The 279,155-nt window shown below is 41.2% G+C and overlaps 3 protein-coding genes across 6 annotated transcripts; 2 read left to right on the forward strand and 1 right to left on the reverse strand.

Moving 5' to 3' along the window:
• Positions 1-48,787: 48,787 nt before the first annotated feature.
• Positions 48,788-50,233, forward strand: KCNS2 (potassium voltage-gated channel modifier subfamily S member 2; the record flags this gene model as incomplete). Its single annotated transcript, XM_084306791.1, has 1 exon — positions 48,788-50,233. Exon 1 carries the CDS (start codon positions 48,800-48,802, stop codon positions 50,231-50,233), a length of 1,434 nt encoding a protein of 477 aa, XP_084162917.1. The 5' UTR covers positions 48,788-48,799.
• Positions 50,234-60,830: 10,597 nt separating this feature from the next.
• Positions 60,831-197,765, reverse strand: STK3 (serine/threonine kinase 3). The gene is made up of 11 exons (XM_084281307.1): positions 197,598-197,765; positions 190,198-190,278; positions 189,637-189,765; positions 185,893-186,007; positions 170,205-170,369; positions 169,625-169,792; positions 134,761-134,898; positions 132,103-132,228; positions 121,997-122,189; positions 111,537-111,712; positions 60,831-65,140 (listed from the first exon to the last, which is right to left on the reverse strand). The coding sequence occupies exons 1-11, from the start codon at positions 197,618-197,620 to the stop codon at positions 64,982-64,984; spliced, it is 1,473 nt and encodes a 490-aa protein (XP_084137433.1). The 5' UTR covers positions 197,621-197,765; the 3' UTR covers positions 60,831-64,981.
• Positions 197,766-217,105: 19,340 nt separating this feature from the next.
• OSR2 (odd-skipped related transciption factor 2) lies at positions 217,106-222,331 on the forward strand. 4 transcript variants are annotated; one of them, XM_084282937.1, is made up of 4 exons: positions 217,106-217,388; positions 219,874-220,586; positions 221,094-221,193; positions 221,661-222,331. In XM_084282937.1, the coding sequence occupies exons 2-4, from the start codon at positions 219,931-219,933 to the stop codon at positions 221,841-221,843; spliced, it is 939 nt and encodes a 312-aa protein (XP_084139063.1). In that variant the 5' UTR covers positions 217,106-217,388; positions 219,874-219,930; the 3' UTR covers positions 221,844-222,331. The 4 variants fall into 4 exon arrangements, with proteins under 4 accessions (XP_084139063.1, XP_084139066.1, XP_084139064.1 ...); XM_084282940.1 differs by having other exon boundaries at positions 221,743-222,331; XM_084282938.1 differs by having other exon boundaries at positions 217,106-217,384.
• Positions 222,332-279,155: the final 56,824 nt, after the last annotated feature.

Genomic DNA, 279,155 nt, shown 5'->3' on the forward strand with positions numbered 1-279,155 from the left:
CTTTTTTCTTTTTTTGCACCTCAGTCTCTGTGACAGTGTCCCTTTTTCAATGGAGTCATGAGGAGTTGATCTTTCTTTTGAAAATAACTTTTTTTTTATTATTATTAGAAAGCCATTTGTGATACAGAGTTTACAGACTGTTTATGATAGTTTTGAACATGATGGAAAGAAAAAAAGGACAGTATAAATTGAAATCAAGCTGTACCAGACAAGGAAATGCATTATATAAGGAAAAGATTTACAGGATTTCAATCAAGAGTGGCTTATGTGTGTAACACATGGAGAAGTTTCAGTTTGGTCATTGCAGATCTTCCAATTCCTCATCCAGTCCTTGCACATGTGGAATAAATGGATTCCACCCAAATCTCAAGTCTGCAAGGTTTTCCTTTGCCCTATAATATACTCTCCTAAGCGGAACAGGTTTTGTGGCTTTCTCCTAAAGGTCGGTGATCCAATCCCGCATGCATGTGTGGGTGGAGAGAGCCCATTTCCAGCCCATGGTGGAGCTGTGTTTTCCAACTATTACCAGAGTTTCTTGCAGAAACCCACTCATGTCTTTATAAATCAAATGCGGCAATTTCTGTTGTTTAATAAGCACAGTTTCAAGTGTGCACAGATATCTGTACTTATTACCACAGTTATCTAGGTCAGTGTTGTATCCACTGGTTTGCTAGCTCAGGACGTGTGTAACTGAGCTGTATGGCAGAAACCGTGGTGATTGGCTTTATAAATAGCCGAGATATACATAGAAACTATAAGCCGCGGGGATTTGAGGGCTCTGACATTTTGAGGAATTTTGATTTTTTTCCCTATTTCCTTGAGGGTGATTTAGATTCTCTGTGAGAAATGGTATTTTAGAGTTTGAAGGCTATAACAGGTTTCCTCTAACTTTTTACATCAGATGCAAGCTGCGTTTGCAATTTGTGTAAGGTCTTGTCTCATCCCCCTGACTTTTCCATTTATGTATTCCCCTTCAGGATGAATCCTTCATATGAGCATATCCTCCCTTTTCCCCTCTCTCCTGAAACATGGGAATGGTTAGGCAGGGGTTATGCCATTAAGCCTGTGGTGGACTTCTGAGATCACATTTGCTTGACTTGCACGGCTCCTGAGTGTGCTACTTCTGGAAATCTAAATGTAGAGACTGCTAAATAATCCAAATAAAGACTGCTAAATAGAAGAAGAAATAAAAGTATTCTATTTTTTGCTAAAAAGATCACAGGGTTGGCTTGTGAGACAGAAAATCCTGGTGAACAGACAGGCATCAGTGTTGCAGCCCAGCCCAGATACAAGTGTCCATCCCTGGTGGTGGGAGGAAGGGGGCTTTGGGGCACGCTGCCTTCCAGCTTCTGCTGCTCTGTCTGCCTGCCACACTGCAGATCTGCACAGCACTGGCAGGGATCAGGGCAGCAGGCTGCTGGGTTTCACCCTAACCTTAGCCGGTTTTGTGGTGCTGCACAGACATTCAGGACAAAGCTGTCTAAAATAACCATCAGCTATTTTTGCCTTACCTACCACTGAAAGTGAATTTCCTACTGTTAGCAGCATTATCACTGAGAGAGCTGCTTGGAAGATGCGTATTTGTTCTTTTGCAATTATACTTTGTTTTTTTTTTTTTTAAACTTAATAAAAAGCACGACTCAACCTCAGTTTTCCAAATGAACATTTGAAAATTGTCCTGTAAAGACAGGTTTGTTACCAAAAAAGAAAGAATAAAGAAAAGCAAACTTTTCATTCGAAAATTTTTGATGGAATATATATTTTTCAGGCATGTTAGCTTTTGTAGGTCACTCATCTGCCTCAGGTATGGCTTGCAAGTATTCCCTGTGTCGACATGTCAGTGTTTTTAAGCAGCATGTTGCAAGCATCAAGCTCTTGCAATAAATGACTTCAGTGCTGGTAGCTCAATCTTATGTTGTCTGGAGATATAAATACAGATTCCACTAATCCCACTGTTTTCAACAATAAAAGGTGTATTTTGTGTGTGCTATTGCTAATAATTTGCATTCTGGTTGTACCTACAGTTCCCCAGCACGAAGACTCCACCATACAAACACAACAAGATGCTAATGCTTTCCCCTAATAATTATTATCACATGGGGAAGAACAGCAACTTCTATTTGCTCCGTGCAGTTTGATTCAATGCTCCAAGGTACTGAAAGCAGCTACTTTGAAATCATGTTAGATCTCCGTGTGCGGCCACATTATAGCCAGTTTGTTTGTTTAGGATTCCCCATGTGTAGCACATGGCCTAGTGGTGCATGCTTAGTTTCCAGCACATGCTGGTGCTGCTGAACTGTCAGAGACAAATTCCTTCCTTTGCAAATGCATCATTATCTTTGAAGTGGTTCTTTGTGAGCTTCTTCCCAGCAGAATTGTGTGCGAAACTAACCACAAAGGGAACAACACATAGGAATTGAAAGGAAGGTGTTTTTGAATTAAATAAAGAAAAAAGTTTCTCTAAGAGATAGCTTAAATATTGTGTCCCTGCAAGGCCTAAGCTCTTACCCACAGTTTCCTACTTATCATGCCAATGGAGAATAACGATAGACGAAGACTTTCAAGTGGCTAGAAGTTTTGTAAGTTTTCATTCTGCGTAGTTCACATAGAGTCCCAGAGCGTCTGAGGCTGGCAGGGAGCTCTGGAGGCCACCCGGTGCCACCCGTGCCCAAGCAGGGACACCCAGAGCAGGGTGCCCAACACCACGTCCAGGCGGCTGCTGAAGGGCTCCAAGGAGGAGACCCCACAGCCTCTGGGCAGCCTGTGCTCAGCAGTGAGCTATAGCAATGCTGTGTGGGGACCTGGCTTTGTAGGAGCTTTGTACTCTTCGTCTTGAAAATCCTGTCACCTCAAGGCACTCCATCCAGATGTTGAGGACTGAAGTCACTCTCTGCTCTCCCTGGGACCTTTAGAGCCACAATGTAGAGTTAAGTGACAGAGGTGTATAGCAAGCCCAAGTGTTGTGCTGCAATAGGAGAGCCTTCTGTCCAATGTGGTCTTCCTGCCATCTCAGAAGTCAAGGCCTTCTGCCCCACATTTACCACTTTCCAATGTCTGAAGGTTTTTCATTCCAAAAACGACCCAGATTTCCTCTGCTCATCTCTTCAAAATCTCCAGGCTTTGTCCTTGAACAAAAGTTGATTCTAAAAGTTGAATCTATCTGACTGAAGACTTTTTATTATTTTATTTTATTTTAGTTTAGTTTAGTTTATTTTAGTTTAGTTTAGTTTAGTTTAGTTTAGTTTAGTTTAGTTTAGTTTTGTTTTGTTTTATTTTATTTTATTTTATTTTATTTTATTTTATTTTACCAGGTTACTTTTTCTTTTTACAGTTATCCTTACCTTGATGTAAAAAATCTCCTGCTTCACCCTATAAATAATGTACACACCACAGTACACAAAAACAACATGTTACTTCAACTTTGCCCAAGAATCTGGTGTGTGAGGTCCCACAACCACCACCCCTCACCAAGGCCCTGCTGGGAGTGATGCAGCACGTGCGCAGGATGCAAGAAGAGAAGTGAACGGGGCCTTTTGCATGGCTTTGGAATGAATAACCTAACCTAAAATACAACCAACTGTCCTCTGGTGTTTACCTTTCCTAGTCCATAATTAAACCATAGGTTCCCAATTAAATTTGAAATTAGCAGTTCATGTAGGTGCTATTTTTATATTTGTCATAGTTGCCTAATGGCAGGGAGACAATGAACCCATGTTGTTTTGGAGCAATTGAGTTTTAAGTAGTGGAGCCGTGAAGCCTGCACAGCATTTTACCACATTTACCATTGCCTAAAAGCACTGACACCCTAATCAGTCACAGAACAGAGCATGCACAGCCTGTTCATCAACACTTTCCTTGGTCGCAGCCTGCCAAAGTTATCAGCAGAAGGTTTTGCTTGCTTCAAGACTGAAAAAAAACCACGCCATAAATAAATAAAAATGCATCTAGCTCTCTGAAGGCTATTAAAAAAGAAAAAAAAAAAAGAATAAAAATAAAAGGAAGAAAAAGAAGCTCATAGCCAGCAAACCATACTGAAGAGCATGCCTGCACCATGCTGTTGGGGTGATGCCGTGGGCCGGGGCCAGGCGCTGCCCAAGGAGCTCAGGCTGGGGCAGGATCAGCCCAGCCTGCTGGTGCTCGGCCTCCCAACAGCTGTCTCCCAGGCCTTGTTTATGTCGGGAAATTACACTGTGGTAGTCACCAGGAGTCCCGAGCAACATGTTCTGACATGATGTAATTTCCCAGTGTAAACCATCCCGCTGGTGTCTCTTTCCAGTTGCAAGGCCAACAAACAGCACTGACACTGGGCTCAGCTGCTAGCGTTGCAGAAATGTCCAAGAATGCCCGTGCAAGGAGGTTACAAGCTCTTTTCTTTCGTGCTTCAAATCAAATTTAATGTGACTGTAGGAAACACAGGTGAGACTTCACACCTGTTGTGCATGTACAGGGATGCATGAACTTAATTATGGCAGCTTTGAGTGGATTCCTTTAAACACTTTCTCGGCACCAGGGCTGCAGACTGCCCTTTTGGGTGTAGCTGTTAACACTGAAGGACATGTGAGCACCCCTCCCCTCCAAGTAGTCCAGTGTTTTCTACAACTCAAGTCATCCTGGGTGACTTACAGCAGATAAAATTGCTAGTCTAAGCTCTTGATGGGGTTAGGCCACAAAACATGCACCTGTGTCCCTATGAGCAGGCTTTGGGGATGAAAAACAAGGACCCCTACCAAAAGCATCTCTGCCAGCAGCACAGCTGGACTAGACCCTGGAGAGGACATCTGCCTGTGCTGAAGAGAAGCAACTTTTGCTGGGCACACACAGAGGTGCCAGAGTGAGCAGCAGCAGGGACTGCAGCAGCAGAATCTTCCTGCACAGTGGATGTGCTCACACAGTCCCACAGTTTAAGATTTATAACGTGTACATCAACTGATAGTGACATTCCCCCTGGCCCTCTCACTGACCAGGGGTGCTTAATGATTTCCTACAGGCACACGTGGATACTTCAGAGCCATGAAATCTCAGCTTCAGATACAATTCGACATTTACACATGACAAAAAGTGCTCTCAGGACACTGTGGGGAGGGACGGGAGGGCATAGAAGGAAAGGAACATCTCAAAAGGCTTCAATATACCCAGCACAGAATCACAGGATGGCTCAGGTTGGAAGGGAACTTAAGGATCATCTAAACTCCAACCCCCTGCCATGGGCAGGGATAAAACACTGGAGAATGCGGGCATCGATCCCGCTACCTCTCGCATGCTAAGCGAGCGCTCTACCACTTGAGCTAATTCCCCCTCTTTTTACCTAATTTCCCCCATCTCACCACACAGATGCACATTGCAGGAAGAAAAAGGAGATTATGATTATAATCGTAATAATATTTTGCATTTGATGTGTTGCAAGGGCTAAAGCAAGCACAGACCTCTCACGCTGTCAGCAGGGAGACCAAGGAACTTTCTGATCCCGTGGGTCTTGCTCGTGACATTTTTCCTTACATGAAGCTCCCTTGGGCACAACTGCTTTATACCTGAGTAAGTAAAAGCAGAAGCTGTTGTAATGCCCTGCTCCTCAAAGCATAGATGAGAATCTATAGCTAAGAGCCTTGTTTAGGAAGCTTCTCTCTCTCCTAGCTAATTGATGGGAAACCAGCATTTTCTGTCAAAATGAAGTCACAGTAACATGGCAAGAAACATTTGCAGAACTGGACTCCTCCCAAGCTAGATGGATCACCAAGCACATCCTCAGGAGATAAGAAATTAGTTTATCCTTCTTCTTTTAGAGCTGGCAGGCAGAGTCACAGCAGCCTGAAATGCTGCATCTCCAGGGAGAGCATGGAGCTCGAATACAGCCATGATCTCAGCTGGAGAACACAGGAAACCTAAATTGCCATCCTGTAGCATAGACAGCAAGCACAGGAGCCACAGGTGGTGTTTTCCTCTCCAAAGGCACGTTGATACTTCAGAGCTGACAGCAATGATCTCTTTCTTCAGCAGGTATCAGCAGGAGAGAAGGTAAATACACACAGAGGGAAAGTCATCCACCTGCAAAATCCTCGGTGCTTGAATTATGTTTGAAAACCTCTGCACAGAAATGAGTTTCCTCTGCAGAAAGGGCATCTTTTCAACAGCAAAGGCAGTTTTAACACAGCCACTTGCCAGCACACAACCACAATCCACTTAGAACAGCCAGTCGTGTTATCATGAACCTGAGTCTCTCTGGGTGACAGCCTTTAAGATACTGATAATTTAGATTAACTAAACACAAATATATAAATACATGGTAAAATATTGTCTCTGTTTTGCCCCAACAGCAACATGACAATGACAAAAAACTGTCATTTTTTTGAGAAGAGGATGGATTTAATACTGAAATTATTTGGGCTTTTGGTGGAAACTTTTCTTTTAATCAACTGCCATCCCTGAAAGAGAAGGCATTAGGTGCTGAGTGGCCACAAGTGCACATTAGCATCAAGATCTTCAGCTTGTTTGTGAAATAAACATCAATTTCTCAGAGCTTAGAAATGTAATGTTATGGTAGCAACCCAAGTGTCCTGTGTAAAGCCACAGATCTCCTCGGGATTTGCCTGTGTACCCACAGAAACAGCACTAAAACTGTATGACGCTGGAGGCTGTGGTGCCCGGGAACAGCATGCACACTGAAGATGGCAAGAGTTGGCTCAGAGTTAAAACAGTGAATTTATATTTATTTTCTTTTATTGCTTACTCATTTACTAAGAGGGAGAGAATTTGTCACTTGCTCAGTTTTTCCAGCACTGCATCGTCTCTCCCTTCCTCTCTTTCTGCACATTCTTCAGCCGGTTTGTGTAGGACTTACGCGCTCTCTCCTACACCCACTTAACTCCCAAGGTCTCTGAAATGCCTACACCCTTTATATCCACAAGAAAGCTTTTTCTTATAAATGACAGGAGAAGTGGAGACCCCACACACAGCATGGGGGAGGCAGAGGTCACTCTGTCTACAAAGAGCACATCCTTCAGCTGCCTCTACAAAGCCTCCCATTTTACCCCATGCTCCGTGCAGACCAAAGGAGCACTGTTAGTGACAACTGCTTTAAAAACCAAATCAGCCCACAGGGAGAGCTCGGTGACATCTACGTTGGTCCAGCACCCAGAAGTCTGGCTGCCCCGGGGCTGTGTGCCAGCAACCTGGGAGGGTCGATCCTGAAGCCAAAACCAACACCATTAAAACAAAGCTTTATGTCTTCATTCTCCCAGAGCTGCAGAGCAGCGGAGGAGAGTGAGACAGCCCTTCTCCTGCCTCCTTGCTCAGCCTCTTTCCTCCCCGGGTGGCAGGCTGTCTGGCAGTGGCTCTTTCCAGATGTCCCTGCCCACACCAGTATCCTCCTGGCCTGAGGATCTCCTTGGATCCTGTACCAGGATCCAGGCAGAATTTGGTGGCAATAGTGCCTTCCCCCAAGGAAATGAAATCTCCCTCCAGCAATAACTATCACATGCACTCAGAAAGCATCATGGAAAGGGCCATTTTCCCATTAGCAATTCCCATCACTTTTTGGGGTACTCCTGGTATTCTCCATGATAGGACCTTATTCATTTATGCTTACTTCTACCTTTACATCGTTTCATTTCCTGCTAGTTTCCCCCTGACAGCCTGCTTTGATTTAACTCCATGTGGCCAGGCAGGATATTATCAGCTGGGAAAATTGAGAGGCTCTTGATATTGATATTGATGTATTGATATTTATGGAGAAAACAAAAGGCATATATATTTTTTTCCTCATTCTTTGCTCAAGCGGTTTCCAAATGGACCTTAACTTATAGCAATAGCACAGTAAGGAAGGGTCCCAGTGCCAGGAGAGAACAAAGCTGCCCTTTTGCCCTTTCCCTGTCTTTTAGGAAATGGAAACGTAAAAACTTCTGTGATCTTTTGATCAGGTGGAAAGTTAAGGCTGAAGCCTTAGAGGAGTGCTCATTCACTACCTGACACTTTAGTGGCCTCAGGATTCATGAAAATTGGACTGCAATTTTACATGTAAGTCCTTTCTGCTCAAAAATTGCCTTACTTTTAGAAAGAGACATTCCTGCATCTATTTTGTCTTGGTGTGATAGATTTTTCCCTTCCCAAGTCTAGGACTTTGTACTTGCCTTTATTGAATTTCATCTAATTGATTTCAGACCATTTCTTAAATTTATCAAGATCATTTTAAATTCTTCTCCTGGCCTCCACAGAGCCTGCCAGCATGGAGTCATGTGCAGATTTCACAAGCATGTCTCTTCTTCCATCATTCAAGTCATTCATGAAAATACCAAGCCCAGGACAGATTTCTAAGAATTCCCATGCACGCCACTTGTCCAGTTTGTCAGCAAATTCTTGAGAACTTCTTTCTTTTAATTACATTTTCCAACCATTTGTGCGTCCTCCCCACAGCAGTTTCAGCTGGACCTGACTGCTGAACCCCTGCATGAGAACATTTTATCCAAAAATGTCAAAAATCTTACCAAAGTCAAGATAGATCACATCTAATTCTGCCTTTTCCGTGATGTCCATTTCTTTTCAAAGAGGGAAAGTAGATTGCTTTGACGTGATCTGTTCTTGACAATTGCACGTTCCTGTTTCTTACCATGTATTTTCTGTCTAGTTTCTCCTAAATAAATGCATTTATTTGAATAACTTTAAATCATCACGAAGTTGTCTAAGTTATACATTTCCAGACTCTTCCCCTTCTCCTCACCCCTTTTAAATACAGGCATCTTCTTCTATCTTAACTCTGGGATATTGCCACAATTCAAAGTCAGTTGCTTCTGATTCAAACTTTGGTTTTGATAATTCTTTGTCTCTCAAGCTTTATTAAGCCCTTCTGTGTGAGAGGTCTAACCCAACAAAACAGGCTTCTTATGTTTCACCTTGCTTTCTCCCAAGGCACTGTCCTCTTGTTGCTATTAATTACATTGTGCATCTGTTTACAGCTTCTTATTTTCAGTTATTTTTTGGTAGAATTTCCTCACCTGCATCAGGTGCATTCTTCGAACCCTTTTCTTTATGCTCTTTTTTGCTCTTTTTTTTTTTTTTTTTTTTTTTTCCCTACATCTCTTGCTTTTGGTTACTGCGTTGGGGTTTCTAAGTCCCTCTCATGGTTATTTTGTTCTTATGCTGTAGCTTCTATTCAACTTAGGAGCATGCCCTTGCTTTCTTTGGATTTCCAAGTGAAGAGGAGCTCTCAAGTGCAGTCAGGAGTCTTCCTCCCCTGCCAGACTGCCCTGGTGCCTTTGAGCAGTGTTTGTTCAGTGCAGAGTGCTCTTTCCTGTGGTTCTTGTTAGAGCTCGTGACCTATTTGCATGGGGAGAAGAACAACAATTTGAGTTGTAAAGTAGTAAAGGGCACATGAAATCCACCTCCTGGAGCTCCCACAGCTGCTGGCCCCCACCCTGCCCAAGACCCTCACCCCTTGAAGAACATGGGGTTATACACAGGCTGCTGCAGGGCACCTCGCATGGGGGCAAGAAGGTGCAGGAACCCCAAAGCAAAGATTTGGGTGAAGCTGGGGAGGGTGATGCTCTGAAGAATGGTCTGATGCTGCCCACAAGAGAACCTGGGTGTGGGAGTTTGGATGGTGGTGGTGGGGAAAGTTGCTGGGTCAGGAAGGACAACTTTTGGGGGCCTAGTGATGTCTTTTAAAAAGGAAATTGCAATTCAGGGCTCCTGCAGTGACATGCAGGAGGCTCCAACCATCTATCCAGAGGGGCTGTGGGGTCTCCTCCTTGGAGCCCTTCAGCAGCCACCTGGACGTGGTGCTGGGCACCCTGCTCTGGGTGTCCCTGCTTGGGCATGGGTGGCACCGGCTGGCTCCAGAGGGCCCTGCCGGCCTCAGCCCCTCTGGGATCCTGCCGATCTCCACCAGTGTTATTTATCCAATCACTCCATTAGGAAAATACAAAACTTGGTCTGGATCAGGGAACTGATCCGGTGGAAGCAAAAGCATACTTTTGCAGAGCCTTTCCTCATTTTCACTGATCTAGTTGAGAGCACAAGTACACAAAACACTGAGCCAGTGCCACAGAGGCAGCAGTAGCGTAGCTGGAGGCAGGGAACAGCAGGAACCTCTTAACTCCCCTCCCCGGTGGGGACAGGCCAGCTCTGAAGGGGAGACCAACTTGCAGATCTGAAGCAAGCGCCAGCAAAATGCCATGCGGAGCAGAGCTGGTCAGGATTTTTTTTCGCTTTAATTACTTTTCCCCACACACACACAGCACACAAAAGTTTACGTTGCAGCTTTTGGCAGGAAGAGGGCAATGGCCAGAAACCTTCTTTTTGTAATGTTTTGTAAATAATTGAAATAGGATAGTTCAAGGGGTTTTGGTTCAAAGCCAGCTTTTTTCAATTGTAAGTTAATTTATAATTTTAAAAATATGATATCAACATCAGAGCTATTTCTAGATTATTAGCTAGACTGTGCAGATGAAGGGGGCTCTGTGGATTAATGGCTGTTCCCTGAAAAAGCAGCGCGGTGCCTTTAGGATGGAGTTTCCATCTTCTTCTTCCTTCCCCAAACACTAAATATTTATCCCGTTTTGAGGAGGAAACGTAGGACAGGAAGGAGTGATTGCTGTGGGGCACAAAATGCAGCAGGGTGAGCTGGATCAGACTCCAGGAGCTAAACCTTGCTTCTCTGGGCTGCACCCTGATGAAGTGGGAAACCTTCTGCTGGTCGGTGATTTTGAGATGAATAATAATAAAAGCTTTAACTCCAGGCAAGGCTGCCTAAACTTGATGCAGCAGAGAAGGGGACCGAAGTAGAACTGATCAGCTGAGGGGGCTGAGCAATTGGTGACTTACCCTCGCAAAAAAGTGAATTATAAATACACAAGGTAGGTGTTCTGGTGAACAGCATCCTAGATGGGGACAGTGAAGGTTTACATGTGTCCTATGTAGCATCAAAAGGCTCAGCAAACTCCTCAGATACGTGCCAGAGAAGGAAAGCAGGGTCTGGCCCTGCTGGAATGTGATGACTTTTAAGAAGTATAAAAGTCAAACGCATTGTTGGTAGTGAAGATATCTTCCCAAGATGTAATCATGGAAAATTCCTTTCAAGAGCTGGTGTTTAGACCTCAGAAAATGCACAGCAAATTGCATTGTGATTTATTTGTCAGTGTCTTTATAGGTTGGGCGTTACTTTACCCCACAGCTGGAGTCAATTTTTAATATTTAAAAGTGGAAAGAAAGCAAAACCTAAACACATACAGATCTGTCTGTTTTAGATTGTACTTTTCCCAAACATTACTGTTTAGAATTGAACCCTGAATAGATTTCTGCAGAGGCCAGCTGGCAACACAGAATTAAAATAACTGGGATTGGGTAGACTATAGAAAGACCTCCTAAACTGCAGTTAGCTGATCTGGTATTCATAGTCACTCCAGGAATAAATCTAATCTTTCCCTTTTTCTGATAAAGGACATGGGATTTTTTTTTTCTTTAAAAGGTTTTTAGCTCCATCTCTCTCTCCCTTTGTCTGCCTTTCTATCTTTCTGCCTTTTTCTTTCTCTCTCTCCCTCTTCCATAGCAAAGCACTGTGCAGAGTAGGTGTGGTGCAGCGCATTCTTTAAATACAGTAGTTGCTGGTTACCATGAGAGCCTGCTGAGGAAACAGATAAATAGAGTGAGGTGGCAGTGATGATTTACATCACTCTTGAATCACACACATTCGGAGCAATTAATGGAGAAATACACGATGAAGAAATTTTCCGGTGCCCATCAGCTTTTCCTCCTTTAGCCAGGAAAGGCTAACAAAATAGCAGCTGCAGTAAGAAGCAGATCCTATTTCAAAGCCCGTACCGTACCTACACGGGAAAATTCAGTCTGCTGTGCTTCATGCTCAAGCTTTGTTACAACCCTGCGCCTGTTTTGCTGCAACGTTAAATGAACAGTGCTCAGAGCGCAGCTCTGAGGACCAGGATTTGGGAATTGTATTGCCTGTCCTGCCAGGTGATTTCAAAGCTTAGATGCAAAAGTGAGCTTCTGCGATGTAGCAGATAGCCAAGCCACCTGTCCATGAGGTTGTAACCTCAAACTCTACCTCTGAAGACAGATCAAAACACATACACATACGTTACCGTCAGCCTTGTTACAGTCTCAGAGACTCTCAGAGTCACGGACATGTTCCTGTCACTTTATTATTAAATGTGGATCCACCGTATAAAGAACCCAAAAGTCTGGGTCTGTTCCCCACTTCTCTGCTTTGTTCAGGGTGAGGTACCTGTGGAAGGACCATGGTGCAGGCTGCTTCCAGCTGCTGAGAGTCTGTGCTCCGTGGCAGTGCACAGATGGAAACGAGAGCATCTTTGCATGGCATGTTGGACTTCATGCACAATTTCAGTCTCAAAGTTGCTGGTGAGTGGCCCTGGCACCCCTGCAGGGAGCCATGGATATGTTTACCAACAAAAGGGCTCTGTAATATGCAACATATGGAGATAGGAAAAACAACTCTAATTGGGAAAGGCACAATCCCATTTGGTAACATTGTTGTACCTCCTAATAGTATTTTATTTATTCTCTCTTCCCTACTGAGTCATGGCGGATGCCAAAAGCCAGGACCACCAAGCAAAGCTGGCCCCTTCCCAAAAATATGCCTTGCCTGAGTGGATTTTCTCTGTGAAGGATTGCAGGGAGATGTTCTCCTTCAAAGATTTTTATATGATTGGAAGGGATGTTGTGAGATAGGCAAAGAATGCTTCCAGCTGAGAAAGGTTTTAGCTTCCTGCCTGTCTAGTCCAGAGCAAGAAACTTTTTGGCTGTTTTCATGGAGCTGCTGTCTGCAGACCACAAGGCTCTTGGTTCAAGCCTCAGCTGTGAAAACGTGCACAAAAGGAGCATTTATTCAGCAGATGGGGGACATGGCTGCTTGAGGAAGGCAGCTTATTCTGCGTCTGGCCAGCAGCTGGCAGTCCTGGCAAGTGATCCATTTTTTTAAAATATCGGCTCTCGTGGCTTGTCGTCTCCACCATGAATTTTCACGTTGCTTCTTTGAAGATCAGCGCAATTACAAAAGGTTTCCATTACAGGATCAGAAGGGATCCCGAGAGCCACTCCTTGCTCCTAAGGGCATCTGGTCTGAACTGGCCAGGCTCCCTCATGATGGGATTAGTTTTTCATCCAGAAATCTGCAGGAGGCGAGAAAGGTAATACAGATTGCTGTAGTGGCTAATAGGAAACACCAGTGAGCAGGGCTCATTGCTTCTTATCTCAGACTAATAAAGTGTATTCTTTGAAAAGAAGCATCTCACCACCTCTTGGGGCTGCCTGCAGTCATAGGAAACATGGCATAGTTTTCCCAACAGAACTATACTTGATGACCAAATCTTTTTTCTTTTTTTTTTTTTTTTTTTAATCTTTTTTTTTCAAGCTTCCACCAAACTGAACAAGCAAAACCCAGCCTCAGGTGGAGCTGCCTGCTTCCCAGCCTCACAGCCCAGTCCCTGAGGACTGAGACAAGCCCCGGCATTTCTGTCTGTGGGACACATAGTAGGGTGGGACTGATGCAGCTCCCGAACTTAAGTAGGAAAGACAGAAAAAAAAAAAAAAAAAAAAAAAAAAAAAAAGAAAAAAAGATTTCAGGCCAGTTTGGCCCAAGCCAATTTATTTTACAAGCTTTTCTCAGATCAGGCACTCTGGTTTTGGACCACCTCTAGTGACACAACGAAACTCACATGTTATAATGGCTCGCAGCACTGAAGTGGGGAACCTTGTCCAAATTGAAGAGGCCACCTAAAGGAGGCCATCTCCTTCCCTGGCATACATGCACTGTTATTATGGGCTGTGTTTGAATCTTACACACATGAATTACATGTTCAGCTATCTGAATGGAAATGAATAGATTTGTAATAGATTTGCCTTGGTGCAAGAATGATCCAGTACTTACCCAGCCTTTGCAAAATCTTCATGTCTGTACAAATACTCTCAAAATCAGGGAAACTAAAGAAAAATACTTTGAGATATGTTATTAGAACTCAGGAGAAATAAAAGAGAAATATTTAATATACAAGGAAAAACACACACGCACAAAAAAAAGTCAGACATAGAAGGGTTCTCTCTTTTAGATTCCAACCCATTTGATCCACTGTGAGCACATTAATTTTCTTCACATATTCAAACCATCTTTATCTTTGGGGTAAAGAAAACATAGAAGTGGAGTCCGGGGATAGAAGGATACCTGAAAATCATGTAACTGGATCTCTTGTCACACAGACAATACCTGGGCTGATGTCTGCATCATTTCTCAAACTTCTCATTGAACACATCCATACCCAGACTTGACCAAGAGAGAACCTGACACATCCCTAAATAAACTGATCCAATGTTAAATTTTTCTCAGTAGTAAAAATGCATGCTGTCAGGTATTGCTACTCTGCACGTATTCTGCTAGTGAGGGGATCTGTTTGAAAAGTTATGTGACAAAGGAAGAGATTTAAAGGAAGTTACCAAGTTTTGGTCAAGATTCAGCTATAATGACATTCTCAGCCAGTTGGGGTCTGAGGAGGTTTGGCCTGGGTACGTTTCTCCAGTGAAACCAGATGTGTTTAGATGGCTTTGCATAGCCCCAGGGCTGAGTGCAGGACACTGTAAATGTAAGCCAGGACACCATAACCCTGCCCATGTTTCCTCTGTTCAGTGTCACTTGAATGCGATGGTCTGTCTTGCTGTAGTCACCTCAGTATCTTAGCCATTCTGGTGTCCATGGTGTTGACATGTCTCTAAGCTGAAGAAAGCAGTCTCAGAAAATCCACTTCTATATCCTGTGGTGAGACCTCACTTGCCAGGGTCATGTATACTGATGGAAAGGAGAGAGAATTTCCCTTCATCCTGTTCTAAGCAAAGCACTTCTTAACCCTGAGAAGGTACTACCACCAGTGACTACAAAATCAGTGTGCAGGTAAGCTCTGCCCAGTCTGAGGAACTTTTACAGAGGCCCTCTGAAAAGATCTCAGGGCAAGAAGCTATGGACGAGAAGACAAGAACAGTCTTGTCCTCCCGACAAAGTGCTCAGACAGATCAACAAAAAATGTGATTTATAGGACAAACCTTAATGGAGGCTCCTGTTGGCTTTACCCCCAGTTGTAAATACCTGCCATGTGGCACAGGTGATCCTCTCCAACAGGCAAAAGACATCTCTGTACAAGAGAAGGCATCCCCCAAAATATGTCCTCATCAGCACAGATGATTCAACAGCATGCAGGGTGGGAGCAATTCCAGCAGAAGCAGTGAAATCAGCCTTCCTAGTCCTGGCAAAATATGACTGAGCTACTCTCCAGAGCGGCTTCTCCAAGCAGTACAGCACTGCACTATTGTTGGGCATGAAGGAAAGAACATTAGCCTTCAGAAACAAATCCTTCTGCTTCTCTGTGTCAGATTTTTATAGCACAAATGAGGAACATGCCCGAAGGGTCTTAGCAACACTCTGATACTCCCTTTCAACAGTTTGTTTTTAAATATGCCCAAACAAGCTGTTGTCCAGCTCTCTGAGTTGTCAGGAAAGGAAGCTATAATGCTGTAACACTTAAATTCCTGGGTGAAATCTTGGCCACACTTAGTCATTGAGGTATTTGCTATTTACTTCAACAGGGTGAGAACTGCACAGCTCTTACTTGCCTGAAACCACAGAGAGGGACTATCTGCAAAGTTGGCTGCAGGAGGCTTTCACAGAGCCATTTCATGGGATTTTGAGATTGCTGCCCCAGGAGATGGATTCTTTATGGTTTCTCATTTGGCAATTTTGTGCTGCTTTTAAATTCTGCTATCAGATACACAGGAGTAATCTCCAAAGTGTGAGTTGTGAGCGTGTACCCTGGGGCAGAAATTGCTTTTTTTGATTAAAAAAAAAAAATTACACATGTTTTACGTGAATTCCTGGACTTGAGAGTACTTTTGAGCATCTTGGTACACACCCAAGTTATGTTCCCCTTCTATACTTGGGCAAGGCCTTCTTACAGATGATTCCTGCATCCCCCTGCACCTCAGAAGGACACAGAAAAGGGACTAGGCAGAACCCAGAGTGTGCCGTCAGGTACCTGGTGTGGGTAATCAGTGACAATATCTGAGTTATACCACAGAGCCTCTTAGGTAACACATGCATAGATGACCAGTGATGCTCCTTTGCACTTTGCCATTTCGTTATTATTTATGTCTCAATCTATGGGGCACCTCACGTGAATGCAGATGTGGTCTGCAGAGCCTTCAAAAGCGAGAGGTCCATTTTTCTACAGTATGAGTTATTGATTTACTTTTGGACCGAATTGGTAGTTATTGATAAAGAAAATAGCTCGTAGCTTGCATATAGAACACTCCAACAATTTATCTCAAAATGTTTCATGAAGTTACACAAATCCCTTTTATTTCTGTTTTCCTATGGTATCTCCATGTTCCTAATTTAGCTCAATCCTTTACACAATCTGATACATCTCAGGAAGAAAAGGCAAATGGGGAGGCCTTTACTTGCTGCTGTTATCCAAGAGAATGTCACTGGTGCTACACATGCAAGGAGAACCTGCAAGAAAGGGTAGGTGCAAACAGGTTAGTGCAGAGGGAGCCAGCAGCCCCAGGGTCTTAGCCCCACACTCACGCACAGCTGCACTGAAATTGGCCTCATCTTTGAGCAAGCGTAGAAAAAACGCTAGTCTAAATGTCACCTATCTCCTTATGGCAGTGGGAGAGCCTCAGGGAGTGAGTCATAGGACCTGAAGGAGGCAGCAAGCAGGCAGCTGCCTGGAGCTGGTCACCAGGAACACGAGGCACAGCAAATGCAGATGAAGTTTAGCCCCAGTGGTCTAATACAAGAGATCTGCCAGGGACCAACCCGCTGCTTGGGTGGTTCTTCGAATGGCAGTTTGTGGTTTTGGTTATTACTTTCAGCAAAAGAATGAGGATAATAAAGATTTTTGAGTCTAAATTAATCTTACGAGGCTTGTAAAAGTTATATACTGTACCAGCATTGTGTTAGGCACAGTCCAGTGGCTTCTATTTGCCTGAATGTCCTCAGCTTCTGAAATGTGCACAGTACATAGAGACACCACATTCAGCAAGAAACACAAGGATGAAATTCATATTTATTCTGCATTGAAACACTCGGTGTTGAATGTCAGAGGCCTGTCAGGAGAAAGTGTTTCTTGCAAACAAAACACCTCAGATAGAGTAGAAGCAAAGTTTTACTAAGAATTTAGAATCAGATGCTGTATTTTCAAAAAAAAATAAATAACTATGCTCACATGACTAACAAATAGGCCAGAACAAAATGGGTGTTTTTAGATAAATTATGCTCTTATGCCAGCTATTGTGAAACTCTGAAAACCTACGCATGCTTGTAAATAGATCACACTTACAGGGAAGGAGATCTCTAAATACACTGTGATTCATGCAGTTTGAATATACACGGGTGGATCGTACATTGCATAGTGTTGGAGTTTCTTTCAGCATTATGTATTACCAGACTTGTGGTATGCAGCATTACAAGGAAGAGCTCTGCGGAATGAGAGTGGCTGTTTACCTGGCAGATTCTGAGGAAGAAAAGTCTGACCATCATTTTGCTTTCCCTCTCAGTAACTACTCATCATCCTAATAATTACCAAAAGGATGTTGTAAAAACTTTGGAAGGTCTCATTTCACTCAACGAGGAAGGAAAATATATGGCCATCTGCAGAGCATTGTACTGCAGGCTTACGAGTATGCTCACCAATGTAATATAGGACTTTTTTTCTTTCTTTCTTTTTTTTTTTTTTTTTTTTTTGATTCCTTATAGTTATGAACACTCAGAAATGAATTGCTTACAGGCTTGAAGTTAAGTGCATGCTAAGTGCTTTGCTGGACTGCTGCTTTGCTTAAGTGCTTTGCTACGTTCTCAGTAGACTGTGGGCTCAAATCCTCATCTGTCTTCCCTGTGATTTTGGCATTTAACCTCACCCTCTATGCCTGTGAGGCTCCACAGGATGATGGACTCAGCAGCCTGTGCACCTCCAAGTCACCCGATGGTCGTGGTGACCACCAGCCAACTCGGTCTGCAGGACCTCCTGATGGTGGGTCAGTGTGCAGCTCTAGCTGGACACATTTCCCACATCTCCTGGTGTGTGTGTGCGGGCTGTGCCAAAGAGGGTAGGAGCAAGGGTGGCTGGCACAGCCCCTCTTGATGGGGGTCCTGAGGCTGCTGTTCGGAGACAGCCGAGACGCAGTCCAAGACACGCAGATCTTGATTTGAAGCTTGTTTGAGCAGGGAGGAATCTGTCCATGGCCTTCTGAGCACTCCGAGTCTCAAATGAGCTCCGCTTGTCAAAAACAAAGGCTCAAAGACAGCACTGACATGTTTTATACATTTTTCACATTATTCCGCAGTAATGAGGACTATAAACATCCTTTATTCAGAACTGAAAGATGAGATTTTGGAACGTAAATCTTTGGCAAATTTGGTAAGGAAGCTGCCTGGAGCACTGACTTTGGCTGATGAGTGTACTTGCAGGGTTGCGAGCCAGAACGGGGCAGCGTCAGCAAACACAAGAGGGAAAAGCACAGAGCTCAGCTTCGCACACATCTACCCTGGGAACCTGCTTTCGGCCCCGTCCATCGATCAGCACATGCTTGAATGCTTCCTTTGACTGGTGCACTGAAACAACGCAAACCATGTGCTCCAAGGGAGGAAAGGAACTCCTGAGACTTCTGCAGCCTGAGTTTTGGGCATCAAACACTAACATCATTAATTGCTTCCAACCGAGCTCGCAAAGCCAGAGCGATGCACAGACATCTGTGCCTGAGCAGCTCACATTGAATGCATTTAGGAACACTGGGGCAAGTCTCTTTGGAAGGCCAGCAACATTCGCTAGGCAAATCAGCCGCCACCAATTATTCAGCGTGCTGTAATTCAGAACACCGTCCTTATGTTACAGATTTCATGATTGTGGCCCCAGTTCAGAAAGCCTTAGAAGCACAACGCACTCTGCTTATGGGCTCTGGCTTCTGCACGGGGTTTCTGCATGTGAAGGACACCTATTTTCATTGGAAGAGACTCGCCAGCAGCAACTGTCAAATTTTGGCCCCGTGAATTTTATTTGTGAAAGGAAAATTTTAAATCCATTCTTTGACTTGGAAAACAACTGAGTCTGAGTTTGTGATTCATCTTGCCATTTGAAGAGACAAATTAATGAACCCTAGAAATACATTAGTACAATCACCTCCTTTCTCCTGTTGACAAATAATAATTAAAAAAAAAAATAATAAAAAAGATGATAAAGAAAGAGGTTAAAAAATGTTGTCTTCCTGAGTTTCTTGAGTTACGAGGTGCATACATTATGAGCCTGCAGGGATGCAGATTTCTGAGTGCATTTCGATGCCTTCCATTCTCTTTGCCATTGAGATGTTTGCTGACAACCTAAAAGGGTGGAGGCACCTCTGCAGTTCTCTCTGGGGGCTTTTAAGGTTTATTTTATGTTTGTGTTGTATTCCAGGCTCACAGATGTAATTTTTCTACTGTCCATTTGATATTATTTCTGACCATGAGTTCATTTCCTTACCCAAACAGGCTCAGACCTGTTTGTAGCCACCCCATTCCCTCACCACATTTAATGCCTGAAGAGGGATCCCACAGCCAGTGTCTGTGTGGGAAACGCTCCCCCAGCAGCCCCACTTTCCCCTTGTCATGGACAACTGTCCTCTATAACCCCAGGAGGACCGTGCAGGCCAGGGACAGTGGTGATAGCACTTAGAGATGAGAAATGTGCCCGAGAGGCAAGCAGGACCACCACCATCTTCTCACATGGAAGGAAAGCTCCAAAAGACTCTCTTAGCCCAGGCTGTCCACTCAGCCCTTTCCCACTCTCACTTTTCTCCATCCCCAAGGTCTGATGTGAGCTCCCAGCACACCACATGTGCACCAGAGAGGGTACAAGGAGGAACCAGATTCGGTTGGGTTTGGCTTCAGCGAGGGCCACAGCCAAAGCAGCCACACCCTGGCCTGCATTCAGCTGGCATGGACCTTCTCCCAGCCACCCATAAACACAGATGATAGCTTGAAAACAGCAGGCAAGCAAAGCCTAACATCCCTTTCACCTGGGCTGGTGGGAATGTCCACTACAATGCAGCTCCCTAACTCAGTTTCTCATTTCTTTCCACCTGGTATCTTGCCAAAGTATTTGAATAGCCCAAAGCTGTCGAACACTCAGGAGAAATGTCTACAAAACATAAATCATGAAGCTTGTGTAAGACAATCATGAAGTTAGTTTATGACATTTTTTAACAGATCAATCAATGCCTTCACTATTTTTTCTCCCTGTCTTCTGAGGCATTAGGAAGTGTGTGCATCATATTTTGAGTGAGTTTTTCTTCTACTGCCCTTCCTTCTTTAAATATACCCTAAGTTTCTCACTCAATTACTTTTCTCCACAGCTCTAAGAAAAAAACCATAAATATGATGACACTTGTGTTAAAATCAGTGTTGGCAGCACTGTTTCTCAAGCTGAGTTTTCCCATGGCAGAACATAACTTTGCCCAGAACATGGAGCAACGTATAGTTGAGTACAAGAATCACAGTCGGGTAGCCAACTGCCCCTTAACCTAGGGTTTTGTAATAGTAGTAGATAAGTTCCTCTGGCAAGTTGGTTGTCATAGATGAAGAAACCAAACCATGTGCACAGCTCATGTGAAGAGATAAGCCATCAGCAGACATCAGCATCAGGTAAGAACCTGTTGCGACCCCTCCAAACCTCTCCCACAGCCCTCACATCACACTCCCAGCTGAAGAAAAGCTCTCAGCACTCATCAGAGTGCTTCTGCTCAGAGCTGAGGTCCCAGAAGAAGTAGCATGTTGAATTCATGCATACATAAATATCCTGTACTGTTATCATGTAGGTAACTCATCCTCTACTGAGGACAACATTCAAGGCTGAATGTCCTCTGTCAAAACCAGTAATTTCAGACTTACTATGAGGGGGGAATATTTTGAATTCCCCAGTCTTTGCCAACAGAGAGATAACCAGCCATGGTGTAAAATATCCATACTTTAATGGTACCTATTTTATATTCAGGCCCAGGACTTAGAATAATTGAGTTAGTGTGGTTTCTGTTTATGGCTGGTTTCTGCTCAATTTCGTTTCCTGCTTTTCCCGCAGTAACTCAGCGTGGCGGGGCTTGGGCTGTAGACTGTGCAGGAAGATGGTTATATCCAAGTTAAAATCTGCGTCACTAAAAATACACTCGCAGTTCATACAAACCTATTTATTGATCCCATTTTCAGAAAACTTTACCTGTGACCTAACTGAACTTAACTACAACCCTCTAAGCTTTTGATGATATGAATTTTCCCAGATATTCCTTACTGTCTGTTTCTAATTCATATGCATGTTCCTGATCTATGACAACTGGCTGGTTTATTTTTAATATCATTTCTGCACATGAGCAATAAAGGGTGACACTTCTTCAGAAACCCACAAACTCGCAATGAGCTTCTTCAGTTACAAAGGAAAAAAAGCAGAGCCCAACCATCAAGGAGAAAACGCTAAATCTGGGGGAGAAGTTGCAAAGAGGAGGAAAAGGTCCTCATGTGATTTGCAACCCACATACATTTTTTTGGCCACTCATATATTTTATTTTTATTTTTTGCAATTGGCAGTCAAATATAATGCAGGAAATTCCAGCTCCACTGGTGCTATCAGAACTGCTCCAGCTCTCTGAAGTTAATCTAAAGCTGCCCTATGTATTCAGGTGTGTTTTTCCCCATCCCTGGGGAAGGATAGAGAAGGTCACCAAATGGTCACCTGCAGGTCTACCATAGCCTGTCTAAGGCTCCCTGGCTCTTGGGAAGGCATTTCACATGGAAGAATCAAAGTGGATTTTCAGAAGAGGCAACCACTGTTGAGAAAGGGGCTCACCAGTGATCTGGTGATCGTGGGGCTAAGCAGACACTTGGAGGACAGCACCAGACTGGCCTAAAAAAGCCATTTTTCTTCCTCTTCTCTACCTGAAATGAATGTAACTACAAGCTTTGTCCCCAGTAGCACCACCTCTCCAGCCTGTTGAATCTGACTGGAACGAGCAACACGAGTCTGAAAGCTATCAGAGTTGTTCTTGGATGAGCTGTGGAGGGAGAAGCTGAGCCCTCACACTTACCTTTTCTAGGTCTGATCATGGTTTATTCAGGGAGTTCATAAATACACACTGGTAAAGATCAGTTTTTTCCCAACAACCCTACTTTATTTTTCTGACAGCATCACATCTTTGCTTGGTAAAGGCAAATCTGTGTAAATAATGCATTTCCACCTCTGCAACGTACCAGACCTAGTGTTACACAATGCTTTGATAAAAGCATTAGAAGATATCAATAAAGTGAGCATTAAGCTGATGAGGAACTGACATATCATAATGACAGCTATTATCAAATCAGGCTGGCTTTATTAAGGCTCTGTCAGGGTGGGTGCTGAGCCTGGCACTGCTTGATATCTTCACCAGTGATCTAGAAGCAGAAAATCATTGCTAATAAGATATTTGGTAACTAATTGCGTAAATAATTGCAAAGGCCGGACAGTTATGCAAGACTGAGACTCTGCACTGATTCTAAATACCTTTAATACAGGTAAATTCTACATTATATATTACTGAACAAGGAATGGAGACCAAATCTTTGCAGAGGGAGGGGATTTTAGCCTTGGATGGGTGACTTGGACTACAATGTAGGGGTCCCAGTAAACAAATACCTTACTGGAAGCTCCCCGTGCAACAACATAGAGGAACTCATGGAGAGCAAAACTAAATTAAATCTGCCACTGAGTATGAGCATTAAAACCATGGTACTGTATATCAGCAGCATGTTCTTTCTCAAGCTTTTTAGAAGGCTTTTGGGAAACTAAAGATGAAGCAAAGACAGAGAAATACTAGAGGACTGGTGAAAAGATCTTATTTTGGTATATTTAAAGAGCTCAGTTTGCTAAATTGGTTTTAAAAAAATAGATAAAGAACTAATCTGTAACCACCTTAATGAAATATCTGATTTGAAGGGGCACTTTGTTTTCATGGAGAAAAGCATAACAAGAACCATGGATGAGAGATGAAGCCAAATGAATTCACATTGGAAATAAAGTACAGATTCTTAGCAGCGAGAACAATTAACCACTGGGAAAAAAAGTTGGAAGGAATATATTTTCCATAATTTTCTCATAATGTCCCCTGTTCAAGTCTGGATGCCTTTCTGCATGCTAAATTTTAGTTAAAAAGCAAAAAAACAAACAAAAAAAGGAACTATCTGTTGGACTCAGAAGCAATGGGAAGTAATTGAATAGCTGGAGATACGCAGGAGGCTGGGCTCAGCTGGCAGTCCCTCCTGGGCTTAAAAATCCCCTGAATCTACGAGCTGTGTTTCTGAAAATTTGCCTCATCTCATAACAAGTGTAATAGGCAGAGAAATGTTCTTGGAATGGGTAACCGTCAGCTTTGATTGGCCAGTGATACATATCACTTAATGAAATCTAAAACGAGGTGACAGATACTATCAAAAACATCACTGATAGAAATTGTTCAGATGTTTGTTGTAAGCCTCTGTTGTTGTATTTCTTTGTTTGTACATTTGCCGAAGGATTTCTTGGCCTGCAGAGGTGATTATGTGCCTTATTGTACGGATGGGAAGAAAGCACTCTTTTCATGTGGATGATGCAGACCATATTGATTGCAGTAGTCAATTTATTAGAGAAGCAAGCTCCAAAATGCATACCATTTAGTTGCTTGGGGATTATAGTCAGTTGCAATTTTTCTGCTAATTTAAGTTATTGTAGAAATAAAAATATTTCCATGTTGATTTTATTTCAATAGCAATGAGATTGCATGTCTAGTGCGCAGCTTTATTTGACAGAGAAACTTGCATCTGTATTATATCACTGACAGCTAGAGCATTTGCCTGCAGAATACTACGGAAAGGTCATGATTACCAAGAGAAGCATAAATGTGTATGCACTTACTAGCTTATTTGACTTGGAAGCTTACAGCTAGATGTAGCTGAACAGAGTACTGCTATAGGTAGGGATATTTCTCAGAGAAGGGTGTAATCAATTCGTAATTTTTAAAGAAAGCCATGAATGTGCAGTCAATCTACTGTTCTTGCCTTCAATGGGCTTGTTGGTCTGTGTTACATTATTTTAAGCAGCAGCTGCCTATTACAAGATTTGTGAAGGTCCTGCTGATTCTGAAAGAGCAGGTTTCATGCAGACAGATTGAATAATAATACTGTGTTAGGTACTTTGCTTCCCACTCTGGTTGTGATCAATTTAAATTCTTCAGGAAAAGAACATGTTCTTGTCTGTTGGTATCTCGTGCCTCTCTCCTCCCTCCGTGGATAATAACAAATATTTCCCCAAAGCTGGCTTTGTTTAGATTTTCAGAAGATGTAGCAGTGATTGCACTGAAAGGCTAAAGCTCTGGAGAGGGGGAAAGTTCACCTCCCTTGGTAAAATTCAGCACGCCTCTGAAATCATCCAGGCTCCCAGCTCAAACTGCCTTTCTCTCCCCCACATCACAAAAATAGCCCTTGAGTTCAAAACGATCACATACTCATCTTACATAAAATGCACGGGTTCCTGAAGAAGCTTGTGTCCTATTTGCTGAGGTGTTTACGGAATGATTTCAATTCCTGCACATGATGGAAAAATTCAGGGCTTGTGCTACTGTTTCATAGCTAATACATGGCTGGTGATGATGAAAGAAGGAATATTATAAATAATAAAGGGAGCAGTACTCTTACTGGTTGTCCTTCGAAAATAAAACTGACAAAATTAATCTCTATTTCAAAAGAAATCTGGAAGCGTAGGTTTTATGCCTATATCGCTCACCAAGTCTGAGCATAATACTGTGTTTTGGGCCCAAATCACATGCCATATAGATAGCCTGGACAGATACCTCTTCTCAAGTATGAGCTTTACGCAATCAGTGGAGAGCATTTGGAGCTGTCCTGTCTTTGAGTGTGTGGGTCACACGTGAATGCCTGAAACATGTCCATTACTGTACATTTATCCCAAAACTGTATCCCATAGCTGGCACCAGGTGGAAGCTCTGTGAATAACCTTTCCTTTCAGCTTGCAGGGAGCATTAGAGGGAAATCCAAATCCATCCTTTTCTGCCCCGCTCCCTAGTAGCTCCCTAGCAGCTCCCTAGCAAGCTGAAAATGGCCTGGTTGGGCAGTGCTGACCCTTGAGGGTGGAAATCACATATTTTGCTCATGTTGGTAAAGAAAGTGAAGAGAACAAGCCACGGTGAAAGGTGACACCTGAGCCTTCGCGCATCGTCTTCAAACACTCCAGGTCTCTAATTTTTTATGTGTCCCAGGACGCCAGAACATCTCTCTTTATTCATGAGCACAGGATTTGCCATCAGATTAGACTTCCCAGTCTGTCTTCTGCTGGTAAAGGTCCTCCTGCAAAATACCTTGGACCAGGGCACTGCTGGTCACTTAGCTGCATGGGGCATGGAGGAAACCTGTCCCTGCAGTGGTTGTCTTCTCTTCTGCCTGGTCAGGGTGAGCTGCTAATCCTAGCTCTACCAGAAGGCATCTCAGCCAAGAGCCTGGCTCTGTGGTACAGCTCCTGGAGAATGCTCAAGGAGCCCACAGAAGGCCCGGTGATGATGGGCAGCACACTGTTTGACGGCACTCTTTTGGTGGCATACCGTGTGGTTGTGGCTCGAAACCATCAGGGTTTTCAGGGTTAGGACCTCCTGGTTCAGCTTTTCCAACTCACCAGCTACAGGCAGTGCCTGACCCCAGGTGCCAGCTGGCTCAAAGCCTGTGTCTGTCTGTCCAGGCAGGCAGGCATTGCCATTGCTCTGCATCCACCCTGGTTTTAGGAAGCTGATGCTAAGTTCCAGCAAGCATTTCTACCTTTCTTGCAACTTTCCCAGAGGACTAAGGTATCTGCAAAATTAGACTGAGCTGTGGACTTTGGGAACCATACTTTGTGCTCTAGCTTTGGCTGATCCATACAGGCAGGAGGCATTTGTCAGTCACAGACTGAGACTAAACACAGCTCCCATCTGTTGATAGCATTATAGGTTTTTCAAATTTTCCAAGGGAAGGGAAATCCCCAAAGCCTAATAACCAATGCAATGTGCATTAAATGCAACACACTGAAGTCCCCCTAATTTAACCAGGAGAGACAATGTCAGTGCCCTGATGTGGTTCGGGAATTTATCCCAGTATGTCCTAGCAGGAGGCTGTTTAATCAGCAGGGCCCAAACTCAGAGTTTGCAAACAGACCTTTAAATAAAAAATGTAGAAGTGGGTTAAACTGAACAGGCGGCTTGGCATTCCTTAACACAGAGGCAATTTGTTTTCATAACTTCGGTAACTACAGCCTCTTGCCCCTAGGCACATAAGCACCAATCAACCTGCAGGGAATCATTAGCTTAAAACAATTACCAGCAGATTTCTTTCAGGTCTTGGGAGTCCTGAGGACTGTAAAGCTTATCATTTGGCATTCACTGCATCCTTAACCTTTCTGCAGGCAGCTAGAGAGAGCAGAAACCAACAGAGAGCCTTTCAAAAATCTTTTAATAGCTGCTTTCTCCGTTTGTGTTTATAGCGACCATAGCAGTTGCAAAAAGCTTTCTAAAGCACTCCAGGCCTCCCTGGAGCAAAGTCTGGCTGGTGCTGGGCATTGTAATAGCAGCACATTGTTTTGCAGGTGCAAAGTCACTCTAAACCCTTCCCTTTTCCTCTCTCCAGAGACTTGAGCTTGCCATAATTTTCCACGCCAAGCTGTCCAAGTCTGGTGTCATTACTGCAGATGTGGTTTCAGCACAGTGCGTGGGGCTGGGAATTGCACTGGCAGCTCACTAACCCAGTGCCTCTGCACTGGGGACCCTCTGGAATCACCATGCTGGCTGAGGAGTAACATCCTAATGACTTTTGCAGTTCAACTTTATTCAAACCATGGGTGGCTTTACCCTTTTAAATGTTGCACTTAGGTACGTGGCTTGGTGAAACTGATGCTTTGTGCCTTTATAAGCACAGTCATTGAGAACATTTTTCTCATGAACAGAAAAGTCCAGATCCTCCAAAGCAGCTGAGACTGCTTAGTGAAACTGAGGAGCAAGGACAGCAGGGACTAGTTAGTGACTTCTAATCGTCTGTTGTACTCTGGCTTCAAACTGAGTTGGAGGAGCTTAGTACCATTTAATGCTTTTAGCTCTTAATGGATTCACTGCAAGACAGAGCACTCCATCTATTCCCTTACCCTAGTACACTTATTCCTAATAAAGGCTTAGGTGGAGAATAAAGCTGAAAATCTGGTTCCTAAAAGTATCGGAAATATGATTTCTGCACTGTTATTCCCATGCTCTACAAGAACCAGGGCCTCTGTACAACATTTATGCTTCCTGTGCCAAAGATGAACAATTCCTGATCTCTCCATTCCTCAACAGGTGGATAGGTAGCTACTGCTGTCTTTGGTATGTGTGTTTTACATGAGGCTGACAAAATCACCAATAATCTCCATTCACAAAAGTAATTTCTTCAGACTGCAGCCCTTACCATGGGAAGCATCCTTACAAAAAGCAGTGACACCTAGGAACAAAGCAAAGAGAGGTCCATGAGTCACTGAGGCTTTTGCATCCATATATTTCTTTATATACCTGCTATTTTTCCCTGTATTTTATTTCTAAAACATGACTTTTGTAAGGGATTTCGCATGCTGCTTTGTGTCTGTTAAGAACTGTTATTAGAGAAACAGCCCCTGACCCAGACCTCCTGAGGACTCTTCCTAGGGTATGATCAGCCCCATGGGTTATGAGCAGCAATGGAAGGGCTCTCCAGTACATCTTATAGTCTGAGGGGGTAGTATGGGAATTATTTGGGGATGTTTAGAAGGACCACAGGTAGGGAAATGACGTGACAGAGGTTGTCTTGGAGGGATAAGCATGGGAAAAGAGAGGGACAAGGAAACAAAAGAGGCTGCTTGCATGCAAACACATGGCTGGTCAGTGTGTTTACTTGGCTATGGCTTGTGCCTGGTCAGCTCAGTCTGTCCTGTCTTCTCATTAACCTCCATCTCTATTTTGCAGCGTGAATGGACTCTCTTCTTGGCATGTATGAGTGTGTGTGGAGGTCTAAGTGCCAGCAACTGGGCTTGGACCACAAGCCATAAGGGACTACATGCTTGGGGGGCCAGCGGCTGGGTAGGTTAGTGGCTGGGTAGGTTGGGTGCCTGACCTTGCTGGGGATCCACAGTGTGCTTTGGGGAACGTGTGTCTGTGAGTGATGGAGTCTGTAGACCCTTGGGATTGGCCTTGTGGGCTCATATATCCAGCTGCCAGCAGCTGGGGAAACCTGGGATCTGTGACCCAGCTACCGGAGAGACAGAGAGTCTCAGGCCAGCTACTGGGGGGATCCATATCGTGTATATATTTGTGTTTGCCACCAGAGGACTTTTATCTTGATCAACCAGTGAAGGGGAACTGGATAGGCTTTTGGTGCTGTTTCTGTTTCTGTAAGTGCTGAGAACTTCTGCCTGTGTTAATCTATGTTAATATATCCTTGTGTCGGGGTGTGGGTGTGTATGTGTTGCATATGTCTGTTTGTGTGTGTGCCTGTTGAGAATACGTGTTCAGCCCAGCAGCTGGCAGGACCTGGTAACAGGGAGCTGTGGTAAATTTGTCTCCATCAGCCTGCTGCGTTCAGTCACTCTTCAAGGGGTCTTTCAGGGTCCTGGCTCCCAATCCTGCCTTTTGCTGCCTTGTCCTGCCACTTCTTTCTTGTTTCCTTCCTAGGTCTTGCTCCAGGATTGCCTGATCCTGATCCTGAGGCCCTGCCATGCTGTTTGGACTCCATGGTGCTGACCTTTGCTCTGAACCTTGGCTTACACTCTATCCTGTCCCTTGCTGCCTTGCTGTGTATAAAGCATCATCCATGTAAGTAAATTAAAAAGCACCAGAGACCGTTCCTAGGCACTGAACTCTTTCACAGTAACTGTAAGGTTGTAAGAACAGCCCTTGTCATGCCTTGGGGATGTGCCAAGAAACACTCCTAAACAGTTCAAAGGCGTGATTTGGGATGTAGATCAAGTCAGGGATTGCACGCACTCATCCTTTTTTGGAAGCTAAGCGAGCTAACAGGCATAAATAAGGCCCATCCTGTGCCAGTTAACATCAGTGCCAGAGATTCAGCCTGCGTGCTTTAATTTACTGAGTTGTCAGTGCAGAACCCTTCATTAGGTCCTGTGCCCTCTACTTGACCACTGAGCACGGTCCCCCTGTACGAAAAATCTCCTGGCTTCTCCCATCCTTGATATCATCCTGCCTGGGCTATGGCTGCTGGCCCTGCTCCCTACCCAGCTCTCTGCTGGATCAAACACTAGGTCCTACCATGCATCCCTCACACTCAGCCTTGGCCCACACCTCTCCACCCACACCACCCCTTTTGAATACCATCATTGGTTCTCCTGGTGTAGAAGTTCAAGATTTGTCTTTACTATCTACCAGTTTTTCTTACTCAAGATACAGATCTAGATCAAGACCAAGGTATATCCCTGTACCCTGCTCAACCTGAAAGCCCTCTTTGCAAACCCTCTGCCCCAAAGCCTATGCTTGCAGCAGGTAGGCAACTAACAGGCTGAGACTACCATTGGACAGGTTGACCAAGACTGTTTTATTGTTTTGTTGTGCTTTCCCCACCCTGTCCACCATCTGTATCCAGCTCATACTGTACTATAATGACATAGTTTCCTCCCCCAGACTCTTAAAACAGGGGGCACTTTAAAAGTATCACAGACCAAAGCCTCTAGAGCAGCAAGGCAGGAACCTGCTGTTGGCAAGCCATTTCTACTCTTCCAAATGATCTTTTGGGATATTTTCCAGGGAGAATTGGGCCTTTTTCCCACAGATCTTTGCCCACTAGTGACCCATTGTAAGGGTACAGGAATTGAGGGAGGTCAAGTGTCTCTTCACAAAGCAGAGAATAAGAAAGCAGAAAATGAAGTAGCAGAGAAAACCAAGAGCACTGAAAGACTTGAACTCTGCCCCTAAGATAATGGGCAAGAAGAGATTGGCAAGATGTTGAGATATCTTTCTCTTGGAAATAAATGAGTTCTTGACATGCTTTTCTCAGAAATGACGGAATTCAGAGAAATGAAATGTCCAACAGCGAAATGGAAAGCTTGCATGGTATTTCTCCTCATAACTGCATCAGTGATGTTAATTCCCACATGCAAGATCTCAGCAATTCCCATCATTGCCTTCTCTGCACTGACCTGTATGACTGAGCCACAGCAACAGCCTGCTGTGGAGCAACAAGGATAAGAGATGAGGTGCAGCACCTCCTGTTCCCTAATACTGCCTTCGGAGACCAGGTTTCTGCAGTCATATTGCATTGCAGGTCCAACCACAATGTGCAAAGGACATTGGCTCTGCTGGAGATGACATTTTAACCACGAGTCTTCCTCCTCTCTGCACCCTCCTTGATCAGTCACAATTTGTTTCTCATAATATGTCAATGACAATCTCGTTCCTCTTCCTACAAATTCAAGGCCTTCCTAAGCAGATGGATTAAATATTTGCTTGTAAGAGGCAGATGATAGCCAGCATGGAAGAGCAACTGAATGGTCATCATGACCCACATATTACACTCTTAAGGGACTGGATTAGTAAATACAATGGGATTAATGCATTCAATAAGCAGTGGGGAGCACAGGAAAATATCATACTGGTGGAAAAGGGAATGCATGCCCTATCACGAGTGATGGTGCATTTGCTTAGCATCAATGTGAAAGTCATGCCGGAGAGTCAATAAAGACTGAATTTTGTAAAAAAAATATATATGATCACTCCTTTCTTATTAATTTACAGGACCAAAAGATGAAGGGAATGAAGACCAGCCTACAGCCAGTTCTGAGAAAAGCCTCAGCTACAAAACATGCCTTGAAAATGAATGCAAGTTGGCTGGGAAGTGAGCACTGTCACAGAGATTGAACACAGGCTGTGAGTCCATAAACAAAGAGGGATGAAAGATAAATATAAAGAGCCGATGGGAGAGTATCTGGGGCATGGATTGGGTGTGGGGAGGGGAGGGGAAGAGGGCTAGAAATCTGCTCTAAGTCTGGTTTTATTTAATGTCTATTAATGATCTGGAAGGAAGCAGTAAACACCACATTCATTCAATTTATATTTGATGTAACGACTCCTATGAATTAGAGAGGTGTTGTGTAAACCAATGGGGACAGACACAAAACACAAAGAAACCTAGACAGGCTGGAAATAGCAAAGTGAGAGCTAAGTGGATGGGCAAAAGCAATGGTCTGCAGGAGGAAGCACAGCCTCAAATACAGACATGAAGCGGAGAAATGTGCTTAAGGAAGGGAGACAGAAGGTCTTAATAATGGCAGAGACCAACAAACTGGCTGTGAGCTTGTGGAACAGACTCATCCCAAAGGAAGCGAGAGGGTAAGTATCTGGACCTATTGATTTATGAGGAATTAAGACAATGAGATGAGTTTGGCTGCTTGACAGCTGAGCAAAGAGATCAGAGTGTGCTCAGGCGTTAATGCTGAGACAATCTGCCGGAGGTGAGGAACCACCCCGGGGACCTCTATCTATTTGGACAGTGTAAACACCACAAAAGAGGAGGAGGACTGATTTATGGAGTGGGGAGGAACAAGGGTTAGGAACAAGCTAAAAGAATTATAGGCTAGCTCAGTGACAGTGTGAGCTGTAGTGCCCCATGAGACAGCTACCTGCAAAGGGGTCTGACATTTCTTCTTTCTGAATCCCTTAAAACTAGGCTGCACAAAGACACATGAGAGAATGTGCTTTAGCAAACAGAGCTTTGTCTTTGGGAGGATGGACTGAATGAATATACAGGGCAATGGCAGCAAGGGTAACTGCAGTCCAGATAAAAGGGTTTGTGTGAAAATGCATCTCATCTGTTGTAAAATCCTAAGAAGTGAGCCTTTCTCTCCCCTAAACTGTCCACACAGCACAGTTGTCTGGGAAGGCAAAAATAATAAAACCTGTGGACAACTAAAGAAAACACAAGGATGAGAGAGAGGCCAAGGAACTAAAGTGCCAACAGGTAGCACCGAGAAAAAAAGTCAGGTTCAGATCAGAGACTTTGACACCTCAAACCCAGGGGCTGGACTATTCACACAGAATCACAGAATCACAGAATTTCACTGGGGACATGGGAGCCCTGAGATCATTCCCCCTTTCACCAGGCTGAATTTGAGCCCATATCTCACAGCTCCTCAGAGTGTCCTAACCACTCAGCCTAGCAGAAGGAATGATGGTTACCATCCCTTCCGTTGATGCTTGTATCCCCTTGAGGGTTTACTGGATGAGAAATGAAAATGATGTTCTCATCATGCAGGAGGCCACTGGTCTGGCTTTCAGTCCCAATAAAAATATTCCATCATTCAGCAGGAGTGACTGCTCTAACAGCAGAGCTAGAGGAAAGCATTCACACCATCTCTTCTTCAGGAGAAGGAAGGAGGCATGAAAAACCTTAAAGAGAAGAAAAGGCAGGGTGGCGAGAGTAGATTGTGAACTTCCAAGCTGGCTACTCAGTGTAATACAGGTTTGGATGGCTCTGGAGGCAGGACCAGAAGCAGATGATTGAGAGAAACTTGGCTGACAGACATGCAGATGGCTCAGGAATTTAGGCAATCTGAGGGTGAAGTGGAAAGGGCATGGGAATTTTGAGGTTTAGTTTTACTTATGGTGTAGGTTAATCTAGTACTAATATCTTACAGGATCAGTGTTTTAAGACATTAAACCTCTTACGTGCACCACAAGAATGTTCAGAATATACTGGAAAATTGCCCTTCATTGAGATAACTCCTTTCCCCAGACAAGCAGCTATAATGCATTATAAAATGAGATCTCATGCTCTGTGCTGAAGGGAAGGGAAAGTAGAAAATGAAAGAAGAAATCCATTGAAAATAATGTCTTCAAGCATAAGACACTGGGAACAGGCTTCCCAGCTGTCTGAGGAAGATAAGGACAAAAGCGAAAGTGAGGAACATTTTAATGTGTCACTGGCGATAGGAGCATTAGACTTGGCAGCAAGCTGTATTTCTTTACTTTAGCAATACTTAATGTTTTTGAAAAAGTACACAGGGATGGAAATTAATTTTAAAAAAATAAATAAAAAATTACGCCTTTCTGCAGAGAGCTGGGAAGGCACCCAAACTCCAGATCCTCATGAGCAAGGGAGGAGTCTCACCGTATAGATTCATAAAAGGTGTTCAAACATTAAGTATCTCTACTTTGATTCTCCTTAATGTACAGGCTGCCCATGAGTGAAACACCTGTCTCCAAGAACAGCTTCTCAATACCTTCAGTTCCTGGGAGAAACTGCTCACACAGGCTCGTGCTTTCTACACACTGCTGTAGTCACCAAACCATGCAGTGGCTGAGGCTGGCAGGTACCTGTTCACCTACTCAATCCCTGCCCAAAGCATGGTCAGCTACAGCAGATTGCCCAGGGTCATGTCCTGTCAGGTTTGAATGTCTCCAAGGATGGAGACTCCTCAACTTCTTTGGGCTAGTAGTTGACAACCTTTGCACTGAAGATATATTTTCTGATTTCTCAGTGGAATTTCCTGTGTTTCAGTTTGTCCCCAAGGGCATTGCTGAGAAGAGACTGGTCCTATCTGCTTCACAACCCCCCCCCTCAAATATTTATACACGTTGATGAGCTCCCTCCTTCAGGCTAAACACTCCCAGCTCTCTCAGTGCATGCTCGTACATCAGGTGCTTGAGTCCCTTAAACGTTTTAATGGCCCTTCACTGGATAAACTCTATTATTTCCAGGTCTTTCTTATACTTGGGAGCCCAGAGCTTGGCACAGCACTCTGTATGTGTCCCCTCAGTGCTGAGCAGAGGGGAAGGATCCCCTCCCTCAACCTGCTAGCCATGTGCCACCTAGCACAGCCCAGATCTGGGTCTGGCTGGGCCTTTTCTGCCAAGCTGCTCTCCAGGCAGTCAGCCCCCAGCCTGAGCTGTTGCAGACCATTGGTCTGGGGCAATATTTAAAACCCATTGGAAATAAAGGAAGAATCTCATTTCTTCGCCCTTTTACATGTAGACGGTGAGGCTGTTCCATAGGGAAACCTTCTTCCCTCTCCCCCGAGGACTGGGCAAGCAGCAGAGGAGATTACAGCTAGCTGCTGGAAAAGTACTTTTAATGGTAAAGAAAGTAAAGCAATGGAAAATCATGCAAGGAGATTATTAAAAGACTGTCACTTAGACAAGTACCTAACAGGAATGTATTAAGCCGAAATGATACTGCTCTCAAGCGGAGGACTGGATTAAATGAACTTTCAAAGCCTTGCCATGGATCTCAGCTAATTCTCTATATGAAAATAATGGCCTGAATATTTGAAAACAAAACAAACAAAAAACAACCCAACCCAAAACACTGTTATTCTAAGTATGGCACCTATCATCTGACACAGCACTGAAACTCAGCTACTTATTCCCCAAAAGTCATTTTATGGTCTTCTCCTCTGCAGTATCCCAATGTTCTGCAAACACTGATCATTTATCTTCCCAGGGCTCCTGAATACAAGGAGGAAACATTAACTTCCTTGTTTACCCATGGTAGCTGAGGTGTAAAGAAATAAAAGTCAAAATTGTTAAAAGAAACCATAACTTTGGTTTCTGACTTGAGGTGCTTAAAAGAAGAGATTTTTTTTTTTCAGGATCTACAACATATCTTCAAAGCACAGCTCCCATAACAGTGAGAATTCACCATATCCCAAACCAGGTTCCAGCTGACAGGGTTTCCAGAAAATCAGTTAACATCTGTGAAAAGTTTTGAGTTAAGTGACTAGCCCAGCATTTCATAGGAATGATGTTCAAGATAATAACAACAAAATCCATAATAGCAACAAAATCCAATACCAGGACAACGCTCAGTTTCCCAAACCACAGTACAATCCTTTCCTATCTTGAAATCCTCTGCCATCACCCTCCAAATTCCAGTTTCTGCTATGAGGTAACCATGATTCATCCCACAGCAGGTCCATCCTGTGCAGTGAGGAAAGAAAAAAAAAAAAGAAAAGAAAAGAAAAAAAAATAACAGGCTGTGGTCATGCATTTAGAAATTGGATGACAATGCACAGAGTGGACCTGAATTATAGCAACTTTAGTTCTGGCATTCTCTGTCTTGGCTTGACAATTATGGTGTTCTTTTATGGGCTTATTTTTTTACTGTTTCAAGTAGTTTCTTAGGTTTTTACAAAACCTAACTGGAAAGACAAATTCGTCATATGGAACCAGCTGATCCACAGCTGGGTAAACAGCAGAACTGAACCTTTTCTATCCTCCATGCTGCTCAGTGGTCTGTGGAGATACACTGGCAGAGCTGCTAATAACGATAGGCTGTTATCTTCAGATGGTTTTTGCATTTGCATATTTTCAGGTGTGGCTTTGGCATTCCAGAAGGAACTAGTGATATGTCTTCTTTTCTTGAAAAATATTCCTCCAAAAAGTTTACATCTCCTTCTGTCACTCCAGATTCTTTCCTTCAGGTTTTGTTAATTTTGTAGGTATAATGGTATGCTGGCTGCCCTGCAGTTATAAAAAAAATCAGAGCCGTATTGTTAAAAGAAGGTCAGTTGGCACATTTGTCTGTATCAATGTCAGGGACAGAAAACACACTGTGGACTTCTAACTGGGTAGGAAACCTTGTTACTTTCCTCCTGAAGCTGCGCATAGTTCCTGTGCTGATTTCTGAACCCAAAGAAAAGTTGACAGCATAGATCTCACTTCTGATCTTCCACAAGTTTTATATACATCCAATTACACTGACTCCTGTATAGTTATTTCCAGATAAGTAACACCAGCAAGTAACGATAGTGTTATATAAATACATTTTATCATTTAAGTGTGACTGCTTTCCCATGTTAAAAATTCAAGAATGATCTAGTACATATGTCTACACATAAAGGCGCAATTAATTTCTTCTTGGCAATGGAAATCTCTTACCTCAATCAAAGTCAACATAGAGGCACTAATAAAACAATTAGATTTGAAGTACCTCTGATTGTTTAATAACTTTAGACCTGCATACAAATGAGTCTTCCAGCTTTAAATGTATAGAATGACTGAAAAAGTCTAATGCGTTTCCCTGCAGAGGAAAAGAAGCCAAGGCTGGAAGGATTGCATTTGGGATGTAGAAGCAAGAACCATGGAACCACTCATCCAAATTAAATGACATTGTTATTAATATCACTCAGAAGCTGTGTGAAAGAAGACAAGCTGAAAGGATATATTTAAACATGCCAAATGTGTTAGAGATATCTTACGTGCATTTCACTGTCCTCAGGTATGCACTAATTGGCTTGTATTTAGGGCTAGCTGACCTGCAAAACACTTTAGTCAGTACACTGGGAAGCCAGAAGAACATATCAGAGAAAAAAAGGACATATTTTTGCCATGATCAGTGCTACTTACAAACGCAGTGACTTACAGCATAAATCTGGGGAACATTAGATTGCTACTATTAGATTAGTTTCTTTCTAATGACTGGGCAAAATCCCCAAATGACACAACTCTTCAGGAAGTCTTTGAGCCAAGCTGAGCTGATGTAGCCCGTGAAAGAGCAACAACAAGCAAAGGGGCCAAAATCGAATGTCATTGATAAGGCTCAGTGATAGGGCAGGAACATCAGTACTTGACCAGTAGTAAATAAAGCACAGCCAATTTGTATTTGAAACGCATCCCTACTAGCTGATAGCCATGCGATGTACCTTTGTTCACGTATATAATATCAAACATGCTAGTTCTGTTGTTCCACTAATGATGCTTGATCTGTAATTTAGGCTTAATGTTTGTCTTCTCAACAAAAGAGCAAAAGCCCCAACTCTCAACCTTTCCTCCTGTGTCAGGTACTCCAGTCCTTTAAACATCCTAATGGCCCTTCACTGAACTGGTTGTAGTTATGTCCACATCCCTGGTACTGGGGAGCCCAGACCTGCCTGACTGCTCCCCTTAGGAAAACTTTGCTGTCCTGGTCTGTTCCGTCCTGTTCCAGGTTCTCATTCTGCACCCAGCCAAACACAAAATGAACGTCTTTGACTTTGGGAAATAGTTAGCTTCTTCTACATGTTTACATTTTATTCCTTTCACAGGTAGAGAGTTGTAAATCTTTCTGAAAATCACCGTGTGGGATAAATTCCCTTGGAAAAGAGAAGGCCAAAGCAACATACCTGTGTTGAAGGTAGGCATGCCAGCTGCTTGTAGTTGAGCTGATGTTAGCTTTAACGAGTGGTCACAGCACTGTGGTCACATTTACATGGATTTGAGTATAAAACAGCAGTTTAAGTACTGTTCTGGGAATGTATACGAGTTGCCAACATATGCTGAAGTCCAGCCTGGTCTGCATGCTGTCATTATCCATAAGAGCCAGAGGACAGTGTGGGAAGGCCTCTCTGCACAGTAATCCCATGTCCATTTGGCTGTGTAGGCAAGCTCCTTGTGTCTTATTTCTTCTTCTGACCTATACTCTTGGGAAAACCTCCAGGAAAAGCCCATGTCCTGCACAGGGAAGCCTCACCGCTGTTGTCCCTCCATCTTTCCAAGGTTGTGTCTCTGATACAAATCTACCCAGATTAACACAGGAATTTAGCGAGGGGAAATGGATCTGTAGATAAGAGAAATTTTCCTGGCTTAGCTATTTGGCTACATTGCAGTAAGAATACCTATCTAGAAAGCGTTTCCTGTTACTAAAGGCATCATTGAGGAATGTTTAATTCTTAGCAGAACTGCAGTTCTTGTTCTACACAATCCAGATGATATAAATAAATAAACCATGAAATGTTCAGAGAAGACAAATCACCAGTCCATCAAAATGCCTGATAAATTAGTTCAGCAGACTGGACTACAGGCATGTTCAATGAATCATCATCACCGAGAGTAAATAAATTCAGATTAAGAAAAACTTGATTGAATCATGCTGAAGTTTGGCACTTAACAAAATAGATCAGTCTGAAGTCTTGCATTAGGAACACATAATCTCTTAAGATTTATGAGTGTTATTGCACACCACATATGTTTCTAGGTTACTGTTTGCTGTGTTGAGAACTGGATGCTCTGAGCATTTGCCTGCTATTACACATCTTAAACTCCAAGAAACTGTTCTCCTTGCTCTCCTCTTTGGGGTACAGAACGAACTTTTACAGTAGTAAACTTCCTGATTGCTTCCTTTCCCCCAGTCAAATTCCCAGTCTCTCCCAGACAATTTTTGGTTCCATCTGATTATTTAATGCTGTTTGCTAACAAATCTGCAGCGTGTTGCCACATAGCCAAAATGTGAATGGACTGCAAGCTGAACTCAGTCACTTTGGTTCAGCCAGTGGAAAGAATCCTCAGCTTTTTTAATCCAGTGACACAATCCCCAGACACTGGTCATTTCATTAATCTTTTTTTGGTAGCTGTATATTAGGAACAACACATGTCCATGGAAATCTTCTAAACCACGAATCAAGACAAGAAATGTCCACTTTTTTATCAATAATTACTTTTGTTTAATGTTTATGTTATGGCAATATCCAGAGGTCACAATCGGGGTGGAAATCCAGATGTGCTGACTGCTGTGGAGATGGGAAGGTAAAGCCCTTTACAAAGCAAATTTAAAAATCATAAACACTTACAAATCTGATGGTAAGTTTTTCTTTGGTGTAATAGCATACAAACCTCAAATATCTTTGCATTTAAGGTTTTCATTGTGCTGCAGATATTGGCTGGGGATAGAGTTAGTATTATCAGCCTTATTATACGTACCAAGAGGTATAATATGCAGTTTGAGTTCCAGACTAACACTGTGGGGGACTCTCCTCTTAGCCTTGGATAACAATCATATTTTACAGAATGCTTGAAAGAGGAAACTGGGATTTACAGCTAGCATTAGGGATTGTGGGTTGACATTGTCAGAAGTTGATATTTATAACCTGAGTGTTATCACACAGGCAACAAAGCCTCATGTCTTTATCCAAGTAACCAGGTGCATTTTCATCTGGAAATACTGATCTTCCCCATACCCTCCAACTCACATTTTAGTGAAGGAAGTGACAGAGTCTTTGGAGGGCCCAAAACTGCATTCCAAGAGGATGCAGGATAACATGGTAGAATTTTAAGTATGTTCAGTGCAAATCAAAGTGTGATCAGCGTAAGCAACCTCTAAAGCTACAGAAATAAACAAAAACTCATAAATACTAATTTTGTACCAAAGCCCTGTCCTAAAGACTAATTAATATTGATGGATACCATAAACATTGCAGATACACACATACAAATATACACAGATGCATACACACTAATAATATTTGTCGTATTATGACCCGCTTCTGAAATGAGTTTCTTCTGAAATACAAAAGTAATATTCACCAAAGCAAACATTTCCTTGGTTACCCTGATGCTCCAGCCCATTTGTAGGGCAGACAGGACCGCTGTACAAAGCAGCCTCTTCTGCAGGCTGCAGGATATGGCTCAGTCAGATGTTCTCTGTCTACTGACATGATCTGTGTGATGCTCAGTTAACACTTTAAATCAACTCCAACAACACTGAGAGCTACCCTAACTACCCTGCTACTGAGTACTAACCCTACTACCATGCCTTGGCTGGCTGAGGTACATCTAAGCAAATATTTTGTCCAAGGAACTGCAGAGAAACAATCTGCAGAGCATGAATCTATGACAAGTTCTCTGTGGAAAATGTGGCCCAAGGTGGGACACGCAAAAGGAAGCATGGCTAGTGTGTGCACTTGGCAGGGGGACCAGGGAAAAGTGAAGGGAAGAACAAGGAGCAAACTGGAAGGGAAGAAGAACCCCTGTAAGAGTGGAACAAGTACTGCTGCATCTCAAACAGCTCTCATTCCCAGACACAGCAGCAATTCATCTGCTCTACTTGGGGCAGATTGTGTGAGTCACAAATAGGATTTCACAGCCAGCAGCAAACTTGTGAGCCATAAAACCCACTCCCTACAATTACAAAGCGACCACCTCACAGTGATGTTGTAAGGCCTGATCAACTTATATTTATATAGCACTTGGAGATCCTCAGATGAAAGTCGCTATAAAAAGCTAAGGATTTTTCATAGTGTTCATAGACCACCTGCTCAGACCAGAAGCATTCACTTTTAACATTGCTTGAGCCAGCTACCAATCTGATATCTCCACGGGAATTTCCTAAAACAGATGTGGCTGTCACATTTAATCTCTCTTTTACTAGGAACTCTGAGAAAAAGGAACTCCTGGAAAAGGAAATAAAACAAATCGCATTAAAACTGATGGTGAGAAGAAGCCCCGTAATTCTGTTCCCACAGCTCATGGATTCTCCATCTGTACCTTTCAGAAAGCTGCCATTAGTGACTAACTCCACTAGCTCCACAAATTAGACCTGACCTAGATTCACTGAAGTCTTTGTTCAGCAGCTGGTTAGTGTAATGTTCTGACTGCAGCAAAGTTCAGAATTGCTCTACAAAGCAGTGGTTTGAAAAGAAAAACAAATAAAATGGAATTCATGTTTCCCTGCGCTCACAACACGCTAGCCCCACTCGACTTTATACCAAATGTATGTCAGTGAGCTGAGTGGTGAGGTTTAAATGACTGCAGTATTCTCATAACTCCATAGCATGCTCTTGAAAAAAAAAAAAATACTGCATTATTTCCTCTTACTCCTTATTATAGAAATAACAAACTCCAGGAGACCAAAGAAAAGCATGGTTCTGAAAACCAGAGGTGGTTATAATTAAGCATATCGTTAAGTGCTTTGTTGAATTAAGGTTAAAAAATCTGAAGTTTAAAATCATGTTAGCAAAGGATAAAACAGTTCAGAGGGTTTTTTAAAATCTGATCTGAACCATATGAAACTTTTCTGAGCATGGATCTGGACTGGCATCCCTTCAAAATAAGGTTTCCCATGATGTTTTGGACTTTCTGCATTGTGTGTAGAAACTGAGCACAGATGTCCCGACATGTTTCAGAGACTTTAAAACCTTTTGTTTCACGATAACAGTGGGAAACATTAATTAGAATCTTATTTAGTGATCCAGTTTGGTGGTGTTTTTGTTTTGTTTTCTTTTTGAATTGGCTTGCTCTTATTTTAAATATAATCCAAAAATATCAAAATGAATCCAAAGGAAATAGCTTCTTGATCCTTCATCCACTAGTGAGAGATTTCTTAAATATTCTTTGGGATATTTGGAGAGATAGAAGAATGTGCAAACTCCCAATCACACCCTCAGATGGGCAAGTCAAACCTTTAGGATAAATGACAGCCCAAACTGCATTTGAGATACATTTCAGGAAAGGCACTACTGTGGTAGAGTTACAGGGGGTGAATCAGAGATGGACCACTGCTGCAAACAGTTCAGTATCATTATTGAAGGGGCAGGGGGTGCTGTCCCATTCGATATGGTCACATAAGCTTTAAGCAGGCTATGGAAAAGTTTTTAAATTCTGTTTGCTGTGTAGGCAGTTATTAGAAAGTAAATGTTTGAAGTTGACTCTGTTTTCCACTAAGCAGATTTTTTTAATAGTCTGTAGCAATCGCAATATGGCTCTGTGTGTCACGAAATATTTCTCTTTCTGCTTTAGTCTGTTACTAAAAGAGGAGCAATCGCTGAAGGCAATACCATTAGAGAAACATATCTTGTTGGCTGAGCACAATGGTTACTTATCTCCTAGACAGTGCCCTTCCAGGCTGTGTGCTACAGACAGCTCAGGGAGAGAGAGATTTGTCTTAAATTGCCAGCTGGCAAATTTTGCACGTGGTGGTTTATGAGGCAGTGGTGAATGGTCCACAGGACAGAAACTGGGAGAGAGTATTCACAGCAGCTGTCCTGGGAAGCTTCAGGAAGCTGGCATGCATGACGAGCCTTTCACTCACTCCCTTTTGGCAAGGCTGGGCAGTGAGGATGTACATGTCCCTTTCTTGTCAGGCAGTTATTTCTTTAGTCACTCAAGGCCCTTCACCTTCTTCACTGTCAGGATGATTTTGGAGGCTACCTTTGCTCTTCTCTTGGTGGAGCAGCTGGTGCAACCTAAATAGAGACTGAAGAACTGTGAACTCCAGAGGCCATGATGTGCCAGCTCAATTCCTTTCAAGGAATATGAAGATAAAGCAAAGTCTCTGATTCTGGGTAGCTTCATAAAGAGCAGACAATGATGGGGTTTCATACTGAATAAGCTGAGAGCCATGCGCAGGAGACAGGAACCAGCAGCTTCTGATTCTGTGCTGAGATGGACAAAGGTTAGAGGTAGAAGTGCAGGAGCCTCTGATGGTCCTCTGTGATCAGAGCTGGGTCCCAACACTTGTTATCTCCCAAAAATCTTTCTACCCAAATCTCTATGACCTCAACCACAGAGGCATCCAAGGGCCTAGGTGAGCATTCTCTCAAGGCAGCATTTGGTCTTTCCTTCTTTCCTAGGAAACAGAATTGACCTAAAAGAGCCCATCTGACACCACACAAAATGGGCAGCTCTTCTACTGTGTCTGTCTTGAGATAACTCCTCCTGTTCATGGGAATTAATGATGCTACAGAGGACAGAAAGCATTTGTCTTTGGGGCTATACAGTGGATAATGTAATGGGCCACTTAAGGCACTCAGAAGGAAACAGTGCCTCAGTCCAGGAACATTGCACCCCTATCTGCCTTGCTCCATCCATATGGGGCAGAAATTACGGGCTGCTCACAATCGTTTACCTTCTTTGTTCCCAAAATTGCAGCTTTCAGGTGGCACCTAGTCAAAATAAAAACACAACGTGAGTCACTGACAGGAAATAACAGTGCAGGGGAATGCAGATTTTGCCAGGTTTTATGTGGCAGATTAAAGAGTAGCTCTGGAACTTCCAGCAGGCAGAGGTTAGGGAGCATCAGGCCGTTGGGGTAGCTAGTGAGGGATCATGGTGGCAACCCAGGTGTGGCACATGTATTTTCTGCTCTCCCTCTGCAGAAACACTTTTGCAACGTGCAGGGAATGTCACTCGTGTGCCTGCTTTCCACTTCCTATCATAGAACGGAGTCATACCATAGAACGGCTTGGGTTGGAAGGGACCTTAAAATCCATTTAGTTCCAGCCCCCTGCCATGGGCAGGGACACCTCCCACCAGCCCAGGTTGCCCAAAGCCCCATCCAGCCTGGCCTTGAGCACCTCCAGGGATGGGGCATCCACAGCTTCTCTGGGCCGCCTGTGCCAGGGCCTCACCACCCTCTGAGTGAAAAGTTTCCTCCTAACATCTAATCTAAATCTTGGACTTCTTCCAGTGCAACATCTTAAATCTAAACCTGCAGTCCTGAAAACCCTTTTTCCCTGTTGCTTATTGCTACTGGAAATGGTTTGCAGTTCCAAAGTACAACCATGTCTCTCCTTTAACATAGAATACCTACGGTACAGATACCTACACCTGAGCTAGGCATTGGTTATATATACACTCACAACTGGTGTGGCTCATTCAGAGCAGCTCAATAAAATGAAAAAACTTGGTGCTGAGGATATTATGTGCAAGCCATAGATGAATCAGGGTTTAGTTGGAGTAGCTCTAGGTTAGTCTTGTGGACTGAATATTCATTTGTTTTGGACTGCATTAGACATACTCCTGCAGCTTAGCTTTCGGGACATTTTTATCCAAAAGGAGTACAGTTCTCAGCCTCAGTGTAAACCAAATCACAGCACTGGCGCCAATCAGGAGGATGACTTCAAAAGCACAGCCCTAATCCCAAGCAGAATGCTCACGTAAACATACCCACTGCAGATCCTCTAATATTTTTCAGTCGGGTTTGTAGGCTTGGTTCATTCAACCCATCTCAGACTCTGGTTTTCAGTAGTGGACAAAAAGCTGAAATTCCACAGTCTGTACTAAGTGGAAGCCAGAGATCCTTTCTTGCCTTGCACACCATGACTCTGGAGTATGGTGATTTCCCCAAGGAAGACAGCGCTGCCTGCCCACAGGGCTTGCAAAGGTAAATATTATCAAGTGTCCCTTGTAGTCAAGCATCAGGTGCTGCAGGCACAGCGGTGACTAAGCAGGTCAAGTCTCAACAAAAGGCAGGGGACAGCAGAGTCATCACAGCAAACCTTCATTGCTCATGCAGTCTGATCACCACAAATGATCAGGATTTGCCACTGTAGAGCCACTGTCAGGCAAAATGAAATGCAGGCTGTGTGGTTCATTTCCTTCGGCAGCCAGATGGCCTTTCTGTGGTCCACAGGAGTTTCACTTTGTCACATCAGAGGTTTGTTTTCAGACATCACTGCCACTGCCTTGTGAACTTCGAGCTTAGTAATGCATTTGACTCACCTCCCTCCCCAGCTTTATACTGCAAATGCCACAACAGCTCGCAGAAAGCCTTTGCCTCCCAAGGAAAGCAGGACTGCCTGTCAGGACACTTACATAATGAGCAGGTTCATGAGCAAATGGCACTGCACTTCTGCCCAGGGTTACAGGAGGGAGGTTTGACATCGTTCTTCCAAGAACAGCTGAAAGATCTTACAGATGGGCTAGACTTGCCTTCTTTAAAACTTCAGTTCAAAAAAGCTGGCCACAGATCATCAGCAGCTAAAAGTTATGAGATTGGCCACCTTGCTGACATGAGAGGGTAAGAGCAAGGCGGATTTGGACCAAACCCTCCTCTTCATACCTCCTGTCAGATGGGGGCTCTGCCAATTCTGGCTGTACTCACATCATCTGTGTAAGCATCCAGAGAGGGATGAAATTCTTTAAATCCCTCATCAACTTATTCATTCTTTTTGACTTGGCAATATTCTGTAACACTCCTTTTCCAGTATTTAAATGAGCATTATGTGCAAAAATATATACGTAAATAAATATTTATAAATATATTTACCAGTTGGCCACAGTCAATGGTTGAGGTAGGAGGAATGATGTCAAGAAAAGATTTTAGCTTTGCTCCCAGCTGTCTGTACGGCTTTGAAAAGAAAATCAGATTGTGTCTATTGATCTTTAATACATCAAGACTCCAGGATTTTCCAATCTATCTGGTGCAAAAGGAACTGGTCAGCAAGAACGTAAGTTTCAGTCTGGTTCCAGGACCGAAGGGGGATGATCTTCCAGTAAATCTTAATTTCAGACTTCCCACCTCCAGCCTAATAGATGTTTGTGGCCTTACGTCCAAAGTGAATCTATCCACCAGCCAGTGGAAGTGCTGATTAAAACACTGACTTAGGTCCAATATCTTCATTTAGATCCTATTCAATATTTAATTAAGGCTGCAGAAGGAGCCGTTTCACTTCTTCCAAAGCTGACAAGGCACCCAGGTTATCAGTGCCACACGCCCCTGTCAGCATTAAACTCCCTGCAGGGTAGTGCAGGTGTGGGGCTGCCAACAGGGCCGGACGGGGACATGGGCAACGTGTCCAGGTGGCAGCTTCTTACCCCCAGTTTGTTGCCAGCATGGCAATAATTCCCCATTTTGTCACAGTTTGGGTAACTACAAGTCCAAGGCAGGGCATATAGCCATAGGAAGCATGCCACAGGTGTCCCAGCCAGGCACCAGCACCTTCACGCCTTCACATAGCGCTGGCATTTTTCTCATGTTCCTTAAATAACATGGTACCATGTGTATCAATAAAACAGACCCCGTCCCTCTCACATGGTCTCAAACAGCTTATGCCAAGTCAAAGCCATTTTTTGTATTTATTTGATTTATTACTAGTCCTTCCTGAACATCACTCTTTTCCGATACATCACTAGCTCATCTTCAGAAAAAAAATGACATATCTGCTTCCTTTTGACGTACCAACATAGATCATTTGCCTTAGATTCCACCAATGTGAGCGTGTCTGCAGTGATTTGTCCTGTTCTTAGGGCTGGAAAAGGCAAAAGCACTGTGTCAGCGATAGCGGGTGGCTGTGGAGCAGAGTGCATGCCTTGCAGGAACGTTCAGATCAATTTTGGATTACTACCTTGGGTGCTAACAGCATCTTAGCCTTATTATGAAAATGCTCCGGCTGAGCCAATTAGCCCTAATTACAGGAGCGGCTATATTAGCCTTGGAGGAGTTGTAGCCTTACACAGTGATATTACTTTGCTGTTTAAGTTATTTCCAGCATCTCTGCATGAACTTCGCTGTGCCATTTAATGAGAAAATACAGAAATATCCCAGGTTAGAAATGGAGAGTGACCGGTGACTTTTCCAGGGAAAGGATAAGAACAGAGGTGGATAAATGCACTTCCTGAAATGAGTATGAGGCTGCCTACATATATATATATTTAATTTTTTTTGTAGCCAAGTAGCTTGAAAGGAGAGGACACTGCAAAAGCTTGAAAATCCTTTAAGCATATCTCCACTCAATTTCTTCTAAAGCAGCATTAGGGGGCAAAAAATCTAATTTAAAACTAAGAAAGAAAGTAATGAAAAATACATCTTTTTCAAATTCAATATGTTTCAAGCCCCGCGAGATATCTAGGATAGTGCAGAGCTGGTGAAAAGACGTTGCTTGAATGCACTGTCAGCAGTAGCTCACTATTCCTTGCAACATCACTAAGGAACATGAGTTATTTTTGTTCTAATGGTGAGTGGGAAACTGAAGCAGAGAAGTTCTGTGATTTAGCCGAGCCCTGGGGAGCAACGGGGGGACATCCAGCTCAGAAAGCCCAATGTGGTGGTTCCCAGCCCTGCGTCCTGCCATCCCTGCCCCTGGGCATTAAGAGCCGGTATAATCAGTGCTTCCCCAGTGATGGGTTAATCAGCCCTGAGACGAGGAGGCTGTCACACACGGACTTAACTGTGCAGCTGATGGGAAGCAGGAGAGGTTCGTGAAATGCCACCGGGCATGCGGTGAAGCCTGCTGGGACCCAGAGCCCAGCCCTGGGGCATCTACAGCAAAAGGAGGGACACCCAGGAGAGAGGGGGGTCAGCAGGACAGCCTCCATCCCAGGGACCCACCAGCAGGAGAGCCAAACATCAGCCAGCAGAAGGCAAGCAGGGGCAGTGCCTGCAAGAAGCAGCATCCCTGGGGGGCTGAGGGTGCTGTGGCCCTGTGGGAGTGTCCCCTGAGGCATGAGTCTCCAGCCACATACAGTGTCAGTGGGACATGGTGGGGTGCTGATGGCACCCCATGTAGGAGGTCCGAGCAGGCTCTGGAGAGGCAACTGATGGTAGTTGCCATCAGTGACCATCACTGACCTGTCCCACCCCATATGTTTGAAGTTAATTGGGCTCTTACAGGGCTGTGCTTTAATACCAGGGGGTGTCTTGCGAGTGGGGCTCAAGGGAATGGCCTCATATTGTGCCAGGGGAGGTTCAGGGTGGAAATGAGGAGACATTTCTGTCAGAAGGAGCAGTGAGGTGTTGGGACGGGTTGCCCAGGGAGGTGGTGGAGTCCCCGTCCCTGGGGGTGCTCAAGGAGAGGTTGGACGTGGTGCTTGGGGACACGGTTCAGTGGTGACACTGGTGTTAGGGTGATGGTTGCACCAAGTGACCTCGGAGATGTCCCCAGCCTCAATGACCGATCCCAATGCCTCCTGGGGCTGAGCTCCAACCCCAGCCACAGGCAGTGGGCGGCGGCCAGGGGCGGCGAGGCACACCCGTACCCCAAGGCATTGGGTGTGTGTGTGTGTGTGTAGGGACGGGGGTGGGGGGGGAGGCTGCAGAAGACCTCCCCCCGTCCCCACAGCCGGCCAGGCAGCCTCACAGCCACCCCCCGCCCAGGGGCGGCTGCGCCATGCCGCCCCTCCCCAGGCGGTGAGGTCGGAGCGGCGGGGAAGAAGGGAGGAGAGGGCGGCCCCCGCGGGGGGTCGTCGCCATGACGAGAGGCAGCGCCGCCGCCGCCGCTGTCCCTTCAGCACCGCGGCGGGAGGAGGAGGCGGCGATGGCGGGACGCGGGCGGGGGCCGTCAGGGCGCCGCGGCCGCTGAGGGAGCACGGTAGGGAGGGAGCCCCCATAATGGGGTTAATGGGGGCGGTGGGGACCGGGGGGGGAAGGAGAGGTGCGGGGGGTGAGGAGGGAGAGGGAGGTGTGGGGGGAAAGGGGGTGGTAGGGGAAAGGGGCTGCGGGAGAGCGGGGCGCGGAGACAAAGGGGGAGCCCCGGGGGGCTTCGGTGGGAGAGGGAAGGGGAAGGGGAGGGAAGGGGGAGAGGGGGGGAAAGGGAAGGGGAAGGAGAGGGAGGAAAAAAAGGGAAATGCAAGGGGAGAAAGAGAGGGATGAATGAGAGAGAGATGGGGGGAGATGGAAGGAAGAGATGAAAGAAAAAGAGAAGGAGATGGAAGACAGATGAAAGAGGAGGAAAGAAGGAAGGAAGGAAAGAAAGATGGAGATGAAAGGAGAGGAAAAAGATAAAGATGAGAGGGAAGAAAGAAAAAGATGAAAGAAAGAAAGAGAAAGAAAAAATGAAAGAAAGGAATGAAATGGAAGGAAAGAAAGGAAGGAATGAAGGAAGGAAGGAAGGAAGGAAGGAAGGAAGGAAGGAAGGAAGGAAGGAAGGAAGGAAGGAAGGAAGGAAGGAAGGAAGGAAGGAAGGAAGGAAGGAAGGAAGGAAGGAAGGAAGGAAGGGAGGGAAAGAGAAAGAGAGAAAGAGAAAGAAAGAAAGAAAGAAAGAAAGAAAGAAAGAAAGAAAGAAAGAAAGAAAGAAAGAAAGAAAGAAAGAAAGAAAGAGAGAAAGAAAAGAATAAGAGAGAAAGAAAGAAAGAAAATAGGAGAGAAAGAAAAGAATAAGAGAGAAAGAAAGAAAGAAAATAGGAGAGAAAGAAAGGAAGAATAGAAGAGAAAGTCAATGGGTGAACATGCTGTAGATTTGCCCATTCTGCTGATTTTTTTGTGCAATTGTATCCTAGGTTTTTACTCCCTGTACCCCCCTGGAAGGAGCTCACTATGACAGGGCAGAGTCTGAAGGCTTTATCTGAGGCAAATTTCGAAGACAATGAGATCAGCATCAACGTTGGAGGCTTTAAGAAAAAGATGAGATCCAACACATTGCTAAGGTTCCCCGAGACCAGACTGGGCAAACTGCTGAGCTGCCACTCGAAGGAGTCGATACTGGAGCTCTGCGACGACTATGATGACACCAAGAACGAATTTTATTTTGACAGGAACCCTGAGCTCTTCCCTTACGTGTTACACTTTTATAACACTGGCAAGCTCCATGTGATGGGTGAACTCTGTGTGTTTTCTTTCAGCCAGGAGATTGAATACTGGGGAATCAATGAATTCTTTATAGACTCATGCTGCAGTTACAGCTACCATGGGAGGAAAATGGAGCCAGACCAAGAGAAATGGGAGGAACAAAGTGACCAGGAAAGTACCACATCGTCTTTTGATGAGATCTTGGCATTCTACAATGATGCCTCAAAGTTTGACAAACAACCCTTTGGAAACATCAGGAGGCAGCTCTGGCTGGCTTTGGATAACCCTGGCTACTCAGTCTTAAGCCGAATCTTCAGTGTCCTTTCAATAGTGGTGGTGCTGGGCTCCATCGTGACCATGTGCCTGAACAGCCTCCCAGACTTTCAGATTGTTGACAGCAACGGGACCCCCGAGGAGGACCCTCGCTTTGAAATCGTGGAACACTTTGGTATTGCATGGTTCACTTTTGAACTGGTGGCGAGATTTGCAGTAGCTCCTGACTTTTTAAAATTTTTCAAGCATGCCCTGAATTTGATTGACCTAATGTCTATCCTACCATTTTATATTACCTTAATTGTCAACTTGGTGGTGGAAAGTAGTCCGACCTTGGCAAATTTAGGCAGGGTTGCACAAGTCCTGAGACTCATGAGGATCTTTCGCATCTTAAAGCTTGCTAGACACTCAACAGGTCTCAGGTCCCTTGGAGCCACCCTGAAATATAGCTACAGAGAGGTAGGGCTTCTTTTACTTTACCTCTCTGTTGGCATCTCCATTTTCTCAGTCGTGGCTTACACCATTGAAAAAGAAGAGAACGAGGGGTTAGCCACCATCCCTGCTTGCTGGTGGTGGGCTACGGTTAGCATGACCACGGTTGGCTACGGGGATGTTGTGCCAGGGAGCACTGCTGGCAAGTTGACGGCATCTGCATGCATCCTAGCCGGCATCCTAGTGGTAGTGCTTCCCATTACACTGATCTTCAATAAATTCTCCCACTTCTACAGGCGTCAGAAGCAGTTAGAGAGTGCCATGAGAAGCTGTGATTTTGGTGATGGCATGAAAGAAGTTCCATCGGTCAATTTAAGGGACTACTATGCTTATAAAGTTAAATCCCTTATGGCCAGTCTTACCAATATGAGCAGGAGTACCCCCAGTGAGCTGAGCCTGAACGATTCACTGCATTAGTGTACAAGTTTGACAGCAGTTTGCATGAGAGCTATCAAGAGCTATGTTTATGAATGTTTTCCTATTTGTCCTTTTTTTTTTTTTTTCCCTAGAGGGTAATGTTGCTGACACTGCACTAACTTTGCACTTGAGAAACTAAAGAAATTTATATTACAAGTTGACAGTTTGCACATCCTCATCCTGTTGCATCGGTACTGAATGCTGACCTTTTCATACAAGTGTTACCACTGCCATGGCATTAGTGCTAGCAGTATAGTGATGATTTGCTACTTTGTGCACTTCCTCATTTGAGCAGAGAAATGAGCGTAACCGAGTGGAATAAAAATTCTCAGCTGTGAAACTAGGGATGAACAGATCACCTATCACCTATACTGGTATCTGTACTAGTTCAAGACCATCACGAGGCAAGTGCAGGACTTCTGATACATTTTATAACCATTTTTAAAGAATCACCTGTGAATCACTGACATGGGAACACTTTTCCCCTTCTTTCTGACTGGTAATTCTGCTCGTCACGTGTCTGAACACACCTCTGAGCTTCACATTTCAGTGGAAGTTTGCTTATTCTTTAGCACACGTGTTAAAAACTGGGTGTTCTTGTTTTGAAATGCTGTGTACAGTAGTACTTTTTAGAAGCTCCTCAGCATAGACCTACCTCTGTTTCCAACATTAGGTCAACACCAAGCCCTCTGGAGAAGCCCAACCCTCATATTCAGATAGCTGCATATTCAAAGACTTCCTCAAGTGACTGTAGGTGCGGAGGGGCATGAAGACATCTCAGGTTTCTCGTTTCAGAGGGCATGTGCTCACCACTTGGTTCCAGTGAAATGCTCTGCATTTCAGCCCATCAAAATGGTTCTGAGATTAGCCACACAAAAACGTGGGTTTTCAACAATTAGGAGCTCCAGTGGAAAATCTGGATTTGTTTAATGAAGAGAAATATTCCCACATGAACAGTACAGGCAGCATTTTAGGAACTGACATTCATATACTGCAAAAAGACTAATTATAAAGTTGCCATATGTGATGCCGAGATACAAAATCTAATTTTATCAGGAAAGCTTGAAAGCAGGTGTTGATGGCAGCCAATTCCATTACGCTTTCTGCCAGGGAAACTCTAAGGGGGAAAAAAAAATACCCTGCAAGTCACATTTTCCCTCTGAAAAGAACTCACAAGTTACAGCTAAGACTGTAAGGGCCTAAGAAAAGAACAGATACAGAAAAAGAGCTTAATACTGCACTCACTGTGGGCAGATCCTCCCACCCGGTTTTGTGACGTAGCCGGTTTAAATCCTCTCAAGGGCTGGCCTGTACTTTTTCAAGTCTTTTTCTTCTAAGAGAGCAGATCGTCTGGGTTCTCAAGAGTAACCGTGAATCTGCATAAACTTATTTTTTGAGTGATCAGCCTTTTCCCTTACGTAATTGTACAGAGATCAAACACTTGTAGCCAGCGGGTAGAGCCTTCAGATTGCTGGTGTGAGCTCTGCTATGAAACAAACTCCTGGCACTCAGAGGGCAGAGCGGCATTTCTTTTCAAGTCCTGCAATTTTTCTGCCTCATTTATTACACATTTTGCTACTTTTTTATTTATATTTTTTCTTGTGAAGACTAGAGATGTTCAGAAAAATTAAAACTGGTTAGGACAGAAAATACTAGAGCTAAATTAGTCCTGTTTGGAAGCCTGTGCTTACATACCATAACAAGGAGTGGCACCCAAATTAAAGCCACCCAACTGGCAGAATAAAGCAAATATGGTATGGATACATCCTTTTTTTGGACTGTTAAAGGTTGCTGTCTGGTCTGGATCTTTTGGTGGTGGTCTTGTATCAGCTCCACCTAAAACCAAAAAGCCAAGCACCCAGGATCAGATTCCAGTGATCTGTCAAAGGATACGCAATGGGAATTAACTTACACCTCACCCTTCTCTCCCCCCAAAATTCCCTTTGAACACCCTCCCTGGAGGTCAGCAAGCCAGGAATTGTGAGGAAAACAGGTCCCTTCTAGACTTACCAAAATAAAATGTGAACAGATTTCAGCACAGCCTGTACAAGCCGTGAAGTCAGTAGGCAAAAAGTTGCTCGGTATCTCCAAACGTCAAAAAGCCTTATACATGGCCCTGAAGATTGACTTGGATAACACAAATTAGGCATCCTTTTGGCTAAGATTTCTTACTTCTGGAAGGCTGGTTCAAGTTTTGTACTGGGTCTTCACAGGCACAAATACAATTGTCTCATCCCTTCTTCATATTGCTTGAGTCTAAACTATCATACAACTACAAATACCCACCCAAAACATGGCACAGCACCTGTTGGATTGAAACTCTGTGAAAGAAACAAGAGAAGGAAGAGAAGGGTTTGTGTAGCACATCCACCCACTCCAGGCAGGTTAAATACTGCCGGGGAGGCAAAATCTCCCATTGGTGTTGAGACCAACACGGCCCCCAGAGAACCTCACTAAGGTTCTCTAAACCCTAAGCAGTGGGTTTATCTCAGTTTCACAAGCAGTAGATTCACGGAGTCCAAAACCAGTAACTTTCAGGGAAGTTATTTGAGGAGACCTGTAAACTTGCCAAAGAGTCACAAATTTCCTCAGCTGTTGTGAGTTTAGCATTGCACAGGTTGATTCCAAACTTTGCAACACATCATTTCAATAACCTATAGCTTATCTTATGTTCTAGATTTATTACTCGTAGGGCTGATGCTCTGTCATTTCTGCAAGTATTGAATGGAATGTGTCCAAATTGCGTTTTACTAAAGAAAATGAAATACCCCAAGGAATTATGACTTTTATTGTACTGGTTGAAAGGAATTTTCATTATTGCTTTTTTATATAAGTGCTTTGGATCAAAGACACTAAATAAATAAAGTACTGAAATTTAATATGTTCTCATTATCATGACAATGACTTTATGCAGGACGCAGGAATTCCCTTCATAAACTTAACCAGCTCCATGTTAGAAGTAGTCAGACGTCGCTCCCACTACTCTGGAAGTGCATTCCAGAGCCGTGCTGCTCTCCAAGGCTTGTGCAACTTTTAGCATAATGTTATTAACAGCTGCTTTATATGAGGCCTTTCTCATGCCAGCACTCTTCTGTAGCTTAAATAATTCCTCTTCCTCCTAGTGGTTGCACGCGTGATGTATAGATAGACAGCCATCAGATGCACTTACAGGCTTATTTTCTGGGGGTGATACCTGCCAAGATCCTTTTAGCTTTCTTTTTGCAAGCCTCCTTCCTCTGATTATCCTAAGGGATGTAGCTTTTTTTTTTTCTTTCTTTTTTTTTTTTCTTTTTTTTTTCTGCCTTACTTCTGTTTAGATTTAATCTGAGCTGGCACTGCACAGCATTGTATCTTGAATGAGATCACTTTATACACCACTATCAATATTTGCTTAGGCTAACAGATTTTTTTCACTGAGGAGGATGACAATTATTCTGAGTAAAGTAATGTCGTTGTCTTAACTCACCAAAATTACCTAGGTGCTAGGTCCAAAATTATGAGGCCCATCCTTCCTGCCATTTTATGAATTAACCTATTGCCAGTGCTTAGTCCAGTCTGTGGTGGAAGTCTTCATTTCTTATTAACAGAAAAATGTTTATATTTTAAGGAAGACTTCAATATCTCAAAAGCTTTTATGAGAAGAGGAGTGCTTTTTGAGTAACCAGTACTCGCCCCAGGCATTTTAAATCACTGGTTTGTAAGAGCAGGGCATGTTCAGGTATAAAACTACAGGTCAGAATCAAAGTATTGGTATACTAATTGGCAACTTTCTCCAGTATCTGAAACTTGAACACCATTGTGGTCAACAACCCGCTTACTGTGGGTGTGCAGTTTAGTGAAAACGTTGCTCGTGGCATGTGCTCCTCCTGCCTGTTGATGGTCACCTGCCTGGCAGCAGTGAAAGTGCTGCTACTGCTCTCCTTGGGCTGAAAGTCCCGAAGTGCTTAAATGAGGATTATGGTAATGTTCCAAATGAAGACACTTACTTTATTGCCAGGAATGAACTGTTAGAGAATCTTGATTTCTCGTACAAACCTAGGCTATCATTCAGAGATGTCCCCGAGAAGCAATATGTTGCGTTATTTTCCCGAGATGTAAAATCTATACATAGATTGTGATTAAGCTTTTTATGTGTGTTCAGATTTTGTATTACTGCCTGTTTTACGATTCACATACTTCCATCACTTGCAAATTCTCTCTCCCTGCAGACTACCTTACCCACTTTGAAAGCAGACTGTCTTTTCTTCACATAGCACAGCATGGTCTACTTCACAAGGAAAACTTAAGAACAAAGAACTTTGCATTTAATTTTCCAACTTGAATACCTTCGGTATGGGTACCCATTTTTTTGTACAGGACTTTATGAGATGGCAGCAAACTACAGTATCTGGTGCTCTTTGTACTGCGTTTCTTGTCCCCCTAGTGTGCTACTCACTTGAGATCTCAGCATTGTGCCACCACATGGAAATTAAATGCAAAAAATATGTATATTAACACAGAGATGAAGACTTTATTTACATTTCAGGACATTGTTAGTATATATTATAATAAAAGAGAAGCCTTCATTTTCTTGTTTTCAGGTTTATTTTAAATACAGACATCAAGTTAAATTTCTACTTCATAAATGCAGTAAATTGGGGGGAGGGAGGGGATTGAAACACATTTTTTAGATGAGCAAATAGCACGAGCTTCTTGCTCTCTACTTCACAGATTAGGGACTAAGCAGCATACCAACAGCACTTGTAGGTGCTAAATCAATTTGACACGACCTTTCAACTCTTCCAAACCAAGCCCTGTCCTCGGAGGCCCCAGCTGTGCACATACAAGCAGGAGGAAGCCCCTGGAGTAACTGCTCTTGCTCGTATCCTGTGGTGAGGTGTTGTACCAAAACTAGTCTTTTCTTATGATTTTCGTTTTTTTGTTTTTGTTTTCTCCCCAATTTATGCACCTGGCTTCCTCCTTTGTTACACCAGAAATTAATTTTAACTCCTGTAACTTATTTTTAAGTTGCCCCACTATTTAGGCAGAGCTAGAACAGTATTCCCATCTGGTTTCTGAAGCATCTTTTACAGATTCTGCCTTTTCCTTTTGGGGAAAAAAATAAATAAATAAATAAATAAATTTAAAAAAAGATAAATAAAAGCACTAAGCTTTTCACCTGAGAATAATCGACAGGGTTTCCAGTGCCACAAGAGGCAATACATTACTCAAAGCACCAGTTCTCCACCCACTTGATTCGCGGTCATAATGGATTTGCAACTGAGCAACTGCTGAGCTTGTATCGCCCTCATCAAGGTTTGTTAATCCCTTCACCTCTCGTGCATAAAGGGATGGGTCATCAGCTGGAAGAGGCAACCTCCAAGCAGTCTCAAAAGTATTTCCCAAAATAGCGCGATGCTGCTGGCCAAGGTCTGGCTCTGGTGCTTATTTCTGCTCCTAGTACAGCGAACGGGGAATCATCTCAGCCTCTGGTTGAGAGTCAGACTGACCTCCCACTAGACAAGGAGCAATTTGTTTGCCTGACATCATCTCACCCCTTTCACACAACCCTAAATCATGGAAGTCTTTGCTTTGATAAACGCATGCAGCTGGCTGGAGGAGGCAGCGGCACGCAGCCAACCCTTCAACTTCACAGAAGCGTGGAGGAAACATCAGCACCTCCAGCTCTTCTTCCTTCCAAGGTACCAGTGGGGTTTGGCTTCTCACTGAACCCTATTCAGAGATAAACAGGGCTCGGGGTTTTTTTTTTCAGGGATTGGACAAATTCTGCTACAAACCTGCTGATTTGTTCTACTAAGAGTGCTGCTCACTTGCAGATACCCAGGCCAATATCTCTTGGTGGTCACCACCAGTGCAGGTGCTCTGCATGGTGCACGAGTCTGTATTTCTGAGCAGACTGATCCACCGCTCGCACTGCTGGCCTTCAGAGGAATTGTAATCACATTTGGAAGATTGGTGATGCTCTGAAGTCACGGTTGGCTTACCAGCAGCCACTGCTCTCTCCACCGTAAGCCCTGCCCTCTGGATTCACCCTCTCTATCCGTGACGTGGCTGTGCCTGCAGCCCCCCGGCGTGTGACAGAGGGGTGATGTGGTGGGGTCAAAGCACAGCAAAGCGAGTGGTCGGAGCTCCTGATTTAGGAATACGAATCCCTCCAACTTCCAGTGGAAATCCTCCTCCTCCATTACTGTGCTATTTTTGAAACTCACAGCCTGTCCCATTCCAGGTCATGTTCTGAACATTTATAACTCAGCACAGACCCGTTAATGACCAGCCTTTTAATTACCAAGTACGTTCTAATTCGTTTCCATTGTACCAGCACCTAAGCACCCCAGATCTTGAGCCAACACTCCTGTACATTGGGTTTTCCAAGCATGGCAAAAGATCACACACCGAAAACGTAATTTACTTTTAGGAAAAGCCCATTCATTGTGTTGCTTTACTCTTCCTTCTTCCCAAAGCAAGGCACAGCTTCTGACTGTCAGTACAGACCTTTCTGAGCTTCTTGATGCCCACCTGAAAGGGGCCCCAGATGCGTTTTACCCTGGTGCAGTGCTGTATTCATTGCAGGAGCACGCCTTGCAGAAAGCTGAAAGCTGGAAAGAGGCTGGCGATGCTCACATGCACCTGCAGGAAGAGCGGGGTCATTGCCACCTGATTCCCCCACTACGATGCCCTCTTGCAGCACCAGCCGACAGGGAAGGTCAGCACCACCACAAAAACATCGCAAACTGCCCAAATCATCAACCCCCTACGTTCAGCCAGAAGGTGAGCTACCTACGGGGCGGGACAATTGCTTTTATACTCCCTGAGGGTGAGGACCTCTGACAGACACAGACCATGTAGCAGCAGCACCCCCTACTCCTGCAGCTCCTCTGTGGGCATGGTCCAGAGCCCTGAGCCCTGGACCATCCATCCTATACATTGAAAATAAAAAATAAAAAGAAAGAAAAAAAAAAAGAAAAAAAAAAAGAAAGAAAAAAAAAAAAGGAAAGAAAAAAAAAGAAAAAAAAAAAAAGAAAGAAAAAGAAGAAGAAAAAAAAAAGAAAATAAACCTGAACGGAAGCAGCTTGAGGAGGGTTTGGTCTTTCCCTGCTAGGTGCACGGGACAGCTGTGTCTCACAATTTAATTCAAAGATCTGGATACAAACATCCGAGACCAGCTTTCTGAAATTTAGGATCCCACATGTGAAAGCAGAGCCAGAGGTGCAAGGATACCCTTCCCTCGCTCATGCCAGCAACAGGGAGCTCTAAACGTGAAGGTGGCAGCCTCACAATATTTTGGGGGAGGCACGTAAGCCTCTGTTGCTCGCTGTGATGAGGGAACCCAGTAGTTTGGGGGGTCTGCAGCACTGCACACGTTCAGTCCTGAGCAGCCTCGTTTCCACTGAACAGTACAGAAGGTGGAAGATGGCTCAGGAACACGAGAGTAATCTCTTCTTAAACACGACTTAATCACCGATCCTTGTTCTGGAGCAAAGAGCTGAACTAAACACTTCGTCTCAGCACGTCTGTCTACAAAATAAATTATTAGTCAAACACTTTGCTAATAAGACTCCCTCCTACTTCAGCGGCACGGTAAGGCCTAACTATTGTGCTTTTTGTGGAGGCAGTAGCTGAAGATAAGTGCTATGAGATGTATAAAAATTATGCCAGTTGATAGGCTGAATAAATCAATGTTAACCACATTTAAAAGGCTTCGAAATTGTACTCACTCTTGGATAAATTTGCATTAAGTCTTGGGATGTGGGGCTACTGGTCCTATGATTGGAGAAATTCTCAGTCCTTTATTTATCCCAATAATCATATACTTGAGGGCTGCTTAAACAAAACACAACTACACTAAACAGGAGACATAGGTTGCTTGAATCAAACACAACATTATTGCCATTGATTTCAGACACACGAAATTGTGGACTACAAATGACCCCAAAAGCTAATGGGCTTGTATGAAAGCCGAGCAGTCGGTGCTGGCTGCTCTTCCTTGGCAGTAAGAGGTTGCTGAAAAAACCCAAGAGATGCGGAGTCCACCAGCCCTTTCTAGCACAAACCCATAGGGGGCTACCAAATCCCTTCTGGATGCATTAGGGTTTCTAATGGGATCAAAGGGATTCTTGGAATACGAGCAGTATTTCAGAAGTACAGCTGTATTTATTGAAATACAGCACCAGTACTTACTGCATCCGAGACTTCTGCTTACTTTTCAGAGGTAAATCAGATTTGGGTTATAATTAATTAGGTGTGTGCATAAATCAGTACAGCGTTGAATATTCATCCAGTCACCCTGCTATTTTCTGGAGGCTCTCAAGAACTTTATTCTGCAAAGATCAACTAACAGAAAAAAGAATAAAACAGGATTTTAAGAGACTCAGAAGTTATTTTATTGACTGCATTTATAAGTACAGAGTTTGGTTTGTTTCTGCGTTTTTTAATGCAAAGCACTTGAGAAAATCCGTCCTTCTTCCACAGTTTCAGCAGGGAAAGGGTATGTGGCAAATAAATAGGACTTATCTACAAGCCGAATTAAGGCCCACATTTTAAAAAGAATCGCATGCTTTTGGATATGGTTGCTAAGAAAAATGGTAACTCTACTTAATCCTTCTTCAAATAATCTCTGACCTACATAATCTCTGGACTATGACACCTGTTTTCATGTGCTGTGAGAGATCAAAAGGACACCTCTCGCTGTTAAGTCTGTATACCCAATTGTACTGTAATAAAAATGAAATATCAATTGATGCATCACACTAAAGGCTTAGCGTCAGATAAATCAAATCAAAAGCTTTTGGTCTTCCTCTTTGATGTATTTGCTGTGCGTTTTTCCTTAACAGTAACCATGCAGGCTTTGGAAGTCCAGGAGGAGTGCAAAGCAGCAGAAAAATCTCAAGAGGGAAAGGCGTCGAGCCGTAAATATCCAAGGGCCAGAGACGTGGAGTGACCAGAAGCGAGTGAAGGAATGAGCTGGGGGCAGAGGGTGTGTGTTTGTGTGTGTGTGTGTGTGTGTGTGTGCACACCTGTGTACAGAGAGAGAAGGGTTACATCGATTACACCGGGCAGCTCCAAATATTGTCTTTGAGGGGAGAAACGTGATTAGAGGGCTGTGTTTCCCTCTGGGAGAGAAACACGTTGTAGGGTAGGGTAAGGAACTGATCCATACTTGATTCACAAGGAACTTTTCCCTTTCCAAAGATTAAACATCATTTTCTAACACCTTTGACAATCGTGTGGGCTTACCGACATCTGCACCAGGCCAGGTTGAAGCCCGGCCACCAAAATTGCATCAAAAGCCACTTGCCACCACAGCAGGGATGTGCTCACCCTAGGATGGTGAGCTGGCTCTTACAAGGCCTCCGCGACCACGGGCATTGGGTTTGAACACAGACAGAGAGAAAGAAAGGAAGAGCAAGAACCATCCCTTCAGTGCCTTCAATTGTTTTTCTGTTTTGTTCCCCCCGGTTTATTTACTTGCCATCGTTATGGCGTGTTTTCATTTATAAATTTAAACCAAAAAACAACACTATCTGTACAAGTGGCAACTGAATAACAAAACACAGACACAAAAAAACCAACAAACATTAATGGAAGCAAGTCAGAGGTGAAACACTGATGTGGAGCAGCAAGTTACATAGATGCTGATGTCGGCCAATGTTTTCTTTTTCCTAATATCCATAGTTAGCCTTGGAAGAAACCTGGCCAGGTGCAAATGCCATCTGCTTTTTCTTCTGTCCCCAAATAATTTTTTTTCTTCCCATTTTTATGACAAATCGAGTTATCTCCTCTAACCTGGAAGACTCTCTAAGGCTTGAAGAAACTAACAATGAGTCTACACAGAGGAATTTGTAAAGCAAACAATGGAAAGAAGCACTTAGTGCCTATTCAGTCTGGGACTAACAAATACTCTTAAAAAAAAAGAGTCTTGATTAGGATCTGAACACACCATATTTTCATAATGGGAAAATACGGCAGCTGAGACTTTGCTTCAATGATCTCTGGTCAATAAGGAAAAGCATAAATGTTGTTGCTGGCATTGGTGGGACAACATCCCCAAAACAGTAACACCCACACTTGTCTTCCTGAGCAGGGGGAAGGGGAGAAGCAAACCAGGAGGAATTAATGAGTATTCTTTAAGTACTCTAACAAAGGAAAACAAGAAACAGATGAGGCACACCATGTAAATAGGAATCCCTTTCCATGTGGAATACACTAAAACAATTAAAAGAAAACAGGTTTGTGAAGAAAATGTATTTTACAACAAACTTAACGGGGCAAATCGCCGTGTACAACATAACGTCCTTACACTGGGCCATTGCTGTAATTTTGCCTTTCCCAAAGAGGATTGCAATGCTACAACACCTGGTACAAAGCACTGGCAGGAAACATCACCTGCTAGCCAGGACTTGTCCCCTCCAAGGTTTTCATTGGCAATAGCGGACATAACCCTGTCACACCACAGCCTGGCACAGAAAATGCCCTAAACCAACTTCCCGACTCTCTGTACATTAGATAACACCCATTTTGCCTTCTGAAGTACAGAAAGAAACACCACAGTAAGACTGAGCCCTGAATATTTACAAATGCAAAGAAATAAAGGCTTCCACATGTTATAAGGTCTTTTTAATTAGTTTTATAACCAGGAGTACAATTTAAAAAAGAAAACGCAACCTTCATCATTTGATAAAACAGCGTGCACACGAAGTGCTGTACAGGGTTTGTACAGAATACATTCCACTTAGAAGCACCAATGCCTGTTAATAGTGACTAATGCTATCTCGTGGACCTGTGCATTGATTCATTCATCAGCAGCCACTCCTGTATTTGGAAGTTCAACACCGTGCAGATGGACACAGCCTGAGCCACTGTACGCTCCCCTCTAAATAGACCTGGGCAAATACAGGCAAGCTAGTATTTACTGTGGATCAACAACTATAATATCCAATAACCACCAGATTAATTAAGATTAGCAGTAGAATTTTGTCACTTCAAAGATAGCGTGGCTGTCCAAGGAGTTTTATTCACGAGTCCCTTATACTAAAGGGTCTTTTGGGGCAAATTCTCGGAGAAGAATAATTAAAGAAAAAAATCAGAAAAGACATAGGGTATGGAATCAAAATTGAGTTATTAAATGTTGTAGCTTTCCCCAGTTAAAAAACTATTCATCAGCTATTATTCTCATTACCCTAGAAAATCAAACCTCCAAGTAAAGGACGTCTACAAATACCTCCAACATATTGGGGTCTCTCTGGATTAGGCCATTAGGATGCGGAGATGGCAGAGAGACACCTCCACGAACAACTGAGGATTTCTGTCCTTAGATTGGCCTAATGCTCTTCCACTGAGATCCTCCTAGACTTTGCAGCAATGTCTGGAGCTGGAAAAATCCTTTCCAGAGCTGACTTTGAGAGATGTGGTTTTCTGTGAGTATAACAGAAGTACACTGAATAATATAGAAAGGAGACAGAAATATGAGAGATGGCCATGCAAATGAACATTAACGGTTACCACTAACGTTACCTTCAGTTAGAATGAACAACAAGACAACGTTATACATGAAAAATTAGCCTTTATTACAAATGTTTAGTAGTAAGTAAATATTCTTCTTTTTTTTTCTTTTTATTTTTTTTTTCCTTCCTAAACCTAAACAAAGTCAGAAACAAACAAGAAATCGCTCAATTAAAATCTCACTGAAGGTTAACTTGTCAGTAGTTCTACCAGATTTCCTCCAAGTCCTGCTTTTAAAATGTCCTGTTTATTGTGCTATCTGCTTTCCTTTAGGAAGATGCTCACCCTCCAGCAGAAATGTGTAGCTATCAACATGGATGATTTGATTCATTTGTATGAAAAGAGGGAAGAAAAAATAAGTTGTGTCCATCTCTTTATATGAAACCTATTTCTATATATTATGCTTGCACATCATTCAGAGCCTGATACTCTGGCCTTTGAAGCCAATGACAGCTTTGACACTGACTGCAGTGTGCACATCCCAGAAGGGCAACATCAATAATTTCATATTCATTGGTGGAAGTGTTCTTTGGTCACAAGCTTCCTATATCTACCCAGGTTACAGTGTCTCAGAAGCTTTTTTTTTTTTTTTTTTTTTTTACCTTTAAGTGGCTTGTTTCTTTCTATTTTTTTTTCCATGGCTTTCAGATTTTTCTCCTGCATGTGTGTATGCAAGTGCACAAAGTTTACACGAATTGTTTCTATGCAGACAGATCAGGAGTGAAGAGAGGACGTCCTTTATCTTCTGATACCTTTCAGATGTCAGACTGCAACACCTCTAGTCTAAAATGGCCTTTTATTGGAGTCCTGCTGGACAGTTAATTCATATTTAGCGCACTGCATTAAAAAGCTTTCACTGCATTAAAAAGCTTTCAGAATACACAAAATATGAAAATTGTGATCATTATATTACATTATACATTACACTGTAAAGACATTATTCAAAATCAAAGCCCTTTCTTGCTGGGAAAAGTTTCAGAGAATAAGGGGAAAGAAATCTGCTAATGATGCGAGCAAGAGTGTCTGGACAATGACACTTTGCTTAAAAGGCACACCAACAAAAGGCAGGTGAGGTTCCTCTCCTGATAGTTTAAATCTTCCTGTTCCAGATTTCTGCTTATATATGGATGCGTGTCTGTATGTATATATGTATACACACACACACACACCAGAAAGTTGAAGAATTAACAAGTTTTAAATAAATTAGAACCACACAAATGAGGGGGTTGCCGCTGTTATTTTTTTCCTGCATTATGATTATAATCTAATGATATGATGATATTATTATGCTATTTTTTTACTTTATATCATTTCATTGTATAAATGTGAGGCATAAGAATACAAGGTGCATTTATCTTGCCTAAAGGAATTTTTATGGATCTTCTGTGTTCTTGCTTCTTCATAAGGGACGGTCTTTATTTCAAGAAATATAAAAAGAGCTGAGGGTAAGGATGTTCTAACAATCACAATTAAAATTTATTTGACTCTAGGGTTTACAAATTAGAGCGTGGCATGCACGCAAACACACACACACAGAATGACAGTGACAACAATGGCTGTGATACAGCTCAAACCAAACACTGGTCCCAGCACGGCTGTAATATGCTGATCTTGTAGTATCTAATGTTTTCCTTTTGCATATAAGCTGTGTGATCTAATGCACCATTTCCAAAATCTGCACTGTTCTGTCTAAATGGTCCACGGATGATGACAGTAAATGTTAAGAGGTATGAGATGATTACTAACTTCCAGAAAACATTCAACAGAAGATGCCCGTACAGTAGTCACCATTAAAAGTTTAACAGCTGGAGGTTGAAAGTAAAGCTCTTTTCCGCTGTACTGTTTAAAAAAGTATGACTATCACAGTAAAGTTAATTACACAAAAGGCAACAATTGTAAAGATTGCAATAGAGAACACAGTAGATTGTTCGGAAAGTGGATCACATTTTCGGCTAAGTCTGAAATAGTTCTTGCAACGTTGTAAATTCTACCTACTAGAGATCACACAATATAAATCAGACAGAAGTTGTAAAAAGGTATTAAGAGCTTGGTCCTGCATTTCTGATTCCCCAAAATCTACCACAGAAGACTACAGGAATTTTGCATGTTCCGTGACTGCAGGACAGAACCCTCAGAGGACTGCAAGATGTTGCTTCTTTTCATGTGTAAGTATTCAATTGATTTTCTTTGGCTTTTAAATTACTATCCCTTAATGTCTATAATGTGAAACCAAACCAAACCCAAACCACTAACAACTCCCCTCTCCCCTCAAAATAGTGCTATAAAATTAAATGAACCAAAACAAATAATAATAATCCCACATATCCAGAAAGTGTAGCTGTTACTTCATTATAAAACTACGGTGCAAAACAGGGGTTTATACTGGTCAGAATTGCGATAGCAATTGAAAATTTACACTGCAGGAGTGACTGCAAGCATTGCTTCTCCTGAACAATAGAAAAATCAAAACCAATTAGGCACTTGTTTTCTTGTTTAGTGAGAGATCGTTCGGTGTGCGTAAAAATGATAGAAATATTAGTTAAAAGAATGGTCTCGAGTGTAGCAATTGTATTGCTCAACTACAGCTACAATCCCTGATTCAGAACAGAAAAACATGTGCTTATTATTTAGCTTACGCTTAAAGTTGTACTGATAGGAATGGACTGGACACATGTTCAGGTGCTGTCCTGAATTGGGACGATTGCTGAAACTGGAGTTTTAAAAGACAATATGGTGGTGAGCTTCTTTTCATTACACTACAATACTAATTTTATCTTATCTGGCTCTGCTCTCCACAATATTATCCTAACATTTCCTAATAAAAAGAAAACAGGCATAAAATAAATAGGATAACCAAAGATTACATAATAAATATGCTACTAAGTGGGAGAAAAATATATTGCAACATAAGGCTCTGTAGTGTTGCACAATCAAGAAATAGTTCCAGGTGCTCCAAAACACAACTCCTAATGTACAACACAAAGTTACCACGATACGCCTGAAAAAGATTGGGAAGTAACAGATTAAACTTCTATTACATTAAACAGTTGAAAACAGAGCGAGTGGTAATGTGTTTCACTGCCTTTGGAGAACACCACGTGTTCTTTCACTGCTCCAATTGTCATCAGTTGTGAAGGAAAATTGAAAAAGATTGGATTTTTAAAACTCTCATAATAAAATTCCTTCAGACTTATAAAGTTACCAGTGTCCACATTGACTCGTAGCATTATCTCTGAAAGTAAAACAAACTCAGAAATTTTGTTGTCTCCGCTTCTTGGCATCCATTGCATCTAGGATAGGCTGCCTCTTTGCAGTGTACCTCTGACGAAGCTCTTCAATTTCTCGTTCCATCATAGGGTCCAAAGCCTTTAGTCTCATCTGTAATTCTTCTAAACTTAGATTCTTTAACTGTAAAAGAACCAAACAGGCAAACAAACAAAAACAGGTTAAAAACGTATTATGATAAAAATGAAAAACGCTTTTCATAACCTTTTAATTTACAGTTGCAGTGTCATTTTTCATACTGTGTGTGTACATACCTATATCACTGTTTATGCAGTCAGAAGCCTGAGTATGCTCCACAGTAAATAATTTAACAGCATATGAAAACACACACGTATGCGGTAGAGTTAATAAAAAGAAAAAGCAACAAACACTTCGCATACCTTGTAAATAAACTGTGAATAGATATAGGCCTAGAGTTAAACTCCTTAGGCTGAAAAAAACGCATGCCATGCTGTACAAGATGATATTCACATCCATACATTATACTGATTAATCAAATACTTCTTCACTGAATTCAGCCTTCCGTAGGAGCCTTAAGAAATAGAGAACTGCTGGAAGGAATAGCCTGGCAGATTTGGAGGTACTTTCTGATAAGAATGAGAAGACACCTGCGTTCCTCTACAGACCACTGCCAGTGGTTAAATAATGCACAAAGCAACCTCCTGAATTCGTGGGAGGGAGTTACCTTGTCTGTTCCCTTTTCTCACAGCGTTCATCAGTTCATTACATTTCATTAAGAGCAATGGGTCATAAAACAAAGTAAATCCCTCCTCTGGCCACCTGGCTGCTGCAAGTAAAGGCTGGGATCTCGGCAAGTACCAGGGCACGTCGGGTGTCACTGCCCCATCTGCTCTCACAGGGCAGGATCTACATTTGAAATATCCTCCTTTGGTTAGCCTGTGTGTTGTTTTTTTTTTTTTTTTTTTTTTTTTTTTTTTTTTTTTGTTTTTTGTTTTTTGTTTTTTGTTTTTTGTTTTTTCCTAAGCAAGTGGAGTGCCTCTGCATTTCTCTCTCTTGTCGGAATTGCCTATGTGCCAATTACTCTTCAGTCAGCGATCAGCGTGGCACACATCAACGGATTGCAAACAGCACAGAAGTTCACCCCAGGAAAGAGGCAGTCTATATTTTGTTTGCAAATATGCTGGCATTGCAAACAAGCACACCACCTAACGCAGCGGAAAAAAAGACAACATTTTCTGAATCAACCTACTAATGAGTCAATGCTTCGTTTATGAATCTAGGGCAGTCTTCCATCAACACCGTCTGATCTGCTTTCCCTGACAAATGAAATGCTACTTTTGATCTTTATTTTTATCAGCTTCTGAGGCATGTAAATTAGCAGCACATATTGCTACATACGGTCCAAACCCCGGTGCTATGACTTCCACCAATACACGACGGTGTGCATAGTAAACAAATAACTTCAAGTCATAATCCACAGGGAGTGGAGCCCAGAAAATCATACGAAAACACAGAGGAAAAGACACCAGTTTTCATTCAGTGTCGTTTAAACAATAAGACTCCTATGAAAGAGAGAATTAAAAGCCAGAAGTCAAAATCTCTTCCAGGACCAAAGATCCTCAGACCAGCAGCAGCTTCAGACACCCCAGATGTGCTCAGCAGCTCATCATCACAAGGACAAATGGCACCTTTCACTTCTTAGGAGAGAAGGAGTTGCCTCCCAAATAATTAAATACCCATATAATTAAACAGTCTGGTTTACTACACTTCTCCCATCTGATAAATGCAAGGAAGGACAGGAGAAAGGAATCATAATGTCTTGGTCACCAAGACACTTACAGGAAAACACCTTTCCACTTTCAGAGAAAGAAGAGATTAAAAAGAAGTTCTCTTTTTTAGCCACTTGGTAAATGCAACCAGCACATTACAGACACTTTTCGGTGAGGATATTCTTTAGAGAAGTGAGGAACTTGTAGTATTATAAAATGACGTAACGGCACTGATTCCCCTTTAACCGACTGCAATCAGCACAGATGAGAGATGCAATAAAACCATGTTTTTTAGCATGTCTGGGAGGAAAAAGTCTACGATTCTATGATATGTAGCTTCATGGACTAGCAAATGGAGTAAGGAAAGCATCATCAATAACCACTCGTGTGTTTGTGACAAGTGTCACTGATGAAGTCTCCTGTCTGGTCTGGGTCAGCCACTTACTCCCTCTGAATCACTGCTGTAGACATCAGGCTTGCACTGCACGCAGTAGACTCGAATTCATGTGATCACATAATTATTCTGTGCTGAAAGACATACATATTTTTTTAAAATAAATTGTCAGAGAGGAATATGACGGGTACGCTTTCATTTAAATTTCAGTCAGGAAGCAGAGCCAGCAAACAGAATTAAATAATCTTTAAGGATCACAGACAGCTGGGCTGGAAATTAAAATACGAAGAGAATGAATTTTTAAATCCAGAGAATGAGAATTGTGCAGAGTGATCTCAGTCACGTCACCCAGGGGACCCAGGGAACTGCAGTCCTCATCTGTATAAACGGATGATGCTTGGGACACTCAGAGGAAGTAAATGACAGAAAACAGGGAAATGAAGGATCTGAAAACAGAGTTATGAATCTCATCTATCTGGCTTCAGATGCTGGAATAGACAGGAGTGGTCAGAGAGCTCTACGTATCATAGAAAACCACTTAATCTCATCTAAAAGCTGCAGCTCATTTTGGGATGTGTGTGTTTGTCTGCACGCATGTCTACGTCTCTTCAGCAAATTGCAGAATATTTTTTCTTGACTTCTGTGTTATGGATATTACCTCTTGAACCCGAAAGCTTGCAAAAGAGCAAACACTGAATGCAACAGCAAACGTTAAATGAGATGCGCAGAAACAACTCAAACAGGAAATGTAATTATCCCTATGCAATTTATTCCCCTGCATGATGAATATTTTGATTCGATTTCTTAAAGTGATGGAGCTTGGCACTCCCGTTTACTTTCACCTGCAATCAGCCTGCAATTTAAGCAGCCAGAACTGATTTCCCCGTGTAGTTTGTTGTTACAGGGGCAGCCTTCGGTGAATGGAGCTTCTGGAATGCAAATGGAGCATCTGCCTTCACTGGGACCCTTCGTATCACCTGGGAATCACTTTGGGAAAGCAACGGTCCCAGCTGAGCCTTAGAGCACCATGAACCTATCCATTACATACAACAATACATAAACACATAATATTCAGAAAAGTGCATGTTTTATACACTGACTCTTTTAGAGTGGCTACATATACTCAGATTTCCAGTAGAAAAACTAGGTGTGTAGAGAAAAAAAAATCTTTTTCTTCTATAAGGTGTATTTCTTAGCTAAAGGAACTTAAAATGCGTAAGGGAGGGGCAAGGAGAAAGATACAAAGCAAAGCCAGGTAACACAAGCTAAAAGATTCTCAAGACACCATCCCATCCAAAGAAGCCCCAGTGAAACTCTATTAAAGGATGTTGACTGCCTACAAAGAGACCAGCTAGAAGTTTAGAATTATTGTTTTCAGTTGCTAAAATTATTGTTTTCAGTCGCACAACACCACCACACACTGTGCACTCTCCTCTTAGAAGACAGAAGTGTGGAAACCTGGTGTACCTCATCTTACGATTTTAGAAAGTAGGACACCAATTGTCTGCCTCTTCCTGGCTCACTCTTCAACTTAATCATAATTGGGTCATTTTTCCAAGAAAGGCTACATGTAGAATTCAAAAAGCAGCAGAATGGATTCAGAACCATTATCTGGGTTTTTAAGAAGTGGTCATAAGTGCTGTAGCTAAAGAAAAACTAATCCAGTGGTATAATGCAAGGTAGCTGGATTGCAGTGCAGTTTACCATTTCATCAGAGGATGATTTTCTAGAAGAAAACATTCTTATTCTGGTCAATATTGGCTTCAGGTAGATTGATTTTTATTACAAGTCTTCAAACAAAGGCACAGAAGGAATTTTCTCCTCCCATACTGATGTGATCATCTCTTAGAACTGAAGTCCAGCAAGAGAAGTACAACAAATTTTATTTTTATTTTTTTCAGTCTAGCTTCTTACATCTCAAATGGACAAGCTTCATTTGGATTGGCGTTTTCAGCAAAGCATAATTACTTGCAGTCAATACTTCTGCCTGCAGGAGGACCTACAACACACCTTACATATCCTGTCTGCAATCCTGGTCAAATCATATTGATGAAGATTCAGGTCAAAGTGGTCAATTGGAAAACATACATGTGTTGCTGTCTAAATACCAAAGCTCTCTGGTAATACAGTGAGAAGGAAGGAGATGGTGTACAACCAAAAGTGGATTCTCAGAAGTCATCAAGTCCAGGAGCACAATGCAAATCCTGACTACCTGTGTCCAGCACAGGAGTCAGGAGGAAGGAAAAGTATCTGAGATACTTGGTGGTGCCTGCAGACCACAAATTGCAGCGAAGGGGTCTGGGAAAGAGTCTGGAATTCATTAACTAGTCTTGGCCAGCACATATCCGTAGCCATCCAAACGTTTCAGGGGGCGAAATCCAAAGTTTTGGTGGATGTAGCACACTATAATCTTAATCCACCCTTGACAGCTAACAGAGGTAAATAAAAGCTCTAGGCCTGTGATGTTTTCAATATGATAAAATTAGATTTCATTAGTAATTCCATAATGCATGAATTGCCATTACAAACCTCCACTCTATCAAACTAAATTATGGAATACTGCCATTAAGCTGGTGCAACGAAAACAAGCAAATGTATTTTCAGGGTCTAAATTGTTAAGAAAATAGATATTCAATCAAAAAATAATCTGTATCAAGTTTGTTGTGTTTACTTGAAAAAACAAATTCTTCCTAGCAACTGCTTAAATGAATCTTACAGATGCAACATGCCTTATTAGAGGCCTTTGATTAAAAAAATATGGATTGTTAATACTGTATTCTGAGTCATCTATTTTCCCATCTGCTAGTAATTCCTACAATATGAACTATCAACAGAATGGCTAACAACAATAATTTTCTATGGCAATTGCAAAAGTGGGTTGCCTATAGCACTTTCTAAGATTTAACCAGTGCATGCCTCGGATTGTTTCGTGTTGTTAGTGGCCTCGGGTAAGAGAAACTCTCTCTCCGCTGTAGCTGTTCCGTTACCTTTGCTGAGCAGCTTTCTTCTCTCTTTCGGAATGAGGTCCACTGGTGAGTTCAAAATCCTTTTTACCAATGTAAAAAGTTAGGCTAGGGTCAGGATGCAATTCAAGGCGAATTACAAAGATAAAAGGTGGGTCTCTCCAAATCATTTTTCTGGTCTCTGAATTTATACCCCAAACCCAAAAGCTCACTTATGTGGTTGTTTGTTGTTTTTTTTTTGGATAGCTTTTTTTCCTACATGCAAGGAAATATGCCACGGTTACTGTCAGCTGCTCCCGTGCAGTGACAAGGGGAGAACTGCTGTGCATATATATCAAAACATACTGACCTGGTAGTAGCATTGTCGAGCAATGACCTACTTGAAACACCCACTAGCCACACATCAGAGCTCTGAGCTGCTCTCTCCGCACGCCTGTTGTTGCTAGAACAGGCAAATCAGTCACAAGAAAAAAAACTTGGACAGGGAAGAGCATTTATTTTGGTACGTTTGAGAAACGAGCATCTTTGATGCAAAACAGAAAATATGGGGTTATATAAAAAAACATAACAAATATAAAAAAGAACTTAATTTACTGTCACTGTTTTTGACAATTTACGGGAGGGAAGAACCAGTAGCCTAATATATAATTTTCTTTTATTCCGCAGGACTACCTTAAGCATTTTGAGGGTTAAAATAAGCACATGACATTAAGAGAAAATTAAACAGGGACAGCTTCAATTAATTTTTAAAAGTCCTTTTAGGAATAAAATTGCATATAAATGTTCCATGATTAATTCCTGTCTTCACTACTAGAACCCTTTCTGTTCATACATTAAAACTGTGTATCATTTTAACAACACAAAGCTTAATCTCAGTTACTATCACCAGCATTTCTCAGCTCCATACAAAGTTATATGGAAATAGCAAATCACCACCAATAAAAAATCAGTTTTCTGTAACATTAGTGCATGCTACCATTTGCATACCTTTGTTGCATACTACTCAGGGCTTTTCCTTTAAGTACAGTAAGTGCTGCCAATCCTAAAATTCAAGAATTACGAGCTGGGTCCTTAACCTTCATTAAACTACCAATAAAAAATTAGATTCATAAAATGACAATTCCTTGGAGGGGGGAGGTGTCTTTTTACTTCCCTTTTTATTTCTGAGTCACGAGGAGGCAGCTAGAATCAAAGCATTTCTGCAATTGTAACGGCAAAATAGTTCAGGGGAAAAAAAATTTAGGAGCCTAAAACTTTAATGAGCTACCTTGACTACAGGAATTGAAATCTAAGGAAAAACACAAGTCATCATGAAAAGCAGTGTAAAAATGATACTGAAACTCTTGCGTATTGCAATTTTACAGTCCCTGACAACACTCGTCATGTAGTATGTGTTTATGCTTTATCATATCCTAAGCAGTTTAAATATCATTTACATTGTTTTTACTACTAAAGCCGCTGATGTTCATGTGGTTGGGGGTTAAGAATTTTCACTAAAAGGGATAAAACAACATAAATACAGAACCTGAACATAGGGAAACAAACGGCAAGCAATGTATCCCAGAAAATCTGGTATAAAAGATCTATTAATAGATAACTTTGAGATCAATTCTTCACTATCTGATAGATAAAAGAAAAAAAAAAAAAAAAAAAAAAAAAAAAAAGCCTACCAGTCTCTCTTGCTTCTGTCATTTGGAAAGTGTATTCTTACATTATACACTTACAACTGAGTCTCATGAAGCACAATATTTTAATTTGCTTTTGCCCTCTCTCTAGAATTGCATCATCCATCACAGACATTTTTCAAAATGACTTTTGGAGTATCACAAGCAAAAAAAATCACCATTTGAAATGCCTTAGAGGGAGACCCTAGTGGTTTTCTTTTTTTCAAATACTATGATTTTCCATATCGGGCATCTCAAGCTACAGTTAGCCATGAAATATACTATAAATGTTTAGTGGAGTTCCCAACAGAGTAAATAATCTAAAGCTTAGGAAAAGATACTCCATCTGGGTATTTATGATGATATTTAAGCTGGGTGGCAAATATCACACGCTGCTGATAGCAGAGCAGCTGCCACACCTGATCTAAAAGCACACAGAATCTCCCTCTGTCTCTTTCTGATTGTAGGGGGGAATTAAAAAAAAAAAAAAAAAAAAAAAGTTTTTCAAATATAACCCACATAGATATCAAGTTTTAAAACAAAAAATTAATTCTGCAGCTAGAGTTTTTAATGTACTAGATACGTAGTACCTAAAAGTTGGTATCTTATATTTATTAATGTGTGGATACCCAGGGCAAGCACTTTTAGTTGTCCTTCATAATTAGCTCAGCTATCAGCAGGTACATCACAGCGCACTGAAGGCTACAAGAACTCCGTATCCCATTTCAGCAAATTGCAATCATCATTCAGCTATAAAATGCAGACGTTACTTCAAAGTTTTTTCAAGCTAAGGCACTGCCTCTTGACATTTGATTCTTCCACGATAAGATTACTTATAAAATGCTCAGAAAACAACATTTTTATATCTTTTCTGAAGTTCTGTTTATCTACATGCAAATGCAACTTGCACTAACTACTGAGATACAAAAGATTTGGGATCAGAACCATTTAAAAAAATAAAATTCATTCAGCTAAGGACCCCCAAACATAGCAAAGATATAATAAAATATGAAGTCCCATTTTTGCTACAATATTTTGTAAATGCAAACCTATATTTGGAAGTAAAGGCATTAAAGTATGACATAAGTAAGTCCTGAAGTTAAGAAGAATTAAACAGCATTAAAACCTGCAAATTCCTGAAATACATGATGATATCATTTAAAGCTATTTTACTTTAACAGTTCACTTTAAGATATGAAATTTTATTATATTTAAGATATGAAAAAGAAATGAAACACATTAAATAATCAGGATTGCTGTAAGGCACACAGGATACATACATGCAAAGTTAAAGCCAGACACAGAAAAACGTTTAACCTGAAGAGCAATGGAAGAGGCTTTAAGAATTTTAAACTAAACCTTAAACCTCAGTGTCCTAGTGGATCAACCCGGGCGGATCTCAAACCTCTTAGAAATACAGAATGTCCGTGCCCCAAACTAAAACAAAAACAAATATAGCAAAACTAAATTTTCCTGACACGGAAAGTCTGCGGGAGAACGGCCTCCCCCCCGGCCCTAAATGCACACACAAATTCTTATCTTATTTGCCGACGAACCCTGACTCGGTTATATTCTTTATAAGGAAGAAAGCTCAGTTCGGTTTGAAATAGCCTGTTCAGAAAGGATTGAGAAAAATAACATATCATCTTTAATAAATGGAAAAATGATAGACATACTGTTTGCTGGTTTTCATTTCATGCAGAAAGCATTCTAGCAGTCACGTCTGACAACGTATAGGTTTCAAGTGCTTTGGGTACAAGACGGACAGGAAAAATCTTATGTCCAGAAATTTAGGGTAATTTATAGGCAATAACAGCCAGGTTTCTTTTTCTCTATGGGAAAGAAGAAAATACAGCAAAGACAACAAAACGACAGCGAAAGGGAGACATCATTTGATAGAGGCCTGAGATACACCAGAAAGGGCCGAAGCTGAACACGGCAACTGGGCAAAGCCAGGGCTGAGAGGAGAAGTTTAACCCAGCTGTTAGTCACAGCAGGGAGAAAAAGAGACGCCTGCCCCACAAAAACCACACAGATTAATGCCCTGGGGACAGGGGAGATGGAATGGAGGACAGCCAAACCCAGCTGAGGGGGGCACAGACACAGGGCCTGCGGATGCTGCACAGGGCCCTGCAGCAGGGGAACAAGGCCCAGTCCCACATCGCTGCCCTGCAACGACAGCTCTGGTAGTAGGAAAACCGATCGAAATCTGTCAGGAAACTTTCTTAACATCTTCAAGAGCTTCGAAGATTTTTGGAAATCTCTTTACAAGCTGAAGGGACGCTCTAATTTTTCCTAACAACACAGCTGTTTCACTGAAGTCTTATCTACAGATCGGCCAGACGCTGCGGAGTTTCAGCAGGCTCACTGAAGTAGAATCAGTTTTTCTTTCGATGAAATGCACCAGCCCCACGTTTATGAAACACAATTTTAATTAAAAAAACACCGAGCGTCAAATAATCTTTAGCCAACCTGGCGAAATCCACATTCCAATGGACTACATGTCAGACTAAAAGACAGACTCGCTGCTGTCTTGCTTCTAGTCCAGACTAGACTAGAGATCTAAAATAAATTAACAAATACAGAAATCGATAACACAACACCACTAAGCTTGCAGGTTTTCAGTGACACACAGAGTCTTATCCTTTAAAAACAAGTAGTACACTACTCTTACTACAAGTAACATACTAAGAAATATCCTGAAAGTATGAAAATATAGAACAAGATACTAATTAAAACACATGAATCAAAAGGCCCATGAACCAAAACACACGAGCAATATTAAATAACAATAAAAAGCACCATCATTGTAATGAACAAGAAATGCAGGCTATTTCAACACTGACACACAATCTAATTCGATTATCTAAAACACAATCCACCCTGTGAAAAGTGTGATGCTTGCTGTATTATTAGTGTAGAAACCTCGTTTATTTACTGAACAAGATAAAATGACTCAGTGGCATATTCACTTACTGAGTCCCAGAATTGCCAAAATCACTTGCCAGAGAAATATTTTATTATCAAATATTTTGTCTATGACTCAAACATTCATGTGATTAAGCCAAAAATGAGCTTTCTTACCTTCACAGTATTATCTCCTAGGAAGGTCTACAGCATTTGATCTACTTGCTTTGCCACAGAGTGCAGAACATTAGTTTGTTTAATCAGGTTTTTTTGATTACAGTTTGCAGATATAGTTGTGGTTTATTACGATGAGGGAAAAACATTAGACAGAGCCAACCTCAATGCAAACAGGTACTGTGGAAGCTTTTGTGACAACACTGTCAATTAATCCCAGTCCCGATTCATAGCACTCACTATTCCACTTCCGCATCTCTGGAGCAAATTACATCAATTATACAGCAAGGGAATGGTACAAGCTCTGCAAACCCTCCGGCCGTATGATGTGACCCCAGTCTCAGTAGAATCCTTCTGGCCTCTCTACCCACTGCTGTTTTTCAATTCATTTTACTGATTATCTACATTTTGGTTGTGTTTCAAAAAAAAACCACAATCAGTCAAGGGAAAAAAAAAAAACACACCATAAAATCTTATTAATTGTACAGTATCAGTAAAAAAAAAAAGGAAAATAATAATAAAATCTTATTAATTACATAGTGCATCAACAACGAATTTACTACATGTACTGCACTTGAAGTTGAGATGGCTGTAACTTCAAATCTAAGTCCTTCTCCTGAAAAACATTGTTGGAAATCGAATCTAGGTTTTAAACCTGGTTAGCATTCATAATTTGGAAACTGAAGTAAAACCAAGGGCCTTGTCTGCATTATTTCCAACTCTAACCATCAGGGCAGGAAATATTGAAGAGCTCCTATCAAGCTCCAACTCACGCCAAACAATCCATCCAGCACATTCCTAGACTGTATAAAAAGGATAAGGAAAATGTGAGCCAGACAAATGCACTTCTCAAATGCAAGGTGTCAGTACTCAGACAAAATCTGTGCTCAATTCAGTCAACTATTATGCAGTTCACAGGCTCATCTTTAAATAAAATTATGTTTCACAACTGCACTTTCAGAAGTAATTAAAAGCTGATTTCAATTTACATTGCCTTGTAAAAGCAGTTCAACTGTCAAGACCGTCTTCAGGGTAGTGCTTTTCCGAAGTACAGACAAAAATATAAATGTTAGAGTTATTAAATGCTCTTGCAATTTATTTAAAATGCATCACTGGGTTTTCTGCTCGCAGCACATCTATCCCTCAGTATGAATGGCATGCTGTATTCAGAGACATAACACTGAGCACACACAAGGTACAAATTAATGGGTCTGATCGCCTATTAAGTGTCATTGCTCAGAGCCTGAAGAACAGAGAGGGTGTGAACAACTCCCTCATCTCCAACAGATCTAATGCATATGCATGACTGCAAACGCAGGGAGACACAGGGTTAGTGTCAGACAGACTGCGTATCTGTCCTAGACTTTCTGTATTAAATATGAATTTAGCAACACACTTGGATTGCTTCTTGATACAGTTATTGCACATATCTGGGTGCAGACATTAGGACTTACTACTGAAGAAAAATTACTCAGAAAAAAACAAATACACACTACACATTCTTGAGTTGATGCTAATGAAATTCACCTTATGTGGCAGAAGGTTGCAATAAAAAAGCATCAGTATCTTTAAAAGGTTAACATATTAAATGTCACAAGTACAGCGCCTTATCAAGTAGTTTAAAAACTGGTTTTAAAATACAGGAATAAATTTTAAGAACTGTAGAAATGCAATAACTGAAGGAGTTCCCAACACTGGTCTCCTCTCCCCTTTCCATCTGTATAAAAGAGAGGGATATTTCCATTTGTAAGCTCGAATGATTTTCCATGTAGAATCTACAGGTGACAGAAAAATGGATTTTGGCTTTAAGCCACTATCTTCAGAAAAGCTATTAGGGTTTGAACGCAAACTGCCTTGTTGAACTGCCACACACATCGAATAGTGGACCAACTAGCTAATCCTCTTCTTCCAGAAGAAAAAAGCTGCCAGATCTGGTTTGGATGGGTGAAAAATTATACCTCCTTCTCTACTTACTGTCTTTGAGACTTGCACTGCTGCTGACACAGCTGAAGACCTTGCATTCTTATGGTCTGAAATCACAACGTAATCAAAGCCTAGATGTCCCAGCATCCTATCATCAGAGAAGTTACACTAACAATTTAAGAACGCTATGCACATGGATAAGGCAATGACAGGTTTTTTTGACGCCACTGAGAAGGTAAGGTTTTCATTATAATATTCCTAGTTAATCCTATCCACATACGTGCACACAGTTCAGATTACACATACCATATACTTTCTGAGAATTCACAATGTTGTAAAGTGAAATGTTTTAGAGAAAAAAATTATTTTGGCAAATTATTGTTACAGGTGAATGTCAAATTCACCAAAGGCTTTATTAAAAGGCACCATCAATACAAATAATGACTTCAAAATATTTTTAAAATTTCAACCATATCAGGAGATATTTTAAAGTTGCAACACAGTATACTGTATAAAAAAAATGGGCTTCTTTAACTTTTAATTTTTAAAAATAATTAATTTGATAGTTTTCACTCTCACTAATGATTCTGACTTTAAGCCCTCATTTGCAGAAGAATTGGTTTCTTGCAGCCCTCAACCATTTTGAACTCAAACCACATTCCTCTTTGCCCCATCAGTATTTCCTCTTGCTTTAAACACAATCTTCTGTTGCTTTTGACATTAGTATGTCCAAATATCTCCCATTCCGGGAGCTTGTGCTTACGCCATCTGATGGTCTGTATCACACAGGGAACTCTGGTAATTGGGAACCACACACCTACTAGCCTGGCTGATGAGGATGTTGCTAGAATTAACAACATTTACCAGATCTGGTCCATTAGCATAACAATAGCAAATGAGAAGTTTCAATAATTTAATGATTCTTTTTTTCCCCACAAATGGATTCTATTAATACGCTCCCAAATAGCATCTCAGTGCATAACCCCCTGTCTAGGCGCTGCAACATCAAAAAAAAAAAAGATAATTTAAATTATTAATCATATTAATTTGCTAAACTATGCTGAACATATTTCATCTCTTGCTTAGCAATTAATACCACAATATTTTAAAAAGTAGCCACGCTGCTTGAAAATTGACAGATTTGCTATTTATTGTTGCTATAACAACCATAGACAACTGTATAAGAAAATACCAAGCAATAAAGGATAAAACGCCATAGAAACAGATAAGAATAGAACAAGTTGTGTCAGCAGTAGCCTGAAGGAAAATTTCACGGACAAACAAGTTCATGGATAGACTTATAAAAAGGTGGGCAAACAGAAAAGGGCAGTTAAAAGGTGGGGAAACCAAAAAGGTAGTTACATGGAATATTACCAGTGTTCTCCAACAGAGATTACATGCAGATTAGTTGAAACCTCTGAGAAAACTAAAACACATTAGATGAAATTTTTTGAGAAAACATCCAGCAGAGATAATGATACAAACTCATTTCAGATTTTTTTTTAAATCTCTTGCTTATAATACTAGCGCTGCAGTGTCACACTATATAAATAGTTAAAAGCCCTCAAAACCAGAATACAGTAATAGCTAAATTGCTGCCAGTTCTACATGGTTTGCTAAAATTCCCTCCAGCAGAAGGAACTAACAATTGACTTAGGAAGTTACAAAGGAATTCAAATGTAGGGATCTATTTTCCTGTAGGTCAACCCACTACTGCACTGTATAATAAATGTAAACACGAAATGATATCATTTCATCTCTGCTCCTCACCTTTCCAACGACCTTTCCGAGAAAACATCCTGAAGCCTGAATTTTGTTTGACATGGAAGTCATACAGGCTGGATAATATGACATTCCTACCTACAAGCAAAACACCTTTAATGCATTAATTTCTCCCAAAATAAAAATGAATGTTAAACAGATACCTCTATATCAAAGCTAGAATCAACGCGCAGACCAGTCAAAAAATCAAAGTTTGGATACAGTAGAAGAAATAATGCATTTACGGCTCTTTGTTCAAAGAATTAACAAAGCCAAAATTGAACTTCCATCTAGTAAAACTCATTTCTGGATGTCATCCACTGATTCGCATTGAGAGCACAGTCAAGAAAAAAAAAAAAAAAAAAACACTTTCTTTTCACATATCTCTTGTTTCAAAGAAGGACAAAAAAGCAGATGGGATTAAAATGGAGCTCGAACCAAAGATGGTGAGTTTAGATTTGATTCAGCAGACATATGGAAACCATTACATAAAGAAGGGAATTCGTGCATTAAAAAGTTACTTCAGGTGAGATGCAACTAAACCACAGATGAATCTGAACAGAAAGGACGTCTTGATTTGCTGATAATAAAACAGCAGTAGATTTGGGGAGCTGTCTGAAAAAGGGTAGAGATTAAGGAAACAGCTTCATTTTACACTTAATCTGATCTAATGACAGGAGGTAGCCAAAAGGGTCAGTCCTACTGTGTGAAAGCCTCAGGCTCCTGACTGCTTCCTTCCACGAGCTCTACCAATTTGCAACTGTGGGGTGAGCTGGGATTGAGGGCACGGCACGGGGAGGCAGATGTTTGGTGAGCAAGATGGGCTGGCTCACCTCACTGGCTTCTGATCAACACAGGGAGAGTCACAGAAACCAGCAGTTTTCTGCCCTGCCTCTCACCCCATAACCCCATTTCATCCGTGCATGAGGGTAAGGTGTCCCCATCTATCCCTGCTTCCAAGCTACTGGGTTGAGCATTGGCCCACAAGCAGGCCTCAGACCACAACCCACACCTCACCACAGGTATTAATCTGTGTGCCTCTTCTCAGACACCAATTATTTCATTTTATTTAAGAAACTTACAGCAAATTAACTTCCTTCAACACCTCCACCTTAGTTGAATTTGGACAATAATGCTCCAAAGTTACTAGGACAAACAACACCATTGTGGAAGTCTCATTTCTTCAGGAAACAGACCAAAAATAATACACGGCTAGATTGCAAAAGATTTTTCTCTAACAGGGCAATTAAAAATTAGAAACACCAACATGATTAAATGTTAACAGAAAACACAAAGTAAAACTGAATATCCCATTTGGGATAAGTATAAGTTGGGGGGGGCAGTCAGAAAAACTTACGAAAGATGGTCATGCTTTCATGACAAAGTGAGTAAAATTGATTTGATACACTACAACTACTAAAGAATTAATCGTATAAAATATTTCCCCCAAAGCTTTGGCAACGGGATTGGTAGTTTCCTCAAACTCAGTCTGCAAGGAGAACTGCAAGCAAGTAACCTAAATACGGCAGCAAGGGATTCTGCAGAAGGGTGGGAATCAAAACAGAGGCTTTTCGCTCGTTCTGGTATTCACATCCCTTTCGAAGAAACGCAGGGATGGTGTATTCTCCACACATTTTGGGATTCATGTTACATTTGACAGTGGAATAACAAGACTGCCCTACATATACCAAAAATAGCAGGGGATCTCAGAACCAGTCAAGCGGTAGGTGAAAATGTAATGCAAGCAGGCAAAGCTTTTGTACCAATTATTTCTTGTGGCTTTCTAGGTGCTACTAAACTTGTTACTTACTTGAACAATATTTTTTAAAATGCAAGATACACACAGTAAATGCTGTGGTATCAATAGACTGTACAATGCCTGCTTTTGGCAACTGCTTTTTAAAATTCCATCTTACAAAGTAAGCCACTGCAATAATTTCTTACATTTTTATGTATCTTGATAATAAACTACAAATGTCATGAGCAAAATGAAAAGAGAATAAAGGCAGAAGAACAAGAGTCTAGGACCAGATTATTTTATTCTCTACAAATTTGCTCTTCTCCCATTACAAAAAGAATGCAAATTATGCCTTAATGGTGGATGTAAATTGGAATCCAACCAAACACTGCAGTTGTCACATAGCAATACATTTTCAAACATGATCTAACTCATCGAATGTCTTTCTAAAAAGCCTTCACACCCCTGAAGAGGAAGAAATACTGACTTTGAAGAAAAAGCCTAAGGTGTCACTGGGAGTCCACTGACAGCCTGTCCTTTATGTCGTGTTATCTCTGAAGTCCTGCCCTGCTTTCAATTAACTGCTTGGGCAGCCCATGGCTTAATTTGGAAGCATTCAAAAGGTTTTTGAGAAGTCTTCAGTGATTTGGCATCACATCTCCTCACCACTGTGCAAAAGCACCACTTTGCCTTTGCATTTTCATCAGAGCTATCACAAGAACTGCAGCTCTGCTATTCACACACTGCTTTTAAGTATGGGATGTTTCTGGCAGTCTTAACTCTTCAAAAAATGTTTCAGTTTAAATATTTCAGCAAGGAAACTACTATTTCACCTTTTACTATACATTTTGCTTGATCATTAAAAACGCAACTAATTAGAATAAAAGCTTAAGTCACAACCACAATCTCACTAGGAAACATTTCACCAGAAAATGCATATTTATTATGAAATTTTCTCTCCTATAATTAAATAATAATTTAAAATTAAATAATAAAAGGCATTTGTGGACATACTTATTTACATATATGTAGATAAATATACATACATATATATGAGCAGGGAAAAAATCCGTATTACAAAGTAAGCTACTTCATAGCCTACTACAACTTTCCAAATACTGAGATTTTACACCACCACAAGAAAAACGTATCTTACTCCTGAAGTAATTACTGTTTTTACTGGTAATGACTGAAACACTTCATACTATGAAACTTGTAACACTGAGGTCAAAAGATGTTACTAAAATGACATGCTAGGGCTATTCCCAGCCGAAAGTGGCAAACCCAAGCCAACAGGGAGGCTTTTACTCACTGCCATCCAGGCCAGCATGTGTCCAGGACCACGGGATGAGCTCTAGCAATACCTAAGCCATAAGGTTGATGGCTTTTAATGAAGAAAAGATTGAAGTGCAGTCAAACTGAATGTAGATTCCATATAGCACATCATCATCACACATCAATTTAAAGGATATGACTAATTTCAGGTGACTACTTAAAATTTCCAAATCAGAACAAAATTTCAAAATCTGAGTTGGCTCCTATCAATGACAAGGCTCTGACTGAGCACGTTGCTGTTTAACCTTAAAATACATACGCTCTGAAAGGAAGTATTTCTTAACATAAGCTTCCCACAAATAAGAAATGAAAACCCTTTTACACTCAATTCTGAAGTCACCTAGTAATTCTACTCAAGAAGGAAGGAATATAAAGGAAAACTTTGAGAGCAAAGACAGGAAGCTCCCTATTCAAGATTTACACAATTGTCCACCCAGATATTAACTTCATAAAGCATCAGCGCAGCATGAGACTTCCTACTGTAACATCACTGTAGGTGATCTGCATTCACTAAAAATCATTAACAAAACAAAAGCAGCAACACAGCAGACTTCACAATTTCCATAAAATAAAATGCAGCACCGTGTTATCGTTGTTTACGTTAACTTGCAGATCATGTTTAACAATCTAAGACATTTACCAACCTCCTGAGATGTTTCCTGTAGGCCTCCCTAAACTGATGTAAAGTCCTGCTGTATTTACAGCAAAATTCTCTCTCTTGCCTGCTTCACAAACAGACACGTCTGCTGTTAACAGCATTTTTACTTTGCGTTTTCCCACAAATCAACATATGCTTTTTTTTTTTCTATTGTACAAATGTCAAAAAGATTCAACAGCAACCACCAGAGCAAGCAGAAAAACTCCCTTGGAGAACGCACTGGGAACGAACATCCTGCAGAGAAGTATGTAAGACATTACACATACATAAAGATGTATATTGCATGTCCACAAATGTATCAAACACAGCAATTCAAGTTAAATTTCACCAAAGGTCAGTTGTGATCACAGACTGCTTGGCTCTAAGCACCATGTATTTAGAGGAGCACAAGCCGACCAAAGCATGAAGTTTGCTGGCACAGTCAGATCAAAATTAATATTAAAACATATGGATAAGCCAGCCAGCTTTCACTTGAATACCTGACACATACTCAACTGATAACCACCTGCATTCAAAGTCCTTGGCAGCTTTGAAATGTCTTTTTTTTTCCTTCCTCTCTTTGCTTCTTTCCTTTTTTTTTTCCTCCCTTTTAAAGAATAAAATACTCTTTAAGCTATTTCCCATCATATCAAGCACAAACATGCTTTCATTTAACTTCAGGAATGGAATGTGTCTTATTTTGATCTTTCACCTTTGTTCAGTTACAGAAACTTGTATTGCTGATAATAAGAGGCAAACCAGATCTTACTTAAAATATGATTTATGTGATGTGTTTGTATATTCTCAGGGACACTGCCTTCCAAATTGATAATTACTTACTTAAAAAAAAAAAAAAAAAAAAGTTTTACATGTAGTCAGTCCTGCAAAGACAACTGGCAGGATTGCCAGCCTCCTGAGTCAGTAGTTTCATACATCAGGCACTCATTTATTTTAATTTCTAGCTGAAAAACTCCAGCAAGCTTCCAACAAATCATTGCCTGGTAATAGACAGGGGCATTCCTGTGACTCTGGCACCAACATGCACTTTTACAAAGGGGACTGCGTATTCCCAGACAGGGAATACAGGAGCTGTACAGTTACAGACCCTGTATGTATAGCTGTAGGCGTGTGTATGCAGACTCTACTTCAATGCCTCATGAATCCCAGCAAAGAAAAGTGTGTGTGTGTGTGTGTGTGTGTGTGTACACACTTCTAGATGGACACTTACAGGATTATCATGTAATGAGAAACCAGGGCAATGGTTTGGCTGTAGGTTCCACAAAATACATACTTTTGCAGATCCAAGGTTGTCAAGACAAACTGAAAAAGGAATGAACATTTTACGGTAGAAAATAAGATCAAGATAAAAAAAAAAACACACAAGTAATGGGAAAAGAGAATTAGTAATGTAACAGTAAACAAGAGGAAAGCAAAGCTATGAAGAGAAATAATTTAGAAACACATGCAGTAATCTGACGTGAAAGTAATTTCAAACATCATTATATTCCCATAACTGCAACTAAAACAGCCCAGAAATACCACGGCTATCCCTCCTCCTCACCTGGGAGTTTAACAAGCCTGAGATGCAAAAGAAACAACAAAATACAAACAGTAGACAAGATACAAATAGAAGACTACGAATTGTTCTCTCATGCTAACCCACACTCTTGACAGCTTCTAGGCTTGTTGCACTTCTGGTCCTACCTCTGCAAGAAGAGGAATGGCAAAATGAACTTTCCAATTATTTTGAGCTCCGTGAAATTTCTGAGAAATTACAGCCTAAGTATGAGGTTCAGCAACTCCTTTCTGTTGACTGCATTTCTACAGGACTGAAAGAACAACTTCACCACTCCTGATGGTCCTTTGGCAGCACCTCTCTTCAAGTCCTGGTTGCCTATAAACGGGGTGAAGATGTTGATACAAACTGGGAAGAAAAGGGACCTCTCCCTGAAAAGCACTTCCAAATGCATTAGCATTCTGAAGAAAACGTGCAACTCTAAACAATCCATTTTTTATAATTTTAAGTACACAGAAATATTAAAAATATAAAGGCCCATGAAAGCAAGGTATAGGTCTTCCTTGTTTCACCTAAATTCATTGAGGCCAATTTACAGTGCCTCCAAGTGACCGATTTTAGAGCATGGACTTGATTTTCTAAAAACACCGACAGGTTGATCTCCAGTGGTATTTTCCAAAAAATCACTTGTTACTTCTGTAAATAGCAGCTTAAGCTTCGCACACCCCTGTAAACTCTGGCCTATTTAAAATTTTGAAGACAAATTTAAGGGATTTCACTTGCATATATGAAATCTAAGAAGCTAAGCCCTTGACTTAGCTTATCCCAAAATGCAGTACCAAAAAAAAAAAAAAAAAAAAAAAAAAAAAGGTCTCCCTGGTTGTACTGACTTCTGCTGGCTCTGCTCAGGGTGGGTCAGACCCCACTCCAGCTGCACGGGGCCCTCAGGAGAAGTTCAGGTGGGTCAGAGGTGCAGAAGCAATGGAGATCACCACTGATGAATAAATTCTGTACTTGCTTACTGTGTGTCAAATAGCAACTTTCCACCCCTGTACTACACAGGGCATTTACAGAGCAAGAAATCCAACCCACGAACACAGAAGTAGCCCCTGCAGCTTCCGATATTATTTCTACTGCTTTGAATCAGTTGCTTGGTACTGCGGCTATCACTGGAAGTGCACCTTAATAACATTTCGCAGAGTGTCTCCTACTACTTTCTTCTTTTTTCTTTTTTCTTTTCTTTTCTTTTTTTTTTTTTTTTAAATCTATGCCATAAAATTATGCCTCACATATATTTTATTTCCCTCCAAATTCAGCACTCGGCATGGGAACATACTTCTACGCTACAGGTACTTTTGTAAAAATCTGTGAGTAGTTTAATTTAAAAGCCATGGACAGCAACCTAAAGCAATTTTTAACCATGCAAAATGTTTTATAAATAGTTCCATGTGCTCTGTTCATCTGGAGTCTCACTAGAGACGAATAATGACCTTGTATTTCGTTCTCATTTACTCTGAATTAGCCAAACCTTGTGTTTTTAATTACATACTTAATACACCTGGCATGGTCTAATTACAGAAAACAAAACATCATTTAAACAAAAGCTGACCTTGAACTTAGTCTATCAAAATACCGGTTAACTTGAAGTTTTCAGTTTTTAACGAACTGCCAAGACATGCAATAGCAATTTTCCAAATGTGATCATATGCCTTTAGAGCACCAGACTTACTGCATTAGGAAACATCTGTACACACTCTTTATGGCTTTCTTCATTATTAATGCAAATCCCTCTTAGATTTCAATAGTGCTATAAACAGTTCTATAGGTAAACACCAAGTTCACACTACCGATATTTTTAATGTGTTAGACTATACTAAATCTAGATCTGACAACCAGCAGCCTGCTGGAGCTGAAGCAACGTTTTTCAGAAAGCAGAGATTTTTGCACGAGTATCACAGCCATAGGAACAAAGGGAATATGAAACTGTAGCAATGAAAATATGCTGCAGAAGAGGCAAAGGGCTCTGACACAAGAAACTATTTTAAAAGCCATGTTTATTTTAAGCACATTAGTTATCCTACTGCTGTAACGTGGTTACTTACAGCTTGAAATCGAGTATGTACTTTAATTCCTTCTTCAGTTGAAGAGTTTTAGTGAAAATTTGTTTTTATAAGAATGCTTCGGTGAACAGCCTTCATGTATTTGATGCACATTTTTTACTCCTATTTGTGTCCAAGTAACACTGAGAAATTAGGCACAGCATATTTAATAAAGCATCTGGGATTTAAAGTCAACAGAATGTAATGCCTGTACAAAATTCAATAATGCCTAGAATTTCTGTAACGTAACAAGAGCACGTATCATTTTACGTTATGTACTTTTTTGACACTGCAAATTCATTTTAATAAAGGAATCACTGAAGTACACGTTCTCCTCAACAGATTTCCAGTCATTTCCTTATTTTTGTGAATTTGGTCACCGTTACAGCTCTAATCCTCAACATGCCAGAACACTGAACATACGGTGCGTGCGAGGTAAAGCACCTCAATAACAGCAGTAGGGAAAGGCAGGAATTAAAATTTAAACACACTCAAGGATTGACCAAACTACTGGCTAATTAATTCATAAACACCTGGCTTTACAAATGCATACTCTCAGAATATTTTCCTATGTTCTGTATCACTGGCCATTGCATACTTCTAAAACAAAATACTTCTGTGCACAAGGGGTGCAGAAACTGGCTATTAGAAATTTTGACAGTGTTTCTGCATGAGAACAGACTGCTATCCCCACTGACATATCCAGTGTTTTGAACAGAGGTGATCAAGTTGGAAAGAGTGTTTTACATATTCAGTAGGGGTCGGTGCTTGTTGGGAAAAATGATTCTTAACCCATTTTTTGGTTACACAATTCACATGAAAGTAAGCTATGTGGATAAGCAAATATATTCAAGGCTCTCATGAACGTTGACAAACACCCAGGACTTGATTTGGCTGACAAAATGAGGAGAATAGTGATCGTCTAAAGGAGAAATGAACCCCATGTTTTAACATCCAACAGACAGAATTCAATATATAGAAAAAGAGGAAATAGTAGGAAAATGGTCTGTAACAGACATCATATATGTAATAGATGTTGATTAAATGTTGAAATACATTACTCATTATTTATTTGAGCTGCAACAGCATCTGAAGCAAGACTCCATTACATGGCATTTCCAAGTAGTAGTCCTGGCATTTCCAACAAAGCAGTAGTTCAGTTCATCTGGAAGTGAAGGTGAGCTACATGACAGCAAGAGGAGTTTACCCTTTACATAAGACCTGAAGTCCAAACTCCTGCATCTTACGGCAGCTCTGCTGTCAGCTTATCTTGGAAACGCTCATTTTCTGTTTCTGTGTCACCGTTTTCCTGGTGATAACAATTTATTCATTTTTGCTTTATACAAGGCAACAAAAGGCTGGTGAATAAACACTCGGATCTGAATCCTTTCAGTGTTGTCTGGCAACAAAATGGTCCCTGCCAGTGCAATTACATTGCTTTAGCTATCAGAAAATCCTATTTCTGCAACATAGGCTAGACCAAACACACAGATACTGCTCCCACTAAAGCATATTAGTGGCCAGAGCTAGCACCCTTCCCCTCAGAAGAGTCTTCCCTTCATCCCTGCTTATCCATCACTCTCGACTGTCTTCTGTTCAGCCAACACCCTGACATGACCTGGTTAGACAGCACAACAGAGTTTCAGAAGGGTGACAACCTGAAGGCATTTTTGTTTAATATATTAAATCTCTTCTATCATTTTGCACACTGGAAAACTACGTGGATTTATGATGTAGCATATTGCTGAATAAAAACAAGTCTCCCTAAAAACCACGGTATTTGAATCTTACAATTACTGTCTTGTTTTCGAAAACTGCAATTCATATACCAGGAAAATCATTCCTCAGAGGTTCAAGAAGTGTTTCATTCCCTTAAGCTCTGGCACAGCTATGCTAGTTTGAAAGGAAAAGAACGCTGTCTGTCAAACCATGCTAGCGACACAAACACAGCCTGGAGCAAAATGGGTGCGTTACATCAGCACAGAGGAGTAAAATCAGAACCAGCGGTTAAAAAGATAATCTGGGAAAAACACCTTGAGACCATGCAGGACAAAATGCTCTGAGTGCTCATGACCTCTGAAATGAATGGGCACAAAGAGTTAAAACACGCTTCATCCGTGAATCAAAAACCCTAAGAGTTTTTTTTAAGTCATTTCCTAAATAAACAAAGAAAAAAAAAGTCCCCATTTCACAATCACAACAGTAGCAAATTAATATAATTTTGTGTTCAATTAAATCTGATCCAAATAAACTGACATTATTTTTAGTCTCTCAATTGTTCAAAGCACGTTTCTATAGCAGGAATCACAGCACAATAAACTTGTCAAAATATTGCAAGAAGGCAAACCTATAGTGAAAATCAGGAGACAATCCTAAAAATCAGTCCACAAACATTTATTCTTATTTATTTATCTACCAAACTATTTATTTATCAAGATGCAATCTAAAAGTTTCAAAGACCATTTCCTTATGTTGGAATTCATAATTCTAGTAACGAACTTAATTAACCTTGCTTAATATACCGTACAGTAAAAGATACGGTCTTCTTTCAAGCCCTTAATACCAGCTATAAAGCATCTCAATAAAGTCCACTCACTCTAAAAAAAACACTCCTACAAACTGCTGGATTACATGAATGAAATACTGAGACTGAAGATAATGGCTGCATCCACACTTTCTACACTGCACAACTATTTTAATAACCCTGGCAGCATCCCTGAGGACAAATTCCTTGCTGTCTACCACTTGCTAGCCTCTTCCTTCTGTGAAACCAATAATTTATTTACATGATATCCGAAAACAGCTCACGCAGGAAACAACAGTGTATCTTATTTATTTATTTTTCATTTGACAGCGTTTTGTCTCAGTGCCCGGAAGGAAAGATTTTGAGTTCAAAAATCTTTTCTCTGAGTCTTTCTACAGTTAGTTTAATAGCAAGCAGCTCCTTTAGGAAGATGGCATACAGACTAACTCCCCCCTTCCTCCGCTTGCACAGCCTTGCTGCTGCCAAGGGGTTGCAAGGCACTTAGTGTATTTTTTCCTGTGCTGCTGTTCCAGAACCAAAGACAGACTGTCACAACTTCAAACCAGTGCCCCGCTGACAGATGCCCCTATTCCTGAAGAACAAGCTATTCCCACCTGTGGATGCTCAAGATGCAAGTACAGAACTGACACATGGGGGAACTGATCGGATTCTTGGCAGCTACCGACAGCTTGGTTGTGCTCCAGAGCCCTTCAAAGTAGAAACGAACTCCAAATCTTCATCTTAATTCCTGGGGTGGGTATTTATACACTCGCACATATATCATTTTATTTGTGCAATGTTCTCCCTGAGAAGGGAAGGGAAAATTTAATAACCCATACAAATTGAGAAAGTTCTTACTCCTTAGAGGAACAAGAATTGCTAAAAATTGTTCTAAGAGCTACAGATAGGCATAACATCCTAACATTTTTAACTGAAAAAAAAAAAAAAATCCCTTAGTGGCCTGATCTATAAAACTGTGATGCAGTCTCACAGGGAAAGTGATGAAAGTAACTTCAATTCAGACTTGTTAAACTACTCTGCATTCAGTAGCACAGTGTTGGGTCAATCTACTTTAGCAGGGATACAGAAAAGATCATTTAGTGAGTCATTTTAATCTCTCGGTTTTTGGATTAATGGTGGTTTGGAAGAAGAACTACCTCACTAAATAAAAAAATAATTCAGTAACACGGAGGAAAAGAAAATGTTGGAATCATTATTTAGTCGCTAATCTACTTTAGGATGACTTCTGCTTGCACTCATACTTGAATTACCAGGTCCACACATCTCAAGTATAAGTTCAGAAACCACTGGAAGAATAAAACATCATTCCAGTTACTTTAACAGATATTATCAGTGGATTCGTGTGGTTTTGTAATTCAATGCTTTCTTCCATTTAGGTGTTCATTTAAACATAAAGTGAAACTCAAGTTTATCTGAATTTCAAAATTTTGAAAGGCCAAGAAAAACACATAACAGTCTACAGAAGTCACCCTTACTTTATACCCTTTTCAAGAATACCTTATACTTACAATATTTTAGACCTATCTGCTTTTGATTCCAAGGAGAAAAATGACTTGTAGAATTCTTCCCCAAAAACTTAAGGGACTCAGAATTATCCAGATTATTTATGAAAAACACAAAAAACTAAGATCAGAAGTGGTGATGCTCAAGAAGCAGTGCATTTAGGTACAACATACCTTCAGAGAAATTCTGCCTGCCCAAAAAACTAAGAGCAAAAGCAAATTTTCCTCAAATACAAGGTGTCTTCAAGGTAATCCTGTCTACCCACAAGTTAGTGGCAGATGCAAACTACCATTGAGACCATCCAGATTTTCTCACGTAATTGCTTTAATTTTTCTTGTTTATAGCACCTGTCAAACTACTAGATACTCTGCAGAAAACATGTAGGAGATAGACTCCTGAGACTAAAGAACTGGTAGTATAAGCACAAATTGGAAACTACAGCTTAAGTAACACAAGTCAGTCAATAGCATACTAAATCTGAGGTAAAAGCTGGTATTTGCAAAGAAAAGGAATGAGAGGGTCAAAGGGGGTCAGTACAAATTCTCAGAGGGGCAAACACAGTGACTGACAAATATGTTGCAGAGATAAGAAAGCTTTTGCTAACTACAAATTACCGGTGACAAAATCTAACTAAATCAGAATTAAGTTTATACATTTTCCCACTTCATACAAAAACCTCCTGTGTAACCTGTGATATGTCACACATATGATTAATTCATCACAAATTCTTTGATTTAGCCTTTCAGTAACTGTTATCACAGTATTGTAACTCATCATTTATAGCAACTGGAAAGGTGGAAGGAGAAGACAGAACAAGGTAAGCGTTTGTATAAAAGAAACTGGATGCAATTCAAAAAATTAGAAAAAGCATCTAAAACAAGGGTAGCAGATACTATCATCAGTCTTATAACATATAAAATAATTTTTGACTCAGATCAGTGATTTCATTCACTAGTTTAGCTTTTTATAAATTAGCATTTTAAATTCTGAATTATAAGATACAAACCATTTAAAAAATACAGGGCAACACAAATTTCAGAAAGTAAAAGAGTTGGGGTCTGCAAATACTCTAAATGGTACCTGTCCACACCAACAATTTTAACAGAAACTGAATAAAATTCTCAGTGACAGCTATCATTAAGTGCCTTGCTATGGTGTGGTTATCAGATGATGGGGGGTTTATGTCTATTACAACAGAAACAAGGCAGCAGCTCAAAAAAAACACAACACTTTCCTCCCAATTAAAAAAGCTACTTTCTGCTTTATATTTTATTACTTTTAATATTTTCCATACTATATTGATATCCAAAGAATTACAGCTTGAACTGGAATAGCAGTAAGTGCTAAAATAAAACAATTTGAATGTCTTCTATAGTCATATTAACATACAAAAGTGTAACTCAATAGACTGCACTAGCTGTTTACCTCCACAACTCTGCTTCTCTAATATGGTTATAATTAGATTGTATTGTCATGGACAATAACCACAGTTCAAGCTTTCTTCTGATTTTGGTTGCTCCTAAAGCTTTTCCCTTCATCTTTGTCCCAGAATGCCTTCCGCCTGAAAAAAATCCCAGTTCTTCTAAATGCCCAGATAGGAAATCAAAAACATAAACCTGGCAGTGAAAAAGAATAAGCATTAAACATTTTCCAGTGTTAGCAGAAGACTTGTAGCCTGATGGCAGTTTCATTATTTTAGTTTTTTTTGGAAATGTGTGAAGTTAACAATCCCAAAACTCAAATGAGTAGTTGTTAGGTAAGAAACTACACATTTAGACATAGGATCCTTCAAGGAGAAAATTAAATAAGCATAGTCCACCCTGACATTATCTCATCTTTAAGTTATTTACCCTTTTCCCTCTCATAAACATATCTAACTGCATCCTTGCTTATATACTAAATCATCCTCTAGTTGTGTCCCCCTCTAAATGCTCCCCATATTAAGTTCCCTTTTTAAAACCTGTTTTGTTTCCTTTTCCTGTTTCTTTCCAATTTCTACTATTTTTCTTGCTCAGTAAGAGTTTTTTGATTGTTTTTGTTTGTTTTTTACTTTTTTTTTTTTTTTGTGGTGATTGTTTTACATTTTTAAGATGTTTTTATCAATTTTGTTACGTTTTGGTATCCCGTAATTCCACTTGTCTAATTGAACTAGTGGGTTTTGAACCATACTCCCTGAGCATGCTCCCTATTTAATTCCCAAATGGCTTTTTGCTTCTTTGTAAATACGACAATACAGCACCAGCTTAAAAAATGTTACTGAGGTTATTGAGTAGTAACTAGAAAGCCTTTGAAATGTATTGCCCTTATGCATGATCCCAGTATTCATCTGCAAAGGAACTCAAGGCTCTGCTGAGGAGATTGCACACATGAGGTACCAACCGGTCCATGCGCATCCTCACATCTTCATATCTACAATCCCACACAAATTTTAACAGGACTTTAACAGATAGAATTAAGAATACACACGTAAATATGGCTACTTGGAGAACTTCCATTAAAAGATGAACTGATGAAGAAACATGGTGTCTTCAGGAAAACAATGATTGAAGATCCACTTTCAAGAGCTGTATCACTCCCAGGAGCCCTCCGTGATGTTACTGTGCTTAGAAGATGATTGCATGGAATTTACCTAGACAAATCTGCAAGCCTCAATGATGAATACATTTCTCAGATATCAAAGCACACTTGTACTCATGTGGATGCACATGAATCACATTCTTAGTACTCTAAGAGTGTAATTTTAGTGAAAAGTATTTTGTAGTACTAGAAGAATCAGAATAGCGAAGAAGTGAACGTGTAGCCACAAGGTCATAGAGATGATCCGCAAGGGGATGTAAAGATAACATTAAAGTCTCAATAAAATAAAAATGGTTCATTAAATCAGCCAGAAAACTCCTTTTAAGCTATTGAGAAATTTTACTGAAGAATGTCATGAAAAGATTTCTAAGAGGTAAGAGCATTCCTAAAGAGTGCCTAAAGAACAGCTGCTACTTTTGGTTTCCAAAACTGATCTGGAGTCAGTGAGGGAGACCTCATCCTCAAAACTCAGTAGAAGAAAACAAAGCTGGACAGGCCTACTGAAACATATCGCAGGTCCTACAGAAATGGCTTGAACATCATCCTAAAGATTACTCCCTCACAGGTCTCCAGTCTCCATTGCCCAATATTAATAGGGATGTCAAGAAACAAGTCAATATATGAGTCTGACACTAGATGGATTAATTCCAAATATCTTCTTTTTTGTAGAGCACCAAGATCTGACGCTTCCTTGTGTGTTTATACAAACTATCATCGTGGTGTGCTCTTGGGATTCTTGAGGTACAGAAGCTTAGATTGCTCCTAATACTCTACTGCCACAGGGGCTGTATCTGTACAAAGCACGTGTCTGCCTGATGAAGTTCACCAGCTCTAAGACTTCAAATGTTGTTCCCTGGTACAGCTACTTGCAATCAGCTAGATGTTGCAAAACACCACCAGCTCTGAGCCAGCTCTGACTTGATCACAATTCTGAGGACAGCTAGTCACTCCAGAGACAAGCCAAGAAATTCATTCAGGCCACCCTGAAGTCCTTATACAGAAGACAAGACCTTCTTAGAAGTTTCAGAGAAAGCTGCTGACTTTAATGAGGAGGAATTTGGAAGCAGTACTTCTGTACACATGATACGGGGCAATCTGAGGACAGTTCTGTAAAAAGAAGTTACAGAGGCTGATTTTACTAGAAATTACTAGACTGATTCGCTGTGTCTGGCAAGTGTGAGCAGTTACGTAGAAACCCACTGAAGTGATCTTAACTGTAGGACAGATGGTATTTGTGCTTCAGATCACTGAGGGGGAACCAGACCTGGCGCTCCTTCCAACCAAGCAAGCATCTGCAGTGATGCTAGTTACTGAGCTGTGGCCGCACGACAGAAGTACTGTGTCACGAAAAGATAAAGAAGAGCTGTTACGGGCCACAAAACTGCTCCCATATGCTTATGTCAGAGATGGAGATGAACTTCTAGCCAAGGAAGATGGCTGAAATGAATGTTAGTGGGTGGGATGGGTTAACTTTGGCTAACCCAGCTGCTCTCTCACTCCCCCTCCTCAGCAGCGCAGGGGGAGAAAAAGGGGGAGAAAGCTTGTGGCTCACAGTAAAGTCTGGGAGATCACTTACTGATTACCATCACAGGCTAAACATACTTGATGTGGGGAAATTTAATTTATTGCCAATTAAAATAGGATTGGGTAGTGAGAAACAAAAAGACAAGCATTAAAGCAACCCTTTCTTTCCCCCTTCCTCAAGCTCAGCTTCACTCCACTTTCTCCACAGGCGTCCACCTGCCACCACCACACCCAGGGCAGAGCTGGGGAGATGCAGGGCCAGCCGTTACGGTCCACGTGTAACAGTTCCTTGCTGCCAGTCTTTCCTCCTCACATTCTTCCTCTGCTCCAGCACAGGCTCTCCACAGACAGCATTTTTTTCACAAGTATCTATCTGCTCCAGTGTGGGTCCTCCACACGCTGCAGCAGTGCGGCCTTCTGCTCTGCCACGGGGCGCTTCCTCCTCTGCCCCCTTTGGCTTTGGTCTTCCCTCTGTTGCCTCTCACTCTTTCTGTTTCCACCTCCTTGGCCCAACTGGTGGTTTTTCCCTTTCTTAAACGTGCTCTCCCAGAGGTACCACCAACCTGGCTGATGGGCTCAGCTCCGTCCTGCAGCAGGGCTGTTGTGGAGCCACAGGGCAGCACCTCACCTCTTCCCCCTGCTACCGAAACCTCGCCGCAGACACCCTGCACCGGGAAGCAAAGAGCTCTGCTGTATTTCACAAGGTGGAAATTTGCTCAAAATGGAATAAGGATGAAATTTAGTATCGTGACATCAAACCTTTTTTATGGAGAAAGTTCAGTAAACTGGAGCAAACCTGATCCAGAAGTTCAAACAAATACGTCTTTCAGAGTGATATATCTGAAGCAATTCTTGATACTTCTCACAACTGGAGACTTAACTTCTTTATAAATAGAAATTTCTCGAGTATGTTTTCTCCTCATCAAACTAAAACCAAGAATAACTATTGCGTTCAGAACAAATGGCTTAAGCAATTGTTGGCCAAAAACATTGGAACAAAAGAACTTAAATGAAATCCAAGTAAGGAACAAAATAATAGAATGACTCTGAAAAGGACCAGAAAAAAAAATAGAAAAAAGAAAAATACGTTCAAACACAGAAAAGGAAGACCAAATGAAACATACTTCAAAGAGCAATTAAAAAAAATTGGAATAGCTTAGGAATGAGAGCCCAGTGTCATACAGCCCAATCCCCTCTCCGGGGGTGTGCCACAGGACCATGGAAACCTCCAGAGTAAGTGTTCAAAATTCCCACCACCATCTGTGAACATGCCTATGGGTGCATTATTAGGAGGGGAGACTAAGGAAAGAATGCGGGCCAGCCTCTCCCGAGAACCTTCAGAAGTCAAATCACAAAGTCCATCATGTGGCAACACCCTGATTAAAGCAGATGACTTCTTTGATAGGATTCTTTGTTACGCCTGTTCAGGATGGTTGCAAACGTGTGGGTTTTCTTTTTCCTAATTATAAAAAAATGTCTCTAAGTCAGTAACCAAAACAGATAGTTCAGTATAATCTTCAACGTACAGTTAGCATCAGTTCTAACACCCTCGCCATTACTTTTTGATACAAAAAGAATATTTACAGAAAATTATCGTTCTTATCAGTATCATTTCATACCTGAATTTGTACACTTCTCTTAAACTACTTATTGCAATGTTAGTATGTTATACAAAGCTACAGAAGAAAGTGATCTGTAGCTCTTTTGCAGGTCTAGGAGTTCTTTCATAATTGAGCGTTTGTTCAAACTAAAACCACATAAAAACATTGACTTTTACAAAAGCAGTTGGCATTAGTTTAGGGATCAAACAACATGGGCACTTTGCAATATCACAGCCACACCTAATCAGAACCAAAACATTTCAAGCAATGTGGTTTAACGGGCAACCAGCAAAGCTTGCATATGTATACAGCTCTGACTCATGACTTTGGGTAAACTCCCTTTTATGGCATTTCTGTATGAAGCAACAAAAATGCAGTGGGGAAAAAAAGCCCTTCAAGACAAAAGGCAAGTACTAAATATAAAAAGAATGAAATCTGACATTTTTAATCAGTCTCAAGTACTTCCATGGCAGGCATTTCACTCCACTCAACCTAAGTTACTGGAAAACTTCATGCCTCAAAAACATTCCTCCAAGGCATGTTTTCCAAACCTCCGTAGGGCCAGACCCTTTACACACCACCGTTTATTCGGAGTCGTGTCAAAGGCAATAGTGTACTTTTAGGTACGACGTGAAATTTTTGTAAAATGTGTGATCCCTCTCCAAAAGATAAGAGGTGTGTACCGATACACATACACAACACAGGAATACATGCCCGTTGGCTTACATACACAGGTGAACATCTGCATGACTGAAACAACTTTATTAAACAAAGTTAATTATATATTAAATAAAACTACTTCGAGTCACGTATGTACTGCTAGATGACTACATAGTGTATTATCGGTGGAACTGAAGATGGTGAATACTTCAAAGTTCCTGAAGTATTTTGAATATCTGTTATGTTCACGATCCTTTCTAGTGTTTTTGAGAATCATTCTCTGCATTAGACATAGCTCAGATTAAATGCTTTGTGAGAATTATCTGACTAGACACAAAATTCAAATAGGTAGGAGCATCATTCTTTCTGGAATGTGTACAACACTCACAGATGCAAAATCTTTGAAGGCCAACAAATAACTCACAATAAATGGAATATGGTGACAACTAGAAATGCTTACACAGACGCCCACAAAAGGAAAAGGTATGTCTATTTGCATACCTTCACACACTCCAGTACACTGAGATAACTGGAAGCAATATGATCAGCTAGTGCCGTATCATGACCAAACCAGTACACCTGGCCTCTGAGCAGCACAATGTCAGTCAGGATATAGCTGGTCTGCACTCACCTGTAACACATTAGATACACATTCCAAGAAGCAAGAAGAATAACACAGAGAGGATCAACAAGCTATAAGCAGCAGAGGGTCTAAACTAGTTCATTCAGGTTTTTGGATAGTTTTCTCCATTGTTTTAACTGAGATATCTCTATTTGTGTCAAAGAGCTTTCATACTTCAATTCATAGTTAGTCTCAGCTTGTAGTCTTTATAGCAGGCTTAGGTCACCAGTGGCCTAAGTTTGTATTGGATTTTTTCTACATATACATGTATGTATGTATATATGCATGTTATTTAAATATGCATCAAAGAAAACTCAAGTTTATCACTGATCTCATCATTTTCCATTTCAGCATAAGAGGTCTTTTTGGCATGCACAGCAGTGATGACTCATGTACCACACACCTTAACACGTTGCACAGCTCTGGGCCTACCAACTTTGAACTTGCTGTTCAAACGAAGTGACTGGATTTGCATTACTATTGCCTTACCACACACAAAACCTTTCTTCCTGATTATTAAGAAAATTTTGAATCACTTGGTACATCCTACTAAGACATAAAGGAGTGATCCTGAATAGATGTAGCATTGCTTCAGTGAAGCAAAAAATTCTCTTAAGTCTCTGCTTAAAGAAAAACCTTACCAGACTCAGCCTGCATGGATGACAACTTCATCTAAAATTGTGGAAATAAAAATTTAATTTATAAAGCTGCTGAAAGGTAAGTAGTAGATTTTCAAATATATATGGTGAAAGGAAAAAGTGTAGCTTTTCTTTTCTTTTACGAAGGCAAACATTATGAAAAATATTGTACAAGTCACAATCAGGGTAGTGTGAGAGTGTTCATATACTGAACTGGATTGCCCAGAAGTTGTGGAGTCTCTACCCTCAGACAATTTCAGAATTCAGATATAAATAAAACAACTATGTATCTTCCTTTCCAATTAGCCCTCAACACCTTTTGATAAGTTTTATGGTCAGAAGAGAACATTAAGAAGTCTAGACATGCCAACAAAACTCTTAACTTCAGTATTAAATATGAAATTATGAATGATTTGAGATAATACATAACACATCAGAAAGTTATATAATCTAGGTATTTGCAATGCTTCCTCTGTTTCCTTTAGCAAACATTATGTACTGGGTAAACTGAAAATGCCTGGGGTTTATGAATGAACAACTGCTTCATTGTGCAAAATTCTATTCAGCTTCTTCTGGGATATAAACTATTTATAATTGACAATTTTCTTCTAGCACGTTTCACAAGAACTTACTGATAGCAGGTTAAAAAAATGTATAAGCATTCTGAGGCTAGTTCCATTTCTCATGGAAGCAGAAATAACTGACACCTGCACTCTCAAGTCTTACCTAATCAGCTCCTATCTCATCTCACAACATGCATTTTAATACACTCAAGTGGCAACTGTTACATATGCACTGCTGCACTGAAGGCTGGGTTGGGCTGACTCTGCCACAATGACTAAGGCTCAAAGCTGCTTGTTCAGAGAAAAACCTCTGCGGGACCAGCTCAGATTAATCCAATCCCATGAGCAGGGATTGGAAAAACTAAGCATGATCTTCCTTATTTCCTTCTCTTCCCTGTTCCTTCCACCCAGGCTCACAGTACTTTATTCCTCTTTTTGATTTCCTCCCTCTACCAGTCAATACTCAGCATCTGAAGACACTGATCTGGATCAGTGTCTAAACACAGTTGTTTGTTTTTTAACACTTTCTTCATTTAATGACATTACTTCAGTTAACAATCATTCACAATTGTGACATTGTTTGTCTGTGCTGCTTGCTTTTTGCTAACTGGGAAAAACAGCACTCTACTATCTATGCTTGTAAGCTGCTTGCTAGAGGTGGATGCAGGTTTTCAATCCATGGCTCTACACGGGCAAGCCTGAAATTTGAAAGATTTGAAAAAAAGCAGCTAGTATTCTTTCTTTTCCTAGCTCCCCGTCAGTAAAACAGAGGCTCTAGGATTACTGCAGTTAAGATGTTTTGTTGGACTCCCAACCACTCCTGGTTATCCAAATTGTAGTTACGACTAGGTCTCTTCTTAAAATTTGTGCTTGGCAAGAATGCCTTTTCCTTTCAGACATGGATCATGCTACAGTTGCTTTTCTCACTCCATAATAATAAAAAAAAAGCCATAAATTGAAAATTGGATTACACTTCTACTGAACAAACATTTCTGTTAGCATACTGTCTTGTTGTCCACTTACTCAGTGACTGTTTTCACAATACGCTCAGTACCCTCCAGATGTCAGGTGAAGTTCACTGCACTGATTTTCAATTTAAAGCTGTAAAATAGTTTTTTGAATTGGCCATCTGCAAAATCTTCTCTCCCCCATATGTTACAATGGCGACTGCCAGCAGCAGAGGCATTTCAGATAGCAATTCACTGATTAAAACTGTCAGGCTATTTTTCAATGAAGGCATCTCAGCTCTGGAATTAATTTCTCCCTAACCCATGGTCAAACACAGCTTACATTTGCTGACTTCCATAACACGGGACATGGAATTGCAGAACAATGATCCTGGTGTTTGGTGACAGGGACAGCTTGAGGACCACAGGATATGGTAACTACTGTTCTTTGGTGGTGAGCTATTTCGGGAAGCAGGCGGTAAGAGGGAGATGAACAAAGGAAGAATGAGTTGAAATCAAGCTAGATTAGCAAACTGCTCCATTAGGATTTAGGTAACATTTTCTCCTGTATATATATATATATCCTTTTTCCACCCTAGGTCTGGGGTAGCAGTAGTATGTGTAAAAGCTGTGGGCAGGGACCACACCTCGGTGTTGGAAGCGAAACACCCCCTCCACACGCCCATGACTGCCAACCTCAAACCCGGCAGCGCTCGTCCTCTGCGAGCTGCTGTTGCCGTGGCAACAGCTCTTTAAAACATGGAAAACAGGTCAGGTAGTTTCAAACTACGCTGTTCCCAGTGTGTTTTCCCCTGGAGTTTCGAATTAGCCCACCTCGGAGACGATCAGTGGGCGGCTGCTGTAGTGTCACCAGCCGTGAGGAGAAGGCCGCGGAGGCGCTCAGTAACACCAGGCCTGGCACACCCACCGCTCCTTCCCCACATCCTTCACAATTCCTCTTCAGAAGCAACCCCTCTTTCCATTTCCTTTTCCCTGCAAACTTATTTTTTGTTGTTTTGTTTGTTTGCTTTGCTGTTTCTTAACAAAAGGGCGCTGTACGATTTGAATCCTGTAAACCACCAAGTGAAAGGAGCAATATTTGGCCGTACCCTCATTCCTTCAAAGGGCTCTGGACCGCAGTACCACTCAAACCTGCTGTGCTTTGTCAGAGTACCTGACGTAGGGAAAACCAATCACAGCAAACCAGGCCTGCTTGAAACCCATAAAAAGGAAAGTTGCCTGGCTCAAGAGACAACACATAAAACAGTAGAGCAAAAGGATGAGCAAAAGTAGAGCACAAGATTACACACAGAGAGATACTTCAAGCTGTGAGGTGACGAACACACTCCTACCACTTTCTCCTCTGTTTCTCTCAAGTAACACTGCTGGTGGAGTGCACACAGGTGTTCACATCTCAGTGAATAATTAATCACAGACAAAATCCCAAAGGACCAGCATTAACTTCATTTTCTAAATTTAATGCCTTTAATTGAATTTGCCTGAATATAAGGCTTACTTACATCAGACTCTATCTTGACTCAGAGTAGTATTCTGTGAGTTAAAGGAAACTCTTCAGGAAGATAGAAATAGCCACAAAAATTCTATAGTTTGCAAAAGCAAACTAAAAAGCCCATTCCATCTTATACACGCACATCATAAGCACCACGGAGCTACCACTGGTCTATGACCAGGCATGGTATCTGGATACTAATTCTTATCTTTAGTTCTTATCTGTCTTGTAGAGATGCATGTTCACACGTATGGATGACAATCATGAAGCACAATAAATTTGAACGAAAAATAAACAGCCTTTCTGTGAAAGTAATAACAACCAACACTGCAGCTATGTGGACATTGTCCTATGCTCCGTTCTTAACATTAAGCTTTGCACTTTATATACACCAAACTTATAGTACTTTGAGTAAAAAAGAAAGGAAAAAAAAGCTCTTCAGAATGAGTCCAAACCTACTCTAAGAAGAGAGTCCTAAGTACACAGACTTTTGACATCATTTCACTTTGTCCCTCAGAATTTTAATGGGAATAAGTTCAACATAAATCCAATCCTGTTCACAGAGTACACATAAATTTTCTTTCCTTTATTAGTGCTTATTTTGGTTGTTACCTTTCATAAATTTTCCTTTTTCATACTGCAGAAAAAGAATGTTTGCTTTAGAAACACACGAACCGCCTTCAGAAAATTAAGTACCTCCTCCCCTACAGGTTCCAGTGGGACTGATGTCTAAGGAACTCCCATTAAGATAGCCTCCGCTTTCATTCATACACTTGTTAAAGTAATTCCTTATGCCAAAAAGCACAATCTTCAACGAGGATACAACAAAAGAAATGAGAAAGTAATTTTGGGACTAACAGAAAGTTTTGGATCCAAGAGAACTTTCTGGGGTGATGGGGAAGTCTGGTCTGAAAGCATCTTCAAAGAACATTTTTTTTCCATTCTTTCTTGAAAGAAGAACATCCAAATATAAAAAAACATCTAAATATATTGGCCTGTAGTGACACCATGAGGGAAAAAAAAATCAAACATGTTTATAAAAAGTTCAAACTAATTCACATCTATAAGCACTACAACATGCTGATGATAATATCATGCACTCAAGGCTTCAGTTTGCAAAATTCTTGCTTCACAGCTACCAGAGCCGTAGCCCATGACCCTGGTCTGCTCTAATGTAAATAAAATAAGTTAAATTCTTCAAAATAGTTAAAACTAACTTCTTTTAGTTCTCACTATGGCACACTGAAAGCTGTCAGGAAACATTGTTAGAGTTCTCAGCATCAAAAAGCTTTTTGAAACAGCTATAAACCATGTTACTCTAACTTCAGAGCTTCCCTAGAGCACTATGTTGTCCTCATGCTATTTTGGACTATTTTGTCCTCTTACTTACATTAAGAAACTAAGTTTTCTTACTAACATTCTTATGTCTGTATAAGTCCTACTCTCAACACAAATATAAGCATCAGTAATACAAAGATCTTGAAGTAGATGCTACTTAAGTGTTAGTTCTTCAGGTATTTACTTCCTAGGAACCAGGCACACGTACTCTAAACTAAGTAACACTAAGAGAAACCTTACAAGCTGTGTAATTTCCAACCATAGATCCAAATGCAGTTTCACATTTAGGCAAACAAATTAAAGTGATTTCTCTCAAACACTCTGGACATCTAAGTTAACATGGCTGTCAATAGGAACTTTGTCACTGACTTTAGCAAGTATGAGATTAACCCTTCAAGAGAGGGTTTGTCAATAGCTACAGCTTCCCATACTGGGCGTGCCTGGTTTTATTTTTGAATTGTTACTCATACAACACTAGAAAATAAGTACAAGAACTTGCCAATTTCATTCTGTATTTTTTTACCCTCTACTTGGGTGACTTTATATCATGTTTTTCACCTTACTAGGGACTGGTGTTGTCCACGAAGTACACTTTTTATCCAGATACAATTGACAACAATGAATAGGAAAAAAAAAAGATCAACTGTCCAAACAATCACCTTCTGGCTTTACACATCTCTATAAAAACCCTCACTTTCTTTTTTCTTTAACCAAAATTAAATTGACTAACACATAGCAATAGTACAACTCAAAACAAACAAAAGTAAATATGGGCTATGAGGTATCTCTAGGCAGAGTTCAAGGGTAAAAGAATGACATTTAGATGACTTTAATTTATACATTTCACACATGAATAAAATACAAGCAAATCAGAATTTTTATAGGAATCATTTTATAGAATATAAGAACAGTCTCGCAGAAAGATTTTGTTTTCAAGCTTCATAGGAATTACCTTTTTTCTCCTCTGAATTATGCAAATCATAAGAAAAGAATTAAAACTTTCATGTAAAACAAAATATTCTGGGCAATCCCTGTTTTTGGCACGTGTGTGCAAAGTCCAGTCTAATCAGATATCTATTGACATTAATTCCAAATAACAAAGAACTCCAAGTATTAAGAGTCCTCTATTTGGATGTCTTAATGCAAAAAGTCTTCCTTCAAATTCCACGTTACTTGCAAACAAAAACCACATAGAATTTTTTCAGTTCTTCATAAAGCTCAATAGTATTAAATATCAGACATTTAATTTCTAGTATTTTGTTTATGAAATATTGTTATCATCTATGCTTAATATGTAGTCTACACATGGTACTTATTGGCTGCCTATCAAAACACAAGGCACAGAAATCTAATACAAGCTTCTTGATTATTGAGAGTTGGCCACAGATACTGAACTAATCCAACATTTTACTCTTAAATTGCTAGGATGCTATCTGACAAGTTCTCATGCTCCTATTTGAGTCCAGTAAAATAAACAAACAAACAAAACAAAAATGCTTAACTGAAGAAAAGAAAAAAAATACCCCATGCTCTTTACCAAACCACATAATGAGGAAACCCTCTTCAAAACTAAGGAGGTACAAAAAATTAACTTAAAACAGTCTTGCAAAATTCCAGTCGCCCACTCTCCTGAGGCAAGTTTTATTTTTACCCCTTTTCATTATCATTAATCATCATACCAAAGAGTAGGAGAACAGATTTTGTTTCTTGGTGGTAAGTGTGCATGATGCTTTTATAGAGATGGTTTTAAGGAACTCAGCTGAATCCCACAAAGTGACACGTGCATCCCTCGGTGTCAGCACTCGCTCTGGGGATCAGACATTACCCACAACGGTGCAGTACGCTGTGCTCTCATTAATAGTCATTTATGCAACATGGAAAGTATTTGGATTAAATACCACCACCACCACCCCTTTTCTTTTTTTTGTGAGAGAGAAAACAGAACTACAGAGATCAGAAACCGAATTGTTTCGATGTACAATAAAGCATTTTCTAAAACTTATCCAACCAGAACTGTTTTTCCCCAAGTATTGCAAAGCTCTTTCTAGGCTGTGCCCATTACCAGGCCATCCCAAGGGTCTCGGAGAGGCACAAGCAGTTGGTTATTATGGAAACAAGCGCTCCTTTAACCAGCACTGCTGCCCCAGCTCATCGGATTCACTCATTCCTTTCATTTGTTCTCTTCAAACCACGCATAAAGTACAGGCATACTGTATAACTAAATATATATACTCTAACTACACTTCAGACTCTATTTGAGCTAATGAGGGGGAGAAAAAAAGGAAGTTAGACCTTTTTAGGTTTTTAAATTTAGTCTCTGAAGTAAAGCAGTTTCTTTCTTAACTCTAAACCAAGAATTTGAAAATTGGTTGAAAAATAAATTTTGTAGTGTATTGTCAACTAGAAGCTATTTTGTAATTAAAAAAAAAAAAATACATTGCACACTGAACCTATGATAAAAAGATGAAGATAGCAGGAATGCTTTAAGCTTTCAGGTTAAGTTTTAAGTTTTAAACCCTGTTCAGTTTTACTCGCTGAATCTTGGCTGAAATTTTCCAGAGGCAGACTCATGTTTGGAAACACTAGTTGACTGCTAATTGCAAAAATTGTCAAGGTTACCCAAGGTCTAGATCCTCCAAAATACTGAGACTCCTAATAAACAGATTAGGTATGCGACTATTTTTGAAAGCTTGAGCTTGTAGTGACCTATGTGTTCTCAAATTTTTTTATGATTATAAAGTTCAGCCACCAGCAGTAGCTTAAATCCTCATAGGATTTAAGACTGCTGGAGACATTTACAGGAGAATGTCATCCGCAACAGTCGTCTGCTCCAAGCATGATTAACTCCACCAAAACTATTCCTGACATGTTTATCTGACCAGGTCTTTAACAGGCAATAGCGACAACTCCTGCAACCCTCTGAGGCAACCTACTGTAGCAGTTTGTTGTTCCATCAGACGTTCTTCTCGCTGCTTAGCTTCAAAATACACTGCTGCAATTTAAGCCTTCGAGTTCCTGTCTCATCCTCAGAAGATGTGTGAATGAGAAGTAAAAATACATAATCCTGTTATTCACATGGAAGAATGCCAACAAGCTTTTTGTTCCAGAGAGGTGTCTTCTGTTCACTTTTAGGATACAAAATTCACATTCACCTCCTAAAACTGCAGAAGTACAGTGCCAGCACTTTGGCATGAATGATTTAGTGATCAAAGTAGCAACTTTAAAATAATGCTAGAAGTTAAGACAAACAGAAAGGATGGGTTCTGTTTACAGCCTAAATAATTCATTCATGTGTAAGACCAAATTATTAGGCTTGATTTTCCATTATTTACATCTAGAATAATTAGGAGCATTTTCAAAGAGAAAAGATCGTGTATTCAATATCACTCAGAGAAACACTTTGCTCATGTACTATTCTCCCCCACTTTCTTCTAATAATAATTCCCTTTCTGTTGTTAGAATATATAAACAGGATTTAACTAAATCAGTCGGTATTTGACTTGCAGAATTAAAAAACAAAAATTAAAAGTTTAATAGGTCGGTCTGTTCTCTTTGCCTAAGGGGGGAAAAAAAACAATACATTTTTAGTTTACATATCAGGCCAGCACAACCTCCCCTACTGCTCGCCCGCACAGCCGAATAAACCACGGCCGTGGCTTGCAAGCTGTCCACGCTGAACTCCTAGCACCAACAGCACTCCCACTCAATTACCCCCACACCTTTTATTATTTCAAATCACCACTCAACACACAAGAAGCAGAAAATCTCCACTGCTGAAGTTCACACTGTCCTCACACAATGATCTCGATAAAGCGCTTTATATTCATTATACTCATTTCACAGTCTCATCTTTGAGGTGTCTCTGACCAGAAGTGAATGAAATTCTGCACACAGACTAATTGCTGACACCAATTCATAATTATTTTGTTAACAATATGACACTGTAAGTAGTCTTCTACTTATCTCATCTGCATACACACCACATGAACCCAGAAACCTAAGTTTCTTATTTCCTCAGTTAAGAAAACACGACACAGATATCTCTATTTTCTGATGTTCTTCCTGTCAGCATCTGGAAATGCTTCATGATATACAACTAAGTAAAAATAAAGCAGAATGAATCTATGTTAATACTTCATTTAAATTTTTCATATGACTTCGAGAAGGTTCTGAAATGGTTGAAATTAAATGAATTACATTCACTCACACTAATTAGAAAGAAGACTGTATCAACAAACTCATCTGCTGCTTAAATAAAATCAGACTAAATACAGCCAAGATTTTGGATAAAGGAGCATTTCCAATGAAGATCAGGCTAGGCAAGATCTGCCTGGCTTCATTAATAAAGTTTTCATTATATTTTGTACAGCTTTCAAGTATTTTACAGTATTGAATTTTTAGTGAATAATTTGTCACATTGTACATTTGTAAATGATAACTAAAATACTCAGTATTTGCAATATTATTATTTCACAATGATTATACTCTGAAGAATTTCATCTGGTTAAGACTCAGGGAAATATTCTGCCTAGGGTAACAGATGGCTTTTCAAATTTTTGTTGCCGTTCCAGAATCTTTAAGTCACCCAAAATGCATCTACTTAAACACGATACTGTAGTTACTGGAAAACATGATCTACATGTTCACTGTTTAATATTTAACAATCTGGATACCATTCCTGTTTGGAAATAATTCTACTAACGACAGAAATCATTACCCTAGCATTGCTATAGTAAATAGATTTGCCTTTTAACATTTTATCATCAACATTTTAAAAATAAAAAGTAAGTATTTTTCTCAATCCAAATGAAATTATACATTGAATTGGTGCAAATTAAGTTTTGCACCTCATTCTAAGTAGTGTCCACACACAGGTTACCATCAATTAGATATCACTTCATTGTAATGCATGTAAATCCTTTGCTAACATTCTGTCCCACACTAACACACATCAGGAGGTTTTACACAGCAATTTCATATCTTCATGACAGGTTAGATGTTATGATACAGTAAAAATGTAAAAAGCATGTCAATTTACAAAACATAAATATAGAAGATTATTCTTGCAAGCTAAATTTTAACTGTTTTTCCCCAAATGATGGAAGTTGCAAATATATTTTTGCTAATTAAAAGTTCACTGTATTTTTTGGTGAAAACTTTCATATAAGGCACATTAAAAAAATGACAATAGCTATATACAAAACACCACAACATCTTGAACTGAGAAAAGCAAAAGGATAAATCTGAGCAAGCTGCTTCCAAGACACCTTAGTTATACTGCTCATTTAATACACCCTTCTCTCCAGCATCAACATATCTGATGGAAAACTACCATCATAATAGCAATAGGGTTATTCAAATGCCCAACACCTATAATAAAAACATCTGTTCCTAAAAGGACTGGTCACTTAGGCAGTCAGAACAAGCACCACATCATTCAGTCTAGGTTGGTATGCTGTTCCAAACAACTGTCTTGTGAGCTGTGAGGCAAAATGACTAGAAGTAGGCCCGTTAAATAATTAAGCCTCATTATGAAAAGCTGCTTATATCATACATCATTAACATTTCTGTGAATATCATTAGTACTTCTTCAGAGACGTTATGCCACTTCTCCTCACAAGGAGTAGTATATTGTTGACATCAAGGTTTGCTGTGAGTAAAATCACAGCAAAAAATCACTTAACCCCCCCCCCCCAAAAAAAATAAGCAGATTAGGGTTTAAAATACTGCTTTATTTTTGTCATTTGCTGCATGCCTCAAAAATAAGGGAGCATGTAAATAAAATGAATGCCTATAGTCAGAAGTAATCACTGAAAACTAAAACCCAGTGATGTTTGAGCATGAAGTATATATTCAAATTTTAATAAAGCCTGATGTTTCAACAAGCACTAGTCCCTTTTTGTAAGATTTATAGCTTGATTTATACCTTGAGCACTCCCCTTTTCTAAATGCTGAAGTGATACGTACAAGTATTTCAACAGAAATGCATTGACCTGAGATTCGCTGTCATCAAAGAGACATATTTTGAGGTTTTCAGAATTTACACTGAGACACCAAATGTAGACCATACAATAACTGAACGCCATGATTCAAAAATCCAACCCTACAACCCTATACAAATTCCTGGTCACAGAAAAGACAATGCTGAATAATGCTTTTTTTTTTTTTTTTTTTTTTTTTTAAAGCAAAAAGAAATGTAGTAAACAACACCAACACCAAACCCCACCTGTTGTTCATGGAAAACAACATCCATGTCCTGAAGCATACACAACGGGGTGTATTTGGAAGAACCTAATATTCCAGGTGACTGTACAGTTTCAGAATTAAGCATAGTTAGAAGTTATTTTATAATGTACCTGATTCAGTACTTGAAACAAAACTTGAAGGTCTGCAGTGGCAACTTTTTCTTATCAATTCACGGAAAATGACTTCAGTAACTAGCACGGACTGATCAAGAAACCGAGGGCCATCAGGACCAACAGTCAACAGGAGAGAGAGGGATCTCGAACTTCCATATGGCGTATCAGTTAAAAAATAGCAAGAGCAGCTTTTGATTTTCAAAGCAGATGGACTTGAAACAGTGAAAAACAAAGTGTAAATACGTACTTTCAGAAGAAAAAAATGCTGCTAGCTTTATTTTTTTTTAAAGCTCAGATTGGTGACCAGAGCATCTTATTTTCTTGGAAAAGTCTCCTGTTTTCATTGGCAAGTAGTGCTTAAAACATTTACGTTAGAACAGAAAACCACGCACACAAAAACTTTCAAACCAGACTCAGTGCTAAATTAATTTTGCATCATTTTATACATTCATTTATCTACTTTACAAGAAGAATTTCCTGTATCATTTATTTACATTATCTAAAAACATTAGCAAGTGCGTAAGGCTAACTGCCATTTCTGCATTGTATGTCTGTTTTAGCAAAATTAAATAACCGTTTATTGTTTTAATAAAACAGTAGAATATACTAGTAATTCTAATAGGATAAAGTATCACTGAGACCTAGAGCAAACCTACTGTTTGCCCAGAAGAATTGTCTCCCAGTTCTGCAGGTTTATACACAGAAAGAAGCAAACTGATTATTTGCAAGGAATGATAAGGATCATTTCTTCACCCTGTTACCTTCTCCCAGCTACCAGTCTCTCTGTATTATTTTTCTTCTCCATTTTATGCTGTAAGAGACCTATCCACTAATAAGCTTCAAAGTCTTTCTATGTGATACACTCAAATACCTCTTCTCAGCATGGCACTGTCTCACTCCAGGCTCTCAAGTGAAGTGCTTGCTGGCTGCCAGCTCTGGCACGCGATGTGTGGCTTACAAGGGTATATGGTTAAGAAAGCTTTCAGTGGATAACGGTACATTCAGCAAACAAGTTTGGTTACCTCCAACTTACAGACAACCCCCTTCTATACAGAAAGATAGAGTACAATGAGAGTATACTACCAGTAAGTTAGATTTTATTCATTTATACCTTCATTCCATTGTGTTAATACCTTTAAATAAAATGATGACTGTCAGCATTTAATGTCAGGATCCCTTTCTAGATCCCATTAAAGCCAGCTCCAACCAAAATAGAACAGAATGATTTAGTACAAAAAGTTTTCATTATTTATCCCTTTAAAGAATTGTTTAAAGACTTCATGTCAGCAACTTAAAACATTCATGATGATCTTATAAGAAGTAGACAATATATTATGCATGCTGCCCACTGACTTGGCCTTTCAGAAATTCTCTCGCAGGCCACTTACCAATATTGCCACTCACTGTCTAGAAGATAAAGGGAAGTCCTTCTAAAATGTATAAATAAATAATAATTGCCTATGGTTCAAACCAGCAGGCTGTTAAAACCAGTATCCTGCATCACATCAGCTGCTACCAGATGCTTCTGAGAAATGTATTCCTTTAGTCGGCTACTCTGAACAGTGCATCCATTATTGGTAAGTTTTTCCTAAACTCTTTCTTAGGCTGGTTTACCCATCAAAATATTTGGCTTTTGTTGTGCTTAAAACCAAATCTCCCCCAAAACTAAGTAACGTACATTGCCCACGTGAATAGCTATTCATTTTTTAAAATCCTAATTGTTCTTTGATCAGAATCATTTGTAGCAACAAATCTTACAGCATTGCCTGCCTTTTTAGGAACTCGAGGACAAACTGTACATCGTGTAGCTTCTAAAGCCTTGCACATGCCAGTCACACTAACACGACCAGCAAGGTTCGCCTACCACACAACAGCATCGTTGCTTCTGAAGATCAGACCTCCCCCAGCTTTGGTTCTAGGACAAACTCTTACTTCAGGAGGAAAACTCACATGTACAAGCAGTATCAACAAGCTCCACAGGATTATTCATGTGCAAAGTATTCATGAATAAGCACTTACAGAATCAGGATCTTTAGCATTTACAAAAAAAGAAACATTTTTGCTTGCATTTCTTAGCAAGTGATGGAAAAGATAGAATGAATTTTCAATCATTTTAAGGGCAATTTTATTGCTACTATAACAAACCCACTTAACGAACAGCCGGTTATTTTCCAATGAATAATGCAAGTAATTATTTTGTTAGTCAATTATCAGGATGACTACTACATCTAATGGTCAAAAAAAAAGGCCTAAAAAAAATACCCAAACTAAAATCCAGCTTAATCAAAACTCTGTCAGCAACAGCTTGTACTGTGCTGTTAAACTGGCTTTACTCCAGCAGCTTAAAATTTAAGAGTCAGCTTTATGTAGAAATGCAGTAAGTGAAAACTGGAAAAAAAAAATCCCACACCTACAGCTGTCACCTAAAATTAAACACAATGTTTTTCTCCAAATCCCAAGTGTACTTTCAAAAAGGTGCCATGTGATCATATTTAGCTACTGCACTGCAGTGAGGAACATGTTTAAGCTACAGCAGATAAACTAAATTCTTTCATTCAATAATGTTAAAAAAATGGCAAGAGTAAAAACCAGGTGTAATTATCTGCAAGTTTCTTAACAAGAGATATTTATGCCACTTTGAGAGCATCCTAAAATTAATATACACATATTAAAGCTTAGAATTTTTTTTTTATGCCCCTGCTATAACTTGCAATGTAGGCAAAAAGAAACAAACTACACATATTCTGGAGGGGAAAAAACCATTCTAAACAGATAGACTGGTGTTAGATATAATAATTCTACATAGAGAGATACATGCTCTTGGAATAATATCACTGTTTTGCACAAGCCAGGTTGTTAAGTGATCTTAACCATCTCCAAGGATATTGATTAGATGTCTCCATCCCATTTAAAACGTTTATCATCTCACTGGGATACTCACTAAACATGACAATATTACACACCTGTAGCAATTTTTCTTTAATGGACGTGGGTCAAATGTGAAAGTTCTTGGAACATAAGTTATAAAGAACCAAAAATACTTTTTAAAAAAACCTGTAGTTAGAAAGAAGTATATTTATAATGTCACATGGCACCCCTTATTAAAAAGGTCCTGCATAAAGCAAATGAACTTATTTCACAGCCAGTATGAGACATTAAGATTAGGTAATTGGGTACTATTCTTGAAAGATTACTTATTTTGCTTGTAATTAACACAATTTTAGAATGGAATTAACTATTTTGGCAAATATAAAACAAACAGCACATGTGAAAGTATAAAAATGTACTTACAAAATCAAAGTCTCCATCTTGAGGGACTTTCCAGTTATCAGGGAAAACATTTTTGGATATGTGATAAGGTTCGTGCATGTTCTGATTACAATTTTCAGGGCTTTTATTCTTGGAATCTTGTTTATCAAAGTAGTCCATGAAAGAAGGTCTTTGAACTTGCGGTGAAGTAGCATTTCCTTAGTTGAAAGGGAAAAAAAAAAAAAAAAGAAAAGAAAAAAATTAAAGATGTAAGATTTACTGCACTGTAAAATAAGCTCAATTTTTTAATTCTCTACAAGTTTGCAGAACCTAATACAGTCATCCGTATGTGGTGCATGCCTCCATTTGTCCCCTGAGGATCTTTTGCATAAAAGCTCATAGCCGAAGAATGATAATTTTGTAGCAAGATACAATGTGGAGAAATGTTCAACACATTTCAGAGTTGCACACGAATAATATTAGAAGTTACTTCATGCGATATCTATTTGTTGTTATAGAAACTGAATAACACAAGGTGCTAAGCATCCCTTTGGGTGCTGAATGCCCTTAACTTTAAGGCCTGGTCCTCATACACATGGAGGAAAGCAACAAAGTTCCAGTAGTTTCACGCAAGGTATGACTTAAAAAGTTATTTAGAACTTGAGGGGAAAAAAAAACACTAAACATGCAAGGCATGTCTAAATGCTACTCCATCAAATTCACTGCCAGTTCAGGATTCTCAGCGTATTATGGGATCACACTCTACAGATGGCTGCAAAGCGCCCATCTCCATGGAGTGGAAATCCTGGGGGATTTTTGTCATCATTTATGCAGCTGCAAGAGCTTTACGAATCAGATCAAGATCAGTGCAAACTCCCATTCTAATATCCTTTTCATGGAACTAAATTTTAAGAAAATATCTACAACCCTGAATGACTGAAATTTGCTTTTATTTCACAACAAGTTAATTACTAAACAGAACAATAAATAAAATGTTTTAATAGTTCTCCATAGCTGTCTCCTCAGAGCCTATATTCTGCATAGCATTATGCTTCATGAAACACACATTTGCTTACAGTGTAACACATCCCACAGAGAAATGAAACACATTTCTCCAAGTAAAATATGAAACAGGATGAGAAATACAAATAACCAGCTGAAAAAAAATTGCAGGTAGGACTGCAATTATAAATATTTACAAAAATTTTCAATTATAAATATAATAAAAGAATTAGGATTTCTTTTATAGAAACCACTTATTTTAAAAAGTGAAAGACACTGGAAATATCTTTTTGAGCCTGTTTCATGATCACTAGACCTTGCTATCTCCACATCTGGCCTTATGTTTGCTTTTATTAATTCATTAGTTGTTTTATACTTATTATTATTATTCCTTTCACCTCTTATTTCATCATCTATTCCTATGATGACCCTATTCTCTGTCCTGAGCTTTTTTTTATTTGTTCTATTTTTTCTGCCTGATTAATACATATCTTTTTTTTTTAATTAAAATTTCTGCACTACCCTCTTTTATAGCATGTTGATTTATTTATTCTTTTCCTTCTTCTTTTTTCTATATCATTCTGTATGAGTACAATTTCTCCTGGGTTTCTGAATGTGTTTGTCTGCCTTTATCATTAATCTAAGTTTTACTGTACAGGAGTCCATTTACTTCTCTTATGCTTCATGACGATTCCCCCATTCATTCTGCCATGTTTTCATACAGACCTTCTTCCCTCATTTTTTTAAACAGTTTTTCCTTCCATTGTAGTCATATTATTTTCTAATCCCAGATCTTAATTATCTCACTGGTCTATCATTTATTTAATGACAACTGTTGACCATACAGAAATATTCAGGGAACTAAACTCCAGGTTGAATTTAGCAGACCACACAGCAGATATCCTAGGCATTTCTTGATCGCTTGAGTATGGAGCAGCAGAAGGGATGAAAAGGAAGCAGCAGCAATGCCACACAACACAGAAATAAGCACTGAAGAGTGAAAATAGAAGAACTTACACTTCAACAAAGCATAAGTTCAGAAAACTTATCCAAGAGAAGGTAGTAGTATGCAGGGGAAGAAGAGGGTAAAAACAGAACACAATGCATTGTTTTAATAATAAAATAATCTTTTTCATTATTATTATTTTTTATTTCTTGCTGACGACTGCACAAAACCCATGAAACTATTTGTATGAAAGAGATAGGACACCACGCTGATGACCTTTCACATCCAATTTTTTTCTCCTGCTCAGACTGCTGCACTCAAGTTTCATCCTTGAGACATACATATAAACAGGATTAGCAATGTCTCTATAAGAAATGGTGAACTACCACTATGTTGCCCATTACAGGACAGTCTCCCTCCTCTCATGTAACAGAAAATACTAAATAGTTCCAAGCATTACGTTTTAGAGCTAGTTATAACTATATTCGCTACCTATGCAACAGAAGAATGCCTACATATGTAAAAGAACAACAACAACAACAAAAACCCCTCCAATTTCCTTGTTATCAAACGCATACTAAGGAAAGTGGGTCAGCAGGATTAGAAAATTAAATTTCCCTGAAATGAACAAAGCATATTTAATTTACACTTTCAGGACTTGTTTTACTTGACAAAAAAGAATTTAGGACTTGCTTCTGATTCTACTTTAGTACTCAATTAGTTAACCTACTTAATGGAACAAAAGCTGCTTTCATCCACTGCAAATACAAAAACTCCCATGCAAAACCCGAAATATTACTCCTGAAAAATGAGGTGTTTCAAAGTTTGTTTTTTTTTTTCCAGTGGGAGGAAAAAAATATAAATTTATTTTAAGATTAAGGTTTTATTTTATTGTTACAAGTAATTCAAAGCAAGGAGTGACTCCTTTTGATGTGCAGCTAACCCAACCTGAACATGTTTAGTTAGCATTTCATGGAAAATAGGACAGGTTGGCAGCTACTTGTTTAAAGACCCACCAAAGGCTCTTTTGTGTTGACTTTACAGAAGACTCAGATTCCTTATGCCACAGTAAAGCAACATAGGCTGTATACTGCGAAACTGCTTGCAAGTCATGGAATGCAGCGACTACCACAGACGCTGGAAAAATGTCTTCTACCTCTGTGATACCACTGATAGGAACACAATGAATTTGGCTGTCCCCAAAGACAGTATAACAAGATTTCCCCCAAAACATATGTTGGATAAAACAAATGTGGCAATGACTTATGTAACACAACACCAGCTCTGTTACCTTTTTTTCATAAAATACCGTAATTAAAAGAACTGTAACAGAGAAAATTAATTCTAAATAGACATTTCAAAATAAGAAAGAATACACGTTCCATTCTAACGTATATTTTGATCAAATTCAATTTACGTTATCTATAAATGATGATCTTCAAGGCCCCTTCCAATCCAAACCATTCTGTGATTCTATGATAAAGAAAAATGCCTTCATAGTGATGCATTTCCAACAGTAAAATATTAGTGTTAAATTGATTTAAAATCCTTTTAGAAGTCCTTCAATAAACTTCTATTATTCCTTTCTATGAGGAAAATCTGTGCAAAGAAGAGATTTGTACAGAATGTATAGGTAGAGCCTGAACTATTAAAAAACACAAAGTGTTAAAGTACATGCTTATATTATCTATAAAATGTAGTTAAGAGGTTTTAGGGCAACAATAAAAAAATAAATCGGGTTGGAAGGAACGACAATATTATCACTATACCTCTGCACAACTGGACATTGAACAGCTCCTCTGGTCACCCTGTTCAAACACTGAGCTACCCTCATGAGGAAATAATTTATCTTGGTATCAAGTTAGAACCTCTTTTGTTTCAATTTATAATTTTCTGACTTGTCCTGCTATGCACCAGCAAACAGCCCAGCTTCACAACCTTCTCACAGATACTGAAAGGCTGCTTTTAGGTCCCCTGAAGCCGACATTCTCCAGCCCCAGATATTTAGGTAATCCTGCACTGAACTCCTTCAATTGATGTTTTTCCAGTTTCAGGGAGTCAAAACTGGACGCTACTCTAGATGTGGCCTCACAAGTGCTGAACAAAGGACAACCACTTTGCTTGATATGCCAGCCCTGCTCTCATACAGCCCAGGTGCTCCTGGCCACCTGTACTCCTCCAGTGCACTGCTGGCTCATGCCCACAAAGACCCCCAGGACCTTTTCAGCCAAGTTCCCCAGGCCGTAGCATTACTGGGGTTCTTCCTTCTCGGGTGCAGGACTTCGCCCTTGTCCTTGGTGAACTTCCTCAGGTTCCTTCCTTGGGTTCGTGTCAGTCCATTCTTCCAGCCTGTCTAGGTCTGTCTGGATAGCAACCCTGCCCTCAAACACATCAACCACATCCTCATTCTGGCATTCTGGGGGTTTTATCTCAACACAAAGGGGAGTTCGTCTACATTTTGCTAATGGAAGCCTCGAAGGTTTCTCCAGGTAAGGCCTTCCCTCACTCCATTACCACCAGGGCACTGGACCTCTTCTGCAGCTGTAAAGCTACAGAGCAAAGCTTTCCTCCTTTTGCCAAAAGCCACAATCTTCCTCCATCCTTCCCCATCCTGGGGATCCCCCTCTGCCGCTCAGCTGACTTACATTTTCAGCTGCTGCCCCTTCTGTGAAGTCAGGAGAGAGGCTCTCCTAGCTGCAGTGCTTCTGCGAAGCTCCTGTCAGTATCTTTATTTCCTCTGAATACATTGCTTTGTCACTATGAGCGTGAGACAAAGTGGGCACATGTGAACCTCTTGAGGTTCAACAAGCCACATGCACGGCGCTGCACCTAGGTTGGGGCAATCCCTAGACATTAGGACAGACTTGAAGAACACATTGAGAGCGGCCCTGCGGAGAAGGACTTGGAGATTATGGTGGACAAAAAGCTTGACACGAGCCAGCTGTGCGTGCTTGCAGCCCCCAAAGGCCAACTGCATCCTGGCTGCATCAAAGAGGAGTAAGGCAGCAGGTCAAGGGAAGGGATTGTCCCCCTCTGCTCTGCCCTTGTGAGGCCTCACCTGGAGCGCTGCGTCCAGGTCTGGGGCCCCCAGCGCAAGAAGGATGTGGGGCTGTTAGAGCAGGGTCCAGAGGAAGGCCAGAAAGTTGTTCAGAGGGCTGCAGCACCTCTCCTGTGAAGAAAGTCTGACAGAGCTGGGGCTGTTCAGCCTGGAGAAGAAAAGGCTTACGGGGGTGACCTTATTGCTGGTTTTCAATACTTAAAAGAGGCTTATAAAAAAGATGGGGAGGAACTTTTTGCTCAGTCAATGACATGATAAAGATAAATGGTTTTAAACTAAAAGAAGAGAGATTTTGATTACAGGTTAGGGAGACGGGTGGTGAGGCCCTGGCACAGGCTGCCCAGAGAAGCTGTGGATGCCCCATCCCTGGAGGTGCTCAAGGCCAGGCTGGATGGGGCTTTGGGCAGCCTGGGCTGGTGGGAGGTGTCCCTGCCCATGGCAGGGGGCTGGAACTGGGTGGGCTTTAAGGTCCCTTCCAACTCGAGCCGTTGTATGGTTCAGCCATATTCTAAACAGGTTGCGTCTGCATTTCATGAGCAGGCCAGTTCTGCCAGTACGTATCAGGCACGTTTTATGAATGCCCATTAGGCAACCACCTCAGAGGCTTCAGGGTCAGTCCGCAGAGTTTCTGAATCACGAGGAAGTATCAGCAGAAACTTGACCGCCATTTACTTACACCAGAGCAGGCGGAAACCTACCAGAGGACTTAGAAACGTATCTAGGAAATGTTTGACTACAGATATCTGCCTAATAAAGTAGCTACTGATTATTGATTTTGCAGTTGTTGTATCAGTATGACTTACACACCCACATCTTTATTCAAACCCAGGCCTCATTCAGTGTTTGGGGCAGATATGCAAGAGGCAAAAATGAAAGTATACAACTTTATTATACTATTGAAAACTCTATCATACAAGATTTTTGTTTCATAACATACCTATTTATCAGAAATAATTGCATCTTGCATTTAAGTGGAAAATTCTGATATTTTTCAACCAGAGGAAACTTTCAAATTTTGAGGAGTCTGTGAACTCAACTTTAGAGGCTTTTTACAGAAAAAGTTTCCTGCACAAAGTATTTCTTTGCTTCCTGCGAATGAGACTTGTAAAACTAGTTTAACAATTTTTTTTTATATTTTTCCAAAAATATAATATGAAAATTCAATGACACTACTGTCATAAACTCATTACTCTGTTCCAGCTGAGGCACGCTTTATTTCTGCAAAACAAAGAAATCCACGTTAAGCCAGTATTTTGCAACAGCTCTTGAACCAGAACTGCCAACACTATTTTTCTTTCAAAAAAAAAAAATAAATAAATCCCATTTGTAAAACATACTCCTACTTGTGACATAAATGTACGACTTGATCACCAGTCACAGGCAAGGTCTCAAGTCTTGGAAAAGGCTTGGGAACACCTACCATACATCCTTTCTGTACAATCAGGGGAAAAACATTAGTACACCTGCACGTGGCATCGAGCAAACTGTCTTAACACGAGCACAGTAAGCATGCTTAAACAAAACTACATCAATGAAATACCAATGCCCAGGCTAAAGCACTGCTGAAACCAGCCCATAATTAAGTTTCCTTGCTGAGTTCCTATAAATTCATAATTACACTATTCAAGCTAAGACATCCTAATTGCCAAAAAGGGAAGACAATTTTAAAGAATTGTTTTAAATTACAAGAGAGATGTAAAATCCAAAGAACTCTGTGTCTGAGTCTCTTTTACAGAAGCAATGTAGTCTCAAGAGATTGGAAGCTAAGTGCTGAAGAGAAGTATTAGAGAAGTACTGTCTGAATTAGGTTGCTGGGTAATTTTAAAAGCCATTTATGTGAACATTTAGGAAACCAACATGGAATAATTAACAGTGCTACAGGAAAAAAGTCACACCTTACTTACTTCTATTAGCACAGCTATTCTATTCTATTACAATAGTAATGCACAAGGGGTATATACTGACACTGGATGACTGGATTTTCTCAAAGTGATAAAATTTTGCATTACAGAACATAGCATGCATTACAAACCAGCACCATAAATGGAGCATTCATTCATTCTTATAAATTACGAAAGAAATGCATAAACAGTAAACCTCCCCAATTCAGAAATAACTTCCAAAGAAACCTTGATTGAAAAGAACAATCTCTGAGACTCGTTTACGGTATGTATGAATTCAGTGACAGCATGTAATGAAGAGGACCATAAGGAACTTGTCCATAAACAGGAAAAGGGCAAATGGCTTTCAAATTTTGAGGTACCACTTTCATTACAGCACTTTTTTTTCTCCAGATACAAAGCACTGATAAGAGTATTCCATTTATTTTTATGATCAACAAGAGAGGAAAATATCACAGAATGTACAAAAACTAATGGACACCAAGATCAGTAATACTTGTTTGATTAGAAAAGGTATCTAAGTAGATCTTATTTAAAGGGTTGTATCCAGAGTAAGAAAATTGAATGCCCTGACAATACTGGTATCAAGTTAAGGGTCTGAAAAATAAATCTCATCCTCAAAGGAAAAAATACAATGAAATCAAGAACTACACTGCAAAACGTTTACTTCATTCAAGCAAACGTAGGTATTTATTCTGCCCTTCTTTCACCTCTTCTTAACATTGATCATCGACTCTTTTGCCCCATCCCATAAACATGTGTGTCCAGCAAGCTAACACTCGGAAGTGTTAGCTGAAGGCTAACTAAGTGTAGGCTTCTTGCTGAAGTCTATAGGTTGCACATGTGCCTGGTCCATGCCAAGGCTGTTACAGGACCTAGGTCATAGGTTGTTACGAAAAAAAATTCTTTATCTTTTGAGTTGAAAGTCCAGCTGTGGGTCCTTCCTAAGAAGTATGCATTTCAGAGCTACCCAAGCCCCCACCTCCTCGTACAGAGGACACTGACTGAACTCTGTCCTCCCACCTATGTGTGCTCTGCATTTTCTTCCCTCCTGTTACATACCGCAGAATCTCTGCTCAGAGCATGTACAGCCATACTAAGCAAGAAAGCACAAATGTGGTTTATTGCTGGGCTGTGTATGGTTTGTAGGGTTGGGATGACAGCCCTCTTTGTTCCAAATCCCAGTTTTATTTGGGCACAATTCACTATTTGTGAAAAAAAAATATATAGATGGTTTTAATTATTTTCTGTCATGGCTCCCAGAGGCCTCTAAGTATGGGCACTTATAAATAAAAACTTATTATTGTTTCTTATTTTGTCCTTGAGCAGGGAAACAAAAGGCAGAGGGAAACAAATGTGAAACTAAACAAGAGCATTACAAAAATGTTTGTCATAAATATTTTGTGTCTCTAGGAAGGAAATAAAAGCCCTCTTCCCTAGTTAACTAAGCTTGTTTCTCCATACTGCTTGCAAGTGTTGTTCAGAAGCATCAGAGAGCACTTTTAAGCTACCTGGTTAAGCTATCTGATTTATTACTATCAAGTCATGCAAACATGCAGGAAGTGCCCATCTCGCCTATACAGGTTGGAAACAGCAACCTGTCTCTAAAATCTTGTCTTTTTCAAGCAGAAAGGAGCACAAATCTGCATCTGCCTCTGAAGGAGACCAACAATTTGTACATCCATTCCTGGTGACATTTATTTAAGACACCTGCTAGTGCTCCTGCTTAACCCCTAACTCATGAATCACAAAACCAAAGGAAGAACAGCAGAAGTAAACATATATTTGAAGTAAACATATATATAAAACTTACATTTTCAGCTGAGAGATGTGGAGGCCCCATTCTTGAATTAGTTCTAACTTTTAAGCAGTGAGCACCTAATGCAAAACACAGTAAAGTTCACTGCACAAATGCAGGAACACAAACCTGTCCCCTGCCAGTCAAATGAAACCATCACTGCTATCAGGCTGCTTCCAGGGTGCTGGCTTTCCTTTGCTGGGGTTACAGGTGTCAAGACAGTCAGCTATGGGGGGAGGAAGCCTGCCGTCCCAGGGACTGCATTCTTCTGTCCGATAAGAGGGAAGAACAGCTTTAACAACTACACTGACAAAACACCAAGGTATAGAAAGGTAATTCCTTATTACAGATCGCTACTAGAATCAATTCAAACTGAAAGTGACAGTATTTAAAAAAAAAAAAAACAAAAAAAAAAAAAACAGTGTCTTCAGCAACACAAGAAACAAACATAAGAGATTTCAGTGCATATGTAAGGAAACTTTTTTGATCAGTTTGGTATAACTTCCACCACAAGAATTATTTTATTATCCTTTACTCTAAATTTGCTTGTAGTATATTTTCAGGGCTTTTTGCATCACTAATCTTTTCCTTAACTTGTTGAAATGTGTTAGTTTAAGATCACTTATTCTAACCTTCCATTATCCTCTCAGTTTAATAGGCAAACACTGTTTCAGCATGAAAACAAATTAAAGCATGTACAGAGTGCTTTCATGATGTGAATCATCCTACTTAAACTAATCACTAATCAAGAGGTATGTTTATTGTGAAGAACACTAAAAAAAAAGGAAAAATATAAATGAATAAATCACCCTTTCCTGCCCATTTGCTATAGACTGAACCAAAAAGAAAACAGACCTGATTTGCACTTGGAACCCATCTTTCCAGTCAAATTTCAGCAGGTGTACACATGCAAACAGAAATGCAACCTGATAGTTGCATTCAGCAAACATATTTAAATAATAGCCTGGAATTACACCTTACATTGTGCCTCACGGAATCAGGCATCTAGAGTTAGACTCACCTATTGATGCTGCCCATTCAAAGAAATAATTCTGTTTAATTCAGTGGGCCTAATTCTGCAGCAATCTTCAGCCAAACAATGAACACATCAAAAAGTAAACATGTAAATTTGCTGTTTAACAAATACACATTATGCATATCTCAGTGTAATTTATAATTTTATACCTTGAAACTTTTTTCCTCGTTGTTATATAATCAGTTATGCTGCTGAAGTCAATTTAGATTTTATTTAGATTTTGTAATTTTTTGATCATTCCTTTAAATCAAGCATTACTGAAATAAATTTCAACTAACATTCAAATAATAATGCTCTCTTCCAAGAGAAAAATCTGCTAGCTAATCACGAAATACAAAAAAACTTTGCAGCAAGATCTGCAGTGATTGCTGCACCCATAGAGAGTCATGATGAGTTCCCATGAACACTGACACCGAAGCAGCAGCTTCCCACACAATCACACCATTTCACTTTAGCTCCAAGGAACTGGTGCAAATGTATGTGGGACAGGAGGCAAAAAGCAAGAGGCAAGTAATAGAAAGGAGAATTCATGAAAGGCTAATTTCAGAGTCCTCCAGAGAGGCTTGCAAAGCACCAAAACTAGGTTTATGCTTTGAATCTCCTACTATAGCAGTGCCAAATACCCCTCTTTCCAGTTTTTAACCACAGAATTTGACACATAAAGGACACTGATGACACAACATTCTCATGCTGGATGAGAAAACATTTATTATTTATAGGATTAAGTATTAATAGAATAGGTAAGTAAAAGAACAACATACTTTTCATGGTCCCATCTTCCTCTTCATCATCATCACTATTTATTACCATGGTCCCCAAGTCTGACTCTAACATGGTACTGTTGTGTTCAATCATCGTCTGAGCACCTTCACTCATCGTGCTTGTAGCCCTCATGGTACCAGCACTCTCTGAACTCGTCTTCACCATGGTGTGCGAGTCCAGCTCATCTTCATCCTAGCAAGAAAAGTTTGGCAAAATTCAGCAGAGCATTTCAAAAAAAAAAGTTAAGTAGCAATCTGGATGCTTATTCATTGTTTTTTGTATCTTCACATGACCTAGTTGTACTACTAGACTTTCAGACTTAAAAATATTTCACAAAACATAAAATAAAAAAAAAATACATAAAGGAAGAATTAAAAACTTTCTTCTTTCTGCCAGCCGTATGGCAGGATGGATTTACCAGAAGTGTGTCCCACACACCCACTTTCCATCAGTACCCAGCTTTGAACGTCTCACTGGTTTTCAAGACCCCTTATACTTCTTTGGGATTCAAGATCAGTACCACATGTCTTAGAACGTGATTTGGTTGTTTTGTAGCAGACCATCACCAAGGATTTGTGCTGATCACCCCTAAATAAATACCATGCCCTGCATCTTGTATCACACAGCACCCAGATGACAGTTCAAACAAGTATTAAACAACCTTCTGAAAGTTTTGGAAGTCTACCCTAGGAATGGAAAAATCAGCTTGGCTTACTTCAAGTATTATTTTTCTTTTAAATAACACTTTCAAAAGAGCAAGCAAAACCATTTATACAGTGTAGAAAAATGTCTAAGAAGCCCATACTTAATAACCAAGGGTAGGAGTGAGGGAAGAGCTAACATTATGAAGAGATAAAATAGTATTTTCAATCAATGACAGTAATGTGCCAGGAACATAAAACAGAGAAATAATGACAATACGGTTAATGAATTATAAAATCTATATGGAATACTAATATTTGAAAACACTACTGGGAAATTCCAGTAAAATCAAACTTCTGAAGTTTGATTTTGAGGATATGCATGACAGTACAGGATTTCAGAAATAACGTGGTGGGCTATATATATTTTCTACAAGTAAATTTTATTACTCAACAACGACAGTAGTAAAAATAACTTAGTAAGTGTTTCCATAATTAATAGTGCAAGAAATAATAGCCCTCTTCATGAAGACACTGTATGCTTTTTTTTTTTTTTAATTTTCTGTATAAATGCTACTTTCATTGATTTTATAACCTTCCTAGACAAGGCAGAAAAAAGATCTGTATGTGCATGAATTCCCTCTGCTATGGCAAAAATTAATTTGCATTCTAAACAAACTCTATCCCTGATTAGCAAATTATTCTAACTACACAGTTCATCTTGAAAAAATATCATCTAACACTTTATTATTTACCAGTTACAAATAACAAGCTCATTGCAATATGTAATGTTGAAACAAGACTTGTCTTGTTTCTTCTAATTCTGTGAATGATTCTACTAAAATTCTGTGATTGTAAATAATTCTGTGAATTTTTAGTAGTGAAAATTGTTTCACTAATTTTCCCTTTTGCTTACATCTTTCTATTGCTTTATATATTTGATGTTTTAACTATGAAGCGACCTGCACAAAGAAAAAAGATCCCTAGTCCCCAAACCCTTCAGTTCTCGAACTTGCTGTTTCTTACTGAACCAGTTCCTTTCCTTTCCTGGTATTCTCTAACATAGCAGGGATTTGCCTGCAGTACAGATGTAATTTGAAGAGCCAGCTATGTTACACGAGTGCTTGTTTCGCCAATCGTTGGTCAGAGCAAATCCAGAGAGCTGCAGTTAGTAGCAATACCAACAGACCAGCTCCTGAAAAGAACCCTGCTACGTCTCAACCCTGAGACACAAAAATAGATCTAATTTCAATTCAGAGAGTCTAGCTGACTGCATAACATACTGAAACCGGGATACAGATCTAAATCTGTGAATAAAATTTCAAATGTCAGAAGAATCATCCTTTTCCAGATTATAATTTCTAAAAATATTAATTCATTTGCATTTTTTAAGCTGTGTTCTAAAACACTCTTTTTAGCACCCTACCTTAAAAAAGTATGATATTCCCAAAGATAGAGACAGTTTACAGATACAGCACTGGAGGACTGTGCCCTTAAATAAATAAGGATATTTTAGTAGTGCTCCTCCTGGTGGCAACTTTCATTTTCTTTACTACTTTTATTGAACGTTCTTGCTGACCCCGCTGGTTTCTATAAGTTATCTTTTACCTTTCCTGAGAAGTACTTTCTTTGGAAAATGAAGTCCTTTCATCCAATATTCTCCTTTTTTTTTTTTTTTTCTGTGGCATTTTAAAAGTGCCAAAGGTAAGTGTTTATGAGTGTTTTTCAGTACAGCACTACAGTGCCTGACTTAGTCATGACATCAGGCTGCTTCTCCTACTGAAGGCTACAAATGAAGCATCTCTAACATAGAGGCAAATCCCTGAGTTTAAAACACAGTAGCATCTGATTTAGAGGTTGGCTCGACTAGTATTAACATCCGCATACTAAACTTACTAAAGTTGAAAGCAGAAATGAAAAACCATTTTCCTGAAGTTTCAATTCTTATTTTACAAGTGGGGGAAAAAAGTGATGGCCAGCAATACGATCAAATATGAAACGGATTCATAAGTGAACCATTTTCATACCTTCTGCTTCATTAAAAATACTGAGTTTATAGTTCTTGAGTCAAATCAAGTATCTGATTTTTTTCAAAGAACAGCATTTTATTTTCCAATCCAAGAGTGACAAAAGTCTTTGTCTTATTATTATCTCTCAGCAGAGAACAGTTATCATCCAATATCTAAAAGACTGGGGACCACAGAAGCCAACCTCAGTACTAACAGAGTAGTTGCCCCAAAAACGGAAGCACACCACAATTTTGATCAGCGGCGTTTTCTCTAGATCGGGAATGAAATACTGAAAGAGAGCAATATCAAGTTTTTTTTCAGGGCCTGTGCCTACAAAAAAGTAATCAATTTTGTGGAGTAAGCCCAGTTGCTTCCAGATTTGTCATCCCAGTATTTCTCACAAATGTGAGATTTAGCTAATACTGCAGAAGAGCAGAGTGGACCTGAAAAAGTAACAGGATATTTTTTTTAATATAAAATTATGTAAGTGAATGTTTATATGACAGATGAAAGTGATTCCTTGAACAAATTACGATTCATACTTGAGAGTTCATAAATATTGATGTAGAACTTCTGATCTGTTATTAAAACAGGTAAACTCCCTGATTAAATAAAAAACAAACATAATATCAATTTTAATGAGGAAAGAATATAAGGTCTTAAAAGCTGAAGTGTCATGTTCTCATACTGTTTACAAAAACAGATCCAAAAATCAAGTAATAGAAACAGCTAGCTATGGTTTTAAACTGTCTGCCATTCTCTTGTGTACAAGTGACAAGCACCAAACTTTTATTTCTAATTTGCCAGTATACAGCAACTGGAAGTGTGCACAAGCAAGACAGCTAACATCTCGTGCGATGCTAACAAGATTACAATCAGCCACAGAAACTCCAAATAACATTATATCCTAAAGAAAGAATAAGTAAAAGATTGCCAATATCCTGCAACCTTATGGGACTAATTCTTTGGATCTCCTTATCTACCATAGTAAGTTAGAAGATTAACAAAGCAAACCCTTAAAGCACAAAAACATAATCGTGGAGACTCGATTACCAGGAGAGCAAATTGAAGAACAATTCAGTAGCAACACGCAAGACTCTAAAAATATGCTTCTTACATAGAAGATAGCATCAACACACAAGAAAAGTATTCTCAGGAAAAATGAGCTTACATATCACACGCGAACCTACATTAGAATATAATCAAGTGAGAAGTGATGAAGATTTGTGGATTGTTTCCTGCTGTTTTTAAGATTCATAGGAAAAGAAAGGGGTCGGAGACATGTTAAAAAAAAAAAAAAAAAAAAAAAGACAAGGAAATATAGCGTCTTGCCTTTGAAATCTCTTTAACAGTGGTTTGTGTGAATAAAAAAACACTAGATGGCACCAAAGACAGCGACTAGACTGCAATGCATTAAAGGAAGATTTACATGCTGGCAAAATTTAGTATCCTGTAAAATAATTTCATTTACTATTAACACCTCATCATCACCCTTGAAAAACGTGGCTGTAGTCACAGTTATCTTTTTGTAAAAGCACTATAGTAGCTACATAAACACATACTACAGTTTGGGCATGAACAAGGATTTTTAAAAGTTCCTAACACCTATAAAGCCCAACTACAACCTGAGTACATGCTTAATGCTGAGCACACACTGAAGTTTAAACACATCAGCAAAAAACACAAAGACTTGACTTGCAGCACACGCTCAAATCCCAGCAAATTCCAAGAGACCTATACATTCAGACTAAATTTAGTCATGAAAACAAGATTTAAACTTATTTTCTACATACTTTTAACCGATAAACCTAAACAATGACTTGTTGCTTACACCTACCATAATTTTTAGTCATCCTTTTGGCTCTAAATTGCTGAGGACTTGAGCAATATGCTCCTGAAAAGCTGTTGGTGCCCCTCAGATAGGTGTATTTCAAGGGACAAAATAACTGCTAGGTATTTCTTACTTAATTTCAGGACATTTAGAGGACTGTAGTCAAGATCAATTGCTATATATAACACATGTCCTTTGACTTAAGACGAAAAATGCTATGAGAACAAAGTTTTAACACTATATTTGTCCTGCAAAGCTACACGTATCATCTATAGATAGATAAACAGATGTAGCACATCATACACACAAGCACATACACAAAAAGACGCATTAAAGTAAATATAAAAACCTCTAAAAATACAATCTGGTGTATCAGATTTAAAATACAGAATAACTTAAATGACTCAGTAGTCTTTCAAACAATGATTTGAAGACTATAAACATATAAAAAGGATATAAACATATAAAGGAATAAGAACAACAATTATTTCCTAAGGTCTCAAAAGGCAGAAGATGTTTCATAACTAATATATGATTAATCAGAAGAACTTTTGAATGAATAAGCCTTAACATAGGAATAACTGATAACTCGGAGTTGTCTAAGTCACTGGTAGTTGCCAGCTGATAATCGCCTAAGAAAAAAGCAAAAATGGCTTACTGGAGCAGTAATTATTTGAGTACTCTAAAATAATTAAACATTCCTCACATAATAGAGACATTAAAATGCAAAAGAAAACATACAGGAAGAGCTGCTTAATAGCTCATTCCTTTAAAGATCCACAGAAATAAATATTTAGACATGTTTCCTGTGGGCTGCCAGGCAACAAGTGGGTTTGCATTCCCACATCACAGCTGCCCAACCTCAGAACCAAACTCGCATCACACTTCAAAAAACGCACAAGAGAAGAGCTTGGTCATGTTTAGCAATGCCTAAACTAACATTTAAACTTTGATATTGGGATTAACCTTCTGTAGAATACACCACTTGCAATTTTTGCTTAATTAAAAAAATCTGTACAATTACCTCAGCACCTATCAAAACATGTCAGTTTGTCAGAAAGCATTCTCATCACTCAAGCAGCTCTTGTAACAGGCATGAAGTCCATTCAGAGCATGCTATTTTTAATGATATTATATATCTCTGGGAGGATATAGACATAAAGACTGTATTTACACACAGCCGTTTATGTACAGCCGTATACTACAAAGTTTTGAAGAGCAAAAATTATTTTCATTATGATTGACAACTTCCTGTACTACAAAGCATTCACAGCAAGTGGTAAAGCCAAGAAGTAGAAAGTGGTTTTAGTGATGTGACTCTTCCTCGTTTGAAGGATAACAAACTGAATTGATCCTGAAAATTAAGTACTTCATTGTGAAACCATAAATCGTAAAGGTTGGAAGAGATCTCCAAAATCACCTGGTCCAACCATCCCCCTACCACCAATGTCACCCACTAAACCATGTCCCCAAGCACCACGTCCAACCTCTCCTTGAGCACCCCCAGGGAAATTCTTCAAAATCACCCATTCCTTCTCATTCCACTTTTCATTATCTATGTCCCTTATAACTCGGGTGTCCATTACAATACATATTTAACTAAGAGGGAATTAAATATCCATGCACGTATGCAAATACAGTTGCTAGGGCTAAATCCTGTTTCCTCCCTAAAAGAACATCACACTGCAAGTATTTTACACCTTCCTTCCTGAGGGGTCCCAACACCTGTACCAGTGAGCAATTAGCACGACTGCTCGAGCTTCGCATAGGAAATTCTTGGGGTTTAAGAGCAATAAATTCAAGCCCCAGATAGGTTAACTCAAACCATTCTTTTTCAACAGTGTATGGACTCAAGTCACTGCCCATGAGAGACCTTTAACACCGATAGACTGTCTGCTTACCATTAACACCAATACTTGCCCTTGCTGCTAGGTGTTACTACACGCACGTTTCTCAGGCCTGAGTCTGCCTTAGCACCTCCAGGTTAGGTCTTCACAGCCCTATTACTGGGACAAATCCACTTTTAAGGTATTGTTTTGCAGAATTTATGCGCTGGGTGGCTGCTACCTTCCAACTGAACAGTGATTCCGATTCCACGTACAATCTGAGAACATGTGTAGATACTAAAAGATGAAGAAATGGACTTGTAACTTCCCATCACTACACAAAGAATACGCAGGGACTGCCACAGCTCTTTGCAGAACTCCAGCCATCAGGGCACATTGGCTAACCAAAACCTATACTGTCATTTGAGCTGCTTGATCATGTAAAGAGCACCCAAGTCTACCTGTATTTTTCAGGATTGTAGTTTCCTAAAACCACCTGCGGCCTCATTCATTGATATCTGCCTAGTAAGCTTTAAAAACTAAAATCTGCACTGTCCAGAATTTCACTTGATTAGGGTCTCACACCTACATGGTGCTCCAGTCTTCCAACATGCCTTGTGTTGCATTGTGAACACATGAATGACACACATTCAGGAAACACTGTACAGAAAACTCCAGTTAAATCAAAATGTAATAGCTTGTCCCACTGTTCAGCACAATCTCTTATTTTTGTGCTTTCAGCTGGTCAGAATCTTTAACAAGTGCAACTGAAGATGTTGGTGTCATCTCTCAAATCCATCTGGAATTTCTTACAATGTATTGCACTAAAAGTCAGTGGCAAGATTTGGAAAGTCAGTGTCACAACTGAGTGATTATTAAAACCACTTTTTAACAAGATGAGTCATGCATTGTGACAGTATGAAAACTATTTGCAGGTCACTGCCTAACATGGACTTTCAACAAACTGTACTTGTCAATAAAGAAATCCCTCCTCCTTACCTCGCCATCAGTAATCTTCATTTTACTCACCTATAACTTCACTTTTTCTATGAAATTAAGTATTTACAAAATTCTATTTCTATGAAATTAAGTATTTCCAAACTTTTTTCACCCAAGGCTTACCAAACATTACAAAATGAATGTAGACATATGTTTACTGATAGCAAAGATCATGCCTACTAACAAATATCATATTAACAATTTTAACAAAAATAAAATTAGGTACTAATCACAGCTTTACAATCCTTATCACAGATTTTTAGAACCACAAAACCATATGAAGACATAAGGAATGCATCCCTCTACAGCACAGAAGAACATAAACCACAATATTTAACAAAACAGGATTAAAAACTCTTTTAACTAATCGTTTGGTAAATGCAAACTTTTGAAGAACTATTCAATATAAATCTTACAGAAAAAATACCTGGACACCCTTTCATTTATTACATGGTATTTCTGCTGTAGTAAATAGCTTATGGTAGCTTTTAGGTTTCCTTTGATAAATCTGATGGAGCTAAAAAGGAAAAAGGCACAGAACCTCTCCAGAACAGTTACCACCCAGAAATAATTAAATTTATTTATCCATCAACATGGGGGGGGGGGGGAATTTTCACATTGACAAGTGTCATTTCCCACTCTGCCAGCAGCACCAGCTACTACGTCCTTTGTTCACTCCACTTCACTATGATATCTTCTTGTTACATTTTCATGTGGTCTTCTACATCTGAAACTTTCCCCCAATCTCAAAGGAGATCTGTTCCTTCCCCACTAAAGGTTACAAAAATGACACAGACTAACTCAAAAAAAAAAAATCCATTTATCTACCACAAGCAATGTTGGCTTTTGCTGGAAAATTACACAGTAAAGCTCACAACCACACTACCCTGGTAATGCAAACACATCTTATGAATTACAATAGCTTCAAAAGCATACAAAGGTCTGTAATAAATATAAGGTAGCCTCATTTACCTTAGCCCACAATGAATTTGACTTCAGACTATTTGTGTAGCTTAGTCTACTGCTGTACTTCTCCACTTCTGTGTTTCATTATCATAAAGTCATACCTCAGTTCTAATTTTTCGACTGCCTTCCTTTTCTGAGTTGATGAGGCTCATTAAGACTTCTTTGTGGCCTTCTCCCATTCTGTTATTTCATTCTCTCCTCAGAAGTTAACTCCACCTCAAATTGGTCTCTTCCATGACTCACTTAACAACTGAGCTAACAAAGTAAAGGTGAACGCCTTTATCTTTTCCTCAGGTCCCCTGCTACTACTGGCAGGATTGACTCCAGCCCTCTGTGAGACTGTCATTATTGTCCTTTACAACTCCTCTATGGCATGATCCTGAAAACGATGGAGCAAAGAAAGCTAACACCAGAGCTTCCCATGCTGACTCATCTGCATCTCCTCTGTCTGTGCCTCCCAAACCACAGAAGTACATGGGAAAATTCCTATCTAGTGCAATGTAACAGAGGCGAGACTCCTGCTCAACCCCTATATTTGAGGTTTCCTTATACTAAACTTTGGGGTTAATCAATAAAGCATCAACAATGCCCAAATGTTTGAGGTCTACAATTCATAAGGCAATAGTACTGAGGAAAGCATGCTAGTAATGACATTAACTTTTCACATCTGTAATAATCAGTCTCTTCAGATGTCAACTATTCTGTATATTAAGCAATGAACATCAACACTGCATGTCAAGTCACACATCTCACAAGTAGCATTTCCTAACGTAGAAAAATAATCCCCAACCTTCCCTTGTTGATTTATTGCTAAGCAAACACTATCCAGGGTAAACCAACTTTAAAAAAGACAAGCTATATATATTTTCTTAGAATATACCCCTAGAACAACCAGACATCCAGCAAACCAAAGCTCATACTGTAAATCAGGATACAAAATACTGCACGGTATTTGTTTTAAAAGTATTCCCACATATAGATCACCACCTAACACCCCTTAATATATAAAGATTCTGTGTGATTTGGGATAGGGCAGAGTGCATTGCTGCCCTGCTCTCTTTTGTTTACTCAAAGCTGTAAGATTTCTACTGACATTCCAGTCTCCATCTTTCCTCTGTGTTATTCCTCAATGACCTTGGCTCTCATTGTGCATGTGGCAATAGGCTTCTTTGAAGCACATAGCGCTGCATTGCACAAGACTGCCCTAAAATAAATCATGTAGGGAGAGAAATAATGCTAGGAACACTGACTTATTGCCAACGCTGCCATATAATTACAAATACAACCTATTTATCACATGACCTGCTTCTCACCTCAAACCTATGCTAACAACAGCATCTGAGGAATTAAATGTTTTTGCCATTTTCACTTTATATGCACAACTTGATTTAAACTGTATCGTAATAGCTATTTACTGTGCTTCATAGATAACTATTTTGTGTATTAGATGTTACAAAAAAGCTAAGTAGTCTGAACTTCTGAAAATTATAGCATTTTCTGAAAAGCCCATGTGTGAATATGGGAGCCCAACAGTATTTATTTTTTTAATGTTAGTCTGAACAGCTGAAGTTCACATGGTTTCTTTTCCCACCTCCTAAAACTTACTAGGGCACCACATGAAATAGTGCTGAAAGGTGGCTCATACAGCATTACTCACAGAAGCATTATTCATTATGAATAAGAGTAGAACACTCAGACCTCACAGGCTAAAGAACTGGTAGAAACAGTAAAGAAAAGTATTTAAACATATAAGGACAAGAAGCAGGCAAAAAAGAACAGTAATTTGTCTATCAAACATGGATAGTTCTAGGGGAAGGAAAAAAAATCACTGACCGAATTTTCCTCTTCCTCTTCTAGTTCCCTCTGTTGCTCCTCATGTCGTTTTGCCTTTATCTCCATAGCTTCAGTGATCAGGTCCCTTAAAATTGAAACAGGCTTTGCATTCTTTATAAACGTGTGCTAGACAAAAAAAAAAAAAAAAAAGAAAATTATATAACATCATTACAATAGCTAGGGTTCAGATTTAACTACATGTATTATTCAACACCACAGACTTCAGTGATAAATGTGTGATAAACTTCACATCACACAGTAATTAAAATCTGCACTAACACAACTTGTGATAACTTTCAGCTGCTTCCTAACTAAGATTTTACTTTTACTTACCTTATATTAAAAAAAAAAAAAAGAGAGGGAAAAATCAGCAAGCCTTGGGAAATGTAATCATAAAACAACTGCTTTATAGTTAAGGACATAATTGTCCAAAGGAAATGTGCATTAAGTAGTAAATAAATAGAGTGGTGATTGTCTGACATAGAAAAACAAACTTTTTCAGATATTCAGTTACAGCATTTAATTAATCTTAACAAGCTGACAGCATAAATTAGTGGCTGTAAGCAGAGCAACTGTGGCTGTTGCTTACTTCAACAAACCTGTACTTTAATATGTCATAAAACATTTCTTCATCTAGGATGCTGAAACGTGGAACAAGCAAAACAAAATCCATTACTTTTAGCAGGAAGATTAATTCTAATTCAAGGCCATTTAAAGCATCAGTTCCTCCTTTAAGACAACCTGTGGACAATACCATTTACAGTCTTTTTACTCTCTAGTAAACACCTGCTGTTAGTAAAATCCTGGTTTTGTATCATCGTATGAAAACATGATCAAGGCAAAAAGGAGCTCTCAGAGCTTCAGAAATGTACTATTAAACATTAAAATATTGTTCCATGAAGAACATAACTGACGAATCCAGTCATCCTGTACCTATTTACCCATCTTCTCCTTTGATATAGTAATCCAATTACCCTCCTTTTTCCTCTGTGACCTTGCCCCACAAGCGGTACTTTTGTTCCTGCTCGTGTCCCTTAAACACGCCCACAGCACCTCCAGCTCCATCACGCACACTCCACGTTCCAGCTGGGGAAGAAGCAACACCTACTCGTGTTGAACGTAGTATTTGGTTAGCCGGCCAGTAAGTATTTGGAAAGAGTATCACTGATGCTTTTTTATTACTCGTGAGCACTAATGCAAGTCTCTTTTATCCAGCTGACAGCCATCAGTTAACCATGTGAATTTCTAATCTTCAAGGTCTCAAATACTGGTTCAGTCATCATACTAAAAATCATAAAGTTCCAGTTTTTGCTGTCCTTCCACTCTACATGGTGTTCTCAGGGTATGAAATATAAAATACTTCATACTATATAAATATACATATATTTATTTATAAATATAAAATACTTCATACTATGACTTATGGAAACTAGCTTGAAAACTTTTTGTTATCCTCATAGCGGAGTTGACTGATCTAAATTTAAAAAGAGCAACTTCCAACTTAAAGACAGAATAAATTTATCACAATTGTCTTAAAAGCAGAAGTTTCAGAAAATCAGATTCTTACATAGAATGGTAATGAAAATTAAGAATAATATTTACCAATAGCAGTGAAAAGTGTTAAGGAAGAAGCTTAATGAATTAGTAGTCAGGCAAGTAAAAGGAGCAACATTTTTCACTTGCCTTATTAGCAAAAAAAGCTTATTTACAGGAAATTTTAGATTCCATTTCAATCATCAAGGAACCTACTATAGTTTTTCTAGAAATGGACATACCTCGTTGTTTTTGTTTTTTTTTTCGTTAGTGATGGATTTTTTTTCTTCCCGAATAATTACCTTTGTTTTACAACATCCAGACAGACATGCTTTCCCTTAGTTATTTGAAGGCTGACTGTGGCAGCACTTGAAGGCAGGGGATAACACAAATAAGGGGCCAAAGGAGGAAACTTTCTTCATTTTTTTCTCTGTCCCACGTGCACCAAAATTATGTCTATTTCACAATACTAAATCCTTCTTGATAGATCAATCCATCCTGTTTCATTTCTGTAGTTCTTAGAAACTTTTCTGTTTTATTTATACTTTAGTGCCAAAACAAAACAAACAAAACAAAACAACTGTTAAATTTCCAAGCACTAAGCAGCTCCACAAGTGACCTGGCGCATAGGTCCGCACTGCCTACTGTGGCTCCAATTTAAAAGCTGGGGTAACTCAGCCCAAGAACAAATCCCTTATACTGTCCATCTGCATCAGACCCTTCTAGGGCACAGAACAACCTGTCTTGTTTAATTTGACATGACCAAAAGGGCAGATTGAGTATACTCCATGGGTGGTCCACACCGAGGGGTCACCTGGGCTCAGTTCCTTTACTTAACACGTGCCTAAACCCTGAGATCTACTGAAGGCCTTTACCCACCAAACAAGAATACAATTTTGATAGCAAGAACCAGCCCTAAACGGCATAATAAGCAATTCATTGTTTAGAAGCAACAAAGGAAAAATAAACTGATGAAGGAGCTGAAAGGAAAGGCTAAGAAACAGAAAAGAAATAAGGCACAATAGCTAAAATAAGGCTTGCTTTTAGAAAATTTCAGTTCTGATTTAAGACCAGGGGGGAAAAACACTGTAAAACTTGCATTTCCTCAGAAACTTAAATACTGACCTGTAGCAGCTGTGTTGCTGTAGCTCTTTGTTCAGGATTTTTCACTAAGCATTTCTTCACAAAATCTGTGAATTCATCAGACCAGAGCTCTGGCTTCCGAAAGGTTGGAGGAGGATTTGTAGGAATCATAAAAATAGCCTAGATAAAAAGCAAACAATAGCAAGTTAAACAAAACACATCAGCACAGCACCGAAGCCAAGGGAATAAATTGCTTTATCCACCTTCCTTATCAGGTTAAGAATCTGGAAGACAAATTTTAAGTAGGCTAGGATTTCCACTCAGATTGAGATTCAGGAAGCAAATCCATCTGCTACTAATGTAGCTACTTCCCATTAGATTTTTCCATTTAATCTGTATCCCACTGAGCACATCACTCTCCATTTTATCTATTTCTGTTTATCAGTCTTGAGAGATGATTCTGTTCTTTTGAAATTTCTTAGTGGAAATAACGGCACTGCTCATTGAAACAGACACAAGAAAATTACCATGAAAAGACAAGTTCACCTTCTCAACTCTTAGCTACATTTCTTTTTATATGAGAATTGCTCAGGAGGGTTGGCAGGACTACTATTCACTCCTGCATTCATGATTAGTCAGTTGTAGTTTTAAAACTTGCTTTTCCTAATATGATTTTGAAACAAGTGCGGTAAGAGTTAAGGCCTAAATGATGAGAAAAATAATCAAGCAGCTTGCCTATTAGCAATTAAATTTTATTTGAATTTGAAAAGGCAGCATTTTAACTATAAATAAAAATACATGCTGTTGAGAACCATACCCAAATTCTTCAATTAGAAAAAAAATGATTTATTATAAATATATGTATGTGTGTATATATATATATATATATATATATATATATATATATATATATATATAAATATATAAAAAGGTAATTGTACCATTTGTTTTTATGAGAGACCACTGTAAGATAACTGGAAATTCTGAACTTCCATCTGTAATACCAAATGCATACAGCATCACTTCTGAAGATTTACACATGACAGCAAGACACCTCTTGAAAACCAGGTCTGCTGACAGAAACAAACATTTTCTCCTCCTCCTAACAGCAGGCACAGTTTCGTCACTTTTTCAAAAGTGAAAGGAAGTGGAAGTTCTGTAAGCCTGCAGTCCTTCATCTGTTTCTCTCTACAAGCACAGACAGAATTACGTACTCAGTGGAAAAGTGAAAAGTGCAAAAAAATGAAATATGCACACCATTAACATAGTAGAGGCAGCAGAAGATTCAAACCATTTGAAACATGGGGAGAAGGAGGAGGAAAACTTCCCAATGATGTACCCATTGCTTCTTGAGAAGCTTGACTGGTCTTGAAAAAGTTTAACTTTTTTCAAAATCCTTATTCTAAAATTCTTGCATGTGCTGAAGAAAGGCAGGACCCATACAGAATGATACAATTATTTATTGTATCTTAATGATAAATTATTTCAGTATCGAACACTTTATTTTAATTCAAATACTTAAACGTACAGAACTTATTTCACTATCTAACACTGCCCAATACAAACATTACAGGACCAAATTCAGGCATTTTGTGTAATAAATTAAGATGCATGCTCCAATAGCTTCCTATTATCAGTGGACAGCCTTGCCAAGTCAGTGAATGAACCCAGAAGTAGCACTCCTTTACCTTGTCATTGGCCATAATTACTTATCCATGATACGAGGAGTGCCAGCACAAATGAAGTGCTCCTGGTAAAGCAGCGTAGAACAAATTCAGCTGCTCCTGTCCTTGAAAGTAATTATTTCCCTGAACTCTGAACCAATGATTTTAATCTTATCTATAGCTACTCCTAACAGCTAGCTCTGCAAGCTATTCAGTAGCTATTGAAAGCACACAGCTATGACAAAACTGGTGACTTCTGTTTGTGGGGCATCAAATGTACACCTCCTATTTGACAACAAACATTGACCTTCCTCAGCATGTAAGAAGAGTAGCTCTGGAGTTGTATTGAGCTCAACTGTGCAGAAAGTTTTCCAGAAAAGTATTTTGATCTACTGCACAGCAGCAAAGAACTGTAACAAATAACTGATTTCTTAATACCTTACAAAGGACAATGACAACTCAGAAAAAAATGAATCATTCTTTTATGGCAAGCAATACAAGTTATAAAGGGAGATACTCAAAGCTGGCGTCCTAAAACGACACTTATGTTTTGTACATTTGCTCTAAGTGCCTAATGCAGAAACATGTAGACTTATTTAATGCTTAAACTGCAGACTTCTAAAAATCTTCATATGTGATATAAGCTGTGTTATCTTAAAAAAATGGATTACATTAAAATTTTATAATACAAAAAAAGCATAGAAACTAGTTCTTCCGAATGCGTAGTCCAACTTGTTAATTAGGTCATGCACTTGCTAGTGCAAACTTCTCTCATTGCTCCCCTTTCTTAACCAGCCTGAAATGCTGGACATCATATTCGATCCCATCTTGCCTCTTTACTTCCTAATATTGGTTTACATGTTTCTGTGCATAAAAATTAAGCTTCCTTTCTCCTTCAAAACCATCTACAATTTAGCTTATATTTATTTCTGCTTCTTTCCAAGAAACTTGCAAAGGAATCACCAGAGGATTATAAAGCTAGTCCCAGACCTCCTGGAATAAAACCAAAATTCTTATCTTACAGGAATTCATTCCTTACTTTTTGCTTTAACGTCTTGTCAAATATATCTTTTTTTTTTTTTTTTTAATCCTAACAGAACTCCATCCTATTTTAAAATAAAAGATATTTCACTTCTTTCTTACATTCTTCTTTCATCTTATCCTACGTTTCTCTGCTTCCTTTGCTCTCCTAACATGCTACCTGTAGCAATTTCTTGCTTCCATTCAACTTATGATTTTCTCTAAAAGTTTCCTACAGCTATTATTAGTTAAGTACTTAATGCTCTAAAAATAAATAAATAAATAGATGTCACTGCTACAGCACCAGTTAGCACTTAATGCATGCTTCCACCCACTTCTGGCAGCACCACATCACCCACTGCAGGACACATCAAGGGAAATTGTTCCACAGACAGGGCTCTGACATACTAAGAAACAAACAGGGTTAATTCTCTCCTACATTCAATATCGCCTTCCACATTTCCCTGCGTATCTAAGACAGGCTGGCAAGCCTTACTCAAGTAATGCATCAAATATCGTCAAGGCAGTGGGATTGAAAAAGTCTCAATCTTCAGTTTTAACCCTTTAGTCATCCTTTAAATAAATCTCTAAGCTGTGGGATGTCAAATCTCAGGCCTTAGGGACCCTGATAGCTTTACCTGTGTTCATCTTTGCCTGTCTAACAGAGACCACGTGCTCTATCTGTCCTGAACTGCCCTTGCCACTCCTAAGCCTCGAGCACAACTCCATTCTGCATCGTCTTTACCATGGGCCTCTGAGACGAATTCTACGCCCCTCGGTGAAACCAGATGAACACAATATATACAACAATATAATATTTGACAAGAGAATAGGGCCGGAGGGACATTGGAAGTGCTGTGCTGAAGAAAAGAGACATTATCTAGGTCAGCTTTCAGTGGCCAGCTCTGGGCACTAGGCAACGTAACCCAGTTTCTACCAAAGCTATTGCCCAACTTACTCTGGAAGCACTTATCTGCCCACTAACCAGCTGCTGCTGCAGTTAAGCTGAATGTTGGACAGAGGGCCAAGTCCCTAGTGAGAGCAGAAATGAGCGAGTCAGCATATAATTTTCTTTTTATTATTATTATTAAAGGGCCCAGCGTTTTAAAATAAAGCCAGGCTGCAAACATTTCATTCATTAAGGTTCTCTTATGGACAATTTTTATTGGCGTGAAAATGTAATGAGATGAATTAGGAAATGCCAAAAGAAAAATAAGATCCTCACACACTGCATTTGGAATTCCCCGATCAGAAAACCCTTGCAGCTCGTTCCTCCTGTCAGTCAGTCAGGGTAACCCATCTGTATTTCGCACAGCCCAAAAACACATTAAGTAATCAACAGTAATTGATCTACCAATCGTGGTAGAAGTATATATATATATTTTTTAATAAAAAAACTCCTAGAATAACTTTTCTCTATCACATATTTAAATGACTTGTAATAAAGGCTTTTTATTTCTTGCTGCTTGTTATTTGTTCTGTTTCATTTATGTTACTGAAGGATAAGCAAACTTTTTTAGATTGCAGCAATTTCATTATTTTCATGGTGTGACATAGTATAGCTAGTATTTGCAATGATTTTTTATTATTATTTATTCATTTATTTTTTAATAAATAGGGTAAGGATAGGATACAAGACATCCATTGGTGGTTTGTGAATCCATAGATTTTGGCACCACACTTATACAAGGTTATCAGTCTCACGCACAACACAGACTCCAACATACATTTAAACACAGTAGTACATTTCAGATTACAGAACACCATTGAAGGCTGAGGAGGTGATCAGATATTGAATGATGCAACATTTTGTTGGTTTTAGAAACACAAGCAGCTGGGAAAAAAATATCTTCTTTTCTGATTTACATCCTAGAACTTGCTTCTCCTCTTGAACAGGCTTCACAAAGGCTACCAAAACCTGACTAATTATTCAATTATACACCTCAACAACTGCCTGGAAATGAACCAACAGCATGGACAAGAAGGGAGAAGTACTTGCAGGTCCTACGTGGGTTTTGCTTTGCTCAAATAGCTTCTCTATTTGTTTTGGCAAAAACTTGGCAACAGTGAAAAACAAGTTTACTGAACAACCCATTGTGTGCTTAACAACAAGGAAGTTGGTTCCTGTTCTGTTTCAGTGCAAGTTTAATGTATTTATTAGAAGCATCCTAATTACTGCCTTCCTTCAGCCCACAAACGCAGTTGGTGGAGACCTAGCATACTCACCCTCTTTTGCCCAGGATTACAAATTGGATCATCTATCAGGGAACAAGACCTAACAGATTTTCAGTATCCCCAAATTTTGATAAAATCCTTAACTGGAATTTGAATGTGTGACTGATTCCAAGTGTTTGAAAAGCTTATCTTTGTTTACCCCACAGCAATTTTTACCTTTTTCCCTCAGCCACATACCAATTCTCACTCATCCAATTACACACACACCCTCCCAAGTGCTGCTCTTTATTGACCTCAGTGGCAACAGAGAAGCGTTAACTGGAGACTGAGATGAACTACTCAAATCAAACCTGTGCATCCACTGGCTCATATAATGTCATTTTCTACATTTTCACTGACTCACTTACTTCTAACAGACATTGCTTGAAGAATTACACTGAAGTAAAGTACTCGCTTCATTTTTGTGCAAGAAAAGCTGAGCAATTTACCCTGAATTAAGGAGCAGAGAAATGCTAAAGCTATCAAATTAAGAAAATTGAATTCACTTATCACTAACATTTTTCCAAAACTGTGTCATAAAAGCATCTTCTGAATGCACTCCAGACTGATCCATCCACCCAATGGATAACTGCTTTTTCAATATCTTCGCAAAAGCACACCCTTGTTTTAGGCTATCAAAGAAGCTGTTCTCCATTTGTAAATATATATATTTTTTTCTCATTAGAGTTACTTTGAACATATCAGAAAAAAAAAAAAAAAAGGGGGTTCCCTATTGAAATCAGATTTAGTCTTGATCATCATTGATTAGGGCATGGTGGTATACATATTTAAAAAAATAATTTCACAAATTAGCATGCAAGTCTGTATGTTCACCTCCACTCAGAAAGCTGACATGTAGATGGCCCCACTGTGCAGGACATCATTAACTTGAGAAAGAGACCTTCACCCAGGTCCCCTGCTTGCTTCTGAATTGTTTAGCCATTGTCTTTGCTGGACAGCAAAAAAGAACAAAGACCACAGCCTGAAGACACCAACAGTTTGTTGAGGTTTTGGTTTTTTTTTTTCCTAGAAACACAGCAGGACTTGCAAAAATTAAGCTATTATACATCTGAATACCAGCTCATTGAGCCTCAAGCAGCTATTAGCCACAAATTAATAACAGCTACACGACTGTAGTAGCAACGCTTCTGGTACTTCGAGACACTTATGTCTCCACAGAGCTAAACAGAGCGCTTGCCACCTGCCAGCCTGTCCCAGTGACAATCCTTGAAGCAGATCACTGAGACCTCCTGGGAATACCCTTCATAGGCTCCTCAAGTCGAGGTAGCCCCTGAAGGTCCAAGTAGAAGTAAATCCTGAAGGTTCAGCTCCAGTTTCCTCTGCTAGCTCAGGCTGTGCCACTCTATGTTGTGACTCCATGTCCCTCTTCTACAGACACAGTTGTGCCCACCCTGAGCTCAACTCCACACGCGGCCTAGCACCTCCGCACCATTCCCAACGTCTAGCAGGGTAGAGAACACCTTCTAGGATGTCACATCATCTTTATCTGCAGATCCTTGCTGTGAAATATCAACTTATTCTGGATTTTGTTGCTTGCCGTTTTCATGATTTTTCTCAGGTCGTCAAACTCTCGCCTGTGCTCACTGTGGGCCTGCAGCCTGAAGCAGACAGACAGGAGCTAACAGGCCACATTCTGCTGGGATCTTGCTGGTGGAGTCCTCCTACATCTCACATTTTCTTAATAGTATATTTTGAGGTCTCACTTGCTCTGCTGAACTGGCTGAAAATTAATAAAGCAAGGAAAAAGCACTAAAAATGAAATGGGAGGACTGTTACTAACGTGTGACATTTCAGAGTACTGATACATGAATTGGTCCACCTACCAAACACAAAGAATACAGTAAGCTATCTTTCAGTCAACATTAATAATGAAGTACCGAAAGAAAAATGTTTTGAAATCCCATCTGAAATAAACAGCACTTAAATTCTTCTGAAAGCTGGACCATTGTAACGGAAAGGAAAGTTCTCCCCTTTCACAAAGCTTGAAAAAGGGACAGTGCCAAATGTTTAAAAAAAAAAAAAAAATACTTCCAGCAAGATTGCAATTCCAACATTAAGCAAGAACTTGAAGATTTCTATCACTATTCATTCAAAAAGTCCCTTTCTTCACAGAGTTAGCACTGGCAATTCATCAGACTGAAGAAGAAACCCGTAACGGGGTGCTGGCATACCCGCCTGCCTCTCCAAGCTCCCAGTGAAGCAGAATTATGAACACAGTCCTCAAGGAGGTGAGGTGTAGGTGGAGATTTAGTCCAGAGACCTTCTGGACAAACAATAATACAGATTTTTTAATACTAAATGGTGGGAAATCTAACATATGAAACACTTAACATTTATATTAACCACCGTACAGAACATTCAACAGCACACAGTGAAAACGATATTCCATTTATTTTATGAAAACATGACAGACACCTCACATATTAACACCAGTAGCATTATTAATGCAAACAAAAAAATGAAAACTGAGGGGAAAAAGAAAAAATGAACACACCACAGCTGTTACCAGTGGTTTAACAGCCGTTCACTGGAATGGCTTCTCTGCAAAGATGACCTTTGCTGTTCAAAGCAAAGTATGATGCATTTCAGATGTAAAGCAATAAAGTAATAAACACAGCGAGAAGACAGATAATGGAAAGAATAATCAAATGATTAACAACAAAGATGGGTTACTGAAAGATAAGACACACATTGACCTGTATATTTATTATTGCTAGTAAGTTCATAACATTTTGACAGCGTTACAATAGGTCAAGAATGTAAAGATACCGATCTCAAACATTTTGCAATAGCAGGTGCAATTGTAAACCCACTGCAGAGAATCAGCCTTCACCTTGATAACATCATCCCACAACAGCTGCTGCAAAAGACTCTACATCTAAAACAAATTCTTTCTACTTGAAGGTGACACTTAAAAAAAATTTGCTTTCAGTTTCGAAAGAATACTACAGATAATTTCTTTGGTGACAACTCGACAGTCACCACTGTAAAAACCACAGGTTAATCCAGACCAGGGGTAAATTCTTTTGTTTGTAAACAAGCTCACTCATACAAGCGATTTTTTATTTTATTTTTTTTGAAGTTATGACATGTCATGGAATTTAATTTTAGCATATCCTGAGACAAACCTGCATCAGGGTGCTTGAAAGGCAGCAATTATTGCACTGGCTGTTATCCAATTAGCAGTAACAAGAGGAAGTTCCCACTGCTAATTCACATAAAGGACTGTGCCACCTACATGTGTGCCCATTATTCAAATCCCTTTTTATGCTGAGTAATAAAAACATTTATCACCACCAATCCTTTCCCAGAAATATCCCTCCTGCTTACTGTGCAACTGTCAGTTAAGTCACTAATTTATCCATTTTTTTTTTGTCATTCTTTTTTGTTGTTTTTGTTTTTAATTTTTGATCTCTCTTAAATTATCACTTTTACCATCCAAAGAGATCTGGAAGCAACTCAATGAAGTACTTAACCAGGCTGCCAAGAAACAACTTGCGTTAATCTCCAGTGGCCTTATTTTGTTGCTTGATTATTCTTCTTACTCTCCGTTCAAGTCCAGCAGACCTATCCAGGTCTTTTCTCCAGGCAATGCAGTTAAATATTTCCTCATGATTTGGGGAAGTTTTCATGACTTTTGCCTGCAGGTTTTTCAGCCATTATCCTGTCCCAACTTTCCATCTTATTTTAAAATGGCATAAAGATTTTTTCCATCCAATTCAGCAGGGTTCAATTTCCTGAACCCAACTCTTCAGTACAAAATATTCTTGAAATCTGCCCTTCACATGAATTTCATCCTCCCGTTTCCTTTCTTTTTTTAGAGAAATAACATTAAGTCTCCATTTCACCTGCAATGCTACAAACTCACTGAAGGCAGTAAAGTTGCAACAGAAGAAAGCAATCTAACCCTCAATGTTCATCCCAGCAAGGTGAGATAGCAAGTCTGTAAAGCAGTGCAATAAAAGTCTTTTCAAAGCTTGTACAAATGAAAAATAAAGCATCAAAATATCCATAATCTAATGAAGGTTTCTGACTACATACTAACACTTGGTTGTGGATTTTTGTTTGTTTTTAAATAAACCAAATTACACAACTTTTAAAATAGAGGCATTCACTGAAAACAAAATCATTCCAGGCTACTCAAGATTTTTTTGCTTAAACTACCCCAGGCAGCTAGAGGTTTAGAATATATATAAAAAACACCATGTAAAGGATTTTTCAGAAAAATATAACTAACTCGTGAATAATTCAAAAGTAAGTACAAAACCACATAACTACTTAACATTTTATTGATTTTTTTATTGACACATTTTACTGAAAGATTATAGCACCAGTAATTACAAATCCACACATTTTTGCAGTGTGCAGGGACAAAAAACTCACCGTGATTTAAAATAATAATAATAATAAGCTGAACACTACCACAAAACACGACAAAAAAAAAAGTAAGTCATGCAAAAGCCCTCAGGAGTTTCAATCACTTGAAAGAAGCTGAAGCATTCAGGCACCATCTATGAGAAGATTCAATAGCATGTCCAACAATTCCACTCACCAAAAGGAAAACTCAAAATGAGCCACAAACTAATTCATTACCATCATTCTGAGTACACTGCATCAACACTGACCAAGAAAGATACACTTAACTAGCAGCAGCAGGAGGGAGGATGTACGTGCTTTTAGAGGTCTTTTCAAGGGTGGGAAGAGGGGTTTGGTCGGTTGGTTGTGGTGGTTGTTGTTCCTCTCTTGATGGAAACATCTTGCTATCACTTAAATTCCAATTTGCACAGAATTTGAGAGGTCTAGAACATGAGCATGGAACATTACCAAGTAGTTTTGTTCGGCATTGAACCTGAACAACTCGTTTCTTATCAGTTGCAAAACACGGGAATTGTTCTCAAAGTACAAGAGACTCAATCCAGGGAATATTCTTTCGATTAATTTGTTGTTCTTTCACTATAGTTTCCTTCTACTGCTGATTCAGTAGTATTTTGAAGTTCACAGACATAGCGTTATTGCCTATAATACATTGCCTTAAAGGCATTACATCAATTCTGTTATCCAGCCTAAGAAACTTACTTTCCATCCAAGAAAACCACAACAATATAGTTTACTTTAATAACAGAATCTTTTCTTTTCTTCCCACAGTCTTTTCCATAGTTTCCCAGAAAATGAGGCAGTGATTACATCCAGAAATACATTAACATTCACTAAGACATGAAGTGGAAAAACTGCATTTGCAGTTTTATTTACTAATAGAGGAGTCAAAAAGTGAGTAACTTATATTTGTGAGAAAAAGCTGCACTAAATTGCCTGGCCAGTAAACGTGAAACTTCTGCCATAACCACACACAGTAGTAACAACAGAAGACATTCAAGAAATATGCAGTAGTTGTTCTTTGTTTAAGACACGTTAGACCTCCAGCAGTAGTATTGTGTTCAGTTTTAGGCATCACACTTCTGGAGAGATGCTCACCAACTGAACGTGGTCCAAAAGAGAGCCACTAGAATGCGTGGATATTTAAAAAACCACAATCTGCAAGTAAAGCTTGAACGAATTAGGATTGCTTAGACTAAAGAGGAGGTGACTATAGTGTGAAACATGATAATGTCTCCAACATGTTAAATGCCACTTTAAAGGGTGAAAAACAATATTCTTCAAGTCTATAAGGAACAGAACAAAGAGCTAATGAGTTTAAGTTTCAGCAAAGAATATTCAGATTAGAAAGTAGGAAAGTCTCAAACTAACTGAAATTAACTCTATTCTACCAAAAATCACACACAAAACAGCTTCAGAATGGCACAATGAAAATTTGTGCATGATTGGAAAAATCTTTGCCACCATCACCTTCCCATTCTCCCAGTGTTCACACAAACCATCCGCACACATTCCCTAAACGTTCACCCAACAAAGCCTGAAGAGGCATGGTATTTTCCCCACATCTAACTTACAAATTCAGCAGAATGGCACATTACACAACGATGAAATGAAAGAACGAAGTCTTCCCAACGCTCCATGTTGTCCTTCATATTGTTTTCTCTCCCTGGAACAGCTCCTTGGCTTCTGATTTTTTGTGGATTACGTTAGGACCTAGATCTTAGATCTAAGAGTCAATACTTAAGAAGTTACACATAACACAGAAGAAAGCAGTCACTGAAACTAGCCACGTCACAACCAGTACAGAACCTTGCTAGAAAAATGATCTCCACACTGTGACTGTAAAAGCTACAGTGGCTGACTGCTCACGGGGATCTCCAAAGGTGATGTTGTTAACAGCAAAGGAAAATCATCACATTAGGGCAACCCACGTAGGCAAACAGAACGACCACACCCACCAAAAGAAACATAAAACACTAAGGAGCAATTCTTGAAACAACATTCGCTGTTTCCTACTTGATTCACGAATGGCAACCAACAGGAGTTTGGGATCGATTTTTGCTTTATCTCAAGGTGAAATGACTCATTCCTTTGCGGTGTTCCAACTACAAACAAAAATTTAACTACAAGATTCCAGATATTGAACACCCACAATCCACTGAAATAATCGAGGTGTGTAATTGATTACAGAAGATTTTCTAAGTCTATGACTAGACCACTAGTAACTGAACACTGTCTCAAAAGCTTCCATCTTCCTTCAAGCAAAGGTGGAAAGCACTGTCTCCTGCCTGTGCCCCACTAACACACAGTATTAGGAGAACACAAGACTCAGAAGTTAAGTGGTCTTTCCAGATACCAGGTACGTACAGAGAACAACATCATTCTCCTTACCTACTGGGGAGAGCATTGGAACTCTTAGCTAGTTTCTCAGAAATACCCTTTCCACTGTAGCCCCTTAATTTCATTTTTACATTACTGTAAATGTTATCTACATCCCTTCCTGTAAGGGAATGCAGTTGCTAGTGCAAATCTAGCTTTTTTTCCCCTCCTACTCTGTAGGCCATGATGCAGATACAAGCTGTAGGAGGCCTAATGAAGTACAGTCTGGACATTTGAATCACCAAATGAAAAGAGAAGTAGAACCATAATACAATATTACTTACACAATTACACTAATCTTACACTAATCTTGCATTTTAAAATATCACCTTTTAAAGCCAAACTGAATAATACAACTAAAAGAGCAAAGGCAAAGTTAAAAATTCAAATATACTATTGGAACTGATACTCGATGGCACTTGGTTATTTTGGATGCAAGCACTGCAGCAAGAATGAACCATGTAACAGCAATCAAAATTGATACTACCAAATCAGTCCCAACAGAGGTAAAATAAAACACCAAATCCTGGACAGTAATCAAAAAAGTTATCTTTCTGAAATGGCAATGCCTCTAATGAAATCTGAATTGGTAATGGTTGGTCGTGATTTAATAACTCACAGGCAATACAACCTAAGGAAGATTCTCCCAGAGGGGCCAAAGTTCCAAAGAGAAAACACACACAAAATCCAAATGCCATTTTTTATTTCTAAGAGGTAAGACACTAACAGGTAAAGTGAACTGTGAGCCAAAAGTTGGCTCCCCATATTTTCAGTTTTATTTATCAAACTGGAAAAATCTTTCCAACTTTCTCTTTTCCTGTATGAGACCAAAACTATGAGATGTTCTGTTTGTATTACAATTACACTAATTCAATGCAGGTCACTTGCTTTTTACTGAGTCCAGATGACATTTAGTAAACTAAACATTGGCCAATTAACTTAAAAAAAAGGTGGGGGGGGGCTCTGATTGCCGCTGGGTAGGTCATACAGTGGCTACAGAATACAATTGCTTGAATTACATTTTGACTAACATCAAAACATAGAACTGAAGCTAAAAACTACTTATTTTTCCTGCACGCCTTCTGGATTTCTCACATTTGGATGTACTCATTTAAAAGCTATCTCTTCTGCCATCCCAGTAGGTGATAGACAGGAACAGACTCACCAGAAGTTTGCTGTTTCCTCTTTCTCTACACATTTTTTTTAATGTGTTTTTATTATTATAAAAAATACAAACAATGTAGTTTCCACTTCGTTTTTAATATCCCAAGTGGCTAACTAACCTTCTCAAGCCTGCTCATTTGAACATACCGCAGTAAAAAAGAAAAACATAGCCCTGGAGATTTGGTGAACACTAAAAATAATAATTGTCTAAGCCTCTTCTATTTCTGCAATAACATTTGTATTCTTAAATCAACCTGAACTGACATGTAATTAGCCATACAATAACCTTTACTGATAATGCAGAGAAACTAGTTCCAGAGGGGTAGGAAAATCCTCAAACTTATCTCCAAAAAGCAAATAAACAATATGTCTTTGTTAATGTCTTATTCATGATCAAAGGCAGAGATTATTCTGACAAAACCACTAGCTATAAAATAACTAAAACTTGCTGTTTTATTTAGTAGTGCAGGCTAGACCTACTGTAACTGACTGTAAATCTATCATTGATATTGTTTCTACCCATTTCTGGATTTGACATGCTTTTTTCAAAAGTTTTACACTTTAAAATAGTAGTATCAACTGTTAAAAGTAGTAAGTATTTTAAAATAGTAGCCCAGTTAGTAGCTTATTCTACTCTGCATTGAATGATGTGAGTTTGTTATTATTTGCAACATCTCAAGGTGTTTCTATCCATCTTTACTTTCTCCCAGCGTGACCCACTTACTTTTTAACAAACTTCACCAAATACAGAAAACAGACCATAACACAATACACACTAATTAGATGGCATTACTGATCTCCAAACCTGGTCATTATCTTCACAGTACCCTACATCCTAAGGGAAATAACAGAGTTCAAGCAGATGAACTCCTTAGTTGCATGCACATGATGTCACTCTAAAGTATTAAAAAAAAAGTGAATTAAGAAAAATTTGTAAAAATTTCATCAAGAAAAAAAATCCAAAATTTAAAATGTAAAATTTTGAACCTAGAAAAATACAGATACTGAGATAAAAGGTTCGTAGTAGTAGGAATTGACCTCCAGGTTTCTTTGCTTAAACCAAGTTTTAAACAAATATGAAGGCAGAATATAAAAAAAATAAAATGCAGGCATCTATTAAGATTCCCGAATTACTTAACCTAGAATGTTTCATTTCAGCAGGGACAAAGTTTTATAGGTTTTGGTTCTGGTCCACGCTCAGTGTTGTACTGCCTTGTCCAAGCACTCTACTTATTAATCTCATTTTCTTAACTTTTCTAAGGGTCTCATTTAGCCTGTTGCATTTTGTTCCATTCAAAGACGCTTATCATAGCTTCCATAAGGAGATACTAAGGAGAAAAAAAAATCAAAAGCAAAGCTCCATGACTGTAGGTAGAGACAGAAATAACATTCCTTCACAAAGAAGCTTAGAGAGCAAAAATTTACAACCTGTGTTACTGGAAAAATTTCAGTTCAGTGATGCGGCTGTTGTAATCACTCAAGTATGCAAACAATACAGCAATGGCTCAACCAGTGACTAGAAACACTGGTATCATATAAATGGGCCATATCATACCCTTAATTCCTAGCAGCTTGTCCCAGGTTTCTACAAAAAGGCCTCAAGGCAGAAAGGCTAGGGAAGAAATCTCAACTGCAGAGGTTCTTCAAGACATGGCAGCTGTATACAGTTACATATAAATGCCTTCCTTCATCCTTGAAGAGATATGTTGATATTCATACTCCCGGCTCTTCCAGAAATAACGATCAACTTCCAGTCAACTACACAGTTCACATGAAAAGCAGCTCAAAGAGCACCTTGTCAAGAGTTACCTCACTTGAGCAGCCTCTGAATAGCATCATGTTTTGCAACAAATTCACGGATCTATCAAGCAAAGGTTTTGCAGATCTGAGAAAGACATGCTTTGAAAATGCTGAAGATCTCACCTCTCTCTTTCTCTCTAATTGTATGTATTCATTCATTCCACTCAAAGAGCTTCACAGAAATGCATCTATCCAACACGATGGTCCTCAGCTTCAGAAAACAGTATTTAAAGAGCTCCCTAGAGCAGAGACAATAGAAGCAAAAGAACTTGACAGGCAAATAGAAAAATAAAGCACGCCTGACATCTACAATGTTAGCTGTGGGATGTTCTGGAAAAACACCAGCTGGTTAACTTCACAATGTAAGAAAACAGCTTAATCCTAATGAAAGACGGCAGCAAGAGTAAGAAAATTAACTGAAATGTTGCATTCCTTTTTGCAGATCAAAGGTCAACAAAAAGGAGGATCATATTAGAAGGTGTAGATGGAAGCAAATGGCTACAAACTCAAAAGAATTTCTGAGAGAAACCACAGAATCACGGAGTGGCTGTGGCTGGCAGGAATCTCTGGAAGCTGTCTGGTCCCACCCAAAGGAAGGTGCCCAGGACTACGTCCAGCTGCCTTCTGAAAGTCTCCAAGGAGGAAGACTCCACGACCTCTTAACAACCTGTTGTACCAATGCTCTGTCACTTACACAGTTTAAAAAAATAAAAATTGAGTCCTTATGTTCAGAGAGAGCCTTCTAATTTCCGGTTTTGCCCACCGCCTCTTGTCCTGGCACTAAGAAGAGCCTGGCTCCATCCTCACTGCACTCTCCCTTCAGGTATTTATAAACAGTGATGAGATCCCCACTGAGCCTCTTCTCCAGGCTGAGCAGTCCCAGCTCTCTCAGCCTCTCCTCATATGAAAGATCACGGAATGGTTTGGGTTGGAAGGGACCCTAAAGCCCACCCAGTCCCAGCCCCCTGCCATGGGCAGGGACACCTCCCACCAGCTCAGGCTGCCCAAAGCCCCATCCAGCCTGGCCTTGAGCACCTCCAGGGATGGGGCAGCCACAGCTTCTCTGGGCAGCCTGTGCCAGGGCCTCACCACCCTCTGAGTGAAGAATTTCCTCCTAATATTTAATCTACATCTCCCCGCTTTTAGTTTAAAGCCATTCCCTCTTTCCCTGCCACTACAGCCCTTCACACAGAGTCCCTCCCCAGCTTTCCTGTAGCCCCCTTTAGGCACTGGCAGGCCGCTGTAAGGTCTGCCCAGGGATTTCTCTTCTCCAGGCTGAACAACCCCAGCTCCCTCAGCCTGTCTGTGTAGGAGAGGGGCTCCAGCCCCATGAGCATCCCCATAGCCCTCCTCTGGGCTCACTCCAACAAGTTCACGTCCTCTTTGTGCTGGGCCCCCAGGGCTGAACGCAGGGCTCCAGGTGGGGTCTCACGAGAGCAGAGCAGAGGGGAACAATCACCTGCCTCACCCTGCTGGCCACGCTGCTTTTGGTGCAGCCCAGGGTATGGTTGGCTTTCTGGGCTGCAAGCGCACATTGCTGGCTCATGTCAAGCTTCTCGTCTACCACCACCCTCAGGTCCTTCTCCTCAGGGCTGCTCTCAACCTATTCTCCTCCCAACCTGTATTTGTGCTTGGAATTGCCCTGGGTCCCGATACAGGACCTTGCACTTGGCCTTGTTGAGCCTCATAAGGCTCACACAGACCCACCTCTCAGGCCTGCCCAGGTCCCTCTGGATGGCAGCCATTCCCTCCAGCATGTTGACCACACCACACAGCTTGGTGTCATTAGCAGACTTGCTGAGCATGTGTTTCATCTCATTGTTCACATCACCAACAAAGGTGTCAGTGGCTCATGTTCAACTTGGTGTCCACAAGGATCCCCAGGCCCTTTCCTGCCAAGCTGCTTTCCAGCTGCGCAGGCCCTACCCTGTACTGGAGCACGTGGCTGTTCCTGCCCTGGTGCCTTCAACATCAGCCTTTGATGGTACTGCAGAGCAGAATCTCTCAGTACAAGAAAAAGAAGTTTACTGTACTCTTAACTCTAATTGTGATTGGGGACAAGACACAAGATACCCTCTCCACTTGCAAAGCTGAAATTTTTCACCTGCCACATCACAAAGGTTAAATAAGAAACAACTTTCCTTATTTCAGCACTCTAGAACTGGGGAATTGGGGATATATTCATGAAGAATACAGAAAAATCTTGTATTTTCAGCATCAAGAAGACAACGGGTACAGGCTCCTCAGGAGTATCTGAAGCAGAACCATGCATACGCTACCCCTGTGAATCTGAATCACATTTCAGAAGGATACACTGATCTATGAACTTCAGCAAACGGATCCAGAACATAAGGCCAAGACCACCTACCTGCACTGACAGAATCCAAGCAGACTGGGGAGGTAAGGGAATATCTCGGGTATGTTCCAGCACACTTCTTAGCTGACCAGGACTCCTAGCACTCAAACACAGCATGACGACTGAATTAAAACACTACCTCAGGGGAACCAATAAAGGGAGAAGAGATAAAAATCTAAAAAGAAGGCCTGACACAGAATAGGGAAAATTGTTGCTTTCTTTGCTTTTCTCCAGTGGAAAAAAAACAAAAACAAACAAAAAAAAACATACTATGGCAAGTCCCTAGTCTCAAAGGGTCAGTCTTGAAGCATTGCCTCAGATCTACTGTCTGAAAACTGTCAGAAGCTGATCCTGAGAAATATTACGTTACTGTATAAATCTGAGATGAAAAGATAGAAAGTAAGCATAGTGGCCCCACACTTCCATAGTGACTTGAACCTCCTCTGACTTCTTGCGTCTTTCTTTTGGCAACATTCCTCTCATAAAAGAGATCATATGTACATCTGACCAACAAGAGCGATGTCCTCAGGCCACAGCCGAGCTCTGATGTTGACAGTTTCTGGTGTTGTTGATGGGAGATGGAAGATAGTGGCATCCTTTTGCGAGGACAGGAATAGCACAGTGTACATGTGGATTCCAGACATCCAGTGCACTCATCCATACCAAAACAATACACTGATATAAACCAGAAGTCATCATACAACTTTGCATTAGGAGTGCCATGACTGTACCTACAATATCTACATCTTTCTTGGCCCTTAAAATTTTCTGGAACAGTCTTTCCTCTATCCCTGTTTTTTGAGCCATACACAGACTTGTATCTTCCTTCTGGAATCCTACGTGTGTAGCCTAACATCAGGATGTAAACTGCAATTTTACAAACCCATTTCAAGGCAGAGTAAGGAGAGCAACAGGATCAGAGGATGGAAAGCTGATGAGGACTACTGGCTCAAACTTCAGGGAGAGAAAGTCTGGGTGCTCTACCTGAAGATATGGCAGTCAGCCAAAAAGCACCAAGCACAAGTAATAAAGCAAGAGTTTCTCTAGAACAGGCAGCAAGACCAGAAAGCACAGAGCGTGACCGATATCTTGACGATTCCTCTTGCATTTTCTCTTAGCTCCTTACATGGAGCTACACAGGGCAATGTTCTAAAACAATGACTCAGAACCAGCATAGCATACCCCAACATGCCTTTCTGGTGCCATTGCCCAAGCCACTGCACAACTAAGGCACCAACAAACCAAATGGTTTTGGTGAATTAGCTTCTTTGTCTAAAAATGGATACAACCACTGAAGAAAGAAAGAAGCCTTTCTCAGTTAACAGGAACACAAAAACTCAGCTAGGAATGCTGTAAGGATGATTAAATAAGCTATCCGAGAAGAATAAAGAGCACTACCTTGGATCAAAGACAGCGAAGATCTCACTTATAAAAGCCTTTATTTCAAGCAGGAACAAATTCTGAAGACAATCCTAACCCAACTGACATACGAAAGTAAAAGGGAGATACGAGATTACTACAGCCTTCCTCTACATGCAGGAAGCTAGAAAGAGCATGCCTGTTACAGATTGCTAGGCTGAAATATCTTACTGAATTAGGCTGACAAAAGCACTTGAATGAAGAGAAAACTCCATGAAGAGAAAAGCAAGGCAAATAATGCAGTAGCATGAGTTGAAACTCAGAGATTCATCTAAAAATCTTGATTTTACATACATGCAAACTATGTAGCCGACCAGGACTAAATCCATACAGAGGTTCAATGCCTGTAATTATATTTTTGATATAACAATATCCAACAACTGGAAAACAAAAGTTAAGAAGTGTGAATTTGTGTAGCCAGATTAATACGTAATGATTTACCAGGAACTCCGGTGAATTGTGCTCCAAAGGAAATAGTTGGCATCCAATAAATGTTGGGAATGCGTAACTAGAAAGACCATGTAAACAATGAGTATCCTTTACATACTAGTTTAGCATTCCTGAGACACTCCATTCTTAGTAATAAAACAGACAGAGCCTCAGTTTAGATGCAGGTTTAAGTTAACTGTAGGTGTTAGGCACAAACATTTGGTAACAGCTATACAGACATTTCACAGTCTTGGTCAGTAACAAGAGAGCATGCACATTATTGAACAAATTAGCATTAGTAAGCACAGAAATTTAAAAGAATTATAAAAACTGCAATTCTTGTCCACCTAAAAATGCCCATTATGGGGCATCTGATATAGTTACTGTAGCATGTCACCAAAAAAATAATATATATGTATGCATATAACACGTGTACATGAGTATATACACATATGTAATATATGCTTATATTTAGTGTGTATATATATATGTATCTATACACACAAATTTCATAAAAAATTCATTGTTTTCTTCTCCTTCACTGAAAGGAGACAGGATTCCCCTTGTTTCAAAGTAGCTTGTAACCATGGGAAAGAAATGATCAAGTACACAACACTCATCCTTCTCTGAAAACCCTGAGGGCCCTGATCATCCAGATATCTCCTAGAGCTAGTTTTTGATATTCACTGGCTTGCTTCCAAATAAGACTTACACACATTTGTCTATCGAGGCTGCCTGAATCTGAGTTGAAGATACTCAGAAGAACATACACACAAGGTACAGCAGTTAAGAAAGGGTGAGGTCTTACAGTGTAAGAACTATATCACCTGATATACTTACACGCATACCCTAACCTTACAGCAACTGCTTGCTTTTTTTTTTTTTTCTTTAGGAAGCTGGCATGCAGTAACAATAAAATACAGCTGAAGCACATAAAACTGAAAAATTTGGTAGTAGAGGTTCCTGCAGTGAAGGAGATCACCAGGGCTGGATTCTCATATTCACTGAAGATCCTAACACAATGTATGATTATTTCATGGAAAAAAAAAAAAAAAAGTATAATTAGAGGCAGGTGTAGAATGTGTTCTCCCTGTAATATGCAAGCTTCATATATACATAAAGACCAAAAATTTTTCTGTGGTTCAAGAGTCATTCAAACAATGAATGACATTCAAATACAGACATGCACACGTTGTTTTCACAGACATTGATAAAGAAACTATGAAACAGAGCAGCAATCCTACAGGAAAGACACATTGGTTGCGATAGCCCCATCCTCTGACTTCACCTCTTCTCTATTGCCTCCCTTTGCATATCCAGAGAACCAGGGAAAAGAGAGGAGGTGAATGCGTGGAAAATCCACGTGGAAATCATCGAAACAGCCAGAAGTTCTGTGCCGATCTTGTCCGACTAACACAGACCAAGTATCAGAGTCTGGCCTTAAATTATGGTGCAGGACCAGCCAAGCTTCAACTCAGCCATTACCCTTCAAAGCAGGCTGTTTTGAAGGACTTGCTATGCCCATCAAAAGACAACCTTCTTTTGAGAAACACTGTTCTATGGATTAAATACAGTGATTAAAAGTCAAAAGTCAAGCATACATTTTTGAATTTTCTATAACAGCAAGTCACCTTCGTTTTTCACAATGGGTATTCATCCAGTGTCCTTAATTAAATTATAAATACACTTAACGATGAATTCAAGAAGCAATTACAAACAAACTTATCTTAGAAACCTGTCAGTTTCCATGAAGAACAGCATCTCAAAACACCACACATTGCCTTCACATGCCACTCAGCATTAGGTTTCTCTGCCATTTGGACTTAATAACACCTCATACATATAAATGACTCTCTAAAGGAAGGAAAAGCCATCTTTGGTTGACTATCATTTGAATGGTTATTTGAACCCAGTAATCACACAATTCTTTCAAATTCTTATCGTATTACCAAAATTTTATCGGAAACAGATGTTAGCAGCACAACTTAGTCAGAATTATTGAACAACTTTTCTTTCACTTTCATAACAAATTAGGCAATGCTTAGTTGATGCATCTGAAAAAAGTTACAGAATCACAAGCCCTCAGGCCAAGGACTGGGTGTCATAATTTAAACCATCACCAATTGAAATGCAAAGGCATAAGAACCATAACATATTACTTAGTAGAACAAATTTCTCTTGCAGATGATGATCTTCATTTCTGAATAAATTCTGAACAGCAACCAAAAGCCAATATTTTAGTGTCAAAAGCCTAGCAGAATTCTTACAAACTAACAGAAAATTCCCTGCATCTCTACAAATAAGCACACAAACACACAATTAAATACACAAGGACTCCTGTAATTTACTGTTAGGCATGGGAAAGGGGGGGAGAGAATAGCAGGATCACAAAAAAATAAAGAACAAGCAAATTCCTGTAATATTCTGTTAATACTTTTAAATGCTCCAGAATAATCCTACCAGCTAGCTAGCTGTCGAAGTCCAGAAGACCTAATTAGCAGCAAGAAGACGTAAAATAATTCAGAATTGGGAGAGTAGAAAACAGAACCATTTGTTATTCTTCTTTGGCAGAAGCAATCTTGGGGCGTGGAAGGGAAATGTAACTAACTATTTTGATACTGAGAAGCATCCGCAAATATGCAGAGTCCTCCTACTCATAGATAAAATAGAAGGATATAATGAAAGCCACAAGAAAAATATGTATGTATTTAACACTGAGATGCACCACTGTCATTTCAGGACAAAACTGTATTAATACAGTTTACACCAGAGTTATCTCTGATGGAAACAAAAAAAAATCTACAGCATTATTACTCACAGGTAACACCTAGTACAAGTTAACACCTTGTTTCTTTGCAAGTGGAATCTATTTATTAACCAAATAGTCTGGAGTTAAATATTCAGAAAGAATAACAGTTACACAGTTTTGTGATAGCACCTCTAAAGTTGCTCTGCAAGGCTATTTATAAAAGCATAATTGTAAAAGGAAATGAAAGAAGGGAGAGCATTCATCAGTCACCAAAATCCTGGAGTGCCAAGTCTACAAAATAAGTTTTTTGTAGCACGCACCTTTTGATCAAAGTAATGTTATAAAAGGAACAGGAAAAAAAAAAAAAAAAAAAAAAGAAAAAGGTTGCTACACAATTGCCAGAGTTACCAATCTACAGTCATCGCAACTCTTCTGATAGTTATGAGTTATTTATGTTACAAACCTAATTATGGCATTCCCTGTAAATGTTTTTCTTCCATTAACAGCAAATATTAACTTCATAGAAAACAAGTTCCCTTAAGATTTGAAAGAAAAATGAGAAAAGTGAGCCAACCATGTTTTTATTGTGTGCATACAAGTAAGTAAGCAAGGTAACACTAACCGGACTATCAAGCAGCAGAGGTAGAAAACAAACTCACCCAGTACATACAGTAGCACCTGAAGTATAAGCACAGTCATTAATGGCTTGTGAAAATGAACATTATACCTGACTGACTTAATCCATAATAAAAAGAAAATACCAAAGCTCAAGAACTAGTCTACAAAAAAAAAAAAAAAAAAAAAAAAAAAAGCCAATGAGTGAAAGTAGCCCCAAAAAGCCAAAATATGTTATAACAAAAATCTATCTATGTAAGGTTTGTCAAAGATGTAAGATCAGAAACGAAGTCCTAACAATTCTTTTAAAAATAATAATGACAAATAACAATAATCAATCTTAAGTTAACACCACAGTTCTAACACCATTATTTAGAAGTGTAATTTTACCACTGCTCTGGAGCTATATTGAAACCTTAATATTTACAAAGAACGAGGTCATAAAGAAAAGGAAACAAATGCAGGACAATTTTCATGAAAACTTTCTTTCCTGTGCATTTGTATGTAACCTAATGTTAAGCATATCCCCAGGGGCACCAAATAGTTGATTACTTTTATCAAATATGAGGAAATTGATTTCTATGATGATATATTTGCTGAATACAAAGCAAGCCTAATGGGATCAAATAGGCTTATTTGAGTCACCTACCAGCCACTGATATGCACCAAGAATACAACAACAAAACAAAACACTTTCAAGAAGCACATAAATCAGAAGCAGGCAGTTTGGTTGCAAACAGGACACTTGTAACTGCAGCATGTTTTGGGATCACAGACAATACAGGACAAACCCAACAACAAAGGGCAACAGTCTGCTTTGACCCCCTTTTACATAAATCAAACGTGCAAATGTGCAAAAGCAGGCCTGATGAGAGAACAGCTTTTGTGAGCAGTGAAAGATGTTAGGTCATTTAAACGTTATGCGTGATTCAGAAATAAAGGGTAAGATAGACTGCATCCTCATGGTCTATGTCTAATCTCCTCTTACTTTCTTTGATGGAGCAAAGAACACCAAAGGCTTTTGGTCAAAATGATCAATGCCAATCAAAAGAGGAATCAGAGCACTTCTTCCCAAACTTTTTATTTTTTTCCACCTAATTCTTTGACTACCATAAATACAAACATGTAACCTTTCCATTCTTTTGGGAGTCATTACTAGTGGGAGCTTAGGTACAAACATACTCTATATATGAGTTGTTCGTGCATCTCTGGCAGTATTCTAAAATAAATCACCTAAATCTAGAAACATTTCAAGACAGAAAGACAGCCTTTGTGGGAGCAGTTGCTCCACAAAACCTCCACCTGCAGACCTTTATGTTCATGTATGCTAGCGTTTCTTCCTCCATAAAGTTTTTTCAGCCTGTATCACCTCAATTAAACAATTTCTATTCTCTTTAAAAACAGCTGTCAGCACACCTGAAGTGATACAATTTTGCTGATGCAAGAGATTCTTACCCCTGAAAAGGGAGGCGACTTCTCCCATGCTTCCAAGTCCTGCCTTCCTCCAACTGCATTAAACGAAAGCAACTCATTTTGTAAGAAAATGGCCACAATCTCAAAAAAGTTTGCTATTAAAATCAGAGATTTACAATCAGTGCAGCGATGATAACAGACAAGTTTGTCAGCTATGGCAAGCCCGAGACATTATAAAACAGCGGGTGCAAAAATCCTTACGCATCTCAGAGCTGTTCCTTTCCATAACAGCTAGCCAGGTTAATTACATTGTACACTTCAAGTTGGAAGAAGAAGGTAGCAAAGACCCAACACAGGTGGTTAGAGTCTGATTATTTTCTCAGTTAGCACTGAGAAAGTTTTTGGGGTTTCTTTTGACAAGATTTGTAAGTGTTCAAAATTTTTCTCTATCCAGTTCAAACTCTGAAAAAATTGTCTTAAGTCAAAGCCGTGCTTTCATTTTGTTCAAGTTATCTGAAGAATCCCAGATGACAAAGGTTGCAGCTGAGGGTATGACTGTGCTATTTCGGGATAGCTGGAACAGATGGGGACACGTCGTGGCAGTATCGATCTTCTGCATTCATCAGGAAAGCCTGTCCAGGTCCTCTCCCATCCTGCCAATTCTACCACAATCATCACTGCTGTCACACACACACACACACACACACACACACACACACACAAGATAAAACATATCTAGCAGAGATGTGTTTGTCAATATTATTCACACTTGCACAGTTTAGCCACATTACAGGCACGTTGATCCAGGTGATTTTTAGCAAGGCTCGTTTCAGATGACACCAAAGCCATCTTCAGAATCCTACTGCCAGATAAATACTGCAGAATACTCTTTCCCCTCCAGGCAAGATACTTAAAACCAGAAATCATCAACTACAGCCCTAGACCCATCAGCTTACTGTAGGATTTCCAGTCTAGCAAGAACCTACTAGCTACTTTGTACTCAACATACTTTCCCACCAAAAACCTCACATCACATCCAGTTGCTCCAGTCTCACCATTTGTTCAAACTGAAGTCAAAGGTGACCTAACAATTCACACAAATAAGAGAAGTTTTAAGGAACTTGGCATTGCTTTCTCTACAGGATTCAATTACCTCTCAGTGTTGAGCAGCACGGTATTAAATAAAGTTCAGTTTCTTTTTTCTTAAATTAGGAAGTTGCACACACTCATTTTCACCCCAAAAAATAAGTGTTTACTCTTTCTGAATATGAAAACAGAAGTTTACACAACTGTGTTCCTCTGAATAATAAAGGCAAACAAAAACAAGATAGCGCTAACATTCTACCGTCTCCTGACATAAAATTAAAGCATTCAAACTCAGTTGCTCAAACTTTTCTCCAAAAGTGAAAGGACAACACAGGCAATGCTCACTTGTGTCTGCACGTACTCATCCAATGCCCTCTGTCCCCAGGCCAGGGTTCATCATTACAACATTCCTTAAGGAGTCATCTGCTTTAACAGGAAGGGTATTTCAACACATGCATGTTAGTCTCCCCGTAAGTCTTGGATTTGCTACCATGTGAGGCTCCAATAATGCAACTACTCAGTGTGCACAAAAAGAAAAAAAGGAAGAAAAAAAGCAGCAGCAGAGAATACTGGGCTTCCACCTCTATTGCCAACTCTACAGTCATGGTTCCAGCACTCCCCAGGTACTGGGAAGTGCTGAAAGGGCCAACACATGTTCCCTAGAACACCTTCAAAGTACATCCCCACCAAAATATTGTTTTCTTAGATCAGATCACCTCATAAACTGTTCTAAATTCCTGGGGAACAATGAAGAACACCGCACACCTGACACTTCCTAGCCTCTCACGTGTTTCTGTAATTCTCCCTAAATCAGAAGTTGTCTTGATAGTTCTGATTTGCTCCACGAGAACACATCAGGACGGCACGGAGTGCAGGAGCATGCTTGGCACAGGAGGCTTTTGTTAGCAGAGCTCTTCAGGTAGGCACGCAATAAGCACCACTTCCAAGAGTTAATGCAGTTTTGCTTTTCTAAAACACGGACCAACGCATAAAGCCCATAACACATTAAGATAGATATGGCATTCCAAACACCTCAAACAATCTTCACAATCAATGTTTATTCTCAGACACAGTAACGACGCACAGAAGAAAGCAGAAATCTGGAGGTAACGCTTGTGTTGGCTTGCTTTCTTTCCCAGGGGAACGTCAATAATGGAGAACTCACATCTGGAATAAGAACTTGGATCCATATAGTTTTGAAAACAGATCATGCTAGCTAACAAATGCAAACTTTCATTCCACTTTTGCAGGTAGACAATGCTGCTTTCTGCCATAGGATATTATTGAAAGTATTTCCTATACATTCTCTTATGGCATTTTTAAAATAACCTATAAAAACTGAAACTGATACAGAAAATTCTAATACAAAAAAATCACAAGTTGCATCCCCCGGTCAACGGAGTCAGTTCACAGACCGCTGACTGCGTGTTAGAGCTCTGTTTAAATATTTAGTCAGTAAAATAAAAGGCTGAAATGAAAAAGACAGGCTGGTTTCATTCTTCTCTAAAACCAGGGTGGTCTACGGGCAATTTTTTGATACCACTGGTGTTGCCGGGGAAACAAAATGAAAACAGGTGCCATCAAATACAAATTAAAGATTTAGTTCTATTTTAAACCACCTTAAAACAAAGTTTCCATAAACTTTTTAACTGATACTACTACAAATTTGACAATACTTTATAACAAGAAAAGGATTATAAGTTGTCTTTAGACCATCAAGTTTTAACTGAAACAAATTTAGTCTGATTGGCAACCTTTCCTTTTAAATAAATTTCTTACATTTATTATGCATCATCCTCTTTAAAAGTGACTGAGTGTACATTTTAAGGCAATATAATACCAAGACAGAAACTGGGTACATACAGTCTTAATAAGCTTTATCAATTCCAAATTTTACCTTCCTTTCAATTGAAGCAATTTTTATATATATATATATATATATATATATATATATATATATATATATATATATATATTTTTAAACTAAGTAAACAGTCAGTATAAATTTAAAGAACGACAAAAAAAGAAATCTTACAGTGAGCAGTAATAGAAGCCTAATATTTTACTCCTAATCTGATTGCGGTTTTCTGCCACATAATTCAAAATCAAATATCCCTCTAACCAAAACCCAAGTAAATACACTTCTGCTTTTAAAAAGTGTAATAATGTATTAAGACTTGTGCTATACACTAGTCAAGTCTCCTTGACAAGGACTCTAAGTCTACCAACTACACAGAAATAAAACATTTTAAAGTTTAAGAAAAAAGTGAACATATTCACTTGAACGAAGAAGCGTTAATTCAAGCCACCAATGATCTTTTAAAGATTTACCAAGTTCTTTTTTGGCTTAACAAGACACTAGTCACATGCAAAAATTCAAGTGGACCTATTTCAATTAAAAGCAATGCATAAATTCCCTCTTCTATAAAGGTAGCTGCCAGACCTCTGAATAATTAAAAAAAAAAAAAAAAAATCATCTTTTATGTTTTTTGTTAATCATAGAACTTGAAAGATTATGGAAATAAAAAGAAATTGATGCATGTGCATGTATCATATATGTCCATGTAAGGACATGTATATATTTGTGTGTGTGTGTATATATGTGCATATATTTATAGCTATTCACTTGAAGTTTTGAAATCCATGCTATACTTTACAATATCCTGCAGGGTACTGTAGAATTTTTAGTAAAAGGAGTTCTCTGAAGTCTGTGCATAAATACGCTGCCGAATATTTTTCCAAGTCCATTGTGCAAGGTAAAAATGAACTGAACAAACCACCCAGCTTACAATTATGCGTACAGATGATGGAAAGGCTTATTCAAGCAGGAATGCTGTAATGTTAATTAATAAACAAGTCTTGTAACATACAACTTGTGATTCTAGTTTCAATGCATCTTGATGATTTACTACTGGTTGTCTATTTCAAATAAAATTTTCTTGAGATCATCAAGTTGCAGAATAGTTTTGCTTCGCACTTTGATCTATGTTTACAGTTTTCCTAACATCACAAATGAGCAGATTTACAGTGATTTAAAACTTCTGAATGAGCTTTTTGGTGGAGGGTTTTGTTTTTGTTTGTTTGTTTATTTCCAGCATTCCTCCAGGGAGAAAGAGGCCAGCTCAGTAGTAGAGAATAACATTAACCCATTGCATGCTAGGTTGGTTCGCTGAATGTATTCCTGGCTTTAACCACAAGAACAGGTCCATCAAACAACTTTTACCAATGCTTTCAGATGTGCGCTGTTCAATGCAACATTCACTGAAGTCATCAAGAATCCTTACACCTATTTCATGGCTTCATTCAGTCCCCACTTACTGTTCCAGTGTCTTTGAAAAGTAGTATTTCCAGGTCAAACATTTCCCTATTAATGTACCTCGCAAATAAATGGGTAGTATCATGGTATGGTCCTTTTTTCAGATTAGCACTTCTAAGAATTCGAATCATACACAGAAGATAGACAGCATTACATGAAACTAACCAACATCAAACTTCCCTTACAGTTATTTTAGTTAAAGTTTCAAGTTAACTCACTTGTGTGTAATTATGAAATTACTGTACTGATCCTCCGCTTACTTTGAAAGTGATTAATCAAAGTCAGAGAAAACCAACCATCAACTCAAATATGTTTCAAATTTCCTATTCAGGGGTAAGTCTAAAAAGATGAACCAATTTAATTTTAATTAAATCCTCATTTAGAAGCATGAAATAAATGTTTTCCATTTAATTCAAATTAAACTCCAGTTCCAGTCCAAATTTCAAATATTCTCCATTTCTGCTACTTTATTACACATGACAGATTAACATTTCCTTTTTGTGCACAGATGCAACCAACAAACCTGGTATCATAAAAAATAAAGAATGCATACTTTTAATAGTGATAAACTTATTTATCCTGCGCCAAATAATTCTATTGATTTGAAAGTGCAAGCAATGCTTGGTATATAGGAACCTTCATTAAAATTCTATGCTAGATATGCCAAAAAGTGGGAAGAAATTATATTTCTTCATCACAAGAAACTGGCCTATACCAAGGATGTATTGTCTGAGTTGACCTTCTCACTCATCAGAACACTCCCAGTAGTCTCCTCCTCTACATTCAGCTCACGGTAGAGTTGGTGACGAGCAAGTAAGCAAATTAAATCCTTTCAAAATCTGCTTCCTCCCTGAATCCTGTAGGCATTAAATATTCAAAAAAAAAAAAAAAAAGTCATACTTCTTTGGAATTCAACTTTGAAAGAAGAAAGCTGTGAACAAAAAAAGAAATCAAGATACAAATCCTCGCTCAGTGATGGTATTAGTGTAAGTGCAACAACTGGTTTGAACCACAGAACACTACTACTGTCTTAAAAGCAAATTGCTACATATGCTGTTACTATATAGAATTGCATTTCTCATGGAGATTACGTGGGAAACAACTCCTTTGACATTGGACAAAAAAATGATATAAAGAACATTATTTTCTGTTAGACAGTACCAACTGTGCTCATTTTATTCTCAAAGTTAGTCCACCTATTTGAAATTGGGGTCCTATTTTGCTCCACAGGGGCAAATAGCTCATGAAACAACACTCTTCTTCAGCCACATGCTTGCCTAAGGCCTGCTAGAAGTTTACCTCATGAAGTTCATCTTTAAATACTGTTGCTGAGGTACCGCTCGAAGAGCGGATGAGGTGAGGAAGGAGGAAAGCTTTGCAGAGAACACATCTACCCTTAAAAAGTCTAGAAATCAGTCTCATTTTATTGATAGGCACCACTAGAAAAGGCCAAGAGGACAGGTAAGATGGGCTCCAACCTCATCCTAGCACCATGTATCAGTGAGAACTAATTCTTGTTCTTTGGTCAGTTTCTGAACCAGTTCATCATGTGGCTGCCTAAATGCTCTTTGCAACAGAAATGGCAGGAAGAAAGCCCCTCTGAAGCTTTTTAAGGTCAGTTTAAAGCAAACAAACTCCACACAAAGCTCAGAGACACCTAAAGGTCTCTCAAAACCTCTTTGCAAATTCAAGTCTTCTGCTTCAACCATATCACACCACAGAATTAGGTCACCACATATTAGCATATCTAACATACTATAGATGTACATTATACGGTGTATCACCATTTATTAAGGAACTTAGAATTAATATGGCATTGTGTTGGACAACACACGCTGAAATCCTGTCTTGAGGAATCAAGTTTTAAGAAAACGACGAGACACAATGGAAGACCCAGTTCGAAAAGGGGAGCCATTTTGTTGTTGTTGTTCCTTTAACTACATGCATTCATAACCCTACCACTGACAGAACTGCATGTGCTAGGGTCTCATGCTTTTTTCCAAGTCTTATGATTTAACTATTTTAAAATAATCTTAGTACTTCCAGGCACTTGAAAGCACACAGTTTGCCTACAGTTAAATATCCTATCATAACACAGAAGCCACAACAGAAATTCCACAGAATTATGACCTCCCTGAGGAATCCCACTCAGGGAGTCCTACCACAACTCACTGCCTTCTTCCACAAGATTTTGAACAGGTAGTAAAGTAATAAACAGTAATATACAATCAACAATCCATATTTAAATCTCTTTAAATATTAACTCGCTCTATCTAGAAACAGCAGTCAAGATCTTCAGTTATAAATTAACAAGTGCCTCACAGAAAGTTTTTTAAAAGGGAATGACTTTTGGAAGTTACCTCAAACTCTTTTCTAAAGATAAGCAGAAGCACTAAAATAAGAAAATAGTATAATATACTTTTATAATGCTGCTCTAAATTGAAAGCAGTAATGCTAACATGACCTCTCAAATAAAACAATAGAAACTGATGAGACAATTTCATCTGTTGGAGAAGGGGAAAAAAAGGCAAGCATTCCCCCTATTTGAATTGGTTATATAGAAAATCATCTGATAATGCCAAAAGGTTTTTAGTGTTCCCCCCACCCCCCATCCTCAACTTCTGGCATAAGAAGGTATAGAGGAAACCATTTACTCAATGATTAAAAACCAGTCTAAATCAGACAGTGATGCTCAACAGGACACCTTCCTTGGTTCTTGCAGCTTTACACAGCAATAATTCTCACTTCAAACTCCACTTTTAACACAGTATGCTGAGAATAAATAACTGGGAAATGGTAGATTGTTATAAGATACATCAGGCATAAAAGGTTATTACAAACAGATTAGTCCAGGATGGAAATGACACAGGCTAAGCAGGAGGCATGGATAATCTGGGTAAGTGCCATGGAAAAATAAATATCATGATTGGACTTAAAGCAAATGGAAGCAGTTCAAATTGGCTTCCTCCAATTCACTGTAGAACATGTGATGCCCACATGGTCCATTTCCAACAAACCTCACCAGAAAGAAACAAAGGCCAATACTGTGAAGTGTTGAAAAACGCATCTACCACCAGCTTCTTCCATACTGCAGCAACATGAATTATTGCAGCTGCCTGATAAGCATGAAAGAATTTTTTTTTTTGAGCTACCAGCATTTATCTGAAACGCTCCATCCTGTCAGTAAGTGTTGACCTTGCAAAGAAGAGCAAATTTTATGAAATACAGGCTGCAGTTTTACAGTCGGCCTACAAGGCTCAGTGCATAGCTGTGGCCAAAAGTAGTAACTCCACTCAAACCACTTCCCCCGTCCATCTACATGCTCCTACAGCTCCTCTTGCTCAGCTCCAGCAGGTTTTCTGTCAGGTTAGCTTCCCAGAAGACCAGTTCTTCTGCCCAACTCCTTGTGAGGCCACAAAAACGCCAGTGTTTGCTTACCAGAAAGGTCAGCAGGAGCTCCTAGCTAGGGACAGACATCTTTATAACCTGAAGCCCACACTTTAAGGGGCTTAAGTTGATCATGAAAATCACAGCCTCATGGCGGTAAGTGACCATTGCATTAACATACTGCAAATACATAAGGTAAGGGTGGTGGTCCTAGAGAAAGGGCCTCAAAAGCTGCCATTCTTGAGGTGTAAGATGAGCTTTATGGCAAAATTAGTCTACTTCTTAACAAAAAGAAGTGTCAGCAGTACATAGATGGTGATCAGATAAAAACCCTGCAGCTTAAACAATCTTCCACCAAAAACAACTCATTTACATAACAAATTTGAGATCACAGCTTGATTAGCAAACACAAAAGATCTATCAAAAGCACGTTACCAACTTGCACCAAAAAACATGATCAGAACTACTGTGGAAAAATAGGGCCAACCTTTGTCTTTCTACCAAAAGAAATAAAAAAAGAGGCCTTTAGAAACAAACAGACATTAAAGACAGATATTGCAGGAAGAGGAGAGACTACACAAAGCAGTTAATGGTTTGAATTAAATTCAGACAGTGGTAGGAGGAATACTTTATCAGAACAGCCTGAACATATGCTGCAGTCCATAGGAAACACAGAAGCACAGCTGTTAAAGCCTCTCAGTGCAGGTTCAGAGTAGGAGCTTGAGTCTTGCTCTAGACCCACACAGAAGCCCCCTTTAATTAGCTCCACTATAATAAATTCAGAACCGCTCATCCCAGCACAGGAACCGAAGGCAGATGCATACACCGTTACCCACATTAACCCTGGTCATTGCACTGACGACTGCAATCAGACTTCTAGCCCTGTTAAATTATCTAGGTTTCAGTGATTTTTTTTTTTTGAAAAAATTTTTTTTTTTTTTTTTTGACTCAACAGCAGACTCACTGCCATTTCTAGCAACAGTATCACCACAGTTTAGGGTAACCTTGAAAATGTCTGAATTTTTTCCCTATCTGAGAAACGCTTCTTTGAGGAAAATTCGGAGAAAACACAGAAGTTTCCCTTGCTAACAAAGCAAACCATTATTACAGCACCAGCAAAAGCACAAAAAGGAACTCTGACACGAAATATGCGAGGCATTCTGTAATTCTTACATGAACAAAGCATTAGACTACCAGGCTTGCAAATGGTCTTGACCTTTGAGCTTCAAACCAAGTACAACAACAGCAGGTTATTTTGAACTCTGATTTGCCCCAGAAACGAGTGAAAATATCACTGATGACACTTACACAGTCAAGTACACTAAGCCACTAATACTTGAACAGAGAGGAACTGATTTTTTTTCCCCCCACACCAAATTCCATTTTGCACCCCCTGCTTCTCATTCTTTCCCAGCTGAAACCAGCACAACTCCTCAGAGTAGCCAGAGTGTGGTTAAGCAGAGGAAGCTATGCTTGTTTGCATGGAATCTGCTATTTCCTCTCTGCCAAAACACTTGTTTAAAGAAGTCATGTAATATTTCTATTAAGCTGTAAATGCAGTTGACAAGGAAATAGCCTACTGGCAGTGCATTACCTTTGTGGCAGTGCCAACCAGCCTACAGCAAAATAGCGCACATGGTAATTTCAACATGCATTCCCAAGTAACAAAATTGTGCCTTACATAAATACCACAGAACTCCAACAACATCTAGAAAAAGCAATGAAAATTTGCCCAAGCTTTCATGCTTGCCTATATCAATTCTGTGTCATAACTAAAACAAAGTAGGAAAGCATCTACATATGTCCAAATGTCCTGTGAAGCTGTATCATATGACACTGGGAAAACTATTGCAACTTAAATCTGTGTATTTCTTGTTAACCACTGTAACAACTCACTAATAAAAATTAAGAAAAACTCTAGGTATCAAATACATAAAAGACTACTAACTGCATACAAGCCCTTAAAAGCCATAACGTAATTTATTAACAAGAACACATGTTCTATGTAATCCAGAATTGTTGTGTTAAATTACTTTGGCCTTTGATAGCATTCATTTGATTACACGAATTAAACAGATTCACAAGCCTTCAAACTCAAACAGTGACCTTTGATTTATAAGCAGCTATTGTCACGCTTATAAAATCCTCACTGATAATGCAGTCCTCACCTTTCAACAGCTAGTGCAACTACACACAATTATGTCAAATGAACTCAGCTGTAATAAGGACAACTTCACTGAAAGTACAAGCAACAAAGCCACCATGATAAAATTCAACTGATTCGTAATCAATAATTCTTCAAATATTTTTCCCCAATATGTCAGTTCATCTGAATTAAATTCCCATTGATATTGAAAACAAGCTACAGAGATGCTTATCCTGGTCTCCTTGGCTTTCATCTGAGTATTTTCAGTTTGGACACTAATTTTAAAATAGTTAGCTACCCAGAAAAAAAAAAAAAAAGTGGTGCAAGAAAAACACTAAGTTTTGCAGTTGGAAACATTACATCATTTTGGAAACAAAACACTCACTAGCTTTAGCTGAGCTGCACAGTGGAAAAAAAATCAGGAAACATCTCAGGTCCAAAAAGCACAAACAAGAACCCAATTGCACTAAATACACTTGAAGTTACAAATGTGGTACCTTACAGTAATCACATATGAACAGCACCTTCTCCCTGAAGACTGCTGATATACTTTTATCGTGATCCTGATATACGACACATGAGCAAAAGAAAACTGAGCAAGATAATCTAACGTGTATACAATTTTCACAGCAAAGCACAAAGGTGAAAAATAATCTGCTTTTAATTTTTAAAGTTTCTTTTTAGTACCAAATGGGTTTTAGGTGTAAACAATCCAAGAAAGGATTATTTATTGATGCTCAGTGTAGTTATTCTAGTGTTCATTTCAAAAAAGAAAACAAAAGCATGACTACCACTGGCAGCACTTATTCCTAGACAAGCATTTTTCCCTATGAACTTCTCAACTTCTCAAGAGCAATTCCTTTATAAATGCTATTTCTCATAGAGTGAGTAATTCTATTTACATTTTTATTTTGCAAGAAGTGAATTGGTTCAGCAACAGACTGTAAGGGCTGGTTTAAAAAAAAAAAAAAGAGCTGCCAAAGGTTACTAACACCAGCTGTGCTCACACACAGCAATCTTAAATACTCTTCTAGATGACTTTTAAGTCAGAACTTACAAAGGAGGATGGCTTCTTGGTTATGGAACTCTACAAAGTGCAGCTGTAGTCTGAAACTGGCTCTATATGTTGCCTTAAGTCAATTAAGCATTTACTGTTTTAGTTCTCTCTCCATTGGAGATAACACTCTGACACCTTACAAACACGTCAAAAAACAAACGGCAGCAAATAGGAAGCATCACAGCAAGTAGAAATCCCTTGTCATAAATTTCATCCATGAATGCACTGTTTGATGACTCCAGTATTGGCACTTTTAAAAAAATACAATTAGAAGTAAATGCTAGGGCATACACTTACCCTCATTGGATGAATATCAGCATATGGAGGCTTTCCTTCAGCCATTTCTATTGACGTGATACCAAGGGACCAGATGTCTGCCACACAGTTATAGCCAATCTCCTGTATTACTTCTGGAGCCATCCAAAATGGAGTTCCTATAACAGTATTACGTTTTGCCATTGTATCCTGTAATTACATTATTTATGCAATTAAAACAGTGATGTTTATTTTCACAAATTCCTTTGATATTAGTTATATATTTAAAAGCTAAAATTAGCTACTCTAAGCTCAAATGGTAATGACAGCAATTAAGACCAAGCAGATTCAGGCCACCAGCCTCTAGAAGCTAAACAGGTGACAACGATCGTAAATCTTTAACAAAGCTTTAAAGCATAATCAGCAACCATTTGAAGTACAATGGGTTATAACAGTAAAAAAATAAAAAATAAAAATAAAAAATAGCCTTCCAATACATGAAATACTCAACCACTAGTTTATTTTCAGACACAAAATTCAAGGCAGAGAAAGAGACAGAAGTATAAAAAAAAAGGTTAGCAGCACTAAAGCATTTTTAAATCATCTTTCCACATGTACTTACTGTTAACTGGCCAGCTACACCAAAGTCAGCTAATTTTGCATGCCCTTCAGTGTTAAGAAGGATGTTTCCAGCCTTGATATCTCTATGTATTTTTCTCATAAAGTGCAAATATTCAAGTCCTTTAAGAGTTGATTTCAGAATAGTTGCAATTTCATCTTCTGTTAGCTGCAAGAAAACAAAACCTTTTTCAGGTATATACATGGACTGTTTCTATACATTTAGGCTATTTAAAATACGATCATTTCATAACGTTTATCACACCATGTACATGATGTATTTTATAGACAGGAATAGAGCTTCAAGAGCTTCTCCAAGAACAAACAAAAAACACAAGGGATAAAGGTGTACAGAAAATAGAGAAATAAATACAAATAAACAACTAAATAAATATATTCTTCACAAAGCTTGGTAAAAAAATAGTCATCACAGAGCTTGTTACTCACTATCTGTAGTGAGATAATGGAGATAGTGTAGCTTGCAGAAATACAGGTAGTAATTGTTAGGAAGTTTGTCTGACTAACTGGTTTGCAGGACTCTGCTGAAGCCTGTCTTTTTAGATGTTCTTCTGTTCTTTTTGAGACTGGTCCTTTCATTTTACACGGAATATAAAGTAAATGCTCGTTTTTGAAGATAAACATTTCTCACTCTGCCTGTGCTCGAACCTGACACAAAGCTGCAGAACTACACCCACACAGATGTGCCCCTATAACCTTCCCAAAGCCCTACTCAGCCCAGAAAAAGGGGCAACTAAGATGTCAGGGTACTTTTATGCTAGAAGGTGCCAGTAACTATTATCACCTGTTCCTTTGATCCGTAGACAATTACAGAAACGACTGAGAATGGATGCCAACCAGATGCTATGCACTTTTTCTTCCACCATTTTTCTTGCTTGTTGCCATCTGATGCAGAGAACGAATTCTCCTTGAACTTTTGGGTTCTTTTTAAATTACCTACGTTATTCAACAATTGTTAGATGACATCCACACAGGAAGATATAACGGATCTTCCATTTCAACTACAAGCACTGTATCCTTTAAAATATCTTCCAAGGATGTTAATTATTTTGCTGTGTATGTGAAGGTTCCCTGTTAGTTCTTAGTGTGTAAAGAACCCATAAAAGATATGCTGTGATATACTGGACTACTATTACACTGCAAGATTGTATACCTGAACTAACATGAATCTTACATAGCTAGAGCTGGCCCTGAATAGATTTTATTCAATGATCCACATTTCAGTCATTACAAGTACCACTATGTGATGATAGTGTAACATGTGAGCCCATGGCTTTCAAAGTATTCACAGACATAACTCCTGATCTCCAAAAAATAAAAAATAATTATCCCCTTACGTAACATTTATCAGTTTATAACACTCTGTAGACTCAGCAAGTCTACAGCCATGCTGAATTTTTAACAGGTTTCTTTGCATTCTTAAGTAGCAGCGTGTCCTTCAACTACTTCCGAGAATCCAGGTACGAGAATTGAAGTTCTCTGCTGGTTTAGAGCTGCTGAAGTCAGCAATACAGTCAGCATAGTTGAACTGGCACTCTGTCACGTTTGTTGTTTATTTTTCAGTCAGGATGAATGGAAACGTATTCTCAAATTAGTCACAGTAGCATGAAAGGACACAGTAAGACTGAATACAAGTTGAAAAATGAAAAACTGAAGAATAAGCCAAACAAACCAGAAACTGTCAGCAGTAATATTTATTGAACTCCATGAGCATCACAAAGCAAACACTAGGAACTCTTTTTGCTTGATTTCATTTTTTTTTTCAAGCAGACTAGACAAACTTCAGTGTTAAAACCAGAAAAAAAAACGCAAAAAAGAATCATAATTGATTAAATATCTCCTATAAGTAAAGAAGCAGTATTAAATGCACAACTGTTTATCTTAATTGCTTTAGATCTGCACAACTGGAACACAACCTCCTGAGAAAGTTCTATCAGAGATCCAGTAAGAGTGAATCTTTTGCAGGTACCAGACCCCTTAAGAACACTTCTTAGATTTTGATCAACATCTTAGAATAAAAGAAAACACACCCATATATACACGATTCATCCCATGTGATGCAACTTTAAGGAAATACAAACAAACTGTTCAGTCAACTGAAATGCCATTCAGTTATAGCAGCTTGTTGGTACTTTAATACAAGAACTAAGCAAATAAACTTCCAAGACATGCTTGGAAATGCAAGAAGCTACAGAACCAAAGATGAATATCCTAATTTGGCTGCAACACCAGGTTGTAATTTCCCTCTATTTTCACAATCCTGTCCAGAAATTAAGTTAAGCAATAGCAACTCCTTCCAGTTTCAGTTCTGAAAGTGCTGGTACACATCTGCAGCTCCCTTCCAAAAACAAAACCAAGAACCAAAACCGCTTACAATCCCTCCGCAAGCCAGCAGGATGACTCAACAGAAATGAAAAAATGATGAGTCAGCAAGATGATCTGCACCTGAGTTACTCATAACTAGCTTTAATTATTTAACAAATAGAACCACTTCCCTATTCCTGCTTCACTCCAGCCTCATAAAACCTGGGCGTGGAGCCCAAGGGCACAGTTACACATGCACTTGCTTAGGCTGCAGTGCCAAGCTCCAGTCCCTCCTTTCGCTGAAGCCTACAGCAGTAATTCCTACTGTCAGCCCTTCCACTAAATGACTGGAACTGACCCTAGTTAAAAATAAACCTGCCTGCCAAATTATTTTTCCAACAAATCAGTCCCACAGTTCAATTAACGGCACAGTCAGTCAGCAGGGACATAGCAGAGTTAGGAGCTGCTCCTTCCAAATAAGTACACGCTACTACACCCAGAGATTTTCAGGGACTTGTATGAGCCTTTCCCGATGCAAGCAGACAACATACTCGATGGTGGGACAAACTCCACGCTCCTCGGCAATTGGTGACCGCCTCCACAGCGCATTATGCATGCCTTGCCTGCCATTTCTCTCCGAGATCTTGCACAGTGATTCTATTCAGTGGCATGCTGCTCAAAGCCTTTTTTTGTGCTGCTTCTTCGTGCTGGCTGCTGCGCTGCTCCAAATGATGTATGCTGTGAGAACCATGAGAACTACAAACCCTGTTGTGTACAGCAGCTTTCCTGGCATTGCTCTGTCCCTGGGGGAGTGAAACTGCCTACCTGCTCTGCAATCAAGATAGGACTCCAAAGTCAATTGTACAGTAAACTGAACTATGGTCAGAAGGATATCTGGAGGAAGAGACAGCCCAGAGTGCACGAGCCAGTAGTTTTCTGGTTAAGTGCAGTAAAATATTATCTGAAGACTCACACTGCATGCAATCCAACTTCTAGCTATTAACAAATTCAGTTAAAGAGTTTATGGTATGCTGAATGTAACACTTTCTGCTGGAGCTTCGCCAAACCTACCCCAGCTCAGAAACAGCATCCCTAGTCTCTGATGACTCCCACGCAATCATGAATATGCATATTAGGAAGACACCACCAACAACGAAAAACAGCACGGACAAACGTACAGTGAGATCATGCAACTCACTGCCTGCTTTCCTCCAGAGTCACATTATGAGGAACTGATTAAAAGTCTCTGAAGGGTAGGTCTCTGTTCAACATGAAGTATTCTTAAGGAAGCAAAGCCCTGCTTGCAGTTCTTGAAATACCAGTGGGCAAATAACATGGAGATCTCGGGGTCACCTCTAGATGGAGAGGTGCTTTTACAACTGCATAGCAAAGTCCAGCTCTCAAAAGAAGGTAGCACAACAGCTGTATCAAAAGCTCGACCAAGAAGCTAAGGATCACGAAACCAGCAAGTGAGAAGAGGGTGTACTGCAGCCTGCTACACCACATAGGTTGTGCAGTGCCTGTGTTATCCTCTTGAATGACTTTTGTCTTGCAATCCACCCACAATAATCCTTGTCACAGCAAACAACTTGTTATCTACTAACTCTAGTTCCAACAGTAGTTTGATGCAGAGATACTAGTGCCATCAATAACCAGCACACAGTACAATTAAAACTAACAAAGCTATTTAATATTTTAATACGGGGAATATGTTACAGTCAGGGTTACTATCCTGGTCCAGATGTGTGGTTCTCATGCTGTACTATTGCTAGATCGAGCCATATGGGTGTCATGTTTCCTGTTAAAACAGTTGATTTATTTGATTCTGAGGTTTTAGACATGCAGCACCATTCTTCTTCAGAGCATAGCATGCTCTGTACATTGCACCTTCGTGCAATTTCACAGTCGTCATCTTTCTGCTTCACTTCTGATTTCCTGTTGTGTCCAGATCCTCATTTATCTCCTTGGTATCTTTGGCTAGCTCTGGTTCTGTGTGCTATGTCTCTCTGATTGCTGGTGCTACCCTCTAAACATGAGTCACCCATGAAACAGCTTCAAATCCATCGTCATCAAAACCACATGCAAGTCACACATTCAGAAGTACGAGAATGAAAAAGACAAACAACTCCATAGCCTATGTAAAAGCATCAAATAACAAAGGCAATCATTAAAGTGGAAATTTGGGACAAATCAGCTCACAGCACACTCAGGTGTTTCACATCCATTCAGAGGCCAGCTAATCTACGTGTTTCTGTTCAACTGGCTGTGGATGTCACACATGGGAGACTGAAGGGTGCATTTATACAGCCTATCACACACTTCCTAATCCATGCAGCTGTTGAGACAACTCATCTAACCAGGTTCTCTGCTCACAGCCAGTCACTCTTCTTCCTGAGGGCCCCTTAGAAAGCTCAATTGCTTTAACTGCCTATGTCCTTTCCCAGCTGCTCTTTTTACACTAAGTAATACATGCACATTAAGCCTGATGCTTCCAGGAAGTATCACATCACTGCATCTGAGCAGACTGATTAGATCAAGCACACTGGGTTGGTCCCTTTTCACGGCAAATAAAGGGCCCATGGGATAATCATTCCTTCCCCAGAAGAAGCTATGACGCTCAGACATCAACCAATCTCATATCACCACTCTTCTTCATTTATGTGAAAATAAGGCTGGACTAACAATGATGCTGAGATGGGGAATGTGAGCAAATAAGCATGAGAATTGAGACACCTTTTCTGCCTGCAACAGTTCATAAATTACCCTTCGAGTAAGGCAGAAAGCTTCAGAGAAAAGTGTTATGGTTGCAGCTCTAGACTGAAGCCAATGTTAAGTTCTGGTTCCTACTCTGACTGCTACAAGCTTTAATGAGATTAGTTTCCCAAAGCCAATAATTATCTGAGTTTCACTTTCAGAGCAATTGCCTTTGAGACTTCTTTTATAAGTAGTTCTGCACACTCTATGTGAGGACAGTACTCTTCAAACAAATTCACAGCCTGTGTCTTGAGTGAGATACCACATCGTGACATTTAAATTACTTATGCTGACAAGGTGCAGTCAAAGACTGAGTAATTGCTCAAACTAAGGTATATAATCCCTTCTCTCTTCCTATATTATATATAAGAGGACAGCTCAATATTATGGTATTGAAGGGAAAAAGAACTCACTGCCAAAGGAGAATTACTAATTTTACAGAAGTAAAACTTAGGCACAGGATCATATGATAAAGAAAGGGAGGCAGCAAGTATTCTTCCTACTAGACCTAAATCATTTTGCACATAAAATCATATGGAAATTGTGCAGTAATAGACATAGTGCCTATCCACAGCAATAGCACTGCACAGGTGACAGCAAGCTCTTCAGATTCAAGGTTTTGACTATGTAATCCCAGTAGCAGGACTTCTGCAATGTATCTTGAATAAAACATGTAACAGATCCCATTTTCTTAAATTAGGACTTTTCAACCTGGATAGCTCAAAATAGCACTAGGAAAACTGCAGCACGTAGAATTCCAGTTCTACCTGTAGCTCAAAAAAGAGTAGAGCCCAGTAGCAACATAAAGTTATCTAATCATCATCTAATGGCTTGTATGGAAAGTTATTTCAGGAAATCTCATCCATCTCCCATGGTCACATGCTCAACAACAGCTGGCTGTAATTAGCAGACAGTGAGATCAAAAACTGATTAGAACAGGGAAGTTGGACTCAGCAGGCCTTATTCTCCACTACCAAGTTTCAGCTTGCTGAAGGACAGCTATGACGTACTCAATAAGTTTAGCAGATATTGATGACAGACTTGGAACTATTACAGAACAACACAAAGCCTCTACAGCACTGTACGAAGTACAGACAACATGGGAAAATGGAGTTTAACTACAATTCAGTATCACAATGTCACACAGAATCACAAAATGGTTGAGGTTGGAAGGGACCTCTGGAGATCATCTGGTCCAACCCCCTACTAAGCAGGACTACCTAGAGCACATTGTGCAAGGTGGCATCCAGGCAGGTTTTGAGTATTTCCAGAGAAGGAGACTCCACAACCTCTCTGGGCAACCTGTCCCAGTGCTCTGTCACCCTCACAGTAAGGAAGTGTTTCCTCATATTCAGCCAGAAATCCCTGTGTTTCACTTTGTGCCCATTGCCTCTTGTCCTTTTGCTAGGCACCACTGAAAATAGTCCGGCCCCATCTTCTTGACACCAGATATTTGTACACATTGATAAGATCTGCCCTCAGTCTTCTCTTTTCCAGGCTGAACAGGCCCAGCTCTGGGCCTGTCCTCACACGACAGGTGCTCCATTCTCCTGATCTTCTTCATAGCCCTCCTCTGGGCTCACTCCAGCAGCTCCATGTCCCTCTTGTACTGGGGGCCCACAGCTGGACACAGTACTCCAGGTGAGGCCTCACCAGGGCTGAACAGAGGAGGATCGCCTCCCTAATGCATTTTGTCATGACTACACACAGCTGTCATCAGCATCTATTTAATTAGTTTGGTTCTTCAAAGTCATTTTCTGACAAAACACTGTGATTAGAGTCAAGAAGCCCAGTCGAAGCCCTAGACAGAGGCTTCATAAAAGAGTATCACCACACGTCTTTCAAGCAGGAGCCACTTACTTGAGCTGTCACTGTTTAAAAGATCTTTACAGTGATATAAAACATACTTGCAAGCAGATCACTTTGCTCACACTCTACACACCTGTTCACAGCACCACCCTTTGCTGCTCACCCACACCAACCCTGAAAACGTTATGAAGAGAAACCTCGAGTCACCCATGTGAAGTGAACAAGGGGCAACATGACGGTTTTCTTGCTCCTGCCAGGGCAGGGAAAGGCCTCGAGCAGAAGCAAGTGCATCTGCCGATCACCACCCTGATAACACCAGCAGAGCATTAGGGTTTTTATCACCACAGGAACATCAGAGGATTGCTGGGGAAAAAGAGGATCTACCTCACAAAACAGGCCAATGGTGTCCTTGCTAAAAAGCTTGCTAACCTAGTACACAGCTGCAGAGCCGAAGTGTTGCTGGAATTAGAGACATGACAGGGTAACTCACACAACCAGCTCACTTTGAAAGATGAGTACAGGCACCTCACACAATATAAGTGGGACTGGGCAGGGGAGGGTTGAGCTCTACACAGACACACAGTCTAAAGGCACATAGCTCCGCTATGGGACACCCCAGAGCTCGCAAGTCAAAAAAAAAACAGAAGGGTAGCCCAAAAGGTGAATGTCATCATGCTGTTTGAAAAAAAAAAAAAAAAAAAAAAAAAAAAAAAAAAAAAAAAAAAAACCACAAAGAGAAAACGTGAAGCCATCCCCATCCACAGCCCTGGAAGAAGCGCCCCTAATTACAAGCTATTGTTCTGATGAGGGGGGGTTCAACCACCTCAATACCTCTTGATAGGGCAACACAGCAGAGTAGAAAAAATTCCAGGTGTGCACAGTAATAATTGTCACTGCAGGCACTGTACAGGCCCACAACGGGAGGTGTTCCACTGGCTCAGCTGCTCATAAGCAAGGATAACTCACCAGGCATGTCAGCATCTGCAGTAGCTTTGGCAGTGACAATGAGATGGCGAGCATTATGATACAGAGGCAAGTGACAGAAGCAAGTAGCAGAACCAGATTTCTAGATAGCAAACCTTGGCTTGCTAAAGAAATTAGTAGGTGGGATCCCAGCACATGCTGCCCTGAAGGGTGATGGAACCTTGGAGAGCTGGTTGAACACCAAGGGTAACCTCCTCAAAGCGCAAAAACAGTCCATCCTGATGGGCAAGACAGTGAGCAAGTATAGCAGGAGGTTATTTTGATTGAACAGTGAACAAATTTTGGCCTTCTGCCAAATGAGGTGGTCAATCTGTTAGCAAAAATGCAGAAAAAGTTCCTATCCATCTTTTTTTGTCTCCATTAATTTTGACTCCATTTATTAAGGTTTACTCTGGATCTTAGGTCTCTCTCCCTAGCAGCATGTTGGAATGAGTTAGAAACGAGTCAGGAAGCCCTTCTGTGCTGTGCAGATGACGCAGCCCTGGCACAGGCTGCCCAGAGGCTGTGGGGTCTCCTCCTTGGAGCCCTTCAGCAGCCGCCTGGACGTGGTGCTGGGCACCCTGCTCTGGGTGTCCCTGCTTGGGCACAGGTGGCACCGGCTGGCTCCAGAGGGCCCTGCCAGCCTCAGCCACCCTGGGATTCTGTAATTATTGTAATAAAATGAACAAAAGCAATTCCACGGGAGCAGATGAGATGCATCCAGAGATGCTGAGGTACTGGCTAGTGCTAACCTAAAGGCTACTTTTTATCATCTTTAAGAAGCTAGAACAACTAGGGGACGTCCCTTAAAACACCATATTGAAAAAGTGCAAGAAGGACGATGCGAGTAATTACAGGCTGTTCAGTTTGTCCTCACTCCCAAGACATTATGGAACCAATCCTTGCAGAAGCTGTTTTCTACACACGAAAAGGATAAGAAGAAGACTAGAAACAACCAGCACAAGTTTACTTGAGAGATGTCATGCCAAATTAACCTGGTCACCTTCTCAGAAGGATGAAAAGAGAACAGTGGATATCATTAACATGGACTTCTGGAAGGCTGTTGAAAATCTCTCCTATCTTTTTTTCATCCAAACTAGGGACTCAGAGCAGATGAGGATGAACAACTGGTTCAACTGCTGGGCACAGTGGTGGTTCAAAGTGTAACCAACAACCAGCTGTAAGGGCTATTTCTTAGGGGTTGATTATAGGGTAAATACTTCAACATCCTCATCAACAACCTGGACAGCAAGCTAGGACATACCCTCATAAAGCTGGTGGGCAACACAAAACAGGAGAAGTTTTCACTACACTAAAAGGCAAGGCTGTCACTTAGAGGGACCTCAACAAGCTGGAGGAAATAAATTGACAGCATGTCAGGTTGAACTCATGAAGTTCAACCAAGGTGAAGCCCTATACCTGGGACACACAAACCCCATACCATGCAGCAGTGTGGGCTGCTGCTCAGTGGGGCAGGTAGCATCACTGCAGGAAATGTCTGGGGTGGGGAAGGTCCCAAGAGAAGCTGAATGTGAGCCAGCAATACACCCAAGCAGCAGTGAAGGCTCACCATATATCAGTCGTCACTAGGAAAGCAGTCAGCAAGTTAAGGCACATAAATATTCCCCTTTATTCAGCACTTATGAAGCCAGATCTGGAACATCATGCCTGGTTGTAGGCTACTGTAAAGAAACACTGACAAACTGGAAGGAGAGTGGCAGCGGACCACTAAACTCTCTGGGACTAGAGCACATCAGTTGAGAGGATATTTCAATGCCATTTCTAACTAAGTAACGTGAGGATTTAAAAGAAAAACAAAAACACCACACTACAACAAAACCCACACACAGAAGAGGCAGACACTCCTCAGAATTGCAAAGAAAAAGCAGAATAGGCAGCAGTCACAAGTTGCCACAAGGAAAACTCCAGTTAGATCCAAGAAGAAATAAATCCAGAGAGAGATAAAAACTGTTGAACCTCCACCTTCACAGATTTTTCAGAACTCAAATAGACAAGGTCAATCTAATCAAACTTCAAAGTTTACTCTCCCTGAAGCAAAAGATTGGATTAGATGACTTCCAGAAGGCCCTTCCAAATTACTATTTGTTTCAAATCAGTGGCACGCTGTTCTCCTTTGTCACCATCTTTAAAACATCCAGAGGATGCTACACAACCACTCTTCATACCAAAATTTCTCATTTTCTGAATACTTGTTTTGCAGTCATATTCACATATAGTATAGGAATAGTTACTTTGGAAACAGGTAACAGTAGCTCTAACTTGTCCTTCTTTTGTACCAATTGACCAATATATAATACTCATCTCACTTCTGGCACACACATAACAAACACTTGTTTTCCAAGAGACGAACACTAATTTTCTGCTATGAACAAGTTTCCAAGCAAATTGATACTGTTTTATTGCAATGTCTCAAGAAAGGTCTATCAGTTTGAGATTCAGACAACAACCCATTTCTGAAGGGACTTACAATGCTATTCTAAAGAGCTAAGAAAGAATAATTCCTAAAATCAGGATAATGCCACCCAGAAGTTACAAACCAGCCATTTGATCAGAGCCATAAAAAGGATTTTGCTAGACAAGCACCTAATAGGCTGCAAGCCACACTGCAGAAGCTAGTAAAGGCTATTTTGGTTTATAAGGTTAAACATTGAAAGGGATAACCAAGACATCTAGGATCAACCCCTTGCATGCTACAGACAACTCACTTTGGTCTCCAGAACAGATGGGATTAGGATGACCCAGTTAATCACGAGCAGCCAATGAGTAAGGGCATCCCCAGTTATTAGTACAGAGGCAGGGCTGGTGTGTCAACAACCTCCCCACCACCACCCCAGGATGTTCACAGCAGCCAGCAGGACACAGTATTGCTTCACACTGTAATTATCTCCTCCCATTGCCAGCTGCCATTGAGAAGAGAGTCCCATTCCTTCTTTTCCCTCCCTTTCCCCACTACTCACTCGTAATGCCTCCCTGGCATCAGATTTGCCACTGTGCTGCCACAGCGGGTCTCGAATTGGCTCATAGGAGCTCATTGAAGGCTCAGACCTTCAGGCTTGTCCAAGATCACCCCATAACCACCCAATCGCTATATCTGAGGTATGGAAATGGCACGAACACAGCAGCCAGGTTGGAGGATAGCAGGGGAACCACCCTTCTGGCAACAACCCACTGCCTGACATATCAGATAAATGAACCGCCCGAATCAGCCACAGAGAAAAGCAGACGAAATGAGATACACAGCTCTGGACTGGTAAATGCCACACCTCAGGTGAGTTAGCAGGCATCATGAGCTTGCTCCAGTGCTGCTCATCTGCCTGGCACACTCGAAAAACAAAACCCAAACAAGCAGAATTATAAAGGTTGAATTAGCTTCTGAAGCAGCAGCTCAGGCTTCTCAGATGAGATGCTGCTCCTGTGAAGTTGAACACTTCTGAATACAAACAGGCCAGCAACAGTCATCAGTCAGAGCTTAACTTAGTAGTCTGCTTCCTTCATTTTTTATCCAGTAGAGCAAAGTGCAGGACTGTTCACTTTCTAGAAAAAAAACAGAACTGCTGAAGTATGGAAAACACAGCTACAAAAAAGGGAAGATCTTCAGGTTCTTAATTCAACTCTCTTTTCCTCAGTTTCTTTTTCCTTAAACATGGGGAAACAGGAAAAACTTTTCTTTGGCCCAACCGCAATCTTCATTTGATAACTCAAGAAAATTAAGCAACCTCTAAAACTCTTGGTGTTGGGGGCTATTCAGTACACATTTAACAAAGTAAGAATCAATTCCCTCCTCACTTCCAAGTGAGGACATCTGTGTTTACTTGTGAAAAAATACAAGTACAGTGAAACCCCTTCTTGTTTACATTAAAAAAAATACATAGAGGTAAGCAATAGAAAGCTGAAGTACTGCAAGCAACATCATTCAAATAAGTCAATCCTTCCATCGCAGAGTAGTCCAGGTAATCAGATCAGCATTTCACAAAATGAAGTTCTGTTGTTTTTCAGTCATCATTAAAAAACTCATTCATTCATTTACTTATTTTATAAATTATAGGAACAACTAAGGGAATGTGCACCAATTTCAGGTTACTAAGGTTAACTTTTTCATGCGGAGTTTCAATATCAACAGTTAATTTTAGTAGAATGCTAATCAAACTGTACAGAGCTTTATTAAATTATTTAGAGCTCTTTCAGACAGCCTAGAATTATACTCAGGGAGAATAAATGGAATTGAAAAGGGGAGACTAATTTCAGAAGAACACATTCTTAAAATAAGGTAATTTCAGCAAAATTAGAGCAATTACTTCTGTTTCACTAACTAGACACCATAGGAAGCAATCTTTTTTCATTTTTAAGTTTAATCGGTAGAAGAATAGATACTTTTAAAAAATATACCAATTGCAAAAGTCAAATTCTTGTTCTCTCTTTACAAGGGGAGATAACAGTATATTTATACAATGACTGATGAAGACCACCACCCCGCATGCTTGCCAGGGAAGACTTCGAACCACTTCACGTTGTCTGTTTTTGTGGCAGAAGAATATTTTCCACAAGCTTACAATACCAGAGGCTTGTAAAGACATATGCAAATTCAAGCTCATTTGGAGGTTTTAAATGCAGTGCATAGACAATAACAATTGTCAGTCTGAACTGTCTCACGCAGACAGAACACTGAATAGCTTCCATATTTAACGATAAAACAAAGGAGACTGGATGGCAACCCTCACCAGTATCTACAAATTAAGTACTCAGTCATATTCAACTTCCAGAATTTCAGCATCATATGATGCAGGGAGACGTTAAAATTATGAAACATTTTTGGGGGGTAGAGCAGAAGAATTCAAGCAAGTTCAAAGCCCCTGACTAACTCTTCCAAGATTTGTGAGACATAGGCACACAGTGAAAAATAGAGGATTTTGCTTGGCTGTTTTATTATTATACACACCACAACACCTCCTATTTAACAGGATAACAGTTCTATGTAGCCTGGTAGTCTACCTTCATCAGTGGCTTAGAGCAGGCAATTAGAGAAGAACATAAGAACACATCAAGTAAACAGTAATACCCCTCTGCTTCACCCTCCCATAAGCAATCTATAGGATACTCGATTTCCTACTCCAGATATTGAATATTTGCATTCAGCAGCAGTTATTTTTTTCTTGGTCCGGTTCAATTCCTTCTAAAAACAAAATCTATAGAATCTTCTGTAACTATACAGTGGACACATGGAGAATTTCCACAAGGGTAGAAAACATTTTTTGCTTTCAATCTAATAGAAGTGATAACTTTTAAAAAAATAAAATAATGAACAGCACAAGGGCACATCTTACTGACTTCATGCCACTCATGCTTTTCTAAACCTTCCACTATGCCTCCCCCCCGTTACCTCTGCTCCACACAACTATCCTAATGTATTTAGTACATCCTTATTGAGAAGAATTCCTTACTTCTGATCATTCCTGTCAATCCTCTTTTCTGTGATGTCCTTGACACTATTTTACTCTTTGGCAATTCCTAATATTAAGCTCAAGTGCTCTTGAACCTATATAAGATTTTGCCACTACCACCACCAAGCTAAATGCATGTCTTCACATTTACTTAAGCTTACTTTCTCAGTCACACGCACTCAGTTTCACAAAGCCTCTCAAGTCTTTCAGTGTGTTTCTCGTAGTAAAAACAGTATCTCATCAGTATTTCTACCCTCTTTCCCAAAGAGGATAGCACAGACTCGTGTTGATTTCCCAAAATGACTTCTTCCTTGCTTCCCTCCTTCCTATTTTTAAAAGGGTTATCCACCTGTGACAGAACTTTCCATTCACTCCACTACAGGTATATTGATTGAAGAGCCTCTGGTGTGGAAGTCTGTCCAAAAATCTTTTGATACCAAGCACATCCACACCAGCCAGCATTATTCACATGCCCAGTAACTCCTTTACAAAATTCTACTAGCCATGCACAGCATGATTTGCTTTTACAAAAGGTATGCTGACATTTCCCTCACTACATGTATCCATCTACTTACTGATTTTATTTCTTAGAATTTATGCTATTTAATCACATCAACTTGAACCACAAGAGTTGGTTTCTCTAATCATTGGTACATATTTGTTCCGAGACTAAAACATCTTTCCCTTAAATCTCTAATATCCTTAGTCTGTTAACAACCTAAAACAGATATGAGAAGCAAGATTGCCTGCTTTTTTTTTGTGTTTGTGTGTGTTTGCATTTTTATTTAAAAAAAAAAAAAAAAAAAAAAAAGCTTCATTTGAAATAAAGAATTCTAGCATTTTAAAGAGGTGTACACACAGGTTTAGTCCCCTCCATATCCTGTTTTAAATTGACTTTTTCTTTTTTTTTTTTTAAGTTGTGGTTTAGCTTGCACTATTTCTTACTGGAGCTACTAAACCTTCTCAGTGGATATTGTCTGCCTGGAATTCAGTAAGGCCTTTGACACCATCTCCCACGGGAACCTCAGCTGCTAACACATGAGCTGGATGAGTAGAACAGCGCAAGACCTAGTTGTGGGCTAGTACTAGCCACCTACCCCAAGGGTTAGCCTTAATTAACATCTTCATTAATGATCTGGATGATGGGGTAGAGCACAGTCAGCAAGTTTGCAGAGGACACAAAGCTGGGAGAAATGGCTGATACACCTGAGGGCCGTGCTGCCACCCAGAGGGACCTGGACAGGCTGGAGAAATTGGCTGACAGGAACTTCACCACACTCAAAAGGGAGAAATGCAAAGTCTTGCACCTGGGCAGGAACAACCCCAGGCACCAGCACAGGCTGGGGGCCTCCCTGCTGGGAAGCAGCTCTGAAAAAACACTGCCAGGGGTGCTGGTGGGCACCAAGCTGAGCAGGAGTCAGTGACGTGCCTTTGCTGCTAAACCACCCAACAATATTCTTGGCTGCAAAGTATCACCAGCAGGTAAAGGGAGGTCATCAGTTTAACATCACAGTAGCCCTCAGGCATGCCACCTTTTCTTTAGAGGCTCCCCCTACACTGGACATTACCCTACTTCCTAAGAAGTCTAACTCCACCTTCCCTTACTTGTTTTTTCTCCCCTAGGCCTAAACATTATTTTTCCTCTCCTCTCTCTGCCCCCACTCACGTGTGGTACAAATATTTCAGAGTACCATGACAAAGCGTAGAAAGCTAGCAAGCAGAGTGCCATCTCATAGTACTTGTTAGTCAAATGTTTGTCTTATATTACAGGCCACCACTAGAGACAATGTCCTCAAAGGATCAAAAGATTGTTGGATATCTACAAAAAGTCTTACTTTAGCAGATTCTATGAAAAAATATCAAAGCCTGTTTCCTACAGGTTTGCATCTTCCCCTACATTACTGCAACTATCACCACTCTGCAACTCCTCCCTGCAAATCTCCCTTTCAGTTCCCTCTCACATTCCCTAATTGGCATCCCTTTCCCTTCTCAGCCCTTGAATAATACCCAATTACTTTCCATGCTCCCTAATTACCGAGTAGAAGCAAGACAATCCTGTGCCTGCTTTCAAGTCATGCATATACTAAACGGCCTGCTAATAGGCCATCAGGTGGAAGAAGCCACACACAGTTCTACATTTCACAAGGTAGTAATTTTTAAGAAACTTACAGGACCTTCACATTTCAAGATGCATGTTCCACTTCTCATGATTACATCAGGGAAGAATGGATAAGTACTTTCCAAAAATACACAGTTTTGCACTGGTTGTGCAGTTGCTAAGTCCCATCACATCAAAGGTCTCATCTCGCAACTCTGACAGCTTCTAGTCTTAATTCATGGTTTATTTTAAATACGTGTTACATACATTTCTGGATGAAAACTCACCGTTTTGTTACGAAGTCTAATTATGTCCGAAACAGAGCCAGCTCCACAGTATTCCATAACAATCCACAGATCAGTGTTCTTAAAATAGCTGCCATAGTACTTGACAACATAGGGACTGGATGGGGAGAAAAATAATTAAATAGATGAACTCTTAAGAAAATCAGTACAAGTGCTGTTAAAAAAACAAAACAGTTTGACAGACACTAACACAACCAGAGAGTAAATTTAACTAAATACATTTTAAAACTGTAGTTAGCACAACCAATGCTTTGTTGAAACAATAACATTTGGCTGATTAAGAAAATGATAAAATACACTACTAAACATATCACAAGTTTTCAGTGATCTTCATATAGACACAGTTTTCCCAAGCATTAGTCTTCTGATATAAAGCTTGGTTTTCTCCTAACTCTAAGGACTTTCTAACATTTTTTTCTTTTTAACTCCTCTCAAAAAGCTACTGGATGTTTTCCTTCTTGCACTAGTGCCTTAAAAACAAGTAATCTTGTTTTCTTGTCTTAGTACTTAGCAAAAAAACATGGAGACTCCCAAGTGTTTGTTTTTTCAGGCATGAACTTACTAAGTTCAGATCTAGGCTACTTTATGGAAACAATCTAGTATTGGTTTGAACTGGACTTACGGATCTGCAAGTGTATTTTCATAGTGAAACATCGCAAGTTTATGACAGTACTATATCCTCACATTACACATTCATTTCATACTCTGTCATATGAGGCATGCTGCCTCTGAGGCGCATGCAAAGGAAAGGCATAAACAGATGTGGTAAAGACATAACAAGGATCTTCCTCCACAAGAGTGATCACAGATGCTGTATTTATTGAAGAAAAGAAATTTTTCCCAGGAACTTAAGCAAAGGAGGTTACAGTTAGATTGCAATCAGTCTCCTATAAGGACAGCAAGTAAAATACTGAGACCTCAGTAGCTTCTGGTCAGAACACCTGCAGCATCAGGTAGAACTGAACAGTTTTTTCTATCATGGAATTATTTTTCTGGATGGACATGTCTGACAGCAACTTGTTATTAGAAAACCAATATTATAAAGAGTTATTTGACTCCTGCAACTTAATGCTCTCTTTCTATACATTGATTAAAACCAACAGCAAACCACTAAAGAGCAACTGTTAATGCTATAGGAACTTGCCTTTACAGGAGGCAAGGTGGGCCCATTCCCTCCTCATCATTATTCCTAAGAACACAAGTACTACACACTGATCTTGCTCCTGGGAAATTCTTGATGTGAGGAAAATCACTATTATTTCTACGGAAAACTCACCGATTTTTGTGACCATCTCTTGTGAGACTTTCACTGTACTAGTATTCCCAGCAGAACTTATGTTTTCATACAAATCAAGGCAAGACAGTGCTATGCAATCTCAAAACATTGTTCATATTTACCTAACACTTTGTCCCATGTAGGTACATGGGACAGTCTTTTCCATATCAACTGCTTGTCTTAGAATATGCATTTTTCCCCTAGAAACTATACGGCACAATCAGTGTAGCTAGTTCTAGAAGCAGGCATGGGGGAGAAAGAAACAGTGTTAGGATTCGGGTATTTTATTTGAGATGCTGCAACAACAGCGCTTTCCTATAACATCTGTTGAATCATCCCACATGAAAAAGAGAGCCCTAAGACTTTCTGTTGTGCACAGTCCCTTCCTCCCACCAGGGCTACACATTACTGCCTCTGCACTGAGGAACAGGACACAGAAGCAACCACATGGTGTAGAGCTGCAGCCCAGATCTCCTTTTCAAACAGAATAGCTGCATCTCATCCGGTGCAGGAAGAGCTTGTGTTCTATAATTCTAAATCCTTATTCCAAAATACAAGAATTATACAATAGTACATGTACTACTACTAACAAAATGCTCTATGTTGCTAGAGGAGAAGCAGGGAACAAAGAGGAAAAGCAAAGAAGAAAGGAGCAGGACAGGGGATATGAGGCAGAGATGAGTAGGCTCACCTAGGAACAAGAATGAAACCTGCACAAGAAACATAGTACAAAAAGAAAGCTGAAAATTTGAAAAGATCATCAAGTATCACTATTTTTTTTTTTTTTGTCATAGCATGCTGTATTTCACAGACACTGTATTTCAATACTGATCGCAAACTAATGGCCACTGCTTCCCACCAGCTCACAAGGCACAAGGCTGTGCAGAGCCTAACAGCTGCTGTCCTAGCACTGACCCCTGACAGGACACCTATTTCTGAGAATTCACGAGGTGCTATTTTTCTACTCATTCAATACCTTCCTTTAAACAAGAGGAAAGACACGAAGCAGTTGGAAGATGGAATTAGGAGCACAGCAATGAGAACAATCCACGTAATTGTATTTTCTCTTTTCAGTATACAGGAAAAGCTGAGGATCTACTCTGGGAATCTTATCTAGTTCCACCATAAAGCAGACAAACAAGACCACTGCTTTCCTTTTTAGTATATGCCTGTTACAGAGCTTCGACTGTCCAAACAGATGAAGTCTCACAGGGACAAAAAGGATTAAGAGGCTCCTCAAACAATACTCAAGGGTCCCAAACCATCTCAATATCACCTGAAATAACCATTTTACACATCTTTGTGGACAGTGGGGAAAAAACATGAATCTTTTCCTTTTCCTTCCATTCCTCTGCCCACAGATTTAACACGCTTCTTGCGGTTCAAAGCAGTCAAGACCAGAAGGGAATGGATTAAGGTTGTATGTATATATAGGCTGCAGATACCAAGGGCTTGGATCAGGGCTTGCAGGCAGAGGTGCTGAAGAAGTCTGAAGAACAGCCCATTCTCACGTGCTACTGCCAAACAAGGTCAAATTTTTCATTTAAAGACCATTTCAACAGCACAAAAGCATAACCACAACTGAGAAATAACAGACCTCTTGCTATAATACAATTCACCAAGATAATAAACTACAGCAATCAATATTTTAAACAAAGTTTCTTCCAACTTGAATTAGGCTTCGAGTTGCAAACAATATTTTTTATTTTTTATTTTTTATTTTTTTTTTTTTACCAATGAGCAGACTAAAATCTCCTCCTAGCAATTCTTAAGATTGTGTTTATAACCTCTCAGCCAGATTATTCCAAAAAATTAGGGGAAAAAAAAATCCTACTTCAGAGAGAGGGAAGAAACAAGAAAGTTTCTGCATCTCTGAAGGCACTTTCTCTTCAGGCTTCCATTCCTACAATACTAAAAATCCTAAGATTTATTACTTGTGAGCCAGGGTAAGGTAACAGTCCTTCAGAACTACTTAAAGATTGCTCACTTTTCAAAAGATACGTTCCTGCATGAAAAAGACTAACAATGGCAGACTGTTTTGGAAGTTAACATCGAGCCATTAACCTCGTGCTAGAAACATTTTTATTGATCTTCTGAAACGGATAATTCAGAATTCGCATTGCCTAAGAGCATAGACAGGAAATATTAACCTTTTGGGCTTGCTAATGCAAGAACAGTGAAGCAAGCATGGGGAATTGTAAGCAGATGCAAGTACTTATTCTTTCAACAGTTTCTATGATGTACACTGCTGGTCCTTCCTTCAATCCAAGGTAAGGATAGGAGTCGGTCCTCAAAGTGGTTGCTTTATGTAGATAGTCCAACATAAACTGTTTTAAGTTTCCATATAAAAGTTCGCAGCTGCCTATATTTCAACTATATTACCAAAACATTACAAGTACAAATACATTTTCACAGAAGTCTTAGAAACGAAGCAGAATTGTTATACCTACCTGTCACATTGTTGCATTATAGAGATCTCTTTAATTATTTCTTGAAGATCTGACTCCACAGGGACCTGCTTAATTGCTACAACTTGTCCAGATTCTTTGTGTATTGCTTTAAACACGCTACCATAAGACCTAAAAGAGGGAATCAAAGTGTTATCCTTCTTACAATATAAATTGCTTCTCACTTCTAGCATGAAGAAAGTCATAGAAGCCATATGTTCAACTAGAATTTTGAGGCTTTTGTCAGGCTGCAAAAATTTCAGTTCCATCAGGACCTCAGCAAAGTTGTGACTCTGAATAATGAATCTTTGTCAAGATGTAGCACATCTCATTTCCATGCAGGCACAAACCGTTGCTACCTCAATAACTGAGGGATATCAAAAGCACATAAATAGATTTGGGGAAGCATGGAAGCTTATTGACGCATGCATTTGCTTTATTATTAAAAGTTGCCTAGAGAAGCATTCCTTAGGACACTTACTCTCTCTGTAACTTAATATTCCAACACATGCTTTATATACTGCCTCCCTCTGATCCCATCCCCTCATAAATAGCTGCACTTACCCTTCACCAAGTTTCTCCAAAACATCAAAGACTTCTTCAGGCTGCTTAGTTAAACTATCTTCACTGAGCTTTTTCAGTTTGCTAGAAGAAAGACAAAGATTTTTGTTTATTTTTTTTTGCAGGGGAGAGACACAGAACTCAAACAACTTTTTCATACAAGCACACAGACAGAGGAAAATGACTGTAAAGAAAAACATTGCAATGAAAATAAGATGTCTAATTAAAACGCAGTAAGATAATTTTATCAACCACCATACAACTTAGAGGAAGTTATGACAGTTTTTGTCATTATCACTTTCTCTCTAATTTTTGCTCAACTCAAAGCAGCATGGGACATATTCACTGTCTAAACCACTTCCTCTGCTAAAGCAGAAACAGCCAGAGAACACAGTAAGGCACACCTTTCATCAAAAAGCAGCCATCGTGCAAACACATGGTCATTACTGACTAGAGTACCCTATGTCGTCATTATCTGAGAGAGTATAAACCAGCCCTTCATCCATCTGAAGGGCTGGGATAACGAATTACATCAAGTTAAAAGGCAGAACCCAGAGTCAGGATGACCCTAGGAGCGTAGGGTGGCACCTCAGCCACACAAATGGTAGCAAAGCACTTCATTTCCATGAGGTAAGTACTCTAAGAGTTGTTGGTAGAGTCCTTTCCCCATCTTGGTGTATATACACAGGGACAGGTGCAACAAAATCTCTGGTTAAACACCACTGTGATTATTTTTTCCTCCTCCAGTCTTCTGTCAGTTGACAATCACTCCATATCACTCTTATTTCCCCCAGCATCTTCAGCTCACTCTCACTACTTACCCTCTGCCCCTTCCAACCAGCCCTAGTCTCTCCCCAGATGCCTCGCAGATCCAAGAACACAACCTGGCTGCAAGCTTTTGATGAAGCTGACTCCGAACACTGAGCAGGAAAATAGAACCACCCACATGGTGCTGCGAGGCCGTGTGGCTGCAATGTGTAAATCCCTCGCCCCGACAGATACAGGGGGCTCTGCTACAGGACTGGAATCACAAGTTAACTCTATGTGGTAGCCAGGGGTGCTAGTAAAGGAGGAGATGAGCCGAAGAATAATAGCTGGTGCTGTAGGGTTAGATAGATCCGATGTATTCCATATGCAAGAGGAAAAAACGGGGCACGAGGGGAAGGCTTTGAAGCACTGCAGATCATTGAGACCTTATGGAAAATACGTTATCCTGTGACACTTTCCTGGAAATGAATACGAAACAGGGGAAGGGAAGGAGGCACGGACAGAAGAGATTGACAGATCTAACATTAGAACAGCAGCACTGAAGAGCAATGCCTTCATATTAAAATATATATTTATGTGATAAACAGAATTAAAAAAATAAATAAATCAACAGGTGAAGTGCTTGATGAGGCAATTCCTGAGCCAAAAGTGATTTGTAACTGCTTACCATCTAAGTAAAGACAGAAATGTAAAGAAAGTGGCTAAGTGCACAGGTCATACAGACTGGTGTTAAGGAAAGCAAGCAGCGTTGGAGTGCTTACACGCCTGCATTTACACATCAAATACCTATGTGACAGATGTAGCAGTGGTTTGAGTGTGAAATTCATCCGTGATCACTAATGCAAAGCGTAGGAACTGCTCCAAAGACCATGCAGTTGGCTAAACTGAACAGGCAGGAACCTGGAAAACCTGCATGTTTAAGGGGGGATAAAAATCTCCAGAGCCAAGGAAATTCAGAACCCATGAACACAGCCAAAGCAGCTGAAAACTCAGATGAGAGCAGCTAAAGAATGTCTGCACAAGCAGCCTACAAATCAAACACAGGAACACACAACAATCTGCTTTCTTTTTTGCCCTCTCTCTGCTCGTTAGAAACTAAAAAGATGGAACTTAAAGTCTTGCAGGAAAGTGCAGATTTTGTTACCGAATGAGTAAGTCATAAATAATAAGAAATGGAGGGAGGAAGACTTTGCATGCAGGTATTAAAGAAACAAGTCATTTATTTTGATTCTTTTGTTCCAATTTTTTCCTGCCCCTCTCTGAACAGGTTGCCTGCATCCTTAAAGGCAGCAGTCACAAAAGGAAAGTTACTGCAGTCAGTCCCTGCTTGCCACCAGCAGAAAGCGTTCGCAGAATGTTTGCAATGCCAGTAGAGCCTCAAAAAAAAATAGAAAGCATGACCGCTTGCTGAGTCTGTCACTCGACTGAAGAGCTGCATAACAAAAACATACTGAGCAGCACAGTCCAGAGACTGAACTTGTTAGCAGCTGGAAGAAAACCCTGTGAGCTCTCCCATAACAGGGGACACTTCCACCTGCTCTAAAGAACAGTGCTTGCTAAAATAAGGGGGGCAGGAATCCGTTCTTAACGTCTCTTCAAAATGTGCTTCAAGTTCTCACTTCTAGATCTGTCTTCTGAGCAACTTTGCTTCAGGAAAGAGAGCTTTGGATTATGCTTAATACCAAAGGAGTTTCAACAGCACCATTAATGCCAGGGTGTTGGGGCTGCTTGAGAAGAGCTAGGGAAGTAATTGTGACCAGCCACGAAATGAACAAAACCAACATCCCTGTCAAATAAGAAATGACCTGGACTATTCAAGAAGCAGCCTAAAGACAACAAATAAATAAATAAAAAAAAAAGCATACTGCCATTAAAATTATTTTCCCATTACTCAACTCTGACAAACACATCATGAGACCAACACTGAGCACTAGCACAGCTAAGCACTAAGCCTCTTTCAGGAAGGAAGATATGCCAGCCTCAGGAACTTTATCACACACACTGCTCAAAGTACTCCACGCTGCTTTACAAAGATACAGTAAGAGTACAGATGCTAGGTCCGGAGTTCAGAGGACACTATTAGTTGGCACTGCAGTTCTTTGGGCTGCGGGAAGATCCTCGTGGCTCGGGCTGCTTAAAGCTGGGGATTCTGTTAACCTTCTGGAAACAAAAATCATCAAACAACAGCACTTGATATGGCCTGAAAGGGTTGCAATGGAGAAAGCCCTTAGTGAGAAGCAAAGCACTAAGTGGAATAGAAAAAAGGAACGTGGATATCAACATCACATGTTATTATCACTGTTCTTAAAAAGAAGCAGCTGGAAATAGGGACAGGAGAACACATCTAAGACTTCAGAATCAGCACGTGAGTGTGGCCATTCCCCAGCACCTGTCCATCCTGCCAGCCTCACCTCCTGAACACAAATACATAGGAAAACATTCAAAAGCATCACTGCTTTTTCCTAAGCATGAAGGTGTTCTGCATTAGAAATTAATGTTATCAGCCAGCTCCAAAGCAGTTTAACACAGGATCCAACTGCCATGTATAAACATAACCGTAAGAAAGTCTAAAGAAGTGGAGAAGTTAACCATATAAACCCTGGGGAAAAAGTCATTCTGTTTGTTTGCTCCAGAAAGGATGCCCAGAGCATCAGGTAGTGACTGTGGGCAATTTCAAGCTGTCCAGAAGGAGAAGCCTTCCTACGAGCAGGACAACCAACTGAACTACACGTCTGGGACAACAATTTTCTCGTTCCAAGCAGGTTTGACTTGCTGCATAAGACCTAATTCCTTAAAGAAGGAAAATACACCCTAACAAAAAAGTTCACTTTCCTAAGTCCAGCTGATGGGAGACAACATCCATACTTATTAGTATAACTGGAACCTGACACATCATTGAAGTACGCCAACAAAACTAAGTACACAGAAAAAAAATAATAGTTTTAGAAACAGTGAAAGGCACCCAAGAGTACCAATCCCAGCATAAGGACCATAAAAATCTGAATTGGGACCTAGGAGAACAAGAGATTCCCCTGCCCACCTCCAACCTATAAAGAAGAACAAGTTTGTCCTATGGTCATTATGTACAAATTTTACAAAATAAATTTGGGATGTGTTAAGAGAGGTAGGTATTAAGAAACAAGAAAGTTATCAAATAAATAAATAAAGCAGGACTAAAGAATACAGCTCCAACAATTACTGTCATGAAAGACTACTCATGGAGACTACTCCATGACACTCAAACGTGTGGTTTATTTTGCAGAAGAACTGGCACACAGAAACATTTAAAAAGAGTGGCTGGGATCAATTATAACAATGCACTAAAAGTGATTCTAGCAAGAGAAGTCCCTGTAGTCATCAGAAATAGAAGTGGCACGTGAAAACCTTCAGACATTTACACTGGTTTACCCAGTTGACACAAGGAGACTCAAGTTTAAGAGTTTACATTATTATACCGTGTGCTTATTCTATTATGTACTTCCATTTAGCTTTCTACCAATAAGACCCAAGCAAACCTACACCTGCATCCTACCATTTTTCAGGAAGAACTTGACAGTTGCCATCCACATGATGTTACACACCCATTCACACGAACATTAGCAACTGGGCATTTTTCAGACAGTTCTGGTTACTTTCCCTTGCATGCAGTCTATTTCCTTATATGTGCAGGTTAATTTAAACAGGAAAATGCAACAATAATAGCAGGGACAAATCACTAACAACTCAAAGGCAGACTCTGTAGCTGAAGCAACTGTCAATCACTTGTAAGTGACTACAGAAAGGATATTCACTCTTGATATAACGAGGAACTATAAATAAAACACATCTAAAACAGAAATTCAGATGCAAGAAAATTTGTTTTGTCAATCACCGTGACAAGAGTTGACTATGAAACCAGAACACCTACTCTAAATGATTAAAAAGTAAACAATTTTTCTGAAAAGAATTGCTCAGATGGCTTTTCTTACTGTTGCTTTATCGGGCAAACACTAAAAGCTTCTGATGCCATTCCCATTTTAAAAGCTCCAATGGCCTAGCCTGTCACTTGGACAGCATCTCTGCTCTCTGAAGGGCTGTTTTAAGACTTGCAAGCTTCTACACAAAGAATTTTTGTGTGTTCATTTACATGGAACTGGGAAATGAATCCTACACCTGTAAGAAAACACAGATTTTAAGATGCCTCTGTAGTTTTGCAGTGTTCATGTGCCATTCTTGCTACCTCTGGACGAATGTCTTATGTGAGACCTACTGCACGGGCCCTGTTGCTGCAGTAACTCCTCCCGTGGACAGCGGGCACCAACGTAAAGCAGCCTGATCCCATCCCTTCTGCCAGGAAAACACGTTTATCCAGCCCAAGTCACCACTGCTTCCCAGGCAGACATCGAAAACTCGGCCCACGAAATCAGGGAACAAAAGCAACCTGTACTCCTACGCTCGCAGAAGGGGGTGGCCCAGCAGAGCAAGAACTGTTGGGAACAGCCAGCGAACTGTGAAAACAAACAGATCAAGAGGATATACATGCACAGACCACAGACTTCAGTATCTCATAAAAAAAAAAAAAAAAAAAGCCTTCCCTCGCATTACAGAAACAAACCTACCACAGTCTCGTGACATTTAAGTTCCCAGACATAAAACATCAAAAAAAATCTGAGAAGCGTAAGAAGTGGCCAGAATTTAAGAGTTCCTTCATCAGCTTCCTAGTTCCTCCTGACTCAAAACTACGGATTTAGATACCTCCCCAACATCTGCTGGGCTAGCCAGACTTACAGCTGGGTAATAAAGTTAGAGCAAAGCCTAGATCTTCAAAACAAACATCAAAAAAGGAACAAGCAGACAAGACTCGCACACAACCCTGTAGGATATGCTAGCTTCGAGTTTTATTTTCAGTCCTTTGGTATCACTGGAGCCCAAGCTTTGCAGCAGTGCCTGTAACATTGTTTACTTCTCAGACACTCCCATTTCTCCTAAATGCTTACTGCTGCCTCTCTTATTCCCTTTATTCGAGGCATGAAGCGCTGTCAGTCCCAAACTACACTGCAGGCCTCTCCTTTCTCCCCCAACCTCATACCCTAAATTCATGTAAGCTTCATGCAGAGAAGCGGCTGAAGCCTGCTCTTCTAAGTCTCATAACTAAGCACCCTTACATCCCTCCAAAATAAAAGAGATTGCAGAAAACGTATTTGTGGGAAATCTTGTTAACAACGCCATTACCACTCCAGGAAAGAATTCAGCCAGAATCCCACCTGGCGGCCTCCACGCATTCAAGATCCTCTTGGTAATTTCGGTGCTACCCATCCACCCAAATGTGTTGGGTCAAACCCAAGACGAGGGGCTTCACCCCAAAGCAGAGTCGAACTCTACGTAGAGTCAAAGGCTCATCACTGATCCTCACATCAAATTAAGCCCATCGTGGTGGCTTCTTCTGAGACATTCGGTTTGGGGACAGACTGACCCTGAATTTGGTGCAGCTTCTGCAGCAGCCAAACCTTCAGCTTGGGCTCCGGGAGCACGATAAAGGCACTAATCTGCCTAATAACCACTAATCAGTTCCTCGTTAAACTTTTCAGGAGTAGATACTGCCACTCCACTTACTGCTGGAGAAAGACCGATAAAAGCTCACAGCTGCACTTTCCCCAACTCCTGTCATCCCACAGGAAATCACTTTAAGGAATTTTAAGGGCCCTGAACCCAAACAGACGTGCTTAAAGGGAAAAAAAATTATTTGTTATCTTCCGGACCAAGTTTACATGGAGCAGTTCCTATATTTTTCGTTACATTAACAGGAAGCGGGAGCAAAGCACTTGTAGCTCCCACACAAGGGCTGGGTAACTGCGACCTGGGCAGCACACGGCCGCTTCCCATATAGGATAAGGGCATCCCAGTGGGTAGTGCTCCACTTTAAGCATTTCCCATATAGGATAAGGGCATCCCAGTGGGTACTGCTCCACTGTAAGCACTTTCCCTATAGGATAAGGGCATCCCAGAGAGTACTGCTCTACTTTAAGCACTCCCCATATAGGATAAGGGCATCCCAGCCAGTACAGCTCCACTTTAAGCACTTTCCCTATAGGATAAGAGCATCCCAGCCAGTCCTGCTCCCCTTTAAGCACTCCCCATATAGGATAAGAGCATCCCAGCCAGTCCTGCTCCCCTTTAAGCACTCCCCATATAGGATAAGAGCATCCCAGCCAGTCCCGCTCCTCTTTAAGCACTTTCCCTATAGGATAAGGGCATCCCAGCCAGCCCTGCTCCCCTTTCAGCGTGCCCATTTGCAAACCAGTTCCTCGCCCTGCGCTGACCGCCACGTTTAAAGCAGGTTTCACCACGTTACACCGGGACAGCAGGCAAAGGCCGGAGGCTTAAATTAATAAAAATAAAGAGGGATTGGGGCGACCAGGCGGGTCAACACCGGGGCCAAGCGGGGTGCTGCGGGCACGGAGCTGGGTGCGGGCGGGCAGCCCCCACCCCGCCGCCCGCAAAGCGCAGAGCTCCGGGCCAAAAAAAAAATAATAAAATAATAAAAATTAATTAAAAATAAAAATAAAATAAAAATAAAAACACGCCCGCTCCCACCCAGCCAGCCCCAAAAGGCCTCCGCTCGCTTCCGGGAGGGGCAGGAGCCCCCCGGCCGTTACCTCTTGGGCGCTGCCTGCTCCATGCCGCCGCCTCCGGCCCCCCCCGGCCCCGCCGCCACGCTGCGGAGCGGCCCCGGGCAGCCCCCGGCCGGCGGCCGCCCCGACCCCGACCCCGCGGCGTGCGCGCTGCGGGCCCTTTAAGCGCAGCTCGCGCCCTCCCCCGGCTGCCGCCACTGCCGCTACCTCCGCGGGGTGGGAGGGGCGGGGGGCGGTGGCGCGCGCGCTCATTGGTGGGACGCCGCGGGGTGGGGAGCGCTGGTTGGTCAGAGGGGAAGTCGATCAAATGAGGCCCCGCCCGGCGCGCCACGGGAAGAGCGGGAGGGAGGGGGGAGAGGGGGAGAAAATGGAGGTCGGCCCGCGGCGCTTCGCTCCCGGCGCGCTCTGTGCGGCGGGGCCCCGCGGGGAATGCTGGGAGTTGTAGTCCTGCCCAGGGGCCAGGCCCCGCGGCCTCCAGCCCCCCCCAAAAAATGAAAAAAAATAAATAAAGCCCCCTCAGTGGGCAAGCAGCTCCAGAGCAGAGGAAAGCTGTATTAATTAATCATGGCTGTGTTAATCACGGAGCTGCTTTCCTAAACTGAGGTGGAAAGCACAGACAGCCGGCGCCTGGCTGCTTCTGGTGCCAAAGCAGGCAATTACCCCGCGAAGCCATAGGAAGCTGGCACTTAATTACTCAAACAGCATTTTTTTAAGGCTGATGACTGCCGTGGGACAGTTATCTGCAGTTTCTCCACAGTATAACTCCCAACTTTGGGGCTGTTTATGCAGCAATGTGACTGGCTGACTGACAGTACATCCAAGTAGGGCCAGCCAAGTCAACATAAGAAAAGTTGGATGTGTCAGCCAACATCCACAGCCGTCCCTGAAAGCTGGTCTATTTGCTTAACTAATAGGGGTTCAAGGTAGTAAAACACTTGGGTAAGACCCATAAAAATACAGAGATGCCCAAGTTCCGCTTTCAAGCTGGTTGTAGATTCACAACAATCACTCAAAAAAATAAATAAATAAATAAATAAAAATCCATGTACCACACCTAATGTGATTTCCCTGGTGTGCGTTAGCAAGGGAATGCTGAATGACTGAAGTCCCGCTGCTGTGAAAGTTGTCTGCTTCGCCTGAAGTCAATCCAGTCCAGTTGACTCACTGTGGTCAGCCTGAATACACAATGGCAATATTGAATGAGCCATGAAGCAAATCACACACCACCGTATGACCTTTGGGGTTTCTTTGTTTTTTTCTGAGTCATGGAAAAACTGCAAGGAAGTCTTCCTTCGCACAACAGATCAACGCAGAGCTCTTCAAGTATCATCCCATAAACCAGAGTGGCTTACCAAGCAGTACTGCCAGAGTTGTCTATGGTATGGATAACTGCCTGTAGGAGATGCCAAAATAAACACCCAGGAGAAGAAGCCAGCAGATACCTCAGAGCCAGTGTAGTATGAGTGCATTAGATAATGGTGGGGAGGAACCCTGCAAGACTTCCCATCTCCCTGTTCTAGGAATAGTGAGGTCAGGCAGGTAGAAGATGCCATATGGCTATTTTCCAGCATTGTTATACAGGATATTTGGCTGATACACTGACCAATTATTATTTTCATCAGTATTATTATTTACATTTCACCAGTTTCAGCAAGCAAAGGGCCGCCTCATATTTGGCCGTGTCACTCCTGGAATGCAGAGACTGCCTCCACATCCTTTAACACAAGACTTGAAGACAATATTTTGTTCAAGTTATTTCACAGGAGGAAGTTTTTTTCCAGTTTCTTCTCTTAACCTACAACTGTGATAAACAGCATATTCCAGCATAAAAAAAGCAGTCTTAGAAAAAGACAGGTACTATATTTTAGTCATAACACCAAGGCAAAGAAAGGGAGCCAAGAAATACTGCATCTCCCCATTCACACAAATCTCTCTCTCTTTTTTTGGGGGGGGGAGGGGAGAGGAAGGCTAAACAGCCTAATCTGCCACTCTTCCCCCCACATTAAAAACAGAAACAGTTGAAGAGAATAAGACTTAAGAAAACTTGTCTTAGAATAGCAGATTGAGCCTTCATCCAAAGTGATTTAATACCACAAACCTCACTACCCAAAAGTATCCTAACCACCAGATAATTGATGAAGAAGGGTATGGTGCTGCCTTCTATCTGTACCACTGAAGCAAGAAAAGCGTGAAAGAATTCAGGACATCTGAAACAGAATGAGTTAGGTAACCCAGCTTTATAACCTGGTGAGGTGGGCAGTGCCAAAAATACGGACCAATTCCATGCCTTACTCACAGAAGATTCAGTTGCGCCTTATGAACTGCCAGAATACTTTCTAAGTACATTTCTGCTGAAAATAAAATGTCAGTAGGAAGATAATATATATAACATGGTATTTTTCAATATCACTTTATTATCTCTTCTCCTTTCAAGTGGTATTTTTACATCTGTAACACTAGAATAAATAACACCATCTCAGTTTTTCCCTGCAATGTGAATTTGGGAACCTTGCAGTGAAATATGACACTGACTTGGTATTCATTACAAAACTGTACCTAGCCACTAGCAAAGAAGGAATTTTGAAAGGGAAAACAGGCTCCCTCTGTTCCTACTGCCTAATTCAGGCTTTCCAGTAAAGGGAAGTCTAAATGTTCTGGAGGCATGAATATATACTATGAGGTTGCTGGTGTCTAGACAACATGGAGATGAGGAAGTTGCAGACAATCTACAGGACTATTCCCATCATTTCTTCCAAGAGTGGAACTACATAACACTACTGAGAATGTAGGGGAGTAAGAAAATTCTTAATGTAGCCCAATCTTAAAAATATAGGAGAAAACTAACTGAGCTGTTCATTTTCCTCTGAAGTATTTCATCCATTTCACCAATTTAACGGCATGCATTAGGACTCCCTTCTCTGCAGAACTGGCATCAACATCAAATACAAGTCCTTAGACCAAAGGATGGATGAAGACCATACTTAGCTTTTGAGTACTATAATTATTTTATATTGAAATGTCATTTTGTAATCAAATAAAACAATTTACATTATAATCACTTATTCTACAATAGAATTAGAAATCATGACGGCATGGCCAAGAATTAGGTGGTGTATAACCACAAGCTAAGACAGTCCCTGAGACCCTAAATGTATAAACGAATATGTTCCAAGTTGTCCCTCCTGCCTCAGTTGTACAGAATTCACAGGAAAGCTGAGAAAGATAAAAACTACCTGGAAAGCTCACATCTGAGTTTCTAACAGGTTCCAAAACTAAGTTCCAAACTTAGTTCCAAAACTAAGATTTAAATTACAAATATGTACTTCAAAGTAATATTCCTAAGCACCATGTAAATAAATTCTGTATGCTATAGGAAGGACCTTATCTAGTTCCTTTGATAGCAAATAAAAGAAACATTCACTTCAAAAGGTATTTGATTGGGCTCATTTAAATAACATGCATTTTAACTAAAACACGGTAGTCTTAGGAAAACAAAAACAGAATTAATACTACATGTTTTCTTACTGATTGGTGTCACAAACACCTCATGCTCTTCGTACACAATATACATAGTCTTTCATCACATCCATGGTGCCATTCACAGCCCAGCTTCTTCCTCCATGTGTTTTCTACCCATTCACCACACAGGACCCCCAATTCTTTGGAAGGTGCCTCAATGTCCAATGTCTCCTGTATCATCCTAAAATGGCTCCATTCACTTCTGCATGCCAAACCCCACGATACACTTAGTACCCTCATAGACCCCCAGGAACTCCCTCCCCCAGCTCTGTTTTTCCTCCAACCCCTCCCCATCACCAAATATCTCATATTGCATTGACCCACCCTGACATTACCCCAAAGAGCTATGAGATGGCACATTCCATGTCTGCATTACAACTCCATGTTTAACTCACAGGGAAAGGCTGGCAGATTGGTCCGCAGCATGGTGGCAAATCCAGCAGCCGAACCCATAACTTCCCTTACTGTGGGGTGGGCAGCCCCACAAGCAGGGCATGCTCTCCTCTACCCATCACCTGTGGGTTTGGTGCAGGTAGGAACTCGGTATCATTACAGACCTGCAGCTTTCCATCAGACTTGATTAGTATGATGAAAGAGTCTGAAATTATTGTAAAGGGTTAATAAAGGAAAACAATTATATGTGAAGGAGTAATAAAGGAAAGGCTCAGCAGCAAGCACATAGGTGGAATGAAAGCAGGAGCCTTATTTCCTTAGGAACCTGATTCATAAATTCAGTAGACAAATAGTCAACAACAACATGTTTGCATGTCTGTCCGGGTGACTGCCTGATAGTGATCTGGTATGCTGAAAGTTAAGGGAAAGGCCTTGAATGAAATACCAGCTTGTTTATAAAGAAGATAAGAAAAACTGACTTCTGCCTGTTGTTTTTTTCCCCTACCTATCATGTCCAATGTGAAGTAACCTTGAAGGCTTATCTAAGAATTTGTTATATACTTTCCTAACCCTGTCAGTCATAAAATAGTTATAAATAAAATAAAAAGAACAGCATATTCTCAAGTTTGGACTAAAACTTACATTCTAAAAGCGAGTTTTTATGAAGGTTAGGAATGAAAAACAACTGAATTTGATTTCTTTTCCTGATCTACTCACAACTTAATAGGTAATTAATGTTGCATAAAGGGAAATTCACATTTTGGTAGTCCAGCAAAAGAAAGGTGCAGAAAATAAATAGTCAGGAAACAGAGGTACAGATTCTGCCATCTGTATTCACTCCGGCAAAATCAGTGATTCAGAAAGTTCCTAAAACATGGAATAATAAAATATTAGTTGTACTGCTACAGCTGTTCTCACTACCTCCTATACATCATTTTAGTATCCAAAATAGCCTCGCTAGACCTAAAGCCACTTGTTGATTAGGCTAGGATTTTTCTGTTGACTGACCATTTAGCTCGCAGTCTTAGTACCAGGCTATATATAGCCTTACCATTTGCTATTTTCCCTATTATAGCACACTATGGTAAAAATAAGCCATGGATACCGAGTTGCTATTTACAGTTAACCACAAAAGATATCCCAGTGCGTAGTACAGCTGCATTGATTGTGCTCATGGGATCTAAGGATTAGCATCCACTTGAAAAAAAAAAAAAAAAAAAAAAGACTCCTTTTTGGTTTGTAGAGGAATTACTGCTGCTGTGGTAATACCCCGAGTGACTCTGATTCCCATCTACATGAAAATATCCCCCCTCTTTCTAGAGGCAGCCATCTGCTCTCCAGTCTGCAAAGACATGTGCTCAGACACTGGAGAATAAATGATAATCATCTAGCCAGGCTTGATGCCCGCATTAGGAATGGAAACTAATATCAATAACTAGTGAATGATCGAATCCTCATGACTTGACTAAACAAGTCCTACATGAAACAAGCTTCAGCTGTGTGACTGCACACAACTTCATGCCCAAGGCTTTTCCCCACTGTGAAGGCTGCAGATTGTCTTCCTTTAGCTCCTGCACTGAGAGCTGATGGGACAGAGTATGACAGAATATGGGACAGAAGTGTTTAGGGATCCATTCTTTCAGCTTCATAGAAGGGAACTTTCATTGTCCTTGTGGCCCTTTCACAGAAGTGCGTGAAGAAAAGCATAAAAAGCACAAGTACAGACCAACAAAGTACAAATAAGGAGAACCCAGTACTGCTGGAAAGAACCCCTTGAGTACTGAGGGCTATAAAACCTATGCCATGATATGATCACAGCTTATTCCAGTAACAACTTTTCTCTATTTTTTTTTTTTTTAGTAAAAACCTATCTATGTATTTCTGAAGTTTATCTCCAACTTCTTCACAGCTACAAAGCAATGAAGCTGTTAGTATGTGAAAAAAATAAAATAAAATAAAATAAAATAAAATAAAATAAAATAAAATAAAATAAAAATCACTCATTCTAATGACTTCACAATCAAGAAGCCATCAAATTTCAGTTTCCTACTTTTTTTCCTTCCAACCTCTCCCAATCAAAACATGTCCGAAGATCATAATTCAAGTCCAAATAAGCTGCTCATGTACAGTCACTTTAAAAAAAAAAAAAAACACCTAAATACATTTCTAGTCTTAAAACTTCACAAAAAATGTTCAGTTCCATGGCATAACAACCATTTCATGACTGCCTCTGAAGTAACGGGTCTGATTACAAGATAAGATACCGTGGAAAGCAGGAATATATTCAAAACAAGAAAAAGATTAGGATTTGCACTTACATTCCCATTCTGCTCTTAAAAGCAGCAGGAAGCCTTCCTCACAGTGACCCATAAAATACAACTTTAAAAAAAAGGTACCAAAAAAAGGCAACACAACAGCAAAGCACCAAATAATGATGTTTTACAGGCTTGCTTTATGCAGTGCACTGATTGAAGCCCCTACTAATCTGGCTAAGTTTGGTTCAGTGTGGGAGCATTTCTGGCAGCCTCCCCTCTACCTAAGATGAGTCCTTTTGAGTACTGTCACTGTGCAGTGACACAGGCACTTTCTGCAAAAAAGGAAAGCTTTGAAATGACTGAGTATACATAGGTCAGGTTATAAAAACACAGCAAAACATATAGCAAGTTACTATCTAGAGAGCTTACGCACCCCGAGCTAAGCTTTTCCCGTTATTCCTTCACTAAATAATACATATTCTTAATTCTTAAGTTGCAAGCAGGGAAAGAGTGAAAGATTAATGGAATTACTGAATAGCAAAAAAGGGTTTATCAACAGCCATCAGCACTGCCCATTTTTAAGCAGACTGGGTTTTGAAAAGAAAAGAAAAAAAAAAAGAGAGAAAAAAAGAAAGAAAAAAAAAAAAAGAAGAAAGCACTTTTCTGGTGGCACAATTTTCTCTTCAGAGCAGAAGAGACCGATTCCATATGCTTGGAACTTTCTTAATGGAAACAGTTAATTTACCACATGAGGAATATCGCATGCATACCACTTCCACCTAAAATGAATCACTCCTTCCAGTTGAGAAAACTGAGGTCTTTTATCTTCCTCGGGGTGGAGTCCATCTCCTGCCCAAGATCCCTACAGAGCAAAGCTGCTAATCGTTTTAAGATTTAAAGACATTGCTTCTTTTGTGTTCATATATCACATTTCAATGTCTTCTAAACAAGAGAGAGTTTAATGTTTTCTGTAACCTTGAACTGGCTGATACACGGCTTTTATTGCTTCATCCTTGAGCTCCTCTGTAGTTCCATGATCTAATTTGTTACACTGGTGGTATTAAGCTGCTCTTACCGGATTAACAATGCCCGTTTTAAATTCCTTAAAGCTAATTTCTAAACGAATGTGCTAATTTGAATACTAGGCAATACAGTGAAAAACTGAAACAGGAGGAAAAAAAAGCCAAACTAGATGTTTTAATATATTGTGTCTCTCGGTAAGATGAATAGATAGAAAGTTCCTGCTTTATACAGTTCAGCCTAGGCAGAATATCTGTAGGACCTGATCCAAAATCTATTAGCATCAATGACATCTTTCTTTCAGACATACTCCTTTGGGGTCAGTTCTCAAAGGATTGTCCTGCCTAATTTGCTCACGGGAGTGTGAGCATAAACGCAGGCTTTTGCTTGACTGGTGTTTCCACCCTCAGCCCGATTCATCTTCCAAGAGGATGGAGGAAAGGTCAAAATCAGAGGCAGATCACATTAGACACAACCATTTCTTTGACATAACCTCTGAATAATGTGTCATAGGTTCATTTGATTAGAAATGATGCAGTCCAAGGAGATAAAATAGGCAACGTAAAAGCAGCCTCCTTATCACTGAATAGATTCTAAGAATTTGAAATTTTAGACAGTGGAAAAAAGTGCTCTTCTGAGTCATGGGGACACTTACACAATGCTGCGTTGGCTTTTTATATGGTAATTTTAACTAAAAAAGTGTGTTGGGAGATTAAAATCACATAAAGGAGTTAGAAAAAGTACCCACAGAAATGCATGCTACTAGTTGCACACTAAGCAACAGGAACAACACATTTTAAACACAAATGCTTGTTTTTGTGCTCTATTTTTGGCATTTATATTGAAGTTTCAGAATAATCTTTCAAAAAACAAGTACCTCATTTTGTGACATGCGTAGGATACTCAACAGCTCCTAATTAAATGTCCCAAATGCAGGATTTAAAGCTGCACTCTAACATACATTGAATTAGGCTCTGCAAGACCAGTTTTTGGCACCTGTTCTTAAAATGAGGAAAAAAAAAACAAAAAACACTGTACCAAGATTATGAATTATTTTCCAGGAATCCAGCAATTTCTTGGAGAGATTAAATTTACTGCAGCTTTGAAATAAGAGGGTTGCTGCAAATCCTGGATGGTTGAGCATCTCTGCAGGGCTGGTAACAGCTAGCCCAGGAGGGCTCTAAGGATTTTATCATAGCCAACCCATCCTCCTGTTCTGTTCCTACTTTTACATGCAAAAGAAAATGTTTGTGCTTAACACAATATTTATAGCCATAAGTAATAGCCAGTTCCTTTCTGGTTTTACTGTACCAGCATGTACAAGAAATACATAAAACTACATATATTATTGCTACTACTTTGCAAGATGTTGTATATATTGTAAAGCTGGCTCCCTAATAGAAGGCAGCTAAAGACCTCTGCACTTAAATCTGCCAAAGCTGATACAGCAATCACAAACATGTGTTGTTACACTTCTTGTGGCTCATCTCCACATGGTGCAGCTGTTGTGTTGGCTAAAGAAAATGCAGACCCAAGGGAAACAAATTTAATTCAGCTGGGGTGACTTCCACTAAAAACAAAAGTGTTTTAAGGAGAACAGGTGCCTTACAGTAAGGGGGATTGTTTGTGGGGGTTTTCCCCAAACTTGCTGTGCTTCTAGGAAGTCTGTTCTAAAGCGGTGAGCCTGCAGTAATGATCTTTTGCAGAATAATTTTTAAATAACTTCCTGCAGAAAGGCGATGGGTTCCAGAAATGCTGTTTTTGTTTGTTTGTCCTAGCTGCAGGACGGGAAGACCAGCGCAAGACCTTATCGCATGAGCTAGAAGCTGGAGGCAGCCTGGGCAGTGTTGTTTGGATTCCTCAGCCTTAGGAAAGGTTTCGTCAACCAAGGGCTCTGCTGGGGCAGCCCCGCAGCCGGTGTAAGTCAGCAGCGGACACCCCCGGAGCTGTGCTCATTTATACCAGCTGGCAATCTGTCTGTGTGATGTTTTCAGCTTCACTTTCACCTAATGCCAATTAAATATAGCATCCTTCTAAATCAGTCATTATTTATGCAATAAATAAATAAATAAACTAAAGTAACATTTAGTCTAATAAAATATTATTAAGTGGGTGACTTGTTTCTTTTCCAGAAGGACGTCATACGTTGCACACCATGATACCTCCTTCAGTTTCGTCACACCTGCCTGCCTCAGACATTGCAGCAGCCACCAAACCTTCCTCTTCCTGTTGTCAACCCTCTTTCAAAAAAAAAAAAATGTTACTCCAGGCAATACTCTCTTGTGTCGGTGTTTACATACTTCAGTTTCCAGTTTGGGGCCTGTTTTTTCTTTCTGCCCCCCACAAGGTCAAAATTCCTTCCCTTTGGTGAAGCAGGAGCCCAAATGAAAGATTTGTCCACACAGCCCCTTGTCCTGCATTCCTACAGCACTGGTTCTTCTACAAGATATATAGAAGCCACTCTTGGCTCTTCTTTCTCAGGTCTCATCCAAATAAAAGATATTATGGTAAACTTGTGGTTTTTTTCTTTTTACAACATTCAGCTAGTTAGCTATTGTGTCAGTCTTTATTGCTCATATGGTGAGTCCTCAGAGTGTCTTATGCAGAACTTGGTCAGAATTTTTTTAGGCTTCTTCTGAAGTTTCTAAATTGCAGACCCAACACCCTCACCGAATTCCTCCTTTTGAATAAAATCCAGGTCTCACCAAGGTCAATGGCAAAATCCAGGAGATTTTGTCTTCTGTGTGTGTCTGCACATAAAGACCTGCAACACATCTTGCATTTTCATAGACTTCTCCTTACCCAGGAGAAGAAAATTGTTTCATCCTTGCCACCTTTCTCAGCAGGAATTGTTACAAAGCCCCTGAGTCTCACTGGTTGAGGAGACGATGGACGCAGCTGTGCCTGCACTCACTCTGGCCTAATGTCAAAAGCCAGGAATAGATAGAGCAGGGGGTTGGACCAGAGGTCCTTCAGAGGTCCTTTCTGACCCCAACCATCCTGGGACCTGGAATATGCCACAGCGAGGGAGAAAATGATCAAGGTTAACAAAATGAGGAGAAGCAACTATAAAATGAAATTCATGTTCACGGTGAAGCTGTCATTGGGACGTTCACTCTTTAATGCGTTCATGTACAAGTAGCATCTTTTCCAAACACTGGAAAAAAATAAATATTATTTTTAGAGTGAGTTCAGTTCAGCACAATGTCCAAGTGTCACCGAGGAAGCCAGTTAACGTGGTATCTGAATTTAAGAGTAACCTCTTGCTTTTCATGACATTGGAGTATGTGCTTGTCAGGGAAGTTTTATGTTTGAGGTTCAGGGAGAAGGTGATGGCCATCTCCTCTGAACGCTTTCAGATGCCTCGTTTTCAGACCGCCACTGGCACTCTTCCAGGAGGAGGCCTGGCCATTAGATAAGCTTAATATTACGGGGGCCATTTGCAAAGCAGATGAGAGCAGAAATAGCAAGAGGAAATGAGAAACCTAAGAAACCTGCTGAAACTCCTTTCAAATAAAGATCCGACCTTAGAAGGAAAAGGCTGAAAGAAAAAAAAATTAATGGTGAGCATAAGTTTTCAGCTGCTAAAGCTGTAACCACTATCACGAGGGAGATAAAAGCACTGGTCAAAGAAAGACCACCGCAAGTGCCAGCCTCAGGAAACCTAGGAAACATTGCACTTGTTTCTTTGTGAGAGTCTGCACTGAAGTTTCCAGGTATTTCCAGATAGGCTCTGCTTGCATCTGCTTTCAGGTCACCTTTTAATGATGAAATCCATGGCCACCCTGGTGAAGAATCCTGTTCAATAATCCTTTTTTTTTTTTGCCAGTATTTAAAGAGTGGCATTATGCCACTCGGCGACTTGACAGATGCCACTTGGCAGACCCTGGCTGAGGCCCATTCGTTTTTTTTTTTTTTTTTTTTTTTTTTTTTTTTTTGTTCCTCTTTTAATAGCTGACGTCTCCTTTGCACGAGCAGTTGGGAATGTTGTGAGCAGCGCCCCTTGGTTACAGTGTTTTCACTATCAGGGTTTCACATGGAAATGTGGTGGAAACGGGAACGGGGCTCTCTCCACTGATCATTTCCTGGCAGAGAGAAAATATTAAGTCATCTTTTTTTTTAATCAAACAGTCTCACCTGAGTAAATATTCTAGCATTTCCAATTTTTAATTTTATTATCATAGCCCATTGCTCAAGCTGTGTTTTTTGACTTTGTGGCCGTAATAGAGCTATGAGCGCACGAACGTTTCTCAAACTGGCATTGTATTCGGGTCCTTTTACATTTCCACACATAATCTGCATAACATTATTAAATCTTTCCTGTACATTATTTAGCCTCTGGGATCAAATGAAATCATACATAACTGGAACTCTTTGGGCTTTGACAGATGTCCTCTGGCAGATTTTTTTTTGCAGAGGTTTAACTTCTTACCGCTCTCGGCTATTTTCTTGGCCTTTTCCTGGAATGGGGACATAGCTGCTCTGCTGGAAAATGGTATTGTCTTAGCTGTTAAAGATGATAAAAGTGGGCTTGAGTTACTGTGCCAGACTGAACTTGGAAAGGTTGAAGTAAAGGTTTGGTCCTTTTCGCCAGCTCACCTGTGGGAAGAGATGGAGATGCAGCCATGGAGCTGCCCGGAGCAGCTCTCACTGATTTGGGAGGGCTCAATCCTTGGAGGAATACTTATAGCATCTAGCATCTATATAGATGCTAGGTCCATTTTCCATAGGAGAGCACAGAGAAGCTGGGTATTCTCTTCAAGCAGCGAAGGTCAACAAAAATGCTTAACTTTTGGAGCTCTTTTCTGTAAGCATACAGATCCTTGGGCAATCTGTCTGCTGACTTCTACCAGGGTTCATGAAGGCACCCAAAGTAACACCATACCTAGATGGTAGAGGGTTTGCTTGCTTTCATCTATACACCTGCACAAGACTTTTTTTATCTGAGGGAGAGCTTTTTTTCTTCTTCTTTTGTATTTTCTAAACAACATCTATACTAATGAGAACCCTGGGCTTCAGGTCTCTACCTCTGCATAAGTTACCACCCTTTCTGTAGATTTGGGCTGAATACTAAAAGTCATCCCAACATCCCCCCCCTTTTTTTTTTTAAACCCCTATATCAACCATTTAACAGAAAAAAAAGAAAAAAGAAAAAAAAAAAACTTCTAAATGCCATCATGTTTTAATGAGCTCAGGCTTTTTTTTTTTTGAACAACCGAGCGTTCAAATCTGCGAATAAACCTAAGAATGTGTCAGTGCCTTCAAGAAGCGTGCTTTAGTTGTAAGAAACCACAGCTGCAACAATAAGATGGAAATTTGACACACGCTAGGTTGAAGGTGGCAAGGATTGAAGGTATGGAATTAGGAAAGGGGAAAAAAAAAAAAAAAACCTTGCCGTGTTGAACAGAATACAGCCCATAAATCAATGCCTAACTTTGGCTGAGCTTCGCGCTGTGGAAGTATGCAGCGCTGCAGCCTCGCAGTTATCAGTATTTGTCATCTCGAGTATCAGTACACATGCCAGATGCAAAAGAGGGGCCCGGAGAGAATATGGGGGATGAGGAAAAGAAAATTAATAATTTCGGTGACAATGTACGCTATTTTGATGCGAAACAGAACTTCTGTAATATTTCAAGGGACTTATATATATATATATATGTATGGGCAAAAGCTGTTGGAAATAAGCCTCCGACTTCAAAATGCCTGATTAAAAAGAATCCTGATAAGCACTGAGAAGCGACCAGCTGGAACTTTGATTGCAGCTATGTTTTCTTCTAGATGTTTATTTCTAGATCACTCTTGCAGCTGCTTTTATCTGTTCCTTAGAAGTTCTCGTAGATTTGAGGAACCATTAGCTGTAAAAGTAAACATCAGCTCTGCTCTGTTTTTCTACATCATCTTGAAACTGTTGGGGAGAGGGGGGAGATAACATTAGACTAATGCTGAACTAGATCAGACGTAAGTGGTGCTTTGAACAGCTTCTTAGCGTTTCAGGCTCCACCTGTAGCTCTAGCCGTAAGTTATTTCTAATATTCTCATTTACCAAGCACATGTAATAGCTCTAGGAATGACAATGTTTCTGAGAAGCTGAAATTCATGTCTCACTGTGTTTCAAGGGACAGGCACTTTCAAGTGTGCCTCCACTATCTGGGTGTAGGCACGGTCCCGAAAACCGATTCCACTGCCTTTCAGTATCTGTCATCTATAAATATTATGCTTTGAACAAAACAGATCCGCAGTTTTGGCTCCACTTCACTCTGTTTTGTTACTGGGGTTGTTTAAGTGTTCCTTAATAACTGCGGTTTTGTATTTGCTCAAGAGCTGTCTGCTTGGAGACTGGAGAAAGGTCAGGGTTAGCCCTGCTTAACCTGCTGCTGACCCTTGGTGGTGGTCCCCTTCGCAGAGCTCGGGAGTGCCTGCTCTGGCCACAGGCTGCCTCTCCCCTTACCATGCCTCTCTCTCATGGTAAAATGCCATGTTACGTGTGCTTGTCCCTTCTTCCCAGCAGATGTTCTCACCGTGCCACCTTGGGCAAAGCCCTCTGGCCAAAGTCACGGCGACTTCTCCACCTTCAGGTCCTGCACAAGATGCTTCTTGTCCAAAGCACCTTCCAGGTGGCACCATGAGCCTTCCTGTGGGGCCTTTCTCAGACTCAGAAGATGCTTTTTCATTTACTGTAAGCTTTGATTTCTCCATCATTTCCATTTCTGCCAATGATGGAGGCTTCCCCTCGACTTTCCATGGGCACTGTCTCAGGCTTCCTGAAAGTCTGGGCTCCTCGCTGCCCTCACAGCTGGGGGCTCTCACTCCAAAGCATTTTTTGTTCCAGAGCCTCTGCTGTTCCCCTTCATGCCTGAAACAGCCTGAAGCAGAGCTGTGCCTACACGGACAGCCTCTGACAAGTGCAGCGGGGGAATTCAACAGCCCTGGCTGTATTTGAGCAATCAGCAACCAGCAGGACAAATGAAGTGGAAAAGGGGAACGCGCGCTGCCCTTGGAAGGCTGTGGTGTGGCTGACAGTATCTCCTGCCTTTCTTCATCGATCTGCGAAGCTGAAAATAGCAGCCTGGAGGCACTGCTGTTTCTGCTGCAGCGCAGTGGTCCGGGCTTTCAGCACTTCTCTTGTGGCTAAAATAAGTTCTGTTGTTGAAATGAATGGGCTTTGTATTTTTCTTGGAAGCCGTTCCCAACGGGGCGTTTGGACGAGCACTATAACCAGCTAATAAGTTTCCCCAGCCTATCGTGAGGGAGCAGGTCAAATAAATGAAGCTGGCAGCGCAAACGAGGCAGATGTGCCTTAACTGCTGATGCTCTTTACCAGCCATACCACGCCGCCTGGCACGGCCGAAATGGGGAAAACGTCTGCTCACTGGTTTTCATCCTCCTGCTTACCAACTGGGGTGGGCCCCTCAGTTACTTTTGAGGGGTCCGGGGAAGGAAATTAAGGACAGGAAGGTGAATGCCAGTCCTCTGAGCAGGGATCTGTGCCACTCGGGAACAGAAAGCAGGGTTTGTGAGCAAAGGAGGTGGGAACACAACGCTTGGTCTCAGCTCAGATCTGTCCTGGATTTTCCTGCTTTCTGGCAGATCCATTCCCAAGCCGATCCATCCTCCTCCTCAGCCACTGCTTTGACCACGCAGCCTTTCCGCGCCCCAACCTGACCTTGCCCAGGTCTCTCCCAGGTGGCTGTGGACACTTAATTCCCTCAGAGATCGGGGCAAAATGTCTCTTTTTCCCATGCCACAGACTAGATCCAAACCTCCCTGCTCTGAACAATCTCGGGGCACACCAGCAACCTGCCTGCAGGCTTCATGGAGCAGCAGCTGTCCTGCTGCCCGCCAGGCCTGCGCCTGTGCTGCTGCTCTTGAACCTTGCCTAGAATGGTAGCTGCTCTTTTTTGTTGTTGTTGTTTGCTTCTTTGTTTTTGTTTTGGTTTGTTTGTTTTTGTTTGAAATAAACTTCTTTTCATGTCTTTATTTTGGTGAGGATCTAACTAGTAATGGCCCTGACTCAGAAGATCTTTAAGAAAACAGTGAAATAGGTGCTGAGCGCGGGACTTTGCCACACAAAGAAGTTGAAGCACCTGCTTAGGTACTGTCCTGGGTGTTGTGATGAACTTAAGCACACACTTAAGTGCTTTTCTGGCTCATATCCAATAGATACACAGGGTAGCGTTCAGCCTTAGACAATCCTCATCTTTTAGATGCTTCACATGCCTTTCCGGGGTAAATTTTCCCTCAATGTCCTCGTCTTTCAGAAACCTTCAATCCCCTATTTTTTTTTATTATTATTATTATTATTTCTTTTTTTTTTTTTTTTCTAATTTGGTTTCACCAGAAAGGTTCGTCCGCCCATCGTGGGGGCGAGCCTGCCCAGGAACAATGGGTACTTATTCAGGATCTCCCGTTATTGTGCTTTTCTTCGAACGAGATGCCACAAACAGTTGGGAAAGCACGCCGAGATTAATGCAGGCAGCGCGCACATCTGTAAGTGATGATTTGCATATGCTCGCACCGTGCTCGTAGCACTCGGGAACTATCCGAAATGCTCCGTAGCACCCTGCTTCCTAACATATCCCTCGCCATGGCTTGGACACGGAGAACGTGGGCTGCTAACGGGAAATGCACATGGGGAGGGTAGGTAAAAGGGGGTTGCGGCGCAGAAGTGTTCGATGGAATAGCCCCGGGTTTGTGCTGGCATAAACAAATCCCTGCTCAGCCCGCAGATGTATCCAATGACCACGTGTAATAAAGAAAATACTCCAGAGGAGAGCGAGTTATTTAATGTAAGGCACGGGACGAGACCTACGGGCCCCGTTCTCTGCCCCCCTCCGGGTTCTCCCGTCCTAGGTGAGTTACGAGGCACGAGCCCGAAACCACAGCCGCCTCCCTGAAACCAATTTATTCCGTTTATACGATATTTCCCCCGCATTTCCCCGATAACACTCGGCTCTGGGACTGCACACCTCGCCACCCTCCGAGCTTGGGGCAGCTGCTCACGCTGGTGGGTTCCCGACCCCCTGGGATCCCCCGACCCCCTTGGGATCCCCCGGCTCCCTGCCGGAGGCTGCGGGCAGCCCCGACGTGAGGCACCGGGCTCCGAAAGAGGGGAGAAAGGGGCTGCGGTGCCCCCCCTGCACACACACACACCGGGCAGGGGCTGGGGCCGTCGGGGGGGGACCGCCGGGGGTGGAGGCCGTGGGCGAGGGGTGGCAGAGGCTGAGCCTCCGCAGGAGGCACGGGGGTGCAGCCACTGCGAATTCCCCTTGCCTCGTTTCCAGCTCATCCCGGCGATGTTTTACCGGGGAATTAGTTTTTTTTTTTAGGGGGTGATGCTGCGAGGGGAATTTATTTTCGGGAGGGTGATGCTGCGAGGGGATCGCCCCCGCCGTGTCCCCCTCCTGCCGCTCACGCGTGGGTGTTGAACGCCGGCAGCTCGGGGCTGTCGTGTTAAAAGCGTCAATAAAAACATCAGCAAAAAAAAAAAAAAAAAAAAAAAAAAACAGCAAGAAAAACAACAACAAAACAGAATAATGCCGAGGGAAGTAGGTGCTGGCTCGGTCACCAAGAAACACCGGCGGAATCGGGTGCCACATAGACGGGCGGTCACTTTTTTTCCTCAAAAGAATAAAAAGAAAAATAAAAAAAAGAAAGAAAAAGCAAGAAAAAATATAATGACAAATTTTAAAAAATAGAAGGAAAACGAACTAAGTCCAGGGTGCTCGCTCCGAGCCGTTTAAGGCACCGGCCTGACCCGAGGGGGGACCCGACCACCGCCCGGTGCCGGGGGGCGGCGGGGGGACCCCGGCGAGGAGCCGCGGAGCCCCGGGGGGGGCCCGGCGATGCTGTCGCTGCCCCCGGGCTCGTAGCACCCTCGGGGAACCGTCGGGGCGGCTCCCGAAGCGGGCAGCACCGAGGCGGCAGAGCCACCGAGAGCCCCCCGAGGTGTCCCCGGTGTCGCCGGTACCGCAGCATCCCCGGCTGCGCTCCCGGAGCCCCTTTCCCCGACGGCTCGGCCCCGCATCCCAACGGGGTGTTTTTTTTTCCCCCGTTGCGGGTTTGGATTTGGGGAAAAACAATAATAATAATAATAATAATGCAATAAATCCGAATGAAGAAAGACAAGCGAGAAAACCGAGGGGACTGCGGCTCTGCCCGACGGCACACGCTGCCGGCAGCCGCCGCCGCCCCGGGGCCGGGGCCGAGCCGAGCCGAGCCGTGCCGAGCCGAGCCGGGGGGGGGCGGCGTGAGCCCAGGAGCCCCCCAGGGGGCGCTGCAGCACCGCGGGCCGGGTGCGGGGCTCCCGGGCCCCCGCCGCACCGCCCGGCACCGCCCCGGGCACGGCGCGGCCGCGGGCTGTGCTGAGCTGCAACAGCCTCAGGAGGAGGAGGAGGAGGAGTGGAAGGAGGAAGGCACCTGCTCGGGACAGCAGCCCCGAGCCCCACAAGCCGCCGTGGCCGCTGCCGTCGGGGCCAGCCGGGCACCGCCGTCGGGGGGGCGCGGAGGGGTCGGGGTCCGACGGGTCCCCCCCCAGGGGCTCCCCGGGGGTTGTCGCCGAGCACCTGCTGGCTGGGGACAGCGGGGGACAGCCGGCCCGAGCTGCCCGCGGGGTTCCCCGCTCTCCCGGACCGGCCCCGGACCGCCAGCCGTCTGCGGAGCCAGCGGCCCGGGGATTTTTTCGTTCCCCTCTCCCGTTTTTGGGTCCGGAGGCTTTTTTTCGTTTGGCCGGCCGGCTGGGCGCTTCCCGAGCTCGGGCTTTTGTTTGTTTGATTTTTTGTCTTTTTTTTAATTTTTTTTTTTTTCCCAACAAGTGCGGCTTTTCTTTCCCTCGCTGGAAAGGCGAGAAACGAAGGTGGAGGAGAAACAACCCCCTCCGGCCTTTCTGTCGACGGGGAGGGGTCCCCACGGCCCCCCGAAAGGCTCCAGCGCGGGTTGGGAAAGGCGAATCCAAACTCCCGTGGCCGCTTCGTTCTCGACCAGCCGGCCCCGGAGCAGGATGCGACCCCTCGGGGACCCGGCCCCCCCACGGCACCGCACCGCACCGCTGGCCCCGGCCCGGCCCCGTTCCCCGCGCCCCGTCCCGCTCCCAGCCCCGCAGCGGGCTCCGGGGGTCCCCGCTTCGGGCTCCCCAAAAGTGGAGCCTCCCCCGCCGGCGTTTTCGGGTCGAGGAGCCCAAATGCCGTTTGTTTATGGGGCCGGGGTTTACAGCCGCGCGTTCCTTTAGGATCAAGAGCCTGCGCTCCTGTCCCCGGCGCGGGGACACGTCCAAAGCTGCCCCTTGCCCACCCCAAGTTGGGATATTTTTTTCTCCTATATATTAAAAAGAGAAAAAATTCCCAATGCAAACGTCGCTTGCGTCCTTTTCTCTTCAGCGGGCTTGAGTTGAACGCCACACAGCCTACCTTGAGCCATTTTCAGAGCTCTTCGCACACGCCATTTCTCCTCAAATCTTTTTACACTCAGAGCCTCGGATCTGCCGGCCAGGTTGTACAAAAAATCCCTCCCCCGCTTGGGATTTCAGCAATGTATAGAGAAAGATAACCTTCTTATTAAAACTCCCCAAAACCCCGGCCCGAAGCGGTGCGGAGCGAGGAGCGCAGCGCTTTTTGGAGCCGAGCAATCCGGAGTGAGGCCGAATCCAGCCCCAACTCCCCGGGCACGAAAACCGAAACCGCTCCCCAAGTTCCCTGCCTGCCCCAGGTGCGGGGCTGCGCGGGGGCACCCCGCACACCGATGCGTCCCCCCCCGTACACACAGAGGGATTTTTTTCCGCTGCTTTTCGCCCCGTGGCTTGCTGCGGGCAAGCCCAGGAGCTTCCAGGAGGTGGTGGCCCGGAGGGCGACCTGCCATGGCGGCCGCGGAGCCCTTTGGACGTGAGCGCTACCTGCGCCTCCCTGTCCTGCCGGGCCCCCTCTCTGCTCTGGGGGAGTTTGGGATTTTATTTTTTTTTTAGGTTTATTTCACACCCGGTGCTGAATAGGGCACAGGGTTGCGGGGAGCCCAACGGGGCCGGCAGCGGGGTGCGCGCCCCCGAACCTCCCCCGGCTGCGGCGCTGCGAGGAGAAGGGGAGGGGGGGGGGACACGAGTCACCTTAGGTAACGCCGTGCTGGGAGGGGGGGGACAAGGAAAAGGGGGGCCGATCCTGCCCCTTTAAAGCCCAGTTGCTACCCAAACACGAGTAAACAGCGGGGCCGGCGCGGCGGGGCGGGCCGGGGGCGGGCCGGGGCGGGTGCGCGGCCCCGAGCGCGGGGCTGTGCGCGCCGCGGGGTGGGCCGGCGGCTGGGCGGGCGGGCGGGGACAGCGGCTCCTCGCCACCACTCACCGCTGAAATGTGATGGACCGGGCAGGGGGCGGCTCACACTCGCGCCGAGCCTCGCCGGGCTCGAAGGCAGGAGGCGGCTTTACAGCGGGACACGCGCGGACCCCCCCCTCTCACCACCACCACCACCGCCGCCGCCCCGCGACCCCCAGCTGCAGCCCCCCAGGTCCCCACCATGCCGGCCGCCGCCGGGTCCCGGCCCCGCTGAGCTTCTCCCCACCCCTCCAAGCTGTGGATGTAATGGCTCCGTGAAGGTGCCGCCTCGCTTTTGCCCCGGGAGGCCCGGCAGGAGCAGCCCGCTGCGGTAGGTAAGCGCTGCACGGTGCCGTCGGTGGGAGGGGAGGGGAGAGGAGAGGAGAGGAGGGGGGCGGCTCGGCCGTGGGGTCCCCGAGTGCCACGCTTTGGGCACCCCCTTTTTCCCTCTCGCACCCCACCCCGTTAAGCTCGGTGGTGGTGTTCACGCCAAAATCCTACCGAGGAGAGTTATTTTTATATATTTATTTTTTTATTAATATTTTTTTTTCCCCGGGGTCTCACTGGAGAAGCCCCGTGGAAATAGCCGGGGGTGGCCGCGGGGGGCTGGAGGTGATCCCGGGGAGCTCCGGGGCCGTTCCCCGGCCCTAAATCGGAGCAGGAGGAAGGGGAACGGCGGCTCGGGTAGGGTCGGGGGCAGGCAGGTAGCGAGGGGCTCGCCGCGGAGACAGCAGGCGTCGTTCAACGAAGCGCCCTGGATGGGAAGGGAAAAGGAAGTGCCAAGGTTTAAGTAACATCCGTTTTTGGTTGACTTTCCCCCCTTCACCTTGGTGGAAAGTGGCCTTACAAGCCGGCACGGGGACGCTCGGCGGTGGGATTTTTTTTTTCGATAGGTTTTCATGGGGCTCCCCCCCCCCCCCCGCCCCGAGAAAGAGCAGCGCCAGGGGTAGCGCGGCTGGGACAAGGGGGGCGCGTGGAAAAATTGGGGTTAAAAATGGGGGGTTTCGGCGCTGGGCGCGCTCCTTTCGCCGAGATTTGCGGGGTCCCTTGGCGGTGCCAAACGAGCCCCGGAGCTCGCCGAGGCCGGGAGGGTTTTTCCCCTCTCCGCGGTGTTCCCTGGTGGAGTGGGAGCAAGGAGCCGCCGCTGCGAGGTCTTTAAAAATAAGGGATTTTCGCGCGACCACCTCCCCGAAGAAAAAAAATATATATTTATATAAAAAGATAAGAAATAAAAACGTCGCCGTGTGCGCGGGGTCACCGCCATAACGCTGCGGGAGCAAACGGGGGGAGCCGGGCAGCGGCGAGCCGCGGCCCGAAGAAAACGAAAATGGGAGCGGGGAGCGCTCGGGGATGCCCCCCGAGAGGTTTCTCCGCGTTTCTTCTCCGCGGGGCCAGCCCGGAGCGCTGCAGGGGCTGGGGGCGAAGGGGTTTCGAAACCCATCCGAGGGGCCGAGGCTGCGGGGAGCCGGCGGGGCAGCCCCAGCCCTGCGGCGGCCTGGAGGGCTCCGTGCGGGGCCAGCTCGGCGGCCTCGACCTTCCCTTTTACTCCTTATTTTCTAATTGCTGTTTTTTTTTATGAACGCGGTGACCTATATAATTTTTTTTTTTATTTTTTAAGGATAAGGCTGTTTTTTTATTATTATTATTATGATTTATATATATATTTTTAATATTTTCTATTTTTGGAAAGCACGCCTTGCCCGCCCCTGCTCATAAACCCCAAGAGGAGCTGGCTCAACCGCGGCCCTCCCAAAATCCCAGTGCGGGCCAGGAGCCCCTTTCCCCTGCTTGGGCTCCCGGTACCGAAGCAGGGCGGTGGGACCGGAGCTTTCCCCCGGCCTGGAGGGAGCTGAGCGGCTCCGGGGGTCCCGCTGCAGGCCGCTCCCCGACGGTTTCGAGCTGCAGGGGACGAGCGAAAGCCACCGACGGCCGGGGAGGCCTCGGGGCCGGCCGCAGCCGGGGTGGCTCGGCTGGGCTGTGTGGGGCCATCTGGAAGGGATCTGAGCGCAAAGTGGATTTATTTAGGACCGGCAGCTCGGGGAAGAGGGGGGGAGGTGTGTGTAGGGGGGGGGGGGGGCGGGGGTAAGGAGGTGTGCGTGTGGGGGGCAGGAGGCACTCCGCTCTCCCTCGATTATCTTGATAAATGGGTTGGTGTTGAAGGAAGAAAAATAAGCAGCCGAGCGGGGATTTAAAAAAAAATAAAAAATAAAAATAAAAAGCCGCCCCCCACCATCCCGGGCCCTGCCTGGGCTCCGCGCTCGCACCCTGCGCCTTCCCGGGGGGGTCCCGGCCAAGGAGGGCTCGGGGTCGGGGCCTCCGCGCCCCGGGGGCTGCGGGAGGCCGAGCCGAGGCTGGCAGCGAGGCCGGAGGCCGGCTCGGGGCAAGGGGGGGACAAGGGGGAGACCCCGGGGAGACCCCGAGGTGGCCGCGCTGGGACCGCGGGGACCCCGCGGAGCGGCCCCGGCTGCGCGTCCTGGGCGCGTTTCTCCGCGGTTTGTCTGATGGGAGCCAGGCTTTTCTTTTTATTTTTTTTTTCAATTTTTTTTTTTTTAAATAATATTTTAAGTTTCGGTTGAAGGAGTGCTTCTGGGAGGGCTATTTTGATCCATGTTGTTATTATTTTTTTTTTTTTTTCACGCTTTCGTTTCTGCGGGCGCAGCCATCGCGCCGGTGGCGGCCGCCGGCGGGACGGGGAGCGGGGGCAGGAACACGGCAGCGGCCCCGGCTGCTCGCCTCGGCCCCGAGGGGGGGAAAAAAAAACCCACGGCGCTTTCAGTAAAAGTCTCTCTCCCCTCCTTTTCCCCTTTGCTTTCTCCCTAGGATTTCGTCCCCGTCTCCAAAGGCCAGCAGAGGCACCAGCTCCGCCGCCCCGGGAAGATGGGAAGCAAGGCACTGCCGGCCCCCATCCCGCTGCACCCATCCCTGCAACTCACCAACTACTCCTTCCTCCAGGCTGTGAACACCTTCCCTGCAGCTGTGGACCAGCTGCAAGGTCTGTACGGACTCAGCGCCGTGCAAACCATGCACATGAACCACTGGACATTGGGTTACCCCAATGTGCACGAAATCACCCGCTCCACCATCACGGAGATGGCGGCCGCCCAGGGCCTGGTGGACTCCCGCTTCCCTTTCCCCGCTCTCCCCTTCGCCACGCACCTCTTCCACCCCAAGCAAGGGGCCATCGCCCACGTCCTCCCGGCCTTGCACAAGGACAGGCCCCGCTTTGACTTTGCCAACCTGGCCGTGGCCGCCACGCAGGAGGATCCCCCGAAAGTGGGCGAGCTGGCCAAGCTGAGCCCCGGACTGGCGTCCCCCCTGTCGGGGATCAGCAAGCTGTCCCCGGACAGAAAGCCTTCCCGGGGCCGCCTGCCCTCCAAGACGAAAAAGGAATTCATCTGCAAGTTCTGCGGCAGGCACTTCACCAAGTCCTACAACCTCCTCATCCACGAGCGGACCCACACGGACGAGCGGCCCTACACCTGCGACATCTGCCACAAGGCTTTCCGGAGGCAGGACCACCTGCGGGACCACCGGTGAGGGGCAGGGGCAGAGGGGGAGGGTGGGCTTCGTTGAGCCGAGCTGAGAGGGAAAGCAGCAGGGACCCCCCCCACAAAAAAAAAAAAAAAAAAAAAAAAAACAAATCACCCAAAAGCTGAGCCCTGCGGGGTCCCGCGCTCTGCTCCGAGGGGGGTGGCTGGGGTGAAGGCGTCGAGGGGGCTGCTCGGAGACCCCTTTGCGAAGCGGGGTCCTGCTGGGGGTGGGGGGGCGAGGCGGGGACCCCCCCGGCTTTGCCGCCGGGCAGAGGGACGGGGCTGGGGCTGCGCTGCCGCCGGCGGAGCTCCCCCGGCCGTGCCCCGCGGAGCGGCTGCGGATCGCCGGCAACGCTGTGAGCCGATGGGGTTCGCCGTAAAAAAAAAAATAAAATAAAATAAAATAAAATAAAAAAGAGGGGAGAGGGGTTTGGGGGAGGGAGCCGCGTTGCCTGTCCCCCCCGCGGTCCCGGCAGCGCCGCTCACCCCCGCGGTTGCCTCCCTTTGCAGGTACATCCATTCCAAAGAGAAACCCTTCAAGTGCCAGGAGTGCGGGAAGGGCTTCTGCCAGTCCAGGACCCTGGCGGTCCACAAAACCCTCCACATGCAGGTGAGCCCGGCGCTGCCCTCCCTTTTTCCTCCGCTCGTGTGCCGCCGGCACGGCTCGGCACGGCTCGGGGCTGCCACGGGGACGGGGCTGCGGCAACCGGGGCGGCGAGAGCCGGGGCTTCAACTCCGCGGCCGCTCCGGGCTGGTTGGAGGCGGTGGGGAACGAGCTTCGCTTTTGTTTTTATCCTCGCAGCCCTTTTGGGGCTTTTTTCGTTGACGGCGGGGGCTGCGCGGGGGCTGCGCGGGGCCGGGGCTGCGTTTGGGGGGCGCGGGGGGCGCCGGAGCCCCCGAGGCGCGGGGCAGGACTCGGCCGATGTCGCCGTGTGTCCCCCCCCCGTCCTACCTCGGGCGGCCGTGCCGCTTTTCCCGACTTTTTCAAGCGTTTTTGCTAACGAAAAGCGCAGGCGATACGCGAAAGGCAGGTAGTTTGTGAAGGATTAATCCTTTGCTTGCTTCAAATCTGAACAGGAATCTCCACACAAATGCCCCACATGTGGAAGAACCTTTAATCAGAGAAGTAACCTGAAAACTCACCTTCTTACCCATACAGACATCAAGCCCTACAACTGTGAGCAGTGCGGCAAAGTGTTCAGGCGAAACTGTGATCTACGGCGGCACAGCCTAACTCACACCCCCCGGCAGGACTTCTAGAGCAGCCCGGGACCCCGCACCCGCGCCCGCAGCTCCGAGTTGCTCATTTTACTCAAGGACTGTATGGCAGAAAGTCACAGGCGTGCACCCTCTCACACACACACACACACACAACGCAGGGCAGGCTCAGGGGCCAATCTTTCCTAGCACGCGTCTGCAAAACTCGTTTAAGAGAGCGTGGACTGCAGGATCGGGCCCCTCTCCAAGCCACACCGAGGCGTAAAGCTACTCCTTGTAGATACTCGCGGCTCATTTTAGAGCTCTGTACAGAAATGTGGTTTTCGTTGTTTGTTCGTTTCGTGTTGTCATGTCAGATGCACGGCGATAACAAATCCGGGAGTCAAAGTATCTCTTAAAAAAAAAAAATTAAAAAAAAAAAAAAGTGTATTTCAAAATAAATCCTTTTTTTTTTCCAAATACCTCCTGCCTGGTTGTATTATTCTCTGAAAGTTTGGGCTTTTTTTTCCTGCTGTGTCGATGCAATGGTAAAGCATATTGAATAAATTTCCTAGTCGGGTAATTGTACTGTCACAACAATTTTGGTGATCGCTTTTGTTTGGCCTGTTTCACTGTTGCTTTTGTGTTATCTATTGTTAAGTAAAATGAAAGTGCCGTATTTGAGAGTTTATAGCTCTATTACTTAATACTACGAATGTCTAAATATTAACTTCTGTACTTTTATTATTTTCCCGAACGAAATACTTTTTTTTTTTTTTTTTTTTTCTAAAAAGAAGAGAAAGAAAGAAATACTCGCAAATAAACAAGATCTTAGGAAATAATGTATAGAGCCCTTCTTACGCCAAAGCGGCTTATTAGTAACTTATTTGCAATCAGCCCATGTATTGTAAAAGTCATCCCTTTCGTGGAGATTGCAGGAGATAGTCCCCTGCCATTTAGACTTTGGCCACGGGCAATTCACCCGCGTAGACAGGGACTTTATCCCGCAGAAGACGATTCCTTCCCCACCACTCGGCGAGCAAACAGCGAGCCCCGAGCACCACCCCGGGACCCCGCGGACCCCTCCAGGGCCGGGGGCGCTGGCAGCTCCCCCTTATGCCCCCCCCCATATCCTTCACCTCATTCCCACTGCCAAGCATGGGGTGGGTGGGAGGAAAGGGACCCCCGTGCTGGCTGCTCACCCCCTCAGGAGACCCTCACACCCCCCCATTCCCTCCTTCCCTTCCCTGGGGGGCCCTGCTCACAGGTAGCAGGGTGGAGGCACGGAGCTCCCCCCCTTCTCACCCTCACCAGTGCCTCCCGTCACCCCCGTGTTGTTCCCTCCCATTACCGTAGGGAGATTTGGAGGTGCACCCCCTCCTCTGCAACCCTCGTTGCTCCCAGCACACTCCTCCCCATAATTTAGCACCCCCTAGTTCATCTTTTCTAGGCTGGGACACCCATCCTGCCCCCCTCCTCTCCCAAAATCTGGTCCAGATGAGGAGAAATCTCCCCCCCTACCCCAGCAAGCTCTGCCCCTGTGGGGCACCCCCCTGGGCCCAGCTCAATAAGGGGGGCTCCACTCCCGTGCCCCATCACGGTGGGTGCCAGGCTCTGGGATGTGCCCTTCTTCGGGGACACGTCCCACCAGGTGTAGGTCAGCAGATGCTGATTGGGGTGGGGTGGCTGCGGTGTCCCCATCCCCGTCCCTCACCGGTCCTGCAGCAGGGAACCCGAACCCTGTTAACGAGCAGCAAGCCAAAACCAGCAGTGCCTGAGCCGTGGTTGGTGCTGAAAGGGCTGCGTTGCTGCTCCCTACCCCACATAGGGCTGCGGACCCCCGAGCCAGCCCCACTCTGCCCCAGGCTGAGGCAGCCAGGTGGATTTCCACAGATGGGGCAGGCGAGGCCATCTCAAACCCAGCCAAAATTTCTTAGGTGGACGAGGCCTATCTCCCCGCCTGCTCCTGTGCAGCAAGACGGGGAGGGAAAGAAATGCCTCTGCAGCCAGAGATACTGCTCTGCTGGCTGTAGGACAGCTTCCCTCATCTAAGTTTATTTAAGGGCCATCTGCTCTGTTCACCCGCCTTGACTGGCACCCCTTCCCTTGCTATCACACCCCAGGGGCACCCTTGGTCCCCCCAGGGCTGGCAGCTTGTCCTCCCTCCCAGCACACCCCCCCACCCCAACCTCTCTCTGCAGACATCGCTTGCTCCCTCTCTGCGGGCATCTTCCCAATATCTGATTTCTTCCTGTCTGACTGATTTTTCTATTCCCAGTGCATTCCCATTCTCCCAGTAGGTTATTTCCTCTAAGCTTCTCTACCCTTATTGTTCTCCGAGTTCCTGTCCCCAGGCCCTTTTGTGTCCCCAGTTTCTTGTTCTCAGAACCGAGTGTGCACAGCGAGGCTGGGATAGCTCTGCTCGAGTAAACACCCCTGTCAGGATACATATGGGCTTATTCTGCTCCTAGGCCAGGCTCGACGCGCAGTTTGTTTGGAAAGAACTTAATCAGATGAACCATATCAAAGGACTAAATTAAAGCGATCGCATATAGCTAAGGTTTTATTTAATTGTTTGGGGTTTCTTGTTTAACAGTCTTCCCACTGAGCAGACACAGACTGTAAATTTATCTTCTCGGGATTTCAAAAGTTCAGCGGACGGAACAAAGACCAAAGAGCTGAATAGGGGCAGCGACAAGTATCTCCACCAGTCGGTCCCTTGGCTGTACTTTAAATCTAAACCAGTAGCTATAATCTTAAAACGTCAGGGGTTGATTTAGTGTTTCTCTTTGACATCAATATACTTTCCAATGGCACTGACATGCTCCATTCACTTTTAAAAGATTATCTCTTGTTGGGAAACTTCGGAGGCAGCTATAAAAGACACGTTACAATATATATGTGGTTCATTGTGTTTAGCCCTGTTTGGAAGAGAAACAGGTTCTGTAAAGCTATCTGTGGGGCAGGGCTCGTTTTCTTACAGCCATAAAGTGCCATCCTGAATTTCCCAATGCAAACACTAAACGCAGTAATATCCCCGTTACTGCCATTTGTTTCTGTACAAAGTACTTTTCTCCCCCCCTGGAGCTCTGCTCCAGCACACGGCGCACAGCTACGTGCTCCTGGTGCTTCCCAAAGCACCTGCCTCTCACTTCTGCCTGCTCCTCTGTCCCTTGTTGTCCCTTCATTTCCCACACTGCAGCTCCTGCTCCTGCGCTGGCACTACTCGTTGAGTGCCTTCGGCTGCGTTACAGACAGCAGACAGCTGTGGTGGGCAGCAGGCAGAAGGGCTGGCCGCGCTGGGGACAAGGCGCAGCAGATAATAGGATACTGCAGCCACAGTCTCCATTTTGGGGGGCCAAATCAGACCAAAAAAAAAATATATATATATAAAAATCATGGTCCTTGAAGTTACATCTACTAACTGAGCTCTTTGTACATGAGTTTCTGGAGTGAGTGCTGTCACGGCTGATGGTGGAGCAGCTCGGTTCAGCTGCGTGCGCACAACGCTTTGCTATGAAGGCTTCTCCTGCTCAGCGCCTGCAGCCCACGCTGTTCCACACAGGCACTCCCAGTGCCACAGCAGCTTTGCTGAAAACACCATCCTCAGTGCCAGTCCCACCCCAGGACTACAGAATCACAGAGTGCCAGAGTGGCTGAGTCTGGCAGGGCCCTCTGGAGCCAACCGGTGCCACCTGTGCCCAAGCAGGGACACCCAGAGCAGGCAGCACCCAGGGCCGTGGCATGGACATGTGGTGCTCTGGGTCCCACTATTTGAATCCATTTGAGTAAAATGCATCCAGATTTTTAATTACTTGAACTTTTTCTCTCTCCCACCTCCTTCCCTTTCTGAACCTGTCCTTTCCAGCTTCCACTTGTTGCCTCCTCCAGCTACAAGCTCACATGAGCTCCCCTCTCTTCACTAACCCACACCTCGCTTTCCCTGCCTGGTACCTCTCACACTCTGCCAGTCCTTCCTTGCCCTCCCCAGCAAGGACAGATGCCACATCCCCATGTTGCTCAGGTGTGCGTGCAGGTGCCACAGGCAGACCCAGGCCACTTTAGTGACACCAGGTCTGGCACAAAGCCACCAGCGTTGCCCTGGGAGCCCCGAGGTCAAAAGGTTTGTGGTGAACAAGAAAAGCTGCGTGCCATCCCCAAAATGTCAGGAGAGAGTCAGTCAGCTGAGCTGTCAGTCAACCTCCACCAGCTCTGTGCTCATTGTTCTGTAACTGCATAGAGGCTCTTCGTGTAGAAGGGAGACTTTGTCTTACTAAACTATGTTACACAAGCATATGTAGCTTTTATATTAATATGTTTCCAGCTCAAAATTCCCTCCTCATAGCATCTCTTTTCCTCCCTGATTACAGAAGCTCTTGTATCTTCTTTTTCTTATTTATAGAAGTATAATTATGGCAAACACAGGGTGCCTATTAGCCGAAAAAGTTATTTTTGTTAAAGTTATTAAATACTTAGATTAAAAAACATTTGTTTACTTTCAAAATAAAGGCATGGCATCTGCATAAAGCATTAATTTAAAACTCTATTAAAAAAAAATCCAGATGCAGCTGTTTATTTACTAAACTTTGCCTGAAATCTTCTAGGAGAAGAAACGAGAAATGCAAAAATCTTTATGCCAAGGGCTGCAAAATTTTTTCCTAAATCCGTGGAATTAAGGAAACGGGAGGTATAGGCTTCCCCCCCGCCTCCTCCCAGCCTCTTCCAGGAGGCTGAGCACTGCTCGCAGGGTGCAATTTTCAGCCACAGCTTGTAGCCAAGCAGGAATTTCTGATGAGTGGAGCAAGATCCGAAAATGTTTGGTCCACAGTGCTGGGATGTCACACCTCCATCCCCACATGGCTGAGCTGGAGCTGTGCATGGCACAGCGCTGCCAGTGGGACACTGTCTTTCCTTTTTCCCAGGACAGGGATTAAATTTTGCATTGCAGATTGGCTTGAGACAGCAATTTAAATCTTTAAAAGCATGAGGAAGGTGCTGGGCAGTCCCCTGGCTGCATGAGAGCAAATGAGTCAGTCTCCAGGCCTTGGTGGCCCATCCACCACCACCTTGCTCCTGGCAGGACCGGGGCAGCAGCAGGACTTCTGCTTCCCTGAAATTCTCCTCAGATCCAGAGAGTGGCTCCATCGCCTCACAGGGCTGTGGGCTGAGCCTGGGAGAAGGCTGCAAACCCCAGTCCTTGCAGCTTCCCCTCTGTGCAAGAAAAAATCCCCTGGACTTCTGGCTTTGCAGAGGAGGAACTTCACCTGGTGCAGGCACCAAGCACCCTGCCGGCGCTGCGCCTTGCCGCAGGCACTGCTGAGCCTCCCGCTCCTTGGCAGCACGTCAGACCGCAGCTCCCTTGAGAGGGCTATTCTGCACGTTGGGGCATTTTGGAGACCTGCTCATTCATCTGGGGGGGAAGGAGACATTGAATGATTGATTGATTGATTGGTTTTCTTTTTTTTTTTTTCAAGCGTAAGAGGAAGCAAGATTTTTTTTTCTTTCCCCTTTTTCCTCTGAGCTTATTTACGAGGCATTGTCTCCGATACTGCCAGCTGACATCCTTTGGCACCACCACCACTCAGTGCACTGAAGATGCCTCGAGGTGTGTCAGTCGTGCTTCACGTCAGCGTGCCTTGATGCACCTCCTTGGCTGGGATTGAAAGGTACAGTTTCTAAATCTCCCGGTGACCCATTTTGCATGGATCACTGGTGTGCTAGAATGTAGCTGCTCCTTCCCATCGTGTTAATGCAAGTTCGCCCGTGTTCAAAGCAGGCACGTGCCATGCTGCGCACACGGGGAGAGCTCGTGCTCAAATCTCTGTGCAAAACCAGCACAGCCGCCCCAGGTTCGGTATTTTCAGCACAAGTTATGTGCATTAGGTGCTTTTTATTTAAACCTTGTAAATGCTCTGACATGATAAACAGACTCAGACAGCTGGCCTCTGTTCATCTGAGACTCGTTGGGGGTTCAGCAGCCAGAAAAATGCTCCCAGGCTTGTGGGCACCCCTCCTGCTGGGGGCCCCGCTAGGTTATGATGGGTGGCGATGCCCACCGCTTGGTGTGTGAGCAGGAAAAAGGCGATGGTGCCTGCAAACTCAGCACCACCTAATGTCACAGGCTGCCTGCTGGCCTGCCCCTGAGGCCTGACCTGGGGACGGCAATAATTAGCACTTCCAGAAAAACCCTGAGGCACCTGTGATGTGCAGGCACAACCCTGAGGCTGTGCAGGCCTGTCTGTCTCTTCGTGGGGCTGGTAAGGAGGGCAGCGGGAAGGCAAACTCTCAGGGGTATTTCTAGAAGGCTCCAAAGCCTGACTGTGATGGCGGATGGGATTCAGAGGCGGCTCCAGCCTCAGGGCCTGCTGAGGCTGCCTACGGGGCAATGCAGAGGCGGCTCACCCGCAGGCTGCCCCTGGTTTTCGGCTCAAATTTAAGTCCGTCTGACTGGGGTATAATGTAAACACCTCCCAGATCCAAGCCAGGAGCTGGTTCTGCTGGGGTGAATCATGCCACCATGCAAGCACCCCGTGCCTCTGCCTCCTATTTCCATGCTGCGGACTCCTTCTTCCATTCCATGGCAGAAGTGGTGGCAGCCAAGAGGCCTGGCCCCATCCTGCAGAGCAAGGGCATGGACTACCACAGAGAAACCCTAGGAAAACATGGAATCTTCCAAGATTTCATTTACAGAGATGGCAAAATGAGTCTGGGTGGACAAGTTAGATCCTTCTCTTCTTTCATGATGTGCACATTATTCTTTAATTCTCTTCCAAAGAGTAGGTCTTGAAATGAATGTTGCATTAAGAGGCATGTGGTGTCTAATGCCATCACTTCATGTTCTTGCTAAGCTACAACTGTGTCTTTGTCATGATTTAAAAAAAAAAAAACAAACAACAACTATCTAACTGAACAGTTCTTCACTGATTCAGCTATGGGCAACTCAAATGTTTCTGAGTCTCATTTGTCTAGCTAAATAAAAACAAACAAACAAACTCTAGAAACACAAGGTTTTTAATGGAAAATTACATAGTGCTGTAGTCGCATGGTCCTGTCCTTTCCTGGGGGCACAATTGGCTCACTTCCCTAAAATAACACAATAAATGACAAATGAGCTGTGATTATGATGCAGGAGCTTGGTCTGGAGCTGGAGACCTTGCAGCCTTCGCTGAAGACTGGCCCTAGAGATGCAGCATTCAATTTGCTTGCTTAAAGAGTGTTTTCCAACTGGGAAGTGAGGATATGGGCAGATGAACAAGTTACTGCAGGGAAAACAGGGGGTGTGAAAGTTCAGCATCTCAACTACTGCCAAGAAACTGCTCTTGTGTATTCTTTAACCCCCTCATAAACACAAATTAACTTTCCCTCTCCCACCCAAAGGATAAGATGTCTGGCTTTTGCTACCAGGTCCTGCCGCCTACAAGAGTGCACGTGGACGCTTGCCACCCAAGAGCTACCCAGCTGCAGGCTGCCGCTACTTTGCCTTGCAGAAAGTTGTTCGTGCCCCAAACTCTGGGGTACAACCAGTTAACTTCCCCAGAAGTCCCCCAGCAACATCCTGATCCAGGTGAGAGAGCAGCACAGGCGCTTCCCAGCTCCCTGGCCTTTGCCCTGCAGCCACTTGCGCACAGCAACGCGGCCTGACTGAAATTCTTCAAGTTTCAGCAACAGGAAATTGCAGATGAGAGAAAGCACTGTAAAGTACAGTTATACGGTTTCAGTCGCAAGCTGTGAAAAGTAGCAGCTCCCCAAGCTCTCAACCTTAACACTGCTATTAATGCTGTAATATTCTAACAGCACCGAGATCGATGGAGGATCAGGGCCTCAATGAAGTAGACACTTTACCAGAACCGCTTGAGAACCCCCTGTCCTACCCTCACATAGTTTGTAGCCAAAGTGTGCCAGCAAGTCGCTGAGCATGCTGCAATGCCCTAGTCACAATAAAGAGGGTGAGAAAGACTATTTTGTTTTAAAACTTGCTTTTCAGAAGCTATTTTTGCCAGGTAGCAGCTGAGGCGCTCTGGAACGCTCCTCACTGGCAGCGCGGGATGTTGGTCAGGGGCCATAGGAGGAGAAATTGAGTTTTTGACTGGGGTATTTTCTTCTCCTTGGGGAGCTCCAGAGACTGTGCTCATACATGTGTGGTTGAAGCACAGGTGGGGAGAAGGCCCCTGCCTCTAAATCAGGTGGGCTTTCCACTGACTTGAACCTGGTGTTGGACCAGAGGTCCTCCAGATGTCCCTTCTAACCAAAACCGCTCTGTGATTTCTGGGGGACTTGACAGCACTCTGTTTCCCACAATTCGGACAGCCTGTGGCAGCACAAAGGCTGGTCAAGATGTTTGACAACCCTTAGGTGAGGGACGGAGGAGCAGGGCCGGCTAGTTTCTCCACGGGCATGGCGTTGACCCCAGGGGTAACAGGCTCCATCCTGGGAGCGGACTGGCTTCTATACGGGACTCGCCATCTTGATCCAGTTTGGATGGGTCAAGACATGTAGAGACATGCCCTTTCAATATGCTGCATTTTATTAAAAACAAAGTAGCTGTGGGCCAGATTGTAAAACTAGGTGGGCCTCATTTGTCTGTCCCTACTGTAAGCCAATGAAACCTTCAACATATCCAAACTCTCACCTTTTTACCCATTTGAATGAAAAAGCATCACTAATAAAAGAAAATGACTCACCTAATGCTAAACCTGAGCTCTGCAGATCAGCTTTGATCAAATTCACTGACATTTGGATAACTGCGTTATTATAACTAAAACATCTTTTAAAGTTTTTTTTTTTTTTTTTTCCAGACGCTCATTCTTTAAACTTTGCTTTGATCACTACGCATATCCTTTTCAGCAGAAATTTGTCCACAGAGGGTGAAGTTTTTTCATTTGTTTTTCATATGGATTCTCTTTCCTTTGTTCGTATTTTAAATCAGTGAAGCTACCCTTCGAGCTAACCCTTATAATAAAAATGCAGCTACTGTGTGGCTTTTAACAACTCATTTAACCCATCTGTGTCTCAGTATCCATGTTGCCAGCCCAGGGAAACTAACATTTATGTAATGAAGTTGATCACAGGGCTTAATTAGATATTTTTTGTAGGATAAAGTAAACATTTCAGAAGGGCTGAGTTAAGTGGTAGTATTCTCTTACGGTAGTCTAACACCACCAATTTGCAATATGTTACTACAGCAGTGTTGCAGAATACTGTATAAAAGATTTTTTCTTTCAGAAACTACTTCTGAATTAGCCTAAGCGCTCCAGTTTCCAAATACTAGTCGCAATCTGAGATGATTAAAATAAATGGAAGCAGGAATGTGTCAAGGCAATTACAAACGAAAAGATTGAAATCTCTGGAGCTGGAAGGGCAAAAATCCATCTGTGTGTAAATATATGTCCATATATCAGGCTCAGCTTTAAATGCCAAAGAAGATAAAATTAGACTTTTCTTTTTTTTCTACAGAAAAAAAATTCACACATCTAGCTGTAAAGTTTTTAGGCAATACAATTCAGGTCGATATTAGGAAAATGCATTTATAACTGATTCTTCCCTCTCGAGCAAGAAGAAAGACTATAACAATTTTAATTTGCTAATTGTTATTTAGTGTTATTTAATTATCCAGCTGGGCGAAGTCGACACGGGTCATTCATTCCCAAGGTGGGCAGCTACCAGGCCCTTGAGTCAAGGCAGTTCTTAGTGGTGTTTTTTTACAGCATGGGCAGAGTTCTTGTTATAGCTTGCAATAGTGATAGATTAGCAGCAAATAATCTTCAAAACTTTCAAGTCTAAAGCTGCATCACCTTTTACTCTAGTCTAGAAACGAGTGAGAGTGTTCAGATAACATTTGCTGGTGAGATTCTTCCTCCGTCTTGCACCAAAGTGCCGTTTTTAAGGCTCAGACGGCTGCCTGCACGGCCATTTTGCAAACACGTTTGCGTGTCATCTGACGGGGTGAGCTGTTAAACTCTGCAAAGCTTCTGTCACAAATAAAACTATTTATGAGCGCACACATTTGCAAAGATCAGGCCCTGTGAACATGAGCTCCACATCAAGCTTCTTATGGATTGTTTTCCCAAAACACTTTAGGCTTAGGATCTCTATTAATATAAATCTGCTTTAAACAGGAGATAGTCATTTTTTAACACAGACATCCTCTAATATTTTCATGATGTGGCTCATACCTTAATAGATAGCAGTTGCGATGCAGATCTAGCCATGCAGCCCACAGTTGCAAAACATATTTGCGGTAAAGAGAACCCTTGCCGACATGGAAAATTAATATTAAGAAAATTAATATAAGGAAAATCTTTAATGGGTTTTTGTCTGTGTCTAACACAATTTAGCAGTTAGCAGAAGGAAGAAATTTAATACCAGGTGAGTAGCCAGCTCCTCAGAAACCATGCCTGGTTGACCACGTTTGAAGACCTGCTGTTTTGACCTACTGCGTCAGGAGGAATATCTGCTTGGTAAACTACAGCACGAAGCGTCTCACGCAGGAACCAGCCTGACAATCTCAGCTGTCAGAACCTTCCTCACAAAAAAAAAGGTCCCTTGTCATGAAAGATTTTTGTGTCAATGCTCTTTCTATCAGCGGAAGTGTTTTCTAAGAAGTTGTAGGCAGGAGAGCAGATTCCTACTCCGACCCACCTACAAGTGACGGAGAGGAAAGAAACATTATATTGACAATGGCATTTGTCAAGTCCTCTGGAAAAGCAGAAGTAGCAGCTATTCCAATTAGAATGGCTGTTCCTCTTATTCATTGTGCTTTTAAGAAGCGTACTGCTGTAGCAAAGGGCGTTACGTAGCAGCTCAACACAACACGGCTGGAAACCCCGGGTGGGAGAAAACCTTCTCTGCCCCAGCCCCTTGCTGCTGCCACCACATCGCAGAAGTGTCCTCCTGGCAGATAATTCTGCATTGGCTATTGGCTTCTGTTAAACGAGTTAGCACTTAGCTGCTTTTTGTCAGTACACTGTATTTCTCTTGAATCATGTATAAAGAAAATCTGGTGTGTTTTTCCCCATTTTGCCCATAGGAAGGTGCATACTACCCCTCTTCATTTCCTGGGGACTGTGGGTATTTCATATGGTGGAGGCACAAGGTATCTGAGATGACAGGACAGACATCAAGGAGGCAGAGAATTCTTGGAAGAAATTCCCCCTCCTTTTTTTTTTTTTTTTTTTTTTTTTTTTTTATTCTTTATTTAGACAGCTTGAAATAGTGGTTTTGTTTTGTTTAGCTCCTACCTAAATTCCTTGAAAACAATACTTAGAGAGAGGGAGGGCTTTCTTGGTAAACACTGTGTATTGTCTGCTTCTTTTCAAGGACAAGGCAGACTCCAAACAAGCCTTCTGAGTCCTCCCGAAGAGACATCAATTACAAGAGGAATGGTAGTATTTGATTAATAAGAAACATTTTTTTTGTGTGTGTGCAAATAAAAACAGCAGCATATCCGATTCCTTTCTCTCTCTTTCTTCATCTACACCAGATCGCTTTTAGCATTGGACCCCATCCTGCAGCTGCTGTTTTGAGGCAGGTCTCACTGATACCAGGGGTGGTTGCTGACATGCTCTGGGTACAGAATCAGGCCCCATCTTTCCAAATCCTTCCATTTCACCCTTTCATTCCTACAGCCCAAAGGAAGTGAAAAAATGAAAGTCAATTGTTTTCTGCACTTGTTTAAAGTAAAACTGAAACAGATGCCAGAAGTCCCCTGAAAGTGAAAGATAATTATTATTTTCTATTGCATTGACATGATCTTTTTTTGACAAAGCCTCTACCATTCATCTCTTCATTACTGGATGTGCATGTAAACACAGAAGATAAGGCTTATTTCATCATGCATTACAAGAAGGAGCAGTATCAGGGAATTTATTATCATCATGGAAATCCCAATCCAGAAATTTTGATAAGAATAAGGATGTTTCAGGGTTTGGCTAGCTAGTTTTACCTCTGTCAGAAATAATCTCTTCTGCGTAACTAATTCAGAGAATCTTTAGAACAGATCTATTGGCAAGGTGTTAATATATATCATTGTCTCAAATATTGGCATTAGCTTGATCGGATTGTTCAAAACCAACAGACTTGTAAAAACATAAATACTGGTGTCCATTGTGTGCTCTGCATGCCCATCTCAAATGTTTGCATCCCCAAATATTTAAGATAACATCATTTTGCAATATGTAGATGATTAGTTCGTAACCAGTTCATATTTAAAAAAAGAAACCTTTTTTTTTTTTTTTTTTTTTTTTTCCCCTTGGAAAACTGATACCATTAAAATCAACTTATGTTGTTGATGTATTTTTATATACAGTAAATAATACATAGCTATTTGGACATTGCCTCCCCGATACATATGTTGTTTAGTGACTAAAACAGTTGCATTCATCATCAATAACAGCAAAACACGAACTCAATCCAGTCGCATTACAGTGTTCTGTCACATAAATACAGTAAAGAAATGTTAATATTGTATATAATTATACTCACCATACTACTGAAGAAAGTTCTCTTCCTAGCTTTTGAACTCTCTACTGATCTCCCCTAGAAATCTACTCTATTTTATCTTGCTTAAGCTGTTTCTTTTCCTTCAGAGAACTGCTCGTATTCTCATAAAACATTCGGCAGACCCATAAAGATAAAAATGTGCACAACAAATAGATGACAAAAGTTTATATAAAACATTATATATTGAAGAGAAGAGAATCCATTTCCTTTTTGCTACCTCTACCCATATTTTAACATTAATCAAATTATTATTATTTCATTACTACTAGCCGCAAACCACTCATATTCATTTTCTTCTAATTTAAAATAATATTAAAAAAAAAACTTAATCATCACTATATCAAAATAATATGCCGATAAACATTTTAAAAAGCTGATAAAATAGCACATTTCAACTTTTAGTCCTTTAGTGAATCTGAAAAGAAAAACACATCAAAAGAGAAGAAAAGCTAAAAATTCAATTAATCTAAGTCAGAAGTTCAAGCAATGAGAATATCGAAGAAACTTCATAATACCTAATATTCCCTGAAAATGTTTAAAATCCACATGTGAACATAAAATAGCCTCTAGCTTTACATCTTTGACACAGAATTGTCAGTGGAATAAAAAGCTCAGTAACTCCTACAGGTAGTAGAGTGTGATTTGCTCTGATTTCAGCTTAAGTTATCTATTTATCTATTTCTGCCCTTTGTCTCTTTCAGAAAGCAGAGAGGATTTGTTCGTTCATGGTTTTTAAAAACACTGTCTTATTTTCATTAAGCTAAGCCCACTGCTGATGTAATTCTTGCATTACAAAGGTCTTAATTTAAACCATGACATAAATGCTTTTCATCAGTTGATTTTTTGTTCTTTGTGCCAAATTTCTTGCATTTTTAAAATAAAGAATATGGTGTATAATAACTGCTGCGGGACAGGCTGCTTTATTCTTCAATATGAAAGACAAATGGGGTGTGACATGCATACGTTTCAACATGCAGCACTTACTTCTTTAGGACCTTACTTTTTCCACTGTTTTCTCAGTAGACTATTTGACTTCCTTTGAATCGGGCCTAACGATAACACTGGATTTGAAGCACGGTTCTCGGCGCTGATCGCACTGACGGGACCAAGAGGTGAAAAGTGCTTCTAATCTCTCCTCTCTCTCCCCTCCTCTGCTCTCTGCCTCCCTCTTACTCCTTCCCCCCTCCACTCAAGGATTTGGGGTCTGCAGATGATAATTTGCAGAGCGTTGTGGAAGAAGGGTGGGGATGCATTCCTAACACCCCAAATCCTGGTTTGCATTACACATTAGGGATTTCAAAGCACACCAAGATTTAATCATAATCAGAAAGTAGGGAAATCATTTCTACAACATTCAGCAGCGTCGATTCTCCTTTTTTTTTTTTTTTTTTTCCTTTTGCTTTGTATCACTGTAACTACTAGAGCAAAATCGTATCGTCATCGTCATACTATCATTGCAATGATTGATGAGCTATGTTAATGCATCCTGGAAAACTGCATAAGTTGCTTAGTTTGGGTAATATTTTGAGCTTAGGAGCTTGGTTAATTTTCAGACGGAGACAAAAGACACCAGCTGTTTTTCTACTTAAATGTGAAAGTACAGGAGAAATTTTTCTTGATTAACATTGCTAGAAACCGAATCAAGATTACAATGGGATGCACGCAAATATTTTATTTAAGCCGAACTTTCAGTGTGATCTAGCTGTAGTATGCTAACACCAAACCGCAGCATTATTTCACTGATCTCTGCAAGATAACGTTATCAGATACAGAACAGATTTAGAAAATCTTGCATGCATTTTTAGAAACAATAAAATCTTTTCATTTACTCTGCATCTTCTGCATTTTAGTAGACACTGACCTGATTTTACACTCTGTCCTTAAACAAACACTCTGAAAAATTGCCAAAGACGGGATACAGTGACAGATTTATCTTTGGACTGTCAACTTTCTTGTATTATATAAGACGTTTAATTCAATGGAAAAAGTTTTTTTTTTTTTTTTTTAATTCAGATTAGGTATCTGTAATGAATTCATTTTTACTTGATGTATATTAACTTAAATAGCTATGCTATATTTCTTTTCAGTAAAATTGAAGCTGAGGAAATACATATTTTTCTATTAAATGCTCAGGACTACAACATGTAGCCTATGTTTAAATTGCAGAGTGTATCTGTAATGTTGTTGATTCTTTGCTTTGTTATTTTATCTTTTCTCTTTTATTCATATTATTTTATGTACAAAATTCTTTGATATGGACCAGAGAAGAACAAGAGGAAAGCAGGGCTGTTCTTTAAGGGCGTGTTCATCTTTACATTTTTTAAACCTTTTTTGATAGATTTATATCAAGGCTGAAGTAATTCATCCTGGGATGAAACTTGGCATCAAAACTTTTAAATACAAGCACATTTATTTTTCTTTTGATTTTTTTTTTTAAAAAGAAAATTTAAAAATCAGTCGGCATGTTCTTAAAGGCGAAGGTTTAAGTCGTGATCCATTTGAAGTCCATGGGAGTTTTGCCATTGACTTCAGTGGAGCCAGGACTTCCTTCAAATGACAGAAAACAATTACACTTAGTATTTTCAGATGGAAAATTTGTGCTTGTATAAATGAAAATTGTCTCTTTTTTTTTTTTTTTTGGGGGGGGGGGACAAAAGGGGGAGTGGTTACATATTGTATAATCCGTAGCGTGAACTCATCCCTAGATATCTTTTTGTTAAGTGACTATCTTTTTTTCATTAAGATAAGTAACATTTCAACATATGTGGTTACTTAAGAAATTCCTAAAGATCTTTAGTGGAGTCTTTTGGGATAAGATGTGAAATCAGCCGTTGTCATTCATGACAAAGATCCCACATAATTTTTCCTAGGAGTTAGGCATGCCAACTTGAGTGGATAAGTCTGGGTGATTATATTCTGCCCAGGCACTCTCCATCTGAAGTTTTGATCTGAGGTGGGAGTTTTGCCTTTCCTGCTCTCAGCTGCTCACCAGTATTACTTTGTATTCAACACATTTAGTATCCTGCACCTCTAGCCAGGCCAGGAGAGATGCATGAACTTAATTAAATTGCTTTACTTCACAAGAAGGACTGGCTTATCATTGGCAAACTGCTGCTAGCTTTAATCAAAGGACTAAACTCGACTCCCAGAGAAGTTATTTGGGATGACTTAGATGAGGCATGCAGCCGGCACCTGCAGGATGAGACCCAAGAACCAGCCGCTCTCCCTCCCAGGTAAAGCTTTTCAAAGGAGATTAATTGTAAAGCAAACCTGGAATTTCCAGCTCCAGTTGTGTCAATCTATTTCTGGTACTAAAGCTATCAGAAGCAAATTGTACAATGGTGGAGTCACCACCCCTGGAGGTCTTTAAAAGACGTTTAGATGTTGAACTTAGTGATATGGTTTAGTGGAGGACTTGTTAGTGTTAGGTCAGAAGTTGGACTCGATGATCTTGAGGTCTCTTCCAACCTAGACAATTCTGTGATTCTGTGAATTTCTATACAAGGAACAGGTGGTTCAACCAAGCCCAGCACAAATTCCTTACCTCAGTTCATCTGACCACTGGTGTTTCCACCCCCACGGGTTTAATCCCACCCATGGAACCTTTGGGAAGAGGGGGCTGCTGTAGAAACAGCTGCTCCTTTCCCATGTCTGCAGAGTGGGACAGTGCTCGGGTCTGTCAGCTGGACCAGTACCACACAGGTATTTCAGGAGGTTAGAAACTGGAAAAGGTGTATTGTCATAATTTGCTCTGAGAGGTGAGCCAGCATTTAAGTTTTTTGGGGGTGTTTCCTTTGGATGGGAGATTGATGGTGCAATTCTGTTTATTTAAATAGAATAAACAGAGATTCTGCTTTCCCAGACCAGAGAGAGAACCGATAGTGTCATGCCACTTCTTTGCTCAGCCTTTCCAAAGAGTTTTCTGCTTTCGGTTTTTCTCCAGCTCTGCTTTCTGGTTTTCTATCTGGGCTCTGCAATCAGCACTTTACCAGCTTCATCTCAGCTGTTTTCTTTCTTAGGACAGAGATTTTGTAGGCCTTTCTCCCCACTGCCTGTGCACCTTGCAACTTTTGCATCGCTCCAGGAGTGTGGGTCATGCAGCCCCACAGCCTGGCAGACCTGGACTTCCAGACATCCCTCTGCTCCCCCAAAATGCTTCAAATCTCAACAAACTGGGTCAGAAACATCATGTTACTGCCATGCCCTCCCATCCTGGGCATGGCTACACCATTACTGTCTGTGGTGTGGGTACCCAGCAGCCTGCCCTTCCCAAATGCTCCTCAGAAAATTGAGTGACAAGTGTCAGCTAACTGAATAAACAGCTAGTTCTGCTAGATTAACTGTGGCCTTCTGTGCTCAAGTCTATATCCTAGTGTGCTTGTGGTGAACAGACACTATCCCAAAGGTTCAGAACAAGCTGACAGTAAGCAGCGAGAAGAGGCTGAGCAGTGTCGGACTCAGCTGAAGTCAGCAATTGCTCTGTGACAAACAAAGAAACAGAGCCAAGATAGTGAAACATTCAGCTTTTATCCCTTCCTCCATGAATCACGTCCTCTCTCATCAAAAAACTTTCTGAAAATGGAGTCCCGGTACCTCATGGCTGTTCTCTGTGTGCAAATGTACCATCACAGTGGGTTGTTGCCTCCACACATACACTTTCATCATTATATTCCTTTTATCTTTCTTCTGGGAATAGCTATTCTGCTTGTTAATACTATCAATAGCTTGCGCTATGTTAGCATGCAGTTATGCTCCCATAAAATCTAATCATAATTATATTATATGTTTGAATTTACATAGGTGTGACCAAGCACCATTATTTGCTGTTTAGACAAAGCATTTTCTGAGATTTTAGATTTATTTTTTTTTAAATATCAACATATTGTACAAAGCCTAAAACAGATCCCACAGCAGCTAGATGTTGCAGGGACTGCCAGGCAGCTCTATGGGATTATGATGTTGCCTTGTCCTGCTGTTTTTTTGTGTTATAACATTAATATTACCTGGTTGTTAATTGTAGTATTTCTTCCACACCTGCCTCTGCAGAGAGCTATCTTCCCACCTTCTGTCTCCACTTTAATGATATGCTGTGTTTTTTATGACCAAATACATCTGGTTGATGTATTTGCAGTTTCTGTTAAATATAAAAGGTGTTTCATAGTGTGATGAGAACTTGTAATTCCAATTTTTATACAGAACTAACATGCTTCTGCATTATTCTCTTATATTTAAAATATCGTAGCCCTTTTAATTTGTTGTTCAGAGTAACCACTGGCCTCTGTATGTCCACCCTTATCTCTGTCCAGTATTCTGAAGCAGCAAGCAGTAGTAAAGGTGGGGCTTCAGACATCAAACATACTCATACGTCTTGGAACTAAGCACTGTGCTAAACTGCCTTTAATGCTTCTGTGGGAAAGTGTCTCCGTATGTCATCCCATGTATTTTCTTTGCTATTTAAAGGAGTGCTTAATAGCACACTAAGCTGGTGGAAAACTATTTGCTTCCTTGGGTTAGTTCTACTCTGGCTTAACACAGGGCTGGGTGAGCACGAGCGCCGGGGCATGGGAGCCGGGGTGGGAGGAAGAGGAATGGGGCACCCTGCAGACAGTGGGACTTATAGCTCAGGGAAGTAGTTATCAGCCCAGCTTAGGGGAGCCAAGCCTTCTCCCGGCTGGGAGGTGCTGAGGTTGGGATGTAACTGGACTCTCACTCCATGGCCATGGCACAAACTCCCCGTAAGTGAGGTCTGTTTCTGGGAACTATTTCCAGACCTCTCTCATCCTTGAGTCTCACTCCTTTCAGACTGTCCTTTCAACTTCATGCCTCCACTCTCTTCTCCCCCACAATTAGAGCCTTCTCCTGCAGCCTTGTCCTCTTGTTTCTTGTCTGCTCTCTGCCTTCTAGTGCTTCTTCCATCTCTGCAATCGCTCTTGTAACATGTCCTTTGGAAACTCCTTCTTACGCTCCCCTACAGATTTTCAGCAAGGTGTTTTGGGTTTGACTTTGACCTCCTTCCCCAGTTTCTCTACACTGCACTTCTGGACCATCTCATCCAGAAACATGATGTAGAAGTCATTATCGTGCTAACAGCTCACAGACCTATTGTGCATCTCCTGTCTCTTCCTCCTGCCTTTTACTTGCATAGTCCAATTTCAAACAAAACAAAATAAAGAAAGAAACAAACAAATAAAAAAGCCATGTTTTCCTATTTCTTAGATCTGGGCAGCCATACAGCCAGGAATGCAGAACTCACAAGACCAAAAGGACAGTCATAGCCTTCTCCTTTCATCCAGCTGTTTCTCCGGACTTTTATGCCAACTTCTTCTATAATCTCTATTTTTTAATTTTGGGTTTATTGTCATTCTCCCCCAACTTCCCATTCTTATCTACAGATCATGCAAGATCTTTTACTTCTTAGGAGTATTATTTCTTTTCCTTTCCAGAAAACAGTGACAGACCTTTGGAGAGGCAGCATCCAAAGGATTAAAGGATTCCCTTATGGTCAGATGGTCAGCCCTCTGATACATGGCCAAAGGGTCATCCTTTTGGCACCATTTGGGCTACTGTGCTTTCTTGGCTCCTTCCCATTCTCCTGCAAGGCACCCTGAGCAGGAGATCAGGTTGAGAGGTGGGTCCTCCAGAAAGAACGTAAGACTGGTAAGACCATCTTTCAATGCACAGTCTAGTTATCATTACATTAACAATTTTATCTATTTATCCATGTTATGACAGTAGTCAGGAGCACCACTCTTGCACGAAGACTGCTGTTCAATGAGAGAGTGTTAGAGTAATAAAAGTTTTTGTAGCCAAGCTCTTCAGTTTACCCCCAGATCTCTCTTCTCTGCTCTCTTCTCTGTCTTCCTACAATATGTGATCAAGGGGGGTGAGGCTGTTTGCAGGACTGCACTTGGTGAGTCCCTGCCTGCGCGTCGCAGTGTTATGTGATTTACCCTAGCTGCCTCACTCAACCCCACATGCATGTTTTTATCGCAGTATCCCAGGAATAAAAGTTAGAAGCTTTCAAAGAATATTTTTATGAGAATGAAGATGATTTTTCAAAGGTGACTTTTAAATAGAAGATAGAAAATTTCAAGGCTTCTACTAGTGTTTACCTGTAATATATCATTGACATGGATGCTAAATTATCAAATGGAAATGAACATGATGTTCATCCTAAGGGGCACATGTGGCTAGCAGTTACAGTTCTTCTGATGGTTTTGTTTTGTTTTTGTTTGTTTTATTTTGCTTTTGTTGCTTTGTTTTGTTTTATTTGTTGCTTTGTTTGTTTTTCAACTGCAATATTTTCCAAAGACTTGCACTTATGGAAAAGTATTTTTGACCATATACAAACCGAGTGCTCTCTATCTGTTACCCAAAGGATCTCACAGCAATGGAGTCTGAAAAGTTAGCTTTCACAATTCCTCACGAGACAGGCTGATATTGTGATATAAGAACTGTTTTGTATTTGGGAAGACTGAAGAAGAAGGGATTTGACAAGGCTAATTGTGTACATTCAAGTCTAGAAAAATGATTGTCCATAAATTAAAAATGTTCAGAGAAATCAAATTCTACTTTCACTTTGTTGGAAGTGCAACATTCTTTCTAGCCGAAGAGATGAGACCTTTGATTCCTTTACAATCAGTTTTCTGATTTCAAAATTTCAAGTGCAAGAGAAAGAGTGTCTCCGATTCCTCTATCGAGGGACCTTTTTCCTGCACTGATCTGAGCAGGGCTGCTCCAGTACGCGTGTGGATAGTACTTGACTTGACCCTTGTGTTCGTGCTTATGTTATTGCCCCTGTTCACTGAGTGGAAACTTGCTGGATTTTTTCCATTAGGAGGAGAAATTGATGATAGGAGTCAGGAATGTCTTCGGTTTATTTACAAAGCATGTACTCAGAATCTTGTTTCTCTGAACGCAACAGAAACAAACAACAGTCACTTTTCTTACTCAGAGTTTCCAAGCTTGTTTCTGGTGCGGAGTGTGTTCCCCGCAGAGCCGTGCCGTTCTGATTTGGGCCCCTTGCAGGATGTCTCCTCTGACCGCTGTTACTTACGGACAGGCACACACAGACAGACACACACGACACCCAACCAGTCACCTTCCCAGCCTCCGCACATCCCAGCTGACTCTCGTCGAGAGTAGCCTGCGTCCATATGGGCTTTGCTGTGATTTGGGTGGCACTGGCATCTTTCATCATCTCCGGGCTCCTGTGCATGAAGGGACTAAGCTGCTCTTTTCATTCAGCTTGAAGGATGGACACCTGCATTAGCTTTGCTGAAGTATGTGGCTGTAGATTAAAAAAATGCACTGCCGTGCAAATTCCGTATAGACACAACCTGCATTCGCACACAGCCTCCTAGACTTAGGAACAGCTGAGCAACTTGTAGTATGGCAGAATTACTAAACTGTTACAGAGATCTCTAAATAATGTACTATTCTCAGTTCCCTTATTGTAGGCAAACTTTCACACTAGCTTTACAACACCACAGTTCATCTCAAATCTGTGGCAGGAACTTTTGTCAGAGGAAAATCAATAAATGACGGCAAAAGATTTTGACAGTTAAGTATCATTTCTGAATGCTTGCAGCAGGACAATGTTCTCGTATTTCTAACAAGAGCTAATTTTTACAGTGTTGAGTAAGTCCTTTCTTAGCTCTACTAATCACGTTTTAATAAGAAGGTGCAGCATATAATGTCAAAAAGAGATTTTTCTCCCAGAGAGAAAATTTCCACCATATTTCAAACTAAAAAAGGTGGAGGATAAGGGTAGACACACTTGCACTGCATTGTATATTTTAGCTCACTGTCTTAAAACTCTTTTCCAAGTCAAGTAATATTTGCTTGTGGCAAAGAATATTGCAATAGTGTTTGCTGCAAGTGAAGCTGAAAGCAGCCTCTTGCAGAACCCATCATGCAAAAACTGGAGAGCTGCTGGCAGCAGTGTCCTCACAGAGCTGTATCTTTGTGTGGTTTCCATGCCTTCTTCACAGGACACACTGCTGAAGTGCACAAAGGTTCACTTTTTCTCTGACCTCTGTAATTCCCTGATCTCTGTAATTTAAGTGTTTTCATATGGGAATATGATCTGATTGGTTCCATTTTAGGTACATATACGCCTCTTTAAAACAATTCAAAAGCATTACATTTATCACATTGATAAAGTGATAAGCATTACATTTATCACATTTACATCAAATAACAGAAAAGCTAGTAGTTTATGAAACTGATTCTTTGAACTCAGTATAGGCCGATAAGAAAGAGATGTTTTCAGTGATTCATTTCACATGTTTATTGGATGCACACATTGCTTGTATTTGTCAATAACATTGAAAGCTAGGACTAGATAGGGAAAAATAAACATTTTTAAACATGAACAGACTGCATTAGTAGCAGTGGAATGCATCTAGTTAACTAAAGACATTGTCCTCAGGCACTAAAGAGATCATAATTACAGTTGCAACTCCACCTTCTGGCTTATTTTGCTCTGAGGAGTCCAAGAGTTTGGATTCTTTATTTTGAATAAATGTGGATACTTCCTTCAGGGTCTGAAAAAGGAAAAATTGACAGCTACATTCCAAAGAAAGCTTAGCTGGATGGAAAATGACTGCTTGCAATACTAATGTGCTCTTTGTTTAGTGGCGCAAATCAGTATCATCTCTTTAAAAGTGTGTAACTAGAATAAATATTGGATAGGAGACCAAAGAGTTCTTTTTATTTCATGAGTTAAAGATTTCCATATGAAAATAAGTGAATATGTGTGAAATCTTTTTTTGAAAAACCTTCAACAAATTTGTGGGAAAAAATACAGTGGAAAGCTCTTTTAGCTAGTGGTGTTTGGGCTGCTTCAAAGAAACACCGTGGGAGCACTAACATAAATGAATCAGATGGAGATGGAGAGCAAAAAAGCAGCTACATCCTTGACTAATTTTTCTCAGTGATATCAAAAAGCCTCAATTTTTCCACAGTTCTCTCCTTATTTGTCAAGCTAGGGTACTGCCACAGACAGTCTTCTGTACTAAAGAGAGTATTTTTAGCATTTAATATTTCTCTTTGCCACACCTATCTGTAGCAATTAATTTTCAATTTAGTCTCAGTGGCTTCGTAATAACATCCAAACTTTTATGCACTCGGGCAGAAGGGTTTGAATCACGTAGCTTTTTTATTTTTTCGCAAATAACGCTGATCTGGTTATAAACAACTTTCTGCATCCTTAGAAATCAATAGGGACTGACTGCTAGTCAGACATGGGATTTAATGGAAAAAAAGTTATAATCTTGTATAAAGACAAACACCAGCAGTGCAGCAGTGATAAATGAAGCTGCTCAGGCTCCCTGGCATGTAGATGCTGTAGAGTACATTTACTGAAACAGTTTCCATATCATGTTTGGCCTCATGAATGTTCAGTGATAGAGGCCAAATCCTGTCCTCAATCAAATCTCTGCAATTCCCTTCAACTACGTTGCAGCTTTCATCTGTTTTCTTGCATCAGATTCCTTCACGGGAGTTCAGCCTTGCCAAGCATCTTGAAGTTGTATTACGAAGAATGTTTCAAGCACAAATCTCTTAGCCTCATCACCGAAGGGCCTTTGCCCAAGTGCAGAAAGGCTTGTTTTACCCTAAATCCAAGGAAAAACTGGCAGTTTTGGACCATTTCGGGCTGTGATCTTGGCCTTTAAAGTTGTAGCATAAGCAGAGGCGTTAAAGCAAAGTAGGTTTTGGACTTTGGGAGAGGAATCAGCATTGGTAGGAATCTGTGAGACATTTCCAGGTGAAAAGAGCAGCCTCCACTGTGTCCCAGACCAGCCTGTCTGCAGGGCTTGGGAAAGACAGCTTCTTAATTTTCTCTACTACAACCCACATTTGGAGGCTGAAATCATAGCTGTGCCTTGGGATGATCACCATTTCCCCCCCACCTCCCCGGGGTGTCTACCCTTTCTTCCTTCCTTCTGAGCAGAAATGAATGGGGAGCGGTGAAGCTTTTGTTAGTCTTGGCTCGGGGCTTGGCTGGGGCACTGATGGGCTAACCAAAGCATCAGGGCCTCCCCAGAGGAGAAAAGACAAATGGAAAAAATAAAAATAAAAATAACAACACATGAGAGCAAAGGCAAAAAAGGGCAGGAGCACAGGGGTTGAGGGTTCACAGGCAGATCTGGAAAGTATTGGGGGGCCCCACTGAGTGGGAGATCCTTGAAAACGCCCACCAGGCTTCAGGTACCTAGGCCACCCCTCAGTCCTTCACATTTCCTTAGCTACACCTGGGCAAAAAGCCTTCCCTGCCATCGTCACCCGTGTCCCCTTTACTCACTGTGGCAATCTGCAAGTGCCTGAGGGGTGTCTCCCTTCCTCCTGTGCTGCTGCCCAGTTTGCTCCAGTGAGGGCTGCTTTCTTCTCCCTGGTAGCCAGCCCCAGGGCAGCCTGCATCTGAAAATGGCCCTGACAGAAATTGAGGGAGGAGAGAAGATTTTGTAGCAAGCTTTTGCAGTGCTGCCATGTTATAAATCCTAGTGTAGACCAGCCAATGCAGGGATAATGCCCTGCTGGCACTGGGAGGCTTACAGGGGCATGGATTGACTTTTGGGGTGCTCAAGCATGTCCCTAGGTGAGTGCTCTTCTGGGAGAGGCTTCAGGCTGGACATGGGAATGGGGGGAGGAGGGAAGGGGAGAAGGTGAGGAGAAAAGACAGCAGATGGCCAGCAGGAACAAGGAGATGAGAAAGGAGCTGTCTCTTTCCCTGCTGAAATTGGGACCGCTCATTTGAAAAGGGATCATCTGAGAAATAATTTTAAAATACTGCCTCAAAACAGCTCTGACTAGCAGACATCAGTCAGGGGAAATCTGTCTTTAACTTCCAGTCACTGGAACTGTATTTCTATTGTGTTTAAACCAATTCAGTCAACCCCACTTAATTTCCATTGTTGAGGAAATCTAAATGAGGCAGAAAAGAAGGAAAGAAAGAAAAAAAATGTCTACTGGAGAGATATGCTGAGGAAGAAAAGAACATTTTGAGAGGAGGAAGAAAAAGTGAAGAAGAATTGAAGTATAGAAAATGTAGCCAACGTAATTTTTTTTTTTTTTTCACTATGGAGATATTGTCATTAGACTATCATAACTATCCACCTGTAGAGTAACTATAACACACAGAGTGGACATAACAACCTCACCTGCCTACGTTTCTTTGCGTCACCTCCATGGGGAAAATGCCAGAAGAGAAATTTATCTGACATGTTGTCATATCTCTTTGTGTTTTAAACCTGTCCAAAATGAAAAAGTGAAGCAGTTTGTTTGACTTGCAGAAGGGGTTTTGGCTTACTCCCCATGAAAATATGATTATAAATTCCTCCTGCATTTACTGTTGGCATATTATAAACAATTGAGTCCACTGATTACTGGGTTATATAAGAATTCTTGTGTTATTTGAGACTTAATACATCAGACGTTGTATAAAAGTGACATACCTATTTTTTAACTTCTGAAATCCAAACTAAAGAGAACTTTTTCTGTTCTGCGGGATTTTTATTGCTGCTTGGGGGAGGAGGAAAGAAAACTGTGGGAGTTATTGCCTCATAGTCCCAAGCTGATGCTTTCAGTGCAACTTTTACCCATTTACAGCTGGGCTGTGAGTATTCCTTCTCAGTAACAGCGATGTCTACATCCAGATATTCAAAATTGCCAGTGTCCTTATTTAAACCTCTGGGGTTCAGCCTCTGTATTTGATTCAAGATTTTGAAAGTCCTGGCATCTGTCCTGATGCTTCTTGATGAATTGTAGGGCATGAAAGAAACTGCATTTCGACCATCCCATTTTACCTGAGCTGTGGCATGCCACATTATCTGTCACAGATGGGAAAAACACATGTGAATGAATGTAATCCATTTATTGGTTTATGGGCACAAAGTCCTCAAGGGAGTGTTCCAAATCCAGAATGATGGATTTGGTATTTCAGTGAGTTAGCAGAAAGATATAACTTCATATTCAGTGTATGTCCAGCAGTTTTTGGTAAACTCGTCAGAGGTGAAGAACAATCACATATAAAAGTATTCTTACCAGATTTTGTTTTGATAAAAAAATTGATTTAAACAAACAAACAAACAAACAAACAAACTACAATTTTCTGAGATCTTCAAAATGAAGTTGTAATAGAGTTTATCTGGTCAGGGATGACACAGCTGAAGAACACGTTTTCAGGAAAGAATGCTATCCCATAGCACAGAATAAATACTTCCGTGTATTCTATTGCATTTTATGCATGTTCTGTAGTATTTGTCCTATTTTGTTGCATTCTTACAAACTGTGTATTTTTTACTGTTACTGACACATCAGGGCAAACCTGAATCCTAGATATTTGGTAAGTGAGAGTGGGTGTTATATATTTGATTTTTTTCTGCAAGTTGCTCATAGGTTAAAAGCTCTCCTTAAAGAAAAATATATGAACAGCAAAATGCACTTACGTTGTCTCTTACGTGTGCTTCCATTTGATCATGGAAGGAACACTGTTAGTAGACATAATCTGAGTGAACTAGCAGTCTTCATTATTTCAGTTTGGCTTGTCGATTGTGGAACAATTTTGTCTGACATAGGGACATTTTCCTAATCAGAAAACTGTGGAGACTACCACATTCTTCTTCTGGAGTCACCGAGCATCCAGCAGTGTTTGGGTATCTCCAGGTCACACTGGGTTCCCAACATATTCTAAACCCGCAAGGTGTTTAGAATGGATCATAGATCCCATTTGATAAAATGTGCAAGTAAGGCATAATGTGTAACTTATTAAACTGATAGCTCAGGAATTGATTACTCATTGGCAAGAAGCTCATACAGCAAAGTAAGAACATAGTGAAGAAAAATGGTATTAAATGGATTTCTACAGGCAGGCTGTGTGGTCCTCAACATTAAAAGAAGAAACAGGAAGTCCTCTGCTCCACTCTTGATCCCACTATTAGCTATTTAACAGCATTGTTTGTTCATATCATCACAATTTGTCCAACAGTATCACTTTAAAGTTTTAAATATGGGACCCCAGCTGAGTCATTTCATCTCCAGGGCTCAGTTTCTCGATCTCATCATCATATTTAAGAACCATATTGTTAGGATGACTTGGCAATGTTTGCTGAGCACTTTAAAGAAATGAAGCAATGTATTAAGGTATAAGGAGGGTTGTTATTTCAGAAAAACTTCATTATTTTTCAAAAGCAAACAATTTTGGCAAGATAATAAAGGGAAGAAAGAAAGAGGGAGTGTAGGACTGAAGTCAGTATGCTCATTTCCTTCTTACCAAACAGTAAGCTCTTTAGGAACACTATATTCTTTCATTCTCATTGTTCCATCACCCAGCCTCTTGCACTCAAGAGCAGTCATTTCATATCTGTATTTACACTTCTTAAGCCATACTCTGTGCTCATGCTTTTCAGCACTTTATACATTTATTTAAGGATCAACTTGGAGCACTTATTCCTCTTATTAGGAAAACACATTACATTCACACATCACAGCCAACTTTGCAGCCCAACTGCAAAGCTATTATAAATCATAAGATATCACCGACACCCCCCTTTCATCTTCTCAGAGATGCAACGCTCTTTTCAGGGTTTTTGCTTTCACTCAGGTTGCTTTGCTACTTCCTCCTGGGGATGGAAATAAATAGTCTTTCATTTTCTTCCTCAGCCAATGGCTTTCTTCCTCCTGATAGTGTAACGGCATGACTGCTAGTTGTTGGTGAATACAGGTCAATCCATGCATCTTTGTCAATCATGCATTTTTGGCAATCAGACAACCCCATCACCAAAAGGCATTGCCCATATCAAATCCATTATTCTAATTTTCTTGTGCTCAAATTATTATGTAACACCCACCAGTAATATATTTACTGTACATTTACCTTTCTAAATAACAGTTTAGGGATGAAAGCAAGGAAGAACAGCTGTGACATTTTCATGCTGTGAAAAATTGGATAAAATGTTGACTTTGCATTTAGTAGTTTTATGTTAAATTCAAGTAGTATAAACTAGGTAAATACCCAGTGAGAAGAATAAGTAACTCAGAGGAATTACACAGAGGAATTCAGAGAGGAATAAGCTAAAAGAAAGGGTCGTAACACAGAAGAGACAATGTCAAGAATGGAAGAAAGCTGTTAGAGTAAATCACAGTGGGAGAGTGTTGTAGGCAGCCAGAAGAGGGAAAAGATCTGGAGGATGTGATAGCAGAGATGCAGTTGGGACTATTCAAAATTAACAAAACCCAAAGAAGATATTATCCGCTTTGAGCCATGCTGGTAGTTCTGTAGCATACTTAAACTTCATCCACAAGTTGCTGCTTGTCAGCTCATTAAGTCAATCGACTTGCTTTTTTATTGCTGATGATAAGCATGTAAATGTTTGGGGTGACATCTCCATCATGTAAGATATGACCTAGCTCTGAGGAGATTAGTGAGACTCTACAGTTCTTTTGAAATTCTTTTTCTGAACAAGACTATAATGTCTAAAAATATGCTATTTTCTCAAGAACATTAAAAAAAAAAAAAAAAAGAACAAAAAAAAAACAATAAACAATCTGATCTGGACAGTTCACATAAGTTTAACTAGTGTGAATCAGTGGCTAGCATGACACAACAAGCTACACGGTATTCTGACAAGTTTCTTTGCATTTTCTGCTTAAAGTCACTGTGAAGTCCATTGCTTGTTTTAGTTATCTGATTTTTGGAAATTATGCGTTAGCTAAAAAGTCTGATGTGTTCTGTGAAGCTGGTCACAAGATACTGACCTGACTGTGCGTTAAAAACACGCTGGAGATAAGCTGTTTGTCCGACGTTCTTCCAACCAATGCAAGGTCCAACACTGTGAATTTAACTTAGCCAATCTGTCTGGAGTTGGAATTTAAGTTGGTTTTAAAAGCCACTTTCAGAAAAGATTCATTTCCTAATTTATAAAGGGGAAATGGGCTCTTTTTGGATTAGAAAACATTATCTTCCTCGGGCTTTGCAGGATTATGTCTCCATCGCGTGAACCTAGTATCCACACAGGATTGTGTAATGGGAAAAGTATTTGGCTGGAACAGCCAGCTTTATGATTGACTGGTGATATTCTACTGGAGAAGATCTAAGTGAAGATAACATTTTCAAAAGAAAAATATTGCTGGCACTTGACTACCTGTTCTGTACAGCATTTATTCGCACTTGTCAACTAACCAAAATAAAACCTTTAATGCTGCCAATTTGTGACCTTCTTTGCTGTAAAATATTCTGTTACTAAATCAGCACTTCTCTGCTGTCTGTGTTTGTCTTAAACCTTTTTGTGAAACAGTATCTACCTCCTTAGAGCCATTTACTGCCCTTGCTGTGTACGCAACGAGAGTTCTGTGCAAAGATCAAGGGGACATTAGGTGTAGTTACATCCAGGTGATAGTGATGTAGGATTTACTTTAGGGTTGCTCATTTATAAGGATACATTTTGTGTGTTCTTACTGAAGGACAACTCAGCGGTATTGGAGCCTGAACTCATTGTTCTCAGCATTTAAATGCTTTTTACACCGAATAGTTAGGATGAGCTGAGTAAATGTTTTGAGGTTTTTTAAGGTAATGAGTTAAAGACACATGAAACTGCAGTTATGTTTTACCAGCTTAATACAGCCATAGCTGTAATGCCTGATTTATCCTGATGAAATAATGAGAAGATGTTAACATTTCTCAGAATAATCTGTGATGAATAGGAAGTGGTTTTGCCTATGGCTATATTGTGCTAGGGTCTGATTATATCAGAGTTCATAAATTAGAAAGTCAGAAGGGACCACTGTGATCATCTGGCTTGGCCTCTTTTATAATACAAGCCATGGGACTTCCCTGAATTAATTCCTGTTTGAACTGGAGCACAAAGTTTAGAGAAGCAGCCAATCTCAATTAAAATATTTCCAGTGATGAAGAGCCCACAGCAACACTTAGTGAATTGTTTCAAGGAACAACTATTCTTGCCCTTACATTTTTGTGCCTTATTTTTATTTTTATTTTGCCTTGATTCAGCTTCCAGCAATTAAATCTTGTTAAGCCTTTGTTTGCTGGACTAACGCTCATTTATCAAAATCATATCCCTGCCATAGATACTTATGGACTGTGATCATCTCATCTCTTAGCCTCCTCTTTCTTAAAATAACAGATTAAACTCCTTGAGTCCATTGCTATAAAACATGTTTTCACGTCCTGTAATGAGTCCCATGGCTCTTCTCCATAGTCTGAGTAATCTATCAGCATCCTTTATGGATGGTGCACATCAGGAATGGACTCTAGGCCATCATGAGTCCTACCAAAGCTAAATTGAGCAGTCACATCATCTTCCTCACTCTTCATAAGTGCTCTTGGCTGATCCCTTAGGATCCCTTTTGGCTGCAGTGCCCATTGAGAGGTTGCATTCAGCAAGTTATTGACTCTTACCTCAAATTCATTTTCAGAACGAAAATAAAAATGAATGAAAAGGAATTTCAGAATGAAAATGAATTTCAGAACTTTTTAATAACACAAACTTTCCATCTTATAGGCTATATTTTAATTCCTGACTATGTAACTTTCATACAAGAAAAACAGTCTGATTTCTTTTTTATTATTATTATTTTTGTTTGTTTGTCTTTGGTTGTTGCATTTTTGTTGTTGTTATTGTTTTCAAACAGGAGTCATCCTTGTCTGTCTGTCTCTTCATTATTTACCATTTCTGTATGCAAATTTTTAACTCTCATGTAAGTTTAACTAACACTGATTTAAAGTTATCTACCAGTATTGGATGGTCAGTACAAACCTCAGTTACTAGGTTTAGTGATAACAGCAATAACAGCAATGAAATGAAAATGAAGATTTATACTTTCAGCATTTAGTTGCAGGTAAAAAAAAAAACTATTGGGGGAACTGTCTTGGATTACATGTAAAAGTAAAAAAAGAGATATTCAGAGGTTTAGTAATATTTTTAAATGTTATGAGTAATATATAAGTAAAAAATATATATATAATAAATTTTCACTTCTTTACATAGGACTCTACTATATCCAGACTGGACACAGCTGGACTTTGGTTCAGGAAGGAATTGCCCTCACTGCCTGAATCCCTCATACACATCCAGGTAGGTGGTTCTGTGGTTAGTGTGGTACAAGAGAGACCTTCACGTGCTCCAGTGCAGAGCAAACCAGCTGCAGGAAGGAAGGGAAGACAGAAATCAGTGGCTCCACTCAGCCACACGCCAGCAGCAGAATTTGCTCCCCACCTGTCCATGGTGCAGCAGAGCTGGGCCAGGAGGAGGGATGTCCTCTGGCATCTCCTCCCTGGGCACCACCGATCCCAGGAGATTGTAAGGAGCACATGGGGAGGCAAGAGGATGCCTGAAGGTGGATTTCTGCAAGTCCACAAGGCAATGAGAGCCTGGATCATTCAGTTTTCAAGCAAGGGTGGAGAGAGAGTCTAGACAATTCAATAGCCTGGCTGTGTTCCTTCAGCCTTGCATGGTGTCTGCTCTGACCAAGCACCTCGTCAGTCATTCTGGAGTACAAGTAAGCATCCTCACACCACTTCAGGCAGTGTCATCAACAATTTGTGACTTGCATGGGTTCCTATGTAAACCAGTCACTCATCCCTGGCAGATTAGTGAAGCTTTTGCTGAACCTTGTTCCTGTGCACAGTCACTGTTGTTGCATGAGCTATTTAGATTAAAGGCGGCATAGCTATTGCTCCAGATGCTGTCATTGTATTTACTGCAGCAACATAGATGGACCTTCACAGATATTACTGATATCAGCCAACATTTTTTTTATGGTAAATTATTCCATGATAATGCTCCCATAGCAAATGTATGTATATTGATGTCCCATTTACTGCATTTCTTTGACGTACCAAAAGTAAGTGCAATAGCATGGCCAACTTATGTGCATAGCAGTGTTACACGCCTTTGAAGTCTTAACGTCTCTAGCATCATACATATTTTAACACTTTTAACATCATCTCTCTCTCTTTTTCTTCCCTTAACTGTGTGTGGGATCTAAGGTATTTTCCTCAGGGCTTGGCGAGTTGTTGCTCCACACTGTGCTGTAGCACAGGGTCTTGGATATTCCCCGTAGGAGTTTAATGAGTGTTTATCTTCTAATAGTGCCAAGAGGCTGTCTCGCACTCAGTCCTTCCGGTGGCTGTAGTTTCTCAATGTAGTGCTGATGCAAATGTCCTGATGTTGTAATAATAATGTCTCAGAGAAATACATGATTGCCCACTGCTGTGTTATATCAACAGGAATTTACTTTTTCAATGCCCGGAGTTTTTTCAAGATCACAGTTTGTCCTGGGGAGGTACCCAATTACAACATAGCTGAGGCTATGGATGTAGAAGTATGCAGGCTGCGTTGTGTGCAGCCTCAGGATGCTGTTCAGGGTCTTGGTACACTTATTCCTTTATTCAGGAATGGCTGACTACATATTTTATTTGCTTTTTGCAGAGATACAGGTCATGCTGTGTTCAGGTGATTGCAGCTGCCCACGTTAACACACCCCTGCATTAGGTTACTGCCTCGCACTTGAGAGAGTCTCAACTCACTACACACAGCACAAAAGCAAAGTCACGTGAGTGAAATTTACAGTCAGCTGTGACAGCACTTTAACTTTGCATTTGCAAAAGATGCATGAATGTGTACTGGGTAAGCAACTGCCAGCTCAAAATTGTAACTTCTGGTGCGTTTGCTCCCAAGGTCCATTCCTGTGGTGCTCCGAGGCCCGCTAGGGATGCTGCAGTCTTTCAGTCTCTTGTGCTGCTTGGACCACATTTCCCCACATGCCTCACATCTGCTCACCAGGTTCCTGGATATCCTTGATGTAGTTGGCCTGTATGCTCTGTGTCTGCCTCTCCAGATACAGACTTCTATTCCAAAATGCCTCTGCTTTACTCTCAAAAGTTTCTATTTTTGTTCATCCAGCTGCCCTTACACACACTACCCCCTCTGCCCAACTTATCCACATAGCCCCAATATTCTTGAGAGGCAAGCAAAGATTTTCTCTGACGTGTGTCTACTCTATCAGAAAGCTGGACACAAGCAGTTGCAAATCTTTGTCTTGAAAAGTTTGTTTTCAGATATTTTCCAAATCTCTGCCTTGAAATTGGCCATATAAGAATAAAACAAGGAAAAATTGTCACTTCATACATACATTGGTCAGAGGCTCACCTTTTCTTTATTTCTTTTATGTAAAAAACAAACAAACAAAAAACCAAACTCCAGTTAAAAATGGCATATAGCTGGATTTTCTCTCTGTCAGAGTGCTCCTTGCCCTTTTTTTTTTTTTTTTTTTTTTTGTATTTTCATGCTACAGCACAGCTCTGGCTAAAATTCCATGTATACAGAGTCAGTCTGATTTTGCAGTGTCAGAGGTTTGGGTTGAAAGTTGTTTATGACTTTCTGTCCTTAAACATACACCATGTCACAAGACACTCTTCCCAGTGTGTGTTTTTATCCAGTTGGTAAGGGTGACCTTGACAGAAAAGGATGTTTCTGTCAGCAGTGCAATGTCTCAATCCTGTTTCAGTGGCGTATTATATCCTTGCCTATTGGATAGGGTCATTACATTTAAAGTTGTGAGATATGTTCCCTGATAGGTGTAATGACAGGATCATGTCAAAGTTGTTTTTTTCCTGTAGTTTCTTTCTCCAGTAGCTGCACCAAGGGTTTCCCATGCATTTGAGTCTCAAAGACAAATGTCAATTGACATTTATCATAATCTAGTAAAGGAGAGAAGAGAAAACAGTGTGGAAAAAAAACATAAGCAATAAAAACATATGTAAATAAGATGATGAGAATGTAAAATGAGAAGGCCATAAAAACATGGCAGCAGCCAGCCTTCCTTCCCTGCGCTGCATCTCCTCCTCATGCCCTCCGCCGCGCCCTGGCAGACAGATGCTGCTCAGCACTGTCTCCATGTGGAGCACAGCAGCGATGCCCAAACTAGCAGCGAGCCACGTCAGCAAGCTGGCATGCTACATACAGATCACTGCCGTGCAAATGAGCTAGACAGGGTCTGGCAGCTGGATGGCGTAAGGCAGAACCCGTTCGTTCAGGCACCTTGCTCCTGCTTATCAACCCACGCCGGCTCAGGCAGAAGTTTCTTCATCTGCAAGGTAGACGTGTCCTAGGTTCCTGGACGTTATTTAATGCCGAAGACTAAACAATGCTTTTATGGGGCCTTCTGTGAGTTCAGGCTTCAGGGGCATTGTGTGCACCTGCTTCTTCACACACGTAATAGGGGAGGAAGCAGCTACTACATGCAGGGTTTGAACAAAGGCAATGCCCAGCTCTCAAGGAAAACCACTGGACAAGGGTCTGTCCTGTGGCATAACTGGCATGCAGGTGAAACAGCCTGGAAGGTGTTTGCCGTAGGAGAAATTAGGTGGCTATCAAAAGGATGTGATAACATTTTATGCAAATAATAACTAGATGTTTAGAAGGTGGCTGATATTTTTGTCTGAAGTGATACAAACCTTTAATTGATGGTCTAATCCGATTGCTACCAATGACCAGTTGTAGCTGGCTGTAAGACAAGCAATGGGTCTCAGAGTTGGTGTCTAAGTCTCCTACTTTCTACTCCTCCTTTATCTGTAAGACAAGAAACACTGTGAGGTTCCTGGTGCACAGATAAGGTGCAAACCTTTCAATATTGCTTGCTGACAGGCTGGCAAGGTCACCACTCAACTGCTGGACCTGGAAGCATTTAGGGTGTTCTGAAATGAGGCAAGCAACATATCCGCATAGGAACCCCATGTTAAGTTTGACTCTCATTACACATCACTTTCCTCCTCAGCTCCACCATACTCGGGTTTGCATCAAAAAGAAGCTAGGGCACCCTATCCAGAAGAGATCTGCCTTGTGTGTTAATCAGATCCACAGTTCTGATCCAAGGAAACAAGACCAAACACACAGCCACCAAAACATTTCATTGCAGTCTGGAGAACTAAATAGTACTTTTTTTTTTTTTTTTTTCTTGTAAAAATTTCCCATCAAAGGAGCAAGCTAGATTGGTATTGGGTTGTGAGGAGAGCCTGAGAGCAGCTTGAAGGCTGAAGGCAGCCCTGGATCACACAGTTTTGCTGTGTCGTGGAGGCACTGAAAGGGGAAAGAGCAGGGCAGCAACAGGCAGCTCGGATACACTTCACTCAGATCCTGGTTTTAAGCACATGAGCAATCAACAAGGGAAAGTCTCATGGGAGCTGAGAGGGTGTTGGCAAGGGGCACGTCACAGAGGCCAAGAGTCACAACTCTGAAGGGCTCTTGGCACAGTACACACCAAAACACTTCCTCCAGATCCTCACTGAGTAGCTGGTATGCGCCACATGCTGAGGGGCCAGTCAGACTGAACTGCGACCTCTGCGGGTGCTTGCCTTTCCCTCCCGCACAATGTAGGTGGAAGGAGGTAGCTGTAATATCAGCTGGTATCTCCAGTGCCAGGAGTGCTCTGCTGACCTTCAGCACTTTAGGTAGATTGCAAAAGCTTCTCCCAGCAAAAGGCTGGGATCTCCTTATTGTCTTTCTCTTTCTTGGTGGGCAAGAGGAGGGGACATTACCTGGAGAAATGTAAAATATTTTCACCCAAGTCCTGACAAAATTAGACTCGTTGAAGAGTGTCTGAGCCTTTTTGCGTCACTCAGCCCCCAAGAAGGGTTGGTAGCCCTGTATCGTTTACACAGTTTTTAGTCAAATAAGAGTCAATAGTTATGTTTGTCCTTCCTTGCAGTGCTTTAGGGAACCTCACTTCTGTCATGAAACTGCTCTTATCCTGAGGACATTCTTTTTTATTTACAATATTCTGAATTTCTAGTTCCTTCTCTGACATGCCTGAGGGAAAATACAAAAGCATAAAACCAAGAACGACAGAAGTAATCTATAAATACTGTCCTCTGAAAAGTCAAAGCAGCTTTTTCCTAAGATCAAGTAAAGATACTGGACTAGGCTAGTTGCTTAGTGAGCTGCTACCAAAATCCTACTTTTCAAAATGAAGATGTCCCTTGCCCTTTTCAGGTATATATATTTAGTATATATACATATACTAAAACCAATAAAGAGAAAACCAGGAGAGCTTTTCCAAACTGGAGGAACAAACTCACTCCCTCACAATGCTCCCCCAACTACTTTCAGCTTAGCTGACACCTAATCACTCAAAACCTGAACCCTTTCTATTTGAAAGGCTCTGAGGATGGAACAGACAGGGAAGAAGAAAACACATGAGAAGGAGGTTCGGTGCATATGTGGAAAAACGATCTAGAAGAAAGTGGGGGTACATGTGCTGAAGAAAGGTTGAACATGTGTTGCAGTGGGAGGTTGCATTACAACTCCCACATAAACTGGTTCTGGCACCGAGCCTGTGAGCAGGGTTTGAATAGATTTGTGGAGCTTGCATGTATGAACACACATTGGGGAAATCTTCATATATCCACATACTCATTTTAGTTTTGAAGTGCTGGCGCAATGCATGATCATAGGAGAGTGCGTGCAAGTGAAAGAGAAGGAGGCTGTTTCTGTGAATATGCCAGCAGAGTATAAATACATAATTTGTAGCGTGGGAAGAAGCTAGCATAGAAGACCTCTATGGTGATGAAAGTATGATGAAACATCTGGGTTAAAAGATGAACACAAAGAAAGCCCACAAAGAGTCAGACTGGCGAACACAGGAAAGAGAAAGAGCAATAGGAGTGATCCAGAGAGAAAGGGTGAGACCGCACAAAAAAAAGGCAGAGGAGAAGAGCAGGCGAAAGCAACTCCTGCACACTGTAAGAGGAAACATCTCAAAAGAGAAAAAGAAATTTAAAGGTGAAGAAAAACAGTGAAGACACTGAAGAAACACAAAGAACATAGAGTCAATTTTTTAAATCGCTTTTGGTAAGTTGGAGTTTCCTGGGGTGAGGACTTTTTGTCCAGGGGTTATTTCTCTTTTGGTGTAAAATGTGCTGTGGAGACAAATGTGCTTACAGCCAATTTTGGTTGCTTCTTACCTCTCTCATAATTTTATCTTTTTAAAAATTTGGACAATTATTTTTTTCATTGTCTTGACAAGCCAACTCAAAAAGGGGCTTTTTGTAGCTGTATGTGTGCATCACTGCTACTGGCATGTATTCAGACTGCCCTGTTTACTTACCTAAAGTTTCCTGTCTCTTAAAAGTTTCACATTAAGGGATTTTTGCCACATTAAGGGAAATTCTCTGCCCTTCCTTGTGTAGTTGATACATTGCACAGCTGCTTCAGGGAAACACGAGAAATGTAGGATAAGATTCCCTGAGAGATTTCCATGCCATTCAGTTGGGATTTCCAAGTACAGGTGGACTATAACCACAGAGGGTGCAGAGATCCAGCTAGAAAAGGGGATGGGGAAGCTGGGGGGAGAAAGGTCTGGAGGTGAGTGACACAGTGAGGGCAACTGGCTGCCCAAAGTGAAATGAGGAATAATGAAGAATATGGAAAATGAAAGAATAAGGAAAATGAAGCATATGGAACAGGAAGATCTTTCTAGGTAGAGAAAACAAGGTGACATGCAAACTGAAAGTGGTGTAAAAACAGAATTTAAAGAGGAAAAACAGTAGGTAAATGGAAATATGACAAAAAGTGGTGGGAAAAAATAAAGAAAATTTTAGGGCAAGGCAAAGGAAAGTAGAAAAAATTAAATAAGTAGAAGAAAAAACAAAAAGTAAGGCACTGCATAGTTTTTTAAGGAGTGATGATTCACTGAAGTCAGTGTTTATTTATTTATAGGTATTATTAGGGAAGAGATGCACTATATCTTTACGTAAAGCCTGTGAGGTTGGAAATAAATGTTTAGACAGGCACTCCTGCTGGAAGACAGATTTTTGTTTTCCTTAGGCCTTTTATTAACACACAGTTAGACCTCTGTAGCTAATTACACCACCGCATTACTGATCGTGTTATGCAGAGCATATTGACATTTAGAGGGGGTGGACAAGAGCACAATGGGTTCAGTGAGGTGTGTGTAAGCATTTCTAGCTACACCCATGCTGGAAAACGTCCCAACTCTCTTCACTCAGAAAACAAGGCAAGACCTCAGAGAAAGTAAGCAGGAGAGATGGGCCCAAGCAGCGAGATATTTAACCCTGCAACACGATAGAAGGGGATGCTGTGGAAATTAGAAACTGGGCATGGTTTTTCAGACCCCACTTCTAGGGGGGTCATTTATTTTATCACAGTGGTGCAGATCTTTGGGTTTTGCTTGGATCCAGGTTGAGTCAGAACAGTGTCCACTTGTTCCATACACTTTTGACCCCAGTTTTGCAACATTATCTGTACTAGTAAGCACTTAATATTAAGTATTAGTAAGCATATACCCATTGAGTCTGCTTGATTGTGTGCAAGGGCTGACCATTCCTAATAAGGCCTTCAAAATGACTTAATTCACAGAATAAATTATTCTTTTGGTGTGAAACCATACTTTTTATTGGTTAAACACAAGCAGATGGCCAGACTTTTTATGCATTTTAGGAAGGACAGCAAAAGCGCCCTTTTGTTTTACATTTACTTTGCTTAGATTGTACCCTCATTCCTTCTATTTCCTATTTACAGTATTTAATGTAGATAGTTTAAAATGCTTATAAGAGCAAGGCAGGGAACAGTTTAACCTCTGACAAGGGCAGCATTTTTAAATTTCACTGTAAGCACTTAGTTAAGAAAAAATCTGTTTCCACTTTACTGATGGGATACCTTTAAACAAAATGTAGGTTAACTACATGCAGCAAAGCCATGGTTTTGGCCTTGCCAGAAAAGGCCACATCCTGCAGCTCCCTAGTCACACAAGCTGTCCTTAAAATTGTGAGGGTTTTTTTTTTTTTTTCAAGCAAACAGCAATACTCCTATGATTTTAGGATTTGCAGAATTTGGCCTCCAGCTAACCATTTGGCAATACTTGTGCCTCCATAGTATTTGTAGTCCAGGGTAAAACCTCCTAAGTGGTTTTTGATTCCTTCTTAGTGTCAAACTCCTTCAGAGAAAAAAAAAAAAAAAAAAAAAAAGACTGCCAGGGGATGAACTTTCCTGGGATTCAGAATGTTTGCTGAAATGATAACAAACCAAGTCCCTAAAAGCTGAGTCATGGAATTTAGAAAAACAAATCTTTACGATGGGGTAACCTAGGGACTAATGACTTCATCTTACTTCCTCTATGGATTTACACGAATGTAAACAAGAAAAAGAATATGGCTTGGAAAAGCTGATTGAAAATTGAAGGATAATCTAGTTATTTTTAATGGGCCAAGCTTCTTAGCTTTACTAGAGCAAAATTCCCAATGTTGCCGTTTGATGTTGAAGGACCTGTTGCCTGACTCAGGGCTGTAGAACATGGCTGTGCAGCAGCAGATGCATATCTACAAGGGCTAGTTGTTTTATTCCCTTCCGTAAGTATTTGCAGAAGCCAAGCCAAGCCATTCCTTTCCCTTGTTGAAAGCAGAGCAGGGTTTCTCTTTCTCTTTCTCATCATATATGATGAGCAGTGCTCTGCCACACCGTTGTTTCTTCTTGCCTGGTGCAATGAGGATGTCTCCTTCTTCTTCAGCCAACTTTGTTCAGTAGATATCTGAGGGCAGTGTGTGCTAATGTCTCCAGCAGTCCTCCTGTGGCCACCAATGTCACTTCACATGGCTTCATCATATCGCAAAGCATTCAGTAATCCTACCAGGAAGGAGCAGATAAAGCCCACAGAGCAAGCATTCCTCAAGCAAGGTTCACAGTGGGAAAAAAAATAAAACAGAGCTACTGTGGGTTCACAGCAGAAATACAACTGTTCACAAGTCCACGGCATCTCTATCCAATTATCCAAAAGGATTTGGCAAATGTCCAGAGGGAATGATATGGCTGTCTACTCCTGTGGGAAGAAACAAACTGCATAAAGTTCATTTCTTTCAATGACAGACATCTGTGACTTTTTACAGTGTTTGCCAATAAAGTCAGCTCCAAAATGCTGGGGGTAAAAATAAAGTCCTGGAGAAGCCCCTTGCGCAAGGGATGCAGTCTATGATCCGAGGCAACAGAGAGATGTGCTTGTAAGTAATGCACCCCCCCCCAAACTGAGCACAGTAACACCCTTCTCCTACCTGTCCTTATTCTTTCTTGGGACCCTTCTATTTAACATCTAAATGGTAAATATGATTTTATTCTGAGGACATTTTCAAATCTGTCTTCTAAAATCAGGCTGCTGATTTTACAAGAGTCCAATTAGACAACCCAGAAGAAAATGTTTTACAATTTAAGAATCGTCTAAAATGACCCCAAAATAGCTGTTCCATATTTAACAATGCTGTAATTCGTCATTCTGTTCTCTCTGAAACCCTCCCTCTCCTGCACTGTTCTCCCCACTGAATCTATCCCAGATGCAATGCTAAATATCACTTTATCCAAGACCTGTGCTTGTTCCACCTCTGAAGTGGAAAGGAAAACTTCATCTGGCAATTTGTATTTCTAGTTATTTGGCTCTTAATGAATTTCAGGCTTCTTCAAATTAGTCTCAGAGGCCTTGATGGCACACAGAACAGAAGGCAGGTGAGACAGTTGATGATAAATTAAATTTATCTCATGAATATCAGTGCCTCATTTGTGTATATGTGTGTTTTCCCCGTTGCTGAGTTAATTATTCTGGGTAATAATACTGAGTCAGACACCCGAATGTATCATTGCAGACAAACCCATGTTATTTATGCATTTTCACTAAACTAATCCTTGCCACAGGCAAGATTTTAACCTTGTAAGGGGTTGCAACTGCTCATGCATGTGGTTGCTCTTCCCAGGCTGTGAGCAAACTGCGACTCGTAGCCCCAGTTTGTGCCTCGCTCTCCCTCTCCTGTGGGGAGGAGGAAGAGCCACAAACACTTTAAATCCCCTGGAGATCACGGTGAAGTTTTGTGCAGAGTTCATTTAGGCAGAGGAAGACCTCTTTCTCCAAGTGACCGTCAACTCTTTGTTAGGGACGGGAAGAAAGAAAAACACCCACTCTTGCTCATGAGGGAGATTGCGGCTACCACTCAGCCTCACGGAAGAGCCAGGCACTGTTTGCTCCAGTCCCCAATTCCAGGGTACACCTTGTCTCTGCTGGCATCCCCACTCACAGCCCCTTGTCCCCACAAGCCGGGCAGCTCCCCTCTTTCCTCTTGGCCAGCAGGGAAGGGCGGCAGCCTGGTGATGCTGGGGCAGAGCGGTGGGAGCCCAGCTCCAGCGGCCAGGCAGAGCCAGCTGCCGGGTGCAGCCCAGAGCTGAGCGCTGGGGGCTTAAGGCAGGCTACGGTCAGCAAAGCTGTACATTAACGCACCCACCTGCACTCAACGTGACCGTTCCCGTGGATCCTGCAATTAGAGCTGCTGGCTTTCCTGACCCGAAGCCTGATTTTACTGTTGTTAGCACTGCGGAGCCAGGGAGCCCTGGGAAGGTGAGCTGGCTTCTATTTTGCTTTGCACATCATCAACAAAATTGTCAGCTGATTTCCTATTGCAGAATCTTTATTGCCTATGAGGCAGAGTGAGTATTTTTTACTTTCAAATCTCAGGTGGAAGATGAAGCTTGGCAGCTGGAAAACAAACAAACAAACAAACAAAACAACAGATTTTTGACCTGTAATCTTAGCAAACACAATATGGACGTCATTGAAAATTAAAATTGAGTACCTTAATTATGGCCTTTTTCCTTTCCTTTCCTTTCCTTTCCTTTCCTTTCCTTTCCTTTCCTTTCCTTTCCTTTCCTTTCCTTTCCTTTCCTTTCCTTTCCTTTCCTTTCCTTTCCTTTCCTTTCCTTTCCTTTCCTTTCCTTTCCTTTCCTTTCCTTTCCTTTCCTTTCCTTTCCTTTCCTTTCCTTTTTCCCTTCTTTTCTACATAGTTTTGTTAACCCTAAAACTGGCATTCTGCAGGCTTCAAAAATAGCGAGAGTAGCTTAAAAATCTTAACTTCGAGGAGAAAAAAAAAAAGGAATATTTAAACTTTTAACCCTTTATCAATTTAGTGTTTATATTTTCAGATGTTACAAATGTAAGAGGTAGAAACCCAGTTAAAAAAAAAAAAAAAAAAAAAAAAAAAGAACGAAAAAGCTTAAAACGGTCACGGGTTCATTCATGTCCAACAATGGCAGTTATAAAGGAAGAAGCAAATATTGAAACTCAAGATAAAATCTTGAGACTTTTCAAAACTGAACACTGTCCTCCCCAACCTCCCCCACCCCTCCGACCAAAAGCAGCTCTCTTATTCTGTAGTTCAGATTTTAAATCTTCACTAAGAAAATAGAAAAAAAAATACAGCAGAATAATGTAATTTCTTGTAAAAAGAAATTCAGTTTAAATTTGTCAAAAGTTGCCATTTAATGCTTGGCATACAGCAGGAAAAAAACAAAAACCTCAAACAGGGAAAGGCTTGCAAATGCAAATGAAGATATACTTCTTCTAGTTGTCCCTCAAGTGCAGTAATCTTGTCTCCGGTCCTCTTTACGCAGTGAATACCCTTTCTGAGGTGAAGACAGTTAAAACCAGACTATCTCCCTATGGTTCCTTGAGGTCAACAGGAGTTTTAAATGTGAAAGGGATGCAGCACTTAGTCCTTGTCTAGTTAGTCATTACAGCAGGACCTGTTGACCCTATATTCTCCTTAGCCGATGCTGGTATTTTAGGAAGTCCAGAAAACAATTTAAACTATTCAGAGATGCAGAAAATCATAACGACGGACAGCATGGGACTGGAAAGCATCAGTCCTCGTGGAGAGCGTAGTAACTCAAAGTTACAAAGGGAAAGTTTTCAACTATACTGTCAAAAAAAAAAAAAAGGCATTTGCACAGTTTATACCCTGCAGTACAAAAATCCATCCAAGGCAAGGGTCCAATGACAGGAAATGTAGTGCAATTAGAATTTGGAAGGAGGAATAAACAGGGATTGAATTCAATTTATGTTAGCAAGCTCATTTTAGCTCTAATTCTACAGAAACTACAGCCACTCGATATAATAAACAGCCTACAGGTGGGGGTCCTAGTACAACTTCAGGAAAAGAAGAAAAGTGGGTATCGTGTGTTGGACACCCCCACACGTACACCACAAGCTCTGAAAATAAGTCATTGGCGTAACGTGGAGTAGGTGTTAATTCAAAGCAAGTCTGAGAAATTTACAGATCACAGTGTGTAAGGTTTAACTTACTACAGAACTTCTCCAAGGTGTAAAATATGTTTTAAAGGACTTCTTATCCTCCTGTTCAAAAATGAGCTACTTTTGCTGATACAGAAGCTCATGACACACAAATTTATCAAAGGCTTGGCTGAAATCCAAATAAATTGTTCTGTGTGAACTTCTGTATTTTTATCAGCTTTGCAAAACTCTAAAAAGATAAAGTCGAGATAGAAGACTAATCAAACAGAGCGAGGTTTTTTTTTTGCCACCCCTAAAGGCGGTGAACGAAACCAAAGCCAGTAAAACTAACATGGGTGGAAGCAGCTTGTATGAAATTATTGTCAGCAACTTTGCTCGAAACGCAAAGTAAAACTTGAAGTGCCTGCTGCAGCTCTGAGAATGATTTTCTTCCTTTACTATCCCATTTGTTCCACTTACTTTTGGCTGGGGCCTGAATGTAAAGAATGGCTGCCTTTTCTGTGTGCTGAGTGCAACCTTAAGCCAAAACAGTCATAACCTTTTCTGACAGTTGTTCCCTGGAGTTTTCCAGCCCACATCTTCGTGCTCACAAGAACCTGAGAACTTGGAAGGCTTTTCAATTGCTGGGTGTTCTTCCAGGCTGGACTCCTGAAAATCATTGCAGGGAGATCAAAATTAACATACTGAGTTTGTTTTGTTTCAGAATACACAACTTCCCCCCAAAAGGTGACAAAGCAGCAAAATAGCCAATATTGCAAAACTTTGGATTTGTGATGCATCTGTTGTGTAACTTACCTTTGACTTGATGAGAAGGTATCTGTCTCCTGCGACAGGCCATTTTTTTTTTTTTGCGCAGTTGCTGTTAAGCAAGAGAGGTGCATGCTGTTTTCTCCAAGAACAGGATTGCTTTTAAGTTCTTGTTTTTCATCTTGATGACTTACAGTTTGACAGAATGGAATGCTTTTGTGTACATATGCATACATACTAATAAATAAATATAATCTATAACCATAAATGGTGCTATTATTTGGTAGTTGCCTTCCATTCTCACATACATTTTGTTGGAGAGAAAATAAGCAGCCCTGCAATGACAGATGTTGCAGAGCTGCTATGTGGTGTATGCGACACTTGTCTCCAGAAGCAGCCAAATACAAAGTTGTTGCAAGCCCTTATAAACACATCAGGTGTTATCAGAGGTTTGCAAACCATCAACACACACTCTTAATTTTAATCAAACCAGCTATAGACTTCACTGACAAAACGTCTCCAATTTTGGAGTCTTAAAAAAGACTTAAAGTCTTAAAAATGAAGACTTCAGCCACCAACAGAAATCTATGCTTTATGTGAGCAGCTCCCAACTTCCACAGGTGCAGTAACAGAAAAGCCAAAAGCCGGTAGAAAAGCCCCTTCTTTGGTATTCCTATCGAGCAAGCCCATTTCGTCCTTTGGAATAACGCATTGCATGGTATTTTCTACCTTGTTTGGTATTTAGACTTCGAATTTATTGCCAGGCTTCCTGGCAGCAAGCTGTGCAGGTTGCAAGCGGAGCCTGATGGAGGTGAGTGAATTAATGTGGTGGCTGCCTGGAATGTCGTCCAGCTGCCAGTTAGAATTATGTTTGTTTGCCTTTGGCACAAGTGTGAAATGAACAGCCCGAGATTTCAGAAGTGTGAGTGTACATTTTTATATCTCACACTAATGAATACATTTTTTTGTATCCTATACATTTGGGGAAATAGTAGAATTTATTTGTAGATTTTATTTACCACTTGTGTGGTAGAGAGGGAATGTTTCCTCAGAGACTGAACTTGCACTTTAGAAAAGGGAAAAAAAAAAAAAAAAAAAAAAAAAAAAGGAAGAAAAATGGACTAAAACCTGGACTAATACAAAACGGTACAAGTAAAAGTTACCCTAATTTCACTATTTTTGCAACTCCATCTAAAGTCAGATCAAGGAACAGTGAATTTCAGCATGGTTTGAAATGTTCTTCTTTTAACATATTTTGGGGAAAAGTACAAGACGTAATTTCATGCGTGTCTTTTACTGGAGTTTTATTTCTTCCAGCCAGTTTTCCTCTACCCACAACCTGTCAGTTATCCCTACACCACCCAATCTCCTGTGCTAGCAAAGAAGGGATGATAACGCTATTTGTAACGTGCTCTGATGTGAAAAGAGCCATGTAAGATTGAACTGTTGCTGCTAAGAGGACCAGAAAATTCCCCAGCTAGATCTGTCAATAGCTGACACTAAAATAACAAGGTACAAAGTGCATCTGAAGACTATCAGACACCATTGCTTTTTTGTTTTCTCTAGCAAACTATTCCTCAGATAGGTGACTTGACCTAGCGTTGTTTAAAAAGATCAAGGGCTCAATGGCTCATAAAGAAAAAAAGATGGAAAAGAATAATATTAGTTACTCTACACTATGTAAAGCCTAATGGTCTCTTGCCCCATTGTAGTATGTAAATAAAACTGTCAGTTATATCTCCTCTGTTGGTCTTAATATAGCAAGGAAGAAAGTATTCTGGTTTTGGTTCAGCTTGAAAAATATTTGGGAAAAAAAAACACATTATAGGACAAATTAAAAATATATATATATAAATGAATACTTATACCTAGCTTCTCGATTTATATGTGCAGAAACATGATTGACATATATGATCAGAAAAATTGAAATGAAAACGAGATTTGCAAATATATCTGAGTTTTGTGTATGCCAAGCTGTATCAAAATATCTCCAGTTTGGTAACAATTGAATTTTTATTGTTTTAAATTTGTTGTTTATATGTTCATTGATTGCTGTTAGAAGTGAAATATGCTGTAACATAACACAACGGCTATTTGAGAAGTAAACACATTAAACATTAATGAGAAAATAATTTATCAAATTAATATTTCTGAAACCCTTGTTTAATTCTGAACATTAAAAACATGTTTGCAACCCTGATCAGAGACTATTTCTTTCAAATGGGGAAAGGTGTATTAAGTGGCATGAGGAGTAGGAGAAAGAAAAATAGATGTTAGTTTTATAAGCAGGACTATTTTCCGACAGAATGAAGATGTGAGCTGTCACTTTGGAGATGGGATTGGGGCAAAGAGGTGGGGACAAAAGTAAAGAGCGAGAAAGTGGAAGAAAGAAAGAAAATGTGGAAGGGGGGCAGCTAAAGAAAACAAGGACAAGAGGAACAATAGGAAAGAGTGGAGAGTAAAGAATGTGACAAAGAAGAGCAAAAAGTGGGGGCAGAGAGTGTAAGAAGCCAAGGGGAAGGAAAATGAAAGAGAAATACATGAAATATGGGCAGGGTGAAAAAGTTAAAAAGGGAGGAAACGAAAAAAAACAACAACACACACAACCAGAGTTGAGTGCTAAACTGAAGGAAGAGTGATAAGTCCCTCTTGGATGAATCAGCGCTTCCCAATTACACACATGTAACTCCTCCGAGGCACCCTACGGCCGTAGCTGCTCAGTCTCGATGCCAAGATAAGTATTTGGAGCTGTTGTCCAGTGGGGAAAGATGTCAGAAAGTCCCACGTGGTGGGGAAGCGGCACCTCTGCCAGCGCTGAGCGGAGCTGCCCCAGGGGCAGTGGCAGCTGGAGGCAGCGGGGCTGCCCTGGGCACGGGGTGAGCCACCCCACCACAGCATGGTTATCACTGGCAGCCAGACCCCTGCAGCCTCCCGTCTTCGTTGGGTGCTGGAGCTAAATGAGGTGAAGCTGGGCAAACAGCTGGGGAAGAGAGCAGCAGGAGAAATAAGGCTAAGTGAAAGCCGTCGTGGGGAAAGGGTCACAGAAAGAGGGCGAAAAAGGGAAGAGAGTTGAGAGAGAGCTGGGAAAAGTAATTCACGGTCGTGGCCTCTTTGGGGAAAGGAGTGACTCATGCTACACATACGCGATCCCTGGGAGCTGAAAGTAGGAGAGCCCAGCAAGGAGCCTAGCGTTGCTCTCATGAGCTGAGAGATGTACAGGAAAGCACAATGACACACATTTCTGTCTCAAATCCAGCCACTCTTAAACGTGGAAATCCTTCTGCTAAGGCAGTTCTGCAGGGTAGGCAAGGATCTGATTCTTATCAGCTTTGCCCTTTTGCAGAAAGCAAGCCATGATTTATCTCCTTTATTTATTTTGCCAACATGGCTGTATTCGTCAGCAGAATGATGAGTTGGGTCAGGGGAGCTCTGGGAATAGGCTTCCAGTTGACATGTGCTCCCTCTTCTGGCTGGCATTCGCCTCTACGCACCAAGCTCAAAATAAAGACAAATTTGGTTCCTCCAGGTTTCTAAAAGAGTTTTAAAACACTCTGTTTATTATATTTTATACATTCATGGGATCATAGCTGCTCACACCACCTTTGGTGGGTCAATGGAACATAAAGACTGACACCTCTGTCTTTCAGACAAAAGCTTTCACAGTCCATGGAGTCCACTCAGGGCTTTGTTTGATAAAATGATATTTCTGGTATATTATTGATACATGTGTGTATCAGTGCCACTGTTTTCCTCCCCACGATGACAGTGTTTGTAGTCCCTCACACGGCCATTCCCAGCTGAGCTCTGGGGTGCAGGACAGCCTGGCTGCTGGTCTCCTGGTTCTCTGGAGATCTGAGACGTGGTCAGACGGGCATTAACTGCAGGTGGCCTTGACGGCTTGCTATATCTGAACGCACAGGCAGTGGGGGAATGCCATGCTAACAGTACATCTCTAGTGAAACAGCTCAGACTGAGAATTTCTGTGAAAAGACTCATTCTTAGCTCTGGCTGCGGCCTGCTGAGGCGTAGCCACGTGAGCAAGGACTCGCAGCTGGTGACACTGCAGGTCAGTTCTCAGAGCCCAAAAGTGCTGCCTTCAGAGCCATGGACATCAGGGCTGGGCCACCTGTGGTGTGACTGCCAGCCACAGGAGTCCCAGGTACCTCACAGCATGGCCAGCAGCTGGAGTTCATGAGCAAAACTGAGAGCAATCGGCTTTCAAATGCTAACCCTGTCTCTAACACCGAGTTCTGGTCTAAATCTAGTCATGATCTTCCTGATTTGCTTCCACATCTACAAAGTGGGAATAATCCGTACTTATAATACTTACCAGGCACACTGAAGCAGATCTTCAGCATTTACACTTCATATCATCTGTTAAGCTGCCTCTGCTTGACTAGGTCATGCCTCTTTGGTGCTACCACATAAATGCTAAAAGTTACCATCATCTGATCTTTGAAAAGGGCAGATCCAATTCCCTGCCTTTTTTTGGAAAACTACCCTTTGAAATACTGTTTTAATAAAAGAGAACAGAAAAAAAGTCTACTTGGCCAATTCTTATGTCAAGATCTAGGACAGATTGCTGGATAGTACTTTACATTCAGACTGAAATTATTACTCTGGCCCTTAGGCAAAATGTTCCAGAAACTTGTCTTGGGTCATGCTAGCAACAAATGATGAAGAAAGCAAACACTTTTAAAAATTATTTTAATTTTAATTTGTGAACTTTTTTATACAGAGAGACTAAATTTAGGCAATTGTCTTGGAAACAAACTCAGGAAATTTGGATTTTGTTTCTGCTCATTAATTTTCTAACTGTTCAAATTTAAAATAAGCAGTATCAGTCAATTGCTATTTCCCCTTCTAGAAAGTTTTCTATACTTGTTTTAACTGTTTCCTATCATTATCACAGTTGAGTGCTTGCAGACAGTAAAGCAGCTGAACAAAATAGGCATCCGCTAATATTTCCAAGTCTTTTTCAACCCACAGGCAAAGCTATATTCCATTTGTCTGTAAGAATTTCACTCAAGGTTGTAGATCTTTCTCTCTCTCTTTCTTTCTTTCTTTCTTTCTTTCTTTCTTTCTTTCTTTCTTTCTTTCTTTCTTTCTTTCTTTCTTTCTTTCTTTCTTTCTTTCTTTCTTTCTTTCTTTCTTTCTTTCTTTCTTTCTTTCTTTCTTTCTTTCTTTCTTTCTTTCTTTCTTTCTTTCTTCCTTCCTTCCTTCCTTCCTTCCTTCCTTCCTTCCTTCCTTCCTTCCTTCCTTCCTTCCTTCCTTCCTTCCTCTCTCTCTCTCTCTCTCTCTCTCTCTCTCTCTCTTTCTCTCTTTATTCCATGAAATACAAAATATATATTCAAATACATATTCAGTTAATTTAACATCAAATGTTTGCTAGAGCTTATATGTAACCTGAAAAAGTCATTTTTTTTAATAGCATAATGCAAACAGAAATATAATTTTTGCTTTACTGTAATTATTTACATCACTGCAGGGAAACTCAGCACAATGTTTTGTTGTTATTTTGGGGAACAAAATGCTGCAGGTACACTTAAAATTTTGCTGATTTTGCTATTGCTGTGGAACATATATCTCTCTCATATGCATAAAAATATATCAAAATCTTTTTTATCAACACTCTTCTGAAAGAATAAATCAAATAATGTTAACCTTCATTTTGTGAGAAAGTAAAACAGACCTGATGGGGTTTGTACTCATTCAGTATTTCTTTTCTAACTAGACGTCATTCATCAAACAGAAAATTTGCTCCCTTGGATACCCAATTCCTTGTAAACCTGGAGAAAAGCTGACACTTAAGAGGTGTATATCCTGGACAAACATTTTGCAGATAAAGCACACAAACAACTCGAGTGACAGGAATTCCTGTGGCACGTTATAAAAAACTGAGGTATAAAACCATCACACCCAGCCCTTTTCCTTACATCATTGCCCCCAAAACCTGTTTCATGAGTGCATGCTGAGTACATTGTGGCTGCCCAGGGAATACCACTGGGCATGGGTTTAAAGAGCCCTGCCGGGTAGCGGAGCACAGCACTGTGGCCTGTCACCTACCTTGTGACAAAATACACCCCTGCATCCCCGGACATGCAACATTTCTCATGGCTAAGTGATGCTCCACAGGTCAAAGCACAGAGAATCACCAATTCACAGCCATGTGGGATCTGTTGCTTAGGGATGGACAGGAGCTGCCCACCCCAAAATGAGAGCGGAATTCCAGTCAAAACAAGGACGCTTGCTTCATTTGCTTGTGGACACCAAATGACGTGGTAGTGAGGAAATTCATCTTGTCCAGATTTAAATCATTGCTGTCAGATCTGAAGCTGTCTGAAATGGGGATTCACTGCACCAGGTAACTACTTAGCCACCGTGGTCGGTCGGTCTGTCTGTCTCTTTCTTGGACTGTCTTGTTTCAAAACATCCTGAAAAGTCTTCATCTCATTCTGCATCAGAATGTAACCAAATGCCAAAACCTCAGAATTTTTCACGAAACAGAATCCTTGTTTCCTGGCCAGCCCTATTATTGAACCTTAATATGATACAACATGTGTCCATATTTGCACACATGGTCCACAGCCCTTACACATGTGTAAATCCTACTGAAGTCATGTATAAAGGATCAGGCTCTAAGGCTGTTATAGAAAAAGTTCATGTTTCACTGACTTTTTGGTATTCTTTGAAGATATTACATTAAGAGTAAATATAGAGAAGTACATGTTATATGCAAGATTTTCAGAGAACATTTAACTTCCACACCAGAAGGTCACATCTAAGGCAATATGGTCTTGGAACAAGTTCAAAGTTGTCACACTTGATAAAAATAGCTTAAAGGGCACATAACTGTGCTGGAATACGGGAAAACAGTGGAACATGAGAGGGAGAATGATTGAAGGCCCCATTACTAATTATGTACATACTTTGCTGCTATTGAAAGCTAGGTTTCCAAGCATGTATATGGTACTTAAGTGAAATAGAAGTGCAAGAAATTAAAAGAATATAAATGGCCTTGCATCACCATATCTAGGGAAATCACATTTTACAAATATAATTCTCTGGATTAATAGGAAATCTTTTATCAATAAACAAACAGAGGGCATAACTGATCTTTGTTCCCAGTTTCATAATAGTGTTCATACACTTACTTTTTTGCACTAGTTATCAATCTTTTCGTAACACTTCCTTGAAAAACACAACCTATGTATTTATTTCATTAATATAAGGAACTGCATTCATTTCTTTTTAATGTTGCATTTGAAACTGTTGCAATTATTTTGTAAGGAAAAATAATAGATAGTTCCTTTTAACATCCAGAAATGTGGGTATACAGTAGGAAGCTGAACTTGAGGAAAACTTAAATTACATAAGAATGGGCACTTAGAGCACAATGTGGTACTTTGTAACCCAAAGTTTATATTAAGTTGCCTCTTGAACTAGGCATTGCATCAGCTTGGCAGTCATTAGCCCTTAGGATTGTGTTCCAGGTGACAGATACTTGTTACACCGCAGCCAAACTACTGGTGGTACTTCAGCCATAAATCTAGATGGGCAGAAAATAAGATGCTATTGTCCTTCTGAAAACTGATTCCCTCACGTGGAGGTCCCACTACAGGGGTACTTGTTCCATAACCAGTAGGATACGCATTAAGTCATGAGTCAAATGTGTCCTACACAGAAAGTAATGCCACGCATCTTCCAGATTCATGTTTTGCTTTATTGCATCATCATCTTAATTTTGTCTCTTTAAAGAAAATGCAGTGCAGAGGAATATTTTCCTCTGATTTTAATTGAGACATTTGCTATCTTTTGCACATACCTTTTAATGACTGATGGCACAGTGCAATCTTTGTGCCAAATCTTAAAAATAAATAAATAAATAAAAATTGTAATGCAATACTTATGACTCAGTTATGTTCACAATTCATAAGTGCAGGGCTCAGTCATGTCCTGATCCTATTTATCTCAGTGAAGCTCTTAATGATGAGAAAGCAGAATCGTTACCTTCCATGCTTGGAAACAATTTATGTATTCACCTGCTTTCTTCCCTGTAGAGAAACTGCCACAGATGCAAGGTTTTTTTGGCCACTTTTCTCTCATATGAGACTTACATAAATGACCAGCATCAGTCAATAACAAGTATGTTTTGTGACAGTAATGGTGTTTTTCCCATAAGCAATTAAATACTTAATCTCCTCAGCTAGAGCGAGACATCCAAATGCTTCCCATGGTAGAAATACCTAAGAGGAAGATTTAATATCTTTCATAATTAAAAAGCAAATTATATCAAAAGTACCCGAAAGACACTCTATCTGAGGACAGAGAATAACCAAACTCCAGGAGGTGCAGTGGATACATGGAACAATCCATACCACCCTTTAAAAACCTATAACCAAGGGAAAAGGTTACCTTATATTACTGCAGAGAAGCAACAATGTAATTTATGCTGCTCAGTTTAAAAGCATCACATTTTTATACAATAACAAAAAAGCAGAGAGTCTGAGTCATTAGAAAAATACTTGCACAGCTGGTAAATTGTATTTTCTATGGACCTTACACATGTGATTCTAAGCGCTAAGTATACACATTATTAGGGTCAATCCAAATCCAGGCTGTTGAAAAATCCAAAGTGTTGGAGGATTTAGGATCTTCCTGTGGATTTTGTTGTAGCCTCCACAATCTATGCTTTCATTAAAATAATATATGTTCTAACTTTCCAGGTTCTGAAAGGAGCCTTTACAATGTTAACCAGTGCACTGTCTCGCAGACTGTATGGCCAAACAGCCTGAAACAATACGACCAGGATATGTATTCTAATAAAAATATTTATTCTGTATTTTTGTCTTCTTGTAATGGATCGAGCACCGATTCAGAAGCAGGGAACTACTGTGATATGGCCCTGGCTTCTCACTCGGTTGGAGATGGCAATGTTTTAGTGGTTTTAGTGCTAACCATCTATGAAAAAGCACAAAGGCAGCACGCCCTTGGAGAGCAGGACAGGCAGGGTCGGTCTGTCTGCTGCAACCCAGTTAAGAGCATCCTGTTTGGTTCTTTCCTCTTTGTAAAGTGAGAGTGAAACAGTCCATCAGAAGTTTGTTTAGCTGGGGAAAATGACACATCTGCTGTCCATTCTCTTTTTTTTTTTTTTTTTTGTCTCAGTGTCTGGAAAGAAGTGCTTCATTTCTTGTTGCATCTGGACAAAGACAGACCAACTGGAGGTGCTCCCAACTCCCTGAAGTTTGGAGGATGTTTTGCTTTAAACTCCCGTTCTGCTCAGACTTGTGTTCATCTACTTTTCCAGTCATATTTACACATTGCCTTTCTTTGGCTGCATTTCTCTGTGGCCACTATCACTATATCCCTCTATCTAGTGCAAAAATTCCGAGAAGTGCAGTACACAGGAAGGCCTTTGGTCCTCCTGCCAGTTCACATCGGCTACTGCTGGGAAGCTCCTGAGCTGGAAGAGGTTCACAGACAGCTTTAGAAGCCCCGTAATTCTTCATCAGCCAATACCCATTGCTTTTGACTCAAATGGTTTTAAAGGTCATCCAAGTAATGCAAACTGGACTTGCATTACTTCAGTCTGATGGACTGGATCTCCTTGAAAGGATTTTGCTACCAAAATTATTTGCATTGCTGCAGCAGCTAACAGCTGCAGTCAGAAATTGAGGTAACGTTTTATATGACACTGTACAGCACAAAAAGATGGTCCCTGCCTGAAAAACATACAACATAGAGGTGTCATCTGTCTTTACATTTTCCCAAGATGTAACAGTTGGCTTGTGTTCTGTACATCAGCTTTGCCATGGGAAGAAATGTTGCACCTAATTACATCCTAAGTTAACAGATAACTTGGAGATGTGACTGATGGATGGATGGATGGGGAGCCCAAGGACATAATCTTATGACAGTGATCTACCAGACAGGGAGAGTATCAGTTCACTTGCTCCTAGCTGTTGTCATTTTGGTAGACATCCTAGTGACAGAGGGAGATGACAAAGTATAGCGAGGGTCTTCATAGATGTTTAAAACATATTGTCTCAATGCACGAGAGACTGCTTAGGAAAAAACACATAAAGTGGGAAAAACAACCTGTGGAAGGTGATGAGCATCAATGACAGAGCAGAACTGAGTATGGATCTGCTGCAGGAGTAAAAGAGGGAGAAGAAGGGTATTGTTATTGAAAGCAGCGCAAGGCACTAGGAATTAAATCCTTTGTTTTTACCATGATAAACAGAAAATTTAATGGCTGGATACAAAGAGGAAGCTGATATGTGACAGAGAAGAGACATGGTGTAGATTTGCAATTGTCAAGTGCTGTAGAAAAGCATGCTGCAGTACCTGAGACATAAGGTGAGAACATGAACTTTAGCTTTGCTAAAAGGAGCTGCCCCACTTTCAGAAGTCTTCCACGAATAAAGTTTAGATTACCTTGGTGATGATTTTGTTCATCTTCTCTAAAACTTTCATCCTTTCTCAGTACCATATTTGTATGTTTGAAAGAAGCAAATATACTCTCCTATAAAATACAATTATTTTTCCCCTTTTCACAGAGATTTGTTCTTGTTGGAGAAGAAACTGTGTTAAACATAAGAGAAAGCATGGGTATGAAGAGAAAATAGCCTAAGACTACTTAATTTTTCCAGGTAATTTGTGACCAGAATTAAAATCAGGATGGGTTGTATCAGCAGCTGTGTTCTGCTGGGAGGAGCACACCATTTCAGGACTATGCATTTCTATAAATGGCAGGTGTTTGTCTGAAAACGCAATAAAGGTGATGAAGAGACATCTGGATGTAAGGATATGAGATACATTATTGTAATCCTTGTAATTTGTGTGGAGTCAAGTCTTTGAAACAAAAGTTAAGAATTCGTTTTTGACAGTCAGTTCTTTCCATCTCATAGACTCATATTTATTGAAATATGTAAAAATTAAAAAGTAAGGCTTGAACATACTATCAGAAACCCAGTGTCCTGATATCAGCAAACATTATTTCTGTAGTCTGTGTCACAAATGTAAATTACTACTGGAGTGTGTTAGTCATATTTTCTTACATATTTCTCACATAGATCTTAAGAATTTCCATTATGGAGCAAAACTCAGAAAACAGTGGTAATAAATTATCTAATAAGATTCTCTGCAATAACTCATAAAACATTACGATCACCTCTCACTTAAATCATGCTACAAATATTTGCATATTCTATAAAGCACTCTTGCAAGCTCTGGCTACTATTAATAGGCTGAGATAAGTTAATGATCTTCCCACCCTTCTTTACATCCCTCCATGTTTTCGATTATATGGAAAAATACTGGATAGCATGTAATTCAAATGGAACTAAGAACACTGATTTGTACTAAAACTCAAAAAAGTGTAAATTGTATGTTATAATTATTCATCTTTGGGTTACTGAGTGATGTTTACCTGTACATAATGAACTGTTCAATGCATTGTGACAGGATGATAATAAAAAACATACTCAGAATTTCTTGTACATCACATAAATGCATGTTGGATATGACACACTGGAAGTCAATACCAGTTGCCAGAGAATAGGTTAAGTAAATTATGGACCAAAAATAGCAGGTCCTTGGAGTAGAAAACACTCTGTGCAATGTTGCCTACTCAGTGTACTTAACACTAAATGGAATGGTTTCCACTTTCTCCAACTTCCATTTCATACCAAATTAATGTTAGTAATGTTGAACGCAAAACATGAACAGAAAACAACGTGAATTAAAAGAAATAAATCAGGAAAGCAAATAATTGATAACAGCTGCCTAGATAGTGAGAAGCACTTGGTTTAAAGCAATAACAAATCCACAGTGTCTCAAAACTTATCAAAACAAATGTGTCAAAACTGTAAAATGATCAATAGGTGATGTATACAACTCCTAATCATGTTTTCCAGGTCTCCTGTACTTTTTTCTCTGCTGTATTCACCTGCTCTGTCTTCACCTCAGTTTAAAATTCAATCAAAGCATTAGGCTTCCTGCCTTAAGCATTGGTGCAGTCTCCTTTCTTGTGTCAGCGTTGTCACTTGTCCATATTTTCAGGCTGTCATACACTTCCTCCTAATCTCCCACTGTGTGCAGATATATTCTGCAGATTTTACATGTTGCTTTTCAGGGATAGAGCTTTATATGTTCTCTTCAGTCCTTGGTCTCTTCTGTAACCTGATTTCAATGTATATAGCCAGATTTCAGTGTTAGAACCCATGTTTACTCACCTATAAAGTCCTGGAAGCCCAGGAGATCACTGCTGAAACAACAAACATTTTCTTCACACAGAGCTGTGGCAGCCAGTAAGATGCCAAGGCTGGATTTTTGGAGCTGAACACATTTTCTTGGTTTTGCAGTTCTTGTAGCTGTTCAACCTGTCTGATATTCATTAATATCAGCGCTACAATATTCAAATCAAGCCTAAGCATGTCTTCATTTACATAAAGAAGAAACTTTGGAACAGGTATCAGCTCTGCAGAAATGCTCCTGGCTTCAGCTGCAGGACAAAGGACATCACAGAGTGCCACAGCTTCATTGAGACACCGATTTTGCCAATAAATAATGAAACAACTGGATTTTAGCATAATTCAAACCAAACACATTCCTGAGCTTTGCCATTTCTATCTTCATCCTCTAAAGAACCACCTGGTGACACAAAATAAAGCTGCCATTTACTTTTTATCTTTTGATAATACATAATGTTTTTAAAGGAAAAATGCAGTAATAGGATGGTACTTGTATTTATGCATTTTGTATTTATTTCTAATTATTTGTACGTGTAAATAAACAAATACAAATTTCTATATCTGTAGTATTTGTAGTTCTATATCTGTAGAGATTGAAATAGAAATCCATTAATAACAAAGAACAGTGGCCATTTAACTCTTGAAAAGCAGGGCTATTCCAACACAATGTATGCTAGAAGTTGTCATTACAAGTACATGTGTTTTGCATGAACAGTACAGCAATAGTCAAGCAAAAACCTGTGTGAAACATTTAGTGCATAAATCTCCTCATGCCTGGAGGCAGCAATAAATTACATGTTTCTTCACAGATACATTTACCATTGTCAAATACACATTTCATATATTGGAACCAAGAATAATATCTTCTTGGTTGTTTTTTTTTTGATGTGTTCCATAATTAGGTGTAGAATTCAAAGAGATCTCTTTAGACCCAAAGGACACACAAACTCTTTAAGCGTTTCTAAACGGGTCAAATTGCTTTATATACCCTAAAACTGCACTACTGAAGCACAGGTAATTGTTCTCCTTTGTTACCGATCCAACAAAACCTTTCAGAAGACTTTAAAGCTTTAACTCTCCTGATCTGGATGTGCATGCATGTCTCCTAGGATTTACCTGGAAATTACACTCCCAGAAGACCAAAACTGCATTGCTTGTATGCTCCCACTGTCTTCAGTTCAGGTTCCCTATCATATCTTTCCTTCACTCTGGTATGTGAATAGAAGTTTAGTGCTCTGCAGAAACAATATAGCCTCTATATCGGAGGGCTAGCAGTTCCAAAAGCAACCTGAATGTATGTAAAAAGAATTTATGCATGCAGTCTATTTTTTAAAACCCCAGTTACCATAGTTAAATCCTTACACCTGAGTGTAGCCCAGCTGTCCACACCAGACCCTTTGCACACCAGCAATGCTCATGCTGGTTAAGTTGGTTGTTAGACCATTGCACACACTTTTGAAGAGGGACTTTAGAACCACAGAACAACAGAATCATTAAGGTTGGAAAAGACCCCCAAGACAACCTGGTCCAACCATCCCCCTACCACCAATGTCACCCACTGAACCATGTCCCCAAGCACCACGTCCAACCCTTCCTTGAACACATCCAGGGATGGTGACTCCACCACCTCCCTGGGCAACCCGTCCCAATGCCTGACTGCTCTTTCTGAGAAGAAATGTCTCCTAATCTGTGAGATGTTTCCCCATTTAAGACAGAGTGAGCACTCAATAACAGGGAAAACTGGGGAAGCCAGCAAAAACCTCGAGACAGGTTAGCACTC

This window comes from Netta rufina, assembly GCF_964035555.1.
Source record: "Netta rufina genome assembly, chromosome: 2".
NCBI classification, from domain to species: Eukaryota; Metazoa; Chordata; class Aves; order Anseriformes; family Anatidae; genus Netta; species Netta rufina.

Bases quoted from the DNA above. Each gene is read 5' to 3' on its own strand.
- STK3 (XM_084281307.1), bottom strand. From the start codon at position 197,620: ATGGAGCAGGCAGCGCCCAAGAG. The intron at 189,766-190,197 runs GTAAGTGCAGCT...TCCCTCTTTTAG, and splicing joins TTGGAGAAACTTGGTGAAGG to GTCTTATGGTAGCGTGTTTA. The intron at 122,190-132,102 runs GTCAGTGATTTT...TTTTCTTGCTAG, and splicing joins AAGAGGAAGAGGAAAATTCG to GATGAAGATGAGCTGGACTC.
- OSR2 (XM_084282937.1), top strand. From the start codon at position 219,931: ATGGGAAGCAAGGCACTGCCGGCCCCCATCCCGCTGCACCCATCCCTG. The intron at 220,587-221,093 runs GTGAGGGGCAGG...CTCCCTTTGCAG, and splicing joins GACCACCTGCGGGACCACCG to GTACATCCATTCCAAAGAGA. The intron at 221,194-221,660 runs GTGAGCCCGGCG...AAATCTGAACAG, and splicing joins ACAAAACCCTCCACATGCAG to GAATCTCCACACAAATGCCC.